The 231,702-nt window shown below is 45.1% G+C and overlaps 1 protein-coding gene and 1 long non-coding RNA gene across 3 annotated transcripts; both read left to right on the forward strand.

Moving 5' to 3' along the window:
- Positions 1-10,134: 10,134 nt before the first annotated feature.
- Positions 10,135-127,074, forward strand: LOC119171631 (uncharacterized). 2 transcript variants are annotated; one of them, XM_075892129.1, is made up of 14 exons: positions 10,135-10,268; positions 50,092-50,190; positions 67,736-67,749; positions 69,471-69,510; positions 71,495-71,587; positions 84,930-85,186; positions 85,686-85,778; positions 103,293-103,430; positions 109,977-110,273; positions 119,115-119,379; positions 120,199-120,303; positions 121,959-122,135; positions 124,153-124,215; positions 126,566-127,074. In XM_075892129.1, the coding sequence occupies exons 2-13, from the start codon at positions 50,103-50,105 to the stop codon at positions 124,212-124,214; spliced, it is 1,629 nt and encodes a 542-aa protein (XP_075748244.1). In that variant the 5' UTR covers positions 10,135-10,268; positions 50,092-50,102; the 3' UTR covers position 124,215; positions 126,566-127,074. The 2 variants fall into 2 exon arrangements, with proteins under 2 accessions (XP_075748244.1, XP_075748245.1); XM_075892130.1 differs by having other exon boundaries at positions 120,202-120,303.
- A 19,161-nt stretch (positions 127,075-146,235) lies between these two features.
- Positions 146,236-159,596, forward strand: LOC142814157 (uncharacterized). The gene is made up of 2 exons (XR_012894823.1): positions 146,236-146,399; positions 159,099-159,596. It is a non-coding gene; the product is annotated as an uncharacterized LOC142814157 (long non-coding RNA).
- Positions 159,597-231,702: the final 72,106 nt, after the last annotated feature.

Genomic DNA, 231,702 nt, shown 5'->3' on the forward strand with positions numbered 1-231,702 from the left:
CGTGGTTACACATGCCAACAACAAGATCGGTATCAAGCGCGTTTCTGCCGAGCGTGCCGCCGAGATGGCTGACCCGGATGTTTTTTAGTGTTTTAGCGCAATCTAGGAAGGCACCGCTGAAGGTGCCAGATGAACTGATAATAGGCTGAACATTATCTGGACGCACTGGGATTGCACTTCTTATGGCGTTGCGGGGAGAGTGTCACCACCTGTATATTCTTACACCGTGGCTTTGAAGCATGCGCACGCGCATATGCCCAGAAGCATAGCGGACACATAGCTAGATGAGAGTGGGGGGGGGGAGATGAACAACAAGAGAGAAGTCAGGGAGGTTAACCAGGCACATGCCCGGTTTGCTACCCTACGCCGGGGAAATGGGAATGGGGCATAAAAAAAGTATGCCTGAAACGTCGCTCTCTTTTCAATTGGGAGCCTCCTGCCAGCACGCCATCTCGGAGGCCATGCCTTCTGCGTTGTGTTGCGATCAGCCGCCGCGTGAGAACACTCGCCTTCGTACCGCTCAGTCACGTGACGTGACCGCACAGGTCTGTCACGCGACATCACTGCTGCTCGGAGGCAACTGTGAGAGCATTGCTGTATTTGCAGGGGGCGGCCGTCGGAGATGATCACCTTCGTACCAAAAGAGGAGGGTAAAATCAGAGGGTAGGGCAGCGCGTTCGCGGCTCACGTTTCAGGCATGGTTTTTTAGGCGTTGCTCGTGCATATTTGCTATATCTTTTCTGTTCACGGCATTTATCCATTTACGACGAGGAAGGAATGAACTGTATTGATAAAAAAGCCAGCAAGCTATAGGAGGCCGGGCATTGCCACCCAGCTTGCTTGGACACCACCTCACGGGCGTGCTGGGTCACCTTCATCGAGGGTGGAGCTGCCTCACGCAGCTTATCGTGGCGTTAGTGTGTGTGTGCCGGGCACTCCCACAGCACATGCATAAGCGTAGCCAGATGAGTGCCAAAGCTCGGTGCTTTTTGTTGCAAAAGGAAATCAGTGAAAGGTGACAACGCATGTACCGGCACGATTCCTACGATGCGCCGTGGACTTCACAGTCAGTGCTCGGCAATCTCTGCCTCTTGCGCTGGTTGTTGTCGCATCCGATGGCGGCGCAGTGGTGCCCAGATGACTTCTTGTGAGTAGGCGCAGCATGAACAGGTGCTTTTTTAGCATTTTACGTTCACAGAACCACTGCTTGCCATGCTTGCGAGGCTCGCCTTGGCAGTTCGAAACAAATTATGGCGCCTCTAGGAGCGAGAGTATACCGCCAAAGGCGCCTGGGTGCAAGATAGACGTGCTCTCATTTATATTTTCCTTGATATTTCGTAGATGCTGTGCATACCTGCACACAAATCTATCTCACTTCTTACCGCACCTTCTAAACTTTGTGTCAGCACCCGCAGGGCGCGGGTTCGAATCCCGGCTGCGGCGGCTGCATTTCCGATGGAGGCGGAAATGTTGTAGGCCCGTGTGCTCAGATTTGGGTGCACGTTAAGGAACCCCAGGTGGTCTAAATTTCCGGAGCCCTCCACTACGGCGTCTCTCATAATCATATAGTGGTTTTGGGACGTAAAACCCCACATATCAATCAATCAATCAAACTTTGTGTCAGCGCTTATTTAAGAAGTCTTATCTTGCTTTCTTTTGACATCTGATTCTAAGGTAGCGGGATCAAACTCCGGCCACCATGACCACATTTAGATAGCTGCGCACAGCTAAGCCCGTGTACTTGGATTTAGGTGCGCGATAAAAAAAAACAATTGATCAAAATTTTCAGATGCCTTCACTACGGCCTCCTGCATAAGCATACGAGGGTTTTGTGGCGTTAAACCATATATTTTATTATGTTATATATTATCATAATTACATCTTACTTGCCTGCCCATATTATTGTACTTGTTCATTTCGTAATTCATATAAGAAGCACGGCGGCAGTCATGATGAAGGTGTCTCCAGGAAGGCTGTTCGGACGACTGACGGAGGGCGGAAGTTGAACTGCCATCACTTCGTGAAATGGCTTGGCTATGTTTTTCGACATGGTGCTGGATGAGATAGCGCAACGTTTCTCAAATAACAGAAGACGGCCAATTTCGATCCGACGTGGCGTTACGGCACTTGCGGCATGCAGAGTTCCGCCGCACTGGCGGCTGTGAAAAACTGAACAATGAGCGCGACAACAACCGTTCTTCCACGCTTCTTATAGGCCCCCCAAAGCGACGTCGAGCAGTACCACTGCGCTTATCGTGACTGGAGATATCTACGGCACACCTTTCACCGAAAACTGCCCTACTCCCCCGCGCGCAGAGCCCTCGAATTGCATCTGTGGCGCTTAACAATTAATTATTGCAGTGCCTCAAGCCGAATGACGACAGCATACGCCCACATATTTTTACCACTGTCAGATCGGGCCTATTCCCAGTAATGCAGAGCTTGGCCACGCGAACTTTCTGTAACTTGAGTTCTCTAAAAGAAACTTACATCGCCGCTGTCATCACGTGTCTTATACACCGACGCGAACATTTGCCATTCATCATGGGCGTCATCGTCTCGGTAGGTTACCACCGTGTAAAATAAATAAATGAATAAATACATAAATGAAAGCAGCATGGCTGAGGTAAGCTTCACTTGCCCCCATATCACGATGCCAGAAGGATTCCCGAACTTGTTTCACCGTAAGGGTAGACGACGACCAATAACCGAGACAGAATTTAAGGCGTGTGGCCAAGTATTGCAAATGACGCGTTAGGTCCTCAAGCAATCGTAAGAGCTGTTGTAGCTTTCAAAAAAAAAAGCGCAGGTCCCCCCCCCCCCCTTTTTGTTCTCTGCCTTGGGAGAAACGACAGCGCAAGAGAGAATACATTGAATGAAAACAATGTGTGGTAGACATATTGATAAAATTTTTGCGAACTGTATTGAGAGAGAGAGAGAATAAACTTTATTGGGTTCCAGCATGCGGGATTCCCTCCGGCCGCGCAGGGCGTGGGGTTCACCCTATCTCACGTTACACTAGAAGTTCTAATGTCACGCGGGCCTAGACCTCAAGGCCTTCGTGCCCCGGCGCCGCTCGGGTTACTGAGGGTGTCCCCCTTTCGCCTTTGCAGCGCCAGTGCGACCTCGAGCTGCCGGACGGCCCTTCGCTGGTCTTCTGGGTCCGTAGAACATGGGTCCCGGCGAAAGCGAGGGACGACGAGCGGCGCGAGCCAGGGCGCTGCTGCTGCAACATCAGAACGACGAGGGCGCCGTCTACGTGGACGTGGCCAAAGTCAAGAACAAGGACGCCTACGTGGCGTTGGCAAGCGACGAGTCCAAGTCGAGGCTGACGCTAAAATGGTTCCCGGCTCACATGGGTAGGGACCTGATACCAGGATCTCCGAACCGCAACGAGGAGGCGGATGCCGCGGCCCGTGGTCTCGCCACGTGCCGGACCGCGGCCGCGCCCGCCTCCGAAGACGCGACGGCGACCGAAGAAGAAGGCGAGGAGCAGCTGCTCGATTACGGCGACATCCTCGCGTGGTACAGGGAGCAACGGCGTGGCTTCCCGCCTCCACACAGGGATCTTACCCGGTGGGAGGCGGTGAGGTTGCGCCAGCTCCAAACCGAGACTGTGCTGACCCCATCGCTAGCGCGACACGTGTGCCCCGAACTCTACGTGAGTGAAATGTGCAGTGTGTGCGCGAGCGCGAGAGCCACCCTGGCTCACATACTCTGGGGATGTGACGCAGACAGCGCGGACGGTCCGGTGTTACCGCCGCAAGTAGAACAGCGAACTGTATTGAGCGTGCATTATTCAAAATTTCCGTAAAAAAAGTTTTCGCCAAATGGTCAGTGTAGCGACGCCGTCAGTCGGGTGAACAACTTTATTGCAGTTGGGTTAGTGCTATATAAAGAGATGCGTGACGTAACATGTCACGTGACTACGGGTGTTATCTGATGGCAGCACGTCCAGCCAGGTTACATCTTCCTTTTATTGTAGCGCAAATTAATTATGCCTTTCAGGCTGTGGGTATCGACAGGGCTGGCGGCGAGCTCTTGTGCTTCGGCGAAGCTCTCGAGGGGAGTTGTCTTCTCTGGGGCCTTCGTCGCTGTGGGTTGTCCTGTCCCGCAGGTGCTCTCTTGTCCGCCTGAATTCTCGACCCTCTTCTGTTTTAAGGATCGCTGACCGGGGTGTGCTGGCTGGCCTCAGAAAAACCGCCGGTGACCATGTTCGCTGGAAGGTGTCGTATGCGGACACTGGCTGGCCTGGAGACGGGGCCGGTAGATCCATCGTTCCGCGGTTGTAACAAACCTTCTGGCGTTGACGGATCTCTCGGAGCCTGTTGTGAACAGCTTTGCTAGGTACTGCTTCTGGTTCCAGGTGGCTGTTAGACGCAGGCAGGAGGGTTCTGGTTTGCCGTTCCATGAGTGTCTGCACAGGAGACTTTAGCACATCATCTCTGGGGGTATTGCGCCATTCTAGCAACACCATATAAAAATCAACCTGGTTGCGCGCACATTTCTTTAGGAGCTTTTTAGCTTTCTGTACGGCTCTTTCCGTGATACCGTTGGCGCGAGGGTGATAAGGGCTTGTCGTAATTTGGGTAACGCCTAGTTGTCGCAAGAACTCTTTGAAAAGGTGGCTGTTGAATTGCGGGCCATTATCACTGCAGAGCTGCGACGGTAAGCCATGTGTGGCGAACAATTCTGTGCACCATACTGTCAGAGCACTAGCAGTGCTCTGCCGAAGTTTATGGATTTCGAAAAAGAAAGAATAGAAGTCCACTATTATGACAAATTCACGGCCATCATGGAAAAACAGGTCCATGCCAATAAATTCCCATAGCAATTTTGGGATGTCGTGGCTGTGAAGAGGCATTTTGGCATTCCGCGGTTGATACTTGTGACAGACCTTGCAGTATTTGCAAAATTGCTCTATTTCACGCGACATATTTGGCCAGTGCATTATGTCTCTTGCCCGCGCCTTCATCTTTTCAACTCCCGGGTGCCCAGCGTGAAGCAGCAACATAATTTCTTGTTTCTGTGAGGTTGGTATAATTACCTTGTTGCTGCGAAAAACAAGACCATCCTGTGTGTGTAGCTCCTCCTTGTAGGACTAGTACTGACGAACACTTTCGGGCACCTCGCTCTTTTCGGGCCAGCTTGTTTCTGCGTAACCTCGAAGTTTGACCAGGGCCGGATCTTCACTCGTTGCAGCACGAAGATCCCTCAGACGCTGCTGCGAAGCTGAAACGTACTCAAGCACATTCACTTGAAATTGCTCCGTTTCTCCTTGCACAAGCTGTTCACTGGGAAACCTAGATAAGGCGTCAGCTAGGAAGAGCTCTTTCCCTGGCTTGTAGATCAATGTAATAGGATATCGTTGCAAAGTCAAACGCATGCGCTGTAAGTGAAGCGGACATTGATAAAGCGGTTTGCTGAATATCGACACCAAGGGACAGTGATTGGTCTCAATGATCAGAGTTTCTTGGCCGAAGATGTAATCGTGAAACTTGACGCAACCATGTACAATTGCCAATGTTTCCTTTTCAATTTGAGCGTAGCGTTGCTGCGCCTCTGTTAGTGAACATGACGAGAATGCGACAGGACGGCTATCTTAAATAAGCACAGCGCCAACTCCCTTTTGGCTGGCGTCAACCGAGAGGGTTACTGGCTTATTTGCGTTGAAGAAAGCAAGAACTGGTGCATTTGCTAAGCTTTCACAGAACATTTCATAACTTCGCTGTTGAGAGTCAGTCCAAACCCATGCAATGTCTTTGTGCAGCAATGTTCTTAGCAGGGCTGTCACGTCAGACATGTTAGGAATGAAGCGCTGTACATAATTCATCATGTCTAAAAAGACTTGGAGTACCCTACAATTCCTTGGCTTTTCCATTTTCAGCATGTCTTTCACTCGACCTGGGTCCAGGCGGAGGCCTTCAGTGCTAAGGATGTGCCCGAAGTAGCGGACTTCAGGCTGCAAAAATTGCATTTCTTTAGGTTAAGTTTTAGGTTGTTTTCACGACAACGCAACAACAAAAGTAACAGGTTGTTGTCGTGCTCCCCTTTTGTGCGGCCCCGAAGCAATATGTCATTCATTATCACAGCTACGCACGACGAGCCTTCCAGCATGTGATGCATAGCTGCTTGAAATATTTCTGGGACAGACGCGATGCCGAAGGGCATTCGAAGAAACCAATAACGCCCATACGGCGTGCTCATCGTACAGAATTTTGAGCTTGATTCGATTAGCTTAATTGCCAGAACCCTGACGCCGCGTCAAGCGTTGAGAAGTATTTGGCACCGGATAATTGCGAGGCTGCGTCTTCTAAGGTTGGCATTGAATAATGCTCCCGCAGCAGCGCTTTGTTAAGCGCTGTAGAATCCAGGCAAATTCTGACTATGTCCTTCTTTACAACTGTTACCATATGACGAGACCACTCGGTTGGCTCGGTTACCTTTGCGATGACGCCCTGGGCTTCAATGCGCAGCAGCTCAGCCTTGACTTTGTCCTTAAGAGCTACGGGAACTCTTCTCGCCGGAACGACGACTCCCACTGCGTCTGGCTTGAGCTCATGTCATACTTGAAGTCTTTTAGCTGCCCGAGTTCTTCGAAGACGTCTGCGAAATATTGTACTGGCGGGTACAGTTCATGCTGTAGGTCTCGCATACGGTAGATGAAGCCAAGACTTTCAGCTGTCACCACTCAGAGTGGCAGGGATGCCTTGATCGACAATAAAAAATGTTTGTTCTTTGGGTCTGTCATTTGCTGAAAGCATCAACTGAACTTGCGCATGTGCGACTGTTGTGTGCCCAAAAAATGCTGTGAGCTTAACGTTGCAAGCTTGCTGAGCTTTATATGGCAATTTCGAAACATCGCTTCTTGAAATTACGCACCGGTATCTAGCTTTCATGTGATGGGATAGCCCTCGATGTACACAGTTGCGCTCCAGTCATCACTGACAGTCAACGTTTGTAGAAAAGAAATCGTTGTCGTCTGCTCACAGATCTCGTATTTGTTGGCTGACGTTTTGCGGGTACATGAATGACCTGCATACTCTAGCGAAATGGTTTAACCTTCTGCACTTTCGGCATGTTTTCCCTCTCGCTGGACACATGTCTCTGTGGTGCATTTGACCCCCACATTTGTAGCAACAATGTTTTTCCTATTGCGACTGCATTTACCAGAGTGCCTTCACCTGATGTGGCTCCACTTATTTCTCTGAAGTGCTCTTTGCTTTGTTCCTGCGCTCGGCACATGTTGACGGTCTTTTCGTACGTCGGGTTTTTCGCTATCAATCTTTGCTGAAGGCTCTTATCTGTTGTGCCCAGAGTGATTCGGCTGCGCAATATGCCGTCTTCGAGACTCCCGAATTCACAGTTCTTCGCTAACACACGCAGTTCTGTTAGTCACTCGTTAAATGGTTCACCTGTCTTTTGGTTTCTTGAACTAAAAAGAAATTCTTGAAATGTCAAGTTGGTCGCGGGCCTGTAGTGTACTTCAATTTTTTTAATCAGGACTTCCACATCATTTCTGTCTTCCACTTCCTCGAACAAGGTACTGTATGCCTTTCGAGCTTTTTCGCCTATGGTAACTAGCAAAGTGGCTGCTTGAACATCCTTTGGCTGTGTGTTCTACTTCGTAGCAGTGGAAAACAGCAGAAACTCACTTTTCCAAGTTTTCCAGGCAATTCAAGGGTCCTGTGACCCCTCCATGGGCTTCGGGGGTGGTAATAACGCTGACGCCATTGATGCATCATGTGGGTTCCGCTGCCACCATGTAGCGACACCGTCAGTCGGGTGAACAACAACTTTATTGCAGTTGGGTTAGTGCTATATAGAGAGATGCGTGACATAACATGTCACGTGACTACGGGTGTTATCTGATGGCTGCACGTCCAGCCAGGTTACAGTTAGGGAGAGAGAAGCAAGGAAAATTAATGAGGTTAACAAGACGCATGTATCGTTTGCTACCCTGTTGAATGGAATTGTGGTATCGTATTACACGGACAGTGTTTTAATATCTATGCAATGAACAGCATCTATGAAAACTGGGCCATGATTTCATCAATGAAACTGGGCACTTGCTTTAGGATTTTCTTCTTTTAAACGAAAACTGGAAGCTGGCGTTAATTTATTGAACAAAATGTGACCTCCGTCACATATTGTTGAATAAATAAAGCAAATGCTAAGACTGCGCAACCATGTGCTAGTTTCACAAAAGTTTCTCAACCCTAAGCGATGTGAAACAAGAATAAGTGGTCATGCTTAATATGTCGAAAGTTCTCTGGCCATCTCTAGGTTGTTTCCCGGCGTTTTCTTGGAGCTCCGGCCTTTTCGATCGTCTTCTGACACAGCGCACCTTTGACTACCCTTAGAAGTCCAACCAGCGAAAGAGCTAAGCTTCATATCTGTGACTGCACTCAATTTATTCACCAAGAATAAACACACCCTGGCACACAAGTCATGCAAGTTGGACGATCATGCACTCACAAGAGGCAAACAATAGGGCACAGGCCTACACAGAAGTTAACGCAGGTTGCTATGAAGGTGATATGGCATTTCCGGTAGAGCCATATTGAACAGCACATTGTCCCTGTGGCAATGTTTTCTGCCTACTGGACATTACCATAGTCATAACGACAGTGCGATGTTTTCAAAGAATCTTATCATTTTCGTGCCTTTCAAATCTTTCTAGAGCCAAGTAGATATTCCTTCTCTTTTAACCTAGATTGGAACTTTTTTGTTATTTTCTCCCATTTTGAGGGCTCTGAGTTATGGTCGTGACACGTAGAAAGATAGAAATTCACGCGACGTCTCGGCATAAAGTGAAAAAAAAAGCAACAACCAGTTACTTAGCTCTACAACTGCTATGTTATTCTATTTACATTCATAAAGTTTTCTTTTACCTCTTACGACTGCACTGCATAAACTCCGATGAGCTGCCACCTTAATGCTCGGTGAACATCACTTGACAGCTAGGTCTGCCGCGGTCAGTACGCGTTGATCCTTTTTTCCTTCAAAAAAAAAGTCACTACTTTGCCGCAAAGGCGAAGCAATGAATGCGATAGCAACAAATTGGAAAGTCACGCGACGAATTGCAATCAGATCAAAACGTGCCCAAAACGACGCACAAAACGTATCACAAGTACAGATGAACGCGAAGAAGCGTCTCAGTTGTTCGCTGTGTCTGAAAAGCGCGCCCTTTTCGCAGACGGAGACTGTGCGATGATTGCAGTGACCTTTGTGCGCCCGGAAACTACAACAGAAACGTTCTAGTGAAAGCCCAACGTCAGCCAAGACGTACGATTGTCCCCACTGTGAGATAAGGGTGCGTGAGCGAGGGTCGCCTTCTCCACTCTGAGGGGCAATGTAAGCGTGGGAGTTGAGAACGCGCGCCGCCACGCTCTCATTGCGCCAGCTTGCTGGTAATGCTGAGACGCAATAGCCCCCCCCCTCTCCCCGAGACGCGCGGCTAATTGCGCCATTTTGCTGGTAATGCTGAAAACGCGATAGTCCCCCCTCCCCCGACAAGCCCATTATCAGCACTAGGTGGAAGATATAAATGGCTTGCCATTCGGCATGTTGCTCCGAAGACTCAGTAGTAAACGCATCACATTCACGACTCAGGGGTTCCACGTTCGATTACGTGCACCAAAGTCTTTTTCAGCATTATTTTTTTTCTTGCGTATATATATAAATACGTACACATATACGGTGAGTGACGGCAACGCCAGCGGCAATATCAAGCGGAGGGTGTCCATATTATTGCTATGGCAATAAAACACAGGCCTGAGAACGTGAACGCTCCTTAGTGCAAAGACGCTGAACAGGCCAAACAACGTCACCTTTTTTTCGCCAGCAGCCCCTCGGCTGCGCTCTGGGAGCTGTTTTTAGTCGATCGATGGTTGCTTGGAGCACGCGAACGCTCTGCAGCCCTGCTTGCCTCGCGCGTCATCCCATAGTTGCAGCAGCAATCGTTCTCTCTCCCTTTTTCCTTACGTTCTCTCTCTTCCCTAGGTTCCCCGAAAATGAAGCGAATGGATGAGACCTAGGGAAGAGGCCACAACTTTTCCCTATGCTAGTGAGAAAGGGGGAAGCGAGCACTCATCTTCCCTCTCCCTCGAATTTCGCGCGTGCTGCTCGACGCACGGTCAGTGAGGATCTCCCGACAGCCTACGCCCAAAGCCCTTCTTCGTTTGCGACTCCTGAGCCTCGTCGTCAGGTGCCCACACAGCTCTTCGGGCAAATCGCTGCTGTTACGTCCTGCGGTTGAATAAGAGGTCAGTGCATTCGCAAACGATCCTCCACGATGTTTTCAAGCGGGCTGATCGTTAGACCGTTCGCGTTGGTATTGCGCCGCGAGGCACAGAATACGTGCGAACAGCGTTATTCGACAGATGTGCGCGGGGACGAATGCTGGCGAAAAAGCTCCGATTTGCGAGGTCCTCGCCATAAGCAAATCAATTGGCCTCATTAACTACCGCGACCAATCGTTTACCGACGTAGAGTAACGACAACGAACAGCCGCTGCTACCGCACGTATGCGAAACACATGGAACAGCGCTCGTATTGACCTAACCTTTCATTCAAGGAGCAGCTTCACCGGCTGTTTTCACTGCACTGGGTATCTAAGTGTATAGGCGTATGGGCATGGCGGGAAGTCTCTTTGGCCCGTGACTTTCGCAAAGGCCGTTCTTCAATCGTAAATAACGTGGTTGGCAAATAAAGCGGTTGCGCAGTAAGTGGACGCCAACCTTGACGTCCCATCTGGTGGGATGATAAACAATAAAGCGCGCTAAGTGGTGGGTTGATTCACCAACGCACTTCTCCGGGCGCTATACTGTAGATTAAACCTTGAGCGGGTCTTTAGCTCGCTCTTGCTGGAGATTAGTTGCCGCGGTCGCGCCGTAGGAGTGGTCGAGGCCACTCAGTGATTCGTCATATCGTAGCGCCAACTGTATATTCGTGGACTTGGTGGCATTTGACTGCTACTTCACAAACGCAGCGTTCTTAACATCGATCCTTGCCTTTTCGGATGGATTAGTTGTTTCCTTCTCGAACGCTTACAATTTGTTAATGCTAATGAGCATAATTCACCCTTTACTAACAGAAATTCCGGAGTGCCACAGGGCTCCGTCCTCGGACCTCTGCTATTTTTAACATACTATATTAATCTTCCCGCTGATGTTTCCTTGCACATATTTCTTTTCGCAGAGAACTGCATGATTTTTCGAGAAATTATAACCCCTAATAATACTAACGCTCTCCAATCTGATCTATCCGCTATATCTAACTGGTGCACTAAATGGCGAATGGAACTTAAAAAATTGCTATATTATGCATGTCACCCGAAACCCTAACATTCCTCTTCTCTCCTATTTTGTTAATGGTGTTCCATTAAAATCAATCTCTTCATATAAATACTTAGGTGTCCACATATCATTATAAATTGGACTGTGCACACAGAGTACATCCTCAACAACGCTAACCGCATGCTATGCTATCTGCGCCGCAACTTTTGTGTCGTTCTCTTCACTGTTGAGCTAATACTTTACAAAACCTTAATTCGGCCAAAGCTAGAATACGCTGCCTCCGTATGGAACCCAATGCAAGCAAAATTAACCATTGCCTTAGAACTCGTTCAGGATAGCTCCACTCGTTTCATTCTAACTACAATCACATTGCTAGCATATCAGGCATGAAAGCCATCCTATCTCTTCCATCTTTAGGCACGCGTCGCGAAATTTCTCGCCTGAATTTGTTTCATAATATATAATAACGCCCAACCCTTCACGGCGCACTCCTTCCACCACAGTATATGTTCCACCGCATAGATCATCGCCATGAAGCAGGTGTTCCGTTTTCAGAAACGAAAACATTCTCCCGATCATTTTCACCACGCACCACAATCGGGTGGAACCACTTTCCAGCTGAAATCAGATCAATCACTGACAATAAGCGTTTTTGAGAAGCATTGATCGATTGGTTTGTAGGGTTTGATGTCCCAAAACCACGATCCGATTATGAGAGACGCCGTAGTGAAGGGCTCCAGAAATTTAGGTTAACCGGGGTTGTATAACGTGCACCCAAATTTGAGCACACGGGCCTACAACATTTCCGCCTCCATCGGAAATGCAGCAGCCGGAATTTGATCTCGCGCCCGGCGGGTCAGCAGCCGAGTACCTTAGCCACTAGACCACCGCGGCGGGGCTCACCAATGTTATTTAAATTTAGAAGCGCGTTTTACTTTACTGTTATTATTACTCACTCTAGTTGTTTTGCTAATGTATATATGTATGTATTTTTTGTTCCCAGCTCTCTGTAATGCCGTTGGGCGTGAGGGGTAAATTAAATAAAAATAAATAATAAATAAAATTAGAAATTAGACGCATGGAAACTGAGTATCGAAGCCATGCTTTGAAAAAAAATACTGTCGTAGAACCTGTTTAACATCATTGCATCTGTTCATTATGAATTACAACGTAATATAATGAACGCCGTCAAATCGTTGTGTGTGCGATGTCATGAAATCGTGGTTGCATATTGTCGTGCTTAGAAATCTCATTCCAGAAAAATGAAAAATTTCTAAACATGGATTGTGTCGAGCCGACGTTTCGACAACCGGACTTGTCTTCCTCAAAAGAAGACGAGTCCGTGTGTCGACACAACCTATGTTTAGGAATTTTTCAACGCAAGCTACCACCTTGCCCTCCTACGGTCTTTTTTTTTTTGAATTCTAGAAAATTCGCGAGGAGACAGGTGCTGTACTCTCGAAGTGCAAGTATTTGAGCTACTGACTGCAGCGCGCTTTCCTATAGTGTGAACAAAAAAGGTTAACACTAGCTCATTGTCCTGAGGGCCTTATCGTCGAGTTTCTTTGCACCACCTGAGGAAGCCTATACCGTAGGAATGAACAGCCCTCTATGGTGAAAGCATTAGTCTGATCTATGCAATTTCTACTTATAATAAAGCTTTGAAAACGCCATCCCTGTTACTCAGTTACCGATGAGATTTATACATACCGTACGTAATTTCAAAACTTGTCAAAGAAAAAAAATCGCCACTGAGAAAGAAATTGTTCCTTTGCACATCATACGCAAACGTCGTGTGCATCTTGCGCACCTTGTGAAGCAATTGTTTGTCCGCACTTTAAAGGGAAAGTTCTCTTAAGAATGCCTTGAGTACTTTATGTTGTTCAGTGCAGCTCGTGTAATGTACCCGCAAGCTCAGCTCTTATTAATCTTTTGATTTCTTTCCAATACGGAAAAACTGGAAGCAAACAACTAAAAGGATGAACAGTAGCCAGAGCTACAATACTACGTAAATATTATTGGTATTTTTTCATCGATCTTTAGCGGGGACAAAGTAACAAGTAAGTGAAGATAGTGAAGTCGTAGCCATATTTGTCGCACTTTTTCATGTATGGTGGCATATAGGTGACAAAATTATCACTTCTTTTCGTTTTAACAATGATAACATTAGTCTTCACATGGATAGCACGGGCCGGATAAATAAAAACTCAAGTATGTATTTGTCAAAGATTGCAGCCATCTTATCAATGATGATGATGATGATGATGATGTGTGGTGTTTTATGGCGCAAGGGCCAATTGAAGGATAAAGAGCACTATTTCAATAGGAAAGATTTCTGAACAACGATATGGTACGTGGCTGTATAGGGGCCTCAAAGTTCCGCGCGCTAAAGCGGGTAAACGCATATAAACATTAAAATCATGACAGTGGCGTGAAGTATGTGCAATGAGAGTAAATGGAGAAAGGTCGTGATAATAAAACCATGGTAGAGCTGTAGCTACCGAAGCCCCGACCTCGGTACAGAGGTCGTGCTACAGATCAGCTCGGAATATGGGGTGAAAACGATTTACATCTCTTAATAACGTAAACAGGGATTGAAGTTTAAAGATCGTACCCCTACCGATGAGCATGGCAGAATGTAGCAGAAGCTGCTGTCAGTAGGGTAATAAAAAACTTTCTCAGAGCATCTAACTCATTGCACTGAACAAGTATGTAGAGAACCAAAAGTGGCTTTCCACATCTCTCACACAATGGTGGATCACGAGCTGATAAAAGGCATGCATGGGTAGACTACGCATGTCCTGTTCATAACATTGTAAGGGCTGCTTCTGTGTGCCGTGATTTTGATAGTGGCAGCCTATTACGAAGTTGCGGCTTAACAACAAGCAGTTTATTATCTGTGTGTCTATCCTACGTGCTCTACCAATAGCCGCTGAGCTTTCATTTTAGAAAAAAGGTTTCAAGTCAAGTGCAGAGATTGGTATTGATGCATTGGCAGCGGCGTCGCTGGCAAATCCAGCCAGCTGGTCCACTAAAACGTTTCCCTGTATATCACAATGCCATTGTACTCAGCAAGCTACGACATGTTGTTTGGTTTAATAGATTGTATATAAGAGTGAATAAAGCATAACAAGAACTTTTTTTGTGTTTTTGAGCATAAATTACTGCCTTTTGTAGTTTCAATGCGGCAATGTGTTCAACAGCCGCCAGTATCGCAGAGGCTTCTCCTGTGAAAATGCTTGTATCAGGATGCCGGACACGGGTATACAAAAAGTATGGGCCGGTCGCTGCCTACGACATGGAAGTGTTGGACATCTGTAAAAAAGTCAGGAAATTTTCTTTGCAGTTCCAGGAAGTATGTTCGACAATGGGCGCGTTCTTTTTAACCTCTGAGAAAGACGCATCGCAATCTATCGTATGCCACGGCGGCAGACTTGCTACGGGAGCCATCAAACGGTGTTCCAAGTGTCAAACAAGTTTCCTCACACGAAGATAGTAGGGTTGTCTCATTGAAGGCCGGTATTTGAATAGAGCAGAACTCGACATATCATTAATTGTGGACTGTGTAGGGTGCTCCTTGTCTGCGTTCACTTTAAGGTAATATTTAATGGACATGCAAGCGATCATTCATTAGATTCCACGTACAGGCTTTCCACGGGGCTAGTGCGAAAAGAACCCGTAGAGAAACGAATGCCTAGACGATGTACAAGATAAAGCATTTTAAGGGTAGTATGTGTCGCAGACTGGTATGCTATTGCTCCATAGTCTAGGCGGGTACGTATGAGGCTTTTGTACAAGTTCATCGAACACTTCTTGTAACTGCCCCACGTAGTGCGTGACAACACTTTTAGAACATTCGTGGCTTAGATGCACTTGTCTTTGAAGTACTTGATGTGTTTTATGAAGGTAAGCTTAGTGTCGAAAATTAGGCCTAAGGATTTATGTTTAGCGTTAACAGACAGACATCGACCATGGTGTTGAATGTCAGGTTCTGAGTGATATACCTCTCTTTCAGGAGAAGAATACACACGTGTTTTTTTGTGGATTCAGTAGTCGGAATCCATTTTCTTCTGCCAATTTAGAGACTTCATTCAAACCAAGCTGAATCGGCTGCTTACACATTACCAAGTTACAAGAATTAAAGTCAAGCTGAACATCATTGCCATATACGTGCAGTAAAGCGAATTTTGTGGGATGCAAAGACGCAATGAATTCATTTTGATAATGACAACTAAGTAAACCACTTTGCGGCACTCCTGTTTCTTGGGCAAATGTTCGGGATAACACATTGCCCACTCGGACTCGGGAGGTCCGATTAAACAGGTAGCTTTCAAATATGGTAAACATTCTATTATGCACACCAAACTGGAACAAGTCTCTTAATATTTTGAGGCGCCATGTTGTGTCGTAAGTTTTTTCGATATCGAGGAACACAGAAAGAAAGTATTGTTTGTGGACAAAAGCGACTAGGATCTGTGCCTCGGTACGTATCAGGTGCTCGGGGGTGGATCTACTATCTCGAAAACCGCACTAATATGGCTAAAGTAGACTGTTTGTTTCAAGGAAATGTATAAGCCGGTGATTAATCTTCTCAAAAAGTTTACATAGGCAGCTTGTAAGTGCGATGGACCCGTAACTTTAACAAAGAAAAATCTTTGCCCTGCTTCAAAATAAGTATGACAATCACTTATTTTCAAGAAATAGGAAACGCGCCTGAAAACCAGATAGCATTTAACAAGGAAAGTAAGGTTTTCGTGTTTTTAGCGGTAGGTTTTTAAACATTTCATACAAGATACGGTTGGAACTTGGGCCGGGTTTACTGCAGCTGTTTTGTGGCGATTGAGGTTCAGCTAAGCTGAAATATTGTTTGTATGCCTAGTATTTTATGCATTTTGTTCTACTTTCTGTTTTTTTTTCTATTCTCATTCTGTATCTTTGGAAAACGTCAGTATAGTGCGACGAGCCAGACACCTCTTCAAAGTGTGCGCCGAGGAAGTTAGCCTGATCTTCCAAGTTGTCACCTTGTGTATTTGCGAGAGGGAGTGAGTGCAATTGCCTTCCTGATACCCACCGACCATGCCCCATACTCTAGCCTTCTATGAATCGATGCCTTATAAAAACTTCTACCAACCTTCCCTTCTGGCCTATCAGCGATCTCTCACCTTGCAACTTAATTTCCTTTAAATTTTCAAAATTCTCTGCTGTGGATGAGACCCGAGGCCCCATTCTTGCTTTGTTTTGCTGCTTTCGCGCAGTGCAACACTCAGTGTTGCACCGTGGGACTCGTCGCTTGCGCAGCGCCCCAAAAGTGTGCGGGATACACTTGGCTGCAGCGTCAGTAAGAAAAACTGTGATGCACTGTACAGCTTCAGCTACGCTTGACCCACACATATCAGTCCAACTTAAATGAGTAATGTTATGAAACTGCCCGTTATCAGCTTTGTTTATAAGCCATTCGGTAATACGCGGCGACAGCCCAAGCAAGCAGGTTTTAGTATTGCTGCACTTCCGTCGGTCATTTGCCGGAACGTGCGTTTTATTCGTAGAAGCCAGCGATGTAACGATAGTTCAGTCTTTATAGTATCCACCTAAAATACTTCTATGCAACCTAATTCAAAATATACCGATGGTGCCTAGAAGAATTGCCGTATTTTTGCTCTACCTTTGATCCTACATGGACACTGGGTTAAAAATGCCAGACTATGTTCTCCGTTTTGATTTGAAAGCATAACCACCAAGTTCAACCGAGCATATATTGCTATCGAATGGCTAATTTTTTATTAATAATATTGTGATTAAAATGTCGTGTGCCTTTTCAAAATTTGCCTGTGCCTGGCGCTGGCTAGCCCATTTTTTTAGGTGAGAGACTTTCGGTAACTTTCTTGACAAACGCAACAACGAGCGGCTGTCATAATCTGGGTAGCTTTGGGAGGTCACATTCCATAAGCCGAATCAATAGTAATAATTATTGGGGTTTCCCATCCCGAATTCTTAACATGTTTATCAGAGACGTCGTAGTGGAAGGCTGTGGTAACTTCTAGCCCGTAGGTTTGATTGAGGTCCATACAAATATATTTTGTCTTAGTCAAAATGCGTCTGACGAGGCTGGGACTCAACGCCGCGACTTTAGTAGAAGTAGTAGTAATAGTATGTTTACTTAATTTCTTAGAATACAAAAAAACAAAATAAAAGGCACTCCGTACACCTTAAAAAGGCATCTGCAGCTAAAGGTTGCCACAGATACACATTTCTTGCATATACGTAAAAACGAGAAAACGTTTTGACATATTTTGTACCACATGCGCGCTATCAAAGGAATACGCCGATCAAAACCAAGATATATATATATATATATATATATATATATATATATATATATATATATATATATATATATATATATATATATATATATATATATATATATATATATATATATATATATATATATATATATATATACCTAACATATTGCAGATACGCACGCATTACATATAAAAAGAGAAAACAGAAAATAATACTCGACGAATCGTATTGCCAAAATTAAATTCCAATAAATATTTGTCATAAAATAACGACACACTGTTCGAAGACTAGCGAAAATATTACAGCACGATCTATACCTATTTATCATTGACTGAGTGAGCGAGAAAATTTCAAAAGGGAGACACCTGGACACAGCGCACACTAACAAGCGAAGCTTTATTCGAGAAAACAGACATATATATGTGGTTACGAGAACCCGTGTGGTGATAGATAATGATTAGATGAGCAGGCAGATTGTATTAATGACGCGCTTTGAGAAAAGCTACCTAAATGGGAAATGACATAACCGAGGGTTGCGTGACACATGAATGACCAGTTTTGTTGATGAGATACGCCTCTGCGATTTTCCGTGCTACCTTGTCCCTGAATGTAGCTTTAACTACCGTATCACCAAACAAGGGCGTGCAGCCACACTTTTTACAATGCGATTATAGACTATAGCATGGTTTCCCCTTCATAGAAGCTTTGTTATTCATAATTTTAGTATCAATACAATGCCCTGTCTGTCCTAAATAAAACTTCCCACACGACAGCGGAGTGCCGGCCACCACAGCGACGGCGCAGTCAACCTCTTCGGCCCTGTGCCTGGCCTGACAAGTACCCTTGTCATGGCGCTCACCTTCCATCCTCCTCGCAACTGCCACGCAAATGCTGCCTAAACGGTTGCCGGCAGAAAAGAATACATTGCAACCATACCTTGCTCCGACTCTCTTTAAACGGTGTGAGACACCATGTAGATACGGCAACCGGCAGTTCTCAAGCACGGAGCCTCTTGCCTGCGCTTTAACAACCCGCAGAACCCTTTCAGCCAGCCTAGCCCCCTTTTGTACCATAAATGTTTTCGCGCACTCGGTCAAGATGTACTACCAACTCATCCAGTAGTGTGTGCTTTTCTACCTACTTGTTTTCTACAATATATATTAGTGATGACAATTTATTTACTTTTAATCAAAATCTCTCTAACTTGCTTTTGAGGTGCTTCAAGACTGACGTCAAACTGCAAACAAATTTTGAATGTAATAACTAATCGCGTTGATTGGTATTACAGCATTTGTTTTAAACAACCTCTTTTGTTTTCGGTGTAAACGCTGTAAGTTTCTTCTATCAGAATAATGTTGGTCGTTTTCTTTATACTACTTAATTTTGTGTATCTTTTGATGAGTTTAAAACAGTATATTTGGTTTGCCCTTAACATTTCATGATAATGAAAGCTTACTCAAGTGCATTAACAGCCTATTCTACGGAGGTAATTTTCAAAACAACGAAGTATATTCTGTTGTAGCACCATAGGATTGTTAGTTTTCTTTGGTTCTTGCCCTACTCCTTACTAGTACGCCGTAACAAAAGTCTCGGATAAAAGAGGGTGTTGTACAAAATTTTCTCTAGCCACGGACGTATGAGGAAACCAATTCTGCACAGAGATCCTACCGTTCCCGCAAGTTGCCTTACTAAATGATGATTGCGGACGTCACATGTCAAGCCTTACCTGAAGCATGTCCCAAGAAATTTTCTATGTTTTTCGGGCGTTATAGTGTTCCCGTTCAATATTATCAATGTTATATTTATGCTATATTTACCACGTTTATTTATTCGGCTAATTAGAATGTATGTGTTCTTCTTGGTACCTAAATGTAGCTTGTTTTGTTCGAGCCAGCATGAGAGGCACGTCATATATTCATTTGCGTTTTTTCTTTCCAGCGTTTCTAAGTGGCTTGATTTAAAAGAGAACGTTCGAGTTGTCTGCGCACATAATAAGCTGAGGGGACGCGGGCATACTAACAATATTATTTACATAAAGCAAAAGACCCAAGAAGTCTCTGCGGAACTCCTTGAGTACACTGAAAATGACTTTATGTAGCTGTTTTCATTTGTTATAGCTGGTATCGGTTATGCAAATAGTTTTGTAAAAGCTTAAAGCGAATTCTACGTAAGCCATTCAATAAAAGTTTCCTTAATAATACGTCGCAAAGTATTAAACCAAATCGTTTTTAAGTTTGAAAATAAACCAAGCACAATTTTTTTATTCTTCATATTGGAAATTATTTGATATTTCGTATTGTTACCACTTCTTTAGTAGATTTTTTTTTCTGAGAGTATTTCGACATGTTGCGATGATGTACAACTCATTGAAGAAGAATAACAACCTGTCGTGAATAATGTTACAACGCACGTCACTGACTCAACAGAACATAGGTGGCACGTCGTTCATTCCAGGTCAGCCAGAGCTTCGGCGAACCCGAGCTCCCGCGCAGCACGAGCGTCACGAGACCGGCGAGCCGCGCTTCTTGCTGGTGATGATGATGTTAGACTCCGATGCCACAAATAACGCCTTCAAAAACCTCTGACAAAGTCGAAAGTGCTGACACAGGTCTATAACTTGGACATGGTACTTGTGCCACCTCCTTTTTAAATTGGGCTTACCCTTGCAACTTTCAACTGTGCCGGAAACACGCCTGTTGTCTGCACTGGATTCAAGTAAGCAAGCTGCTCGAAGATCAACGGACATATCAACTTTAGTTCAGCTGCGGTGCATGTATGCCTGGCGCCACATTGCTTTTAAGTCTATTATAGTTAGCTATCTGAACACAACCAAACACGACAGTCCAGATAAAGAAACGGAAATGAAGCTTCACATACAAAATTCGAGTGTTACACTCCCCCTTGTTACAAGGTTTAGAGGATCACCAGAAAAAATGGTAGTTGCGTTTGCTGGCTGGAGCTATCATTTCTGTCATACCGCCATATTTAATGTAGTAAAGCGCTCTACGAGGGACGAATAAAAAACAAAACGAACAAACCAAAACTGCTTCCTTCAGTGGTACGTTCACTTCTCGATCAAATTGTCTATCATGCTCGTTCTATCCCTGATTGATTGATACGTGGGGTTTAACATCCCAAAACCACCATATGATTATGAGAGACGCCGTAGTGGAGGGCTCCGGAAATTTCGACCACCTGGGGTTCTTTAACGTGCACCCAAATCTGAGCACACGGGCCTACAACATTTCCGCCTCCATCGGAAATGCAGCCGCCGCAGTCGGGATTCGATCCCGCGACCTGCGGGTCAGCAGCCGAGTACCTTAGCCACTAGACCACCACGGCGGGGCCTCGTTCTTTCCCTGGTTCTCGTTATCTTGCATGCGTCTAATGTAACCTGAACTGAGTCTGTTTCTTTTTTTCTAAATGAGACGAAAAAAAAAAAAACACTTGCTGCACCTCAAAAGTTGCATTGCTGTGCTGCTAAAGCGACAATGTAGTGAACAGTGGAGGGAATCATGGCTTCCAGCGCGTCACGCGTATGTAATAAACTACGAGGCATCACATTTGTTTTCTTAAACATTGAGATGCATGTCGAGACGCCACACACGCAACCATGAGCTAGCGGCTAACAATTGAGACAATGTGAAACTTCTGTGCCGAATAGCATGCCATCACAAGCAGAGCTCGTTAATTTGCGGAACGCTGAGCACGAGTGGTTGAGGCCCTCCACTTCGTCCGAGCACCACTAATGAGGCGACGAGCACGAGCCACCACGGCGCTCCGCACCCGTCGCTTTCCTTCGTTCATGCCTATCAACGATCCGCCACGTACGGCGGTGATGCAGGATACTGACAGAGGCAATCCTTCCTAGCGCAGAGAGGCAAAACCCGCGCAGCAGCCAATCGGAAAGCAGCGAAGCAGCGCCATCTATAATTTCCTCACTCAACTGCAGCTGGTATGTACTTCTATGAGACAGCGTCGTCTATTATATACTGTGCAGGAGACACTGCCGTCGTTTTTTTTCTCGTCCTTTTTCTTCTTGGTTACGCCTGACTAAGAACAAGGTCAAACTAAAAGGAGTTACGCTCGTGAAGCAGTAGTGAGGACAGTACATAAAAAAAGCTACATGTTCTAGTTTGGAGCAACGAGCACGCATTTTTACTGTTTCCGGAACTTGAAACCTCGATCGTATTCTCACTCGCTTTCGCAGTTTGGACAGCCCAACCTGGAAACTGCAAAACTACACCACTGTTACGAACAGCTCTTTGCAACAAAGGCAACAGAAGATTCCTTTGACAAGTTCCAGTGCCAATTTTAGGATGACGAATAAACGAAAAAATAAAAGCGATCAAAATACGCCAAAGCGGCACTCCTGTAGAGCATGCTTTGTTGCAGGGCTACCTTTGCAAAGGTGAAGCCTGCTTAGTCAGACAATATATTACTTTCGAAGTTTCTCGCTTTTTCTTTTAAGAGCTCGGGTACCATAACTTCATTATTAATGTTGTACTCAAAATGACGTTATTATAACTTCAGGGAGCCATGTCCCTTCTTATTGTGGCAACAGCTACCTCTTCACAGGATCTCCAACTCTCATAATACGATATCATTATTTTTCCTTCCCTTGGTAGGACATACTTCCAATCTCAAAATTTATGAAATTGTACGTGCACAATAATAGTAAAACAAACATGCACAACAAAAGTAGATTAAAAAGAAAGGTTAAGCAGTTTATGCAAGTGACGTATAAGATAATCAGTTTCAATGTGAAAGTTTGATAAACAAAGATGTAGAGCTTACAAAAATACATGTTCTGACTAGTCATACCTAAGAGACCACGCAATAAATGCTATTAGGCCAATTGAATGTTGCAAAATAATAACGCATGGATACTTGGGAATTGTTGATGTGAGTTCTTTAAATAATAATAATAAAGTAGTAACGAAAATTGAGTGACGGGCTATTGGTTATATTGGTACGTAAGCCGTTCCATTGCGTTATGGTTAGTGGAAAAATGCAATAGATATAGTATTAAAATAACCTACTTGTAGGCTAGATGAACGCTCGAATTGTGTTATTTTTGTGCATGAATTGCACACCTTTATTTTGTAAAGATCTGAACAAAAGAGAACAAAAACATGGAATGAACGCCAGTGCATTGACAGGCTCTTCTATGTGAGGCATTCATACAGGCTTGCATGTTCAACTGGAAGCCGTTCAGTTATTGACGAGCGCACCAACATATTTCCTGCGACGTTTACACTCCCCCCCACCCCACGCGCCCGATGTACATGGTACATGTGACGCGTAAAAATAAAGTACAAAATGCAGCGTGACCTCTTTACTACGTTAATAGAAGTTATTTGCTTCCTGCTTTCAAGTTAAATTTCACATTGCGTCATATGCTAGTATAGTAAGGTACTTGATTTTTATTTTTCACTCTACTCTATGCTGTATGCATAATTTGTAATTCCCAATACCCCCTTTTTATCTTCTAATTATCTGCTGCTTTTCTCGCACTCTCGTGCGAAGACATCGTAATAATTTTAAGGTATATCAATTGTCGCTCTACGATAAAAAAAGAAATACCCGATTCTTGACCGAAAATGACGCAGGCTGCATTACGTTTTTGACAAACCTTTGCAGACTTTGCTGAAAAAAATAGCAACGAAACCATGATTTCCTGGTTGTAAATTGTTATAGCAGTTACAAAAAACAGAAAGGAAGCAGCAAGTCAAGCACAGATCTTCAACTTAAGATTTTACAAAACGAAAGAGAATGATTCGCAAATGGTTTGCAGCAGACAAGAAATCTTGCAAGAACAGACCTCAATGCAGAAAATACAGGAACTACGCTACCGCCTCGCATCAAGATTGAAACACCTTTTTTTTTTATTAATAGCTTGTCAGCTATACAAACAAGTGACGTGGTCTGCTGCTTGGATGTTGATTGGTGCTTGTTTACTAATTCAACTTTCGCACTTTTTTACACTTCATGAACTATCCATGCGTTCATCTGCCCGTCCACGCGTGCGTCTGTTCGTGCGTCCGTCCCTGCGTTCGTCCATGCATCCGCCCCTGCGTCCGTTCATGCATCTACCCATGCATCTGTCTGTGTGTCCGTTCGTCCATCTATCCAACACTCCAAGTATCACCATCTCACATCTTTTCGTCATATATTCCCCATATAGAAGCACCGCCATCCAGCGGACATTCCAAGGACTAAACGGGAGGTGGCACACGCACACTTTCTTACGGCTTGCGCTTCGGGTCTACTTCCCACCTTTAACCACCTCGAGTTCATGGTATAAACTAGTTCACTGTATTCATGGCACTGCGGCCCAACGCTCGCTGAACTTTTTAAACCAAGGAGGTTACGCCCAGCGAGTATAACGTAGCAACCTTTTCCTGTCAGATAGTGCTCTATGTACATGCCAATGGCTGCTAATGGGAAATGAGAGACAGGAGAATTCGGCTTTTACTTTCTTACGGCGTGCGCTTCGTATCTACTTCTCTCTTTTAACCACCTCGAGTTCATTCATGGTATATACTAGTTGATTGTATTCATGGCACTGCGGCTCGACGCTTGCTGAACCTTTCTAAAACCAAGGAGGTTACGCCCAGCGAGTATAACGTAGCAACCTTTTCCTGTCAGATAGTGCTCAATGTACATGCCAATGGCTACTAATGGGGATCGGAGCGTGCGCGTTAACTAAAAGCCAAATGCTCCTGCCTCTCATTCCCCTTTAGCAGCCAATGGCATGTACATTGAGCACTATTTTTCATTGTTAAACAACGCATAGAAGAAATCTCTCGCCGGCACCACCTTGCAGGTCAAAATGTTATACGTGTTACATACTACAATGGCTACGAGGGAGGAACGGGTGCCGCTATAAGGAGCTTCGCCCTTAAAAGAACTAATTTGGCTTAGTTTGGCTTTCGCAACGATGCCTTTTTCAGTCATACATCTACCTTCAATCCTTTCAGCCTGAAAATTACGTAGATTAATATATCCGGCAAAGGAAACACTGGAACTTTTTCCCCCATTTTAGTGCTATCGAAGACCCGTACGATGAAGCAATTCGACCTCACACAGGAAGGCAGAGTAACAAATAATCGAGCCTGTAGGATTGCTCAGACAATATCAGTGTCAGCTAGTAAGTTGTCCGTTTCGCAAACTAGGAGGTGCAGACAACTGTGTATTTTTACTTAGTTATACAGAGTTGCAAGGCCCGCACTGTCTTGCTTCGCAAAACTCAAACGAACTTGGTGATGAGATGTTTTGCTGAGTCACGCTAGTTCAGTCCCAAGTCTTCCTACGGTTTCGCGCGGCCGCTTAAAATTGGATTCCGATAGCGGACTGAAAAGTCAGCACACGGTGGCTGACGAAAACGTCGTGGGGTGCCGCATAATTCTATGGCAGCCTGTTATATATCGTATTTGCCAAACCTCTTTGTTTGTCACCTCGATGTAGAGCTGAAGCTTTAATGGTTCCTAGAAGAGTGGAACAGCCTATCACTAGGAAATGGTAATTTTTTTCTATTATCTCGGAAGCCAACTTCATGTTCTACAAATTCACTGCGTTCGCTCATGTCGCGTACTCTTTGACGTCAGTTTGTATTAAAATCACTTGGTCGCTCATTGTGTACACAGTTCTTTCGATAGCTCATTCGAAGTATTCCAAGACACCTAAATGGCTGATAGAAGTCACTTGTGTTGTATTTGTATCTGAGTAGGCTTCCATACCAGAAAGCAACTTGCGCCGCTAGATAATGGCTGTAACGCAACAAAAACAAAAAAAAAAGCCATATACATCTGGTGGAGCCATCTCAAAGTTTTCCCATTAGGTTGCCGGCTTGTATCAGCTTCGACGCCATCTGCTATGCGGTCAGTAAGATTAATCAGTAAAAATGACTGTTAATATATGCTAAAAACAGCATTAATAGATGAACTTCGAAAGCTTGGAAATCCTTTTGTGCAATTTGTAGTTCACAAAAGCCCGCGGACAGAAAAAAGTGACGATGTGCTCCATTCCATCGTCACTTACTTCTTCCATGTCCTTTTTGAAGCCACAAATTTTACGACGTTTCAGCCCCAACATGCCCAGTCTTACATCCTGTCAACCTTTTGTGATTTAACCACAGTGCACCCACACCTCAAAAAGGAAGAGAATGACCGCGAATACACACCATTCGCTCACTCACTCACTCACTCACTCACTCACTCACTCACTCACTCGCGCACTCGCTCGCTCATTGAAGTACCAACATACGAACAAACTCTCGATTGTGTTAGCTATAGCTATGTACATTGCCTTACTGAATTTGCTAGCAAGCTTCAATGGCTACAAACAATAAAAAAGAAAAAGGAACAGAGATATTCACATTTGTTTATGCATTTGAGCACTCTTTCAGTACGCGTACGCCCAACAAGTTGATGATGCTAAAGGTCGCGCCTTATCCGGCAGCTGCCGCACTGTACGACAGTGTTGCCAGCGTTCACACTTCGCCAGTCTCTGGTCAAGGCCACCACTCCGGTGATTCTAAGATTGCTTACTCGATGGCGTGCCGCCAACCAAGGCTTGGTTTTTCGATGGTGCACGCGCTCGCCTCCTCGCGACTACGTTCACTTCATTCTCATCACTTCGTGTACGTGCAGCAGCATGTGACAAGTTCTTAGGATGGGTGTTACGCACGGCTACTAATATCCTCCCAAGCCCCCTGACCTCGCCGCTCTCAATTTCGTTGAAGAACGCCTGATAGCTCCACGTGTGCGATTCAGGAGCGTTAGGCATTTGACTCATGGCAGCGGCCAGGGCAGTTGGTTAACGTGCCAATCAACGTGGCCAACACTGTGCAGTGCAGGCCGCAGAATGTGCCCGACAACGCTGCTTTCGACGTACACATCATGTGGCGGCTCGTTAACAAACCTTCCTACCAAAATGGTCGTGCCGAGAAACGCTCCGTGCACCTCCGAGCAAGCTCCTCCAGCCTCATTGACTTAGTTGATATGGCAGCAATATTTCTTTTATTTCTTCATTTTTTTTTACCAAGACGTGCAGTGAATCTTTTCAGAGCGACTTGCCATTTCCGACTGCGCCTCGTGCTCGTTAAAACCAAACCTCTTTTCATTTTCCTGCCTTTTTTTATCTCCTCGATACGGTCTAAGCAGACTTGTTTCACATTACCGTTTAGGCTAGCAAACATTAGCGATGGGGTTTCTGCAAATTTCCTGGGGGGACGTAACTGGTAGCATTCATAACGCTTACTGAACCAACTTTTTCCAGTGGCGCTTCCTGTCTTCACAGTAAACGCGGTGGAGAATACTAAAGGGAAAGGGAGGAGGGAGCGACGCTGCAAGTGAAGGCCAGGACGTGTAGAAGTTAGGGTTGAAAGTACAAGCCCCACCCGCACCCGGGAGGCAAAATTTCTCCTTAGTGCATCTCTCTCACTTCTCTACGACTCCGGTCTCTGCCATTTCGTGCCGTTAGATTGGACATAAATAATGGTGCTTCGCAAAGTAGAGAAAGCGGTGACTGCCTCTTTTGCGATTCTTCTCGTATGTTTATGATTTCATTATTTTCAAGGTAAAAGAACACAGACAACACTGAGGCGCTCTCTGTTCTTGTTTGTTCTTCGTTCCCCCCGATGCACCTTTGTAACTCAACGGCGTTTCACTGCTTTTTCTCTCGCGCGAACTTATGCTGGTCTCGTTTCACCGGGCCCTGTTTGTTAGAGCACCGACGCGAAAGTCATCTGCTCGTTCGGTTACAATCTTTTATCTTACTCGTTTTGCATTTGTCGATGAGTTCTGTGCTAACACTCGTGCTTGTGAACTGAGGCTCTTGCACCACACGCTTCTCAATTTCTTTTTCAGTTCGCTGCAGACAAGTTCCTCCGTACACGTGACCCGATTAATTGCAGTTCATTGCAGCGCAAACACAGCGCCAAACTGCCGCTTCGCAGTAAAAGACTCGAAGCGGAATAGCACGTACGCTTTACTCTTCTGCTTTTGATCAAAAGGCTCCGCCAGGCTCCCTTGGTAGTGCAGAGACTTCGCGTGACAACAGCACCGAACTTTCTGTGTCAATGTGGGGCGCCGGCAGCAGCGCTCAATCTCGTGATGTTCTCATGTCCTGCATTTGCTTCGATTTCATTTCCGCCCCCCAGGACGCGTTAGCGACGCTGCGCGCAGCGAAAGAAATGAAAAACATTGTGTGCAAAGAGACAAGCGTGGATTTGAGAAAAGGAGGGCGTCAACTCCGAACTTTTATTTTGTGCATCAATGCATGGCACGGAAGATTTTCTTCGCCCAAGCTGTATTCAACGGAGACTCGTTTAATCTCACTACTTCCCTCGTTTTGCAGTAGTAAAATTCAATGATAACAGTTGCCACGTTAAGCAGTTGAAAGTGAGGCGCCGGAGAATTAAGACATTGTATAATTGGGTTCATTGCGCAAGTTTTTCGGTTGCATAAGTGTTAATACGTGGCTTATCTTTCGCAGTTCGTGCAAGTATAGTTCTGAAACGCTCTTCCTTATTAGGTTTCTCTCAGGTAAGCAAGAAAGTCACGTTTGTGGTTCGTTTTGCAGGATAAGCCTCCAAGCGCATTTAGACATTCTCGACAGACTATGAGTGGTGCGATAATTTTTCGCGACTCTGGGTGTGCCTATAGCATAGTGTCAACGATAAGGGTTTGAGAATATTTCTTTTGCCTGCTATGCCATCTCTGTTGCTACAAGTGCGCCTACTGCCTGCTCATCGATCTCGTAACGGTGGCGCTTTTGCGTGCGTCAACAGCAAAACCTTCACGCTCTGTGAGTAACTTCCTTTTGCAAAGGTCTTCTGCATTACGACGACGTTGTTGCGCAATTATATCTGAAAGCCTTTTTCTGGTATACTCTGGTATGTGTTAAAAGTATGCGTTAATTCGTGTGCTTGTGCGATTTTAAAGCTTTACGCTACATTTGGGGCTTTGTAAAACCTCGCATGGCACAAGTTGTCCATCAATTTTTCACTCTAACGTGAGTGGGAATGCATAGCCAATGGTATCCGCCACTTGTAAGAATATGCTGATACAGCGACTGTTACGGAGCAGGTATTTCACAACACTGAGTGCACGTGGTCATTCAAATTGAAGCAGCACTTTTTTTTTGTTCTTTGTTCTGCTAAGCATGCCCACGTACCAAGCGAGGAACGGACACGTGCTGTTTGGAGATTAAGTGCGAAAAAAAAAAAATGTAGATCTGAAGCGGGGAGCTCGCACCGGTCGAACACGAATAACGCTTATCCATGCATAAGCAAGAGCATACGAAAGACGTCGCACATATTTGTGGGCGCTATACCTTCAAGCACATTTGCCCCCAGGGCAGTAAAAAAATCACAGCATATCCACGGACTGAATGATGATGAGTGGGGCAAAATGTCCGTCAGTCCATCCGCGCTTCCAACCGTCCGTTTGTTCTTGCATCCATCCATCCGTCCGTCCGTGTGTCCATCCGTCCGTGCGTCTGTGCGTTCTCCATGCGTCCGTCCATTCGTTCTTGAATTCGTCTGCTTGTCTATTTGTCAGTCCACCCATCTATCCATCCGTCCGTCTATCTGTCCTTGCGTCTGTCCGTGCGTTTGTCCATCCATCCGTCCGTCCATCTAGTGAGCACTCCGAGTAGTGCCATCTCGCATCTTTTCATCATATATTCATCATATAGAAGTATCGTCATCCCGTGGACATTCCAAGGAATAAACGAGAGGAGGCTACCTACTACTTCTACGAAGACGACTACTACTACTACTACTTCTGCTACTACATACATCGCGATGTCGACCCATGACATAAGAAGCTTCACCCCTAAAACATTTCCGTTTCAGCTATAACAGAGAACTTTCAGCGAAACTCATTCTCCGAGAAAGCAGCTTCGTAAAAGTAATTTATAGCACCGTTCTTGCGGCGGGCGCCATGAAGCGAGTAAATGACATTATTGACTGCCACAGCTCCACTTAGAATGTGAAGTTAAATTGCTTGGTTTCAGCATTTCGGGGTGGCTTCAGAAGTGGCAGCAGTAACCGTGTAGATTCGTAACACAAAAGGAGGCAATGTATTAACGTGATAGCGGCAAACAGCTTGTTTTGCAGAACCTTTGGGGCCGTCATGATTGGTTGTGAGAGAAAAATTATCATCTGTGTGTGACCGAAAACTTGACAGAGATGCAAATAAAGTAAATAACAGTGAATTTTGGAACTCGATGAAAATCGAACCAGGGTCGTTCGCTTGGCAAGCAAGTGTACTACCACATAGCCACGCGTCTGCTTGTAAAAACAGTGAAAATAACTTGCATGCTGTACAAAGACAAGCGTTCTGTATAGATGCTTATCAATGCTACATGTAATATTGTAGTAATAATGCGTGGTACAGCCGTGCATTGCTATTGGGCGTCAGGATATGCGATTATCATAAATTTATGGTTTAAAGCGCGCCATCCACTACAACAGGCACACACGTTACTGCGCCCTTTTCGTCAAGGCCACGTAGTTGGTACATAGCAAGTTCTAAAAGATTTTACGTGCACAACTGCCCGTGGTTTAAAGCATTCTACCCATTTAACGGAATGCAGCCGGATGCGAAACATTCACATATACAAGTCTTTGTGATCTCAGTACGCACTAGGGACAAGATATCGCTAGAGCATCGAATTTTTCGAAGTGAAGCCTATGAGTCCCTCATTTCTTTTTTCTGTAGGGCTCAGAGTGCACTGTTGTTACGTTTACGTGGATATTATTGGCTTCAAACAATTATCCGGGATAAAAAAAAAACACAGCCCAAAGGCGCCATCACTGTCGTGTTTATTTGTCCAGGTGTTTCGGGCATATGGGAGAATGTGTAGCTGCATGACAACAGCTAAAATTTGACAATTGTAGCATACACAACTGCAGATATATTCTGCGTTTTGCACGTGGACAAACCAAATTAATTAAAGAATGACTATGTCATAGTTTTTCTTTCAGATCTAGGCATCGCGGCGGATTTCTTAAGATTCAGTTGCCTTGGAATGCATTCCTTTGTTTTACGTGGACAGAATTACTTTTATCTCTTGTTTTTCTCTAATCATTCTTCATCGTAAAGTTGTGCGTCGTGACTCGTACCATTATGTTGCTAATAGAAAGAACAAATAAAAGAACGAAAGATAACAGTGCGAAGTGGCACTGTTATCTATTTATACATCATAAATAGTGTTAAAGTCCCCAAAGCACGTTATAATTATGAGAGGCGCAATAGATGAGGTCTCCTGGTTTTGTTTAATGTGACTCTGGCATTTCGGCCTCCACAAAAAACGCGGCTGGCACGGCTGCGATTTGATCCGACTACCTTCCGGCAGGCATCATAACGAACAGAGCACACACAACATCGGCTATTGTGTCTGCCAATGTCTCTTCTCTTTTGAGTGAAACATTATTTGAACTTTATACAAGTGCAGTTATTTAGGCCTTCTGCTGTTTTTTTTTTTCACTACAGCGAGGCTGTGAAGGCTAGCCGTAATATCTGTGACCTGTCAGGAAACCGGATTGTGTCACGGCCTTTGAGGAAGCTTCCATCGTGACAAGTGGGCAGAGAGACGGGGTCAGTCCCACCACTGATTGCTAAAAATGAAGATGGCAACAGTTAGCTGCATGAACGGCAATGAGACGACAGTGAACCCCCGATGACGTACTACAAGAGAGTGGGAAAGGCAACGGCAACTGCGAGAAGACCCTGAAGCGATGGAAGGCCTTTGCCAATGACGACGTGCCCCTAAATCTATGAGAAGCGCAAGCAACGCGTTTCAGCGCGAGGTTCGGTCACTGTAGTTCGGCGATCCGGGTCGCGTCAGTGACTCTTTGTGCTTCAACTCGAATCCCCCTGCGCTGAAAGTCAGCGTAGAAGCAACCTATAGCGTCCTTTAGCTATGACCTAGAAAGAACCTGCATCAACGCCTAGAAACCCTGATATAAGCCTTCAGAATCATTTAATTTAAAGTTACAAGTCTTGCGTGGCTGAGTTTAAGCTCAACTTTTTTTTTAATTGCGGTTCATAGCCCGAGCTTAGACATATAATTGATAACGGGTGCTTTATTTACTACTACGAGCTATTATAAATTCAGTTTATTATTTGAATATTTTGCAGATTCAAATATAAAACTGAAATTCTTACCACAGATAGCGACCGACTCCTGCGGCCGTATCTTTACAGCTGCCAATTATACGAATACATCGCCACTGATAAAACAGGTAATAATGTTTAGCTTTCAGCAGCGACAATGCTGCTACCTCTTCCCTGACGAGGAAGTTCATGTGGCATTTGTTTTATTTAGTTATTTTTTACTTAGTAGCTACCTGCATCGCCATTAGGATGCGATACAGCAGGAGAGGGGAGGGAGTTATGCATCTTATAAGTTGTCAAACATTCATTTCAAAACACAAAGTTCAGTAAGAATTCGCCATTTCATTGTGTTTCGAAAATATTAAGCCGCTGCTGTATAGAAACTATTCCGTGATATCTGACAGGAAATACTGTTATGGCACGTTAGGGTAAACACTTTGTTTGTATTCGTAATAGGCCAAATTTGTGCGGTAATAATGGTGATTTGATTGATATGCGAGGTTTAACGTCCCAAAACCACCATATGATTACGAAAGACGCTGTAATGAAGGACTCCGGAAATTTCGACCACCTGGGGTTCTTTAACGTGCACCCAAATCTGAGCACACGGGCTTACAGCATTTACGCCTCCATCGAAAATGTAGGCGCCGCAGCCGGTATTCGATCCCACAACCTGCGGGTCAGCTGCCGGGTACCTTAGCCACAAGACCACTAGGAGGGGCGCGCGGTAAGAAGGCAGGGACACAGCAAACTGCGCAGTAACTAGGAAGAGAAAACAGAGAGAAGTATGCTAATCTCGAAAAAGATTTCAAGGAAGGACATTTCACGACACGTATTATTTTCCAGAAATCCACCTCTCAGCAGCTTTCTTTTTTCAAGGTGTGGGAACTATAGTTGGTTTTCCACATTATTCCACATGAGTCCTCGTTGGTCCCATTAGCCCACTATCTTCTTTCTCTGCGCTTTCACCATGAAAAGTCATTTTGCTCCTCCTGAAGATCTAGTTAGTATAGATCTCGATTGCCTGGAGTGTAATGATACAAAGTGGTCCATCTGTACATAGGTATTTGGAGGAGCGAAATCGTTCAGTGACTACAATAGAGAATAAAGTTTTCGCAAACCAGATGAAACTAAAATGGGGCATGGGAGAGACAGGTATCGTTCTAAAAAAATTGGCATGAAGAATACGTGATGCTCAACGTAACATAAATCTAGTTTCCCTATAATCTTCTCTACTTTGTATAAAATATGTGATTATTTCTTCTTTTCAAGCTTCCTACGAAAGGAAATAAAAAAAATTGCAGCCGCATTAAGAGACGAAAAAAGTTAAAACATAAAAAATGAATCTTTTGATGCAGCTTTGATGTGAGGCATAACAGATTAAGAAAGCCTTCTTACTTCATCACTATATCCATCACTATATCTTTTATCTGCTCCATTGTGTTATTGTTTTATGCGGACTTAAATACAAAAAATCACGGTACTGAGAATGCTGCCACGTTACACTAAAAAGTTCCAACTCAGGCCCGTTTTTACTGCAATCAAGCCAGCGTGTTGCGATAGGCACTTTGGTGCGGAAATCCCAGTCAGTTTGGAATAATTGGCAACGAACGGGACGATCTAGCTGCCCATTCTGGCTATACTGAAAGCAATCAATTATCGTTTCCGCTTTCTAGAACTTACGCTGCACGGAAACTCCACATGATAGCTCGCAAGCGCACCACGTCGCAATGGAACGTGTCACATTCCACCGATGCACGATTATGTAACTTAAACCCAACGCTCAGTCTTCAAATTCCTCCAGAACTTGGCCGGTGAGACGTTACTATGCTGTGCAGGTTATGGTTGGGCGTCGCATTTACCAATGCGTACGTGTTCCGCATAGAAATGGTCGACAGTGCAGCATGTGACCATTGCGGCAAAGACGAAACAACTTAGCATATTCTGTGCGAATGCACACAGTACTGTCTCGCAGAGACAGTCATTCTGCAACGCACGTGAGGAACTGAGCAACCAGACCCTTTCGTAAGAAATAATCCTGCGCTACCTACAGGACTTCATGTCGCAGAAGCAAGCCTTGAGGGCCCTCCTGCGCTTTTTGCGTTCATCCGGCCTCTCAAAGCGACTGTGATTGGAACGCCCTGCTTGTGTGATTATGTAAATTTTTTCCTAACTTATTTTATATGTCTCTATCTCTATTCTCTTTTTGACCCTCCTTTCCCCACCCCTGTACAGTGTAGCAAATCAGTTCTTCTAGGCTAACCTCCCTGTCTCTTCCTTTTATTTATTTTTCTCTCTATGTGGAAAATTCGTGGAGCGAGCTATATTCCGCAAAAAAAAAAAAAATGGCGTGATAGCCTTGAGCAGTTATGAAGCCGGCGCAGCACTTCCTAAGCATCGCAGTGGAAGAAAATCAGAGATAGCAGCTCAATTTCCGGCGTCAAGGAATGAAATGAGTTTTAAAAAGCTACTAAAAAATGGCGTTTTTTGTATCTGGAATTACAGAATTTTGAAGCCCCGTTATCTTCGCGTTTAGATTCCAGTGAGCGTCTACAAAAAGGTGCAAAGCGGTACTTTGTGCAACGAATAATTTTTCTTTATTTTCTTTTTGAAATGCCATATTGAAAATATTACGAGACCATATTAAAAACTTTGCATCCTCCACGAAGCAGAATGGGAGAAGGGAAGAAAGGAAAGATTGAAAGGGAAAGAGAGTTGAGTAGAATGCTGACGAATCATTTAAGCAAGGCGGCTGATGTACTTAGTCGAGTATTTTCTCAGAGCTGAAAGAATAGGCGCAATCCGGGAGCGTAATCAGACATTTAGGTCGGGGAGGCAGGTGAGAGCGGGGGGGGGGTTCATTTATTTATCACTTACATTCGTGCATGCGCAAGAGGACTCACTAATGATTTAGTTGGCAGCGCACAATTCACACAGAAGCGCGAAGAATAATACTGACGGTGAAACATTGGAACGGGCCTCTGCGCTAACAACTCAGACCGAACTGTGTCCCCCCCCCCCCCCCCCCGCTCCCCATGCTTTTCTTGCGCGCTGTTGTACATGTTTAAATGTTGATAATTCACTGTGCGTGTGATTTTTAACTTAGCTGCCTAAAATGTGCGCTTGTATGGGGGAGTACATATACACACATGCAAAAGTAAAATATTCAGGGAAGAGCGATGTTGAACTCCGGAAGCTGCTTGTTGCCACGATGGGTGCAACAGTATTGCTTGGTCGTATTGCTTTATCAATCATCTTTTCAAGTGATTCACCCTGGTTATTTATTGAAAGTGAGATACCGAAGCGAATCTAAAACAATTTAGTCATGTTCACCTGGCAAAAATGTTTTTGACATGGTGCTGGCTACTTCTTCGCGTTAGAGTTAACCGATCATTCAACTTGAGAAGTAACATACAAACAGCAGTACATCTAACTGTTATAGCACATCTAACTGTTATAGCATCTATATTCAAGCAGCCGGAGACAAGGACATTCGGTATTGCTTGCAGCCGCCACACGGATCAGTGAGGGTCGGTACAAACCAGAACACCATGGACACAACTGACGCAGCTTGGCCTGCGTCGCCGAAGTCACAGCGACATGAGAATTCACAGTGCATTTCGACAAAAGTGAACCCTGAGTATCCGATCGACAAGTTACCAGATGATGGCAAATCAATCCTAATAATTTTTAAGTCACTGTTAGAAAAGACACACTTGGAATGTTCGTCGGAAAACCGAAGTATGCACACGCTGAGTGGGTACAACAGGTACTGGGTGTTCTACGTCCAGCGCTTGCAAGCCTTCACTAGGCACCATGACCCAATGATGAGACGTAATACACCTGATATTCTGCTTCCGCTACTATCGAACGCAGTAGTCTAGTTTAAGCAAGAAGCGCACGTTGTTGGGCTAGTCGGTTCTTTCAAAATAGAAGCGAATGATGTCGCTACTTCCGCCAAAGAAATAACGAGGCAGGGTTCAAGGAGGGCGCAAGTTTAGGATCGCGTGTTTTGTTATACCCCATTCTTTCCACTTCTTCCTTTTTTTAAGCCCTAATATTTTTTTCTCGGCGTGAGAGAGCAAACGGGACACTCGTCTGGTTTGCCTTCCTTCCTCTTCCTCCTCCCTTCGTCTAATAAACGCATTTCTTCACACGAAGAATCAGTGGCTGCCCGATATCGCGTTAATAGTAAGAGCACAGACGCAATACATATCTTATTAGCCGCCTATGTCTTAGATGGCAATGTCATGGCCCCGTCACCGGAAATTTTCGTCTGAATGATTAGAATTTCTTTCGACAGCTCGTTCCCGTTCACTATGATATCGCACTCAATCAGGTGAAGCCATGTATCAAGGCTAAGCTCAGCTTGTTCCGAATTTTACCCGGTAGCGATTCCGCGGCCTTTTAATGAGGACGCACGACAGACAGGCCACCCATAGTACCGGGTGTTCAAAGGTAAGCTTTATGACTTTTTTTAAATTAGGTGCTCGAAAGCACGCGAGAACCATTTGTGAAAATAATTTAAGTAGCCAAGAGGTACAGAACGTTAGATGATAATTATTGCTGTCAGCAGCCCAATTAAGTAACAATTATTAAAGTATTTTTTACTGGCTTCAGTAAGTCGGCATGTTTATATTGAAAAAAATATGTAAGCAGTGGTGTTCGCATGGAGTTTCAGTTGGAATATTTTTTCCAGCACGCCTGTGCTCTGAGATATCCGACTTCAAAGTTTAATTGTCCTTCGCAAGATTACGCAAGCAATGGGGTGAGGGTCAGCGGAAAACTCCTCCCTAAAGTGAAGCACTATGTTGATCTTTTAACTGCCGCTAGCCGCCGTGCACAAGGACGGCAACTTAAATTAAAGAAAAGACGCTGAGTTTGTAGCAAACCCTGTGGCCCCATAGCAGGGGCCGCTAAAGCTCTCGGAACAACGTGTAAACATACTTGAAGATATCTCCACCGTTGCTTGCTCTCTTTCTCATCAGTCACTGCGTTAGCCGGCGGTGTTGTTTATATTTCATTACGTAGCTCTCTGGTCCACGGTGCCCTCAGTGCAGCTCGTCATACAACTCGTTCGGCTAAGAAAATTACTGTTTTATCAGCTGGGGAGAAGAGCTGCCAGTGCCGCTATTGTGTTTCGATTCCATTCTTTCTCGCATAACCTTTAGATGAACTTACTATCACGTTCGTAGTCATGAAGAGGGAAATTTAATCTTCACATGTACAACACGAACCGGATCGTCCAGTGGTTTGGAACGGGAATTCGAGGAACAGTGCGGACAGCAACTATCGAGAGGTGGTGATTTGATCATCTCCTCTATTTTTCTTTTGTACCCTGCTTTCTTCTCAAGACAACTGCACATGGCAAGTAATGTAGTCTGACGCGCTGTTTCAACAATACTCAATGGCGTTTGAAACACCATCGTCGCCCTTCAGTCTCCTCTCAATTACAGACTGCGTCATGCACTCTGCACTTCTCTTGTGACACCGATTCTCTGAAAGCTCTTTCGCGTTTCACGAGGACAGGAAGATAAGTACATGACAGGGCGGGCGCTGACTTATCTTCTAGTCCTCGGCAAATGTAGTGCTACAATTTTTTAAGTAAGTAAGTACCACCAACTAGCTCCGTAACATGTTCTCTTAGGTTGTTCATGTTGACCTCTGTTTTCATTCTCCGATGAACTTTCAGTTCGTATCACAGCTACAGAATCTGAATGACAGTGTGGGTAACGACTTGATCATTCGGCTAAATACGTTGCCTCACCACATTGCTTTACTCAAGCCAGCAGTTGATAATATCTTCTAATAAATGTGTTACAAGCAGCAAGGTCTTTTATGTGTGAGCGTGGTAAGCTTTCTTTGGGCTACGTCGATCTTTCGTGCAAGTTCTTTAAGAACGTCTTTCTATTATTACGATTTCGTACTGCGTCCATCTCAATGACTGTCACCGATTCGACACAAAATATCCTGACAGTTCCTTCTCCTTCCTCTGTTAAACTCTTAATCCCTTCTTTCCCAGTGTAGGGTAGCAAACCACGCACTCGTCTGGTTTAACTTCCTTTCTCCTTATCCTCTTCGTAAGCTCCTGCAATCAGAGCATTCGTGCCGACGCGAAAGTGTAGGCTGCCTGCCCATGCATTCCGGGCAACTCTGGAGCACCTAATGTAACCGTACTCTCCTTTCTTATCAAGGCTCTTACTGAGTGGGTCAGAGGCTGAGTCTAACCTACGTGGTACAGCAAGATGGGAACAAGAAGACGAAACACATATTGCTACTTCCAGCTGATACACAACTACTCCATGGGCGCAATACAGGATTGGGCCCAAGCTTCTCGGGCAGACTATCGAGTTTTCTCCGAGATCGCTCTGCGGCAGCCACAGCGCAAATAAAGCGTGGAGCGCATGATAGCCCCGTTCACAAAAATGGCTACAGAAATGCGTGTGTCATTGGAAAGGCAGGTGGGACATTTGCAGCAGTTATCAAAAAATCACCGTGAGCGAACAAGTCAGCGCAACGACTCACTCAACAATTAACCAGTGCAGCGAAGTCAACGTGATGGTCGCGTTATTTTCTTTGCCAACTCAGCACGCGCATCCCACAAGCGTGGGCGTTTGTCTTTCAGACAGGTTATTTCGTTCCACCTGCATGAACATTTCCACTCTCGAAGGCAGCAAAGGTGCACACTTTCGGGACATTCGTTTCGTTTCCATCAAATATTGCAGATAAATACAAGGACAGGTGGTCACCAGGGACGCTCGCATCATGGCGGCAACGCAGCTGTGACTGGATACGTCATGAGCGCGGTGAAATTGAATGCGAGACACCATAGCCACATGGTGACCTCACTTTTGATTTATTGATATCTGAGATATAACGTCCCAAAACCACCATATGATTATTATGAGAGACGCCGTAGTGAAGGGCTCCGGAAATTTCGACCACCTGGGGTTGCTTACCATACGCCCAAATCTGAGCACACGGGCCTACAGCGTTTTCGCTTCCATCGAAAATGCAGCCGCCGCAGCTGCGATGCGATACCGCAACCTGTGGTTCAGCAGCCTTAGCCACCTTAGCCACTAGACCACCGCGGAGGGGCGTGTGATATCACTTTTATTTTTGCGTGCGTGTGTGCATAATCTGCGTGATAAAGCAGATAGATTAATCGTGCCGCACGATGAGAGTACTGCTCCTCGGCAAGAGCAAACGTGGTAGGCGTACCCGATCTTCGCCGCGGGCGTCTGTCAATCAAACTGATTGATGCGTGAACTCTGATACAAACTCGTTGATTATGAGAAGGCCCGAGTTCAACTCGTGATTGTGATGGTAACGGTGTGACTCTCAAGCGTTTGATGCAGTGAACACTAAGTGGCAGCTTCATTTCATATGAAATAATTTGGTGAATGTACACTATTTGTGCAAGGTTGGAGCCATAGATAAGCTAGTGATAACTTGCCTTAGTGCAGCTTTTCAAGCTGGTCGTCTACTCATGTGCGTGGTTGGCTTCGAAGTAACACCGCATTAACTCTGTCTTAATTTTGATTTTACTAATTGATTGAGGCTTAACGGCCGTTACACTGAGCTGTTCTGTCTTCATTGATGAGGTTTCAATTAAAAGGCAGTTATCTCTGGCGCAACTAGCAAGGCCATGATCAGTATGGAGCTATTAAACGCAATTCCGATTAGCAGAATACTAATCGGCATCGTATCAGTAAGGACTAATTACCATAATTTTACTTTTCGTACCGATGATTAACAACGTTTCAATTAGCATACTTTAGTTAGCTCATCCACTAGCATGATTTAGTTAGCTTGGTCGTAGCTTTACATGGATTCCTTAAAAAAGGGAATTTTTAACATGTGGTGTAACTACCTCGGTCGTACCACGACTTGGCGTAATTGGCTTGGTCACAGCATGTCACGGCCTAACTAGACAAGTATACCGCCCAGCCAAATAGCTAATTAGCGGGCCGCACGTACTCGGGTGCAAGCGGATGACGACAACAAAGAAGACGTGCACCGGCTGAAGAGCGCACTAGCATGTACAGGCTGACCATGATGATTAACAGGTGGCCTCAGGTTCAGCTGCAGTCGCGATGTTGTAAAACGCTCAGCCGGTACTGATCTCAGAGGCCACCGTGCTGATTTTACTGAAACAGACATAGTGACGGGAATAAACGCTGCAAATAAATTTAAACACCCTGTGCCTCTAAAAAATATCATCACGAAAAGTTTCTGACACTTTTATCGCATCGGTGCGCATCTGCACTGAGCGAAACGCCAAACAAATGCAAGAAGATGCCTCTGGTTTAAAAACCACCGCCCAACTTATTTCACCATCCTTAACGGAATGACTGGTTTCATCGTAGCCAATGAAACGCATCACGCTGAGGTGGGCAAATGCTCGCTTGCATATAATGCGAAATAAAACCTCTGTACAGTTTCCTTCATCAGTCTCTTCATGCTCGGCGTGAGTCCCCGGTGCTGGTAACGGCAGTGTCCCAAAAACTCAACAACAGATAGCAGCAGCAAAATCCTGGTCAACCCTCGGTTCCAACAGTCATCGGGCAGCGCATTTTAAATATTGTTTCTTTTATTTTTCACTATTAGCGACCCCCATCATTGCCTTAGTTGCTCCTTTCTTTGTTCTTTAGGGGCAAAGCTCCTAAAAGCGTGGGTCTGTTCATCTCTTGTATGTATGTATGTATGTATGTATGTATGTATGTATGTATGTATGTATGTATGTATGTATGTATGTATGTATGTATGTATGTATGTATGTATGTATGTATGTATGTATGTATGTATGTATGTATGTATGTATGTATGTATGTATGTATGTATGTATGTATGTATGTATGTATGTATGTATGTATGTATGTATGTATGTGCGTGACCGCCTATAGTTCCACCTTTGCCAACTGCCCACTACTTTCTTGCAAACATCCCACTACGCCCCATCACCGATCCACCCCTTCCCCGACCATAAAGCAAATAGTGTTGATTGATTTGATTGATATGTGGGGTTTAACGTCCCAAAACCACCATATGATTATGAGAGACGCCGTAGTGGAGGGCTCCGGAAATTTCGACCACCTGGGGTTCTTTAACGTGAACCCAAATCTGAAGCAAATAGTGTTGAGAAGTAGCCAATAAGAAATGCAAGATGGTCATGTACTTGTATTAAGGTGCGCGTTCAGAACCATAGATTTTCCCACTGTCCATCCCTTGTTTGTACGTGACCGTCTATAGTTCCACCTTTGCAAACAGCCCGCTACTTCGTCCTTGCAAACATCCCACTATGCCTCATCACCGATTCAGCACTTCACCGACCATGAAGCCGTTATAACGAAGGCAGAACGGAAGCGACGTATAGCTACCACTTAGGCATATAAAAAATTCTTGTATAAATATATACACTGTTTGTCACGTTTTTGATGATGCAGTGGGCGATATTCATGGATGGTTTAGGGTTTAGCGATGAAATTCTCCAGCGCTTCGCCCCACTCAACATCATTCACTGCGTAGATATGCTGTGATTTTTTTTACCATTTTTCTACGTTAATATTTATAAGTACTCACAATGAGCAAGAAAAGAGAGCATTGCGCCTCTTCATAATTTTCTAAATGCATGCTCGTATTTATACTTCTGTTTTATACTATTTCACTTTCACCTATATTCCCTGCTACTTATAGGGCACACACAATTAAGTCCATAGGCTCGGCCGAGTTCTGGAAAGCTATTGCTTTCCTGCTCAACATTACTTGGGCCCCGGATAGCGTTGTAGTTAGACAGCGGAAATGATGAATGAGGTCTAGTTTCCCGCTTTTAGTTTGCATTTCGCGTGGGACTTGATTGAGAATGCATATATTTGCGTTGTTGTTTTCATATAAAGAAACCACAAATTTTATTTCAGTCGGCCTCTTGATAAGGTGTTCTCCAGACTTTCACAGAGTTATAAGATTTTTAGTAGCCTTAAAGCAAAGGAGATTGCTTGAAGCCTGAGCTCTTAACAAATCTGCTGTGAAACCAAACCACGTAATAAAGCCACGTTCAACTCATCTCTTTTTTCCGCTGCTACGTAACTATCGAATTTATTGTGCACACAAAAACGCGCTGCATATCTGGAATTGTATCACTCGGTGTGACAAATAAAAAGAGACAAATTGCATTGAAAAGTGTGCGTAATCTCTACCCGTCATCTGGGCTGTGTTCCAGATTTTTCAATTTGCATGCATGAGGCTTGCATTATTAACTCCCAGCCCATTTTGGGGAGGCTTGGTATTCTAACAAAATAAAATAATAAGCAAGGCACACGTTATGCTCGACTGTAAACCATGTTTCGCTTAACAACTTTTACTCCACCATTTGAATGGCAGCACGATGATTATTCAACATACGGTACGAATAAGAATGGCGGCGTATTCTACTGCCATATTGAATCGTACCAGCTGAGAGATGGAAAAAATTCTGTAGCACGCACTGATGAAAAAGGGCGTGTGGTGTACGGAAACCTCTTTCAGATCCCGAAAATACGTTTCTTTTCTTTTACTCTGAGATCAAAAACATATTGTATATCAAACGCACTGCCAACGTGCTGTATTCGATTCGCTGCCCGCTATCGTGAATCTTCGCACAACCGTATGCCTCGCCGTTTTTTGCATTTTGCGAAAGTTTCGTGACAGTGCGTTCATTCGCATATTGCGCTGCTAGCACTAGTGTTGAGAATTAAGAGGTGCTCAGTTACACGGAAGAAACAAATGCAGTATAGACTGTAAGGTGTACGAAAAGCGCACAACGTTAGCAACAGCATAAGCCGCGGCTTGCGACGTGAGCACGCTGACAGAGGCTGCGCATTAGTCACCTGGCTGCAGGGCGTGTTGCCAAACTGTTGATATTGCAGGTGTTGTCCTAATACCGTCTCAAAGTCTAGTTTTGAAAAAGGGGCGAGATGCGCTTGTCATGCTTTGCAGCTTCGGATATGCGATTATAAAGATGAAAAGCGTTGTGTGCATGTGGAGTAGGAAATACGAATGGATTGAAGTTAATTATACTGTGGCCCCGGATCGCATTGACAAAGAATATAAGACACCTTCGCAATCATTATTGCTCATTAGTATCAGCTAGCAGAGCTCCCAGTTAACTTACCAACATAGCGTATAATTAGATAACATGTGTCTGGTGCATATTATTTTATCATCGATTAAGCCGCTCAGCATGGGAAGACTGAGCGCTACTCTGCAATGCTTGGAAGACTTAGAACCACTTGTCCTGCATCGAGAGCTCTGTGGGCTTTATAGTTCGTACTCACTTTGAGAAACCTTAACTATATATAGGCCTCAAGTATATACTCTTCTTGAAAAGAGTTACACCCATTGCTGGGCTCATCAGTATCGGAGACAAACAGCGATGAGCAATTGCGAACGAAAACATTTTGCAGAATCGTCCAAAATAGCTCGAGTCACCAAGAAAGAGGCAAGAGGCTTATTAGAGATGCACTTTTTCATGGCATTGTGGTTCGTGCTTGGAAATGTGTTTTGCGGTATAGTTATCAAAATGGTTTCCGATTGATGAAATGACGCATGTGCATAGGCGATAGTCCATTTATGGTCCTATTGACTGATTCGCTGTGCGAAATCATTTGTCAACGAGAATTTCAGTGTGTGAAATGAGTGTGACTCTTAAAAATGACTGTAGCCATAGTAAAATAATAAACCATCCCTTCAGGCGCCCTTACAAAAGGCGTTCGTACACGAAGCAGTGCCCAACCTAAGTTTAAAAAGCACCTGCCACCCAAGTTAAGCCACATTTCACCATATTGAAGTTATCTTGTTTATTATAAGCACATCTACTTTAAGTATACTGCGATCAAGGAAAGCGCGATGGAAGGTTTTCAGATATTGAACGCAGTTTTTGTATACTGTCAACAAGACGCGTTATATTTAGGCATCAAGACCCTCACCAAGCAAGCGATGTTGCGCTCTAACGAGTCTTAATTGCGCGACCTTTATGGCCTCCAGATTATTACACTTTTTCTCTTGCAAATGTTTCTCATAAGATTGTTCAGCCAGTGACATTTCGCGATATTTATTTCATTGTCCTTTTTTTAGCAATATTACTGCGTTTTGCACTTACATTACCTCCGCGCTAAAATAAAGAAATCTCGAGCTAATTCGTCAACACTCTATTACCACACTACCATGCAAGTGGACGTTTTTTAATTCTCCTGCCTTCGCCTCCCCTTTTCAGAACCATGAGCCTTGATTTCCTCACATTTCGCAATTTACATTTGCAGTGCAAGCGCTCACTTACAGCCTATGAGATTGCGAATAGACGTGTTGAAATCTCTCGCTTTTTGCTTTTTTTTCTACAGAAGCTAGCGTTTTCGCAGATTGTGACGAAGACAGAGAGCATTTTAAAACTAATATATATATATATATATCGTTTGTTGGTTTGTGAATAAGTTTAATCGAAAACCCTGACGAAGACTGGTCCACCGGTCGAAACCGTTGGAAATAAAAATACCCAAGTACGTTTGGCCCATTGAAAAAACTTCTTCGGTATATATATATATATATATATATATATATATATATATATATATATATATATATATATATATATATATATATATATATATATATATAGAGAGAGAGAGAGAGAGAGAGAGAGAGATAGAGAGAGAGAGAGAGAGAGAGAGAAAACGGCGGAGAGGTCAGACTTGCCAAGCCCTGGAGGTCAGAGTATGATGCCTTTTCTTTGTTCTAATAGGGTAAAATCTTCCCCTTCTGTAGGGTAGTAAATCTAACTTGCGTCTGGCGAAACCCTTTTTATCTCTTATCTCCTCTTTCTTTCTATTGAATGCTTGCCGATTCATCATCGTCATCATCAGCCTGACTACGTCCACAGCAGGACAAAGGCCTCTCCCATGTTCCGCCAGTTAACCCGGTACTGTGCTTGCTGCTGCCAATTTATACCCGCAAACTTCTTAATCTCATCTGCCCATCTAACCTTCTGTCTCCCCCTAACCCGCTTGCCGATTATCTCACTTAAACTGAATGAAGAATAAAAAAAAATGTTCACTGGAACGAGCGTCCCCGGTGGCCCATACCGTTGCCCGACAACGGTAATGTTTATCATCTCGTTTGTAATTTGCTTTTTTGTGCCCTGAGCAGCCCGGTTGCTGCTCTGTTTAATATCACCGTGACACCATCGCCATTGCTTTCCCGCACGTTATTCAGGGTAACCACTGATAGCAATACTACAGGTCATCTTGTGGTGATCCGGCAAATTAATATTTTGTTTTCGTCGAGGCTGCCAGTTTGCATATGCGTGAATACGGTACTTGTGACCGTCGCAAAGGGCAGTTATACGCCAAATGCCAAGGCTGCAACGAGCAGGGCCATATATCAGTGCCTAAAAGACTGTTTTTGAACTTGCGGTTCCAGCGAAAAGTGGAGAAATGTGCTGACGATCAGGATAGCGATTAGGGCTTGTCGGTAGGCAGCAAGAATGCATGCAGTGCTGCGCAGCGGCTTGAGTGGGCGCGTCATGTTCTCATGCGTATGCGGCTGGCATCGTGATGCATGAATGAAAACACAACACAGCGTCACATTTTGTCTTTCTGTCTCTTTGGATATAACTACGTCACACTGTTTATAAAATATATATCTGCAGTAAATTGGCAACATCTGTTGTACTGACTCTTTCTCTCTTTCACACGAACGCACGTAGGGAGAAACAAGGAAAAAGGACAAGTGAGTGGGAGAGGAGTAATAAAGATAACTTCATACAAGGAGATAAGAGAACGACCGGCCATGCGACTCGAGGAATCTAATGAAGCCTAGTAGGAAGAGAAAATAAGAGATATATTCAATGCGCACAACGCATGAAGTGACGAAGGAAAAACAAATATTAGGTTCGATAAAAGAGTGTGGCAGGAGCATAGCGTCCAGAGCAGGAAAGCAAGGAGGAGCCAGAGGGGGAGGACCGAAAGTGAAGAGCGAGTCAGAGTGCATTTGCGATGTCTAACTAAAGAGTCGATGACCATAGACGGAGAGTGCCCTCAAGCACGACAGAAAGAGAAAGAGGAGGGGGGGGGGCAGCGGTAAAAAAAAGGGATCTAGATGTGACTGTGCTATCAGAGGCACAGGAAGTAGAGAAAACAATTATGGGCGACGGAAGGCAGGGAGAGGAGGCTCAAGCGCGCCTAACCAACCACGCCAATGAACGGAGACAAGCGAGCAGTAATAAAAGGACTGCAAGCCACTGTTCAGGACGCGGAAGAGGATGTTGGTGGTCGGGATTTGGGTCAGGTTGCAGCAGAGGCGTGAAAAGGGGCGACGGTGAGGGAAGGGCAGGACCGGCGAAGCCCATCAAACGCGAAGCGGCGGTATCGGTCACCGTCGGCACAGCAGGTGCCTTCCCCCCCTCACGTGTCGTGGAGTAAGGGGCAACGACCTGCTTTCCTCCGCGAAGGACCCCGGGCATCGGCCGCCCGAACCCTGGGCCCGGGGACCGTCGACGTGTTTCCCCAACCATCACGGCTCGGCCAGCACTAACCTAAACGAAAACACAGACGCCCCGAACGCCACTCTCACTCTCCCGGTGCAGCAGCAAGCGCCTGTGCGTCTGCAGTGCGGCGAAGAAAGGCTAACTTACGCGAAAATTGGAGCGAGACGGCGAAGGCGCACCCCGCAACTGCTTGGCGCTGAAAAAAAAAAAAAAAAAAAAAAAAACTGGGCCACCCATCTGGTAGTCGTTCTCGTCCGTATTTTTTTTTTTTTGTCTCTCGGCTTGTTTTTGTTCACTTGCTGGTCGCTTCCGTGTGGTTAGTTGTAACACTCATACTGCTGTTGTGAATATAAATATGCATTCCACGCATTCTTGTAGATGTAAAGGAATTATTTTTTTTTTAGTACGATCTGTCTTACCTTCCAGTTGTTTCGTTTTTTGGGGGGGTGGGGGGGGGGGGCGGAGAACACGACGACGTTCGGGAAAAAGTAAGAAAGAAAAAAGAAGGCTAGGCATACCTATGAAGCATGTTCGCGACGCTGGAATGCGTGCAATTCGTTATCCTTCCCACGGCTCTTGTGTATGGCTGCGCGGCCGTCTTTAATCTTCGTCGTTTGGAAACCGGGTTGGTACAGTGACACTGAAGAGTTCTCCACTTTCTGGTGACGGACTGTCGTCAGTACGTTCGCATGAAAAAAAAAAAAAAAAAAGAATGGCTGCTGGCACTATCGCTTATAGGGGGTATGACCCTACGAGGAAATCTGAGGCACTGCGCCGTGCTCCCGACCGGGTTGCAGAAATTAGGTGCCTTTTCTCATCTTCTAACCACTACCACCACCACCAAATCTGCGCAACCGCGGCGGGGCCGTTTGTTGACCTATGCTGCGGCGCTGGCAAAGGACCGCATGGGCAGCATTGTTAGTTGGCGCGCGTTTTCGTTAAACGTGCGGTGATCTTCTAGTATTGCGCATTTGTTTCTCTTTGCACGCGTCTTGCCTGTAAACTGCTCTCTGCGGATTCACGGAACACTGCGGCATGCAAAATGGAGAACTCACAGGGTCTCTTTTATGCATTCGCCTATATGACTCGAAGGCAAACCCCATCTTGTTTTCTTCTCAGTCACTGAATCGATTGCTTTCTGCAGCTGACGTAGTTTTTGCACTGCCCCCAGGATCTGCGAGAAATCAAGTTCTCTGCACTTCCCTCGGTTTAGCATGGGAAGCTACATAACGAGACGGCATGATTATGTCATAAAGTTTGATGACATGTGAGGTGTTGACGATTTGATACAATGACTTTGTCACATGACTATGATATTTCAAAGCAGTCTTGTTGACACTAGGGAGCCTTCATGTGCGCGCGTCTCCGCGTTTCAGGGTGGTGTCAGCCTTTGACCCACCACTTGCCGCCGCCCGTTAAAACACACTGTTGCCAGCCCCGTTTTCCATGGCGACAAGCGCCATGTTGGTTCTTGCGGCCAGGCGTTCCTGCTCCGCCGCACTGCACTAGCTGAATGTTGGCGCGGGTGTGCAAGTTGCAGTATGAGCTGCGTTTGACTATATCGTAGACGTAGCTTCCGCTACGACACTATCCTCGCGCTAAGCGCATTTACAATAACTTTGAAGTGTAAATTCCAGGGTACTGCGCGCCGCAATGCAAAGCCAGCTGGAGACTGTCACACCTCCCGACTTGCTCTAGGCGACGGAAACGCTGGATAACACAAGTGAAACGAGATTGCTTGTAGCCGACTACTTCTCCCCGTGTTTTTGAGGTGAGTACCCGTTGTATTGCGAGTGGATTGAGTATACCGCTGCATATTTCGTGAAATTATTGATTTTTCATGTGATGAAAGGTGGTTTGAGCAAAGTAAACACGACAACTTGCACAGCGAAAAATGAATCAGGCTTCGTTCAACTACGCCGGGTTATGCAAGAGAAAGCTGATAAATTTGAGTATGTTTGTTTATTCTCGTAGTCGAAGCGTGGTTCACCAATCGAATGATACGACTAGTCGAACGTGTTGTCCTGCATGCATTCGCTATCAGCGTTTCATCGGTTTCCGAAGCCGTCACCGCCTTCGTCACGGGAAACGCCGGGCCCGTAAACCACCAACAGACGCTCACGTTCGTATCTTCCTTTGCTGGCAGATTTTCGCGTTCCTGCACTTTCACTTTGGTCGCTGAGGAAGGGCATTCGGAGAGGTAGACATACGAGCCGAAGAACACGTTCCCTGTAGACTCTTGTAGTCTTGCACAGTTGAAACAGAACTAAATTTTGTGTGACTTGGCATGGGGTATTCGTTCTTCCATTCAATGACACGCGGCATCACACTCGCTCAACAATAGCAAAAAGAATTTCGCTTTAATAATATAGAATGCTACAGCTTTACTGTTCATGTCAGTCCGCCCTTCTGTATGTCTGTCGGTCCTTAACGGCGGAGTATATGTGCACTAAGAAAGTCGGCTGTTGGCTGACAACTCAAATTTTCCGTATGGGAGATTGGTGCTGAATCGTTATTTTTGTCGTCCTTTTGTTTCATAACCAGCCACAAAGATGATTTGATATCGTGAACTCGGTTTTTATTTAGTGCTTGTAGAGAAAGTGTGTGTGGACTCCTCATATGGTCGGCGCAGTGTATGACTTCTCGCCTTATTGCTTTATTGTAGGCCCACTGTGTGGACACAAGCTTCCAGCAAAGAAGGCAGGACAGTTTGAAGAAATTAAGGCCAGATGCTGTTTGGATTCTGTTTTCAATAAAATCTGACCTGGAAAAACTTCGTTCGTCCCTTGTTGCTCCCCTGTGCCTTTATTCAAGACTAATATACAGGCTTGGGGGGGGGGGGGGGTAGGTGGAGGGTTAGTGTAATATGATTAAGGGCCCTACTATTTTTGGGAAATGCTTACTGCTTTTAAGGTTTTAAGCAGTTCATTGTAGAGATTCGTTTGCAGGAACTGGACTTGCTGCAGGAAATTATATTACGGACAAAAGCAATATTTCGGGTATGAGAAACAGGCTAGTGGAGTTATGCGGTTTACAGAGAACATCGCGAGCTACCCAGTTGTTTGATCTACATTCTCTGTCGTTATGGGTACCACCATATAAACATCATGGTTTCGAGCCTTGTACTGCAGGTTTCTGCAGTGCTAAGGTGAACTTGCTCCAGGAATGCCGCATGGACATTGAAGTCCGTTCACAGTGACATCGAGGTCCTCCCCCACGCAAATATAAGCTCCCTAAATATCCTCACTCCGCCAATGCGTTAGGTCTACCAGGTGGGAGAAACGAACTGTTTTAACAGTACTTTATTCACCTTTTCATAAACGCCTCCCTGGGCGCCGCCACAGCCCTCCTTGGGCTGTGCAAATTGGCGCGTCCCCTCGAAAATGCACTGACAACGCTGCGCCCTTAGCCTTTGTACTCCCGCACACAGCTTATCATGGCGGTGTTTTTTTCCTTCCTGTGAAAAGGTGTATACAAACTCGAGTCACGAACGTGTCTTTCCTCTTCTACGAAACCGTGGCTAACTGCACAATACGTACATTCAGCCTTCAAAACTCGCTATCTATAAACTACCCCCTTCTTGTTGAAACCCATGCTGCCTTCAATGTAAATGAGCGACCGCTCAGAACCAATATGGCGGCCTGCCAAGTATGGCGGCCGTTTCAGCCAGTTGTAAGCAACCATGATCGAAGTTGTCACCACCCCAAAGCACGGAGACGCGCGCACATGAAGGCTCCCTAGTTGACACCACCTGCGGGCACTTTTCGCGTTTGATGAGGCATCTAAGCCTTCCGACTTACTGGAGGAAAACAGAACTGATCAACTTGTTGTTTTCTCGCAGGGTTCACCGCCATGAAGGTTGGCTTCAGCAGCCTCCTAGTGCTGGCGCCGCTATTTTTATGCGTGGCCATCCATTCGCTTCCGACGGGTCACAAGGCTGGTAAGTGTGCTTCTACTGCTCCGAATGAGCTGCTTAGCGTTACCCAGTTCGACGGCGCTTGCTTGTGAGATTGACATCACCCGCCTCGATGAATAAGTGGTTGCAGCGTTCCGCTGAGTTGCACGCAAAGGGGTTCCGCTCCTTGACGCAGCTTGTCTACTATACTCGGCCAGCGCACGGACAGGGCGCCCGCGAAAATACATGTGCAAGGCCTAATGCGTGTTACGTGCTGTCGCGAATGGTCAAACTTACTGCTCGTTACAATCAATTAATCAATAACTCACTGTAATTCCCTTTTCACAATCAAATACAAGCATTGTATAGTATGCCGAACCCACCGATCAAGCACATATTGAACACATAAATAGCCTGGGTGCTCTCCATGACGACCCACGAAGAACCGAACCGAATGGAGGTGGGCCTTCTGAAAATGCGCAATGAAAAAACTCTGAAGTGCGCAAGCACACCTAACGAAAAAATGGGGAATGTCACTTTCCCCATGCACGTAAGCTAACTCGCCTGCACTGCCACTTTTATTCAGACTAGAGCAGTTAAATGCAGATAACTTGAATCACGAATAGAGTTGCGCGAATGTAACCACGCTATAGGTGTCTGATTCACTACATGAGCACATTCTGTTAGAGTGCTGGCTGTGATCCTGTGTGTATCGCTATTTTCGCCTCGCTATATAGTACCAATTTGGGTAACCGCTTTGCGATATATCGTTATGCGTTACTTAGTTAACAGGCTGAGAAAGCTGCGCATATTTCAAATTTTTGGTATACATTTCCACTTTCTTGCACCAAGCTGCTTCAAAAGCATAAAAATTGCGAAAATTGTGCCAAACTGCTCCAAAACTGCCTCGACATGTAGAATTTGGATGCCAACTTCAGCTTCAGTGGGAAAAAAATTGGCAGCATATCCACGGAGTGAATGATGCAAAGTGGGGCGAAGCATTCATCCGTCCATTCTTTCTTGCTTCCGTCCGTCCATGCGTCAATCCGCCCGTCAGTGCGTGCGTCTGTTCATGCGTCCGTCCCTACGTTCGTCCATGCATCCGCCCCTGCGTCCGTTCATGCGTCCATTCATGCATCTGTCTGTGTGTCCGTTCGTCCATATATTCAACACTCTAAGTACCACCATCTCGCTTCTTTTCATCATATATTCACCGTATAGAAGCACAGCCATCCAGCGGACATTCCAAAAACTAAACGAGAGGTGGCACACGCACACTTTCTTACGGTTTGCGCTTCGCGTCCACTTCCCACCTTTAACCACCTCGAGTTCATGGTATATACAAGTTAACTGTATTCATGGCACCGCGGCCCAACGCTCGCAAAACATTCCTAAAACAAAGGAGGTTACGCCCAGCGAATATAATGTAGCAACCTTTTCCTGTCAGATAGTGCTCAATGTACATGCTAATGGGAAATGAGAGACAGGAGAATTCGGCTTTTACTTTCTTATGGCTTGCACTTCGTATCTACTTCCCACCTTTATCCACCCCGAGTTCATTCATGGTATATACTAGTTCATTGTATTCATGGCACTGCGGCTCAATGCTCGCTAAACCTTTCTAAAACCAAGGAGGTTACACCCAGCGGGTATAACGTGGCAACCCTTTCTTGATAGATAGTGCTCAATGTACATGCCGATGGCTGCTAATAGAGATCGCAGCGTGCGCTTTAACTAAAAGCCGAATGCTCCTGTCTCTGATTCCCCATTAGCAGACATTGGCATGTACATTGAGCATTATTTTTTGTTGTTCAACAACGCACACAAAAAATTTCTCACCGGCACCACCTTAGAGGTCAAAATGTTATACCAGTTACAAACTACAACAGTTGCGAGGGACGAACAAGTGTTGCTATAGAAAGCTTCGCCCCTAAAAGGTTGAGTTCACTAATGAGACACGCCCAATCGTGTATTTGTTTTTTTCTGGTGACGAAAGCTCCCAAGTTGTCGCCATAATCTCCTGTAAACTGTTGTAGACATACGTGACCCCGTAAAAATGTGCTACCGTGCATCGAGCGTGCTGCTTCTAGGCTGTGTGTTCTGGTGCCACTGTCACCTTGTGAAAGCCACAGAGTCGAGTAGCGAGCATAGCGGGGTTCTTAGTAGCACGTTCCTCCGGTCGCTGCAGTTTTCATGTCGATGCTGCTGCGTGCGGTCACCCACGCGTGCGCGTTGGCCGCGAGCGGGTAACTGCAAACGTGGCGTCATTTCACTGCATGCGACGCGTCTCGTAGATGCTGTGGCGCGTGCACACGGGTTCTCAAAATGGACTCCATCAGCGATAGAACGCGTGCAGCCCAATCTAGATTCACGCCCATCAGCTACTTATAACTCATTTAGACAAATGAGCTCTCGTTGCATTTTGCATTTAAAAAAAGCCATCGCACGTCAAATACACGTATCGGTGTCTGCAGGTAGAGAGAGACACTTGGTTATTTGCGAAGCCGTGTGACAGAACGCACGCTCAAACCATTTTAAACGACATGAACTGGCACCTCGGTGCTTTATTCGTCACCCATCACGCATGGGCGGTCACGTGGCATTGTTTTTATGGTTTGCCCCTGCTCCGTTTTGTAATCTATAAACTCTCAACGCGCTGCTAGTCGCCGGTGTACACCAGCCTTTAAGCTTAGCTCGATTGGTGTTTTGGTGCACTTTTATAGATCGATCGGTGTTTCAGCGCACTTTTGTTGTCTGTTAAAATCTCTTCACGCTATCACGTCAGGCTTTTCTATAAGCAAAGTACCACCGTTACGTAATATAGATTCTTGTTCAGTAACAATTTATGAATTATTTTTTGCGAGTGTGGTGCGTTTTCTTTTTTAAATGTTTCCGCAAACATAGTTTTCAATCAAACCTTTTTTATTAAATATTATTTGACGTGTTTGTTACGAAGTCCAGATAGATCACGTAATATTTAAAAAGGTAGTGCAGTCCATTCCTGGCGATAGTTTCTTTAAAAATTTCCTTCCAAATCTGTTTCAGTGTAATGTGTATTATAAACCAATTGTAATATGCACTGCTGCCCCCACTTTACTAAAAATTTGTGTTTTCAAGCTCCCGGACGACACATTTAATGCCGCTAACTGTTCCCAAGCAAGATTCTTCTGCTCCAAAATTCAAACTTTGCTGCTCCAAAAACTGCTCCCAATTTAGTCTCGGCCGTCTCACCCTTGAATGCAGTTAAGCTGTATACCGGGACAACGGAACATTCAGACCTACGATGCTTTCATTCAGACTGCAGGTGGAACATTGCCAATGTCACGCTTTTTTTGCGAGGGAAAAATTGTGGTTACGAGACGCGCTGGTAAAGCAGGTTAGGAAAGGCAGTTTAGTGAAATTCCTTTTTGTTCTTCAATGCGACAAGACTGCCTCGTGGCGGGGAAAGCAAGAACGAAAAACTTACGTATGAGCATGCGCCAGCGGACAACCGCGTTTTCCAGGAAAACGGATGCAGGCAATAAATATGAATGTTAGGTAACTACTGCACAAGTCTCTCGTCACACGAGATGGATAAGACGGCGAGTGTTCGCACAGCTTCTCGGGATTTCTCGGCTCCATGTTTTCATTACGCAAGGGAAACGCAGGTTCCAATGAACGAGCGAGAGCGTGTTCCTTACTGAACCTACTGAAGTACATCTTCATTACAGAAGGCTGCCATGCATTTGTCCACCTCTAACATTCAAGTTCCATTCTGCCTTTGCCATTGTGGGGTATAACATTTTTCTAGGTTGGTTGACGTCCATGTATCTCCTGTTTGGTCTTTCTTACTTGCCGACATCGTTGGCTTTTCATTTGCCTGCCTGCTCTTACAGGCAATCTTACCGTAGAGTTGACGTGCCAACGGAAACAAAGAAGTAAACTGAAACCCGTTAAGAAGGAGCACGCATCTGCCTATATAGGTGTCGAAAGAGCCGGCGCAACTCGCGTCACGTCAAGCGAGAGTGATGACGCAGATTTAAAGAGAAAAGGACAGGAAAATGAAGCGTGGGAAGATGTAAAAGAAGGAGAACCACCCAATGCCGCGCTTTCCTGCGGCATACATATGTGCGCGTTTTTTTTTTTTTTTGGTTTTCGCGTGCGGCTAGCGCCTGCGCTGCGCGGTATCTCTCGCGCTATGGTGTTCCAGCCCCCGCAGAACGGCACTGCGAACGCGTTCTGCGCAAATTGAATTAGCGTCCCAACGGCCGGAATCTCCCAAGGCGCCCACGCATTCCGAACGCGGGCGATAAATCCTGCCGCCTCCCATTTTCGCTCATCGAAGGGGGCGCTGCTGTCAGCCAGACACGTTTGCGAGCGCGTGGAAGAATATGTCGCGAGTCGTGCCTGTTCGTGTGTGGCACCTCGCAATCATTTGGTTAAAGTAGACGCGGTGGATGTGACGTCATTACTGGGGAGCAGTGCTACTCCTATGGCATTCACTGGCAGCATTTCCGATTCACACTCTGCCAACTGATCACGTCCCAGTGTGTGTGCTCTGAAATCCTTTGTTAGAAATCGAATCGATTACTTCTCCACAAAAAGAAGACGGCTGTCTCAAGTAGTCGAACACCAGTTCGAATAGCAAGCTCACATGTCCAAGCTCAGATGTTCCGTGTATGCTTTACATTCACAGAAAAAAAAAACACACTTCGTATAAATAAGACCGCAATTGCACATCTTATGTCTGACTGTCATTTTGTGTCCATAATACTACAATATTTATTGCATATTTTGCTTTCTAACAAAGGAGCAGTAGCCGGCCATAATAAACCAACCTTTCCTATTCATCATGCCAATGCGAAAGAAATGGCAGTCATGCATATCATATAGGTTTATGTGCGAATAATAAGCAGATATGAAAACTAGTCTGCGTGTCGCCCATTGCATGCTCACGAGGCGACCTCGGGTTGATGTACAATTGTAAGCACCTTTTGCTGTTGGCTGATCGCTTTTGCGAATGATATGTTAGCTATGTTGTTTACTTGACGCTTACTATAAAAAACAATAGCATCCTAAGAGCTTTTTGCGAAGGCAGTCTCATGGTAAATGATCATCGTTGCAAAAGTTCCTTCACACATAAATGTAAATATATGAAAGAGTGAAGCAACAAGTGTCATAGAATAATTCATGAGCGCGCAATGAGTCTTAGGGCGGTCACGATCAATAAAAAAAATCCAAGACCCCAATCACAAAGCTTTTTTGCAGAAAAGTTGTAAACAGCTAGTGCATTAAATCTCTGCGTATGTGAAAAAATACACAATGCTGGCAGACATGTGCCACGGAAACTTAACAAAGATCACTCGCTAACCACCAGAGGTGCACCTGAGTGGCACGCGTACGTCACGTATCCGCCACGCAAAAGACAAGAATATGTTTGTTGCGGCAAAAAAAAGCACACGAAGTGTCTCTTCGCAGGAAGGGTACCAGAATATTGGAAGAACACCAACATCATATTATTTCATAAGAAAAGAGAGGTCAAGGACTTGAAAAATTACAGGCTGATCAGCTCACTGTTCGTTTTCTACAAGTTATCTACAAAAATATCAGCTGATAGAATTAAGGGGACATGAGAGTTCCATCAACCAAAGGACCAAGCAGAACTTCGTACAGGCTACTCCACAATAGACCATATCCATACTATCAATCACGTAATAGAACAATGCGCGGAATGCAACTAACCCTCTATACATAGCCGTTATAGATTACGAGAAGGCGTTTGACTCTATATAGATATCAGCTGTGATGCAGGCACTACGGAATCAGAGCATCGAAGAACCCTATACGTAAAAATACGTAAAAATACAGGAAAACATCTATCGTGGATCCACAGCCACCTTTGTTCTCCCTAAGGAAAGCGACAGAATCCAAATAAAGAAGAGTGTAAGGCAGGGAGACGTGTACAATCTCTCGAATGCTATTCAACGTGTGTTCACGGGATGTTTTCAGAATCATAGATTGGGAAAAGCTAGGGATTGGCGTTAAGAGAGAGTCTCTTAGTAACCTGCGATTCACTGATGACATTGCCTTGATGAGTAACCCAGAAGACCAATTACAGCTCATGATTATAGAACTGGACACGGAAAACAAGAAAGTTGGTTTGAATATAAATATAAACAAAACCAAAGTAATGCGCAACAGCCTCAGCAGAAAACAGCACTTTGTGATAGGTGAAGAGATGCTAAAGGTTGTAATGAAATATGTCTACTTAGGACAGGGAGTGACTGCGGAGCCCAGTCATGAGTGTGAAATAACTAAAGGAATAAGGATTGGGTGGATCACATTCGGCAAGCATTCTCAAATCATGAATGGTAATCTGCCACTAACCATCAGGAGGAAGGTAAATAACGGCCGCATCTTCACAATACTTACCTACGGAGCAGAAACCTGGGAACTTTAGAAAGAGAGTTCAGCTTAAATTGAGGATGACGCAGCGAGTGATAGAAAGGAAAATGATAGGTGTAGCCTTAAGAGACAAGAAGGTAGCAGAGTGGGTCGGGGAACAAACCGGGGTCAAGAATATCATAGTTAAAATCGAGAAGAATAAATGGACATGGGCCAGGAACGTTGCTCGTAGGCAGGGTTACCGTTGGTCATTAAGAGTAATAAACCCACTGCCTTCTCAGAGAAGGCAAACGCACGAAGGGGAGAGAGAAAGTTAGGTGGGCCAATGAGATTTAAAAGTTTGCGGGTATAACATGGCAACCGAAAGCACAAGATCGGATCAATCGGCCTTCGCTCTGCAGCGGCGTAGACAGGCTGATGATGATTGTGATGATGATTATTATAGAGTAAAATCTTGTGAATTAGGGGTCCTGTTGTTTTTCCCAGCTCACCCACGCATAACAGCGCAGCGATTTAGCTCACGCACCATGCTACACATACCTTATCGATGAAAGATAGGAGAGAGAGAATATGAAGAAAGGTGGGGAGAAAGCGCCTATAAAGGCACGAATCTCAACCAGAGGTAGTTTCTGCTGGATACACTGTAGCGGGGGGGGGGGGAGGAGATAAGGGCGCAAAAAATAAAAAGCAAGGGTCTATCCAGGCCAAATGTCCCACCCATTAGGGCGATTATCTTAATTTTATTTAAGGATTCGTGGTGAATTGCTGAAACAAAAAAAGCGAAGAGCTAGAATAGTGCGAAAAATAGCAATATCATTCTGCTTCGAACACGTTACGTGAACGCATTTACTTTGTGTAGAGACAAAGTTTGGTATTAATAAGTTTTCTCGAAACGTAAATGGCATGAGATTATGGAAAATTCGGAAAGCTGCTACATTAACAAAATAGTTTACAGTGAAAGCCACATATGGCTATGCGAAAAAAGAAGTATGTTCTCCATGAGAAATGCTAACGGTATCGACTGGCTGTGCCGTCAGTGACGTCGTTCTCTACGATCACACCTAAGAGCGCGTGCCAGTGGCAATGCTGTAGTTGAGCCCTTCGCAGCCGTGCCTCCGAACCGGTAGTGCCCTAGCCCCACTTTCCAACTTGGAGGGTACATGTCTACGAGTGCCCGAACAGCAGACCAAGAACAGCTGATTCGTTTCATGGTCGCCGGGTGCAAGAACAGGTCCGGGGGGTGAAGCGCAAGCAGAGACTATGCATGATCCTTCCGAACCGAATGCTGCGGTAGCAATGGTGAGCCGAAGAAACGGTATTGGTGGCAGATCAGTGCAACGTGACAATGGCGAAAATGCGTTCGGCAGAGTCGCAGAGTTCCTCGAGCGTCGCCTTGGCTTCGGCTGCGGGGTCCGTAACCGCCTGTGGCCGCAATGTTTTATCTTCGGTAGTTAACCATCGATACGGGGGGCTTGGGTGGGTGTTTTTTTTTTAAATATTGCAGCCTTTACTGGTTGCCAAAGTATCTGCCACATTAGAAGTGAATTGGTCAAGAAGGGAGATAGAGGGTGGGAAAGAAAAGTGACAGAAAGACGAATATAAAAATAACGTAACCACTTATACGCACGAAAAGAACAAGCCAACATCTATGTGGTGGCCACTGTGCAATGCGTATGTGGTCGTGCGGTGGCGGATGCCGTGAGTCAAGGTTTCAAATAAGCGACAGGAAGCGGCCACACCCTGGTTCCACCATTGCTGGGCCAGACAATGGCTGCCGACCGGGCACCACCAAAAGAACGCTCAAACGCAGCGGCATCGAGCAGGGGCCCGGAGCCTACGTGCTCCAAACTCCTCTGTTGAATCAAAGTTTTTCTCCTCCTCCTCCTGGGGCGGTGTCTCTTCGTTCGGGTCCACATGAAGATACTGCAGGTGACGTGGCCTCTAGAGCACGCGAACAAACACTGTGGGCACAGACAGCCACGCGTCGATACGGTGTGCGCACGGCTCGCTCACTCGATACGCGCCGGAGAAGAAATCGTTGCCGCCTCGTGAAAGAACAAGTCGGAGAAAAGAGGGAAAGAGAGGAATAAAGGAAGTGCGCCGAGAAAGACAGAACGAAAAAGATCTCGCGATATTGCTATTCAAGGTGCAAGGAGAACAAAGAGGGGCTACACCAGTCCGTTACCTTTGCGTTTATACGCGCATTCTATAGGTTCGCAGTAGACGCGCAGCCCATTTCCTTCGTTCTAGTTTTTCAGCCCAGGCCTCGCTTTGTGAGCAGCGTCCGCTCATGCTCTCCGTTGTCTTTTCCTGTTCAACGCGCACCGCTGCATTCACATCTGAAAGCCCCAAAACAAAGGTTAGGTCTTATGCCTTGTTTTTCGCTTCTGTTATTGCTATCTGCTCTGTTTCCCTTTCTCTCTCTCTCTCTCTGTTTACCTTCTTTATACATATGAGCTTGTTGTTCGTGACCTCTATTCTCTAGAAAGCATACGGGAAGAAATATCCGAAGTCTATTTCTCTCTTCCGTTTCTTCAACGTAAACGAAAACAACAGCGAGAGTACGGCAACGAAATTTGATTTTCGGAACACGCGCTAGATCGCCGCGTCGTGCGAGATAAAGGACGAGAATGTGCGAAATCGGAAAAGACCTATACCGGTGTAAACAACACGAACGTGGCCCTCCCGTTGATGTTACCAAGAGAAGATAGTGTTCAAACCGTCAGTTTTCTTACAAGTACCATCTAGCTAAACGCGTTCGTCTGACGGACCGTGAATGCGGCCGTCGTCATGGTAACATAGGTGACAGAAAAAGAGAGCAAGAGAAAAAAATAGTGAAAAATGGGGAAAAGGAGGCATGTGGCTCAGTTAATCAAGTTCTATCTGTGGAAAGCCCACCAGCCCAGGACATCATGCGTGTGCTTCGGCGACAGCTTTGAATAGAAGGGCTCCTCTTTTTTTTTTTCTGTTCCCCGTACTTTCTTGTAATTGACAAAGCTGGACATGTCAAGCATTCCGGTTTCTGAAATAAGCTCTCACAATTTCTGATTGAGTTCGTCGCACAGTTTTTTTATTTGAATTTTTTTTACTGGCGTCTGGCATACGCTCCCTGCCTTTCTTATACTTCACTCCCCGCTGCATCATGTATTGCGACAGCCAGCTGAATTATTCAAGAACAAGAGCTCTAACACATCGTTCACTGCTTGCACTTCTTTTCTGGAGCCCACGTGCCTCTCAGCGTGAAGCTGCAGAGAGGTATTGTAAAGTAAACGCGCTGTATGGCTGGACGACACATTGGATAGTATCAGGCTGCATTATACGCGTACATATAAGAAAACACGCCTACTCTTGCGTAATACGACTAGTCGAAGTTTTTGCTGCTATTATCATCTATAACAAAGACCTCCAGATACGCCCGGGAAGCTTATTTGCATTACTGGGCTTCGCGCTCAGGTGGATATCATGATCAAATCAACTTGCGAAGTTAAGCCGCAAACAGACAGCATTGTTTTCTAATAGAGAACATATTACTCTTCAATGGTGATTTAGATTTAACGGGGTAATTACATCAGTGAGAACTTTCTGCTGTCACCACCTTTTGCTGCGTTTTGAAATATATTTTATTTATTTACAGGAAGTTGTTAACCTAAACCTCCATATCTGCCGTCATCTTAACTATGCTCATTGCACTTAGTACAAAGGAGATTCCGCAGCGCACGCAGTGAATAACTAGAGGGATAAATAACAGCAATAATGACTTAATAATTGCTGGAGTGTAACGCGGCCGAACCACGATATGAATAGGAGGCACGCAGTAGAGGATAATGCGGCTACCTGAGTTATTTAATTGAATTTATTAAGCACGCAGGCCTCAAACATTTTCGCCTCGATCGAAGATGCGGCAGCCGCGGCCAGGATACCAAGAACAACGACGGCACCACCAGAACTACTACTACTACTATTATTATTATTATTATTATTATTATTATTATTATTATTATTATTATTATTATTATTATTATTATTATTATTATTATTATTATTATTATTATTATAGCGAAATGAAACAGGTTATTTGTTTTGCGCATTATGAGCTCCATGTACGCCTGTTTGTGCCCAATTTCTACACGCAACAGTAAATAAATGCTTTTGAAATTTCATTGCCAGTGCCACGCCACATCGACATTGTTCAGTGCGACCGCCATTGCAAGTGCCGTCTCGGCGTCGTTAGCAGAGCAATCGTACGAAGCTCGTTTGTTTTAGTCATCAGCTCGCCGCTAAAAGCATCTTCTCTTCCATCATGTCCTTCGAAAGTAACAAGCATAAAGCACAAAGTGCAAACGTAAAGACGTTTTGCCAGATACTAGGTCTGCCGAAAAAAAAAAGATAGAAAAGAAGAAGGCAGAGAGAGCGGAAAAAAAACAAAACAAATGGTCGTGAAAATTTTGGAATGGCTCAAGGCTGTTTTATGCCATTTCTAGATTCGAAATGACCACTTCCGGATGACGATGTTTCGCGCCCATTCTGACTGTCACTGCTGAAGATTGTAAACAAGGATTGTTTCTTACAATCCCCACCCCCCTGAAAAAAAAAATAAGGCGGTAGCAACAAACGCCCTTTTTGAGAAGGTTCCCATGTTCCACCCTTTTCCTTGTTGTTTTACGTCATTCTTCGAGCTTTTCGGCACCCAGTTGCTGGGATAAAAACAGACGGAAGTTGCACCACGAGAACGAACAATGATAGTTTTTTGCTTTGTTTTTTCGCTTATTTTTTCGTGACACGCACTAAAAAACGTGAGGCGAAGGCATATTGGCGGAAGAGGCCGTTCCGGCAATGTGAGTCATCCGGAAGTCCGAATATTTCTTTCCCAGTGTTTTTTCTATAGTGTCCTTGCTGGACACTTCCCTCCCTGCATTCTGTTTTAGGGGCGAAGCTCCTTAAGGCGTCCCACGATGTTCCTCCGTAGTAACCACCTTTTTCGGGTACGTGCCACAGTATCTGCCACGGGTAGATGCGCCACAGTAAGCACCTCTCCTTAGTTCTTGAAATGGGCGGATGCACGGACGCATGAACGGACGCGGGGGCGGAAGCACGAACGGACGCACTGAAGGACGGAAGCAAAAACGAACGGATGGGCTGATAAACGTTTCGCCCCACTCATCATCATTCAGTGCGGGGATATGCTGTGATTATTTTTTTTCTTTTTCCTTCCTTCATGAGCAAATATTTTTTTTTCCGTTGCACTTGATATCACAGAAAGAGTAAATACCAGCGAAGAGTGCAACTGGCGCAAGGCCGATTGATTCGTTTTATTTTTTTCGTTCCCGTACTGACCACACTGCCATTTTGTTTCTCAGTCGCCTTCTTTGCGAAAAGATGGAGTGCAATAAAGAGATGGTTTTTAATCTCCAGCGATTTTCTTTTGCACTTTGGGCCACCTTTTGAGCATAAATTGATCAATGTAGTACTTCTTATCTCATTAATTGTTTTATTGAGCTCACTGTGCTTTTTATGAGACTGTATGCCAATATGTGTTAAACAAAGGCGCGTTTCATCGCAAGGAAAAAAAAAAGGCCGCTTCTGCAACTAGCGTGCTGAGCAATCGTCACTGCGGCGAAAATTGTCTGCGTCCAGTCGGAGTGGGAGTAGGTTTGTCGGAGCAGAAAACAAGGTTTGTTTAGCAGGCTGGCTTGTGAAGTCACATTGAATAAGCATTGCGTAGGTGGGGTCAGTCAGTCATATTCTGCATTCCAGACACAAAAGCGACAGAAAGCTCAAGTTGCACCATGTCGAGAATGCACTGATAGGCAAACAATGACGCAGCCTTTCACGCGAAGGAATCAGCACATCAGTCACTCTAAAGGGGCAAGGCTGTGTCAGCCGTGGATCAGGAGTAACGACAATCAGTATTTTATTACCATCACTCCAGTTGCACCATCCGGTAGGCCGTGGCAAGAAACAGGCTAATCGTAACTTGCTTGCCGTTATGCGCAGCGCAGAATGAGCATATTTTGACGTTTTTGACAGTATTCATTATTCTGACATATCTGTTTATCGCTACTAATGTACCATTTTGAGTTCACTGGAATGATTCTAGCCTAGCCAGGGTCGCCAGAAATTCAAGTGGTGCAACCATGCTCGGTCGCATCGCTAGCCAATCCGATACTGGAATTTCCCAATGCCAACATCGCACAGCGAGTGGGCTTGCCCTTTCTGTGACACTCTGTCAGTTCGTGTCCGTTTCCTGTGACGCCGCAGTGGCTTGGAAGCCACTGAAACGACATGTGATGCCTTTTCTTGTGGGATGCGTGATCGACTTCAAATACGTGGCCCATGACGCCGGGCACACCTGGGAGTCGCTGACCTTTTCGAGGTTGACCAAACAAAGGGCAGTTATAGTTCTGGAGCTGCCGACGTCGTTACTGTCGACAGAAAAATACCATACCAATTTCGAGGTCTGACGCTCCCAAACGTCTTTGATGGCTTGCACAATAGATCGTGCTCTCTCTATGGGGCCCACCAAGCAGCCAGCCTAACCGGACAGATCATCAACACCGCCTGTTCTCTTTCATGTATTGTTAGGTACGGCGCTTGGGCCGAGAAGAGGAGCGAAATTCCGGGTACTGCGAACGAGTCACTCAGGGGCTCCTTGTCTCAGCGACTTGCCCAGGCCGGGCATTGCCCAGCCCTCGGGGCTCCTTGCCAAGCCCGGCCATTGTCAGCCCGCCATGTATTGTCCAACTGAGGCATCGTGCCACCACGACGGCGTAGGCCGTTTCGCGAGAGGACGACAAGTGTTTACGCGGTGGCGACATCTTCTTTGGAAGGGTTAGCGGTGGTAGCCGCGAATCACCCCAAGCAGTGCGGCGGACGCTTTAAACTTTGTTGAGGCTCTTTTGATGTATGCTGCCGTGAGCTGGAGACACCTCTCACAGCGGCACACACACGACGAGGAACAGCCACGTCGGTGACACATGGCAGTGCAGTGACATCGCCTCAATACAGAACGTTCACGTGGGCCACGCATGCTTGCCGCTCTCGCCGGTTATGTGTGATCTGTGATTGGACAGTGTAATTTGGTGCCCTTTCCTCCATCCAGAGATCCCGGAAAACGGGAGTGTTTATAATCAGCCCTCGCAGGCTGCTTCATGTGCATTTTTCGCTGCAGTGCTTTTCGATGCAGTGCCTTTTCATGCTGATGCCTTCACTATGCAGAGCTTTCGATGAGATCGTCACGACGTATGACGGCATCTTCGTCTGGATGTTCGTCATGTGGCGAGAAATGCTCGCTTGTAAATAATGTAAAATAGACCTCTGTAAATATCTCCTGAAGAATGCGCCTTACTCCCTGCAAGATGGGCTAAACGGGTCCGGTGGCGGCGGCCAGCTACCCACGACAACCACCGGACCCCAGCCACAACAACTGGCAGCACAGGTGGGATGCCGTCAGATCTCGGCCGTGACAGTATCTCAATATGCCGACTGGACTCCGCCGAAGAAATACCACAATGCTTTATCACTTACAGTTGGGTGGGGCTTTCACAAAAAATCCATGTCATTTATCATAGAAATGGCCGACAACACTCTCTGTGATGCCTGTCATTGTGAGGAGAAGCTGCGCCACATCCTGTGTGGCTGTCCGGTCCGTAATGGTCAAAGGCTGGCGTCCGTTATAGCGCTCCTTGACAATAGACAAACGTCTGTTGAATCTATTCTTGCATGTCCTAGACAAAGAGCATCGCAGTTGAAGGCGACCAAGGTACTACTGAATTTTTTTCAGAAAAAATGGACTTGGACAAGCGGCTGTGACAGTGACGTCACTGCCGCTTACGCTTTGTGTGCTTTGTTATCTGCTATCAATATCTATTTTTCCACTCTTTCTTTCAATATCACCCACCCCGTTCCCACATGTAGGGAAGAAAACCGGTTACACAGGACTGGTTTCCTAGCTTTCCTTTTCTACCATTCCTTATCTCTTTGTGATCCCGGTCATTCGTATCACGCTCCAATTACCAGTGTCAGCTCTGCCGGGAAAATTGAGAACGTATATGTATTATTCAAACGTTCAACGTGGTCTTGCTAAGACGGAACCAAGATTTCCAGATAATTGGCTGGCGAAAATTATGTACGCCGTCACGGAGAAGATCTGTAAAATAAAACATTCAAAAGACAGGAAAAGCAAACGCACATCTTCCAACTGCACCAAAGAAATCCTCCAGATTCTAACAGAGTTCCCGGGTCTTTTTTTGCACGTGATGCAATTAGATTGCGGCAGTACGTAGTCATCGCCACGGTCAGCATGGCGAGCGAAAGATTGCAGAAGAAGCTCGGGAGGACCGATTGCTGCCGCAGGCTTTGAGCGAAGGAATCGATGAAGGTTCCCGTAATGCCCAACCTGAAAAATCTCCTCGTGCACGGCTCCTGGTCGATGCTTTCTCGACAGCTCATCCACGCTTGACAGGACAAGCTGACCTCACGTCTGTTTGCTGCGCAGTCTGCTCTTCGCTGCGATGTACAAGATGACTACGTAAACCTTCAGTTAGACTCTGTATAAGTGTCGTGCTAGTGCAGAGCTCATCTGCAAGCTAGATAGTCTTAATGATAGCTTCGAGGCGCATGCGTAAGTTTTTTGTCGGGACGTTATTCAGAACTTCCAGACGTCCAGTTAGGTGAATACCACCGGTGCAGGAATCCATGCGGATCGAACATCCTGAGTTAATCTCATTCGGGGGATGAAGCAGTTTACCTGAATGCAGTTTACTGCGGTGCTGTGTAAGCTACTGGTTGCAGTATTCTCGCTTTGATGACTCAGGCATTCGTTGCACTAAAATGTTTACGTCTGTTGTTCTAAGCCCCGCGGGTTCTTTTTAACTTATTTCATTAGCCAACATTTAACGCGTATCCTGTGTACGTGCATCAACTGCTCGTTTGTTATTTTCTTACCCTTCTTTTACAGCAAAAGCTGCATATGGCTAGGCGAAACGAAAAAAAAAAATGCCGTTCGCCACGAAGAACGATAATGGTCGCTATTGGCTGCTTCGACAGTTGCGTTGTTTTCTACGTCTTACCCAAGCGCGCACATCATTGGAAGCACCGTCAGTGACGTTGAAAGCACGAGCCCGGTGTGCTGCTCCCTGGCTACGCCACTGCTACTATCACGCTGATGGGAATGCTGGCTATGACGTTGTTTACTTATAGCCTTGTTTTTCATACTCAAATAAAAAAATAGTTCTATAGTTGTAGGCATGACGATTTGCCAGGGCACGGGATAATAAATTAGCGCGTAGTACTGGAAATTAGTGTACGAATGGTACAGACAGGTTTCAAAAAGAAGTGGGAAGAATAAGGAGAGGAATACTGGGGATGGAGGGTAGAATGTTGAAGAATGAAATGTATACGACTTAATCATCCCAGGCTGGAGGCGATACGGGAACGCAGCGTGATCACTCTCACATCGCCTCTATATCATTGCTCAACTGTATTTTCTAATTATGAGCCCTGCACTATCCCGGGATCAACCCCACTTGCAAGCCTGGTCAAATTCACAGAGAGATAAATGAACGCAAGCACTTCTTCCGACTGAACGCTGCGTTTTGATGGGATGAACTGAGTGCCGCTCGGTCTGCCTAGCGAGAAACAATTTCACAAAAATTTTTGCGGAATCATATTTGTTACGCAAACCACTTCTTCGATTGTCATCGCACGTTGATCGTTAAAGAATGCCCACCGCATGGGCATGAGACCACCCTTTCTACAGGTTTACTTATATAAGATACCTGAGCTTGCAGTCATATCATCGTTAAGGCTTAACAAGCGTCGTTTTCTCCTGCAGGATTTATTTCTGTGATAGAACTTACTATATATATATATATATATATATATATATATATATATATATATATATATATATATATATATACATACTAAGTGCGTTTTAATTGATTGATATGTGGGGTTTAATGTCCCAAAACAACCATATAATTATTATGAGAGACTCCATAGTGGAGGGCTCCAGAAACTTGGACCACCTGGGGTTCTTTAGAGTGCACGAAATCAGGGCACACGGGCCTACAACATTTTCACCTCCATCGGAAATGCAGCCCCCACAGCCGGGATTTAATCGTGCGACCGGCGGTTCAGCAGCCGAGTACCTTAGCCACAAGGCCACCACGGCGGGGCTCCTAAGTGCGTTTTATTACGGAAATAAATCCTGCAAAGGAAATTGAGGCTTGTTAAACATGTTCCAGCTGTCTTCAGCTAATTGATTCGGAAGATGAAGTTGAAAATCCAGAAAGATAGTGGACTGATTCAGTAATTGAATTGTGGTGATCCAAGAAAGATGGTTACATTTTCAGTCTCACTGATATTTTCGCAGGTACCCTATGAAAATCCCGCTAGACAATGCATTTTATTACCGCGTGATTATTGTTCAATTTTTTGTTTATTCAAGTAAACTGTACACGCGTTATCTCGTTTACTAAACTGCACTGTCTAAAGTGTCTTGTTCAAAACGGCCTCAAACACAACTAAAGAATCGCAATTCACGATGCGTTAAATTTGACCACATGTAACTTAGACCGACAGGCAAACATAATTATAGACAAATTTTTTTATTTATTTTATTTTATTTAATAATACTGTCAACCCTCGCTTGAGGGTCATAACATTAATTAATGCTCTAATCTCGTTTAGAATACCCGCACTGAGAATATGGTGCATCTTCACACGTTTATGAAAAACATGATCTGTAATGTAATCCATTAGTCAAGCCCATTAAGACATTGCCTATAAAGACAAAAAAAATCACAGTTTTGCAACATCTGTGAAGCAATGCGATAGTGACAAATTGTACAGTTATACGAAGGAATTAATTTTAGTTGTCAACTTTTTTTAATCCAATCTCGTGTTCGAAACACTAGTGTAAAGGAATACGACCCCCTCGGGGGGAGAACAGTTGTCGTGTAGTGTGTCGTCTGACGGCATCGCGTTGAGATCACAGCACGTAGAAGGCTATACGAGCCGCTTGCTGATGCCTACAAAAATAGCGCGACCTCATCCCTTGAAACCAAAGTTTGCAGTTGTTGCTAAAGTGACCCAGCCCACTCCCCTCTTTTACCATAAGTGCACACACATCTTCTTATTACTTCCGAATTAGTGTTAGAGATGGAGTTTGCATATTTTCTTTCTTTTTGCTCAATGCTATCAGGCGAAGGAAACCACGTGAGTATTGATGATGTTCACTGCATTTACGCAAATATTTTATTTTACTGTTGGACAAATACTTTATTATACAGTTTTGTCAATACTGACTGTATCATGAAGAACAAGCATGTTTGTATTCCCTTAGCCACATTTTTATGTGTAGCCAAGTTGCCTCTATTTTTGGCTCCGTTTCACAAGGCACTAGTAATCTGCACAAGCAAGGATGTGCCTAACGCATCTTAGCCTAGCACTGATTAGAAGTAAGATGTGCAACCACTGTCTAAGCATTTCCATCAATTGACAGCCTAATATGTTCATCTCAAGGCAAGTTCCTTCGAACTGTTCTGTTCTGTTTTTTCATGGCATGTGCAAAGAAGATTCGTGTGCTCTTTGCACGTCACTAGAAGGCAGTTTCAAATTCCTTTGCTTGTACAGCTGGTACGAAGTGGTTTGAGATCTGTGGAAAGGCGTATTGGTTCCAGGGCTTACATTTGAAAACTCAGCAATGTTCATGAAGTCAGGGGTGCAGTCAGGAATGGATGTAAATTAAACGACTTTGGATGCCTAGCGTTGGGCGCTCACGGGAAGACGACAAAGGAGGCTGCAAAGGGGATATGGGATGGACAGGTTTCGAAGTAAGGGAAGCTCAAAGCGAAATGAGATTTAAGGGAATGTTTAGGAAAATGAAAGAAAGTAGGTGGGCAAGGAAGGTGTTCAGACATTTGTATAGGAATAGCGCAGACACAAAAACGAGAAAAAGAACTACAAGGCTCATCAGTAAATATACGACTGACTGCGAGGGTGATATGACAACGAGGAGCATTAAATGAAAAGTGAGAGAGGCGCAGATGATTTATTGAATGACAGCAATGAAGAAGAAGCTGGCTCTAAGTAACTACCGAAAGGGCAAGAACGAAATAATTAGGGAGATGTTTTAGGATAATTCAAGGGGAAGCGCATTACTCTTCAAAGCGATATTGGGTTGTCCTAGAACGCGTTGTCAGAAAGCGAGATTCAATAAAAAAGAACAATGTAGATGCTGTGGGGAGCTCAGGGAACAATGAAATGTTCTTATTAAATGTGGCGATATCTACACAGGTGTACGTGTGGCTACGACTCAGCACGAGGCCTTGGATTATAGGGACAACAATGGAAAACTGAACATGCTCGCTATAGAAGCAAGAGATGATTAGAGTATTGGGGGCAGAAAAGTAGAGATAAAGGACGGAAATAGTGGGGCAGAATGAGGTCATTCTGCTGGAAGAGGAAGAAAGATAGACAGTGAATTTATATCTTCTTTGATTTAATAATGTCAATTTAATTGAACTAGATAAGGCATTAGGCCAACATTAAAACAAAGTTTTCCTTTCGTTTTTTTTTTTCGATCCTGGTGCCTTACATGTCACTACCTCGTTATAAAGGGGACGCTTATAGCATCCATCCATTCATCCATCTTTAGTGCACTACACACGCCAACACGCTGAGTAAACACCAAGGTGCTGTGGTGGTGCAACTTACTTACCCCTTAACACGTCAGCAGATATTGCCACCATTCGGGACTCGTGTTTATATTTGTAGTGTTGAATATAGGGTTATTATAATATTGGTTTAGTTTACCGTTCTGAAATGCACTTCAGTCAGTATAGCGTCACATGTCCTTATACCTTCACAGAAATTTTTCAATAAAAAGTGGCCACAGCAACACGACAAAGCTCACTCAAGTCCTGCCTTGTTTTCAGGCTCCTGACGAAGTAGAACAGTTAGATCAGCTTAGAACAGGTGAGTGCAGTTTTCACTCAATATTTAGGTTTGATTATACTGTGTCTACTGATCAAACACCAAAAAAATGGCCTAGGAAATATACCTAACTAAAGCTGTTCTTTGTTTGTTCCGCCAATTTTCGCTGGTAAAACCTGCCAAAAAGATGATTGCACTTTCGCTTCTACCGTATTAGAGTACAGAAGCATATTTATAGGCGTAATTTCATTTCGAACACTCACGTGAGAGACAACACTTTCACACCAAAGGTTCGTTGCCCCAAAACACGGTTACCTCGAGAATTCGCACATACCAGTTGTTATACTAACCCTTTTTATGTCGTGTTTGTTACCCTGCATATTGTACATCCCTACAAAAAACTAGAACCCATATAGATGATCTGCCCTCATATTGTCATTAGCGTCTTTCTCGCTGAGCATTTCTACAAACATTTATTTTGTTTCTGACTGTCAATGAGCAGAGAAACGAGTGAGGATTATCTCCAAATGACGTTGGAAAATAAGGCTTTTTATGTGATAGCGAATTACGCTCATGTGGACCAGGTCTGAAAGGCTTAGTGTAGTAGCGTCACACGACGTCATCTAACCGCTGCTTTGTGTAGAGCCTGAAGTCATGCTCAAGTGTTTCTTCAATAAAACTTCGAGAAGTGGGTCGTCTATAGTAGTATCGTAACACAATATCACCGTACTGTAAGAGCAATATAACTTTCCGTAAGTGCATGCCTGTGAAAACCCTCATTGCCTGCAACGAGGATATTACGGCTATCACGATATTCTGCGCTCTAGAAAACACAGTCACGTAATTTCTTCTCAGCTCAACCATATGAAAAGAATAGAAAAAGAAAGTTGATGAGATTTAGTAAGAAATAACCCTAGCCAATCGTTATGCTGAACTGAATTATTGGCGTGCAGGCAGCCAATAACCATGGGTATAATTGGAAAGGGTTATTGCAGACTTGACGCCCGGACAGTCCTGGAAGTTCATGTTTAGCTGCCGTAGCTGTGTGTTTTTCAAAGTCAAATAACAAGCCCTTAAAGTATAAATGTCAAGGTTGGTTTCGTACAAGTATGTATCTCAACACACCATTCATATTTAATAATATTAAAGCATGAAGAAAAGACAAACAAACGCAGACTGCAAAATTAGTCATCGAAAGAAGCAAACGCAATTTCGTTACCAGATGGTATATGGGAGAAGCATAGCAAATGAAGCGTTGATTAAGAAAGGCAGCTCCTGAAAAGTCGTCATTGTTTGCCGAAGCGACTCGAGTGAACTCGGACTCTGTGACTGAAGCAGTGGCATTTGTTTTGAGAAGAGTCTTAGTAACACACACGAAAAAGAATCAGCGGCAGTTCTTATCAGCACCTTCTCATTTGAGTGCTCTCATAACAAAGTATTTAAACAACAGGACATTCAACGTTGGAGAGGAACCGGTTCATGACTCCGAAAAAGGATCAGCAACACCAATTCCATTTCTTTCAGGCGCAGAGCCATTTTTTTATGGGGGAAATCCATAAGTACTTTATCCCACCCCTGTATTACTTGCATAATTAGGGATCACTTCTCCATATAGTCACTGACATAACTTCAGTACATGTGAAAGTAGTGGGTTTATATCGCACAGGCTGCAAATTAAGGCGGTAACTTATTGAACTGTCATTTATCTTTATTCTGTATATAAGAGCTACAGATAACGCTCCCTACGTACTTCTAAATTCTATATGTCTATTTTCTTGCCATTGTGTTCCTTCTGCGTTTTCGGCTTCAATATCTTTACACATTATATGGATGCGTCAATGAAAAAAAACAAAAAAAAGGTGGAGATGTTGATTCCCTAACTGGAAAATACGTTTTTATCCCTCTCTACAGCCTTCGCTATCGCGCAGCAGCAGCTGCTGACACAACAACTAAGAGAACACTGGTCATTCTCGCTCCTGAGCGCACACTGTTTAGTTTCACAGTGAAGCCTTTCAAATCTTCGCAGGTGGCAAGGCGACGAAACTGGTTGAATCACAGTCATCTCGCATTGTTAACGTGGACGGGCAAGTGCAAGCTTCGAGTAACAAAGAGAAAGTGGGTAAGGAATCATCTTTACAACCTTTCGTTAATGTTTTTTTTTGCATAATTGTTACAGGTGCCCGAGGTCGTTTCCATGCATTCAGTAAAAAAAGTGAACAAAGAACACAGAGCCCGTTCATGTCGCGTAACTATAGCTGGCACAGACTGCGCAAAAAGTGACGTATACCGTCAAGAACGTGCCTAATGTCTGCGAACAATACCAGTGTTCGTAAATGAACGTCGAGCAATTAAAGCTAAACTACACAATTCACACATCATAACGCTCAAAGCTTTTATTTTGTAACATGAAGATGTTGCTGTTATCTGCAATAGACTTTTTTTTTCGCACTGTCTCATATACATAGCTTTCTGCTCACCTGGTACGGTTAGCGTGAGTGAGCAATCCACAAGAATGCTTCGGTATGGCACAGGCTCTGTTTTGTGGCGTTTTTTTTATTTTTTGGACAGCCATATTGTTAGTATTGTGTGCATTTTCGAGCCGGAGCGAAGCACCATGGGGCTTCTCGGCTTACCAGCGTGTCTTGTCACTGTCGCGATCTATTATAAATGAGTATGTGACACAAAAGTTGGTTAACTCGTACATACCATGCATATTATAAGTAAAGGTTTTTCGGTGCTGCACAAAACGTGTTTGACTTAACACGGGTGTCAGAATCCACGTACCGAATTTACCAAGGCGCTCAAGTTTTTTATCCAAATCTAGAGACACGAATTAGCAACTTTATGGTCATCTATTTGAAACTTATCGTCAAAGTGATGGTGCCATACTTGCCACCAATCCACTTGAAGTGATGGCGAGCCCAACATCAGTGAAGCTGAAAGGCTGCAATGCACCGTAAGGAACTCACGTAAGGAATAAGAAGAACAACCTAAGAATAAACTGAAATTTTCCGATGGCGCTAGCAGAGGTTAAACATCCTTCCCTACAAACGCGGTCTCAGGCTTGGTATTATCAGTGCCGCGTAAAACAAATCTTTCAAAGCAATCCGGTGATTTACCTCAGCCTAAGCTTTCATCTTTATCCTTTATCTACATCAGCAGCGGAGTGCTGCAGTGTCCCTCTTCACGTTTATCCTTAGACGAGCGCCTTTCTCAACATGCTTTGCTCCAGCGATTTCGTAGTTCAATAAAACTTCCTGTTGGGCGAGTTAGCGTTGTATCACAGACGACATAAGTGGAAAAGAAAAGAATACCGAGGAGAGAGGAAAGGAACACTGTGCGTACTCTAAACATCAACTGAACTTATTTCGGAAAAATACCGCAGACCCCTTGCGCACGTGTGCCGCCGCTGCATCGCTCATCAAGCATCGAATCGTTACTCGCCATTGAACTGACATGTGTCTCTGATACAGTCCGTGCCTTTTCTCTTGATATGATAGGCTTCAGATGACTCTCTTCACAAGATGTGAGCGCCTAGGATCTCAATCTCGTGTAGGAGTGGTGTACATGCGCTGGCCGCGCAATGGGCCGGAAATAGCACCTACATTTATTTTTGAAGAACAACTCGAGATCCTGCCTCTGATATTTCTCATACAATTTGCTAGAAGCAACCGACATTCAGAGGCTCGGTGGCAGATGTGTCAGCAGGTCCTCCTTTTTCATTTCGAATAAGCAAGTATAAGTTATACCTACGCCGCATGCATTTTCAATGCTTTTTTTACCCGTGTTTTATACATTTCTTATATTTCATTTTACTTTTTAAAGTTTCAGACTCTTCTTATTCTTCTTTTGCGGCTGCATTGGCTTCTCTGGCTTTAACGTGTTTGCCGGTTGGTTCTAGGATCAACTATTCTATTCACTTCTTTTTTGTATTAAAGACGTACTTGGTGATTTCAGAATTTTTGACTGCAGGCTGTTATCTTTGAATGATTGTCTTTATCGGCAAGCAGTTCTCACGTCGCTTTTAATCGCTCCTTTTCATCGTGTCATTTTACAGCGAAAGCTGTTAGGACATCACAACACGGGTCACGCGCAGCGCCGTAGTTGTCCGCCGCCGCCACCGCTGGTGGCCGTAACCACTATCATATCAGTATCCGTAACCACTATCATATGACTTAACGAGATTCGAGCCCGGGGGTCCTCTGCGTGCTAGCCCAGTATTCTACCGCTGAGCCACGTCGGTGCATGCATGGGATTCGCTCGCAAACTTGCCTTAGGCAGGCTTCAAGTCGGGAAAGAAATCGCGTTAATATGAGTAATAAATCGTTTTGAAACAGCAAAAGAAGAGCTAGGCGTCAGACAATGCAAATCGCGTAACGAGTGCGTCGTGCAATGCTCCCACATATTAGAAAAGCTTATTCTTCATCACCTATTAACTGTGAGGCATATATCCACTTCATGCGTATTTCTTCATTGTCTTCTGCTACTTAATGCAACACAATTTTTTACAAGTGTTTAGCGGACACCACGCTTCTCCGAAGAATGACGAAGGATAGCATATAGTGAATGCCAGCCTACTATGTAAAAAATATGAATACTTATGGAATAGTGGGTACCTAGAAAGTTTACTTCTTGCATTTTCCCAAAGAGTCTTTAGGAAAGGTTTTGAAAGGCCGCTGTTGAGTGCGTTCGCTGTGACTGTCCTGCGCCTTCTACGCACGCCTGGCGTTTATTTTCTGTTGCTTCGATGCGCGCCTTGAAAAACACCTTGCGTTTGAAGTACTAAATCGGTTGTCAGTTGATTGGTAAATTGATTTATTTATTGATTGATTGATTGTTATGTGGGGTTTACCGTCCCAAAACCACCATATGACGAGACGCCGTAGGGTAAAGCTCAGAAACATTCGACCACCTGGGGTTCTTTAACGTGCACCCAAATCTCTGAGCACACGTGCCTACAGCATTTTCGCCTCCATCAAAAATGCAGCCACCACAACGGGGACTCAATCCCACGACCTGCAGGTCAGTAGCCGAGTACTTTAGCCACTAGATCACCGCAGCGGGGCATCAGTTGTCAGTTCCGCGCCATGTCTGTGTGTTCCTTCTAATGTGTTATGTCGTTTTGCGTTGGTAAATCTATCTTAATCAAGAAGAAACTCACCAAGCGACTATTTTAGCAATATTTATCCCCATACCGCATTTTAAAAATGACATAACGTGACAGTAATCACGTGACAGTGCCAAGTCAATGCGGCGTGATAGGTCTACATTGCTACTCGATCAGCTCTTGAAGAAAACATCGCCAACAGAATACCCCCGTCGAGGTATGACGCTGCTGGCTAACTTCGAGTGGTCACACAGCAAGTCACTTTCTCCTTTTGGAAGGTAGCAATTATAGTGCACAACCACTGCCTGAACACTTTATCTCTTCAGACACCTAGTGGTCTATGTCGAAATGATGGCCCTCTATTGATGATATGTGGGGTTTAACGTTCCAAAACCACCATATGACTACGAGAGACACCGTAGTCGAGGGCTCCGGAAATTTCCACCACCTCAAAATGATGCCCCTCTGCTTTCACGTTTATAGCTGAAAATGGCTTTCACAAAGTAATTCTCCTTTCGAATTCAAATGGCTGGGAACCCCTTTTGCGGCAACTATTGTAGCGAGAAGACATTACAGCGCATCTTCTGTAATTCCTTGCTGCAGAGAACATCTCTAGCAGCCGCTATGTATCGCATAGATCAGAGACTGGTGACGACAGACCATTCTCGAATGTCGACCAGCGAGGCTATATCGTGTGTGAAGGCGATGAAGGCAGTGCTCTGCTTAATTCTTGGAGGCAAGATACTTGCTGCGGTGGCTATGAACTTATGGTGTTATGATGACTGCGAGCTGTGACTTTGTGTGGGCCTTCCGTCTCTCTCCTCCTCTCTCTCTTTATTTATATTTAAAATGCCCGCAACCCATTTCTCCTGTCTATAGTTACCTGTTCTTCTAGACTGATGAACATCCATACCTGTCCTTTCGCCCCTGTTTCTTCCTACAATCAGCATTACAGCCAGCCTTATATCGGCTAAATATTGTGCTCAAGTTTTTTCACAGGTATTTCAACAATATATCACCGCATAATTGTTGATCTGAGGACTAAGCTAAAGGGTGGGGGGGGGGCGCCAATGTTTTTGCCGCAGGATTTCAGGAGAATGGTTTTAGTAAAATATCTCGTGGAAGTCACGTATTTCGTAAAAAAGTCCTTGCTGTATTGAAATCACTAAAAGCTCGTAATTGAAGGTGAAAGATATGAAGGCGTATCGGAGAGCACTGTTTACGCGATGTATTGGCGTTGAACAGCATTGACACTGAGATTGAAAAAGCTAATTCAACTCGAATGATCTCATGAGTCGACTCACTCAGGCTCATTCAGACTCAGGTAAAGCCATGAGTCCGGCTGAGTAATGTGTCCGTGCGTCCACTCGAGTGCAAGTGCAATGAGTCCAAGTGAGCCGTCAGAGCAAAATATATTTCTTGAGTGAGTCTGAGCTCCCATTTGTTTGCCGCCCTATGTCTGTGGTGCTCGACGACCGCCCCGACGTTGGTGCTTTGTTGGGTGCGTACTATCGAGCACGAGTGTGAAGAGCACGTGAACCAATTTGATGATGATGATGTTTGTTGTTTTATGACGCACAGGCCAATTGATCGCCAAAGAGTGCTATTTGAGCAGACTATAGTCGGGGACATGGATGTACGGTAAAAATTTATTTCGTCAGAAAGCAACTGCGGACGATTCCGTGTTAGATGGCCATCAGCCAAATGTTGACGGCGACCAGTGTGACCCACTACAGGACCCTTGTCTGGACGACTGGGCCTGAGCTGGTCAACACGGCCTCCCAGTGCTCAAGAGAGGGATCACGCATAATATCCACCGGTGGCGGCACTATGCTACATTCCCAAAGTATGTGATCATATGTTGCCACAGCCTGACAACATTTGCATTGCGGCTTTATCTCCTCCGGGTAGATTTTGTTCAACACGTAAGGGTTGGGAAAAGATTGCGTCTGCAGTTTTCTCCAGACGCATTCCTGCGCCTTAGTCAACCGTTTGTGCGGGGGCGGATGAAACCTCCGCTCTAGTTTATAATGATTCGTTATGTCGTGAAAGGACACCAGCCCATATCTCGTGGACCTCCCCGAGACTGGCGGCTCACCTACCCGGCTGACGAAACCTGGAGCATTCAGGTGAGCCGCCTCGTTCCCAGGGTTCCTAGAGTGTGCTGGTACCCAGACAATTTCTATTTCTCGAATTTCTCATCCCGTGGCCCCGTGCAGCAATCGTGCGGCGGTTACCAATATTCTGCCTCTCGCCAGAAATCGGATGGCTGTCTTTGAATAACTGAGAATGAAGTCCGACCGAGAATTAGTTGTAGCTAGCGCTATTGCCGCTTCCTCTGCCGTTTTTGAGGAGCTGGTTTTGACCGATCCAGAGGCGACCAAGCGTCCCCGCCTGTCCACCACCACAATCACAAAAGATTATTTGTCCCTATATTCCGTGACATCTGTATAGGCTGCCGCTTTGTACTCGCCATACTCAACATGTGAAGCTCTGGCTCTCGCCTGCCTGTGCTGCGAATGGTGAATCAGATGCATAATTTGGGGAAAAGGTTTTATGCATAGGGCCTTATCTATTTCTCGCCGCACCTGAATTTTAGTGTCCCCAGTGGGAGCCACAGCCCCAATGCCAATCCTTTCCAATAAAATCCTTCCCTCTTTGGTTGTCGAAAACCTAGCGTGCTGCATCACCAGGTGCGCCTCACATAATTCGTCCAGGGTGTTGTGCACCACTAGTTTTAACAGCCTTTCTGTAGGCGCATCGTTAGGCAACCCAAGGGCTGCCTTGTAAGCTTGCCGGATCATAGCCTCGACCTTATCTTCTTCATATAAGATGTCGCGTAAGCAATGCTGCTGATCACAAACGCTTGTATCAGCTTACAGAGATCTTTTTCTTTCACCCTGCTCTTACGGTTAGCGATTCCACTAATTAGCCAGACAGTAGCATTGACCATGGTCTTAAGTTTTTTAAGGGCCACCCTATTCTTCCTGTTAGTTTGCAGGTATAGACCCAGAATTATAATCGTTTGAGCTTAAGCTACCGGCCTACCCCCCTTTTTTACCTCCATTGGTGGTGACGGAACATAGTGTCTCATATGTATCTCTCTGGATTCGTCCCGAAGCACAGAGAGCTCGGACTTAGGCTGAGAGCATGAAAGTCCCGCCTCCCCTGCCAACTTTTCGACAATATTCGCCTGTTGTAGTGTTTCTTCCAGATGTGCGTCACTGCCCTTGCTTACTCATACGGTAATATCATCCGCATCAAATGTGTGTTTCAGTCCCGGTATCTCCTCCAGCCTCGGCGGTATTTTAATCAAAGCGAGGTTAAGCAGGAATGGCGACAAAACTGAACCCTGTGGTGGCCCTTTGCCGTTGCCTGCCAATGCGAAGAAATCCGAATTGATATCCGCAATATAAATTTCTGCTGTTCGGCCCCCCAAGAATGACCTGATGTAGTGGAAGGTCCTGGCCCCCAGGACAATTCCCGATAGGGTAAATAATATTGCCTCATGGGAAACATTGTCGAAAGCTTTATTCAGGCCAAGCCCTAATATAGCTTTGGTGCCCGTTGCATGCCCGGGATAAACTACGTCGTTTCAACTGTATCATCACATCATGCGTGGACAAATTGGCCCCAAAGCTAAGCATAGTTGGGGGAAAGATTGCCTTGGCATCTACATAACCCTGAAGCCTGTTGAGAACCACGTGCTTCATCAATTTGCCCACGCATGATGTCAGCGATATGGGACACAAGTTTTCCAGGCAGAGTTTCTTGCCTGGCTTCGGAATAAATATAATCCTAGCATGCTTCCGTTGTGCTGGGATCTCGATACTCATTCATTAAGTCAGTGATTTCCCCAACCGATTTGAAATCTAGGTTTCTCAGCATTTTATTAGTAAACCCATCCGGGCCAGCGGCAGACGTAGTACGCACCGGCCCCATGGCAAACTCCACCTCCGCCATTGTAAACTCTTCATCCACTTCTGAGTTTTCCACCCCCGAGTACTTTGGTAAGCAGCCGTACATTCCATCAGTTATGCACCGATTCCGGAGTTCCTGCATAAACTGTTCAATTGTGCTTTCATACTGATGCATTATTCGAGTCATTTGTCCCCATGGCGCCGATTTGGTTGTTGTCGGATCCAAAAGTTGCCTCAACAACTGCTATGTTTTTTCGCATTCAAACTGTCCATTCATGCGATCACAAATCAGGTCCCACTGCTTGGCTTGCAACTCAATTGTATTATTTTTGATTTCACGTTCTCACTTGGCCGCCCTTCTGCGAAGGACACCATTATGTTTTTGCTTCTTCCATCTTTTCGACAGAATCGCGTGCGCTGCCCACATGTTTAATAGTCTAAAGTCCACCGAAAACTCCTCCTGCTCGACTGGCACTTCTACCGTGGTACTCTTTACATCCTGCTTGAGCGCCTCTACCAATGCGTCCAGGTCTTCAATTTTCCCGTTCACAGTATCTGTCTCGTTTTTTCTAAACTTGTCCCAATCCGTAATTCTGTGCCCCTTCACTTTGTCTTTATGCTTTGTAGCGCTAAACGCTGTGGAAAGAATATAGTGTTCACTTCCTAGTGCTTGTCCCGGGTTAATCCACTTCGCACTACTGATAACTTTAGGAAACGTAAGGCCCGGAGAGGTATCCATGCTTAAGCTGTTGCCCATCCTCGTATGATCTTGCGGATTGTTTAACAGCGTTCATCGCAGATCCCGGGCAACCTGCCAAAGCCGATTACCATTTGGGCTGGCTTGGATATAACCCCACTCCGGGTGAGGCGCATTGAAATCACCCACCACTATAAGCTATGGGCTAGCTGCTAACCGTTGAGCTTGAATCAGGAGTTGTGGCAAGCCTAAACCTTTATCTTTAGGGGAACTATACACATCAAGTAAAGAATAGACTCTTATCATCCGTTCGTTTAGGCAAAATCTCTAGCAGAACGTAGTCTTCCCTAATGCTATCTACGGTATGCTGAATGGCAGTGATGTTGCGATGGACTAGCACGGCTATAAAGACGCGCAATACGACCTTAGGATCAATCCCTGGCGCTGTAAATGCCTTAAATCCGAGTAATTTAACGGAACCACTAGCCTCCTGTAAGGCTAGTATGTTCGGCTTGATTTTGTACGTGCAACTGCAGGTTACCCCACTTGCAACGGAAGCCCCTTCAGTTATACTGTCAAACCTAAATTTGCTGGCGAGGGGCCATGATGGGGCCCCAGGTTAACTATTGGCGCTTGGCCAACCACGGAAAGCCGTCTTGCCTCTAACAGAGTATGAAGCTGCTGAAACATGCCCATGACCTGGGTTTAGGAAGCCTTAAACTGACTGGCAAGCGTGCCTAGACGCTCCTCTATTGTGTCTAGTCTGGTTTCGATTTTTTCGACTCGAGCTTCCAACCTATCGTGTCCTTCCCCCTGTTTGTCTACTTTATCCGCAAAAGTAGCCACACCCGCCTTAAGACTAGTTACTTTAAAAACCGGCTGTGGCATGTCTACCGGTGACGTTTTGGCTAGCCCTTATGCGTTAGCTCTCTCATCGACTGGCAGTGGTCTCTTCACTGTCCCCCTATTTTACACTTCCATAGCCGCGCTCTCGTGTACGTGAGCAAACGTCTCTGGCGTCTGTAGGCCTTGCACTGCTGGTGCCTGTGTCTCTTGTCGTTGGCCGCTTTTAAGTACGCGTTCCATCTCTGCAATTCTGTCTTCCATTGTTTTAATCAAAGAGCACTGCCACTGAACCAGCGCGGCTAACTCCCTCTCTCTCGAGCAGTTTCGTTCTGGAAGCACGCGTTTGACCAGCTCACCTTTTTGTTGGAGTCGCGTGCGTGGCTGTCGGGACTGAATACTCGTCCGCCATCTTGACCGCCCTCGCGCCCTGACAATGGCAGGATGGAACTCGACTGCTCCTGCTTTTGCTTTACCCCTCTATGACCGCTCTGTGGCCCTCGAGGACCACTCCGTGAAGGAACTCCACCGGTCTCTGCTTTTGCTTCTGCCTCCTTTACCCCTCGATGACCGCTCCGTGGCCCTCGAGGATCACTTATCGTTGCCAGCTTGGCTCTCTATTTCGATGCTATGCTGCCGGCCTGTCGGTGGCTTGCGAGCCAAGCGAAACTTGCAGATACGGCTCTCTGTGTGATGCGCACCATGGCACACGATGTAGTCCGGCGTGTACGTCAGTGGATTTCCATCTGGTGGGGCAGGATGGTCCTTCCCGCAACGACGAGATAGGTTACTCTTCGGACGATAGCAAATGTCCACTCGATGTCCAACTCGTCTGCAGTAGTAGCAGGTCTCGACTAAATCTCTATACGGGATCACAGCGTACAGACAGTTCCAGTAAGTAACCTCCCGGGGAATACGTTTTCCTCTGAACGTAATCTGAGTCGCCTTCGGCTTGCCCAGAGGTCTCGCCTCCAAAACTGGGACTTGAGTGTCGTGACAGAGAGAGAACCCAGATACTCGGGTACAATTTTCTGTGGCAATGAAAGAAGGCTACGGAGCCAAAGTGGGCGTGTGCCACCGCAGTAGAATATAGTGCCCCAAATGCGCCCGTGTTTTCCGCGTGAAAATAAATAAAAGGACATCCTTATTTCCTACCAGTAGCTGTTTAAAAAGACACTGCATGCACCGAGCAGGTATTCATATCTGTTGTTGCTTTCCGAAGAGTGGTTTCGCGTTTTTGCGCGTACTGAAAACTTCGCACGTTTTACGCGCACTTCACAATCGAAATGGCATCTTTGTTTTTAGTTAAGGGCGCGCCGCCCTCCAGCTATTCCGGCGACTCGCCGAGGGAGCTTGTGTCGAATTTCACTCACAAATAGCTATGTAAGCAGACGTGTCAAATTGTGTGCAATCGGATTGCCGGAACACGGTAATCATTCGAAACGTGAGCTGAATCGGACTACGTCGTGGAGGTGTACAGGAAAAGTAGCTCCACACCCGTAGCTTTCCCTTCGTTGCCACAGAAAGTTTTCACCGAGTATAGAGATGTGAACAATGATATGATGTGTGACTGTATAGAGGCCTTGAAATTCCTCGCGCTAACGCGGATAAAAACATAGAATATTAAAGTAATGCAGTGACGTGAAATACGTGCAGTTAAAGTGAATGGCGAGAGTTCGTGTTCGTAAAGCCACGGTAAGGATGTAGTCACCGCAGCCGTGACATCGGTACAGAGCTTGTGCTACGGATCACCTCAGAATACAGAGTGAAATTTATGAACCTCCTTTAAAAACGTAAATAGGGATTGGAGTTTAAAAAGTGGTTCCCTACCGATGAGAACCAGAAGGTGCAGTGGGAGCTGCTGTCGGCAGGGTAGTAAAAAGTGCTTTTTTCTTAGCGTGAAACAATTTGGCACGCCCGCGTAGGGGCAAGCTACCCTATTGTCATGAAGGCTACGCAATCGGCATGGGCACCATCAGAGTGTGCGATCCTGGACGTATGTTTCTCACTAGCTGACGTGTACACCGTGAATGATCCTCCTGTGTGAATGTTCCACTTTTCACGGGAGTACGGTGCTGTCATCAATCATCGGCAGTGTACTGCGGTGCATTACTAACTCATTATAAATAAATTCCTTCATTGATATGCTATTGCAACATTTCGTCATGTAGCACTGTAATAACAGTAATTGACCATAATATGACCTACTGCGCGCTAAGTACTAGCTGCCTCTCAACTCAGTAGGTGTTTAAATCTTTACAGTGGGTTATCACCGCTTTTTAAACGCTTTTCTTTTGGTAGAAATAAATAGAGCTCTGATTAAAAATCACTGAAGTACGTGATCAGTTTTAAAATATTCAGAGTTTTATCCTGCCACCTAAATATATGAAAATCCGGGATATGTTTCTGTTCCCGCGCTATATGGCTTCCAGTAACTTTAAACTTGTAAGAATGTATTACTAATGACAAGTGTTCACACTTTAGTAAATCCGGGCGTTCAGATGGTTCTCATCTGACCCCCCGAATCTGAAGTTTGAATGGCACTAAAAGATATTGTGTCATATCTAACATAATATTTATAAACTACACTACGGGCTGCAAGCTGTTTTTAAATAATGGATCGCCAATAGAATTTGCCACGCAGGGTCATATTGAGGAAACTCTTAAGGCTCAAGTTAAAGCTCCGGCTCCCTGTACCATTTGTTCGTATGACGAATTTCTGGCCACCCTGCCTTATTCGTGATGTTGGTTAGTATACTTTGTTCTATTACAAACGCTTGTGTGTCATTACTTTGTTTTCTACACAATTCATGTTTTACTTCCACTACAAAGCAAGCTGAAAGCCAATGTAATCTTGAAGCACTCGATATTATTTGCATCACGTATAAAAGTGGTACTGAGTGTCATCCAAATCATTACAAAACCATCGTGTTGGAATGACGTTTGCATAACAAATATTCGTGTGTTATTGTGTGGCTGTATTGCAACATGGGGTGTGCTTGTCATTACATTTATATTTTCAGTAACCTGACACACCAATAAATGCTTCTGCTATAGGTATTGTATATCCGTACCTAAGCGCTTTGCCAAGCTGGGCAGGGGTTCCATTTTTAGACGATCGCATTTTGTTGCGTCGCCATAATATAGATTTTAATGCGCACAGATAGGCCGGCTGAAGAAAAAGTGTAAACTAATTACGTCAGTCATTGCGCAACTACGAAAATCTATGTCTCAGATTACAGCCCTGGAATTCTGTGGACAAATTTGATCTGTCCTGACCAGGAGTGGTGTGTGTGTGTGTGTGTGTGTGTGTGTGTGTGTGTGTGTGTGTGTGTGTGTTTAACAATTCAGGTGAGTTGCTACTTGCAGTAGGAGCAGTTAACAAAGCAGTAGCCCTAACCCGATTAGCATGCACGTGCAGGCTCAGGCGGAAAATAGCCACCATAAAAAAGCCAATTCTAACCACATCCCATTCCACACTTGCCAAGATGCCGGCCGAGAACAATATCTGTGTGCGGTTCTGGAGTGTAATCTGGGATACGTAGCACGAAGGCAAGATAAGCACTGGTTATTAAGATATTTGCACTGAGGTGGCGTAGTCAGGCAGCAGCAGCTGCTGCTGCTGCTGCTGCTGATAATGATCCTGAGCACCTAAATTCCGCCGTTATGTGAGATTTTGTAATGACAGCACTTTAAGCCAATTTGTCAGGCAGTAGCAGCACTCCGGGACTGATTGATATGTGGGGTTTAACGTCCCAAAACCACTATATGATTATGAGAGACGCCGTAGTGGAGGGCTCCGGAAATTAAGACCACCTGGGGTTCATTAACGTGCACCCAAATCTGAGTACACGGGCCTACAACATTTCCGCCTCCATCGGAAATGCAGCCGCCGCAGCCGGGATTCGAACCCGCGCCCTGCGGGTCAGCAGCCGAGTACCTTAGCCACTAGACCACCGCGGCGGGGCAGCACTCCGGGACTACCAAACTTGCCCAATGGCGAAATTCGACAAAGCTCGAAATAGAAATCCCGTTCTACGCGCCATATTCTTCACCATCATTATCAGCACCTTCATCATGAGCTTAACTACGCTTACTGCAGGGCACACGCCTCTCCCACCCACGTTCCACCGATAAATCCTGTCCCGCGCTTTCTGCTGCCCCGTTAACCCGCAAGCTTCTTAATCTCATCTGCCTACCTGATTTTCTGTGTGTTCCTCGGGCGTTAGCCTTCTCAGCGAATCTAGTCAGTTACCCTCAATGACCAGTGGTTATCCTGCTTCTGCGTAACGCATACATCTGCGTACTACGCGTACGTCCACACAGTTGTGGCGACAGCACTATGTACGCAAGGTGTTATCACGTGACGAAGTGCTTTAAGCGCATATCCTACGGTGCAAACCTCTTATAGATCGTTGGGAATTCGAACTCGTGGAAACCAATCCCAATCGTATCTTTAGAAAAACAACGATTTGAAAATGTACCCCGCGGAGTTGTCGCTAGACGGTCAAAGGTGCATACGCTTTACAAAGGATTTCTCAAGACATGGGCGTCCTAGGTTTGTTTACTGGATATTCTTTAATGAAATGCAAAAAATATTCATTATCGAATTGATCGATTAACCACATGTACCACTAATTGGGAGTGGCTAATGTCAGCTAAAGTTGGCTAATATATTGGATAGTGTCATATAATGTTAAATTATCGTTAGTGTCGGCTAAGTAATGTTGAATGTTGGTTAGCATTGGTTACTTGTTACTGTCAGCTGTTATAGCAGAAACATTACACCAATCGATTTATTTAACTGCCTAAGACGTTTTCGGTATAACGTAGCATGAGCCATACAAGTCAACTGTCACCCAATTCCTGTCTTTCTTTATAATCATGATTGCAGTGAAGGACGCCCGAACAGGAGAGACGCTCGCCAGCGTCAAGGAGAGCTCTCAGTTGGAACAGCCCGGCCCTGGCGAGCAGCTGCACAGCGTATCACGCACGCAACTCGACGTGCCTGCACTGGGTATCCACGAAACCAAGGTCGAGGACTCCGGCAACGCCAACAACAACGCGCAGCGGCAGCTTCTGCCGGGCGCCGCCGAAAAAAAGAACTATGTTCCTTACGCCTGGAACGTACAGGAACCCGACCGTAACGACGTGAGTGTGCCGGGAGGGACACACCGCCATTTTTCACCTGATTGCACGTATCGCGTACCGTGAGCCCTTGCGATACCACAGCCCCTTGCGATACCGCAGCTGGATGAGCCGGCGGTGTTTCACTCAACGAAGGCGCTACTGGGTTCACTGTTTTAATTGCTGTGTTCACTATGAAGAGATATTATCGATGTGGCTGCCGGACAAGGCTGAAAGTAAGCAGCAGGAGTGCAGCCATGTAGTGGTACGCTAGCTCCTAAGCAGCTGTGGTGTACGTATTTTTTAACTATATTCTCGTCGAGTAAGGCTTTACATTCTCGATGGGCTGGTAGAACAAACCATTGTGCTGTAGTGAGTGGTTATAGCGTAAATGTAACCTAGATAGTTGTGTATGCCAACTTTAGTTTAAGGTATAAATATGATAATGAAAATGTGCGTCTCTCCGACTTTAAGGCTTTTGAATAATGCCAACACAATCTTTTACGTGTAAATTTTCGTGCAGTACACGCCCACAGACCTGGCGGAATACATCTTGAGGACAGGTGACGAAGAAGGAGTCGCCATGGCAGTGGAAGAGCTACTCAGACAAGGAATGGTAAGAGCCAGAAGCACACACAAAACAAACCTGGCATAATTTGCCTCACTGCAAAATATTTACCTCCAGTGAGAGGATTAGTCGTCTTTCTGTAAAGCATTGTTCACAGAGCGCAGGCCCTAAACTGGACTATCACGTTAGACGTACTGCCGGATCAGCCTGTCCAGTTTTGAGTTGAGGTTTTTACTTTTTTGAGTTGGTATGCTTTAGCGACATACTTTAAATTGTAACTATGGAACTCACCAGCGGTGAATGCTTTCACAAGTTCAATATTGTGCAGTGAAACAGCTGACAGAGCATAACCTTCGCGAAAGGTTTTGATCAAGAAAATGTCGTAAACGAGGAAAGCAATAGAAGTGCAAAAATCCTGCTCCACAAACGTACATTCAATGACTCTAGTAAGTTACTATTGAAAGAAAATTAACCCAACGTTTCTCTTAGAGCTTGAGAGCATTTCTAGGTGTAATTAAGCAAGTTTATATGAAAGCCCAGCTTATGTAGAAAAGATGGCATCATTATAAGAGACAGAGTGCGTTTATTGCGAAAGCAGTTGTATAGACACTCTCGGCAGATTTTCGTGGTCACTGTCATGTCCCGTGTATGTATTCGTCTGTACGTATAAGAGAAAAGCACGAGCAAAAACAAATAAAAAGAAAGTAACTCCAAAGCAACGCAACAGGACCCGCGAGGCCTCCCTACACCGCCTTATAAACACTACCACGGGCAATTCATGCTTAGTAACGGTGAGCTATTTATAATATCACGGGGTCATGATGAAGGCAGAAGACTTTAGATCAAAGGTGAAACTTTATTTGAGCTCAACTTGTGGCCGACAAATGAAAAGTAAGATTACAGCGACACACTAGTAATGATAGCGGCGAACAAAGCGTCGGCCGTCGATCAACCGATAAGTGGTGAAGTGCGTCGGTATCTAGCCACTTGCCATGAAATATTCTAGCGTAATCGCTGATGGCCACGTAGGTTCTAGAGTAATCTGTAATGTTAGCGAAGTTGGCGTAATCTTAACGAAATGATTTACTACAGTCTTGAAGCTTCTGGAACACTGCAGGCGTGGTTTGTACTGAGTATTACGGGCAGTGTAACGGAACGATAACAAAACTTGAGGAAGAAACGTGGCAATATACGCTATTTATAGCTGGCTGTACGCAGATTTCGAAGGCGTTTGAGAGTGTTTTTTATTTCACAATGCTCTTACACTTTGTTCTATTTTTAAAACTGCCCTGGATACACTCGTGAGAAAAGTGACCCCTCCCTGCATGCAGTTTTCCGAAATTAACTACGGGTAACTCTGGCGCGGTGGTCGTTGAGCAATAGGAACGACCACCGCGCACCGCTTCTTCGACCTGATATGCACGCGGTAAAGTCCAGGCAGTGAGTCCAGCAGAACGGCTCCGCCCATGTGTCTGTTGTAGAAATTCACTACACTACACTACAATCGTATTCCTATGATAGTTATATGTGAACCAAACGTGCAACAACCTCCTAAACTATGAGGGTATGAATCTTTCGTTTCTTCAACGTGCGAGGAACGCAGCAAGGTGGTTGTTTACATTCGCACAGATTTCACATATGTGCATCATGCAGTTCAACCGCATGATAACAATCAATATGTCTGCTTACGTGTTAAAAAGGAAAAAGTGTCATTCACACTCATTGGTGTCTACATATCACCATCCGGACGATTTGAACAAGACCGACTACGAGAAATACTGACAACAACTACGGGCCCGTGGGTTATAACTGGAGACTTCAACGCACATCACTTAATCTGGGGTAGTTCGACGATCAACGCTAAAGGAAGAAACCTCGTGTCATTCGCTTCCAAGCATGACCTATGTTTCTTAAATGATGGCAGTCCAACATACCTGCGGGGCCTTACGTACAGCAGTTGCCTCGATTTGACTCTGGTATCCAGAAACTTCCGGTCGCAAGTGCACTGGTTTTCAGACATTGAAACGCATGGGAGTGACCGCATTCCAACTTATATGCGAATAAGGGGTCTTACTAACTCCTTTCCTAAGACCACAATACGAAGAATTGATTGGTCCAAGTTTCAGCGACTCATGGAAAATACATGCCGTGAAGACCCTGACCAGAACTTGGAGGATGTCATCAAAGAGGCAATGAGGGAAGCTTCCTGTCTCCTCCCGTTCACCGGCAAGCGTTCAGATTTCGACGTTGAACTGGAAAAACTGTGCGCGCTTCGCCGAAGGGCGGAAAGAAGATACAGGCGGACGAAAGCAATATGCGACTTGAGGCTGGCACGACGCATACAGAAAAAAGTCCAACGACGTTTAGACAAACTTGAACAGGAACGCTGGAAATCATTCTGCGAATCATTGGATCCCCGAAAGCCGTTGTCACGCATCTGGAGCACTATTCGTGGCCTGCGCTCGACTCCCCAACAAAGACATCCTTTCATGGCTTTAGCCCTACATTCAGGCCACACCAAACTTGAAGTGGCAAATGAGTTTTGTACGCGAATCGCTGGTGTGTCCGCCTTGTCCGCTGGCACCATTAGGAGTGTTATTCCTGAACCCCGCATCTACGAAATGGACAATCTTTTCACTATAGAAGAACTTGACGCATCTTTGGCGGCTTCCCGACGATCATCTTCACCAGGACCCGATGGCATTACCTACGCCGCTCTAGCCAACCTTCAACAGGAGGCAAGGGGACAGTTGTGAAGCTATTACAACCACTCATGGCTGGCGGGCAATGTTCCCCAGGATTGGAAGATAAGTCGACTTGTGCCACTACTCAAAGCAGGAAAGTCACCATTTGATTTGACATCATTTCGCCCTGTTGCCCTCGCAAGTTGCGTAGGAAAAGTCATGGAAAGAATGATACTTACACGCCTAGAATGGTACCTAGAGCGCTACAACGTATACCCAAACTACATGACGGGTTTTCGGCGAGGTAGGTCATCTCTTGACAACGTGATTGATCTCACAGCATTTATCCAGCAACAGAAGAGCCTCAAGCGCATACCTCTGGCACTCTTCCTCGACGTCAAAGGGGCTTATGATAACGTAACACATAAAGCCATCCTAGACTCGTTGGAAGCTGTTGGAAACGGTGGTCGGATGTTCCAATGGATCCAGGATTATTTGACGAGAAGGTCCTTTTTTGTACAAACCTCAGATGGACCTACCACCAATTACTATACCTCCCGTGGCATCCTTCAGGGCACCGTATTAAGTCCCACTTTATTTAACCTCGTGATGGTAGGACTTCGTGAAATTTTGCCAAGTACCATCCTCATATCCATATATGCTGACGATATTTGTCTATTGACTTCGGCTGTAACTCGTCTACAAGTACGTGCAAGAGTCCAGCAGGCTGCCACCCTGACATGCTCATATCTCCGCAAGCAAGGTCTTTTTGTCTCAACGGAGAAATGTGCATTGGTTGCGTTTACTCGCAGAGCCATGACACAATACCCCGTTACCATCAATGGACAAAATATTCCATACCAGAAGAACCATCGCTTCCTGGGTGTGATTATTGACAGGGACCTTTCGTGGAGTGCCCACTGCAATTACCCGAAGAGAAGGCTAACTTCCATCGTCCATATAATGCGGTTCCTCTGCGGAAAATCTTGGGGCGCATCGATAAGGTCAATGATGCAGCTATACAGGGCACTGTTTCTGGGATTTTTGCGCTACAGCTTGCCGTTACTGGCAAGTACGTGCAAGACGAACATCCGCACTCTCGAAAGTCTGCAAGGACAAGCACTACGCGCGTGCTTAGGATTGCCGCGATGCACCTCAACCTACGGGGCAATTATGATCGCAAGAGAGCATCCAATTCGAACATACATCACCACTGACAATATGAGAGCCCACATAAGACACCTCTGCCGAGTTCCTGGTCACCATGTTGCAGTGTTGCCACTTCAAAGACCACACGCGATGTTTTCAAAGATTATTTCTGCCCATAGAGAATGCCTTCCTTTTGGCTTCACTCCAGCAACAAGACCAGCGTCACCCCCGTGGTGCCTACAACAACCACAGGTGTGCCTCACTATTCCGGGAATAACGAACAAGAGCCATCACTCAACAGTGGTCCTACGACAGGTGACATTGTCGCTACTCAACGAAAAATACGGCCAGAGGACCCACATTTACACCGATGGATCGGTCTCGGCTGACAGCTCCACAGGTGCTGTTGTCATCCCGGAGTACCAGGCCACTATAAAGCTCAAACAGTCGCATAGGACAACATCCACAGTAGCGGAGCTTGCCGCCTTACGTGCTGCTATACTTTATATCGCGGAAGCCCGACCTGAAAAATGGGCTGTGTTCTGCAACTCCAAGGCATCCCTTCAGAGCTTGCAATCAGCTTTACGACAGAGGGAGCATCAACAACTAGTGAATGAAATAAGAGAAGTGATTCACGGAGTTCTATCGAAAGGACATGACTTGGTGTTCCAGTGGTTACCGGGACATTGTGGTATTGTCGGTAATGACCTTGCTGATAATGCTGCCCGATCCGCCCACGCGGACGCCCAGACAACCCCAATTCCATTGTCGAGAGCCGACGCTGCAAGGGGCCTTCACTCGTTCGCTAACACCATGTCGGAAACTTGGCTGAGTGACCCCAGTGTCAGGAACCGCCGCCTACACAAATTGGACCCATCGAGAAAGCTTCAAGTTCTATCAGACCTCTCCCGCCAGGATGCAACTTTACTGTGCCGCCTGTGGTTAGGAGTAGCTTTTACAAAGGCGTACTCCTTTCGCATAGGAATGGCGGATAGCTCCCGATGTGAATCGTGCGACACTGACGATACAATAGAACATCTACTGTGTTCATGTGAACGTTTTGCGAGCGAACGCAACTTGCTACGCGAAACGTTAGAGACACTAGACAGTAGACCTTTTTCCGAAGAGAAGATACTTGGCTCATGGCTCTACGCGTCGCTGGCCAGCAAAGCGACGCGGGCATTGCTAAGTTTTCTAAAGACGACCGGACTACGCGACCGCTTATAAGCGTGCAATGGACAAGGTCACATCTACACACACGTTGCCCTTCACTTCTCTCTCTTCTCCTTTAATCCCCTCACCCCTTTTCCCAGTGCAGGGTAGCAAACCGGACGTGCGTCTGGTTGACCTCCCTACCTTTCATTTCTTCCCTTCCTCCTCCTCCTCCTCCTGCTCCACTACACTGGAGCAATCATTCTAACGAAACTTTTTGGCTAAGGTAAAACAGTACTTAGTCTTTTTGGACAGGATGCCTCCCGACAAAGGTCGACAGGAATGATACGGCGCGGTTATCGTACTAATGCACACACGGTAACTCCATATCACCTATCATGGTTTTGAGTTCCTTTGAAGCACCACATTCTTTACATTTCAGTTTCTTTTCGCTTTTCTGGCAGCAGTTTGGTAGACGATTAGTCCTCACCGTACCGAGCGACGAAATTCTATCTCTGAAAAAGTGACCTGTGAGGACGTGGACGCATTCGTCGCTCTGCCATGCTACACATTCATCTCATAACACCTGTATTCCTTTCTACGCAATTTCCTACTAACTGCAGCATTGTGAATGCTAGTTTGCAGTGCTCATCCGCAGTTTTGGAGGAAGTTTAATAATTGAAGCTCGAAGGCTACGCATTACATAAATTTCTTTTGCATTTTACTGGACAAATTTTGTCTATCACGTTAATACTGTGCCAAATTTGGCACACAGTAGTATCTGGTTCTCTGGTGTACTTGCGGAGAAAATTCAGAGAACTAATAATGGGCTTAAATATATATGAGACCATAAAACATGCTGAAATCATTTTTATATGTTTTCGAGGTGACAACATTCATAGAAAAAAAAAACAATTTCCCATGCTTGCCTCCTCCGAGTTGCACATCGAATCCCAAAATGCACTTGCCTCTGTTTCGCTTATCGTTCAGATATATGGAATCACTTGCCCACCATAAAAGCGCATTATTATGAGAATTATTCCGACAGTATCATAATCTTAACTGGATAGCCCACATCTGCAAGAAAAAACGGTAAATGGTATGTGCAAAATATGGGACACTTTGCAATAGAGGGTTATTAACATAAAAACAGCAACCTGGACTCGGTTTAACCGATTTTATCACGTGATACCACTCAACTAGGCTGGATTAGATTCGGCTACGCTTACATTAACTTAACTAGGCTCATTTAAAATCAGCTTTCCTAACGCGAGAACTGAGGCAAGCTGAGCAGAGAAAATTAAATTTTTTGTGCTTGGCTTGATCATGTTTTGCGAGGCTGGCTATGATTAGTTATGAATCAACTGGCATAAATAACCTCACAATCCCGGTGCTGGAAGCGGCACTGTTGCAGCCTCTATGTTGAAAAAAAAAGACACAAATGCGATGGATCAAAGACAGTGACAGCCAGTTGTCGTTTCGAGTACGGGTGCGTCGGAGAGAGTGACATGAGAAGCCAACTGATACGACGGGACGCGCATGCGCACCGCAGCAGGAGTCTCGTCGCCAGATAGCGCATCCATGCCATCGGTCGGCCACGCGATCCCTTGATGTGCACACTCACGCCTGTACGTAAAGTCTGTGTCTCTCTGTAACCGTTCGTGATGTGGAACAAAAAAAAAAGAAGAAAAGGACGCTGGGCTTAGCTTGAATCAGACGCCACGACGTGGTAGGAGACGCAGAGGGGTCACACTCCTCACGCCGTGTTTTTTTAAGAAAAAATTAAGAGCGTCGGGTGTTCAGCACATGGATCAAACAAAAAGACGTAAGAACAGTGACTGTGTTAGTTTGGTTTTTTTCCTGTGCATGCCTTCGCGTTTGTTTTCGAGCATCCGTCTTTTCTCCTCAGCGGCTTGCTGCAAGTTTAGAGTCTTGCTTGTCGTTCTTCGAATTACACTCCAATATCTTGCTATCTCGTTTATTGTTTCGCTATTGCAGCAGAACAAACTAACTTCCTGTTTGCTTCGTTCATTAGGCAACAATCAGCCTCTTGTTTCTGGATTGTCCCCTATTCTCTCAGCATATGAGACATCTAGGCTACAAACTGAAATATTCAGTGTTCTGCTTGTTCGTTTTTGTTGTCCTTGTCCAGGTGGGCGTATACTATTTTCGATATTTTTTCCTTTACCAACTACCTCCAACCCAGGCTCCGATTCGCTGCAAACTGAAATCATTCTGAGCGGTAAAATATCATTGCCAGGAATATGCGCTCAAAACGTTTCGAACTATTTCACGCACATTTTTTCCCCTTCGTTCTTTATATCTCTCATTTGTCTCCATTCAGTACGCGCTTCTGTCTGCGTTCGTTCAAACATATCTTTGCAAGAAATACAGGGTAATCGCACGAAATATTGTTTGTCAAAAAGGGGCCAAGGAGTTCTCGCCGTTGAAACGTCATGAAACAGCACAGCATTCTTGTAGCCTACACTATGGTTTGTTCAGACAGGACCGCTCTTGGTTTAGTGATAATTTTGAGGCTTGAAACTTGTACATATATTAAGCACCCTAATTGTTTTGCGAAAGCGTGTACTATCAGCGTCAAATGAAACCGAACAGCGGCAAGTCTTCGCTATTGTGCGCGCTGTCCACTTATCACTACGAACAGGCACGCATATATGCGCAAAGCTGCCGAACAGGATTCATGCGCCTGTCAATGTTGATAAGTGTACGGGACGCACTACACTATCGCAAAAGCTTTCCGCTGTTCGGGTTTCATTTGACGCTGATAGTACAATCGATTGGGCCAATGAAATCACATATGGGCTCCGAACAAAAACATATCATCCGTTTTCTCTGAGGCCTAAAATTTTATACAAGAGGCAGGTGCAAAATAATGAAAAAGAATCATAACACTACCAATGAAGTGTTATCGACTGATGACATAGAGTGGCATAAAAATTAAGAGTGGTCTCTCTCGCCAAAAGCGGCGGCGCTACGCAGCTTCACACCAGCCTTAAGATGGCAACGCATCACTCATTGCTTTCAAGGAGACGCGCGTCCTATACAGTACATTTTCTAGTGCATTTCACGTGTAAGTACATGTCTTTACGATTGAGATTGTGTCATTCACTAGTATAATAATTCTAATCGCTATAAAATGGCCTCTGAGACATCCTTTTCTGCATTCTCCCATTTCTGAGGCTGCAAAAGTTGCCAACGACCAGTTAGAGTGCTGCGAACCCAAATCTCCCACAGGGGCCTATGGGAGTGTTCTCTCTTAGCTTTTCATAGATTACTCTATGCTGACGTTATAAAAAAGAGGTTTGTTGTAGACACAGCAAGAAAGAGTACACATGTGCAGTAACATAATGTAGGCTATGAATAACGTCATCGGTGCTGTTGCTTTCAATAATTATCAATACTGTAAGTGCAGTCGAAGCAAGCGTGTATACACTCAGCGGAAAATTTCAAAACATCCATTCTGGTGAAGCGGTGATTCCACAGCGGTAGCACAGCTACACCACTTTGTCAGGTTTGTTCTTCCACTGTTCGTTCCATAACGAACGTAAACCAAACTGTCCAGTGAAGAACACACGTTCGAAACATTGCTCCCGTTTTCAACTCATGAATATCCCATTGAATATGAATGGCTTGTGAATCCACTGATGCTCACGATTTTATTTTTTTCTGGAATACTCATTCTCTTGTTGTGGAGCTTCATCAAGCTCTTGCTTTGTAGTATCATTCGTTTTCAATAATGCGTCTAAAGTAAGCGGGAAAAGATTAGTTTGAGCGAGTTGGTTTTGGCCAACCGTGTTTTTAATAAAAAAAGCAAATGATTGATTGCCTGAAGTACGTTGATGCAAGCGCTGTACACCTCCTAAAAGGAGACCACGAAAAGACCTACCAGTTTGGAGATTCGTACGTGTATCTTTCACAGCATTAACCATGATGATAATAACGGTGTTGCGAGCGCGAAAGGACAAAACGAACGCATTGAAAGGTGCCCCACAGGCGCTACCAATAAGTGTGTTCTGTAAGGAAAAATAAACGCAGCTTTGACTCCCACAAACACTCATACAACCACTCACTCGCCCACCTGAGAAACACACACGCCACAGAGCGCTCGCTACCTACTGTCTATTGCGCCTAAAGGACCGTCCTATATATGGAGAGCAAAATGCGTAAAGGCAGTGGTCAACAAAGGTACGCATGTGCAAACATTCAACAAGCGATACAAGAAGCGCCACCACCGAGCAAGGTAAATAAATAACTTTTTTTGAGAAAAAGAAACGTTTGATGTAACACCAAAGACGGCTCGCCAACACAATAATGCTTACTTTTTTTCAAGAAAATATGCCTCCGATGGCAGACGTGCAGATGATTTCAAGCTTCTTGCGAGAAGCTGCGTTCCCGTGACTCGTGGTTCACATGTGCCACAAGATGCGCGTACTTATCCTTTGTCTTCTACTTATTTGTTACCTTGTTTGGTGGTGGCGCTTCTTGTAGCGCTTGTTGAATGCTTTCCACGTGCGTTCCTTTGTTGATCATCATGTTTGCGCATTTTTGTTACATATACAAAAAGGCGAATTGGTAGTGAGAGTCAACAGTTGGTGGTGAGCGCTGTGTGTCGCGTGTGTTTTTCGGGTGGATGAGTGAGTGATTGTATGACTTTTTGTGTGAGTCGAAGTTGCACCTATTTTCTTACAATATGACGGATAATCAGCTGGCCCAGCAACAAGTTTTATTGGACGAAGTTGCTTCTGGGTGATTCCACGTGATATCGACATGAGTCCGAAAGTTTATACTTAGAATTTGGTTGTTTATTTTGTACTTTGCTCACATACCACCCCGTAGCCCAGAGAGAACTTCGTTTATCTATTAAATGCATAATTGAGGAGAAAAAATATTGACCCTGTTTTGGACAGAGGGACGAATTTTGTCCCTTGTCATTCTCGAAAGTTAACGATGATAGAAAAACATGAATATCAACGTAACGACGGTGATCTTTCTTTCTAATATATATACGCGTAATGAAGTGTGAATCGGCATTGTTTGAAGCTTGTGGGATGAAGCAAACTGTTTTTTTTTTCAAATGGCTGAACTGGTGACGTTTTTTTCAAAAGTTGCTGTATTTGAGATTTTTTCTTCCTAAGCTAAATAGGTTTGTGTTTCATAACATGGTGACCTATTACAAAAAAATGTTCACAATATTGCCTGTCAGTACTGTTGCTGTACTTTAAACATATTTTTATAAATGACCTCAAGCTTTCGTCGGCAGTAGAGCCTATTGAAAAATGAATATTGTAAACACTCCATCTTCAATTTTTCTCAATATCTCACAAAAAGACTACTGTAGGTCATGAAAAAATATATTAAAAAGCTTGTTGCATTGTTTTATTTGCAACGACAATGCTACGGGTAGATGTTCCAGCTTTTCTAGGATGCACTTGGGCAATAAAAATATGAGAAATCTGGCTAAAGGAAGAGGGGCCTCAGCTTCTGAGTCGTTTGAACAGGACCATACTTACAAAGAAAGAGCAGATTTAGCACTTTGAGGAATACATTTCTGTAAAGGCGATTCTTGTGCGCTTCCTCAGCTTTAATTCCGTATGAGCAATGCATAATGACACATTATAAGGTGCTCCGTACATATTTGCCAACAACGCGATGAATTAAAATGCTCCAACACCAGCGTAGTACCATGGAAGATAACACATGGACACTTGAGATGGCCTCCTCATCTCCTCTTAGTCTCAGGAATATCCCCTCTTAAGCTGAGAGAGAGAGAGAGAGAGAGAGAGAGAGATAAAGATACAAGGAAAGGCAGGGAGGTTAACCAGACGCACATCCGGTTTGCTACCCTGCACTGGGGAAGGGATAAAGGGGAGAAAAGAGGTTGCAGAAAGATGAGAAGGTACGCACAATCACGAGCACACTCGGGGAGCACACACAGTTTACAGGCGGTCGCTCAGGTTTGTTGACTTAAGGTAAAGTAGCAGTGCTTTAGTTGCTTTCTGCGCAACTGAAGCAGATGCCCAAGGTCCTAGTATCTTCTGCACACAAAATGGTCCGGGGTCAAGTCGATTCAAAACCGTCCGTAGCTGGCATCGCTGTGTGTCGTAGCAAGCGCAGCTGCACAGGACGTGTTCGATGGTCTCTTCATCTCCGCAGTAGTCGCATGTAGAAGTGTCTGCCATACCAATGCGAAAGGAGTACACCTTTGTGAATGCAACACCCAACCAAAGGCGGCATAACAGTGTCGCATCGGAGCGGGAAAGTTGTGATGGTAGCTTTAGCTTGAGCGAAGGATCCAGTTCATAATATTGACACCTTTGGAAGCTGGTAGACGACCAGAACGTGCGTGTGAGATCTCGAGCCAGCAGGTAAAGTTGTCTTGCTGCATCATTCCTTCATAGAGGAATCGGGACTACACGGGTTTCTTCATGGGCTGAGCGGGCTGCATCATCGGCTAATTGATTTCCGGTAATACCGATATGTCCAGGCAGCCATTGATATATAATATCATGCCCTCGTGCTAGAGCTTCATGATGGCAATGTCTTATTTCTTGTACCAGTTGGTCATGGCTCCTCCTATGCATGGCAGACTGCAAACTCTGAAGCGCTGCCTTCGAATCACAGAATATGACCCATTTTCCTGGACGTTCTTGAACGAGATATTGTAAAGCAGCCCTTATAGCAGCAAGCTCTGATGCCGTAGATGTAGTCATATGCGACAACTTAAACTTGATTGTCATTTCTGCAGCCGGAATTACAGCGGCACCTGATGAGCTGCTGGATGAGACGGACCCATCAGTGTATATCTGCGTTCGGTCTAAGTACAACTCATATAATAATAGCAGTGTTGCTTGCTTCAATGCTACTCTGGAGTGACTGCTTTTCTTTTTGATTCCCGGAATTTCTAGATGTACTTGCGGCTGGTCGAGGCACCACAAAGGGCATGCCGTTCTCGCAGCTGGCGTATATCCTGATGGAATGCTGTTTAGGTGCTTGGCTATGACGTCTGAAAACGTAGCACGTGGTCTTCCGGAAGGTAGAAGGGCCAAGTGGTGGTCGGGAACACGGCTAGCATGTCGAATGTGCGCTCTGAGGCAATCCACAACTATATATGTCCTGACCGGATGGTCTTTGGCAAGCATGATTGTGGCATAAGTAGAAGCGCATCGGGGCAGTCCTAGGCAGATACGCAGTGCCTGACCCTGCAAACTCTCCAATGAATGAGTATTCGATTTGCAAGTGTTAGTCAGTACCGGCAAGCTGTAGCGCAATAGACCCAGAAATAGGGCCCTGTAGAGCTGTAGCATGGAGGCCACAGAAGTTCCCCATGCTTTACCGCACAAGAATTTCATGATATGCACAATAGATAGCAGTCTCTTCTTCAAGTACGCACAATGTGGGCTGCACGAAAGACTTCTGTCGATTATTATGCCCAGGAAACGATGCGTCCGTGCATATTTGACACTATGCCCATTGATGTAAACAGGGTATGGCGTCATTGGTTTGCGTGTAAACGCCATCAACGGGCACTTCACAGTTGATATATTTAGGCCTTGTTTCTGAAGGTAGGCTGTTGTGAGGGTTGCTGCCCGCTGTATTCGTGCACGCACCTGAGGGCGAGTAATTGCAGCACTCCAGAGGCAAATATCATCGGCGTATATGGATAGGCACACCGACTTTGGCAGAACCTTCACCAGTCCAATGAGGGCCACATTGAACAATGTGGGGCTTAAAACACCTCCCTGAGGTACTCCGCAGTAGGTGTAATGTTGGGCAGTTGTACCCTCATATGTTTGTACAAAGAAACCCCTGCCAGTTGTATAATCTTTTATCCATTGAAACATTCGTCCACCAATGCCCATTGCTGCGAGAGAATTGAGGATGGCATCGTGAGCTACATTATCATATGCACCCTTCACGTCAAGAAAGAGTGCCACTGATATGCGCTTGCGACTTTTTTCTTGTTGAACAAATGTCGATAAATCAAGGACACAGTCAATGGAGGAACGGCCCCGACGAAAGCCTGCCATGCAAGAAGGGTATTTGGTGTATCGTTCCAAGTACCACTCGAGACGAAATAGAACCATTCTTTCCATCACTTTTCCGAGGCAGCTTGCGAGGGCAATAGGGCGATACGCTGTCAAGTCCAATGGTGATTTTCCCGATTTCAAAAGTGGTATTAATGGACTAATTTTCCATTCTCGGGCAACACTGCCGCTGAGCCAGGAGTTGTTGAAGCATGTTAAAAGTTCTTTTCTAGCTTTTTGTCCAAGGTGTCCCAACGCACTATAAGTAATACCATCAGGACCTGGCGATGACATGCGCTTAGAAGCGACTAACGCACCTTCCAGTTCTTCCATGGTGAACGGAATGTCCATTTCTGGTAATCGCGTCTCAGGAACGATCACGGCGTCGATGCTCTCGTTCATAATATTCCCGGCAACTCTCGTGCAAAATTCTTCAGCCACCTCGAGTTCTGTTTTTCCATGATGGAGTGCCAAAGCTTTAAAAGGGTGCCGTTGTTGTGGAGAGGAGCGAAGACCACGAACTGTTCTCCAGATATATGACAGCGGTTTATGAGGGTCTAGAGATTCGCAGAATGCTTTCCAGCGTTCGCTCTCCAGTTTGTAAATGCGTCGTTGAATCTTTTTCTGGAGCCGCCTTGCTTCCCTCAGATCGTAAATTGATCTTGTGCGTCTGTATCGTCGTTCAGCACGCCTTCGTATAGCTCGTAATTTTTCCAGTTCGATGTCAAACTGTGTTACTTTAGACGAAAATGGTAATTTACATTTGGACGCTTGCATAGCTTCCACTATGGTATTTTCCAGGCTGCAGGCGAGGCCTTCTTGGCAAGCGTTCTCAACACGCGATGCAAACATCGACCAGTCAGTGCCAATTGCAACACCGGAAGAGAATTTTTTTATGATACCATCGATCGTCACGTAGGTGGGTATGTGATCACTCCCATGAGTCTCAATATCGCAAAACCACTTAACTTTGTGAGAGAAGCACCGTGACACCAATGTCAGGTCAAGGCAACTGCCATACGTGAGACCCCGCAGATATGTGGGGGTACCATCGTTCATGATGGAAAGGTCGTAATCGGAAGCGAATGTAACAATGTTCCGGCCCCTGGCATTCATCCTAGTGCTCCCCCAAAGCATGTGATGGGCGTTGAAGTCACCGGTGATGATCCAAGGCCCATCGGTTCTCATTAGGATGTCTTTTAATCTGTCGCAGTCAAATCGCGATGACGGAGATATGTATCCACCAATAAGCGTGAACGAAACTGCATTCTTCTTCACACGAAGACACACGTACTGATTGTCGTCATTTGAACTTATTGGGTGCGAAAGATAAGTCAAGTCTGTGCGAATGTAAACAATTACTTTGCTTCGTTCTTCGCAAGCGGCTGAACAAAAAGCTTCATAACCGGACAATCTATAAGGCGTTGATACGTTTGGTTCACATATGACAAGTATAGGGAATTGATTGGCCCGAACAAATTGGCGAAAGTCCGAGATACGGGACTTCATGCCTCTAGCATTCCACTGAAAAATCGACGCACTTTTAACTTCAGTGCGGAAGTGGAGATTTTGTTGAGCCATTGTGCTTATACGAAGTTAGCAAGAACTGGATTCAGTGCATCCAGTATTTGCAGTGCACTCTTAGCAGACGGAGATTGTATGCTGGTCAGTAGCGTGCGAATCGTGGCAATTAATGATTGCACGATTGCAGCCACTTGCCTGTCTTGGTTGGAAAGATCTCGAACCGGGACGATTGCAGTCACTTGCCTGTCTTGGTTGGAAAGATCTCGAACCGGCAGTGCGGACTGGCCGTCATGAAGCTCCTTCGGTTCGCTTGATGCTGCTTCCCTTTGAAGTGCAGGCCACTCTGTCGCAGTTAGGGTATGCTCACTGGCTTTGTCCTTTACAGCCTTTCCCACGGCATGTGGTCTGGGAGGCAAAGGAGGTGGTACTGATGAGGGATCTGGCAAACGTGTCGAGGAGGTAGCGGGCGTCCTCGAAGACCGACGTCGACGTGAACGACGCCTTCTGACTTTAGCTGCGGCTTCTCGATGAGATGAGTGATCGCGCACCATCTCCTTCAAGATGGCAATTTCCTTCTGAATCCGCGGGCAGTCCTTCGATGTGGCTTCATGGGATCCATTGCAATTAGAGCATTTCTTGACAGTTGCGACGCACTTGTCCGCTTCATGGTGCTCGGCGCAGCGGTGGCATACCAATGAATTCTCGCAGACGCTGCTCACATGTCCAAGTTTCATGCATTTACGGCACTGGAGAGGCTTTGGAATGAAAGGCCGCACAGCATGTCTGAAGTACCCCACCTTCACATGAGAGGGGAGTGATGTGCTCTTAAACGCAATCTTCACACAGCGAGACTTGCCTAGCCGGGTGACATCAACAATGGGAGTATCAGTTGTTGACTTGACAAGAAGTTGTAAGTCCTTATTGGAAATAGCGACATCAATGTCGTAGATGACGCCGGTTACTACATCACATCCCAAGGGAACATGAGAGCGCACCTGGTTGCCGTCCAAGTCAGTTACACTGCGCAGAACGCCCAACGCACTTGCGTGCAAAACGTCCACAGCCAGTATATTCTTTCTGGCGTTCACTCTTATGTCCGTGATCTCATTTGGCACGAGCGTTTCCAGAGACCTCGACACAGACTGTCTGTTAAGGCGTTTCATGCTGACGGTAGGAAGTGCAGGCAGAAACAGGATGGTATAAGTGTTCGATTTTGGCGCTTCACTTACAGTTTGAATAGTTGAGGATGAGGATGTCCTCATGTTCCTTCTCTTCGCGTTGCGGCTCAGCACAGGTTGGAAACCGTCATCTGAGAAGTCCTCACTGCTGAGATAGTAAGCATGAGTATCTTCACTGTCGCTGTCGCTCGCTTGTCCCATCCGCTTCCTGGAGGCGGTCGCCGCTGACGCCGCTGGTGCCGGCAGGCGCCCGGGGTGGTCTACTTCCATCCCCTCCAAGGGAGCAGCGGAAACTGATCAACAGACTTAAATTACAACTGAAATACGCCGGAGTTAGCAGAAGCAGCTCCTATTCAAAACACACTTCTTCGTCTTCTCCTTAAGCTGAGAAATGCGTTGAACAAAAGCCATGGTGTGCTCAAAACGGTGCACTTTTTTTTTTCAGGAGACTTACACCAGTGCTTGACAATAACAAAGCAGCACGATTATTGGTATTGTTAGGTGAGGTTGACCAAACGCACCGAAAACGTAGGCAGGCAACACGTGGCAACAATATGCACTAAAACAATCTTAAAGTAAGGAATAGTTTCTAGGTCATCTGCATTTGCATAGAGCAATTCGACATTCTTCAGCCACACGGTCATCTACACTACGATTTAAGATGCCAGCTCAATCACTCCCAAGCTCTTTGGTGGGAGAGTGAGGATTCGTGCTTTGCTAGGCTTTGCTAAACTATGTTCCGTTAAAACTAGATTTGTTAGTGTTTTCTATGGTTGCAACCCTCTGATATCATGGATTGCCTACAACAGGGGGTGCGCATGACATTGTTGAGCAGGCGACCAGGGAAGGAAGCGCTAAACCGTGTTCAGGTTAAATAGGTTGCAGCAGCGTTACTAAATTTCTATATTCATTATGTTCGGCGGTTCCTTTCGCGAGCTTATTCCATATACGTATACTGAACCAAAACGTTAAACGCAGAGGACTGTATACTAAATAGCTGCCTCATAACTGAGGTGAGTAAAAAGGGGGAGAATAGGTTGGGGTTCTCAAGCCTCAGCTTAAAAGGGCAAATTTGGGTAATTTCAATATTAATTTTTCAATAAGCTTTATGGTCAACGAAGTATAAAGTTTCAGGCCATTTATGAAAAACATCTGTTTAAGCACAGCAATGGTATTGACAGGAACTATTCTAAACATTGTGTTGTAATAGGTCACCAAGTTATACAACACTAACTGATTTAGCTTAGGAGGGAAAAAAACCTAATTATATTAACTTCTAAAAAATTCCCCCTGTTCAAACATTTTTGAAAAACAGTTTGCTTCAGCCCTTAGGCTTCAAACAACACTGCTTCACTTTTAATTGCGCGTAAATTAATTGGAAAAAAATCATCTTCGTCAAAGTAATATCTGTGTTTTTATATCATCGTTAACTTTCGAGAATGACAAGGGAAGAAATTGGTTTCTCTGTACAGAATAAGATTATTATTTTTTCCTCCTAAATTATGCAGTTTATAAAAAACGAAGTTCACTGTCGGGCTATTGGGTGGTATGTGTACAAAATTTAAAATAAACAATGAAACCTAAAATATCATCTTTTGGACCCGCGTCGATCTTTCGCGGTATCTCCCTTATTTGGTGCCTGTGGTATGTCTTTCTGCGTGTGCGTTTTGTGCTTTTGTGCTATTATATGATTATTAGATTATTAGCAAGCAGAAAATAGCTCACAAACAAGTCCTTCTACAGAACATTACCAACGAACTCAGATATGCTTCATGTAAGCTAATACTGATTGATTGATCGACTCATTGACTGATTGATACTGTGTCGCAGATGACGCGCGAGGAGGCGATCGTGTACCTGCAGGACGTGAAGACCGAGATGTCCTATATCCACGCCCAGCAGGAGAAGTTGCGCAAGATCCAAGAGCTGCGTGAGGCAATCAGCATGAAGAAGAAGGACGAGTTCAAGGTAGCCTCGAGACGCGCAGTTCACTCAGAGCATTGCTCCTCTGCCACAGCAATGACGCCCGCATTGCGCATCTTCGTGCACAATCTCAAATTTTTACAGGGCTCAAAATAACTGAAGACCTGCAGAACATGTATCAAAATCTTAAAGGGCGCTACATGTTTCGGACAACATAGGTCTGCATGTTTGCTTTTATTCCCTGTTCTTTATCAAGATTGTTGCTGCTGGCGTACCCAGGAAAATAGGAAAGGGAAACAGCCTCCCAAAAAGTTTGAATTTTGCATACCTGCAAAGACACGCATGATCGCGCCTAACGTATAAGCTTGAACCCCCTTGCAGCACAAAAAAAAAGCAGATCTCGCTGCGCTCCTGGTTAGCGTGGTAAAAGTGATAATTATCTTCATTTTTTTGCTCCGCGCTATCACTGCACCTCTTGACAGTTAGAGTCTGCTGAGGTAGCGATTGATTGACATGTGGGGTTTAATGTTCAAAACCACGATATAGTATTGATCGACGTTGTAGTGCAGTGCTTCAGAAATATCGACCACCTGAGGTTCCTTGACGTGCACCCAAATCTGAACACACGGACCTACAGCATTTTCGCCTCAATCGAAAGTTCTGCTGCCACAGCCGGGATTCGATCCCGCGACCTGCGGGTCAGCAGAACTGTAGCTTAGCCCCTAGACCACCATGGCGGGACAGATGAGGTAGCATGGACTACAGATTCGCATAGGAAAATTCTAGGCAAGTGTGCATTGCATACGCAGCTATGTATTGACGTGTAAACCAATGACAGTAATATTTTGCAGTTATAAAATTGGTGTTTGCTGTAATAAATAATCTATTGCTTTTTTGGGTGCTAGTAACATTTCACTGTTATGAACTGCCACAATACAGTATTCCAGCACGAAAGTGTTTTATGTCGGGGCACACCAAGATTTCAGTGATGTCTAAAAAATGTACGTGATCAGATTTCAAAGAAGTAATTTTCACCAGTGGGCATCAAACCTACGACCTCTCGGCCCGTAGCAGCAGATGCCGAGCGTGCTATCCACTGTGTCACGGTCACAAACTGGTTTTCAAACGTGCATTTTATATCATTCACGTTCATCACACGGCGTTCTTTGTCAGCAGGATGGTGTCGCCTTCTTGGACCAACAAAGTAATTCTTCCTTACTGTGGCCTATGCGATAAGCCCCTGCAACTCTTGAAACCCCTCGCAGCTTCTATGGAAAGCGCGGAAGTTTCAGTTGGCAGTGCAATTTTGTCAACGACTTAATGCACCGCAGGGTGGCGACCTTAGGACAAGCGTCGCAAAGCGTTGGCATAGCGTCGGCCTTGCTCATAACGTCCATCCAAACCAAAAGCACCTCTTGGCTCTGGTTTCACGCTGCTCGCTTACGCTGTGAAACCCCTGAATTTACGCTCAACCCGTGAAAAATTGCGGCCAGGCTACAGGCGCAACACGACCCGCTTAGCTTTTCCCTCTAGCCCGACGTGGTATTCAATAGACAGTGGCTTTAGCCGAAGTTCTGCGTCGCAGCAGCGACGCGCTTCGGAACATTAGGCTTCTTTCCGTGATTACTCTGTGGCCATTAACATCCACAGCTAGGAGAACGGTTTGTTCAATCATTAAAGAGGCACCGCCAAGCGTCAACGTGGCGCATCCACGTTACATATTGTGCAAGCTCTCTTATATCAATGTACAGTAAACATTCATTTACCTCTGTTTGTTACACATTCATGTTACACCGATTCCTATGTTTGTGGGATCACCCGCCGTGGTGGCTAAGGTACCCGGCTGCTGACCCACCGGTTGCAGGATTCGATCCCGGCTGTGGCGGCAGCATTTTCGATGGAGGCGGAAATACTGTAGGGCCGTGTACTCAACATTGGGTGCACGTTAAAGAACCCCAGGTGGTTGAAATCTTCGGAGTCCTCTACTACGGCGTTTCTCATATGGCGGTTTTAGGACGTCATTGGCCACATATTATTTATGTTCGCGGGAACAATTATGATGTTTAGAGCATTGCTGATTACTTTCACAATTCAGTCTGGCTCAAATTCCACACGTCCGCTTTTTTATGGCATCAAATAGTGAACGAAAATTCTTTTAAAAATAACAAATACAAATTATTCTGATCGTCAAGCCTCAAGTGTGTAAACTTGAATGAAAGTCTCCGTGATTTCAATGTATACGTACGTATGCTGTAAATATCGTGTACGTGAGTTAGTGCACAAACGGCGTAATTCTGCTGATTTCAAAGTAAATTCATTATTTCCACAAGTAACGATAACACAATGTCCTTGTTGCTGGACAGCTGTATTTTGTGGTGTAATTAAATTATACGTTAAAGAAAGTTAGAAAGGTAATAATTATGTATATAATAAGTTAATAACAATTAAGAAGTAATTTTACCATATCTGCTGCAGAAGATCTACTAGAGAAGCCAAGAGGCATTTTTGTGCTCACGTCGATCTTTTTGCCTAATACGCAGTGGCTAACTTGAACACCTCAGCGATGCGAAAGCTTGCAGTGTCTTTCTTTCATCTGTGCTGCGCATGCCATGCAGCAAGTCAAGGCACGAGGTGCTGTGTTTTCCATCCTCGATGTCGCTCAGCGACAGAACACGTGTCGCGATTTAAACTCCCTGAATTTTTTTCTACTGATGGTTATATAGTTTTCGTTGCGATGCTTGCCCGACTAATTATTATTTGTACGTGGCTTAACACGACGTCTTTGTATCAGACGTCAGTCATCGTTACGCATAGAGAACCTCGTTGGCGCTCCTACGCTATTGTTGTGACAAAACTGCCAAACCAAAGAAACATTGTTTCTAGGAAATGCTTTTTTACATGAATTGTTTCATTTAGTGCAAATCATGAAAAAATACTTCCTAAAAATAGACATAAAATGCGGGAAGAATCAAGGCACTCACCGAAAGCTTGATATTGCAATCAGTCAGTTCTACAGCTCTGAAAGTCGTAGCTCGGCATATCCGTAGGCTTGAATAACTATTAAAATTTTGTCACAGGATGAAAACAATTATAGGCGAAGGTGATCGAGTATGAACCTGCACACACTTTCTTCATTCGCCTGTATATTTCTTGGTTCTTTTGATGACGAGCAGACTCCCTGCCTTTATTGCGATAACAATTATATGAATACTCTCAGCTCTATTTCGCCGCCAGTCGGTGTCAATGTCATGCATCATATATGTACACGTATCTATATATATGAAAGCGCAACAAGGAAAAAAAATCACAGAAAAAGACTCCAGCGCGCAGAATTGCATGTGGAACCTCCGTGTCGTGAATGCGAGGCATTAACCGCTGAGCCACCTAGAGCTACCTCCTTCAACGTGCAAACGGCAAGCTATTCATATCTAGCACTTACCGCTGTTGGCAGGCGTGTCGGGGGGGGGGGGGGGGGGGGAGAGAACTATCGTCTTTTCAGAATTATCAGCAAGATGGCGCAGTAAGCGCGTAGTGGCTCCCATCTCTCACGCGTACTTTGGTCCGCGTAGAGAATAAGTGGGTGTGCACTCGATCACACGCCTTTATCTTGCAGTGGGGAGAATCGTACGTCATGGCTAGCCTTTGGGTTTCGTCGGAACAATTCCATTGTAGTTACCGGGCACACAAAGGTCACTGCAATCGTTGCACAGCCTCCGTTTGCAAAAAGGGCGCGCTTTTCAGACCCAGTGAAGTAACAACTTAGACGATTATTCGCGTTAATCTGTACCTGTGAGTAGGTTTTGTGCATCCTTTGCGCGAGAGAAGCGTGGGGCACGTTTTGATCTGCCGGCCATTCCACGTGTGACCTTCCAATTCGTTACTATCACGTTCATTGCTTTCTTTGCCTCTGTGGCACAGTTGTGACTTTTTTGTTTAAATAAATGTTCATTATTATCTGGGGTATGCATCTAAAATCACGATATGTTCATGAGGGAGACCATATTGAAGAGATCCAGAAATGTCGACCATCCAGTGTTCTTTAACGTGCATAGCCTTTCGCCTTCATCGAAATGCGACCGCCACAGCCATGATCGAGTTTCTTTTGATAAACGCAAGTAGTGACGTCGACAAAGCTTCCAGTAAATCTTCACGTGTGAGCATGGTGTGACAAAAATAATTATTTCTTTACACCATGCGTGTGAGACACTGTACAACCACAAAACGAATGAGAACGCGCAAAATACGCCTTGGAAACAGCAACTGTTAAATGCCATGCGAGAGGTCCACGGCCTAATATGTTATCGGATTTCGCTTGCAGATTATTCTCGCTGCATATTGAAGCAAAATGTGTCTCCGAATTGGCTAACGGGAAGTTCGAGCAGAATACGTTTGCTGAGGAAGAACGGAACCAACTAAAGCATGTCACTTTGTTTGACTGTCGTTCATGACGCTGTTAATCTTTCGCAGGGCAATAATATTAAGCAAGGCTGTCCCGACGGCATGTGGTTTGTTTCTACGATTTTTTAAAACTGTGAACGTGTAGTCAGCCAAAGTGACTTCTCAATGGTATAACTGTTTTAAGGTGAAATGCTTAGATGCCTCGTGAAACGTGACCGTCGGCACTGGGATCAACACGAGCAATGCAAAACATCATCGGGAGATTACGTCCCTCTATAACGTCATCATGGCTTCACAAGACACTGAGACTTGTTATGTGACCACGACGTCACATCATAGAGGGGAATCGGGTGACTACGAGAGCGTCACGCGGTTCTCCAGAGGCCCTGCAAAACGCTGCGCGATATACAGAAGGCAGTGCCAGTGCACATATCTTTCGGGGGCAGCATCAATATTACCGACTAGGAAGAACACGACTTTGGCCCTAGGGGACCTGTTTTAGGGGTGAAGCTCCTTACGCCGTGGGTCGTGCGTCTGCGAAGTACGTAGTAATAGTTCTAGTAATTCGTTGTAGTAGTACGTAGCCCCCTCAACAGCTGGACGGGAGGAGTGACATGCGCGTAGTCATTTGAACTGAGGAGGAAACCCACGCACGTTTTACATCAATAAAAATGTAGTTGTTTCTGAATAAATAACCTACGGAAGCGAGCACTGGTGACTTAATCTGCAATAAAATTTACCTCAAATTTGATGCTTACTAAAAAAAAAAACTAGTATTAGAAGGACGCACTTTGAGCACTATCTGAACAGAAATGTCACGTTGAACTCGCTCGACGTAACCTCCTTGGTTTTAGCAAGATTTAGCGAGTTTTGGGACGCCGTTACAAGAACTAGTGGCGGTGAAAGGTGAGAACTAGACACGAAGCGCGGGCCGTAGAGAGTGCGCGCGTGCCGCTGTTCTAGTATACCCGTACCACCTTTCAGTATGTCCTTAGAATGTCCGCTGGATGGCGGTATTTCTATAGGATGAATACATGATACAAATATGCAAGATGGCGGTATTTGGAGTGTTCGCTAGGTGGACGGATGGATGGAAAGGAAAGACGCACTATTGGAGAGACAGACAGATGCACGAACGAATGGACGGACTCATGGATGTACGGACGCATGGACGGACACATGAATGCATGAGCGGATAGATGCACAGATGGATTGACGTGTGGACGGACGGATGGACGCATGGAGGGAAACACAGACGAATGCACGCGCTGACAGACAGCCTATCGCAGACTTGCGCAGGGATAGAGGAAAGTGCGGACGCACTGACGGATGCTTCACCCCACTCATCATCATGCACTCCGTGGATACGCTATGATTTTTTGAAGACGATAGTCTTTCTTGGGGACCTTCGACGCGAAAATTTTGGTCGGTCTGTCTGTCTCTACATTTGTCCGTTTGTCTGCTCTTAACAGTACCCCAAACGACACCAAACTATACCCCAAAAGGTGGACCCCATCCGCTGCGCCCTTTGATATGGCTCAAGTTGTAGCGTTAATACTTGTGTGATTGTCAGTTAAAAAGCATCTATTGCGCATATTTGAGGCACCATAACAACACGTCAATATTCTGTGTGTGTGCAGTTTTAGTAGAAAATGCATACCTAAGTAATTCTAAGGACCGTAGCGCTTATCACACTGCGCTGACGATGTAACACTTGAACAATTGTGCGAAAAGGCGTTTCCAATGCTTTGCTAAGATGACACGGTGGTGGCACCTACCCGTCGCCTTGCGTTCTACACCTTATCGCCTCCGTGATGGGCACGCACGCCGCGAGCTTCGTTTTCCAAGATAACTGCCAGATAGCGCTCATGTCTCACGTGTGAAGTGACTCGCTGCGCTCCTTCGCCTCCGCTGCACGCTCGGGACACTCTGGCGCAGCGCCTCCAGAATACCGTTCATCGGTTTTCTTTTTTTGCGCAGAACATCATTAAAGTTTTGTTTACTCTCTCTAGACGCAAGATTATCGTCTTTCGATGACACTTGAAGTGTAAAGTGCAGATACGGTGCCACTTTTTCTCTTGTTTTTGTTTGTCTACGTTACGGGCACAGTAACAAACCAATATACGTTTAGTGGTTTACTTGCTATCAGGTTGCATTTCTGCTTCATTTACTTCTTCTTGCGTCTACGCGCAGGGTCAGCGTCGTCGGGGAGAAATTCTTGGCACACGTGAAATGGATCATCCACCCAAGGTTATAGGGGACGCCAAATTGACACAGAAGGCTGGCACAGCTCCCAGCTCCAGGGTGGCTGCACCAGAAAAGCTGAAGTCTCCCGTTGCAAAGCCTGCCACTACGAAGGTGGTGACGTCACAGGGATCGTCAAAGGCTGCTAAGAGCAACAAGGCGGCTGGTTCATCGAGCACCTCAGCTTCCGCGAAGCCCAGCTCTGTGGGAGAAGACAAGAAGAAGGCGTTGACGCCTGAGCCCCAGGTGGTTGCCTTTTAACATGAATTACTTTTGAAGGTAACCATTAGGTGGTTACTTTTAAACATTAATATTTCCGGTTTCTAGCTGGCTTAACCTTTGAACGCTGAGGAGGCAGTGAAGCCAAACAGAAAGGTATCATGACAGGTGACGATGGCACAGTTATATAACACCAGACCTGCGCTGAAGGCGCAGCACAGTAACAGCGAAAGCTAGAAGTGCGGCCTTTCAGAGCCTTTTATAAACACTAATTCGGTTTAGAAAAGGCTCTGATGCCGTAGTGGACATCAACCACACTTGCTTGATGCCCATTATGGCAGAAGTAATAAAAATTTTATGACAGTAGGGCGGCATTCGTTATACTATTTTTCGTCATTCTTCTGAGAATCGTGGTATCCGCTAGGCTATTGCGAGGAATTTTGTGCCAATTGTTCATGCAGTCGCTGACGACGATGAGGAATTATGCCTGAAGTTGGTATGCGCCGAAGTTAATAGCTGAGCGAGAACAAGCTTCTGTAATGGGTTGGAGCCTTGGACGACCCACTAGTTACGCTATTCGCATTGTGCGACGACTGCTTGTTCTATCGCTGCTTTTAAACGCTTTATAAGCCGTAATAACGTGATTGCTTTCCCGAGATGAAGGCTGCCTATGGCAAGTTTGCCAACATGTTCCAAGTGCCGGCGTGGCTCAGTGGTATGTCCAATACTGGGCTGGCACCCAGCGGACCTGAGTTTGAGCTACACTGTGTCATGGGTACTAGGTTTTTATCTAAGTTTGCGGGATGTGGTCACGGACACCTGCGGCGGCGGACAACTACGGCGCTGCACGAGAACCAAGTTGTGATCTCGCAACAGCTTTCACTGTAATAAGGCACTGCACATGCTCCAATCTGCGCTCGTACGTTTTTGTACTATGCAAGCATAACACTTCTAAAGACGAACATCCAAACATGTCTTGCTTTGTAGGCGCAGCGGGGCAGCCGCCCCTTGGTCACCAAAGATGATGGGGAGCAAAATCTTTCAATCAGAGAAGGGGACACTGCGATAATTTTTCGCCCCGTGATGCGCACGCCTATGTGGCTAAGGATGTCCTAAATATTTGTAAATGTCAGTTAATGTCTAACATTGTCATCATACTCTTTCAATCCGATCATATGACTCGAAGATCAGCCCGAACTACTCGTAGGAGAGTGACAGGAAAAGTAAGCTAAAGAAAACTGGAAACTGTGCTAAACTGTGCTAAACTGTTCATTGTAATTCTTTTAGCGAGTGTATGCATAACAGTAGGATGGGCAGCAAAGATCGAGTGTCTACATGTGGTAAACAAATGTTAACGTTTTACTTGCCACTAATACTGTCTGCTTATGAGCCATACCATACGCAGGTTGAGGAGAAGAAGTTATCTAGTATCTCTGGTCATCAGGGGTGCATAGAACCAGCGCCCAATTCACTGAGTGCGACTTTTCTTCTATATTCTCCACGTATAAAATACGACGAGTAAGGACACGATTGAACCAACTACCTCGAGTGCATAAGCGCCACCATAACCACTGAGCTACCGCAGCGAATAGCTCGGAGCAGTTCTTGAATGCTTATGATGAATGGATAGATTAATTAATAGATGGGGCAGTACAGGCTGGTTCAGGCGGCAGCTCATGCCACGTAGTCATAAGTAATAATGATATATTAACCCGACAAAGTGGAAGTCTAAACTTGCTACCGTCATTACTTTAGCTGCCAATCAGATAAGTTGCCCCGCCGTGGTGGTCTATTGGCTAAGGTACTCGGCTGCTGACCCGCAGGTCACGAGATTAAATTGTGGCTGCGGCGGCAGCATTTTCAATGGTGGCAAAAATGCTGCAGGCCCGTTTGCTCAGATTCGGGGGCACGTTGAAGAACCCCAGGTAAGCGAAATTTACGCCGTCCTCGTATGGTGGTTTTGGACGTTAAACTCCGCCGATCAATATTCTCGTTCTTGTTATTCTCGTTCTTGTTATTTCTACTTCCTAATGTCTGTTATGCCTTCATTGCCCCTACACCTTTGTTATCTTGAAGAAAGCAGCCACGCTTACTAGCCACTGTATACGGTGTTCAGTCACTGTATAGGCATTCAGCCACATTCTCCTCCGCACACGCACACACTAAAAATAATGAAAGCCACTTGCGATCACTCTGTCAGTGACAAATATATCCCTTATGTTTCCCCTATACGATTGCCCTTTCTACAGCGAGAACAGATAGTCCATGAAGTAAGAAAAAGAAAGGAGGGAGCGTGACGTCACGCTGCTGCAGCCTTGGCAAACAGTAACATTTTGAAGCAAGCATTGTGGGCCTACCATGTGACTTTTTTCGCAAAATAATGCCAGCGACGAGACTTGCCGATACTTAATTCGGAGTACGGTGCACGGTAGCTTTTAATCGAAGCGCGCTGGTTCGGCACAGACCGGCCGGCTCACGCAGGTGCTTCAAAGGCGGAACAGCACCGAGAGCATTACAACCTACCGCAAGCTCTGACGTTTTGATCACGTGTTGCGCCGACACCTTTTGCTAGTAGCACATACCCACTGTGCGGGATAAGCCAAGAATTGAGTGGTCTTATAAAATAAGGCGCAGTTTTAGAAGAATGGGGAATTTATAATAGAAATGTTACAGATGACAGGAAATTTTGGTGCTTGATACCATGTATATAATTATTTAAATAGGGTAAAGAATTTATTCCTAAATAGAGCAGTACTAACTTTTTAATATGTATATAATGCTGTAGATATGTTCAAATATTAATACAAATTAATTAGTCAGCCTAGGAGTTTCATTACTATATTCCCTGACAGCCGCACATACTCTTGTATGGTAGAACCCAGAAATGGAGGCTCTAAAAGACAAAATGACAGGAACAGATAAAACCATGGCAATACCACGTAAAGGTATTTCTAAAAAGGTATTTCGTAGTGTAGTAAACCACCTGCAGGTCAAAAAGAATTGATCGATTGTTTCCAGTTCACCACAGAACGCGCACAGGGGAGAAAGTGCCGGAAGCAGAACGGTGTTTGTAGAAATTTGGATTCGGTACCCGGCAGCGCAGCTTTGTGTTTGCTGCTTCCAGTTTACGAGTTTGGCAAAACGCTTTTCACAAGGAATATTATCAATGGCCATATTCGGTAGAGTTTGTCAGTGCTGTGACTCCGAAGGCTTACATAAGCGCACGCTGGCGGAATCGAGCAGCAATCACATAAACGGATGTTGGAAAGTACGGTAGAACCGGCCCGCTCATTGAAGATTTAGCTAAGGACTCGGATATTTCATTTAGAAACAAGCCTTTACGTCTAGGCACCCAAACTTATCAGCTTTTTCTCAAGTTCGCAAATACTAGTGCACGGAACGCTTTTCTTACTTGTGCTTCAGCACCAACAGACAGTGCCGGACAGAAAGATGGAGAATTTGATTTTATACCAGCTTCACTCGTGTGACGTGATGCCCCTTCCTTTATTTTTCTTCCTCGATGAAATAGTCGATAGTAACCACCTTGGACCCTCTTGGCGACAAGCCGCACCTTCCCGAGCATACTGCAGTTAAAGAATGCAGACCTGAATAGCCATCAGGCCGGAATTCGTCAAGTCTGGTGTGTTTGTATGTCAGTGCTTGTTTTACACCATTGAATGCCCCCTTTTTTTCGCACACCTGCTTCTTTCGGTTCTCGCTTCCCTTTTCGAGAATGGGGGTGAGAAGAACTACGTCCTGACCTAGTTGGTGGGATATTGATTGATATGTGGGGTCTAACGTCCCAAAGCCACCATATGATTATGAGAGACGCCGTAGTGGAGGGCTCCGGAAATTTTGACCACCTGGGGCTCTTTAACGTGCGCCCAAATCTGAGCACACGGGCCTGCAACATTTCCACCTCCATAGGAAGTGCAGCCGCCGCAGCCGGGATTCGAACCCGCGACCTGCGGGTCAGCAGCCGAGTACCTTAGCCACTAGACCACCGTGGCGGGGCAGTTGGCGGGATATTGAATGTATAGTTTGTTCCTAAGACATACACCTAGAAAAAACAGACGTCACAGTGGTCTGTATTGGGCTAATTGCGGAATAGCGTCTAGGTGCACGTTGCGCGCACATCGCTCTTCGTATGTCATGCAGACTGCATGTCATGTTGGTCATTACTACACACCACGGTCATGGTGCGCTCACGGTCATTTCGCTAACTTCACATATGCCAAACTTCGTTTTACGGAACAAGAATGGATGACGAAGGTATACGACTAGGAGAAACATGATGATCATGAGATGCGTGCCACGTAAGAACATGACCACATGCTACGGTCATGGTGCGCTCACGGTCGCTTTATTAGCTTCACATATACCAAGTTTGGTATACCGTAACATAAACAGACGACGAAGGTAAATGACACGTCCAAACATAATAATCATGATATGCGTATGATGTAAAGCATGACTATATGCTACGCTTATAGCATGCTCGCGGCTGTTTTGCAAGCTCCGCACAAATCATATTTGGTATTACGTGACATGAATAGATGACAAAGACAAAGAACACGTCCAAACTTGATAATCGTTACATGAAAGTCATGTACGGCATAATTTATGTCCACACCGTAACGTTGTGCTGATTTTGAAGTAAGATATCAGCCTTCTTCCTTCGTGTTTCGCATATCGTCGATTCCCACTGCACGTGGGGTCTGCCAATTTTGCGGCAACCAGATTACAAGCCATTGAACGGGCTTTTCGATCGGGCAAGCCCATCTACAAATGGCAGCAGCAAGGATCCAACGCTAGGTATTACTCTAGTCATGGTATCAGTATGAGTTGGAATACCAGAAAGGACAGCTGTACGTAACGCCTCTGCTTTCAGCCGATTACCTCTGCCTGAATCAAGAAAGCATGGGAGAAAACTCTTCGGTAGATTACGTGGTTAAGGCGCAAGCTTTAAACGAGTGTACTCTGCGTCCTCAGGAGCCATCAGAGAACGCTGCTGAAGATGGGTGCTTTGTCAAGTAATGAAATGTATTCTGCGGGGCTGGCCATGTGAACTGAGGGCAGGAGAAGAATATTTTTGACCTTTCTTTACTCGTAGACATCAGCTGACAGTGAGCAACGAATTAGTTTATTGAGTTTACCGTGTCATTTTGCCGGAGAGATCACGTTATTTAATGTAAGAAGAATTGCAGGAAAGCCATACGGGCATCACGGCATTGAAGAGCCTTGCACGTGCGTTGTTTTGGCATCCTGCTCTGGACCACAGTATACGGAGCCTGGTAAAAAGTTGTCTACATTGTGTGCTATGTCTGCCACTACTGGCGGCTGAGGTTCCTTCAAGCTAGCCTCCAACGGACAAGCGCTGGTCCCGACTGCCTGCCAACTTCACTGGCCCGGTGGAAGGTCACATGATCTTTGTGCAGGTGGACGCAGGTATGGAATAGATAGAGGCAGTTCCACTTAAAACAGCGACGCTTGATACCAAAGTGAAAGTCCTTGGGAGTATCTCCGGTTGTTTCGGCCTGCCTCGTACAGTTGTGTCCTATAATAGTTCCCAATTCACTAGAGTGGGGACAAATGTATTATTCCAGTATAACCATGTCTATCATGTGACAACTACCCCTTATTATCCACAGTCGAATGGAGCAGCAGAGCGAACAGTGCACACTGTCAAGGAAGCACTAATGAAGAACAAAGTGGGGTCGCTGAAATGTCACTTTGCCAAAATTTCGCTTCGTTACAGAGTAACGCTGGTAAAGAACGGCAAATCGCCCGCAGAGATGTTGCTGGGTGCCCAACCAAGAAAGAGACTGAGTGCTCATTTGCAGGAGCTAGAGAGCACAAAAAAGACTGTCAGTATCATGGCCCGGGCAACGCCTTCCTGCTTGTTTCCCCCCCGGTGTAACCGCGGTAGAGAGAGATGGCTACCTGGTACTGTGACGGCTGCCAGCGGGGTGCTCAATGTTGATACAGAAGAAAAAGAACAGCGACGACATGTCCACCAATCGCGACTTCGTGAAGCACAATCAGAAGTCTCCCTAACTCATTCCAGAGAAACGAACATCGGGGCTGAAGGTTCGCTGCCACATCAGCTACCCGCAGGGCATCTCGGTGACTGACGAAAGGGCGGGCGCTGACTAGCCTGTGGAAGACCCGGTCTATACCCAAGCATTCAACTCGCAAGAGTTCCGGACAAGTTTCAGAAGCAAGTGAAGTTTCTCACGAGACAGTCCTATATATCGCGATAATTTCGGAACTGCGTCTAAGCACATCTGCATGGCGCACGAACACATCTCTTGGTAGACTAAAAAAGACGACGACCGTATGTCTTTTTAGGCACAAGCACTAGCCGACGCGGTTACAGCGCGGCGCAGTGCAGCCTCGGGGTTTTCCTGTGACCTGCATCGTCACATAGGGAAGTTGGCTGAGCGGAAAACACTATCATCATGAATGAAGCGGGAGCAGGGCCATCAGAAGACACCCAGGGAAGTGTTGCCGTTTCTGACAGGGCACAGGCCACAGTAAAGGAGTCTATGCTAGAGGTTCCCGATCATCAGGGCATCTCTCGGTCGCAGTTGCCCACTATCACAACACCATCAGTAATAGGGCATACATTAGAGGTTCCCGATCAGCAGGACATCTCTCGGTCGCAGTTGGCCACAACCACAGCACCATCACGCACCAGGCCGGAAGAAACACGAAGAATGCTAACGCGATATAATGACTATGAGCTTGCCTGACGGCAAGAACGTCCACTGTGTGATGTGCTGTGGAGTGAGTGCGCGAAAACTAGACTGGCTTTCGTTCTTTTATCATTATGAGGTGAGAATGTGTTGGTATAGGGGGCGCTGTCAATGATATCATCGGTATATAATAAAAATCCATCAAAAAGGTTTCCAGGCAAAGTATCGTCTTGGCTTATCATTCAGCTTTTCGTGATACCACAATTTCCGTGTGTCGTGCTATTTTTTATTTTATTTACAAATGCGTGACCAACTTTCCCAGTGAACTACGCTGCTGTAGTTGCCTGGATAATCTTGGTTCTCGTCGGAGAGATTGTTGATTTATATGTGGGGTTTAACGTCCCTGAATCACCATATTATTATGAGAGGCACCGTAGTAGATGGCTCAGGAAATTTAGACCACTTAGGGTTCTTTAACGTGCACCCAAGTCTGAGCAACGGGTCTGCGGCATTTTTGCCTCCATCGAAAATGTAGCCGCTGCAGCCGGGATTCGATTCCGCTACCTGCGGGTCAGCGGCCGAGTATCTTAGCCAATAGACCACCGCGGCGGGGCTGAGAGATTGTTTCAGAGAATAAAAGCGAGTCGAACAGTGAATTAATCTACCCATATGCGAAAACAGTACAACCTTGGGCACGATAAGTTTTAGAATTTGATGTTTTTTTTTTGCATAATTTTGCTGCTTACAGAAGGATCCCAGAAATGTTCATTGACAAACAGCTATTTCCGCAGAGCTGCAACAGCTTCTGCTGAGCGAAAAGTGCTTTCGATAGTCTAGGTTACAAAAATTGGGAAATAATAAACACCTTAAACTCCTTGCAGTGCAGTGTGGCATATTATAGCTGATGGATCAAAGTGCTACAAGGAATTGCGTTCGTGCAATATTTTTGCGTCATTACTGTTGAAACTTATGGGGTATTACGTCTCGCTTCCCTTTTTTTTCTTCTGCCTTGGCCCTACAAGTTGACGAATAATAAAGTGGGCCCAACAAACGATGCGCCCTCGACCCTGCGTATTTGACGTGCTGCCGTCAGTGACGCTATTTTTTTTTTGTTCATCTGCGTTGACTTGCAAAGGCCAAGTTCACTCGGAAAACCTGCTTAGAAACCAGAGTAATACACTCGTTCTTGCCTTCAGTCATAAGTAAACCTAAAATCTTTTGGATAACTAGAAATTTTGGTAACAGAACAAATACCTCATAGCGGCACATAGACGCGATGACCCGATTAAACTATTTGTGAAAAGTTTCTCTCCTGCCTAATTGGATCCGGTTTCCGGCTTCTGTTCTTTAAACTCCTCGTCAAGCTTTATCTATTGTAGCTTCATTATCTTCATACTTCAGAGCTTGGCCACACAACCAAACCATATATTTGCGCGTGATATGATCTGTGATAGTTCTAGGCCAATCGCGAGGGTCAGCGAAAGCGGGCACGACGGACGCACGATGTCATCTTTTTGCCGCACTTCACCCGGTTTTACACAAATCAAAACAGTTATACGGTACGTACGGCTCTTCGCCTTTAATGAAAATCTCTTCCTGTGCAGAACTGCGCGTGATAAGAGATGTGAATAAACGCACCTGTTTCACTTTGTCTTGTACACTTTCAAAATAGTGCTCTAAAGAGAAGCCTGTCGCTAATGCTGATGGGAGCTTCAGTGCGTAGTGCTTCAAGAAGCACCGTAATACGTACAAGGACTTGCTTTCAGCTTCACGTGGCCTGCAGCCGCTTTGTCGCATGTTCAGCAGACTCACTTCACCACTTTAACTCTTTTAGGCTGAGAAACTCGGATCAGCCCACGAGGCTCCCAGCTAGGATATTCTTTAGCCGAAATAAAGGCCAGATCACATTAATAAGCAAACCCACAAGTACCTTTGAAGTGATAAGAACACTAGACAAATTAATGAAATATACAGGATTCTCAAGGTGGTTCAACAACCACAACACCAGTGTCCCCAAGAAAATATTGTTACACCTCGTGGCCTGTTAGCTCCTCTGGCAGCGTGTCGTCACGCTGCAAGGAGCTGGATTGCCGGCAGTGTTAAAGGGCCACACTTGGTTCTTGAGACCGAAAGTAACAATCAATTTCGGTGGTCTGACATTACCTCGCAGGCCTCGGGGTCATCAAGTGGTACGAACGCCCAGAAGCGCGGCGGCGATAGGCTACCTGGTGGGATGGCACCCAGCAAAATGAGCGTGCTGGAACTGGAGCGGCTGGGCGAAGAGCAGCGCGTCCGGTCAACGCAGCAGCAGGCCGAAGACGACGTCATGGGCGCGCTGAAGAAGTTGCGCGGCTCATCGCTGTACGATGAGTACACGCTCGAGGAAATCATCTACTGGCTCGCAAAAGACATGTTTGCCCACAGCATCGTCAAGGGTGAGACTTCGACGATTAGGCGCTTGAGGTGCGGCGCCTGCTCTTACAGCAATCATAAACGGTCACCTTTGATCGCGATCCGGATCGAGTTGTGTGGCTTTTTGGTGCAAACTGCAGGCAAAAGCCTATCGCTGTTGAGAATTTTGGTCCCTATCGGGCTCAATCGTGATCTGTGGTGTGCTGCGTCACACCAATATTACGCTTGTGCCTCCGAGAAAAAAAAAAGCCTATGCGCATTCTTTGCGTAACAGTGTGATGACGTAACCGAAGACGATAACAAAGATATAAAAGAAATTTCGAGTGTTTTATTTCCCTTACGAAAGTGTGCCAAACGCTTGTAGTTCTTACTACTCTCAGATCAGAAAAAAAATTCGGCCACTGCACTTATCACACGGATACTTTTGATCACGAACAGGACTAGCTCCGATCGGAATCAGGTGCTGCTACACAGTCACTTTCGCGATCAGGCCTGATCAGTATCAAGACCGTCACGATCTGCTGATCGGAATCTGGCGTTCAGATCACAATTTAACCTACAGTTGCCCCAAGCTTGATGTACATTAGCCTGAACCACAAAGCAGCAACGATAGTTGACCGCGACAATGAATCCGCTCCAGGTTGGCTTTGATCACAATTAAAGGTGCACGTTATGCACCCGTATTATACAGGCCACATAAAGAATTCGGTGTAGCGTTTTTTCACGATCATACATTTCTCCAATAAGGAGTTTCTGCCCGTATTTTGTTTTAATCAGATCCTTGCCAAAAAGAAAAAAAGCACACAGCTCAATCTCGTTCAAACATGTTTTTTTTTTTCTAGCAGGGGATCAGAGTGCCGAGGAAGCCTTAGCGAGGTTTGCCAATTTTGTGGAAACCGAGGTGTCCCAAAACAAGCTCTCTGGTGAAGTCGAGAAGAAGGTCCTCGGTAAGCGTGTAGTCCTTCCTTGAATTTGCTCTATGACCTTTCTTGACAGAAATACATTTGCACACTCTTCGATATTTTTCTCTGCGCTTCAGTGATTCCACGACAGTGCTGCTGTTTTTAAAAGACACTCTAAGTGAATAGCAGCTGATACCAGAGTGAGAGTTCAATGCTTGAGAACATCTATACGTCTATATTATATGCAGCAGGGCTCTAGCGATCGCGAAATTAAGGTAATCCTATGACATGATTTGCGCCACCAGCGTGGCATTCTAGAACATGATTTAGATGACGTATAGGAGTAACAATCGCAAACGCAAAAGTTTTATGAGAGAAAATAACGCTTTAGTACATCACAAGCCCGAATAAAATACGAGTGAATTTCAGTTTGACTTATGCGGAAACGAACTTATTGATGTTAATCTTGAGAACCACGCCAATACCGTTTTCGCCGGGCTGTGCTTCGCCAATGCCTCCCGCTCCTTTTCACTGATACTTCAGAAGTCCGTGCTCAAAGGCGAACATTTTGAAGAGTGCTTACGGTATGCGGACCTATAAAACACGATTTCATTTCAAGACTAGCATTTCCTTCACAAGTAACAAGCATTACGACGTTTTCGGAAAGCTATTACAGCAATATACTTTGTCTTAATATTCGCCTTTGGTGTCCGTGTAATGCAGGGCTGTGCAGTGCAGAGTTGTTCAGTTGGAAAAGTTTTTAAACAGCTAGATTGATCGAAAACAGGAATTATGGTTGACGAAAAATTGCTTAGAAATATATGACTTGCAGACGACACCATGATCTTCTGTAACGATTGCACCTAATTCTAAAAAACTTGTTGAGGAATAGCACTGAAAAAGTATTATGACGGGCATCAGAATGAATCTGGCAAAAAAAAAAAGACAACTTCGAATGGCGTGGCAAAACAGAAAGAATCGAAGATTGAAAACCATACATTACAGTGTCCATCATAATGTGTGTACATATGACAAGTACTTCCGGAAAAACCTAATGACACACACAAAAAAAATCACCACAAAATACGAATGGGCTGGCTCTCCCAAGAGTGTAAAGAAATACGCCACTGTCATTAAAGCGAAGGGCCTACAACTACTGCACACTGCCAGTTCTTACGTATTGGAATAAAGTATGAAGATAGAAAAAACCCACTATAGGAAGCGCTGAAGACGACGCAGCGTGCAAAAGAACGTAGAATGGTAGGAATAACAGTGAAGGATCGGAAGACGGCAGAAAGAGTAAGAAAACAGACAGGAGTTGTAGATATAGCTGACATCAACAGAAAAAAGAAATGGGCCTGGGCTGGTCACGTAATGCGTAGAACGTACAATCGGTGGACCAAGAGAGCAACAGAATGATCATTATGGAATGTAAATCTCAGACAGGGAGGGCAGAGAGTTTGATGGAGCGACGAAGTTAGGTAGTTCGCGGGGATGAAATGGAGTCTGCCCGCAGGAGATAGGATTAGCTGGAGATCGTTAGTAGATGCATTCGTCTTGCAGTGGACTAACACAGGCCGAGAATGATAATGATGATGACCATGGTGATGATCAGGGTTACTCAATATATTTACATTTGCAAAACGAAGGTGTAGTGTGTCACCTCTCTCATCTGTTCAACCCCCCCCCCCCCCCCCCAGACATTATGCTCGCCGCCCTGGTGGACATGCTTCGCGAGTTTCCCAGTGCCCAGTACAGCAGTAGGATGGCAAACCAGCTTCCCCAGCGACTCTTTCCTGAGGCGACCGAGCAACAGGCGGCCAAGCTAGCCAACGCTAGGGTTAGGAATGCCACCATTCGACTTCGAGAGGAAAAGAGTAAGCCATGAAGACAGAAACTGATATTTTGAATGTATAGTCTAATTCACGCATTATGTTTGATAATCCACAAAAGCTCTAAAGCTGTTTCTTACAATCACAGTTTATAACAGTGCACTAAAGGGAAAACAGGCGCTATTTTGTCTATGGAGCCAGCATGGCATTGTTCGGTAGTTTCGTACTTCTGGCTCCGTGTTGTCTGCAGCCGAAGTTGTTAAGCAGTCCCACCCCACCAGAAATAAGCTCAATGGGTTCAGAATTCTTCTATAAAGAGGCAATTATGGATAAAGGCGATGAAGGTGGTGCTGAACATCCTAAAGTAATTATACTTGTACCATTGGTTATATACTGATGTGATTATAATGGCTGTGAGGTGTGTGGCTTTTCGTGTGTGCTCCTTCCCCTCTCTCTCTCCATCTTTAAAACTTTCTCATCCCTTTCCCCAGTGTAGGGTAGCATATCGGTTCTAGACTGTCTAGCATTCCTGCCTTTCTTTTGTGTCCTGTTACTTTCTTCTTCCATTCTTTAAAATGTAAAATGGAAGCCAAAAACAATAAACGAAACCGCAAGTGCGTTCCGAGACACTTCATTATTATTCCCTTTACTCAGCCGACAAACATATCTGAACAGGGCTCTCATCCAGAATTTCTCGACATCTGTACCATCGGCTTGTGGTACGATTAGGTCAAGCGGCAAGTCCATAACCCCAACAACTGTGGCTCAACCGAAATCGTGGAATGCACATTCTATGAGCGTCGAGCGTAAGCCGAGTAGCGCGCCTTCTGTGAACAGCGAATGGTTTTTATCACGCAGGGAATTTTATAATTTGATTGGGTATTAGGTCCTCTAGCCTGGCTCACGCAACACAGCCGTGCAATGAAATTGCCGTTTAGATATTTTGGGTCGTATTGGTCAGCTAGACAAACTTAAATTTTACCTTGCATGCACGCAATGAAAATCTGACAGCGCACGTCTCTTCCCAAGAGCCTGAAAAATAGTCATATTTTACGTACTTATCTTTGTTAATTTAACGATTTCTAACTAGATTCTTTATCGCGCCTCTCTCGTCCAGTCCTTTTCTGCCCACGCAGAGTCAGCCGCTACTCTGCGTAAATGCCGGCCAAGTTCTCTGCCTTTCAACAAAGAACTCTTTTACCGTATCATTTTTTTTTTACTTTTTAGTGCTCATACATCACATAACGTACACTATAATAATGAAGAATGACTGCACAATCCTACTATAAGTCAGACTTTGCCTACCTACAAGCAGGTAGGAAGCTTATCTTCCACTACTCAGTCTCAGCTAAGTGTGGCTGCGTGTGGACTGCGTGGCGACTATCCTACAAATTGGGAGTTAGCAGGCGGCCTGCGTGTCCTATCATAGATTACCAGCGCCGTGTGCCAAGAGCCAACGAGACAAGTTGGCTGGTCGCCCTTGTGTACGCAATCTTCTATAGGCTAGTGCCGAATTGTGATCTCAAAATTTCGTCACCTGTTTATTATACTTTGTCTAATTTGATGTATGATCGGCCACCGATGACCTACAGCTGCGTAAAAATCACTGTTATGCGCATGCGTGATAAAGAGAACCTGGCAGATGGCATTATGCACAGAGGGAGGATGAGCAGAGTGTGATGTCACGAAGAAATAGCATGGATTTTTTTTTATATGTCGCTGCCTCTTTATTTTTTAGGCTATCTGTAATCTCATGTTTCAGCAATATTCTCAGAACATAATTTTTTAGTTTTATTATTAGAAACATTATTCATTGCTTTTCATCGAGCCTCGCATATCTCAGAGCAGTTTTCGTATGCACGATACTTATAGCAACAAGAACTTTGCATGTTTGTTTCTTTTTTTTTTAGTTGACCTATGACTACGTTCTAGCAAACATCATTGGTACGCGTACAGTAGTAAAGCTCCAGATGTGTGGCTGTTTCCAATGCACACTTTATCAATCAAAAATTAATAATGCAAATTGTGACCAGAACTTTTTCTGTTTAAAACTACTTTACAGAAAAGACCATTCCCGCGGTGATCAAGCACAAGGAAGTACCGAAAGCCTCTCAGAAGTCCTAAGGTAAAAATGTTGCAGTATTCTACTTATCACCTGCGCCATGGATAATAACAATTTTCGGAATGTAATTCTCACGAATCTTTGTTATAGTGGCGTTATATACAACTGAAAATTTTCGTTCCGATAAAAGCTGAATGTTGGATAACGTCTAAAACAAAACATGATCAACAGCCGCGCTTTTTTATTCGAGAAAATATGGTAAATGTGTGACACCATGTGTGCCTCGAGTGGGAAATTTTGAAATGATCCCGATGATGTTAAGTATTTCGAGCGTAGGTCGACGAACCCGCGTAGGTCGACGAAGACGTTTCGAGCGTAGGTCGACAAAATGTTTTGCACTTGCACAACGATTCCACCTGGAACATCCGTATTAGCAACACCAGAAGTTGATATGAAGCGTTGATGCTAGCGAGGATGCTGGCCCTGGACACTGCTACATAAATCAACCTGAGAGCATGGCAACTAACCACAATTGACGTTAACCCGACGTGATGGCTGTATCAAAGGAGTACATATGTAATGTTTATAAAATGGAGTAGGCTGCACAATATACGTTTCGAGAAGATTAGCATCTACTTGAAAAGTAGTTCCGAGATCTCTGCGTAGCTCTGTGTTAAAATGCTTCATTGCCACGCAGAATGATCGGGTTTGATTCCAGCTGAGACCATGACATTTATTCTTTATTCTTTGCATTGTTCAGGTCGACGCTACCGATGTCGGGTATTTCTTACACATGAACAATTTTAACGCTCGAGCGTTAAAATTAAGTGTTGGATATTAATTCAGGTACTAAGTGTCAATCACCTGTGGAACATACCCGCATACCGGCGGGACATACGCGCCCGTGGGTATATGTCACTGTATGGCGGGAACTGTTTGACGGCGTGCGTGACGGGGCTGTAATATTATACATGTCTTGACAAGCGCGTCATATTCGTCAAACCATCTTACCCCCCCATGCTAATTTTGGTTCACGCCATGTTAAGGGGGTGACCACGAGAGCACCCAATCGTAAGCGGATAGATAGATAGATAGATAGATAGATAGATAGATAGATAGATAGATAGATAGATAAGATAGATAGATAGATAGATAGATAGATAGATAGATAGATAGATAGATAGATAGATAGATAGATAGATAGATAGATAGATAGATAGATAGATAGATAGATAGATAGATAGATAGATAGATAGATAGATAGATAGATAGATAGATAGATAGATAGATAGATAGATAGATAGATAGATAGATAGATAGATAGATAGATAGATAGATAGATAGATAGATAGATAGATAGATAGATAGATTATCAAAGTGCCTGCAGTACCCAAATAAATGTTTCGCATTTAAACTGAATAAGTTTTTAATGAAACTGTTAAGAAGTGTCATTAAGAAAGCAATATGTTATTTAGATAATACTTCGTTTCCTCTACTTTCCCCGGCCTTTTTGTCTCTTAGTTTTCATTATTCTTGCGCCAAAGGAAACGAGCCTTTGATTTTACAATATTTCATTTCATAGCCAGGGTCTCGTTCTGGCAGGCTTGATGCCTTGGGGTGGCATGTGACGTAGTATTGGTCAGCTGCCATCTCGTGATACTTCGTGACGCCAAACAAGCACCAAAAGTGTTCCACACTTGCCGTCATGGCAACAGGTGGCGCTGACTGACACTCCCTCGTTTAAAGGCACTTATTTACCCAGTAAAGTGGATGGGGAAATATCCGCCACAGCACCGCAGTGGTATCGGACGCGTTATTCGAAGGTCACACGTTCGGATTTTGCCGGTTGCAAGTTATCTTTTCACCCACTTTTTTTTCTTCACAATTACATTACAACTATCTCTCATAACATCCCCTCTGTCTTCCTTGGCATTATTGTCGGTTAGCTTTCAATAATGTCGTGCCTAAGAAAGACAACGTGCTCTCAATTTTACCCTTATCTTCATTCCTTTCGTTATGGAATATGCCAAGAATGCATAAAGTATTTTCATGTTTCATCGGAAAAAAATTTAATTCCTGTTCCCGTAGCCCAAAGTGCTGTCAAAGTCAGCACACCAGCCCTGTTTATCACATCGCCACGGTCATTAGATTAATAAAATAACTGCCAAAGTCATTCTGTGATGTTCTATTTACAATATGAACATGTCCCGAAACTCTTACCTTTCTATGTGGCTTTCATTCGTGCACGAACTGTGCTATTAACGTTTTTATGCATAAACTCTTTCGTCATGAACACCATAGTGAGCTGTTAACGACGAATATTTGGGATGAACAGTGAAAATAACTCATTACTCACTAGAGAGCAACGATGAAAACACGTGTGATAAATTGATTTTTTCTTGTTATTTTACAGCGTCATGCTGTGAAGAATGCCCGCCCTGTACCAAGACTCGTCAATGACCCTGACAACTCGTCACCGAATCTTCCGGATTGTCCCAGACCCGATCTCTTACTTGTAGCCAGCCTAGAACCCTCGAACATTTTCGTCAATGTCAAAACCCTTTCCCTCGTTCGCCTGTATACAAGCTACCCTACCGAAATGTGTTGAAATATCGGGATAGCTCCATTGCCTTCTGGCAACCCCACCCCACTCACGCTAATCTTAAATATGTTCTTTTTCTATAAAATGAGAAATTAAAAAAAGAGAACTTGGCGACGAGCGCTCGACGTAAAAAAGGAGCTACCTGTTACTTTTGTGTAGATATACAAGTCGTGTTCGTAACACCTTGTCATTCAACGGCGTGTGTGATATCAAAAATCTACTGTAGTTGTGTTGTGCACTGTTAGTAGCGATACGCACTGTAAAAGAATTTCAGAGCAGAATCTATCTCTCGATCTCTTCTGGGAATGGGAAACTAAACTACCAACTTTCCATCTTCTTGTTCTAATGTATCATCGACCGCTTCAAACATACAGTGAAAGGCGAGTCATTTTCTAGATGAAAAGACAGTTCGAGAAAACTTTCCCCACTTGTATAGTCAACGAAATGTCGAAGCGCCAGAGACTGCTGGCGCAAAGTAGGAGCCATTATAATTTTTACACAGAACGTGCTGTTTAGACCTAGCAACTATTTATTTAAAAATCTGTAGTTAATCTGCAGTATAAAAAGAAGAAAAAGATAAGCAGCCATATGGCACAGAAATTAAAAAGGAAAATACAAAAGAGGCAAGTGGCCCACATCGATGCAAGGGGAGGGGTTAGTAGCATTGCTTGTCACATCTATTAATATCTTACTTTAGACGTAAAAACTCTCATGGCTGCTAATATATGTACTTTATATTCAAACAGGTAAATAATACTTAACTAGTAACGAAAAAAGATAGAAAACTGCCAAAAGCTCGGACAGTCTGTTCTTGATTCGGCATAGTTCGCGCTTCGTCATCAATATTGCAAACAAGGAACAAAGTATGGCAATCTAGTTTTACAGAGTTAATAATTCTTTTACAATGTACACTCAAGTTTAAGAAGACAATGTTACTCGATAAACTGTGGTAATAAAAAAAACACAATCAAGGAACGTTCTTTACAGTCGATATGCTTATGAAAAAAAAAAAAGAGGTGATTCCTTCCCTTTGTCGGTTGAATGCTATTTTTAGAACCTTTTTGCGATTGTTGACTTTGATGGAAAGATGTCAACGTTGTTTTGCTGACCGCCTGACAACCTGGTCTATGGTAATGCAGGCACCAACTGAAGTGTTTCCCTGACACCACTTTACGCGGGACGTCACCAGGCCTCAGCGACTGCCCATCTGCACCCGCGCACGCATTACGTTGTTGTAGTGACATCGAGTGTTGGGCCATCGCGCCACTTTCTTCGAGAATATCATGTTGGCATTTTGTGCTGATAGGAGTGGCCGTATCAGCTCTGTGAGCTAACCACGATTGGCAAAGTGGTGCATGTGAATGTGACATGAAACTTTAGTGTCAGAATGATAGCTGCGGTCATAATGTGTTCCATAGAGGCTATTATGCTTTGTATTTATTGAAATCCAGGCAGATCTTTCTTTAATGAGATGTGATGGGAAACCACAGTACCTCGGCTCGTATTTACAGATATTGTAAGAAGCCGTCGATACTTAAACTGAAGACTTTTCGCCAAACACCAACGCTAAAGCATAGAGATGTAGCCACAACTATCTGCTGTGGCACTGCGTTAGGGCTCGCTGTCACGGCACGCAATTCTGACCGCTTGCAGTGCTGGTAAAGTCATTGTTTATTTTATATAGTTCAGTTTTGGTGAGGCATAAAGGCGACGAATGCCCGGTGTCATTACGGGAGTGTTAGCAGTGAAAGAACGCGGTAGCTACTAGAGAAACATAAGAATCATTCATGGTCCGAGACACATAAGAATCATTGATGGTACGACGGAATACCGTCTGTCAGGGCAAACATATTGGAATAAAACAAAGAAAACGCCCACAAAAGTTAAATACCCGTAATTATGTGTGCACTTTACATTGGTCGGGGTTTTCACTTCGTTTTATTCCACAGAAAATCATTCGCTTTTCACGGCTATTGTCATCTACTAAATTATGATAGTGACTTGTATCCAATTTTTTTTACCTGATGCAGTGGCTTAGCACAAGGTCAGCCTGGATTTCAGTAAATGTGGTCCATGGAACACACTTCACGCTTTGCGCAAAGCGAGCGCCCCACCGCCGGGGAAACCATGCCATGAAACGAGTTCGAGCTATGTTCGAAGTGGCTCACCCCCTTTGTTAAAACGCGGTTACTCTGAAGTGAGACATGTAGATAAACAGGAAAGGGTACCCCACGTTGACGTCAGACCTTTTTCACGCAGCTCCTCCAGAAGCTTGAATATATCGTAGTTGACTCGTATGTATTTTGTAAACGTAGTCGCATTGATTTAGCAATTCTTTTTTCTTCTCCAGGCGAGCGGCGCCCCCAGTGAGCCGTCGCCCACTGTTTTCACTGACACTGGTCATATCATGAATGTTGTACAATTTCGGCTACAATAAAGTCACTGAAAAGCACCATGTTTCCCCCTAGCATTTCTGTTGGTTTTTGTTTTACAAAAAAGTGCCAGCTTTGCCGCAAAGGCGAAGTAATGAGCTCGATAGTAAAATATTGGAAGATCACACGTAGAATGCAAAGCATATTGAAACGTTCCCAGTGTTTCTCACGCACAAATGACTCACGAAACGTACACACATGTACAGATGCATGTGAATAAGTGCCTCAGTTGTTACTTTGCTGTGTCTGAAAACAGCGTGCTTTTCGCAAATGGTGACTGCAATAATTGCAAGGAACATTGTGCACCCGGTAACTACAACAAAATAGTTCTGTTGAAAGCCCAAGATAAGCAAAGACGTACAATCTTCCCCTCCTCCCCACCACGAGATAAGGGCGCGCGAGGGAGTTTCACTCCACTCCTCTAAATGGGGCAAACTACGTGTGGGAGATTAGAGCGCTCGCCGCCACGCAATGTGGCGACGCACGCTCGTTGCGCCATCTTGCTGGTAAAGCTGAAAACACAATTCTTTCGAGATGCCCGTCAGCAGTGGTACGTGAGAGATATAACTAGCTTGCTGTTTGAACATTCGAGGACGTGCTTTTCGGTGGAGCAGTGGTTAACGCTTCGAACTCACGATTCGGAAGATGGAAGTTCAATTCCACGCGCCAGTCTTTTTCTGTTTTTTTATTTTTGCATCGACACTGAGGCCAGCGGCAGCCAAGAGTGTCCATATGATTGTTATCGCAATAAAATGCAGCAGATCCAACACACCCTCTCGGTATTTGCATAAATCGACGCTACACACAACTTATCGGCCATGCTGACAGCGCGAGCTGTGAACTCTTCCAAGTGCATGAGATTTTGATCACATCTATTTCGCAATCGCACCGAGAGACGCCGAGTTCAAGGCTGGCCGTGGAGGCAATAAGGGATACTTGTACACTGCCCGCAAAGTCTAACCGAAGAACGTGAAAAGCTGCTACAAGGTCAGTTATATATGGTCTCAAGACTACTGGACTGGACAGTAGACTGTAGAAGAGCTAGAACATTCCGTGGCTGTTGTATATACGCATCGCCTCTTCCCACCAAAAACCGTGGCTCCCTCTTTTTCCAATTCGCAGTGTTTTCCGTGCAGAAAAGCAGGCCAGCTGCGACCGACTTCACTACCTCCTTTTCATAAACTTTTTTTTTTCTCTCTCGCATGATCTATTTTCCCGTAAAGCTCAAATGGGCACGACGGGCATTGTCTCAAAAGTCTCCATTAGCTATTTTACAAACAAAAGAAATTTTATAGTCCCGGACCAGGAAACGAGAATAAACCTAAGTGGCTTGAAGTAGAAACGACATGTAACTGGGCTGATCGGCTTTAGTAGGTGAAGGAGGTATACTCAAGTGACCTACTGCAGTTTTTTTCAGCACCACCTGTTTAATTGAACAGAAGCCGCTGCAGCAGCCACGGTAGGAAAAACGTGGTTCGCAAAAAAAAGCTTGGTCTTTAAACCCACTCAGAACCATGCCTGAAAATTTTAAGAGGGAATACCAGCTTTTGAAGCTTATTTTTTGCAGCACCATTTTCGTGCCGTCTGTTAACCTCCGTAGGCAGCGCAGCTGCACAATGACTTCATTTATTCTTGTGTTAGTCTCTACAGGATGTTTCACGTGACTAGCATGAATTACGTTTTTTTTTTTCAAATGCGGTTGACCATAAGTCATGTGGTGCCCGCTATCGCATTCTTTTATTGCGCTTGCTCCACCACGGTGGTCTAGATAAGGTACTCGGCTGCCAACCCACAGGTCACGGTGTCAAATCCCAGCTGCGGCGGCTGCATTTCCAATGCAGGCGGAAATGCTGTAGGCCCATGTGCTCAGATTTGGGTGCACATTAAAGAACCCCATGTGGTCAAAACTTCCCGAGTTCTTCAGCACGGTGTCTCTCATAATCATATGATGGTTTTGAGACGTTAAACTCCACATATCAATCAATCACTCAATCAATTTTTAACCCTTTATAGCGCCTAATAGGCTAATTACTATGACAGCTAGATTACGAAAAAAAATTATTCACTTAAAGGCCAAGTGCACAACATTACGCTATAGAGAGCTTTCAAAGACATTTTTATCACTCTTTCTTCTTCTTTTTTGCGGGAACGTAGAAGCTGCGCGATTTTTCTTTTCCATCGTTTAAAGAAATTCTGCAAAGTAAGAAATATAACTACGCTCACGCGAAACCCGCAGCATTATCAAATGTGCGGCTAACGAGACAACCAGCGGGCGAACGTGCAAAATGAGGGACAATGCTCTAGACATTGATTTCCGAGTGCATCAAAAATTTTGGCGGCCGCAAGCGACAAGAAAGGGGCGTCGCCCTTTATAGGCCATAGGCTGACGGTACACACGCAGTTGCTTGACTTGAAAGATATCTGAGAGAACTGCGATTTTTATAACGAAGGTCCTTTCAGGGAGCATTCAATAATAAAGAAGGTTACATATTCAGTTGTTTATAAAATAAAAACAAACAAACAAATATTTTCGAAGTTGCTTGGTGATATGACACATGTTAGAATGAATACAGTTGTACGACTATAGACACGGACACAAGAAGATTCACAATTACACACAGAAGCGCAGATTTTCGCTAGTGTTATTTTGATTTCATTGATATGCGGGGTTTAACATCCCTAAACCACCATATGATTGTGAGAGCTCCGTAGTAGAGGCCTCCGGAGATTTCGACCACCTGGGTTTTCTGTAACGTGCACCTAAATCCGAGCACATGCGCCTACATTTTTTGCTTCCATAGAAAATTCCCACGGGCCTTTAGCATTTTCACCTCCACCACAGCCGGGATGCAATCCCACGAGTACCGAGCACCTTAGGCACTGGACCACCGTGGCAAGGTAGTTTTATTTCGAGAATTGCGACACCTTTTAGGGGCGAATCTCCTTATAGCGTGGCTTGTGCGTCCCTCGTTGTAGTGCGTAACCACCGGCGGCACATACCTGAAAGAACGGTCCTTAAAATTTCCGCTGGATGGTGGCACTTGTATATGATGAATACATGATGAAAAGATGTGACATGGCTGTACTTGGAGTGTTCACCGAATAGACGGATGGACGGATGGATGGACATACACATGGACGGACAGACAGAGGGATGGCCGCACGAACAGATGCACGCATGGACAGACAACAGACAAACGAACACACAGATGGAAAAACAGACATACAGACGGACTCACTGACGGACGGACGCACAGACGGTCATGCGGATGGAAGGGTACCCGGACAGACGCATGGACGAGCGGAAGCAAGAACGATTGGACGGACGGAAGCACGGGCGGACTGACGAACGCTTCGCCTCACCAGTCATCATTCACTCCGTGGATATGCTGTGATTTTTCACACATGCCACCAACACGCTGCGCGTGTTCCGAGATTTCCCATTGTACGTGAGCACTCCAACTCAAATATTCCCTTTTACCAGTGCAGGGTGTTATGATCGGCCTGCCTGGCTTGACGCCGCTTTGACGCATGAGACATATATGATGGCTGGGCCTACCGTGATTTCTTCCGAGTCAGCGCTCCCAGAGATGCACCAAGAGCGGCGACAACAGAGAAATGATTCTTTTAATTATCCCAGGTCGTCGGCGCCCCTCGTAAACCCTTTTGGCACGCCTGACCGACTGACGGATTAGGAAGAGTTGTTGGCCGTCGAGGCGGCTTGCTTTGTCGTCTAAGAGCCCCGGACAAAGGGCCCAGCGTCTCAGAACCGCGGTCTTCGTGGCGCCTTGGTGCCGCTGTTTCCACAATTTGTGGTCTGCCTGGCGCCACATACCAATCACTGCCACAGACTACGAAATTGACTTCTACGTAAGACTCAACGTCTTCATGCTGTGCTGTGTCGTGCGCGGTGTGCAGTATTTTCTTTTTCGCCATGGGCTGAACTGGGCGTACTTCTTCCCTCTTCCCTTGTTCGGAAAGGAGGCGGCGTTTCACTTTCCACTTTCGATGGCGGAGGTGAATAAGGCGATTTTCATTGGACTGTCCTGGCCTCCATTGTTTTTTATGCAAAAAATTCTGGGAAGGCGAGGAAATAAAACGCGAGCGCTGAGGCACTCCCGACAAGGTCTCACAAGCTCAGCTACCATCATGCTTCCATCGAGAGCTTCCATGATGTTACCACTATCATGTAACACGCTACCTGTAAATATTGTAATAAAAGTTACTCTTAACAGCTCCGGGCTCCTCTCCTCGACATCTCCCCGAGACTCTGGTAGGCCCCGGTCCTCTGGACAGGACTCCGGTTACACCAAGGGTAGAAAACAGAAAATTTCCTTTTAGTTAACCTCCCTGCCTTTCGCTTATTGTTTCTCATCTCTTTCTCTCTTTACATTGTCTCATTCATACACCATGTCATGAATGGGTCGTTAATGCTGGTCAAGTTCTCGTGCGTATGGGTCCACGTGTGGCCTGTGGTGGTATGGGTGAATACAAAGTCCGGCGTAGTCTCGCGGCGTACTGATGTGCTAGATCTCGTAGGGAATCGGTGAGCATTTACGAGTGTGAGGGACAGGTTGTCAATTGCTCACTTGAGCTGAGCGCCTTTCCCCGGGTTGGGGGTAATGAATGATCGTGCTATATTAAGCGGAGAGTTTCACATGAGGCTTCTGGTATTAGTAAAGACTGCGTGGAAAGACTGTCTTTGATTTGACGGGAAGCTGTAAAAGTTAAGGATGAAAACGGTTTGTTTTGGCAAACGTTTTGGTACGAGTAATATTATTTTCGCCTATAGGCGGCTACGGATTGGTAGCACTTTGTGTACTATGTGAATGAATTTCTTACTGGTAAGCGAAGTGATGTGGTTAGTAAAACGAAATACATTGTATTTGCCCCACCTAATAAGCCGTGTAACTATAGTTCAACTGTTTTATTTGAGGGCAAAGAGTTAGAGCAAATCACTAGCCAGAAGTTCCTAGGAGTATGGTTTTCTGAAGGCTTGACATGGAACACACATATAGAAAAACTAACGGTAGAACTCAATAAAACCGTTGGATGTTTATATAAGCTCAGCACAGTCTTACCAAAACGGTTACAAATAGAATTATGCCCTTTTCTACTCTAAAATGACATACGTTATCTTGGTATGGGTACTACTACACAAACAAACTATAAAAAATTACTAGTTCTTCATAAAAGAGTTTTGCGAGCATTCGAGCAATACCATGGTGTTATCAGGGACTTGAAAACCAAACCACTCTTTGAAAAATACGCATTACTAACGGTAACAAAACTGTATCATTTCAAGCTTCTGCAGTGGATTTAACAAAACAAGCCACAGTGTCTTCAGAATCCGCCTGACAGCACTCATTATACCATGCGTCAGCAACGCCGGAAAATCCCAGCAATAAGGACAAGTTATGGCAAGCAACACGTTCAGTATCAAATACCCACAATGTTAAATCGTTTACACGGTCTCATAGATTCCAATTCCGTACCTTCGAACGCCATTATCAAGTCCATCCTAATGAACCATGATATTGAGTATGCTTATTAAAGTTTCTGTGCTTGATTTGTTACATCCTATCTATCAATTTGAGTTATGTGTTGTAGTTTTTTTCTTACGCTTTATTTTACATTCTGTATTGATGAAGTTTGTTTTCAGATGACGCTTTTGTGATGAAGTGATTTTCTAATGTTTTCCCTGAAATTGTGTAACAAGACCATGCTACATTTTGTTGTGTTATGGTTTATTTGTTGTGTTATTTATTTATTTATTTCTGTGTGTTATGTGTTGTGTTATATATTTATTTATGAAAACATATGCGACAGACTGAGCGGCCTGCGTGCCAAACTGTATTTAGGAGCAGAGGCCCCATGTCAGGCTATATGGCCTTTAGCCTCTGCTCACGATCCTGTAAGAATTTCAGGACAAATAAACTTCAATTCAATTCAAATATCTCGTGGTCTCTTCTCGTTGTGAGATGGGGTGGTAACCTGATGTCGTGAGTGTGTCACAAAGGGTCTTGGATTTGTTGGCCCAGGCAGGCGTGCTGTTGAAGCCATATAGTTACTTGTGTGGCTTTGTATATTTATGGTGGCTTTTTGCTCTAGGGCTTCTAACCTCCGTTGGCAGTAGTTGATAGTTTCGTGGTTTTCTCGAGTCCGACGTATGATCTCGTTTAGAGTGTCTTGTGTTGTGTAGCACAATAGTTTAGTTTTGTGCATATAAACTTACTGACCTACGTTTCTGCTTTTTTGTCCAGTTCTGTATTCGCGAGCTTTAATTTGTCCCCAGAGTCAAGGGAATACCATGGGCGAATCGCAGGTTACTAAGGTACTATTTATTACTCTAACCCCTAACTCTCCCCAATCTATGATCCTGAAAACTTCCTGCAAACACGTGGTGAATAACATTGAAGAGGTTGTGTCTCCCTGCATTAAATCCTTCTTTATTGGTATTCTGTTGATTTAGTTATAGAGAACTATGGTGCATATGGACCCACTGTAGGTTTCTTCCTGCATGATTATGTAGGATTCTTCGATGCCCTGATTCCGTATAGTGCCTGCATTACTGCTTATGTCTCGACTTAGTCAATCGCCTTCTGGTAAAGGCTATGAAGTGTATATATAGGAGTTGGATGTATTCCGCGCATTTATCTGTTACCTGAATGATAGTATGAATATGGTTTATTGTAGAGTAGCCTGTACGAAGTCCTGATTGGTTCTTTGGTTGATTGAACTCTAATGTCACCTTAATTGTATTACCTATTATTTTTGTAAATAGTTTGTAGAGAACGAACAGTAAGCTGATCAGCCTGTAATTTTTCAAGTCCTTGACGTCTCCTTTCTTATGGATTAATATGATGTTGGCATTTTTCCAAGATTCGGGTACCCTTACCGTCAAACGACGTTTCGTATATAAAGTGGCCAGTTTTTATAACACAATTTCTCCACCATCTTTCAGGAGGTCTGTTGTTACCTTGTCCTCACCAGTGGCTTTCCCTCTTTGCATTCTTTCTAGAGCTATCCGTACTTTCCCTGTCGTTACTGGTGGGATCTCGATCTTCTCTGGACTATTATTGTGTCTCATATTATCCTGGTTATTTTTGACACTGCACACCTTTCTGTTGAACTTCTCCGCCACCTCGGTTTTCCTATCCATATTGGTTGTGACATTGCCTTCCTTGGTAATTAATGAATATGTCTGTTTTTTGCAAATGCACAAGTTTGCCTTCCCAGGTCACGGGATCAAATTCGGGCTGCGATGGCTACATTATCGATGGAGTAGAAAATGCTGTAAGCTCGTCCATGTGCTCAGATTTTGGTTCACGTTGAGGAACCCCAGGTGGTCAGAATTTCCGCAGCTTTCCACTACGGCGTCTCTAACAACCATGGTAGTTTTGGGAAGCTAAACCCCGCATATAAATAAATAAATAAATAAATAAATCAAGTTTGCTTTCGTAGCTTTTAGGCTTCTGCCGATTTTTACAGCTTCTCTTTATGTTATAACTTCTCTACCTTACACCTATTGATTAACTTCGAAAGTTCCGCTAATTCTATTTTGTCGGTTGCATTTGATGTTTTCATGATTTGTCGTTTTTTGAAAATTTTTCGTCGCCTGAGATAGTTTGCCAGTGCCCTGTTTCGGGACTGTACATCCGACCTTTATTGCACACTCTTTGATGATACTAGTGAGATTCTCGTTGATTGTGTCAACGCTAACGTCGGTTACCTCGTTTAGTGCCTCGAATCTATTAGGAAGCAAAACTTTGGATACCTGTACTTTCTATCTCACTGCTAGTTGATTAATTGACCTCTTGCGTATCAGTTTTGTTTTTTTTTATTTATTGCGATAGCAACTGTATGGACAGTCTTGGCTGTTTTTTTTTTTTTTTTGTCGCCGTTGTCGCCGTAATTCACCGTATATATGTATATATAAAAATTCAAGAACAAAAAAAAAACGCCACCCGTGCTCGTCACCCAGGTCGTCACTCCAACGCGCGCTTATCTCCAACGTGTATACATTTCACCGCGGACTGAGTAGGGAGGATTAGATGTTTGTGAGTGTGCGCTAATCTTTCGGTGAAAAGAATTGTGCGCCTCCGACTTTGACCGGAAGGATTGCGTTTAGTTGCCGGGCGTACAAAGATAACTCGCTCGCTGGACAGGCACCGTTTGCGAAAAGAGTGTTTTTTTTTTTCTCTTAAAGCACAGTGAGGTAACCGCCGGGGCACTTGTTAGTTCGCACTAAAATCTGTGCCTGTAATTCCATTTCGTGCCTCATTTTTTTTTTTTGCTTAAAGAGCGTGTTGAGTGTCGAGCGGTAAACGTTGTTAGTTCGCTGTCGTCCTGTGCATGTTGTTTTCGTGTGTCATTCGTGCAGGAACAGCGTACTGCACGCTTCGATCTGCTTGCCGTTCCCAGCTTTACAATTACATATGGTGAATTAAGGCGGCGCAGACGACGAAAAAAAAAACCCACCGAGACTGTCCATACAATTGATATTGCAATAATAACGTTGACGTGAATCACATTCGACAAACATTCTCAACTCATGAATGGTAATCTACCACTAACCCCCAAAAAGAAAGTATATAACAGCTACATCTTGCCAGTACTTATCTACGGAGCAGAAACCTAGAGGCTTACAAAAATGGTTCAGCTTAATTTGAGGACGACGCTGTGAGCAATGGAAAGGAAAATAATAGGTTTAACCTTAATAGAAAAGAAGAGAGCAGAATGGGCCAGGGAACAAACCCGGGTTAAAGATATCATAGTCTTAATCAAGAAGAAAAAAAATGGACTTGGGCCAGGCATATAACAAGTAGGGAGGAAACCACTGGTCATTGAGGGTAACTGACTGGATTCCCAGACAAGGCAAACGCACGAAAGGGATACAGAAAGTTAGGTGGGCCGATGAGATTTAAAGGATCGCAGGTATAACATGGCAATAGAAAGCACAAGACCGGGTTGACTGGTGGATCATGAGAGAGGCCTTTGCCCTGCAGGGGCCTAGTCAGGCTAATGATGATGATGGTAGAGGTAGTGATGATGATGACGGCGATGATGATGATGCGATGTGTCGCTGTCACTGCCGCCTGTTTCGTAGTGAAGCTCAGCGCTTTGATTTGCTAACGTCTACGGAGGGTGAGGGTGAAGGGACGGAGGGTGAGGGTGAAGGTATTTAGGGACTGTGCGAGTCTGTATCTGTTGCCTCACGTAATTTAGGTAAGTGGTGAGCTGTTGTACAGTTCCCCGAAGGCCTACTAGTTCCTGGCGTTGGGTTGTGGCTATCTCGCTTTCATGCTCTGGCAACGATGGAACAGGTGCTCTAAGTGGCACTGAAGTCACGGGAGCTGGCTCCACTCGGTCCTTGGGAGCGGCTACAACCACCTTGACAGCGTCGGTGCCGTCGTTGTCGCACAATCTACGTAACTTATTTCACGTCAGCAATGGAGTGCGGTCCGCCGCAGAGGCTGCAGTGGGACTGACATCGGGTGGGGTTTTGTGCCTGCACGTTCGGTACTAAGTTGTGTTGGGATTAGGACAAACGTCTAAGCGGTGGCGGAGGCTGACGCAGTTTTACTAAACTTTCGTGTTTCTGTGGAAATGTGGTCATTGAACATCCCTGCCCAGCAGTATACATAATCGGGAATTCGCATTTCTCAAAAGAGGATGGCCACGGCTTCGATTTCTTTGATGCGATTTACCTTCATGGCGCTGGGGTAGCTTTGGGACGATCACTTCTCGGAGCCATGTACCATTGCGGTTGAGGTCAAGGTCAATGCCGCGGATGACGCCTTTGAAGGAGTCGTGGGGTGGAGCCGGGTATACAGAAACTCCGTGGCAAGTTGTCTCGCAGACTGAGTTGCTGTACCGTGCTAGACTCGTGCGTTTCGTTCGCTCTAGGGGTATACACAAAGGAAGTGTTCTGGGTCATGTTTGGGAATATGGAGTCTGCTATGAGGTCTTGATAAGCCAGGGAGCTCGCTATTGCCAGGGCTCGCTCAAACTGTGCTGGTGCAATCTCATCTCCGTTGAGGCCATTTCGGGGCCTTGCGATGATGCTGTTGCAAATAAAGGAGGAAGCGGGGGCAGCGGGCAAGTGTGGCGGCTCGCTCACTCGTTCTGTTGACCTTCGATGTAGCCAGACGTACCAGGTCCGGGTCTCCCTCTTCGTTTCTCACGGATGCGACACGAGTCCCTCGGTGAATGAGGGAGTCTCGAGGTAGCGACGAGGCGTTGATACGCGCTTCTTTGTCTGGCCGCCATCCCTTCGCCTGTAACGCGTAAAATATTGCGTCTTGCGACTGGTTAGCTTTTCTTTTGCTTTGTTTACGGTTATACGCCGTAATTAAGCCTGGGTTGTTCCCTTCTTCAAGGCATATTGCTCCACCGTTCAAGATTTTCATGATTAACAAAGTAAACTTGTGGATGAGGTCCAGGCCTACCTGCCTTGCCTCACCGGAAAAAGGTTTAGCCCGTTAGGGGTAGCGAGGCTGTGGTGATGTCGGCACTTCAGGAGGCAAAGTACAGAGAAAGAATCTATACCCATTGAAATCAATACGGTGATGATAAGTGGGGTTTAACGTCCCAAAACCACCATATGATTATGAGAGACGCCGTAGTGGAGGGCTCCGGAAATTTCGACCACCTGGGGTTCTTTAACGTGCACCCAAATCTGAGTACACGGGCCTACAACATTTCCGCCTCCATCGGAAATGCAGCCGCCGCAGCCGGGATTCGAACCCGCGACCTGCGGGTCAGCAGCCGAGTACCTTAGCCACTAGACCACCACGGCGGGGCAAATCAATACGGTGTCCACGGAATTCGTCAATGGAACTTGCTGCGTTCGTTGAGTGAAATTTACGGTGGGTGGAGGCGAAAAACATTAATTATTGAAGATAGCCGATGTTCTCACACCCGAACTGGTCCGCTTTTCTGTAAAAATAGAGCCACCTGCTTTTACCAGGTAGCACGTCTCGAAACTGTAACCGTCAGGGCCACGTCAATTTTATGCTTTTCTACGCTAAAACGCTTATTCATATAGGGATAAGTGCTCCTTCTATACATTTTAGTAATTTTTGAAGAACTAGTCACTCACGTATTATCCTAGCCTCATTTTTCAGTATTTGCCGCATCGATGTCCACCTTATTCTCCCTGAGTATTACAGTAAAGCTTGTTCGGCTTGTCATCATCATCATCATCATCATCAGCCTGACTACGTTCACTGTAGGACAAAGGCCTCTCCCATGTTCCGCCAGTTAACTCGGTCCTGTGCTTGCTGCTGCCAATTTATACCCGCAAACTTCTTAATCTCATCTGCCTACGTAACCTTCTGTCTCCCCCTAACCCGCTTGCCTTCTCTGGAAATCCAGTCAGTTACCCTTAATGACCAGCGGTTATCCTGTCTACGCGCTACATGCCCGGCCCATGTCCATTTCCTCTTCTTGATTTTAGCTATGATATCCTTAACCCCCGTTTGTTCACTAATCCACTCTGCTCTCTTCTTGTCTCTTAAGGTTACACCTACCATTTTTCTTTCCATTGCTCGCTGCGTCGTCCTCAACTTAAGCTGAACCCTCTTTGTAAGTCTCCGTGTTTCTGCTCCGTAGCTAAGTACCGGCAAGATACAAGATCGGATTGTACGCCAGGATAAATTCCCGCGTATTCTGATTAGACTACGCAAAACATCCTCTTGTGATGGAAACGTTGCAATACGCCGTGATGCTACCTTTAGAGTGGCCCACCTGTAGATACCTAGTTTTCCTCAAGAAACACCATGTCTCTCTTTCCAGATGATTACTGTCTTTGCAAGCAATGTTGTGATGCACATTGATTTCACCATTATTTGAATTAGTTCAATAGAAGACCACTGGGAGCTCATCAAAGCGTCTTTACAATGTTATTAATTTATAGCGCAATATATACTTGTTCAGGCATCTGAATTTCTTTTGTTCTATTCTCCCATTTATATTTCATTCACCAATTAATAGTGCTTTAGGCACCATTTAACGGCTCCTATTATTCTTTTCTTCTAGTTTCGTGGCTACTTCAGTCACATCAAAGATCATAAGTGTACGGGAAACAGAGTGATGAATATGATGGTGGTGATAATGATGATGATGTTTGATGCCCTGCCCTTTGTAACGGGCGATCAAATGGGAAATCTGGATATGGCACAAGAACCTCTAATTTTTGGTTTGGTGTATTTGCTGCTAAACGTGTTCTATCCTGCGGATAGTTTGTACACCGCCAGCGCTCTAATCGACGCTTCGTTGCCTTCACTGCTTCCCACTGCGGTGGCTCTTGTGACTCCCGGAAACGCAGCGCCATTGCCAGCAATTTCTGCCATTCTTCCGGTGGCGTAGCTGCCGCAGATGATGAAGTGGCGGAAACCTGTGGTTTCCGCCACTTGCAAGAAGAGTCACGACTGACCAGCGTTGCCAGCTTTTCTATATGTCTCAAGCAGCACATTTTTTGACGTGAAGAAAGGAAATGTCAAGTTCAGTGCCTCGGTTGAGCACGCGTCAGGTGATCCCACCATTCACTAGGGGGAAGGCACGTGTTCTCTCTAGAGAAAAAGGACTGTCATGGCGTCTTTGTCTTGAGTCGCTGGTGATACAAAACACTCGTCGCACACAAAACTGGAACGATGGTAATCTGCCGTCAGTGTATGCACGCTGCCTGCGTGATACTTTGAAAGGCTGTGTCATACTTAAGTTGGGGGAAATCTCGGAGCGCGTCTAGCGCTGCAATCGCGCGCCGGCGCATCTCGCGCGTGCGCACACGCTTCAAGGACTTAAAGTTGAACCGTGTCGTCTGCTACGGCAGGGCGCGTGCCGAATTGTCGGCCAGTGCACGGATACCAACGTTAATGCGGGAACTGGACCGATACTCTGCAATAATCACTTAAAAAATCTGCGTCGCAAGATGGTATACAAAGAAACAAGAAACGACAAACTCGTGCATGCTTCCTTCCTTCGTGTCCCGTCCTGATGCGCAGTTTTTTCAGATGTTCCCGTACTTGCCCAACTGATTGATTTGTGGGGTTTAACTTTCCAAAACCACCATACGATTATGAAAGACGCCGTAGTGGAGGAACTTTTGACCACCTGGGGTTCTTTAACGTGCACCCAAGTCTCAGCACATGGGCCTACGGCATTTTCGCCTCCATCAAAAATGCAGCCGTCGCAGCTGGGATTCGATCCCGCGACCTGCGGATCAGCAGCCGAGCAATTTAGCCACTAGACCACCACGGTGGGGCAACTTGCCCAACTTTCAACGCCTGTCTGCACTTAACGTTGTGCTATGCCAACCTCTCTTCCTTTATCCGTGACAATGGGACACTAGAAACAGTATTTGGCATCTTATATACCTTGTTTGCTCTATAGAAACATTGTGGCCCGGTGCGCACTCACGAATATTTATTCATTGTGTGTGCGTCACACTAAGCTTGCATGAGGAAGACACGATAATGAGCATGCAGCATGCGTGGTCTGTATTTGCCTATAAATAAATCAATGTACTCAGTGGTGGATGCTGAACAGCTGTATATGTTTAACACAACATAACAATTGGCAATGAGTTCAGGAATGATTTTGAACAGAGCAACCACCTCACGATATTTAATCACAGCAGAAAGGACTCGCTCCTGGCGCCAAAATGCACTCGTGATGCTTCCAAGTTCACGTCCCCAGCGGTAGCGAAAATGGTGCTCATTCTAGACGGCAGTGAATGCATGGTGTCAGCGATGTGTTCCGCCGCAGCATGTTGCACATGTTGACGATGGGTGCATGACATCACAAGATCCAGATTGAGCTGGACAAAACAGGAGCCTGTCTGCCGTACATTTTTTCATTTTTTTGTTGTTGTCTTAAAAAAGCAATACTGTGTTGTTTGCCTTGTTTACCAAATTTTGTATGCCAGAAAAAGAGTGCCTTAAGGATATTGAATGCTTTTGTAAAAACTACATCACATTTCGGAGCCATCTGGCAAGTCTTGTGGTAATGAAATGTCGCCGTGAAGAGAAACGTTCAGGCTTTCACCTCGCCTAAAACGTTCCTGAATTTTTCCCATTTGTTTTATTGTGTTAAGTCAGCGCAGCAGTACGACTCTTGCTCTTGAGTGCTTTTTTTATTAAAAATCAAATCAAAGCAACGCACATCGCACGCTAGTTGTTGTGTCTTTCTCGTCCAAGTGGGCTGAAGCGCACACACAGTGAAGAATTATTCATGAACACTGGCAGCACCATGGCGTTTCGAGAGAGCAACCAAGGTTTGCGGTCGAATTCTGCTTGTAACACCCCATTATTTCAATAAAGGCTGAGAGGTTGACGTCGCGCAACGTTTCGTGCAGACTATCGGCCCTACTCCTGCACTAACAACGATATCCGCGCACTGGCCAGCAATTCGGAAAGCAAGAGCCGCCGTGACGTGCATGGTTCAAAACAACGCTCCTGAATCATCTGCGCACGCGCGAGCGGCGCGTGGTTGCGGCGCTTGTCGCATCCCGATGCCACGCACTTCGAGGTTTTCCGTAAGTGTTAAACAGCCTATACATATGGCAAACTGCTTAGCGCATGTTTTCATTTCACTTGTGAACAAGGCTGCCGTGTGGGAGCCGAAACGTCTTTTTTCTATGTGTTCTTTAACTTTCACAATGGTGGGCGCAGTGTCTCCAGGCTTTTTACCTTCAACTTGGCTATTTTGTAGCTACATACAGCTACTTTTGAACTCTGCTAGCTACGAAAATATTGACTAACTGCAAATAGGTAATCTAGATTTTTTTCAAAATTTAGCTGTTTATCTAAACCTATCTTGGCCAACCCTAGCTGTAGTGTTATGTTTTTTAATTATTATTGCTGGTAAACTATTGCTTGTACATGTGTATAAAACAACACAAACATTTCATCAAAAAAAATCATAGGTGACAGTGTGTCTTTTTGAACCGTAAATTTCATTGAGAATTGAAGGGAACTAAACAGAAAGAAAAATCAATGGAATCGCACAAAAAGAAAAAAAAAAACGCATACGTTTTCATCTCATTTTATTCCTCTTAATTTGCGACAAGATGTCATGGCATGTACGCGCGCACGCACGCACGCACACACACACACACACACACACACACACACAAACACACACACACACACACACACATGCACCCACGCACACGCGCGCGCACAGACACACACACACACACACAACAAACAAACAAACAAACAAACAAACAAACAGAAGGCATGATGCGGCGAAAGCAGCTTTCCAAGTGATGGGGTTCAGAAATCGGCACGATAGCGTCATATTGAGTGGCAAAGAATGATGCTCTGCCAAAGGCCGATATCATACAATATATGTACAGAAAAGGTTAAGGTCGTTTACCACCACAGCTTTTTTTTGTTGTTGTTTACAACGTGGCTTATCGTAAACGTACGTAGGGACGGGGAGGCCCAGCCTCACCGCCGCATCGCGGGCCTTCTGGACAGACTTGAGTTGTTGTATGAGAACTGGACTCGTGAGCAAGAACAAGCTTTTTTAGTGAGTTTGGGCATTGGACGACCCACTCGTTGTGCTATTCGCATTGAGTGACGACTTCTTGTTATTTTGCTGTTCTGAAACGCATTATTACTCATATTAACGCGATTACTTTCCCGAAAACAAGCCTGCCTAAGGCAAATTGGCGGACAAGTCCCAAGCACCGGCGTGGCTCAGTGGTAGTATTTTGGGATGTCGAGCAGTGGACCTGGGTTTGGGCACCACTGTGTACTCAGTGCTAGTTTTTTTTTTTCGTGCGACAGTGGTTACGAACGTCACCGGCTGCGACGGACAACTACGGCGGGACAGAATATATATATATATATATATATATATATATATATATATATATATATATATATATATATATATATATATATATATATATATATATTGAGCGTATTTAACCATGACCTATGTTTTTGTATCTTCTGTATATGATGTGTCTTTTTATTGTTCTTGCTGTTTTACACCTGTGTGCAATGCTATGATTTGCCCCTCCTGCTGGGGCCCTTAAATGGGCCTGCAGTATTTTGTAAATAATATATATATATATATATATATATATATATATATATATATATATATATATATGTGTGTGTGTGTGTGTGTGTGTGTGTGTGTGTGTGTGTGTGTGTGTGTGTGTGTGTGTGTGTGTGTGTGTAAATTTTACAAAGCTCTGATGCCTTCCCAGCTCATATTTCATGAAAGCACCAGCTTTGACGCTTTGCTGAAATAAGAACTGCCCTAAATAATTGGAATCAAAGCAGGAACACTTTTCTCTTCGTTCTTGCGTACTCTTCGTAGTTGTGTGTAAAAAACTAAACAAAACAGTACGTATAGCTCTGTCTAGTCTGTAAACTAACACAACTTCCAGTAGATTCGTTGCACATAAGGAATGTATTTCAACATTTATGAGAAACTAATTCAGATACCTTTTTATCTCCTTCGTAGATTTTGTTAGCTATTTCTAGCCACTTTTGTATTGCAATCTTGCTATTTTTTGTTTTCTCTGGAATTTAGCGACACTGCTACTGACCCTTCAGTCTCAGGTGAACTATGGCGCTTGAAAAGCTTGGGATATGCTGAGGCACTGCCCGCAGTCTCGATATATTGCCTCAGAATGTTGCGCTAATTTTTCCGGGCACCTCAGGCACTCTTACAGAACCCAAATACAAGATCAAGCAAAAGGCGAAAACGAAGGCGCATGTTTGACCGTTGGACGAGAACGCTTGAACGACATCTCCAGAAGGCATGTTAACAATGGAAGCGGCTGCAGTCTGGCCCGACCGTGCTTGTCTCTTCCGATCGAGCCACAGCTGCGTGCGCAAACTCTGCGCAGAGACACGCAGGTAAACACGGCTGCGACGCTTTTTCTCCTCGCCTCTTCTCTCCCTCTTCTCCGTCGCTCGTGCGCCTACGCTGCAACGCTGATGAAGATGCGCCGCAGCTGCGAAACTACACTTTGCAGTGTTTGTGCAAGGTCTGCTTTTTTTTCGTACTTCTGTTTTTGCGTCCACGTCGGCTGCGCGCGCGAACAGCCGGCTGCGCCTGCGCGACATCGCCAAGCCCGTACAGGATCGGTGCACAACACGAAGCATGGCGTCGAATGTTGTGGTGCTTTGCTAGGATAGTCGTGCTGAAACAGGAAGCGACATGACACAGGCCACAGAGTGGTGAGTGAGCTTGTGATATCTGAATGACCTACGTGACTGAGAACTTTACGTAAGCACGGACGAAATGCAAAGAAAAAAAGTGGCAGCAAATCCACTGAGTGAATGATGGAGAGTTGGGCGAAGCATTCGTCCGTCCATTCGTTCTTGCTTCCGTCCGTCCATGCGTACGCCTGTGTGACCGTCCATGCGTCCATCCGCCCATCCGTGCGTGCGTCTGTTCGTACGTCCATCCCTGCGTTCGTCCATGCATCTGCCCTTGTGTCCGTTCATCCGTTCTGCTAATGAGGATCACAGCGTGCGTGTTAACTAAAAGCTGAATGCTCTCGTCTCTCATTCCTCATTAGCAGCCATTGGCATGTAAATTGATCACTATTTTTTATTGTTCAACAACGCACAGAAGAAATCTCTCACCGGCACCACCTTGGAGGTCAAAATGTTATACTTGTTACACACTACTACAACGGCTACGAGGGATGAACGGGTGCCGCTATAAAGAGCTTCGCCCCTAAAAAGAAAAGCTGAGTCAAGAAATTAAATTGCCATAGTTAGCGATTTTTGTTTGAAGTCCTATTCTGGTACAGTTGCAGCCATTTAAGTAGTCGAAGTGAACGATGTGTTTCGATGACTACAGGGGAACGTGCGATTGAACATCAGTCCCTAAATATACGCTGTGATGCAAGGTGACATCCTGAAGAAGCCGCCAGCGAAAGAACTCTATATATGCAGATAATTTACGAACCATCGTTTGGCACTGTAATATTAGGTTTTCGGCTAGTTACTGCAGAATACGCGAAATCACATGTGTTAGATCCACATTTTTCATATTCCCACTAGCAGGCGACAAACGTTTGCATTTGCTATGAAAGGGTGGTAAAACCAACGACGAAAAAGAGCACCCTAATAAGGTGTTGCTTATTCTGTTGTTGCTTATGCTACGGCTGAATAAACATCCAGGGCTCTTCCAGAGATTGTGGTTAACATTACTGTGATTGTGGTAGTCCAGAGAAAGTTCTGATATGTAATGGTTGTAGGTTGGCTAGGGTATGTTCCCGTCTGAAGCATGCGAAGGGAGATCGCCTGTGGCCTAGGCAACTTTTCGTGTGGCAGTGAAAAGGACGTATACGGCCCAATTGATAGTGCTTCGCTATCTCGTTGAAGGTAGTGAAAAAGGCCCTAAAATGAAGGTTGGGGGCTAATTAAAAAGAAACATTGCGAAATGACTTTGAACACGACCTCACGCCAAACTTTTCCTCAAATTTACTTTTTTACCAAGTCTGCAAGAGAACGTGAAGGTTATTTTAGTGATATACGCGTAAAGACTGCTTTGTTAAAAGAGTTCTTTGGTAAAATCTTTGACGTTTTGAACGGAAGGAATTATGCCCACATTGAACATCTCATGAGCTTGTTTTCATTCGTGGCCACTTGGATACATACTAATCATGTTCAATGCTTGTTTGCCGCAACCAGTAGTCTCACTAAATCACAGAAACAAGTGCACTCCAGCTACGAGTACCATGTGACCAGAGGTTCTACAACCACATAGGCAATAACAAGCGAGGTTGTAACGCTCACAATGGAGTAGCTCAACTGGCTAACATTGTGCACAACTGCTCAAAAAAAGCCATAAGACGAAAGTGTAAATTCTTTTCCGATTCATGGCGCGAATTAAAAGAAGAGAATTCCTGGGAAAGGCAGGTATTCTTGTTGAGAAAAAGAACTGCCACGAGAACTTCGTCTTCAGTCGCTCGTCATACAGGCCACGACACGCACTTTTAACAGATTTGTGTTTGTTTTTGTGGTTTAGCGTCCCCAAACCACCATATGATTCTCAGAGACACCGTATTAGAGGGCTCCGAAAATTTCTACCACTTGGAATTTTGTAACGTGCACCTAAACCTAAGCACATGGGCCTCAAGCATTTTGGCCTCCGTAGGAAGTGCAGCCGCACTCCTAACAGAAGTGACGGCAGTCTACCATCAGCGCATGGCACTGCCTGCGCGACACAGTTAGGCGGACGTAAGGCGAACTGATAGACACACATTTTCATTTTGCTCGTGAACAAGGCTGCCCAGTGGGAGCCGAAACGTCTTTGTGCGTGTGTGTTATATATTCGATTGGTTGGTGCAGTGATTCGAGTTTTGTACCTTCATCAAAAGAAAATATTTCATTTCTATTAACACAAGAGTAGCTTGTAAGGAAATAAACAGTTTTCTGTTCTGATTCAGTGGTGGATTCGGCACTTGTTCAGAAAGCCCATCATTGTGTAAAGGACGGTATCCCTGCAACATTTTCTATACTACCTTGTACATGATAACAACAGTGATGTACAAGCCAGAGAACATTCCAGAAATTCAACTGCTGCATGTGTTCAGGTCAACGACAGGAAGTACACATACGTTCAAAAGCGGTATAAAGCTACAAAGTAAAACAAATTAACAATTTACAAGCAGCCGTGCGCCAGGAATTCCCGCACATGTGTTAGCTCTCGGCGTGCGTCATACCCCCGGTTGTTTTCCAAGTGGGCTAGCTGTTCGCGATCGCAGTGTTCTTCGAATCCTTCCGATGAGAATGCGACACATGAAATATCGTTTCTTAAATAAAGTAATATTTTTTTCTCCTTTAGAGATGAGTGAACTAACTGGTGTGAGTGCAATACACTTTCACAGTTTGAGTCTGATGCCATCGTTCTTGAAGTGAATATAATGGCATCTTTGATGTCAACAAACAAAAAGAGACGATTACAGATCACAGTGCAGGGTGGCGCATGCGTGGTGTGCCGAGTTTCACGAAAATAATTGAACCACTTTTTTTCTGCGTGTAGGTGATTCTCACAAAATTCGCTTCACGTCATAGTTATCCACGTCTTACTTTTCGGTAAGGAAACCTCTAATCCTCATGTGTTCACATATATGCTTCAAGTACCCTCAAAAGTTTATGGATATTTTCAATCTGCTGTGTTATTCGTACTAAGAAACATCCTGAAAAATTGAACGGCCCCTATAATTAGTCTATTATTTCTCACTGAAATGTTTCAGCCCTCGGTGAAACATGAGCTCCGAATCAGGATATCTGAAAGTTCAAGCAAATATTATATTTTGAGTGAAATGAATCCAAATAAAACGAGTACATAAAAATGTTTTGTTTATTATTTAGCTTATACAAGCATGAGTGAATAATATTTCAGTACTTCCGGGAAAAGAAAAAAAAACATACCATTTTTTTCTTGCTCTGTTAAATTTTATTTCAGCGTTCAAAATTCTACGGCCGCGTGGAGAAAGCAACCATGTGTAATTTTCTGGCTAATATCCGACCAAAATTGAAAGTTCCATAAACGAGATTATCATCAGCTTCAAGTGAAATACACTGAAAGGGGAAGAGTAAAGACTGTATTTAATCCTAAGATAAAAAATAAGCAGAAAAACTCCACACATTTTTGTCCTACCTTTTGCTTCAAATTTTTTTGTTAGTTCACGAATATTTTTTAAACTATACCACTTCTTGTCTTTCGAAAATTGACATAACGGAAGAAATATACAGTGAAGGGCGCGTCTTTTTTCTTCGTTAGACACAATATTAATGAGATCTAACAGACAACCACTCAAAAGGAAGGTGTAAGGGATGTTATATGAGGTAATTGTAATGTAAATGTGAAGAAAGAAAAGTAGGTGAAAAGAAAACTTTTCAGGCGCGAACCCGCGACCTTCGAATAACGCGTTCGATGCTCTACCAACTGAACAACCATGGCGGCTTCCCTGCCATTCATCTTATTGGGGACGTTGCACGTCATAAGATTACGTGCTACGTGACACCGAAACAAACAGAAAAAGTGTTCCACACTTGCCGTCATGGCCACAGGCGGCGCTGACCGACGCTCTCACGTTAATTCACATATGTACCCAATAAAGTGGATGAAGGGATAGTCGCCCTGGTAGCTCAATAGGTAGATCATGGAACAAGTTATTCGAACGTCTCAGGTTCGGTCCCTGTCCACGGCAAGTTATCTTTTTATTTACTTTCTCTTTCTTCACATTTACATTACCATTAACTGATATACCACCCCCTGTACTTAAGTTGGCATGGTTGTTTATTATATCTCATTATTGACATCAAATCCTAATAGACACTCACTGTCAGCCATATTACACGCATCATCATCGCCACAATGTTAGCGTCGATTTTGGTGAAAAAGCAATAGACATGGGTGCACGGTAATTTGGGCCTCATGCTCTCTCTGCTCTGAGAAATTGAGCGAGATACTTCTGAAAAGATGCGGAAGCACTTTGTTCACACGAAGAAGCAAGAGGAAGAAGAAAGGAGGCGAACCAGACGCGCGTTCGGCTAGCTATGCTACACTAACAAAGAAGGATTGAAGGGGTTAAAAGGAAGAAAGAGGAGGGAAGGAAACACCTTCAGCCAACATGTTCTCTCGTCCATTGCACGCCTATACAAGCGGTCGCTTAATCCGTTCGGTTTTAGGAACAGTAGCACTGTTCGCGTCACTCTGTTAGCAGCCAACATCCGAGGATCTTCTCTTTGAAAAATGGTCTGTCCTCCAGATCATTGTGTAAAACGCCACGTTCGCTCACAGAACGATAACAGGAACACAGTATATGTTCTATTGTTTCATAACTGTTGCACGAGTCACATTTGGAGGTGTCTGCCATTTCTATGCGAAAACTATGCGCTTTTGTGAAAGCCAACTACAGGAGGCGCAGTAACATTGCGTAACGGTGGGGCAAATTCGATGGAAATTTTCTCGATGGATCCAGCTTGTTTCGGTGCCAGTTCCCGACACTGTAGTCACTCAAGCAAATTTGCGACATTGTGTCAGCAAAGTGCCGCGTCTGTTCTCGACAAAGGGCTGTCTGGGCGTCCTCGAGCGCAGACCAGGCAGCATCATCAGTGAAGTCTTTTCTCTAAAACCCGCAATCTGCCGACAGCGTTTGTACTTTTGGAATCCGAACGTCATGTCTCTTCGACAAAGCTTAGTGAAGGAGATCTTTTCGTTCGCTAATTGCTCATGCACTCTTCATCGTAACACTGAGTGCGTAGTCTGAAGGGATGCCTTAGAGTCCCTAGAGACGGCCCACTTTTGAGGCTGGGCTTTCATGATACAAAGGAAAGCAGCATGTAAGGCAGCGAGCTCTGCTTCTGTTGATGTTGTCCTGCGGAACTTAATGATCACTTGGCACGTTGGTATAACAACAGCATCAAAGAAGCTGATTCATCGGTGGGTCCTTTGGCCCTATTCCTCGTTCAGTAGTGAAATTGTCGCCTGCCGTAGGGGGCCAAGGTTAAATGAAGGGTCTTCTTCGTAATTCTAGGAATCGCGAGTCGTACCTGAGGTTATTGTGAGCACCATCTAGTGGCCTTGCCGCTGGAGTGAGGCCCGACGCTGGGCATTTTTTGTGAGTACTAACAATGTTTTTGTGTTACGTGGCTTGCGGTCTCAGCAACGTGGCGACCGGGAAGCAAGCAGAGATGTCTTATGTGTGCTCTTAAATTTTCAGTGGTCAAGTATAAGTCAGAAACAGATGCTCTCTTGCGATCATAATTTTCCCGTGAGTTGAGGCGCAGCGTAGCCATGCTAAGCATGTGCGTAGTGTGTGGCCTTGCAAATTTTCGAGGGTGCCGATGTTTGCTTGTATGTATTTGCCAGCAACGGCAAGCTGTAGCGTAAAAATCCCCAAAACAGCACTCTGTATAGCTACGCCATTGAACATATCGACGTGCCACAAGTTTTTGCCGCAGGGGAACTGCACAAAAATGTACAAAAGTAGTATGGCTATATAGCCCGCACATGCTGACTTTTTTACATCTGACGTAAAGTGAAATAAAATTAAGGTAAGAAAGTAACACTTTTTCCAGTTACAAAAAACATGACTTTTAGACAATGGCGTGAATATATAATACAAATACAAGGCAATGACGTTAAGAAAGAAAATCAATGAACGTAGTAACTATTTCTCACCAAAGTGTTGATATAATAGGTAAAGGAAGGCTAACAGTGCAAAGAAAAAGTCCACTGCACAAACGAAAGGCTAAATTATCCTACCCCTTACCCCCGACGTTATCGGGAATATATGATCAATTATTTTATGCTGGGACACGGCGGTGACATTCCTACGGTGTACTTTCTTTGACGTCTGTTTACTTCTAATGAATCTACCCATCAACGTGTCAGACAGCACAACTTCCGGTCAAAGTAGACACCATTTCAACCAGTGGCATCACGCCGCATGAAGCAGGCAACCACCCAATGGAAACGGTACCCACCATGGCTGGTAGGTTCAAAGTGGCAGTGGGACTATGTTGTCTTCATCTCTCGTTTTATGCTTCTTAAAACATCTCCGGTGCTCGAACCACTGCGCAACAAACTGCGCATGCTACCTCATGAGATTAGTGAAGGACGAGAATTTTCTACGGCACGTTTCTTTTTTGGGAACTACCTTAATACAAGTGCACAACAAAGCCAAGGAAGATGTAGTGAGTGGGGTGGACTGATTGAGTTATATAAATTCAAAAAAAAAAAAATAAAGTGGACGAAAAGAACGTACCACTGACGGAGGTCTAAGCAGCAACCTTGAGAAAAAAATTAACTCATTTATAGAGGTCCAAAGATTTCTTGTGAGAGCAGCCGCAATCGCTTCGATTCTCCATCTACATGTATGTATATTTCAGACTCAAGACTGCCGAATTCGAGACCATCGCTGTACGATGAACAAGAAAGACAAACGGAACAGATAGGCCCGTATGTTCGCATATCGTAGCACACGGAAACTCGATAAATCGCTTAATCAGACCCGCGTTTTCTAGCGCTTTTTATCAAGTGCACACGTTATCCTCCACCACTGTCTGCCACTGAGGCTCGGCTAGCCATGAGCGAGACTATAATTGGCTCACAAGGCGCAGCAGTGTCAGCCGGTGACAATTAAACTATATAGGCCTGCAGAGTACTTGTTTTTGTTTATTTGGAATTTTACCCGCAACGTCGTCTTAGGTACAGTGCTTCATTAAATAAATCCACAGTTCTGTGGCCAACTGAATCAGCTGGTAAGATAATTCATTCGACAAAGAATAGTGGGGAAAAAAGAATGCCTAGACCGATCAGGCTTCGGATTCTATGGCCTTACGTTTGACTTTGGGGTCATGACAACAGGATTGATAATGTGCTGATTTGAAATATTGTGAAGTAATAATGTTTGTTTTCTTGTTATATATTGATGAAAGTAGTTTCAGTCTTAGATTACGTCTTCAGTATTGCAGGTATTGCCAATTAGGATATCTCTTCATACACCGCAGCTTTCAACTCAGTCATATTTTCCCAGAACAATCTCGCTGCGATTGACTGAAGGCCCTCAAGGGCATGAATACGTACTTCGGAAAAAGGATCTCACACAAGAAAGGCGTATAGGACTGACGTAGGCAGAATATGCGGCCTGTTTAACCTCCTTGGTTACGTTGTTAAGCTTTCTTCTCAAAAAGCCCAGGGCTTTTCTGTTGAGAACGCTGCCAATGTGCACAGAGCATCTCCCAACCTCAGAAAACGTGACACCCAAGTACAGTATTGATTGATATGTGGATTTTAACGTCCCCAAACCACCATATGATTATGAGAGAGGCCGTAGTGGTGGACTCCGGAAATTTCGACCTCCTGGGGTTCTTTAACGTGCACCCAAATCTGAGCACATGGACCTATAGCGTTTCCCCCTCCATGCGAAATGCAGCCACCACAGCCGGTGTTCGATCCCGCGACCTGTGGGTCAGCAGCCGAGTACCTTAGCCACTACACTACCACGGCGGGGCATGAAATCCAAGTACAGTATTTATGTTTTTTTTCCTAATGACTTTATTGGTTAAATTATAATGATTTGTGAACCTACCGACCCTTTTAGTGAAAATGACGTGAACGCATTTATTAGTGTTTAGTGCCATGTCATTGTTTTTACACCATACCTTCACGTGACTAGGGTCATCATGAAGTTGTGTGTAATCCGTGTGGTTCGTCAGTTCTGTATACAACACGCAGCCGTCAGCAAACATTATAATAAGACACCTAAATATATCCACCATATCATAAATAAACACAAGGCAGAGAAGTGCGCACAGTGTGAAACCTGGGGTACCACTAAGGTCACCGCAACTAAACATGAACATGATCCACCCAGAACAACCTTCTGTTTTCTTGAAGTTAAATAGTCAGTAAGCCATCGGCAACTGGTTTAATCAATGTTCAAGCTCTGCAGTTTTTGTATGGAACCGAGTGTGATACCGTATCGAAGGCCTTTCTGAAGTCCAAAAATAAACAATCGGTCGGTCTTTTATTAACTATAGCGGTAGCTATATCAGAATAGAATTCAAATAATTGGGTTCTACATGAAAATTCTTGTCTCAACTTGTGTTGTTTAGGGTTACAAAAATAATTGAATACAGGTGACTCATTAAAGCACAAAAAGGAAACGTCCAAGTAGTGTACAACAAATCGGTGTCAGATAAATCGGTCTGAAATTTGATATATTTGTTTAGAACCACTTTTGAATATGGGCACAACATTAGCTACCTTCCAGTCATTAGGAAGCTTGCCTTCATTGAGTGATTTTTTATTTATTATAAAGATAGTGAGCTCCTGACTCTGAGCAGTGTCTTAAAGGTCTTGGCGATATGCCATCTGGGCTAGTTGCTTTACTTTCGTCAATAGGCTTTAACAACCTAATTGTGCCATTGAATGAAAGCTCTATCTCACTAATAGGCAAACATTGTTCTTTTCATTCGTGAAAATGACTTGTGTATAGAAGGGCGGAAAGCCGATTTAAAGAGTTGTTGAAAAGTGTGACTTTATTCCTATGCTCAGTTATAATCTCGCCACCATAAAGTAGATTTGGTGAGCAAATCTTCCCACTACCACATCGTTTTAACTACTTCCGAAACTTTTTATTAAGACAGTCAGTGGCCAAACTCTTAAAACACTTTTTCCAGGCTTCTTACAGTTTATTTTTATAAGGTACTGTCAAGTCTTTCCTTTTATAAATATTTTCTGGGGATTTATTTTGGCAATATTGGGAAAATGCCCTCTTGAGCTTTCTTTATGAGCTGAATAAGATGCGTAATAACACAGGTTTCTACCCTTTGCTTAGTTTATTGCTTAAGATGCTCGGTACGTGGCACCAAATGAGCCAACCAATGAGTTCCTTAAACACTTGTCATAGCTGCTCAACAGTTTCTTCGTCTGCACTGCATTAAATAACAGAAATTGATGCCCTAGTTCCGCCTATAGTTGCTCATACTTAGCTTAACTGTAAAAGAGGATTCCCCTGGACTCGCATTTTTTTTTTTTTGCATTCACAGGAGATGTGGTTATCTTTGCCAAGACAGCATTATGATCACTAATACCGGGAATAACGCGTTTCTTATCATTGACATCATGGGTATTACAGAACAGCGAATCCACAATGTTGTCAACTCAGGCAGGGCTTGAAACATGCTGCACAAGGCCGAACACGTCAGTCCACGTTTTCAATTCACAATATGTGGCTGCATTAAATTTCATGACACAGTTACCGCCATTCCACTTATCATCCAGCAAATTAACGTTACCAGCAAGAACGACACACTCTTTATAGAAAGTGCAGGCAACTTTTCTCAGGTGAAGCATAACATTCGGTTCAAAATTAGGAAACCGACAGAAAGCAACATCAATGAAACTAGAACAATGCACTCCATAGCGCCAAACAGATTCAGTTGCGTTGTTGTCAATGAAGATTTCTTCGGACATCAAGGATCCTTCACAAGAATAAGAACTCCACCACCATGCGTTCACCCATCTTTCCGATACGTTTGAAAATTGCAAGGAAATATTTCAGAGTATGAAACTGTTTCACCAAGCCAAGATTCTGATCCAATGACTATGTCAGCGTTCACTGACTTGATAAGGCCACCCAGATCACCAGCTTTTGGATGCGAAGCAGCTCTTTGGCAAGCTTGTGTAACGCTGTCCGTCCGTGTCTCCGTGCCAACACGCCGCACTGTGTTCTCTTCAGCGCAGTTGTTGGAACGATGCCAAGAAGGTCAAATCGCAGTTGACATCACCCTCTCTTTCACGCGCTGCAGCTGCCGGCTCCTCCCAACACACCAAGGTGGTGTTGCTCCTTCGCCCACTCGCAAAGACACTTCTCTCTCGCTTCACCTTCTCCCACACCCGGAACGCTCGACCACATGTCGAGTGGAAACACTCTTTCAGGTCGTTTATGTTGCGATGAAACTTACACGAAACCCTACCGGCCTTCCCTGTTTTTGCGTTTCAAAGAAACGTTTACTCGAGTAAAGGCTACACCGAGTTTCCCTTCGAACCATTCTTCGAGCACCAGCATCGAAGCCCATTTCAACCAGGTCAACGGCGTGCGCACCGCTGCTGCTTCACATCCCATCATGGTTCGCTTCGAGGAGGCGGTTCATAATTTTTATTCTTAGCACTGCGGAAATTCGTGATCAGCAGGGTATTATCTCAGGCACCTTGGAGCTTTCGTCTCCTTTTTTTGTTAGCGTGTGACGAATGTCTTACTTGTGTAACATACTGTGCGTCACTATCTCAAGTGTAAGTAAGTTTTACCGTCAATTGCAAGCTTACCAAAAGAAAGTTTTACTGTTTGACCATCTTCTTTTTTATTTTGCTTAATCCCATAAGTGCTTTCCTTTTCAGGCATCTGATTGGAATAGTCGTCACTGATTGATGAGCCAGAATCTTTCAACTTGTATGCATTTTTCTACAGGTCAGCTTTTTTCTCGAAAGTTTTAAAGCCGTACAATAACCAGTCTGTTCTTCCCCGCTTCTTTGTTCTTATTCGGTTAATTCTTTCAGCACTCATTAATGTGACGCCCATTTTAGTAGTAAAAATATTCCCTAGCCATTGTTACGGAGTGATTCATTCGTTGCACCAGTACTTTCCCTCAACACATATACAAGCAAGTTATTACGCCTGCTTCTGCTTTCAAGATTATCAACCTTTGCTTGGATCTGAACAGTGCCTGCCGATATTCGATCCACTGTTTTTTCCCCAACGGTGTACACTTTTAACCGCAAGACACATTAGTTCTTTTTCAATTGAAGCCAACCTCTGATCTGCACGAGCAATGTACTCGCTGAGCTTCTTGCTAAATGTTTTCACCACCTCAATTATTTCTATTTGACGTTGAAGTACCTCTTGCATAGCTGAACGATTAGGGCCCGGGTTCAATTCAATGACTCTACTCAAAAGCAATACCAACTTACACGCAGCACCAAAACACTCCTCCACTCCATCACAAAAAAGGCTTTTGAATAAGGCAACACCACCAAGGGCTGAAAACCCATGATACATTTGAAATAAGAATGTTTTTTTTTTTTTGCTAACTTGCCAAACGTACAATAGCAGATTATTCCGTGGCTGCATACCGGTGGCGCAACCTCGTCCAATGCCCCCGAAAACTTTGGGGGCGTATCTCGAGGCCTCGCCTGTCACTGTCGATTTGGCTGAATAGTTCAAGGCACCGGAAACCGAAATTTGAGCTGACCACCGAATCCGTGAAAATTCATCCGTGTAACGCAATGTATGACTGTGCTGATTCGTGTCGGGTGGCAATGTCACCGGCAGCTGACTTTGCGGTAACCATTCATCCATCCGATAATACCTACAGGCACAAGCAGAGGATCTGCAGAACGTGCACCAGCCGATTATTCCATGGCTGCATGCCGGCGATGCAACCTTGTCCAAATGATAGAACGCCTGCTGTGGTCTTGTGATTGCTCTGCGATCGAAAGGAAAAGTTGTTTGCAATTAGCTGAACATGCTAGGTGACAGACTGTTTTTTAAGATCCTCGGATTGTCACCATAAGCACTCTTTGACCGTAAAAGCGACGAGGGAATTGATACTGCTTTTCAAATGACCACGTAAAGCGATTCGAAGGCGTGTAAAAGAAGGGCGCAACTCGATAGGACATTATTCCCCACTCTCTCTCTCTTTTTTTTTAGCCCTTGGTCCTAGACCTAGACGGTAATTCCTAGACGGTAATGTTGGGCAAGCTTGTGTTGCGTTGCTGAGCACGAGGGCTAAGTTTGATCCCTGGCTATACGACGGCCACATTTCGATGGGCGGCAAGAGATGAAGAGGAAGGCCGGGAAGTTGACCAGATATTAGCATCTGGATTGCTACACAGCCCTGACAAGAAAGCAATCATGTAGTTGGGTATGGCTGCACGAACCCGGAGCCGGCGAGCCTCCTTATCACATCATTCTTTTGGCGACCCCAGCAGTGGTTATAACCCACCCTGGTAGTGACAAAGCGTGTCTTGTTTACATCCTTTTATTAAGGAATTAGATGCCTTCCGAAACACGTAATTTGACCGTTGGCGTCAGAAGAACGAGTGATGCAAAAAAAAAACCTCATGGGATAACGTTCCCGACACGTATCTGATCACTGTAATTTCTGGCGCCACTATGACAATCCATCACGTGATGACGTCATCACATGACGTCTTATCTTGGGTGGGCCGATCATGAAGGCAGTGCGAAAACAGACGAGGGGCTTTTATAGGAGGGCAGAGTGACAGTGCATCGACTAAGAAAACAGAGGTATATTTGATCTTGTAGTCGTATTAAGTTAACGTGTAAGGAACCCTGTAAGCTTTGTTATCTCCATACATATTCTTCCTATTCACGAATGCAGGTGGCCATTCAACGCGCAGCATGTGTTGCTCCTGGTTGTCTGCTCGGCAGCCACATGCTGCGCCCTCTTCATCGCCTGGAAGGTGACGCAGATGGTTCGCCTCGCACGGAAGCGCCAACTGCTCGCCAAACACGTCCAGGATGGGTACGTCTTCCTCGGCGAGACCAACGTGGCCATGGAGTACAGCTGCCACGAGAACGATGCACGTCACTACCGACTCCTGGAGGCTGCACAGACACTGTGATGATGTACGGTGCCGCTACACACCCTCACGACCCTTAATCGCTACCCCTGGTAGCAAATACCATGCTCAGATGGATTGCGGGCCAATCAGGGTTCTTGCAGTGTACCCAGCAATTTTAATAATCGCTGATCGCCCTTAAGCTCTGACAGAACTGTTACAAAGCCCAAGCAACAAGGAAAACCCTACGTCCAAAGAAAACCATTGCGATTGAGCTTGTGATACTATAAGATGGCCTATAAATGGTGGAAATGAAATACTTGTGACACGAATTCCCTTTTTATCAGATCCCTGCGACGCCGCTTGATTTTACTTTGGGGTGGGATGTTCCTCATGGTTGGGTGTAGTATACACAAAGAGTGCTATCAACCGACACCACTACGTCGGAAGTGACGCTTTCACAACCTTTGGCTCGGCATCTACGCCGAATGCTGCATCGAAGACTGCAACAGGCATTGCTTTGATCTCGGAGTCATAAAACTTTGGAGCGGCTATCGCCTCGATCACATTCAGCTGATTCCCTTGTTGTAGAACCGAGAAGGAAAAAAACATGAAATGGCTGGGAACCAGCTTTTTAGCTCATGTCGAAGGCATCTTTATAGGGTAGACGTCAGGCACCATCAATAGGACAAATATTTATCAAGCCTACACTGAAAATATTTGTCATATGTGAACGTGGGATTGCTGTGTTATGTAAGGCATATATTTATTATTTGCAAAACCGACCGAAAGTTGGCTGGTAGCTATGGTTAATTGGTAAATGAGATATTTCTACAGGTGCTTTTTAAATGAGACGAGTTTCTTAGCGAACGACAGTGACTTTGCGCGTATCCATCCATCGATCCATCCACCCATCGATCCACCAATCGATCCGTCCATCCATCCGTCCATCCATCCGTCCATCCATCCACCCATCGATCCGTCCATCCATCCGTCCATCTATCGATCCGTCCATCCATCCGTCCATCTATCGATCCGTCCATCCATCCGTCCATCTATCGATCCGTCCATCCATCCATCCGTCCATCCACCCATCGATCCGTCCATCCACCCATCGATCCGTCCACCCATCCATCCGTCCATCCACCCATCGATCCGTCCATCCGTCCATCCACCCATCGATCCGTCCATCCGTCCATCCACCCATCGATCCGTCCATCCGTCCATCCACCCATCGATCCGTCCATCCGTCTATCTATCTATCTATCTATCTATCTATCTATCTATCTATCTATCTATCTATCTATCTATCTATCTATCTATCCGTCTATCCGTCTGTCCGTCTGTCCGTCCGTCCGTCTGTCCGTCTGTCCGTCTGTCCGTCTGTCCGTCCATCCGTCCATCCGTCTATCTATCTATCTATCTATCTATCTATCTATCTATCTATCTATCTATCTATCTATCTATCTATCTGTCTGTCTGTCTGTCTGTCTGTCTGTCTGTCTGTCTGTCTGTCTGTCTGTCTGTCTATCTATCTGTCTATCTATCTGTCTATCTATCTGTCTGTCTGTCTGTCTGTCTGTCTGTCTATCTATCTATCTATCTATCTATCTGTCTGTCTGTCTGTGTCTGTCTGTGTCTGTCTGTCTGTCTGTCTGTCTGTCTGTCTGTCTATCTATCTATCTATCTATCTATCTATCTATCTATCTATCTATCTATCTATCTATCTATCTATCTATCTATCTATCTATCTATCTATCTATCTATCTATCTATCTATCTATCTATCTATCTATCTATCTATCTATCTATCTATCTATCTATCTATCTATCTATCTATCTATCCGCCTATGACTTTTAGCTCTCCTGGCCGTTTAGATAATGGTATCGATACCAAACTTGGCAAGGCATAACATGACTGTATGAAGAACATATTTGACTAGTCATAACATGAAAATCATGGCATGAATGTCATAATTCACACTTCATGGACCTGCAGCTCTTGCAGTAATTTCGTTCACATGGCATGTTCCAAAACTAGTATCGTATGGCATGATTCCATGGCGAACACAAGAGACAGACCCTAACATGAAAATCACGACATGCGTGTCATGTAACTACATGACTACATGCCACGCTCATGATGTGCTCGCGGCTGTTTCGCTAGCGTCACTTATACCGAATTTCGTATCAGGTACGGGAATGGATGACGAAAGTATGTGACTGATGCAAACGTGATAATCATGAGATGCGTGTCATGTAACAACATGACTACATGCTACGCTCATGAAGCGCTCGTGGCCGTTTCGCTAGCTTCACATGTACCAACCTCGGTATTACGTGACGCGAACGGACGACATAGGTAAATGACACATCCAAAAACATGATAATCACGGCATGCGTGACATGTAACAATATGACTATATGCCACACTGATGATACGCTCATGGTCGTTTCTATAGCTTCACGTATAACAAATTTGGTAATATGTGACACCAATGGATGATGAAGGTATGTGACTGCGGCAAACATGATAATCATGAGATGCCTGTCATGAGCGAGCATGACTACATGCCACAGTCAAGGCGCCAATACATTTCGACGCGAAGCGGTGCGCGTGCTCGCTGGCGTTCATTTTGTCGTGTCGCGCCGGCGTTGCCAAGCCAAGTGCCGGTCCTGCCATATACTCGCAGGCATGCGCCACGCTGGGTTGCTTTGATGCATGCGCGTTTCAGCGCGTCCGGCATCCCTCCATGACGAAACGAGGGAGACCCAGTATTGCCTGGGTAACGCATTGGCGCGAAATGCAGCATGCCGCATTTCGCACCGGTTTCCGTCGGGCCACGTCGACGGACGCTGGTCGGGCCTCTCGTCGGACTATAGAGTGCACGGGTTTTGCTTACGTAGCGTCACTGTGCCCAGTGTGCGTGCGTGTCATCGCTACATTAGAGTACATTGGGCCCTTCATGATGCGCTCGCTTCCGTTTTGCTAGCTCCACATATACCAAATTGGGTGTCACGTGACGTCAACGGATGACGAAATGTATGACTGGTGCAAACATGATAACCCTGACAGCGTGTCTTGTGCGAACACGACAACATACCACGCTCATAAAGTGCTCGTAATCTTTTCGCCATTCCACATATACTAAATTTGGTATCACGTGACGTGGATATATGACGAAGGAAAACGATACATCCAAATATGATAATCATAACACAGAAGTCATGTACGGCATCATTTACCTCTACCTCGTAACGTTGTGCTGATTTTCGTGTGACATATCAACAGTTCTCATTCGTTCTTCGCATATCATCGATTCCACTGTACGTGGGATCGCCCATTTTTTTATCCAACGTTGCAAAGGTAATTTCCTGCACTTTTCATGTTTTCTTGTGTTATTAGTGTTTCTTAAGCCCCAATTGTATGCGTATAGGAAGGAAAATAGAAAGAAAGGAACGGCAGGGAGGATAACCAGTCTATAGGCAGCCGGTGTGCTACCCCGCGCATGAGAGGGAGATGGGGGAGATGAATGATAGAGAGGAGATTAATGTGCTGTTAATTGTGAGTGCTATCCACTAGTGCACAACTTCTCTTTTACAAATGAATGCTTTTGGGAACACCTACAGGCATCCTCTATCTTGTGCGCCTGCTGATGAACAGTGGGCGAGGAAAGTCCAGCGTAGCTCATTTTCTGAACTTGTCATCCGTGACAACAGTCACAAGATTGTTCACTTTCTGAAATGTTTGACTCAAGCTAAAGCTCTCATTATTAGCCAACTGTTACTCAATTAGGGTGTCTGTCACTGCAACCTTTTTACCGTTCTTGAAACGTAAACTAAGTTTCCTTTCCGACATGAACCCGTGTCGGATATACGTGCTTATCACAACTGAAAGTTGATCTAGTTGGTCGTAGAACAACCAGACGCGTAGGCACGAACACAGATAATAAACACAATATCAAAAACAATGTTATCTGCACGGATACCTGGCACAACAGCTTGGGGTAATTTCTTTTACAGAGAAAGCTGTTATGAGATCACAAATCGCGTCTCGCGCAGCGCCGTGGTCGTCCGCCGCCGCCGCCGAAGCCCGTAACCATTGTCGTACGAAATAAGAAAAAACAAACCTAGTACCAATGACACAGTGGGGCTCGAACCCGCGTCCGCTGGATACCTGCCCGGTATTCCAACACTGAGCCATGCCGACTTTTTTTTACATGGTATTTTTTGTACTTGATCAACACGTAGCACACGGTTGCCAGATTAGGAGCAGTCTCACAACATGTATACTGCTGAATTCACGATTGTCAATAAATAATGCAAGCTTACTTGCTTGGCGTGTATTTTGCCAGTTGAGGACTGTCGGTGATCTGACGACATAGCAGAAATATTTCATTTATAGTAACGTTAGGCGACTGTGCGCACGAATACCACCCCGCAACAGCAGCGAATTAAGGCCCATGAACCTGCGCGACCACCAACACCCACCACCGATGGAGCCGCCATATTGCCCCCAGCGCAATGATGATGATGATGATGATGTTGTTCACAACGCCACCGCTACCCTTATTTTCATTGCACTGTCAAAGGTACAGTTTCCCTTCTGTAGTTGGTAGTTTGTAGGCGTTCTGTGGTGTAACGCTATTGACTCGCAGGAATAAAGTACATTGCAATGAGCCTGATTTAATGGCGTTTACGAAAACATTCAAATCGAAGAAAACATTTTCTATGCGTCGGTTGATTCGAGTGTGTAGGAAGCGGGAAAACCGCACACTAAGAAAACGAGAAACGTCCCTTTTGCGATGACTAATAATCGTGTCTCTACCCATTTAACACGGAAAACACAAATTTAGGTAATGTTTGCATTCGCACAGCTACGCAGCAAGATTTAAAACATTACCGAAGTGCCTACATCATAATCTACGTGATTGGGAGCATGCTTCTTTCAGTGTAGCGAACCTCTCCACACTACTTTGTGTGTGGGGGGGGGGGGGGAGCTTAATTCGCTTGGCTAGTTATCGTGTATTTAAATAGGACTCTTCTGATCACAAAGTGCCCCTAATGTGGTAGCTTCACCTCAATAAACGTTCAAAAGTAGTCGATAATGTTGAGATCCACATCAGCCACGGTAAGACTCAACTTTTGGCTGACGTTTCAAGATTCAGCGATGGACCAACAGTGCCAATTCCGTGTTAACGGTTCCTCTATTGCGTTTTCTTCACCACAATAGATGTGAAAAGTATTGCCATGCTGTATGTAAAAATAAACATTTTTTTTTATCCCGCCGCCCCGCCGCGGTGGTCTAGTGGCTAAGGTACTCGGCTGCCTTGCAGGTCGCGGGTTCAAATCCCGGCTGCGGCGGCTGCATTTCCGATGGAGGCGGAAATGTCGAGGCCCGTGTGCTCAGATTTGGGTGCACGTTAAAGAACCCCAGGCGGTCAAAATTTTCGGAGCCCTCCACTACGGCGTCTCTCATAATCATATGGTGGTTTTGGGACGTTAAACCCCACAAATCAATCAATCAATTTTTTATACCGCCGTACGGCGCGCTGGTTGTCCTGCGCTTATCACAAACAGAACGTAAAGGTTTGGCTGCATTGGGACGTTTGATGGACATTCATGGACAATTCGGTATCTATGTTTACCTGAATTCTTATCTTTTATGCATCTTTTCTAGCTTGTAAGTGGTTTCTATGTTTTGTGTCGGCATCACCAATACCGCCCTCTAACTAGTGGGCAGCGTTGCCTGAAAACTTGGAGCTTCATGCACGTCTTTACAATTTATATCTGGTGCCTGACCCGTAAGCAGCTGTGCTGCACTCATAAATAACCATGCTGACGTTGGTCAAAGGCCATGCCGCAATGAGGAAGGACTAACCCGTCCGTGGACCCTGCGTCTGCCGCAAAACGTCTCTCGATTACCGAAATGACGAATGCTTCCAAAGGAGTATTTTGTCTGCGGGGGAACTTCTCAATGCGTATTGAAAGAAAAAGTGAAATGCAAAATAATATGCGAGACCTCTCTTTATTTTTTCGCACTTTTCGCTATCTCATACTATACCCATGCACCACATTTCGTCTAGATTAGACCATGCCTATAAAGTCAAGCCATTTTTTGCTAACACTGAAAAAAAAAAAAACGAAATTCGCCTCTTTCACTAGCAATAAATCAATGAAATTCAGCTCCATCCAGCATTGCCACTATCAACAATTATCCGTTTCTTCAATTACCGCTCCACTCGTTTCTCGAGCGAAGTAACACTTTTCAATGGATCACTGAATTGTATTTTATACTGATCTTTGATTGTGTTCATTTGTTAAAATATTATTGTTTATTCGTGAAATGTTACTAGTTATTTGTGAAATGTTATTCTTTTTGTAATATATTTCTAGTTTTCCTGTCTCATTGCTGTGTTCCTGCAATGAAATTGTATTTCATTCTTTAAAAATCCCTCTATGTAATGCCCTCCGGGCCCTTTGAGTAAATAAACAAAATAAATAAATAAACAAACAAATAAATAAATAAACATTTGAGATTACTTGCATTATGTAATAACTTATAGGATAATATTTTGTTCCGTATAGAAATAACGCGCATGTGAAGAGGCACCAGAGGCTTCAATGTTCAAATATTCTTTCCTATAGTTCCTCTATATGCTCTAATTTTCCTTGTCTTGGCGCGCCATCGCATGGAAGCAAAGAACAACATCTTGTCATAGTGTTTTTTTCATTCCCAGAGGTGGCGCCACGCATCTCAAAAATAGCGCATTGTTGATAGGGCACATTTACGAAATATTTTGACGCTGAAAATGTGCTCAAACCTCACGCAATCGCTAAAAGCGCTGCCATGTTAATAAATTTATGGACCCGACTGCCTGCACACATGCACGCTCTAGAAACGTTTCCCACTTCTTGATTGATATGTTGGGTTTAATGATTATGAGAGACGCCGTAGTGGAGGGCTCCAGTGTTTTTTACACCCGGGTTTCTTTAACGGGCACCCAAGTCTGAGCACAAGGGCCTACAGCATTTCCGCTTCCATCGGAAACGCAGCCGCGCAGCCGGGATTTGATCCCGCGACCTGCGTGTAAGCAGCCGAGTACTTTAGCCACTAGACCAACGCGGCGGGGCTTTCCCACTTTTTGGGGCGAATTCTTTTTCTCACACCGATAATTGTATTTGGTCTACTTCCGATTGCTTTCTGGAACACACGGAGCTTGCCGCGTTCGTATCGAAAATTATTCGTCACACTCATATAAGTACGCGCAGCGTTAACATCGCTTGTGAAGTGGAAGTACTGGGCTCGCGGCGACAACGCAAGGAAAGGCGCGCGAGACAAACAATAATTATTTGAGGCGTTTTCATTGAAAGAGAAAAAAAAAAGGTCGATGTAGAAACCGAAACTGGGCTAATTTGCGCGGAAGCGTACAGCGCGCCTTAGTATACTTAAATTCTAAAACAGCTGGAATCAATATTAATGTGGCGATTTCTCAATCCTGAACGGAGAAAGGCAGTTTGTAATACAAAAATATGAACCAATTAGGATTACTGTTTCAATCAAGCTGAGCCACACTGATTGTACCAGCAGTGCCTCTGCAATCGTGACCGAAACAAACAACATGGTCACATCCAAACTGCGTCGTTTGTGTCCTAGTGGCTTTGCTATCGTGTTTGTGTTCGACACTTAGCTTTGCTAAGGCGAGTTGGCACTTACAGAAGGACATAATGATCTCGGGCACAACTCAAAATAGGGAGTGCGAGGCTGACTTTTCTATTTTTTTCTCGCTTCCTAGTGTTTTTTCTCTAGTTCATTGCAATGTTATCGAGACCTCCTCTCTCCAACGAGAAATATTCAGAATAGAAAACATGCGTTGAAGATACTGGGCCCCGATCTACTCCTGAAAAAAAAAAAAACGAGGTGTCTTTGCACTCACTTAACCCAATCATTTAACTAGCTAACTGATGGTAACATCTGTCCGTAACATCCGGCCGCCCGCCCGCCCGCCCGTCTGTCCGTCCGTCCGTCCGTCCGTCCATCCATCCATCCATCCATCCATCCATCCATCCATCCATCCATCCATCCATCCATCCATCCATCCATCCATCCATCCATCCATCCATCCATTCATCCATCCATTCATCCATTCATCCATCCATCCATCCATCCATCCATCCATCCATGTGTGCCGTACGGCAGATATACGTGGGTGGATATGCGCCGCACGTGCTTGAGAGTATATGTCTACCCAGGAACGACGAGCACAGACGTGGGTAATTTTAACGAGTGAGGGTTCAGAAAAAGCTGACATCGACAGCGTTCACCCAACGAATGCAAATAATAAATGCCAGGGTCCCAGCAGTAATCGAACCTCAACATTCTGCATGACAATCGAGTGTTCTGCCACAGAGCGCCACGCCAGGTACCGGAACTACTATTCAAATTGACCCTGTGATAATCGTGAAACGTTAACTGTTGTTGCAGTGCTGGCTATCAATTTTATGAACATTACATATGTACTCATATAGTATTTCCGTCACATCAGATTAACGTAAACTATAGTAAAGCGCCATCCGCTCAAGTTGATTGATGTAGTGCCCAGGGCTACCATCCTCGCGAGCACCAGCACTTTATATCAGCTGTTATTATTCATGTTGCTGTTGGCATCGTTGAGCAACTGTAAACAACTGGTTATATAAAACATGCGGCAGTTTAACGTGTGCGTGTGCGTGAATTTGTACATATTTTCAGCGCCACTTCACAACATTTGGCAAATATTCTTTCTCTCTTTTTTACTCCCCTCTCCCCCTCCCCATGTGTAGGGTGGCAAACTGGACGCATAGTCTAGTTAACCTCCCTACCTTTCCTACATTCTTTCTCTCTTTCTCTCTCTTCATAACAGTCACCTTTCATGCGCATGCTTCGCATAACATCGATTTCTAAAGTACTTTGCGGATTTTGTTAAACTTGATTGAGCCCCAAAGTTCTCTACAAAATTCGCATTTTATTATATGACGTCTCTTATTATAAAGCTGTATAATAATTTGTTAGACTGCTCCATTCTTGACAAGCCCGCCCCCAGTGAGTATGAGCCAATGTTGAAGGTGAACAAGAACAAGAACATAAAACGAGCTCAGAAGAACACTTTTAACGTGGCAGCGGTAAAGAGCTCGCAAATTCCGGTGTCCGCGTCGCCGTCGTTGGTTGCGAGTAAAAAATCTGCATCTTATGCGTGACGGAAAATGGAGAACGATGCAAATAAAATAAATAAATGATAAGAAATCTTGGAGCTGAGTGGCGACCGAACCAGGGTTGTTTGGCTCCGAGTGGGGATTAAGCCCAGGTCGTTTATGTGGCAAGCGGATGTTATACTACTCGGTCATATATACCTTTTCTCGTAAAACAGTGAAAAGAACTTTCTTTGCTTAGAAATGCAGAAAAAGTAGCTTTTATGCTTCCCAAACACACGCGTCCTGTATACACGCGTCACAACGCAACATAAAATATTGCAGTAATAATGCGTGGTACTAGCGTTCATTGCTAACAGGCGTCAAAATATGTGATTATAATAATGACTTAGCCATTTAAATCAGGCACCCCACTACAAAAGGCACACAAGCTACTGCGCCGATTCCCTTAAGGCCACGTATACTTATTGGGTGCATAGCGATATAATTCGAAAAGAATTCATGCCCTAAGAGTTTGAAATACGCACTAGGAACAGGATGTCGCTATTGCGTTCAACTCTTAAAGGTGAAGCTTTAGGGTCTCCTAATTGTTCAAGGCCTTCAAGAGGTGCCAAGAACAAGGAAACACTTGTGATGGTCCAGAACAGTGCGTCTCTTTCCAGGAAGGACTCCTCGCTCTTCGAGTCTACCATTACGCCCATACGACGAAGCATGGCAGCAACGGAAGCGAAAGGATTATGTTAACGTTATCATAATATATTGCTATACTGTACATTTGAATCGCTTTAGAGTTACCTTGTGAGCTAAATTAAGACTAATGAAATATTCCACTCTATATTAGCCAAGTACAAACGTTATTTATGAATACTGACAATATTGGGATATGTATATTTTAGCCGCAATACAGATTTCAGTTGTTTGATAGAAAATACTTGCAAAAACTTTTTCATCATCCTGACAATATCGTCAGTCGCCAAAAGAGCGTTTTTCTCAGTATTAGTTAAAGTTGATTTGGCGCTTTCAAAAAGAGAAACAAATCCCCATATTCGCTGGGAAAAAGGAAGGTCCTTTAAATGAATTTTTTACATTCTTACATTTAGGTACATATGGTTCATTCCTTTTGAAACACTAAACATCAGATAGGGCTAGTAGTAATATTGGTAGTAGTAGTAGTAGTAGTAGTAGTAGTAGTAGTAGTAGTAGTAGTATTAGTAGTAGTAGTAGTAGTAGTAGTAGTAGTAGCAGTTTAAAAGAAATTCAACTTTTCTTACATAGGTGTAACGAAGCTTCGAATCCCTGATACACTCATCCGGCCCTTATCGTATAATATGCAAAGCCTCGATTTCTTTCCCGTGTCTTTCTTTCTTTTGCGTGACCCATGATTTGGGCCTGCTGAAAAGCGTCATGCGTTTTCCTTTTCCTTTCGTTTTACAGAACTGGTAGTGCCTAGCGCAGCTGCATCCTACTCAGTTAAATCCTTTCAAGAATCGCTGTGCTCGTGACAAAACCAAATACATTTCCCAAAGAATTGCCTTTCACTTTCACTGAGCCCCGTATCACTCACTCTTTAAGAAGAGCCACTCAAAAGATCTGGCTTGCTCCTGAGTGATTCATCTCTACTGAAACTGAGTCTTATTGGAAAACATATATGTGTTGTGCAAATAGTCACATTGTCAGAATCACAATGGGCGGGAACCATCATGATTTGATTTAGCAGCTGACACTCAAGCAATGTATCTCCGTGAGATGAAGCGTGACCTCGTACGCATGTCTCACAAGTCATCGAGTAAAAAACGCTCCATCAATTTCTCATAAAACTTTCTCTTCTAATATTGAAAGCACCCTAGCACTTGGCAGCAAGGATGCGCTGTCGCATTTTCCACAGTGCAGATAGAACAAGGTGTTCATCTCAAAGAAACATTTTGATCTAATAATCTGTTGTTAAAACAATTGCCCATCCGTCCGCCGTAGCACTCCCCTATAGTAATGGTATATGATATACCGCATCCGTGCAACATTCCACCAATTTTTCAGGCTGCTTGATAGCACACCCATGGTCTCGCTTGCTTCACGCCAACAACTTGTTATCGACAGCTGCGCAAGTTTGACCAAACTTGTTATCATCGGAACAAAACACATGGCATTCGAACCTGTTGCCCGCCTTTTGCAACCGATGGAATAACTCACGAACGTACTAGATCCTTACAGAAGGCCTTAATTTTAACCCGATTTTTACCTTCTACTCTTTTTGCAAAATTTGCCAAAGGGGACTTTAACAAGGTGCTTGATTGGGCTGGTTGGTGCTACATGGTAGACGAAGAAAGTGCTTAACAGCGCAAACGACAGGAGGGAATAGAAGAGAAGAGAACAGAGCGCTGAACTAACAACCAAAGTATATTGCAATCCAACTACAATATATAGCAAAACAGACTCTGCGCATAACCACGCAACATCAGCAAAATCGGACATACTTGCGCCAAACGGCCTTCCTTATCAAGAGCCAGTCATGTCAGGCGACCCTGGATAACGAAATTCACAGCCGTGAAGCAAAATTGAAGGAACCCTAACGCAGGATTGATTTGTGGGGTCTAACGTCCCAAAACCACCATATGTTTATGAGAGACGCCTTAGTGGAGGGCTCTGGAAATTTCGACCACCTGGGGTTCTTTAACGTGCACCCAAATCTGAGCACACTGGCCTACAACATTTCCGCCTCCATCGGAAATGCAGCCGCCACAACCGGAATTTGAACCCGCGACCTGCGGGTCAGCAGCCGAGTACCTTAGCCACTAGACCACAGCGGCGGGGCGCCGTAACGCAGGAAGCACCAAATTGTTGAATGTGGAAGGCTTCGCTAATCTCGCGCTCACGCTGATTTTTATATCACCCCGTAATCACACACTTGTGAAAAATTGGCTGGCAGCCACCTTTTTACAACGGTCCACCAAGTGGCTGGGAACGGAGCCTTTTAGAGAGTAAGCGTGCTTCCTCAAGCGATCATTAATGCATCGACCTGTTATACCGATGAGGCAACTTGAATTAACGTTGTAGCTTATTTCTGATGACAAGCTACGATTTCTAGACTTAGAAATGTTTTTTTAGGTGGACCATGCCTGTTTGCGGTGCAACCCACGCTCAAAGAAAAGCCTTCTTCCTTTTACGTCCGCCCATTCTAAGCTAGTCAAGAGTGGCATCGCTTTTTCTTGCCTAAAGACAGCTCTAACTCGCTCTTGTCACCACCAGATAAATGTAGTTTTTCAAACCAAGTTTATCGCCTTCAACAAGCAGGTTTTCATAATTCCTGCTAACTTCTATCGCCGAGACTCTCCTTACGCCACTAAGAGTGTCTGATGAGGGACAAAGCAACAGCCTACTCAACAAATCACATTCCAGCACGGCTGTTATTCCCTACGTACACGAGGTTTCCCATACGCTAAAGAAGGTCGCTGGCAAAGCAGGTGTACGACTTGTGTCCTGCGCACGCGACAAGCTCACTGGGCTATGTCGCAGAGTTAACAGTGAAGGACGTAAGAAAGAAGCATGTACTAAGAAACACGTTACGCGCTATGTTGAATGTGTTTCAGCGATTCTATACAATATATTGTTTACATGCGGGCTCTGTTGCATTGGCCAAGCAGACCGATGCATTAATGATCGCTTAAAGGAGCACGCTTAGCCCCGCCACCGTGGTCTAGTGGTTAAGGTACTCGGCTGTTGACTCGCAGGTCGTGGGATCAAATCCCGGCTGTGGCGGCGGCATTTCCGATGGAGGCGGAAATGTTGTAGGCCCGTGTACTCAGATTTGGGTGCACGTTAAAGAACCACAGGTGGTCAAAATTTCCGGAGCCCCCCACTACGGTGTCTCTCATAATCAAATAGTGGTTTTGGGACGTTAAACCTCACAAATAAATCAAATCAATCAATCAAGGGAGCACGCTTACTCTCTAAAAGGCTCCGTTCCCAGCCACGTGGCGGACCATTGTAAAAAGTGTGGCTGCCAGCCAATTTTCGACAAATGTGTGATTATGGGGCGATATAAAAATCAGCGCAATCGCGAGATTAGCGAAGCCTTTCACATTCAACAATTTGGTGCTTCCTGTGTCAGCGTACCTTCGATTTTTCTTCACGGCTGTGAATTTCGTTATCTAGGGTCCCCGACATGGCTGGCTCTTGATAAGGTAGGCCGTTCGGCACATGTATGTCTCATTTTGCTGATGTTGCGTGGTTATGCGCAGGTTCTGTTTTCCTAATATCGCAGTTGGATTGCAATAAACTTTGGTTGTTAGTTCATCGCTCTGTTTTCTTCTCTCCTATCTCCTCCTGTCGTTCGCGCTGTTAAGCACTTTCTTCGTCTACCTTGCCAAAAAGGAAGATGGAAGTGAGGGGCAGGTTAAAAGCAATGTTGTATACGCCATCGAAAAAAAAAATTAACTAAATAAGTTACTCGTTACAGTAACGAATAGCTCTGTGTTGCTCGGAAAGAAAACCCCACGCGTTATCATTGCAATTATCAAAAAAAGCAACGAACGTTACTCCTGTTACTCTATACGGTGACCAATTTCAATCATTCAGCCTTGGCCGCAAAAAGAAGAAATGGCCATGAGCCGGACACGTAGCACGTAGGCAGGATAACCGCTGGTCATGAATGGTAACAGAATGGATTCCAAGAGAAAGAAGATGCGTCAGAGGGAGATGGAAGATTGAGTGGGCAGATGAAATTGTTACGTACGGATGCATTGAATGAAGACAAAGAGCCGGAGAAGCTGATGGACGCGTGAGTGTGTCGGTCAGCCATCTTGACTCCTGCCCTTCTTCTCCTGTGAAATATTCGCAACCATCTCTGTAGAAATATTAAGAAATTTGCAGGTGTAACATGGAAGCAGAAGGCACAGAACGCATTGATTGGTGGAACATAGCAGAGGTATTTGTCATGCAGTGTGCGAAGTCAGGATGACGACGATGATGATGATTGCCGCACATATTTTGTGACTGCATATGTGAAATTGTTCATGAGGTGGTTCACTCATGACTTATATAATCAAATTTATGCACAGTTGCGAATAGTCAGAAGAAAAGTTAATACCAGTAATTTATAGCTTTCTGGGAGAGTTGGTTCATAGTGATATGTATACAGAGGAAACGAGCGAAAAACCACACGAAGACAACGAAAAAGAACAACCACACTGGACAAGCACTGGAAGTCCAGCGCTAGTCCTGTGTGGTTTTTCTTTTACGCTGTTTTCGTGTGGTTTTTGCTGGTTTCATCTTCCAAAGCTAAATTTAATATGATAAAAAGTACTGAAATGTTGTGGAGACGATTTTCTAATGTAACGACTAACAGTTGAATACAAACTAGAGGCGCGTTACGATGCTTTAATTGAATAGTTTGACTCGCTTCTTGGCAAGTCCGTTCGGAACAAACGGTAAATAGGAGCTGGTCAGACGGACTCCATATTGCACTCCTGTTGTCACTTTCATAAGTAGTGAACACGCACAGGGAGTTTTCTTCGAAACACTCGTTGTGATGCCTTGCGGCATGAACGTATCTAGAAAGTCACTCATTTTCATTTGCCAGCGACGTTGATAAGTCGTTTCCGACGAAGTCATCCTCCGTTGTGCTGGAGCTCGCATCGTGCCTTGATGCTGGCAGCCAAGCAATTCTTCCCAGCCCACTTATGATGGTAACGAGGACCGAACTGCATTTCACTTCATTGAAGGTCAGCAACAACACAAACCTCGGTAGCGAGGTAGCCGTTACTGAAGCAGATTCATTTAAGAAATTTCGATAATTTGTTTACCATTGTGATTCACCGCGCCCTCCGCTCTCTCTCTTTCTCTCTTTAAATGAAATACACCACGTGGGGGCGCTTTGTCAACGCTTGGTGGGCGGACAGCAGTTTAGTGGAGTGACCAAGTAACGTCGGAGTGAGATCTGATCAGTGCGCTAAATATGATGTTCAACCTACTCACCCAACAAGGTGCTCTTCTGAATCGCTTCTTCTGTCTTGTTGCTATAGACGTAGATTTATGTTCTCCATGCACCAATCAAAATTTGACTGTTGCTTTTCCAAAAGTGTTTACTCCATATCTGTCCCCCCCCCCCTCCCCTCTTTCCCGCTTTTCCAAAAGTCGTGCACAAAGAGAGGGCGGTTCCGAGAAGCATGCAATCACTTCATTTTAATTTCGCGCGGCCATCGAAGCTTTCATTGTTCCGTACATGACCAACGGGAGGTTGTGGCGGTGGATGGCGCCCGCCCCCCCTCGCCCCAACAGAAGCACTCGACACGCACCTAAGCCTTCACTCCTCTCCACACAAAAATAATTGCTGCTCACACTCTTCTTGCTTCTTGTTCACTTGTTTCCTGCTTGCCTTGTCTGCTTTCCGCACTCTTTAAATCTTCTTTGTTAGTGGAAGAGGCAGAACGTCCACCCTTCTATCAAAGTACCTCACTCTAGAAAATCACCCCAAAATTAAGCAATTGTGAGTACTGGCCTACCATTCTAGCTAGGATTAGTAAATAAATGAACCAAGTACTTTCAATATGAACTCACGTTAGTTGACTGGCTGTTGAGGCGAATTCCGGTACCAAATTCATTCTTTAAGGGGCACAAGTAACGAGTGGCCTACTATGCTGTATCCTTCCGAACACCTTGTCAGGCACCGCTGTGAATTTGCAAAAATGTCGATAAATTTGAAATATAGATATATAATGAACGGAATGGGTGAAGCATAACCTTTTATATGACAATAGAAGTATACATTAGGATGTGTAGAAATTATATCTCTAAAAGAAAGAAATATATATGTATAGTTGTTAGAAATTTGTATAGGCACCATTATAGCTTATCGTCCTATTTGACAGACAAGCATTGTCTGCGAAATCCTTCTGCATATCATTTATTCGCACGTTGCCCACCACTTCGGTAATAACGGTTTCTTCTTGAAAAATCAACATAGCTTTCGACCTGGTCTGTCCTTCAAAACTCAGCTTTTCGACTTCATTACCAACCCCCAACAAAACTTATATTCTCCATTTCAAACTGACGCGATACGCATTGACTTCTCCAAAGTCTTCGATCATGACACTAATCAACGACTAATAAACAAACTCTGCTGTCTGAACTTGAGCCCTTCAACCATGTAATGGCTCCAACGCTTCCTATCCCATCGATTTCAGCCCACTGACATTGGCGGTCTTCGCTTCACTGCTAATGCCGGTATCCCTCTGGGGTCAGTGCTCGGCCCCTTACTCTTTCTTATAAATGTGAATGGTGTATACCATCAGCAATCTCATCATTCGTTCGAATGTTTGCAGACGATTGTGTCCTTTATCACCAAAAAACCGCCTCTGATGTTCACAAAATTATACAAAATGACCTACCTTAGTTGAAAATTGATGTTCCTTTTGATGCAGATCAATTGTTCTAAATGCAAACTCATGCGCATATCTTGCAAGCAACTGAACTCGGAATACGTCTACTGTTTAAGCTTAACGAACGTTTAAGCAGTTACCAATGCCTTGATGTGCTTATTCTCACACTTTCACATAGTCTTTATTCTTTATTCTTTATTAAAAAAAAACCTTACAGGCCCCAGAACAGGGCATTGGGTAAGGGGGGGGGGGGAGGAATCGGAATGGTACAGACAGGTAACGTTTACAGGCAGGATCAGTGCAAAAACAACGAAAACTATGTATATATATAAATGAGATCACATTTTAGGCTATACAGGGTGAGGTACATTTGAGGGAATACAGCACTTGTTGATATGAACATGGCGACAGAGGGATACATTTTAAAATAAAAGACAAGGGGAATATAAAGCACCGTTACGCAATGCACTCAAAATACAAAAACAGGGTCACATGGTGAACAGAGTGAGTAGCTGACGGCGAAATGTATCGGGATTAGATATGGAGGCTATGCAATCAGGGAGGTCATTCCAAAGACGAACGGCCCGAGGCAGAGGTGATGAATTGAATGCATTAGTTGACCCGTATATGCGCATGAAGCTGAACTGATTATGCAATCTGCGTGAAAAAGAGTGAGGTGTTTGAAGCTGAAGCCGCGTTCGTTTATTAGAAGTAATATATTTCTGGAACAGACAGAGAAGAGCAATATTGCGACGGCTATCCAATGACGGCAGCTGAAGGTCTGATTTAATTTGCGTTACGTTTGACGTGATGTCGTAGTTTCGTGATATGAAGCGGGCACCTCTATTTTGAATTCTTTCTACCATAATAATCAGGTAGTTTTGATGAGGAGACCAAATTGCTGAGGCGAATTCTAATATTGGCAGAATAAAGGTAAGAAAGGCTAGTTTTCGAATATTAGTAGGGGAATTTCTCAAGTTGCGGCGTAGGTAGCCCAGTGAACGTGATGCTTTGGCACAGGTAGACTCGATATGTGAGGCCCATGAAAGATTCTCTGTGAGAAGAGCACCTAGGTATTTGTAGGAAGAAGTGTGGGAAAGCATGGTATTGTTCAAGTAATAGGAGAATTCAGAGTTTACGTGTTTACGGGTGAAAGACATTACCTCGCATTTTGTTAAGTTCAGTTTCATAAGCCACTTGTCGCACCAGTTACAAATATGGTTGAGATCTGCTTGAATGGTTAAGTGCTCATTACTGGAGTTTATAGAACGGTATATTATACAATCATCGGCAAATAGACGCATGCAAGAAGTAATCTCGGAAGGTAAGTCATTAATGTAGATTAAAAATAGTAAGGGCCCAAGGACGCTGCCTTGCGGTACGCCCGAACTAACAGAAGAAAAAGGGGACGCAAGATTGTTAACAACAGTGAACTGCTGTCGAAAAGAAATGAAGTTTCGAATCCAGGTTAATGTTAAAGAATCAAGTCGTAGAGCAGATAGCTTAGAGATTAGTCGGCAATGGGGCACACGATCAAAGGCTTTAGAAAAGTCCAGAAAGATACAGTCCGTTTGAAGGTTGCTGTTCATGTTGGAGTGTAAGTCGGTGGTGAATTCAAACAGTTGTGTGTCACACGAAAATCCCTTTCTAAAACCATGCTGATTAGGAAAGAAAAAATTGTTCGTCTCGAGGTGATTGTACACGTGTGAACTGATTATGTGCTCAAGCATTTTGCAGCATATGCAAGTTAAAGATATGGGTCGGTAGTTGTCAGGCGAGTGAACATCTCCAGTTTTGTGAATTGGTTTTATCTTTCCTATTAACCAGTCGTCCGGTAGCATGCCAGATGTTAGAGATTGGTCAAAAATTTGGCATAATATTTTGCTTGATATGGGGAGGGTGTTCTTTAGTATCTTGGAATTAATGTTGTCAATACCGGCTGATGTGGATAATTTTAGGTTGTTAATGAGTGATCCAATGCCTCCAACAGTGACAGTAATGGGTTCCATATAGGCGGCGTCAAGTTCAGGAAAAGTAGGCACATTGGAAGAATCTTCCTGAGTGAAAACAGATGAGAAGAACCTGTTGAAAACAGAGGGACAATCGGCGATAGGAATAGGTATTTTGTCAGTTCCATGTAAAGTAATAGTGTTAGTATCTCTGACCGGAGATATAGTTCGCCAAAATTTTTTGGGATTAGACTGAAGCAGGGAAGGTAGGTCTTGCGAGTAATATTTATCTTTAGCTGAGGTTATTGCTGAGCAGTAGGTTTTCAAACAGTGTCTGTATGCCTGCCATGCCCCATCAGTGCGCAAGCGTTTAGCACTGTTGTACAACCGTTTCTTCTTGTTTCGCAGTTTGCTAAGGGACTTGCTGAACCAGGGGCTTAATTTATCGTTGGTTATGGACACTAAGGGAACATTCTGATCGACTAGCGCTGTTAATTTATCTCTGTAGAGTACCCAGTTTTCATTTACGGATCGACAAATGAAAGTAGGTAGTAACTCTTTAAAAAGTATTACATACGGATACATGAAAAGTATTACATATCGGATAGTATTACATCAAAAAAGCTTGGTTACATCCAAAGAACTTGTTCCCATCACCTGCAACATTGATTGATTTGTGGGGTTTAACGTCCCAAAACCACCATATGATTATGAGAGACGCCGTAGTGGAGGGCTCCGGAAATTTTGACCACCTGGGGTTCTTTAACGTGCACCCAAATCTGAGCACACGGGCCTCGACATTTCCGCCTCCATCGGAAATGCAGCCGCCGCAGCCGGGATTTGAACCCGCGACCTGCGGGTCATCACCTGCAACAGCCCACAAAATTGCGTAAGTAACCTTCATTCGTACGAAGCGCGAATAAGCGTTTTTCATTTCGAGCACTTAACTAATCCATTTGATTAAACTGTTGGAATCCGTTCAGAACAGGGCTTCCAGGTTTATTGCGTCCAAATAAAATTACTCATGAAGAATCACTTTTATTAAGGAATCTTCCGACTTGCAGAATCTATAGCTGAGAGATGTTAAGTTTCTCGATTTTGTTTATTTCATAATCTATTTTATTGCTTTCCTCACTTGCATGGCACTCTTTCTTTCTACCACCCGCTACTCTCTCCATCTGTTTAACTCCAGGAGCATTCAACGTCCTGTTGGTAAAACCGTTGCATTCAACAAGTAATTTCTTCCAGTCACCATCAAGGAATGAAATAACTCACCGGAGGCAATCGTCTCAGAGCGTGACTTGTGCGCATTCAAATAGACACAAACAGCTCACCTAAACTTGGACGCTCAATAAAACTCCACCACAGTCATTGCATTTTAAGCTCGTGTATGCGTAAACTTTGTGCACGCAAAATTTTATTTGTATAGATATACGTTTTTTGTGCGTTTGTTCTCGGATCCTGCAAAAGTATTGCTCGCGTATTTGTACTACTTCAATAATTTTTTTAGTTTTTGTATTTAGTAAATCGTTCTCCTTCCTTGTGTAATGCCCCTAAGGTGCCCTTAAGGGTCAAATCAACGATGATGATGATGATGATGAATTAGTATGAACGTTTGGGCAAAATGATATAAAAGTAGCGGCTGTGTTACGAGTGAAAAGTCACATGGTAGAGGAAATGCGCCACGTATACGAAAAGAAATATCGCCAGAATTTTCCGAAAAACACGCGCCCTTGCCATTACGTGTGCACCATGTATATCCACTAATTGAGTGCTATAATTATTGGCATAAGCAAATTAGATCGAAGTACCAAAGCTTTTTTAATCAACAACTTCTCCCCAAGAAAAAAAATATCCAGCATTCTTCAACATGATGAAAAACTTTCTGGAATCGCGGTATTTACATTAGGTTCCAAAATTGGCTGTTCACTGAAGTGTTCTTCGCCCTGCGGCGCCGTGGTCCGCAACTATACAGCGTATTGTTTCCCGAATGTGTGCGAACTTATTTTGGATTTCTGTAACTTTCCGCCTCCCAGAAACCTCGTTGGAACCCGCAATGAGGGCGCATTCATTTCGGCGTCCTGAATTAGCTCGTATTCGCTACGTTGCACGAGAGTTTTGATTGCTCGAGCTATTTTATGTGGACACTCTAGGCTCGCGTAGCTGCTAGTGAGAGTGCATGCATTGTTCAAAAAATTGTTAACGTACTTTTACAAAACGTAAAACTTCCCCGTTTAGCACAAGTAAATGTTCTATCTCTCTCTCTTCCCTTTATAGAATATTATTGCGTAACGCAGAATAATGTCGTGATCAGAACGATGACATTTTCTAGGAACGTTATTTTGAGTGCAATTTAAAAATAATGCCTGAATAATTTTCAAACCTTCACACTTCATGCAAATATTGCACTAGGAGGACGCTACGTTTTTATTGTTTCGGCCACTTTTCACAGGTATTGCAATTCAATGAGATATTATCCTATACATAGAGAAATAAAACATACTCAACATATTTACGGTACATTTTGGTTGAGGGCCGGAATAGGACTACCTAATGTGAAATGCGAGGAGAGAACAGATGAACCGGGAGAGACAAATTCAAATGAATACTGAACAGCGTGCAAATGCGACTGCACTGAAGATTATTTCTGTTTGTCCTTGAAGTGGGAAGGGTCAGTATATAAGGCTTGCGAGAGCGAGGCGTGCATCTATGCTCCGTTTTAACTGATTTGTTTTAGAGCATAAATTCTTTGGAACTACGAAACTTTTGATGGACTAACTACAACACTTCATTTGGCTTTTCTAGGAGTAGTTCTGATGTTTACATAAATTATAAAGAATGAACGCCATCAACTTAGCGCTTACCATCGGGCAGTGTCAGCGACACTATGCGTAACACACCTCAAGCGCCGTTCGGTATAGCTTTTTTATATTGCTAGAAGGACCTTCACGATGTATGAGGGACAATTACAAAAGATGCTTATCTTTATGTTGAAGATATTTAGTAAGCTGTAAAACAACCAACAGTGACTATCCAAGAAGCATTTTAAAATTAAGAAAGACTGCGTGCAAATCACAGTGTCGATAATAGATGTCCTGGTCGGATCAACACTGGATCCCGTTTTCGTCAGCGCACTTTATTACTTTTAAGAAGTATATTTTAGTAGGCCACATACACCTTTTGTTCTGTTAATGAAATGCAGTATCACTGGGCCTTTTGTGTCTAAGCTCGCTATTGCCCACGTCAAAGCTAGACGATGCCCTTTGCTTCAGACCTATGTGGTAGACATGCCGATGCGCCGCAGCAATTCAATTAAAATATTATATTGCTGAAAACTACATAAGAAGATACTTTTTATTTCACCTAAATTGAAATGCAACTGCCATGGCTACCACAGAAGTCGCAACCTCCGAGTCAGATTTCCATCACTATGCGCATTCTACAACCGAGGCATAAAGCATGCCACAGAGTAAAAAAAAAAAACAATCAGGTGGTTGCAGAAGAAATACGATGACAGCTTCTTCGGTAATCCGTTCCTATAAAACTTTTCCGGCCCCACAAATATTTTTATTTGCTTGTTTGAAGACGTCCGCTAAATGTGAATGCAGCATGTAGTTGTGTGTATGAATTTGAGTGTGAGACAAAATCACTCGTCTTCGAAGTTTTGTGAAAGTAATAATGTGCAGTCACCCGAATCTCTCCATGTCGTGCAACCACTCGATTTGAGTATCTTTGCCATATGACTAAATGGTGAGGACACGTGCATGCCCACAAAATGTTTTTGCAATTTTGTTTTATCGTATGGCGCAGACAGAAAGAAGAGTAGCCGCTGCATACGATAGTTAAATATTTGGGCAGCTGTGCTTAAAGTGTCTCTGAAATAAATGAACGTGTATTGTACATAAATGAAGTACACCAGGAGTCAGTTATGAGTGTTTACAAACTTTAACCAGCAAAAAAAATGTGTGGTAACAGAAAATGCAAGGCCTCGAAGAGTGTTGAATCTATTTCGATACAAATATACAAATTCAAGATGTCGTTCACTCAGAAACCGGGCGTTCGCAATTTTTGGTCGACAGCATTTCATATTGTAACCGAGCATCCCAAAATAGTACTCGTTGGAGGCACTGAGCATCTCACACACGTTCTGGTTATGTCCACAGCTCGGCCCCCAAAATAAATCTACCACAAAGCGTTTTGGTTGAAAATCACGCGTTCTGTTTCAAAAATCGATTTCTCTAGGTGCACTATAGAGCCAGAAAACTTTTTTATTTAGACTGCTGTGTAGCAAATCGGTACGAAGAAGCGCGCGGGGTTCATGACAGCACAATACTCAATTCACTGCATGTGGTTAAAATTTCTTTTTATGTTATTTCTTTGAAAAATGCACTACCGTGCCTCAACTTGAATCTTACGATCAGATTTGTTTCAGCTTCCACGGCCCAGAGACAATTTGAAAGAAGATCTGTATAGCATTGGCCTCTATATAGACTTTAAGTCAAAAGAATGGCTTCCGAAAGGTGAAATTTCAGTCATATAAATCATAATTATGTATCGTCACTTACTTCTTTCAGACATACTGCCAATATCAAAGGGCAATTTTCACAGGAAGGGCGTACATATAAAGGTACACAACAGTTTACATAGGACAGATCAGAATCGGCAAATTTACAAACATTGATTGATATGTGGCATTTAAGGTTCCAACAATTACAAACATGTGAAGGTCATATCGGAGGTCATATTGCAATCTAAACTGTCCAAGTACGTAGAAGGATAGGTTTTTTGATAAGCACTCACTGTTATTGGGCAATTTTCTTAAATATATTTTTACAAGAAAACGTATATTTACAGATATTTACAACGATTACACGCGATGACAATGCCTGGCGCACTGGCGGGCTGGAACCAGTCTCTATCCACTTCGTAGTCTTTTTTTTCAGCCAGGGACCCTCTACCGCTTTATGCCCCAATCCCACTACTGCCTTGTGGCAATATGTTTAGAAATAATGAGAGAGAAAACAGTTCACGTAATTAGAAATAGCAGTTTCCATATCAATAGGTTTAAGGATCACATGGGACAATTTAATTTAAATATCCTTTTAACCACATGTCTTTATTGTTTGTTCTCTTTTCCCCCCTCGATTTATATGTGTGGGGTTTAACGTCCCAAAACCACCATTTGATTATGAGAGACGCCGTAGTGGAGGGCTCCGGAAATTTTGACCACCTGGGGTTCTTTAACGTGCACCCAAATCTGAGTACACGGGCCTCTAACATTTCCGCCTCCATCGGAAATGCAGCCGCCGCAGCCGGGAATCGAACCCGCGACCTGCGGGTCAGCAGCCGAGTACCTTAGCCACTAGACCACCGCGGCGGGGCTCTTCCCCCCCCCCCCCTCCCCTCACCTGCAGTACCTGTTGCACTCATTCATAGGCTGGCATGATCTAGATCAGTACTGCTGTAGATAGCCCTACCAGTACATTCTCTATGATGCTGGCAGATACAATGACATCGAACAATTGCACACTTTGTGACGTAAACAGTGAAGAATTCAAGTGTGACGTCAACTATTCCACGTATATTTCATCATGTGTGAGTACCCTTGCCGTACGTACCGTATATAGACTGCTTTGATCGTTCGTATTAAGCAAAACGGCCATGCACAGGCGAAGCTGGTTGGTGGTCTTTCCATCCCAGCCACTTCTCGCGGTTTCTCCATATCCAAGTGCTGGAAAACGTGGCTAGGTCACCTATGTCGTCACCGACAACTCAAATACTGCATAACTTTTTTTTAAATCTGCGTAGAAAGACTTTTTATTTATATACATTCTATCACTAAGTTTTCCAATGTCGGGACAACGTTGTAAAAGTATGGGGGTTTCCTTTATTACCATCGCTATCTGCCAGCGTTCTTTATGTCCAAGCAAGCAAAGCAAATATGTTCTCGAAGACAGGGCTTGTCCACAAAGAGGCAATAAAGAAGACCTGGAAACAAAGGAGGTACTCATGTTTCAAACTGACCAATAGCCATTTCTCTTGCATCAGCAAGAGAAACAGCTTTTAGTCGTCTCGAGGCCACGATGCATTTTGGCGACTCTAACAGTCAAGATATTCCTTGCATACGCATCTGCGCATAAAGTAAGAAGCCATGCGGGGGCATTTATGGATGGCGGCATTATTTGAAGCAAGACAATGCGTTCATAACGCATTATTCAGGAATTCTACGCTCCTTATACACAGTGTAACAGATGGGAAAACTACTCTTGTGTAGGCGCCTTGTGCGGTGTCGAAATGTTTCGAATCGCTGAACGACTACGCCGACATCCAAAAGCGTCTTGATCGACCTATACGCCATAGCGCACGCTTTCTTTGCTTTGTACAATAATTGCATCTTAGTCCGCGACCATAACAACTGGCTGCCTTATTTAGCGATCTCGCAACAAATGTCGACAAAAGAGGTTCTCAAGCAACATTGTGCATCATTACCACAGCGCAGTCATCGTATGTGAACGCATTCCGCCTACAGTATACAAGCGCGACATTGATGGAACGAAAGTCGCGCATCATGCAGCCAACATGTCCGTCTCAGTATTTTTCATTCCTTTAAATTTTGTTCGTGGCAGTGTAATGTTTCGTACTTCTGCTTCTGTTGTTCCAATCATGTGGATGTTGTTGCAACTATTGCATTGGAAGTGATTAGTAGAACAATGTGAGACCGCAGACTTTATGACGAAAATAACCAACACCCGATCATTTCCCTCTTTCAACGCAAACATTTCTCGTTCGATATAGACGGTGCTTCATTACACCCACTGCATAAAAACGGGTAACGCTCAGAACCCTTGATGTTAATACAATTGTAGACCACTCGGGTAATAACTAACTTTTGCCGCAATGCACATTGTGAAACCATTGAGGCTTGGGTATATAGTGCGTTCAGCTGAGAGATCAATTATTCTCTCGTCCACTGTGTGCACGCCGAAATGTTACCAAGAATATCGACTTGCCAACTAGCCCAACGTTTCATTTTATTACTTTACTGAAGTCCTGAGGTGCACGACTCAACGCGCAGTGGACCGCTCCCCCGTTAAGACAGTGAGGCCAAGCCTGACCGCGTCTCGCAACTTTTTTTATTTTCGAACTTTCGCATTTGTTTTGTAGCTCACGATATTCTTTATTGAGTCAATTTGGGGAAATAAATGCATGTTTATTGTAGCTTTTCTTTCTTTATTTTGCTTCGACGTGGGCCAACTCAGCTGAGTTTACTAATTTATGGCGTTTTTATGGTGTTCCACAAGCCAGTTGAAGATAAACAAATTTGAATGAGACCTATCCTGGCTCGGTAAAAATATACAGATAAAACACACTGTCCGGCCTTTTCTAGTTTGTAGTTTTTATAGTAAAATTAAAAACTGGTCCTACGTTTCGAGACCAATGCGGTCTCTTCTTCAAGGAATGCCTGTCTAGTCTGCTCCAAAGCCATAGCGACATTTTTTAGTGGTCGTGCACTATTGTTCTTCTCGCAGTTGTTGCTGCATTTTCACCGCTGGTTTCGCAGACCGTGTACATACACAGTAGGCAGGGTTCTAGTTGTGCAGCTAAAGACGTTAGCCTCTCTTCGGATACTTCAATGCAGAAGCTTCGCCCTGCCTCTCTGTTGGTCTGTGTGTCCAACGATTCAGCCATGCGGCTAAGGTATAAGCTCGTCCTTAAAGCCCACCCATCTTGTTCTGGCGACTGCATTATTATTTCTGAACATTGATTGATGATTGATATGTGGGGTTTAACATCCTGAAGCCACCATATGATTATGAGAGAAGCTGTACTGGAGGGCTCCAGAAATTTCGGCCACTTGGGGTTCTTTAACATGCCCCTAAATGTCAGCACACGGGCCTACACCATTTTCGCCTCCACCGAAAATGCAAATATCTGTGAAGATTGTAAATGAAACAGCAAACATTACGAAAATTTAGCCAATAGATTGACGTGGTCAGCCATTGAATGAGATGAAACATGGTCACTGGCCAAGCCATCGGACTTGGTCTGTGACCGTGTTTCATACCGTTACGCGCATTTGAGGCGCAACATGAATACGTAAGTATTAAGCAGTGTTTTCCTTTGTTATATGCGAAGCAGCTCGTTCATTAGCCTGTGTAACTCAGAGTTTGTGTCTCCGTGCCAACTAGCTGCACCGCGTTACCCCCGCCGCAATTGGCGGAGAAATTCCAAGTAGGCGAAGTCACAGAAGCGCGTTAACGTCACTCTCTCCATCACCCGCAGCAGTTTCCGGCTCCTCCCAACACATCTATGTGGTGTTGACCCTCCGCCCGAACGCAATGCACTTCTCGCTTCACCCTTTCCACCTACCACAACGCTCGACCACCAGTCGAGTGTAAACACACTTTCTGCTCGTTTATCTGCGATGAAACTTGCACGAAATCCTACCCGCCTCCAGTGTTTTTGGGTTTTAAAGAAATGTTTACACCAGTAAAGGCTACACCGAGTTTCGCTTCAAACCATTCTTCCAGCCCCGCGTCGACGCCCGTTTCAGCCGGGTCAACGGCGTGTGCACCCCTGCTGCTTCGCATCCTATCATGGTTCCCTTCGGGGAGACAATCCATAAATTTCAAAAAACGATAGTCTTACTTAGGGTACTTCGACGCAAAAATTTTGGTCTGTCTGTCTGTCTGTCTGTCTGTCTGTCTGTCTGTCTGTCTGTCTGTGTGTCTGTCTGTCTGTCTGTCTGTCTGTCTGTCTGTCTGTCTGTCTGTCTGTCTGTCTGTCTGTCTGTCTGTCTGTCTGTCTGTCTGTCTGTCTGTCAGAAAGACAAAGTCTGACCCTAAACGGCCAACCCCATCAGCAGCGCCCACCAATATTAACCCGATAGCGTTAGAGGCCTCGTGTCGCACAAATTTCACAGTCGGCGTCGGCACCATTGGGTGTGAGCGAAAAAAAAACGTCCGTGAGTGAAAAATCGACAAAGAAGCAAATGAAATAAAGAATAAAATGTTTGGTCTTTTTGAGGATCGAACCCAGGTCGTTTGCGGGGCAAGCAGGTGTTCTACCACAAAGTCATGATGTTCCTCTTTTGAATGAAATCATCACCAGTAAAGTACACACAACATACTTCATCAGAAGTCGGACAAACACTCACAAGTGTCAAGAACAGGAAACCACTACATAACGGGGTCAAAAGTCTCAACAACACTGCACACTTGAGCAGATGCTTCTCGGAAGACAGATATCGTCGACCATGGTAGCTCGGCGTGTCTATCGATCATGTGACTTTTTCATAGCGAATAAAATCTCAACATAAACAGGTCATAAGGAGTATTATCAGTCAGACTCTTTTTGAACGGGAGGAACCTAATACGATGAACTGTGATTGGAAGTTATTTTCTTAACATTCTTTTTAGAATGTCTCAAAAGTAAAAAGCGTCACGACAATGAGAAAAACAATGCTCTATAGTCTCAGGTTGATTGCCGAGTCTACAATTCACTGTCCAGGGTACGTATATTTATTTTTCATTCAGCCACATTTTCACTGGCAGCGTGGAAGTGTGCAGTTTAAAGAAAAATGTTTTCGCTGAAGGAGATATTCACATTCTACGTACACGAAATAATACATCGTGACCAGGCAAAAGTGAATATGGCTTTTGATAAACAGGTTCAGGGAAAAGGTTATTCACAAGTGCAGTGGTTAAATTTGTCCTGTCAATAGTATACAAATATTCCAAGCTAAACCTGGCTTTCAAAAAATCGACAGTATCAAAAATTTCTTTTAGGAATACCCGCAACGGTGATTCCTTAGCAACGCTTGTTGTGACATGAATAAAATGAATTTGGTAACATAGACGGTTACAAAGAACCGCTAAAAGAAAGTGGTGGCACACATCCTTGAGTTAAAAATATCGCAAAACGAACTGTCGCACGAACAAATGCACAAGGCCGAGGCCACCCTTTTCAAGCGGAAGAAAAAAATTGTCTCTTCTCATGGATTTCGAGGAAGAGCTCCAAATAAAGCATGCAAATCTCCTATAAAAGTCTTGAATGTGCATATGAGAGCAGTGCAACACCTGAAGAATATAAATAACCTTTGATGCAAGGAATATATTGCATGCTTTCGCTCTGACAAAAATGGAAAGCTCCCGTCCGTGCCATGTTGCCACCTTTCGGCGGATCGTAGTTATCGCAGCGGAATTCACTGTGGGCCACTGTTACGATAGTTATCAAGAGGCATACCAAGGAACTTCATGGGAGCCGCATTCCAATGGATATTTGCGAACACCGAAGGAGTTTGGGCCCACATGCCTAGCCAGAATCCACTACTTTTATCAAAATTCATGCTGGTGCCAGCGACTTCACAGAAACGTAAAGTAGTGTTGACTACTTCTTGAACGCTGGGTTTATCAGCGCAAAAGAAAGCAACGTCATCTGCGTAAGCTAGAACTTTAACTTCCTCAGTATCATATCGGTAGCCTCTTATGCTAGACTTTAAAAACGCACTTAAACATAATAGTTAAAGATAAATTGCGAAAAGCAAAGGCGAGAGCGGACATCTCTGACGTACAGATGAGTTGAACTCTACTATATTGGAAAGTGTGGGATTTACAATTAGCCTAGTTGTTCACTTCTTATAACAGAGTGAAATACCATCGTACAGTACATCATTCAACTGCAGGTTTCTTAAGATGTACTGTCTGGGAGGAAGTCTTAGGGCCTCCATCTCGCGCCCAAACGAGAGCACTCATTGCTTTAGATTTGAAGGGGGCCTTCGATCATGTTGAACACGACCTCATCCTTCGGAATTTAGACGAGTCACATTGTGAAACTCGAATGTACAACTACATCCGATAATTTCTTCGAAATCGTACGGCCACTGTGGAAATAGGACCGCATCGGTCTGGTACGACACACCTTACAGGACGTGGGACACCACAGGGCTCCGTTATTTCCCCTAGATTATTTATTATCGCACTGGCAGGGCTTCCCCGCCCTTTTGACCAGATCACCGTTGTCGCTCATGCTATTTATGCATGTGACATCACTATCTGGTCGACACGGGGCTCTGATGGAGCCATCCAGGAGCGACTTCAAAAAGCAGTGGATACTGTCGTTGAGTACGCCAAAAAAGGAGGGTTGCAATGTGCTCCTTAAAAATCAGAGCTCATTGTCATTCGCTTCTGAAGCAGTAGCCCTCCTTCCCCAATTATTGTGCACGTGGATGGCATACTCATACCACATGTCCCTCGTGCCCGCATCCTTAGACTACTGGTTCAAGCGGATGGCAAAGCTAATTACACCGTTGCCCTTTTATCTCGACAAGTTGACCAAATACTGTTCATGATCCGGCGGGTCTCAAATCAGCGCTCAGAGCTTAAAGAAGAAGACCAGCTGCGCTTGGTGAGGGCCTACGTGATCAGCCGGCTGACATATCACTTGCCCTTCCAGCGGTTGACGCAATTGCAACAACTACGCATAGCCGCCATGATCCGCAAAACGACAAAGCTGGCCCATGGCGTTCCGAACTACACTGCCACACGTCTGTTTCTTAATTTGGAGGCACACAGCACACTAAGCGAGCTGCTCGAGGCAGATTGGGTCAGTCAGCGCCAACGCCTCCTACTCAACCCTACAGGCCGCTCTCTCACGCCTCGGATATCCCGTCCCACAACTTAATTTAAACCCGTCCCACGCCCTTATCACCTGCGATACGTAAAATACTAACTGTTCATCGCTTACAACGTAACAAGCACCCGCGGCATGACAAGATTTGGCGAAAATCCCGCGTACGATACATCAGCCGTATGCTTGAAGACATCCCGGAATCACATACTCTTTATACGGACACATCCCAAACTCGCGATGGTTACACCTCGGTACTGTTAGATGGCACCAATTCCCTGCAGGACTCGGCTGCAATGCATGGGATACATGCCGCATGTGTCCCACGAAATTCTTGGAGCTTCTCTAGCGATAAGGTACGCTATCCATGTTCACAGTGAGGTCTACATATTGACAGACCCGCAACAGGCATGTCGGGCCTTCCTATCAGGACATGGCATCCCAAGAGCGGCCCACCAAATTCTAAATCGAATTCCACTAACTGAGTCAAACAGTACTTTTCGCATCCACTTACTCTGGACTCCTGGTCATGCCTCTCTGCCGGGCAATGAACACGCACACGCTGTTGGCCGCGAAATTTCCCTCCGGGCGGCCTGGCAAGGCGAGGTGACCATTTCGGAGTGGGCGGATCCTCTTGTCACTTACAAATACATTCTTCGTCACTACAGGAACGTCCGTCGCACCCAGAGCGCCCCACCACCATCTTTCTCGCGAGAAGAGGCAGTAGCGTTACGCCAGCTACAGACTAAAACATTTCCCAATCTAGTATCACTTCATAAATTCTACCCGCAGTGCTATGCAGACTGTTGCCCCAGCTGCGGAAACTCGCCCACGACCTTACATGTCTCGATCGAGTGCAGTGCGAAGATCTTTCCTCCCTTACCTGCTTTCCTTCACCCTTTACGTAACGAGGAGCTGTGGAATTATGCTCTCCGCGATGGACCTCCCGAGGTTCTCCGAGCTCTGATACAGCAGGCGCGGCTCGTCACTGGAGTCGTCCTAGGGGCCCCAGACTAAGGTTTCCTCCCACGCCCTTTTTCTACATGCTTTTGGGAATAAAAACATTCCTCTCTCTCTCTCTTTCTTGCAGGCTGGATCCATGCATTGCTGGTCATAACAAGCAACTGCTCGTCCGACCCGTTGGAGGGTACAAAATATTGCTGATTGTGCAGCGAAAGTAGCTCAGAAAGCTTATCGGAGAGTACTAGGAGCTCGTTCAAGCTAGCAAGCGGTGCGATTGCAGTGGATGATTCAGAGAACTAGCCGCCAACACAAACATCACAGCACTCACGCATTTGACGGCTTGGTTTCCATGCCCTCATGATGGCGCTAGCTATCTCACGCTCCTTTGCAAAGCGAAACTCACGAAAAGCTCACCGTCAGGAGGCATATTTATGAAAACGGTATATTCTACGAACCGTAGCTTTTATCACGTTGCACTGACCACGCAACATTTGCACAAAAAGGCAAGTGTTTCCAACGATTTTATAAGACACAGTGGTAGTAACTACTCGTCCCTTTGCGTTCTACACCTTATCACCTCCGAGACGGGCGCGCAGGGCGCGTGCGCTTTGTTTTTCAAGATAATTGCCAGATAGCGCTCATGTCCCACGTGTGACGTGACTTGATGTTTTCGTTTGCCTCCGCTGGAGTCCTCGAGAATACCATCTACCGGTCTTTTGCGCAGAACATCAAATAACCATTTTGTTCACTCTCTCCAGACACAAGACTATCGTCTCGACATTTACAGTGCAATGTGCCGATACAGGCCAATCTTTTAAAATTCTTTTCAAGCGTAAGGAAAATCTCTCATTTTTCACATAAAATAAACGTGCGTGAAGTACAAGGGAATGTTTTATAATTTTTATATAGCTCAAAAGTACATTTATTTCAATATATTTTGCCAAATAAGAGAAGGAGACTGCAGAAAATTGGCAGTCTATTTTCTAAAGCCCTTGTGGTCCACCAATGCTATTAGAGCTAATCAGTGGACAAAACCAGAAGTCATCAAGGGGCTGTGTTTTTAAACCTTGAAAGAGTCTATAGGCGTCCTTCGCAGGGAAGCACGCAGATACAAGGCCTTTTTTTTAGGTGTGGATATGATACGTCGACACTAATAATTGCCTATGATTGCAGCTTCCTTTCGTATCGATGGCCCGAGCGTTGTCGAAGTTGATGCGATGGTCCATTTCTTTACTGCGTTCTGCAAAAACGCTTCGTGCAGTGTTGAAGCTTCGTACAGGCGTGAGCATAAGTGTGTAGACCACGGGATCGCGTGGCCGACGGCATGGACACGCTATCTAGCGAAGAGACGCCTGCTGCGGTGTGCATGCACGTCCCATCGTATGAGATGGCCGTTCATGTTGCTTTCTACGACCCGCTCATAGTCCATACGACACATGTCTGTCACTGTCTTTGCTCCATCGAACTTGGGCCGTCTCCTTTTTTTGTTCTTTTTTTACGTAGCGGCTGCGATAGCGCTGGTTCCAGCGCCCAGCACGCGAAGTTATTTATGCCAATTCTTCAGCATAACTAAGCTTAGTCATCCTCGCAAGACCCGATGAAGCCAGGCAGTTGACTGGGGGAACATGTAGGTGGCCTTTGTCCGGCATTGCGTTTCCGGAGCCCTCCACTACGGTGTCTCTCCTAATCATATGGTGGTTTTGGGACGTTAAACTCCACATATCAGTTTGCCGGGCACTGCAAGTGGTCAGGCTGATGATGATGATGAAAAGTACATGCTCCGTCTTCCTTGTCATTTCCTTTCACATTCTTCGCTCCACTCTCATGTGTATCACCGTTCGGGGGCTGGCATCAATTAGCTTGAGCCTTCAGATTTCTTCAGTTCACTTTTGCTCCACTTTTTTTCTTCATATATTTTACTCTTGTCTGGTCCTTTCTCATACCAACCAGGAGAGTAGCCAGAAATCTTTCGGGGCGCGGGGGGGGGGGGGGGGGGATGGTCACACTGACGCGACTGGAGCGGGCGGGCACAGCCATAGAGTTTCCTATATACACTAAAGGGAACTCTGGCGCTAGTCTCTATGGGAGCTACAACGCACGGCGCTTCAGCGAGCATGGGCATGATGGGTAGTACACACATTTGTCTAATATTCGTACTTCTGGCCTGCTTTTGGCTCCGTGCGTGTTCGTGTGGCTTGGCGCTGCTTTCTCACGAAACAAATATTAGCAAATGTTCAGCGGTTGCGCTTCACCATTTTATTCTTTTAGACTTACCTTTCCGAATCAGGTCACGAAGTTCAAAAGGGTTGAATCTTTTTTTCGAAACAAAACCTAAACACAGCACTAAACGAAGCCACAAGTACGACTTGCCACCCGCAAGTACGAAGACTAGGTAAATGTGTGTACTACTCATCATTCCCATGGTCGCTGAAGGATCGCAGCACCAGAGTCCCCTCTAGTTATTTTTAGGAAACTCTATGGGCACAGCAATCAGCTGTCCTCTGTGACGTGACTATCGGGGGTAGTTTGAGGTTATTGTGTACATGTTTATCAGTCACGAGACTCCGCCCTCCCTCTTCCCATGCGTATATGCTTGTGAAGAAAGTAGTAGCAGTAAAATACAGTAAATGACAGGTACAGCAGTAGTTTGGAGCAACGGCATCTTGTCGCACCATATAATGGACTAGTTTTTCAACACTAATTATTGCGACGAACCGATGATGATGTGTGGTGTTTAACGTCCCAAAACCACATATGATTATGAGAGACGCCGTAGTGAGGGGCTTCAGAAATTTCAGCCATCTGGGGTTCTTTGACATGCACCCAAATCTGAGCACACGGGCCTACAACATTTCCGCTTCGATCGGAAACGCAGCCGCCGCAGTCCGGTATTGTGAAGACCCACCCGATGAGAGATGACATCGTTGATTCTGAATCTCTGTTAAGCGTAGATGGCGTAGTCCTCGTCGGGGCGAAGAGCGTTTCACAAGTCAAGGATGGCTCCGCTTAAAACGTGGAATGATAGTGATTGCATGTCTATGGGAACGATCTTCATGTTCAGCTTCATATGTTAAGCAGCCCTGGTGCAGTAATGGCTTTTAGTCAACAGTTTTTAGTTTCGTGCGCACATCCGCGCATGCTTGCGATACGTAATAAGTATTTTTTTTAAATTATGTTGCACGTTGGCAACAAGTTTTCGCACGCGTTATTTTTCAGGCAGACTTTCTCGCCACCATCGTTGACTATACGATTGCATTGTGACTTTTGATATCAACGAAGTATTCCAATCGCAGAGGTTTTATCGTCCAATCAACTACGGCAAGCTAACCTTTATTGAGAAATGTTCACTTTGTCTCAATCAAAAACTCACCCGCGACACGACTATACTTATTCGCACAGAAATAGCTTGTTCGCTGCTACACGCGCTGGTAAACCCTAATACACAAAAAACACGTAATGCTCTCGTTGTTTTTTTTTCGTAGCTTTCGTCATCCTGCTCCCTGAAACGACAGCATTACGGAAAAGTGTTTTTCCTTGTTTGCGAGCGTGCAGCCGTCATTTACTTATACGTCAACAGATTCACAACCATGCAGAATATTTAACCACGCAGCGTCGATATGCGATGCGATATGCCATGCATACACTGTTCCTAACTAGTACGTCCATTGATGTTTGCAGCACTTACGCCGGTGCGAACAGGATCAGCCCCGTACCACACAAAATCTCGAGTGATTGGTTCACTAGTGACGAATGAATAAACTCCGGTCTTGTCCAGTGCATAGTACACCATAATTGATTTCTGAGAACGTGTGAGCTCCAACGAGAACTGGCAGCGCATGACACGAGTTTACTTACGCTGTACTGTGCAGCATCCATGCCTTGCGGTTGTCTGTTTCGGTAATTCTGGTGTGAGTCACTGGAGTTTCATCGTTCACATCAACCCCTTTGCGTTATTCATTCGCGTTTGTGGTGTGGCATCACAACGCAAGATAAACTACCAGCATTCCGTAAGGAAGCAATCAAAAACGCGAGACATTTCGGACCCAGAGTACGATACTGGGCGAGCGCAACCTTACCGGCACCTGAAGAGAAACGGGGAGATGTATACCCGTGAATCTTTCCGCGAGGGGAGAAACTAGCACTATTGTTTAAGGTGGAACTTTACCAGCCACTCTGCAACCTCTTTCTCCCCAACCTCTTTTCTCCCCTTCATCCCTTCCCCAGTGCAGGGTAGCAAACCGGATGTGCGTCTGGTTAACCTCCTTGCCTTTCCTTGCATCTTTATATATATATATATATATCTCTCTTACCAGCCGCTATGTAACTTCGGTAACTTCTCGTTTCTCTCATTCAGTACCACTGCCCGAACTTTGCCGAGCGCGTTGCTTCCTAGCAATGTGAAGTCACCTCCTTTAAATGCGCTGCCTACAAGTATTGCTGGGTAGTTTGTGTTCTGTGTCAATCAGCGCCCCTTTATGAATCACGATATAGCCGCACCGTAAGGAAACGCTTACTTTGACGATTATTTCTCGAAAGTGCACACTCGACAACTGGCGAAAAGGCTACAGCAGCCGGGGAAATGGTTCCCAGTTGTAGTTCTGAGCGGCCTCAGTACGACTTATTTGCCGAAAAAACTCCTAAAAACCTATTGGACCATGATGCATCCACGGAAACCTCAACTTCTGACAACGACATAGGTCTTTGCGTGTTTAACGGGCCAAGAAGCCAAGAGTTCCAGAACAACGAGACTAGACGACGTTTGCTAATGACTACATGCATAGAAACCAGGCGGTAAATACAGTTTAATTTCTCTCAGTTAGTAAGCGCTAACTGAAGTTCCAACCTAACTGGAAAGAAATGTTATATATATCTTATATGAATCGCTGATTCGGCCTGTGCTTCACTACGCGTCCATGGCCTGGAACCCGTATAAGCAGTGCGAGATTAAAGAGCTGGAAGCAGTCCAGAAAAAGGCAGCAAGATTCATATGTCATTATCACGACCGTGCTTTCTCACCCTATTGTACTCTATCTTCATTGCAATTGACTCTACTCCACTCACGTCGCCGGAACATGTCCAGCAATCTGGGACATCAACTAATGCGGCAAAGCCGGTCCGAAGAGGAAGCACTGGGCGTAACGCTAAGGAGAGCCTTCTTCAGAAAATGATTACTGAGCAACGCCTGATTTTCCGCTAATTGCACTTCTCGCTGGCTGGATTTTTTTCCTGAGACAATTTTGTGCATTATTGAAAATGTACGAATTGATTTTTAAAATGCCAATTGTAGCACTACAATACGTCATTCGCTATTTGCATTCTAGTGGCACGTGTGGTAAAACAACCTGTCTGTGTTTTTAAGTTCGTGGGGTTACGCTAGGTGGATTTTTTTCCTGAAGAGCTTTCCCAAATCGATAGTGCAGGAAAGCAGCAATACATGGGTAAAAGAATCATCACTAGATAAATCGATGAGAACATGATCGTTCATCATTGTAAAACCGAAGCAAAAGTCTGCAGATGTGATGTACATTATCATGTACAGCGTGAAGGTCCGTACGCCTCGTGTTGTGAAAAAGTTGAACTAAAGCGATGTCTGAAATCACTGGGTATGTAGCGTCAATAAATTCTTGCTAAGCATTGTATTCTCCACAGTTAAACTGTAAAATAACAAAGACTACGTAAACTTCGCCCCGTAGTCAACGACGAGAAGCTACCTAAATTTGAGGCCTAACTACGCTCAAATTGTATGTTCAAGTTTAGTTTTAGGAGCGAAACTCTCCTAGGTCTAACTGTGCAACGCGTCACGCGTAACCAAGCGAAGAAAGCACCAGAAACAAAACAAGGCAAAAGAAATGAATATCCATTTCTTGTCTCATTTTTTAGATGGCATTATTCTGCCGCTACTCTCCCAAGTACCGCTACTCTCCGATTTGCTGCTGCGCACGCTTTGCCTGAGTGCGCCAGAAACGAGTGCCTCTCTCAGTCTTCTGGATAGCCACCGTCACCGAACAGAGAAGGGAGCCTTTCGTAACATTCACTTGTGGGCACTCATGCTTAAATTTGCATCAGTTATATCAGTGCGATGATGGCGTAGTGGTTAGAGCATCCGCCTCACATGCAAAATGTCCGTGGCTCGAATCTCGGTGCCGCACAGTTCCCGACCGGATAAAAAAAATCCGCTTGGTGATGGAGCTGCATTAAGATGCCTGGGCGCGGCCTCACCGGTGGCCACCGCCGGTAACGCACTCCCTCGCAAAAGAAGGATTGGCCACCCTGGTGCAGCATCTGGCCACTACCTCCCACATGCATACATCAAATAACTCACTGCCCTCAGTTCCCAGCAGCTGCGAATCAACTGACCACGGCGGCGGTGAGATCTGCAACGCAGCAGAGGGTGCTAAGAATCTCTGGATCCGGACAGGCCGTCATTGGAACCTGAACTTGGCAACGTTTAACGCTAGAACCTTATCCAGTGAGGCAAGTCTAGCTGTACTATTCGAGGAGCTAGAGGGTGTTAAATGGTACATAATAGGGCTCAGTGAGGTTAGGAGGACAGACGAGGCCTATACGGTGCTACAGAATGGGCACGTCCTTTGCTATCGGAGCTTGTTTGGCAGAAGAGAACTGTGAGTGGGGCTCCTTATCCACAGAAACATAGCTGGCAACATAGAGGAATACTATAACATTAAGGAAAGGGGTAGGTATCGTAAATAAACTCAACAAGAGATACTAGATGAAGGTGGTACAGGCTTACGCGCCTACATCAAGCCATGATGACGCTTCAGTTGAAAGCTTCTATGAAGACGTGGAATCGGCAATGAGTAAGGTAAAAACGCAGTATACTATACTGATGGGAGACCTTAATGAAAAGGTAGGGAGGAAGCAGGCTGGAGACCAGGCAGTAGGAGATTATGGCATCGGTACTTGAAACGCCACAGGAGAGCTACTAGTAGAATTCGCAGAACGCAATAATCTACGGATTTCGAATACCTTCTACCGAAAACAAGGAAACCATAAGTGGACACGAAAAAGCCCTAATGGTGAAAATAAGAACGAAATAGACTTTATAATGAGTGCACACCCAAGCATCGTGCAGGAGGTGGAAGTGCTTGGAAAGGTACGATGCAGTGACCATAGAATGGTACGGTCACGAATTCACCTAGACTTGAAGAAGGAATGACAGAAACTGATACGCAAGAAGCCAATCAATCAGCTAGTACTGAGAGGGAAAGTAGAGGAATTCAGAGTCTCGCTTCAGGACAGGTACTCGGCTCTTATCGAAGAAACCAGCCTTAGCGTTGACGCAATGAATGATAAACTAACGACTATCATTCATTCAGGACACCAGCATTCAAGACAGGACACTGGCAAGCTTTCCCAGGAAACGAAGAATCTCATTAAGAAGCGTCAAATTATGAAAGTCTCAGCTACAACAGAATAAATAGAACTGGCAGAGCTTTCGAAGTTGATTAATAGGTGTAAGGTATGCGATGTAAGAAGGTATAACATGGAGAGAATTGAACACGCTCTGAAAAACGGAGGAAGCGTCAAAGCAGTGAAGAGGAAACTTGGGATAGGCGAAAATCAGATGCATGCACTAAAGAACAAAGAAGGCAATATATCTACCAATATGGATAGGATAGTTAAGATAGCGGATGAGTTTTACAGAGATCTGTACAGTAGCCGGGACAACCACGACTTTAATACTATAAGAACAAGCACTAACCCAGATGACACCCCACCAGGAAAGATAGAAGTCAGAAAAGCCTTGAAGAGCATGCAAAGAGGTAAAGCTGCTGGTGCGGACCAGGTACCATCAGATCTGCTGAAAGATGGAGGACAGATTGTGTTAGAAACACTAGCCACCCTGTTTACGAGAAGCCTCCTGACGAAGAGAGTACCAGAATCTCGGAAGAATGCTAACATCATCTTAAAACATAAGAAAGGAGACGACAAGGACTTGAATTACGGGCTGATCAGCTGGCTCTCCGTGGTATACAAGCTTTTTTCGAAGGTAATTGCTAACAGAGTTAAGAAAACATTAATCAATCAACCATCAATTCAATCAACCAAAAGAACAAGTATGACTTCGAACAGGCTACTCAACAATCGACCACATTCATATTATCAATCAGGTGATAGAGAAATGCTCAGAATATAGCCAACCATTATACATAGCCTTCATAGATTACGAGACGGCCTTTGATTCAGTAGAAACATCAACAGTCATGCAGACAACGCGGCATCAGGGCGTCGATGAAGTGTATATAAACATCCTGGAAGAAATCTACAAGGAATCGACTGCTACCATATTGCTTCATAAAGAAAGCAACAAAATACCAATCAAGAAGGCTGTAAGGCAGCACATAATTCTCCGCATTGCAATTTACCGCGAGCTTACAGGAGGTTTTCCGAAGCCTAGAATGGGAATAGTTAGGGATAATAGTTAATGGAGAGTACCTTAGTAACCTGCCCTTCGCCGATGACATTGCATTGCTGAGTAACTCAGGGGACGAATTTCAACTAATGATTACGGAGTTAGACAAGGAGAACAGAAATGTGTGTCTTAAAATTAATCTGCATAAATCGAAAGTAATGTACAACAACCTCAGAAGAGAGCAGCGCTTCGAGGTATGTAATAGTCCCCTTCAAGTCGTAAAAGACTGTCTACTTAGGGCAGGTAATAACCGCGGAGCCGAACCACGAGATTGAAGTAACTAGAAGACTAAGAATGGGGTGAATCACATTTGGCAAGCACTCTCAAATTATGACAGGTAGATTGCCACTATCCCCCAAGAGGAAGCTATATAACAGCTGCATCTTGCCGGTACATATCTATGGAGCAGAGCCCTGGAGGCATACAAAGAGGGTTCAGCTTAAATTGAGGACGACGCAGCGAGAAATGAAAAGAAAAGTGGTGGGTGTAACCTTAAGAGACAAGAAGAGAGCAGAGTGGATTAGGGCACAAACGGTGGTTAAGGATATAATAGTTGAAATCAAGACTCTGGTACTCTCCCCGTCAGGAGACACCTCGTAAACAAGGTGGCCACTTTTTCTAACACAATCTATCCTCCATCTTTCAGCAGATGTGATGTTACCTGATCCTCACCAGCAGCTTTGCCTCTTTGCATGCTCTCAAAGCTTTTCTGACTTCTTCTATCATTACTGGTGGGGTTTCATCTGGGTTACTGCAAGTTCTTATAGTATTAAAGTCGTGGTTGTCCCGGCTACTTTACAGATCTCTGTAAAACTCTTCCGCTATTTTAACTATCCTATCCATATTGGTAGTTATTTTACCTTCTTTGTCCCTTAGTGCATACATCCGATTTTTGCCTATCCCAAGTTTTCTCTTCACTGCTTTGACGCTTCCTCCGTTTTTCAGAGCGTGTTCAATTCGCTCCATGTTATACCTTCTTACATCGGATACCTTACGCCTATTAATGAACTTCGAAAGCTCTGTCAGTTAAGAGACAAAACCTTAAGAGACAAAAAGAGAGCAGAGTGGATTAGGCAACAAACGGGGGTTAAGAATATTGCCACGTTTCATTTCCCAATTTTTCGTTATCGTCCCAAAACACCAAACGATTCTCAGCGCAAACCGCGCCTGCAGTTTTCGAGAAGGTTCCGGACTGTAGTAGATCATTTCGATAAGATCACGCCCACTGTGCGAACGGTACAGATTGTTCTGGAACCTACGCCACCGCCAGCGATAACGCTAGAACATTCGATGGCAAGAGTATAAATGCCGACGCGCTTCGCCGCTTGTCAGTTGTTGAACGAAGGCCGACGCTCCGTTCGCCGCTATCAGTCCGAGGCTGCTATCTGTGCAAGACTGCTGCTGTAATCGGACTTTCCGTTTACTGGGCACAGGTTCGCCCAAATAAACAGTTAAAGCCCAACACGAAGTTTCCTGTCTTCGGCCACGTCACGACCCCGTGACAATATCATAGCTGAAATCAAGAAGAAGAAATGAACATGGGCCACGCATGTAGCCGTAGACAAGATAACCGCTGGTAGTTAAGGGTAACTAAATGGATTCCCAGAGAAGGCGAGCGGGTTAGGGGGAGACAGAAGGTTAGGTTGGCAGATGAGATTAAGAAGTTTGCGGGTATAAATTGGCAGCAGCAAGCACAGGACCGGGTTAACTGGCGCAACATGGGAGAGGCCTTTGTCCTGCAGTGGACGTAGTCAGGCTGATGATGATGATGATGATGATGATGATGATGAGTTCAAATCAAGAAGAGGAAATGAACATGGGCCGGGCATGTAGCGCGTAGACAGGATAATCGCTGGTCATTAGGGATTCCCAGGGAAGGCAAGTGGGTTAGGGGGAGACAGAAGGTTAGGTGGGCTGATGAGATTAAGAAGCTTGCGGGTATAAATTGGCAGCAGCAAGCACAGGACCGAGTTGACTGGCGGAACATGGGAGAGGCATTTGTCCTGCAGTGGACGTAGTCAGGCTAATGATGATGATTATGATGATATTGTAACGGGTGCAAGAGAGGAAAAGTCAAAAACTGGTTTATTATGGGCGAACTTGTGCCCTGAAAATCATGTGCGAAAAGATGGAAGAGTCCGCTAGAGCGTTCCAAAAACGAAAGCTGTTCCTCTGCCCAGGCACCTTTTTTCTTCTTCGCAGCTCCAACCCACACTGGCTCGTGCCTGTGAACTAGAGGCATGAGTCGTGCGGCCCCAAGCAAGAGTGCGCACAAGAATGTGGACGCTGATTTTTCATAATGTCCGATATTGTAAACAGTCTCTGTGGCAATATAACCATCAAATACACATACACATATGCACCTCTAGATATGTTCCTATATACACGTATACATGTACACAAAAACAGATATACATTTTTATGCGTACATACACCTGTAGTACAATAACATTATTCCATATTTTATCTCTTTCTATTTTCGAAGGGCGATTTTTATGTGTATATGTATACTTTTTGTGGTATTTTAGGGGCTAAGCTCTCTTAGTTTAACTTTGTCACTGGTCACGCGTAACCGAGAGAAGGAGAGACAAGGAAGAAAAGAAGACGACTATTTCTTGTCTCAAATCTCAGATGGCGTTACTCTGCCGCTAGTCTACGAAGTGTCACTACTCTCCAATTGGCTGCTGCGCGCGCTTTGCCTGAGTGTGCGGGGAACAAGTGCCTCTCTCAGTCTTCAGGATAGTCACCGTACGTGGCAGATTGTTCGTGGGGCGTGGACGAAGCAGAGCGGCGGGCGCGTTAAAGACGCTTGCGCTCGGCTCCCGTGGCTCACGTCTTATCGGTGTTACGGGTGCGACGTCTGCATTCTCGAACGTGATCAGACGCATGGATGCATGCATGGACAGATGGTTGGACACATGGACAAATGGATGGTCGAACATTTCGCGCCTCTCATCATAATTCACTACGTGGATATGCTAGGATTTTTCTTCCAGTCACTTTTCAAATTTCCTCAATCTTTATGTTGTTTTCATTTGCCTCCTTTTCTTCTTTCTCTTCTTTTTTCTAGATTGCTAGCTGTTTTGAATGCGAAGCATTTCTTAGTGAATTTCGGCGACTTTGAGCGTATCCATCCATCCATCCATCCATCCATCCATCCATCCATCCATCCATCCATCCATCCATCCATCCATCCATCTATCTATCTATCTATCTAGCCGCCAACGACTTTTAGCTCCCCTGGCCGTTTCTATAATGGTATCGAGACCAAACTTGGTATGGCATAACATCACTGTATGAAAAACATATTTCCCTAATCATAACAAGAAAATCACGACATGTATGTCATAAATGTCATGATTTACACGTCATAGTCCTGCAGCTCTTGCGGTGGTTTCGTTCACATGGTATGTTGCAAAACTGGTATGGTATAACATGACTGCATGGTGAACAAAAGCAACATGCCCTAACATGGAAATCATGATATGCCGGTGATGTAACAACATGACTACATGCTACACTCATGATGGGCTCGCGGCCATTTCGCTAGCTTTGCATATACCAAATTTCGTATGACGGTACGTGAATGGATGACGAAGGTATGTGACTGGTACAAACACGGCAATCACGACATGCGTGTCACGTAAAAACATGACTACACACTACGCTCATAATGCGTTCGCGGCCGTTTTGCAAGCTTCACATGTACCAAATTCGGTATTACGTGACGCGAACGGACAACATAGGTAAATGACACGTCCAAACATAATGATCATAACATGCGTGCCATGTCACAACGTGACTACATGCCACGCTCATGATGCGCTCGCGGCCATTTCACTAGCGTCACATATACCAAATTTAGTATTACAGTACGTGAATGGATGACGAAGGTATGTGACTGGTGCAAACGTCATAATCATGAGACACGTTTCATGTAACATTATGACTACATGCCACGCTCATGATGCGCTGGCGGCTGTTTCCCTAGCTTTACTTATAACAAATTTGGTATTACGGGACGTGAATGGATTACGAAGGTATGATGCTGGTGCAAACATGACAAACATGAGATGCATTTTATGTAACAACATGACTACATGATACGCCCATGATGCGCTCTCGGCCGTTTCGCTTGCTGCAAATGTACCAAATGCAGTATTAGGCGATGCGAACAGACGACATAGGTAAATGACACATACAAACATAACAATCACGACATTCGTGTCATGTAACAACATAACTACATTCCACACTGATGATGCGCTGATGGCCGTTACACTAGCTTCACATATGCCAAATTTGGTATTACGTGATGCCGATGGATGACGAAGGTGTGTGACTGGTGTTAACGTGATAATCATGAGATGCGTGTCATCTGAGAACATGACTACATGCCACAATCAAGGCGCCAATGCATTTCGACGTTACGCGGTGCGCGTGCTCACCGGCGTTGCCACGCCAGGCACCGGTCCTGCCTGATATTCGCAGGCGCGCGCCACGCTGCGTTGCTATAGGAATATTGGCTACTGATCCTATGAAAACAAATGGGACAAGTGTCACTTGTTAAGTTTAAAAAATGGAAGAAAAATAAAAGCTGACCGCATAAGCGTGGGGTTAATGATGGCTAGTGGAGGGAAGCTGGGTCCGCACGTCGCTGCCGCGCTGCTTCGGCCTCCCGTTTTCGTACGCCGCGATCTTGTCGGCGCTGCCACCCAGCTTCAAGGCGCGCTTCTGCCTCGCACGCTCGCACATCCAGGTTCCGTCTTCGAGCACGAAGTGCCGCCGCCGCCTTGCGCGTACGCTCTGCAGCTTTGTCCATCCGCCGACCTTCTACACGCACGCGCGCGCCAAGACGGCTTTTATTTTACTACACCGTGCCCCCTAGCGTGCGTTGCCACCGACGAACACGCGATTGACAACGAGTTCGTGTGACGTCATTCCTAAGTTTTTGCGTGCTTGCACATCGGGGTTACGTCTTCGAGCGTGACCTGGCGCCGTCTTGCGCGTATCATTCTTTTTATAGGTAAACCGTGAATCATCCACTGGCTGCGTCCATTCATCGCCTGTCCGTCTGTCTGTCTGTCTGTCTGTCTGTCTGTCTGTCTGTCTGTCTGTCTGTCTGTCCGTCCGTCTGTCTGTCTGTCTGTCTGTCTGTCTGTCTGTCTGTCTGTTTACCGCACGGACGGATGGATAGGCGCATGGACGAACGCAGGGACGGACGCGTGGATGGATGCACAAACGGACGGACGAACGGATGGACGCATGGACGGATGCACAAAAGGACAGACGCACAAAAGGACGGACGCACGGATGGACAGACGGATGCATGGATGGATATACGAACGGAGGGAGGGACAGACGCACAGATGAACGTATGTATGGACGCATGAGAGGACGGATGGGTTGGCGGACACACGGATGGACGGACGCATGGACAGATGCAGGAATGGACGGATGCACGGATGGATGGACGGATGTACGCACGGATGGACGTACGAATGAACGCATGGATGAATGGGTGGACTCACGGACGGAGGCATGGATGGCTGCACTGATGAACGGAAGCAAGAACAAACGGACGGCCGGAAGCACAGACGGAATGACGGACGCTTCACCTCACTCATCATCGTTCACTTCATGAATATGCTGATATTTTTATTATTTATCATTCTACAAGTAACGTCCTCTTATCGTACCATTTACCGTTTTCAGCGTGCGTAAATTTCATTGTATGTACAAGTCTCTACAGCCGGTTCAAGAACTAACGAGAAGTGGCTACATACACTTACGACGAACGCTCAGCCCACCCCTTAAGGAGCCTCACTCCAAAAAACAAAAAAGAAATTCTTATGACAAAGATTTGAACCACTTTTTTACAGTGAAGGCTGCTTATGGCTAGGAGGAACGAAAAGCCATTCGACATCGGTGTCACGAACGGTCTCCATTAGCTGTGCTATCAGGTAGATCATTCTTAGCGTAGTACTCAAGCATGCGTGCTTTTGGCAGCGTTGTGCGTTACGTCGTTAAACCCGTCGCACCCGTGGTACCGAGCATGGGCGCATCAGTGTTCACATGCGTAAGCCATGGACAACGCTAGAAGAGCGCCGACAGTGGAAACGTGAGAGAGCTCACATTTGCCAGTCCAATGCTGCAGTCCTGGCGCCAAAAGAGCCCTGGGAGACAGAGTACCGGCAAGAACTGCGTACCGGTGAGCCACAGCCTTCTAAGCCACGCTAAATCGCGAACGGGAATGTGAGCGTCGGTGGCGGGCGGATCCTGCTAACCATGCCGCCGAGTTAGCTCGCGATGTCTAAAGCTTGAAACAACGCCGCGCTGAACAAGCGGTGTTGAGGCATCAACGAGAGGATAGCGGGAACGCGCTCTCCGGGGTGAACGCACTCAGGCGTTTCGGCAGGAGTTTCTCCAGTGGCGCAGTGGCTTCAGTTGCGACGTCTGTGACCGCCTGTGGTTCGAGAAGAACCACTGTGTTTAACGCATTGCTACACGTCTTTAACCGCTTATTACACTTCTTCATGACTGTGATCATGCGAGGCACAATGCATGGCATGTCAAATGGCCACTGTGGTAAACCCAAGCCAAGCGTGTGCGTAACCTCATCAAGAAGCACAAACACGTAACGAATGATTTTGAAAGGCTTCAGTGCATTCACGAGTTGAACCTATTGCTAAACACAGGGACTGCACGTTTCAGCTTTCGCTGGTTAACTATTTGTGGTGATTTTTTTCTCCTATAAAGCTAGGATGCAGGTTAACCTGAACTAAAATAGCCTATACACTGCAGGTACGGGCACAGTTTTCGACGGCATTGAATCGTCTTTTGTGCTGAGAATTGGAGGAAAACGCAAAAATACTTAAAGCACGCAGCAAGCAGCCGGAATAGCTGCGCTGAAAGAACTGCAGCCAAGATGGCTGAAGTGTGGCTTTCATAAACTTGTGAATGCATGCGCAGATCGTCTTGCGATATCAGTGGATTCCAGTCAGTGGCATGCCTGCGGTATCGTCTACTCGGGCACAGCAGGCGTGCTGTAAGGAAGGGTACGGACGGTGGTGTGTGCTAAGCAGAGACTCCTTTTCTTGAGACACGGTATAATTTGAGACAAGCCTCTGTGTTTCGAATTTATATTAAATAATTGCTTCGTATATTTACCTATTGGCCTGATGGGCCACCAATGGCGGTGCTGCAAACCACGCTTAAATGACGTCTGTTTGAAGATTCGCGGGCTTTCGAGGCGCGGCGTCGTATAGAAACCACCGGCGTGGTAAAACTCGGCAAAAACGCAGTTGAATTTGTTATAATGTGCGTGTTAGCTACCGACGCTGTTCTAACAACCATAGGTGTCCACTTTTAACGCCCATTTGAAAAGCACGGTGTTTAGGCAAGTTCTTAAAACTGTGGCCACTTGTCTCCGCGGCGAGTGCTGTGACATGGTGGATTACTGCTCTGTGCGTCTATATGATACTCGCAAAAAATGCTGTTAGCTTTCACACCTATCCTATAAGGACCGGAACCTGAGGAATAATAGTCAAACTCAGAGAGGCAAAGCACTCCACGCTTTCATCGACCGTGTGCAGCAAGCACTTCACTGACAGTGACTTTAACTACACCCACCCTATACGCTCCACTTCCACTAAGCTTCCAACCGTGTTTCAGCGCCTCGCCAGTCTATCAGCCATTCATCGCACGCAGGGTATAGGCGAAGGCGGTTTACACCACGTGAGGCACCTTCCCAAAATCTACTGCAAGAGCTCCCAGACATGGAGCCGAGGACGCGGTCTCCGAATCTCCTCGGGCATGTGCGCCTCGGGTAAGCGCGCTTTGTGAGTGCAGCTGAGCGGCACAGGGCATTTGAAACTACATTTTATTTGGTTGGTGTACGTACCTAAGCAGCGTACGCACCTCGCACATTGCTTACCATAAATTCATGAATGAAAACTGCTGTTGCTGCTTAGTGCACATTCACTAAGGGTTGTGACATAATCTTTGTGGCCTTGTATGTGGTATATACAATCACCAATACCTATTTGTGTTATTTTGATATCCAAGCGATGGCCTTGTGCGGTATTAACATTAACTACACTGCTTCACATTGCTTCACATCATGCTGCTTCACATTGCCAGTAGCTGCCACAAATGGTCTAGTGACTGCCGAAGAAGAAATTTAAACAGCTGCTCTGCAGCTGTTAATCTCATGTGTTTGTTTCATGTATTGTTTGAGAATGCCAGATTGGCAAAAATCAGGATTCTCGCATATATCCCGATGTTCACTTTCCCTATCGTTGCAGTGCAGAAAAAATATACTAAAGAAAAGAGCGGGCGCACCATTCTCTTTAGAAGTGTTGCAAAAGCTAACGGCATTTTCATGGGCGGACATTGTGCACCGAGGCACTAAGCAGTACTTCGTCATTGCGCAGCACTCGATCACCGCGTGGACGTATGTTGTTGGTTCGCAAATCCAAGTGTTTGCAGGACCGAAGCCATGGCGGTGACCCGATCTCCATTGACGGCATCGACTGCGCACATTCAACGACGTGGCCTACGTCGTACACCACCACGACACCAATAAGACAACGCGACGTTTCGCTGGCTCTATATACATGCTTGTAGATGCTGGAGAAAGGAACGCTTATTGAAATTTCGGAACACCCGAACTATTTATAATCACATGGAGGAAACTGCAGACGATGAGGGAGAACACTTACACATCGTTTCGCTTTCTTAACATCAATGCGGTTGACGGCATCGGTGTGCTCCTCGGGTAACTTCTTGGCCCTGTGAATTGGGCCGATACTAAAGCAAGTTTATAACTGCACTCGAAAACACATGTTGTAGGCGCAAGTTGACCTTCGCGAGGCTGTTCACGCAACGAAAATCCCACCAGAAGCAGACAATCCGCGCACAGGAGCAGCGGCTACTGCAGCGTGGTCGAGAGAGAAGTCCGCAAACTGACGTAACACGCGCGAGGGCGCCCCACCAAGATCTCGAGGCCGATAGCGCTGAAGACAGCACCCCGAACGCGAAAAGAGGACGGAGAAGGGAAAGTCGCACTGGGCACAGTCGCAGCAGCCTTGTTTCTATGGACGTCTCCTTTTCTGTGTGTTTAAGCCTTAATTTTTTAATTAAGCTAGCATGTTGCGGTAATTGATTGATTGATATGTGGGGTTTAACGTCCCAAAACCACTCTATGATTATGAGAGACGCCGTAGTGGAGGGTTCCGGAAATTTAGACCACCTGGGGTTGTTCAACGTGCACCCAAATCTGAGCACACGGGCCTACAACATTTCCGCCTCTATCGGAAATGCAGCCGCCGCAGCCGGGATTCGAACCCGCGCCCTGCGGGTAACATGTTGCGGTAGCAAATGAGGACAGAGACATCATCGGTCAAGTGTGTCCAACATTTTAGGGGCAAAGATTCTTAGGCCATGGGTCGTTCTCTCCTCTGTAGTAGTAGCAGTAGTAGTAGTAGTAGTGGTGGTGGTGGTAGTAGTAGTAATAGTAGTAGTAGTAGTAGTAGTAGTAGTAGTAGTAGTAGTAGTAGTAGTAGTAGTAGTAGTAGTAGTAGTGTGTAGCCACCTCTAGCTTATGAGTTGTTCTATAGATAGTGTTGTGTGTACATGTCCTTGAGAATAGTATAGCTAGATGGCGTTAGTTGTTTTCACAGCATATCTATGGAGGGAATGATGAGTGGGGAGACAGACAGACAGACAGACAGACAGACAGACAGACAGACAGACAGACAGACAGACAGGCAGACAGACAGACAGACAGACAGACAGACAGACAGACAGACAGACAAATAGCCGTCCGTTGGTCCGGACCTTTCGCCTCATTCGTCATCATTCACTCCGTGGTTACGCTCTCATTTTTTTCCTCTTTGGTTTGTCAGGGTCAAGCAAGGAAGTCCCATAAGCCCGGGATAAGTTTTACGGCGCCCTACGCGAACCAGATATTTCTAGAAGTATCACCTTCTTGTCCCTATTTGCATCACCAAGTCCGCTTATCACCCAAGATTATGGACAGCCAGTGCGTTTTGTATCTTTCGGGTGGAGGTGTTATGCTACTTAGCGCACCCTCGCCTGGAAGCCACGGATAGTCAACAGCAAAATTGCAACGTCCCAAAGACATTCAGAGCCCCGGCACGACAAAGCCTCAATCGGGATTACGAACGAGGCAGTCGTCCCGGACGAAGATGCGCAATAATCCGGATCACGCAGCCTCAGCAGACAACCGAGGGCCAGATCGGCACGCCCTGGCGTTGCGGGCGAGACAGAGCGACCCGGAGAGCTTATTTAGTAACGGCGGCTTCCATGGCTATCACAGTGAACTATTGGAAAACCCGGCAGGACTATTTTTCGCTGGCCGAATGGGAACAAGTGTTGCGAATTTACTATGTATTTTTTTTCAGTAAACGTATTGTAACAGAAAAACTCTAGACGAACTAGACAACTAAAGAAAACAATTTGGGGCTCTACAGTGAAAATACCCTGGCCTAGAACACACAGTTTTCGTCCGGTAAACGAGCTTTGCGAGTGTGGCTATCAATGCTAATGACATGCGCAAAATTAGGATCGGCGGTAGTTTTCTTGCTCGAACAACTCATACCTTCCATGTTTTAACGTGACAGCGTCAGAGAGCTTACGTCGCAAAAATTCCGCCATCGGCGTCAGCCCCGTTGGTTATGAGCGAAAAGTCGTCCGTGAGCGAATAAGCTCGTTACAGAGATCGCAGCGGGAGGCAGCTACTTTTCCACGCGTTCATGCGCGATCACACTGAAAAAGCCTGGCATTCAAAGAAAAAAAGTGCACAAGGTCACGAGGTGCGGGCGTTTTAGTTTCTTTGTCCCTGCCACCCCTTTTGATTAGCTTCCAGTGCTTTCGTTGGGACGAGAAAAGAGAGAATGCATTTGTAGCATGCGACAAACCTTTGTAACTGCAGTCGCACTGGACGAATACCTAAAATTTTTGTGGCGTTGAATTCGTGAGGCATTAAGCTCTCCTATTGAATTCATTCCATAGTCACTTGAAAAGGTGTATCTGGGAATCTTAAACGCATTTTGCTTGACAGGGGTTACGACGAAAACGAGCCCATTCGGCTATTCGTAGGCGCATTTGAGAGGCCTCAATCTACGTCGAAAAAGATCGGGATAGTGCAGCCATCGTGGCTAAAACCACACAGAAACTTTCAAACAGCTCCTAAAAAGGACAAATATGTCCATCTAGCGGAAAACATACGCCTTTCCAGAGGCGCTCTTCAAGCAAGCAGCAAACGATGGATAATGTGCTGCCACCTGTGAGGCATTGTCAGACTCTTCATGGCCTCCAAGATTGCAAGCACGCGGCGTGTATCTTGGAGGCCATGCAGCTTTTGCTTTAGAGCAAAAACCTGCATGCACCATTCTCGCGCGTGCGCTGGTACAATCTACTGTGTGCTTGTGTGCTTGCGTGCTTGTGTGCTTGCGTGCGTGTGTGCTTGCGTGCGTGTGTGCGTGCGTGCGTGCGTGCGTGTGTGCTTGCGTGCGTGCGTGTGTGCTTGCGTGCGTGCGTGCTTGCGTGCGTGTGTGCATGCGTGCGTGCGTGCGTGCGTGCGTGTGTGCGTGCGCGTGTGTGTGTGTGTGTGTGTGTGTGTGTGTGTGTGTGTGTGTGTGTGTGTGCGTGCGTGCGTGCGTGCGTGCGTGTATTATTAAGTATGCACTTAGCGGTTGAAGGGTGTACTAGAGGCCGGATTTGGGCATCGCGTTAAACGCTTAAAGGTGAAGCTTAAGGGCTCCCCAATTTCTTATGGGCACAAGCCTTGCCGATACTACGGGAGCGAAAGCTATAGTTCACAGACAATCAGGCGCTGACTAGTTGACAAAATGGTATCTTACCATTGCTGCTTGTATGCACTTGCCTATCAAAGTCTTGTCTTCAACATGTTCGTCAAACTGTCATTTAATAAAGACGCATACATCAGTAAATAATCGATACGATCACATTTTGCAATAAATACTGCACTCTAAGCCGCAAAGGTGTGAAAAGAGTGCGAAATGAGAGTAAGTGCTGCATTTCATTTCTGAAATCAACAGTTAGTCCGTGGAGGGATTAACCGCACGACGAGAGTGCCGTGTGCAAACAGAGAGAGGAATTGTTAGACCATGCGGAGCAACGCTTACTCCCGCAGAACTTGCCGGCGCAGAGGTGGCCTCGAAGGAACGGTCGGCATGGGCGTACTGAGCATACAGTTACCTAAAAAAAATGAGCTGTTAACAATTTGAGTTTGAGCAAAGTAATATTGTTTATATAGCATTAACATAAACAAATGTTCAAGCTCCATCCTTAAAAAAACAAAAAAAGGTGCTAGCGCTCAAGCTGTATCGATGTGCAGCGTCGTGTTTTCATCAAGGTAATTCTCGTTGTTGTAGCTGCGTGTTGTGGATGTGTCATCGTTATGTGGTTATGATTGTTGTCTCTTGCGGTGCACTGAATCATCAATGCGCTGTAGGAAGCGCGATTCGATACTGGAATGAAGTGCTACGCTACCGAAACGCTACTCGCCGACTGGAATATCACCTGAAGGGTGAGTGTAAACAAGTCTGCGAATAATCCGTGAGATTTACCTGTGTGCTGTTGATATCAACGAGCACCGTTTGTTTAACGCTCACGTTCTTCGCGAAGAAAACCCGCATGGTTAGCGAGCTCGCATTACACTGTGTTGCGAGGGCTGCCCTGTCTGCAATAGAATTACAAATGTGCATGAGCCATCGAAACGTGGTAGCCATTAGCTGTAGCAAGCTGTGTCCGTAAATTGTTTCGCTTTCAGTGCAGGACTAATAAGCATGGTTCATTGAGATTTCCGCACTTTTGTAGCGTTAGCTACACTGGCCTCGCTGAGCTAATTTCGCGTGGCACTGGTCTGCGCATGCGCAATGATACACTCTTAGAAAAATGGTGGTAATGCATGCTAACTTTGGGGTAGCAATGGTTTGTCACATATGTTACAACCCTGGTAGTAAGCGCAGTTAGTAACGACGGGGATGATAACAGTTACTACCTCTGCTGTTACTACCAGCAGTTAGTAACTGTTGCTACCCTAGCCGTTACTACCCATGGGTAGTAACTTTTAGAGCTTTCAAAAAATTAGTAACTGATGCTATCTAGTTCATTACTTTGAGCATATTTCTTCACTGCTAATGTTGGCTAATCAATGCCTTATTACTAGACAAAGTCGGGTAAGAAGCGTGGTGTGCCATGAATATAGACCTAACAGGTTCACTATTTTTTACATATACATGCAGTAAGAAGTAAGCGGGGGGTATATATAGCCCGTACTTCGCAGGGGCATGCGTGACACATAGGAGAACTTGCGTTTCAGGTGGAATTATAAAAAAATATAAACCTACAGCACTATATCGTACTACTTGGTTACGTGTGTTCGGTGACGTAGCACAAGACCTTTATTGAGCCTAACTTATAAAGCATTATATGTTATATTTATCTATTATAAAATGCCCACAAAAAGGCATTATGTACAGTGGCCGGAACAAGGTACCGAACTCATTCTCAGTGCATTGGAATGCTTCACACGACTAATATATCAGCGTTTAAAAGGTAATAATCGTTTAGGGGGTTTGACGCTCCAAAACAATGATGATATTTGGAGACATGCCGCAGTGGAATAACTGTGACTGTCCTCGAGGCTAATTGTGACCATCTGGTTATCTTCATTTGCCGGTCGTGTTAATGTTTGCTGTAATTTACTAAGTTTGTTGTAATTGTCTATTACGGCGCGTGTAGCACTTTATTATGGCTCATTAACTAGTAATTCTCTGTTCAGACAGTATCAGAATGAAGTTTACATATCTCGGTTGAGTAATTTAGAACGAAATGTAGTTTCTTGATCTAGGTATACCTTCTGCGTCATTTTTCCGTTTAATGATAATACATTGAGACGATTTCCTCATAAATGATCAGAATCGCATTCACACACTATTTTGGATTAGATAGTCAAAAGCTGGGTAGCAAAGAGGTAGTAACGGGGCAAGAAAGGTAGTAACGGCTGCAGTTACTACCTCTTTCATTTCCGTTACTAACTGCTTACTAACGTAGGTACTAAAGAGGTCGCAAAATGTTAGTAACGGTAGCAGCTAGTAACTGTTTACTAACGTAGGTAGTAAACAGGTAGCAAAAGGGTAGTAACGGTCAAAGAAAGGTAGTAACTGCTGCAGTTACTACCTATTCGCTTGCAGTTGCTACCTTTTAATTAACTTCTTTTTAAGAGTGTACTCCGCCGCCGCCGCGCGCGGCTCGCCGCCGGTGTGCGCGCAATTCGATGCACTGCGCAGACGATCAGTGGTGTCACGCACCGAAGCCGGCACCTTCCTCGCTCTCGGCCGCGGCCGCGCGCGACTCGCCGCCGCCGGTGTGCGCTTTCCAGATGAGTGCCGTCATAGCCTTAGTAGACATATGAACGCCGACGCGTGCGCCTTCCCTGTGCAGTCGCCATCTGACACTGCGCTGGAGCCGCTTGATAGCGCCTCTGACTGGCGTTTGCCACGGTGGTATAGCCATGGAGAAGGAGAGAGCAAATGCTGCTCAACGGTGCAGTAGAGCGGAGAAGCTGAACTCATCGGATCCCGAATTAGTTTCCCGGCAAAATAAATATACATGTGCTACATAATACGTATACCATGTGTGTCATTAGAACAGCTGTGAGCATGATATCTGGAAAGCTAAGAATAATCAGTTGAACTTTTGCTACCGCTACGTATATCCTTGAATAGCTCAGCTAAGCCACTGTCATTTTTTAAATATTGCACCTAAAGTCCACACAATTCGATTTTTTACAAGTTGAACAACTAATTTAGGAAGGTCAGCTGTTAACATTGCATGCATAGCATTGGCTTGACACCGCTAACACAGGCAGTCGGGGATCACGTCGGCGACTTCGCTCGTTTGTAGCGATGCTAGGTATGCTTCAGTTTTAAATCTCTAAAATGAAGTGCAAGCTTCATTGAAAAATAAGTGGCTACCTACGCGTATAGCAGTGAAAGCTTGAAGCGTCAAACTTGAGAACAGGCTTCTTGAGCTTCATAACGCGCTTTGAACTGTTCCATTGCATTATGACGGGTTCTGTGAAAAGCAGTTTTCGTCCAATTTTTACGCGATTGGACGTAACTACAAGTGCACGAAGTGTTCAGTCTGAAATAATGAATGCTTCTGCACTTACATTTTACGAAAACTAACGAATGAACGCATTGTGCCTTCCGAGAAAAGTCAATATCGTGCAGCAACGAACACGCTCCCAGCAGCTGTCAATGAAGTGGTTGCACTTCTTGAAGTCGGCTGGGCAGCATCAATTCTAATGAACACATCACATATTCTGAGCGAGACACGCTACCCACTACTTCACACCTGAAGCACAATTCTAATGAAGCATTGTTTCTTTTAATATCTCTTCTAAAATGTATATTTTGAACTAATAAAAAGTGTTGAATTGATGTGTGTGCACTATGGTGCAGAAGGTGCAGAATTGACACGAGTTGGTGAATAAAATTAGCTGTTTTTTCAAACTTTCTCGTTTCTTTTTCATTAAACAGACATTTTCGCTGAAGGACATTACCAACCGCGCTCTGTACTCTATGAAGGGAGCAAGCTTGGCACAGCGACGGCAACATATACGGGAACATTTATATAGTATATATACTATCATCTAACATACAAATGCACCACAAGCACGTGCGCAGAAATTCCTATTCAACGCATTTTACACTTCCACAAATGTGATCACCGAATGGTTGCTTGTCAAACTTTGAAGGTTTAAGACCAATAAGGAATCTTCTATAGTTTGAGAAACATGACAGAACGCGCAGCGTCCAGACAGTGACTGTAAACACGTCCCGGTAATTTTCCCTGCGTTCTGAACTGGGCTGTGATATAGCTATTAGTGGTTAGCGTACATGACTGCTGATCCAATGGTCATGAGTTCGAATCCTGTCTGTTTGTCGTGAAGTTTTTGTACTTTATTTTTTAACTTACTTCCCGTGTGTTGATTGTGTAGGTCGACAAATGCATTCATAAACCTCCAAGTTCTCTGTAATTCAGCCAGAAGTTGTAGTAAATTGATTTTTTTTTTCGAAAAGGAGCAACTGATGGGACTAACAGTTCGTCCCTACGCAGCCAGTTCCTCCCATACAGGGGTAAATTTTACTCCTTGATCTTCCATCCTTCAAACCTACTGAGGACTGATGAGTTCGTCCCCCGACAGTTACTCCTAAAAGGACGAATCGTTCGTCCTTTGGGGAGTAATGGTTTTGGCAATGCAGTTACCCCCCCCCCCCCCCCCATAGGGACAAACCGCAGACCTTTTTTCGTCCTTTGCAGCTTAGAGTGTGGAACAATTAATAGGAACCGGCATTAGGAAGACGGACATGGATTTCTCAAGGTCCTCGTCACGATGTGAAGAGCATGTTTAGATAGACGAAGCGTTCCTTTGAAACACAATTAGCATCAGCTCCTACGGATAGTGCCTAGTTCCTCCTTTCGGCGAGACGGCAAATCATGCATTCGGTAACCCGTGACAATTGTCAGCTGGGAAGTCGTGCCACCAATCACTTTTCGATAAAAAATTGACCCCGTATCTGCAAATGTCTTCGAAAGACGATAGTCTCCTGTCTGAAGAGATTTGATGATTGATATGTGGGGTTTAATGTCTCAAAACCACCATATGATTACGAGAGACGCCGTAGTGAAGGGCTCCGAAAATTTCGTCCACCTGAGGTTCTTTAACGTGCACCCAAATCTGAGCACACGGGCCTACAACATTTCCGTCTCCATCGGAAATGCAGTCACCGCAGCCGGGATTAAAACCCGCGACCTGCGGGTCAGCAGCCGAGTACCTTAGCTACTATACCACCACGTCGGGGCGTCCTGTCTGAAGGAAGTGAGTAGAATAAGACATTTATTTGGTGTTTTGCGCGAGAAAAACGGTGAATGGGATTCTGGAGGCGCTGCGTTAGAGTTACTGTATATGCTCTCTATGGGAACAGAGTTGCGGATAGATCGCCATTATATTCCACGGCTGTGCAGTGAAGTCACTCGTCGCGCCGCGCAGGAAAAAATACGGCGTGGTGTTCCGGCGCGGGCGGCATGCCGCAGACTTAATCGAGCGTGCTCAGCAAGATTGAACTGCTGCAGTGAGGCGGTGTATTGCTATAGGGAGCAGAAATGCTTGAGGCCTGTGTGCTTATATTTAGGTGCTTGTCGAAAAACCCCAGATGGTTGAAATTTCTGGAGCCCTCCACTACGGCGTCTCTTATAATAACATGGTAGTCTTTGGATGTTACACTCTACAATTGGGTGAGTGGACAACGGATAAAAAATCGCAGCATATTCACGGAGTGAATGATGAAGAGTAGGGCGAAGCGTTCGTCCACCCGTCCATGCGTAAGATCGCGTTCGAGAGTGCAGATGGCACGCGGGTAACACCGACGAGACGCGAGCCAAGGAAGCCAAGCGCAAGCGTCTTCAACGTCCCCACCGCTCTCCTTCGTCAATGCCCCACCAATGATCCATTACGTACGGTAACTATCCAGGAGACAGAGAGACACTCGTTTTCCGTGCACTCAGGCAAAGCGCGTGTAGCAGCCGATCAGAGAGTAGTGGCACTTCGGAGAGTAGCGCCAGAGTAACGCCGCGTTGGAAATAAGACGAGAAATGGTCATACATTTTTGTTGCCTTTTTTTTCTCGTCTCTTCTTGTCTCAGTTACGCGTGACTAGTGACAAGGTTAGACTAAGAGGAGCTTCACACCTAAAAAAGTGATCGTTTCTAACAACGCCGCAGTGCGGCTTTCACACCAGTCAAACGATGCACAATGTCTCTACAATACGTTCATGACTGTCTGGTTCATTTCGACTCCGCTAGGTGGTGCTACCTATCCAGTTTTTTCAAGGGCTCAAATGTTTGCAGCTTCAACATTCTGGCCATTGTAGCTTTGGTAATCCGGCTGAAACAATGCAATTGCTATTGGCGCTTACACTTCGGCTTATTTTGACAATGTCTGGAGTCTCCGCAATGCGCATATCGCGAGTTTATATGAACGAAGGCGGATTCACGAAATTGCGCCGCAATTGTAGAGCCTACCCGGTTCGCGTTACGTAAAGGTTTACGTTCTGTAAAAATCTGCACATGCGTTGATTCTATCTGGTAACATGCTAACGCAAATAGTATACGTACAAGCTAAAAGCCCCTAATGGCGGTCACGATGAGACTGAAGTCGGTGTGGGCAGAGAAAGCACGGGCGCCACGTTGTCGTGCACGTGAAGTTGGCTTCACAGCGCAAAATTGAGCAATTGATGTCACTTTGGCCCACGTGACAGCGCTTGCCAAATAGCGGTGCGAGCAGCGAAAAAAAAAGGTATGCGGATTCTGCCACATTGATTGATTGATTTGTGGGGTTTAACGTCTCAAAACCACCATTTGATTATGAGAGACGCCGTAGTGGAGGGCTCCGGAAATTTTGACCACCTGGGGTTCTTTAACGTGCACCCAAATCTGAGTACACGGGCCTACAACATTTCCGAACTCTGCCACATAAAGGCGCCATAAACAGTATCTCTACGCTGCGTTAAAGTCTCTGAAAAGGGGACTTTACGCTGCGTGAGACGTGACTGCCATCTGTCAGTAATCTCAAAAAAACGAAGCTTGGAGGCCTTATTTTGTAAATGTCAAAGTAGGTAGCAGCACCGTATTGTCTTTGCGAAACGTAGAAAACTTCTTTTCCGGCATGACGTCGCATTGTCAGCGCAGAGTAATTACCGCTCCAGTTCCTAGCATTACTTATGTATGCTTTTTCTAGTAAGAAGAAACACACTGTAGAACATTGGTGTGTTGACATTGTGACTGACATATGCACAGTATCTGCTTTCAAATCAACAGTCGCACGCGTTTGAACGCAAAACTTCGGCATTGTTGATGGGTGCTGTGGCTTTGGTAGTACTTGAACCGTTTTGCTTGACGCAGACAGAGAGACAGACAGACAACCCAAATTTTCGCGTTGATGTACCTCAAGAAAGGCTATCGTCTTGAATATCCGGTCGGCGTTCAAGAACACTGCGCCATTCCATGCGATGCTCCATTCTCAACATAGGAGGCTCACGGAGCCTAAGCTCAAATTGAGTTGCCGGCTATATCTGAACATAGTTGCATTGAACTCTCATTCTTAATTCATAGCACGCAGAAAAAAAAAACGGTTGCATTTTGTAGAGTAGAAATTTTCTTACACCTGCTAGGAATATTATACAGGTTGATCTCACCAGTAGAAGTATGAGCAACTGCAGTCCTAAAAATAAATAAATAAATAAATAAATAAATGAATAAATAAATAAATAAATAAATAAATACATATATATATATATATATATAAATAAATAAATAAATAAATAAATAAATAAATAAATAAATAAATAAATAAATAAATAAATAAATAAATAAATGGTTGTATTTTCAGCCTTCTATGTTACGCCAACCACCGTTTCCGCAAATCATGACTCTCGCTAGCCAATCAAACAGCGGTTGCTATGTGATCGCCAATGGCAGTGAGAACAAGGTTTATAATATTATTTAGCAAGCTTTCTGTTGTGTATCGCTGCGACGGACTTGGCTATATACGCGACCGAAAACCTTCTTTTCTATTTACTTCCAAGCTCCAAGGGAAATGAAAAAATTATTGCTTAATGTTCTGTGCAGATTTTCTGAAAGCGTACACAGAGAGCAGAATGACACTGTAGGGCTCCGGACGTTCGAGAACGACAGGGCCTGTTAGACGTCCTCCTCGCATGGGAAGACATTTCGTTCGGACAGGGGCTTTCGGCCTTTTGCGTTCTGCACAGTATCCCGTATCTCGAGGTGCCACGCGTGTAGCGAAATGAAATTCCTATACTTGGTTAAGGCTTGTGCAATATATCGAATCGCCACTCGAACAGTCGATTAACCTGCATGACGACAATGTGAAGGGTGAATTCGAAGACCGTCAAGTAGCTGTCAAAGTTTCTTGTCATACGCTGTCGTATTATTTGACTTGTATTCTTTGAAAGCGTGCGAAGTCTAAATAAAGATAACAATTCTCACGGCTGCCACAAATAACTATTTATTTTTTGTCGAGCTTTCTTGATATATACTATAACGTTGATACAATTGCTGGTTCTAACAAAAGTCGCTTTCCAATGTTTGCGTTAATATGTAAAAATGAAGGTGCTACAAATGGGTGGTGTCTATTTCCTTTTCCCAAACCCTTCCTCCACCTAGTGGCATTCCACACACCTCATTTGCAAATCAAAATCGCTGCACAAATCAAAGTTTTTTATATATTTTTAGTTTTATTACGCTATTATGAAAAAATAAGCAGACATGCGATACATTTCATTATCACAAAGAAAGTCGGCAAAGTTTACAACCGAATTACAAAAAGTGTTGAGGTGTTTGAAAATCATTATAAATGGGACATTCAAGTGATAAAAGTTAGAACGTCGTCATTAAAATTCAGAAAAGTGACTCATCTCGGCCACGGACTGAGGCCAGAGTTTCAACGGGGGAAGTATCGTTTAATGCACGAAGCTTACGGGCCAATGGTAACATAACGAATGACGCTATATCATATTGAGCGTTACTTTTAGGAACTTATGCGCAGTAACGACCATTTGGTAATAATGTGCGCTATTGCAAACACAAGATTTTCTGTGCTTTTATTATTAATCTAATATTCCACGTTTACTCTCAGAACCGTGCAGGTGGTCGACGATATCGTATGTTGGCATGATTAGTAGATCGCTGTGATGCTCCGTAGCAAGTACCATTTATTCGCTGGACACTGGTAGGCAGACCAAGCGCAATGATTAGATAGCCTTCACAAATGGTAGCGGCATACGGGAGCGAAAGTCAGCTTCAGCGTTATCGACTAATTGAGATCAAAGATTGGCAGCGCAGTGTGGGAATTGCCAGAGGTAATGCTATTGTGATCTCTCGTTTTAACAAAATACCAACGCCTACCACTCAGGAAATTCACCAAAGTGGAAAGAAAATTAAAAAAAAAATCACGGCATGTCCGTGGAGTGAATGATGATGAGTGCGGTGAAGCACTGGAGGGTTCCATCGCTAAACCGTAAACCGTATACACGAATATCGCCCACTACATTGTAATAGACGTGACAAACACTATATAATATTATACAAAAATTATTATTTGTAAGTGATAGCTATACGTCACTTCCGTCCCACTTCATTATAACGGCTTTATGGCTGGTGAAGAGCTGGATTGGTGATGGGGCGTAGTGGGATGTTTGCAAGGACGAAGTAGTGGGCAGTTTGCAAAGGCGTACACGTACAAACAAGGGATGGACACAGTGATATAATCTATGGTTCTTTAACGCGGACCTGGATACAAGCACACGAAAATCTTGCATTTCATATTGGCTGCTTCTGAACAGTATTTGCTTAACGGTTGGTGAAGGTGTGGATCGGTGATGGGGCGTATTGGGATGTTTGCAATTGATTGATAGATATGTGGGGTTTAACGTCCCAAAACCACCATATGAATATGAGAGACGCCGTAGTGGAAGACTCCGGAAATTTCGACCACCTGGGGTTCTTTAACGTGAACCCAAATCTGAGCACACGGGCCTACAACATTTCCGCCTCCATCGGAAATGCAGCCGCCGCAGCCGGGATTCGATGGGATGTTTGCAAGTACGAAGCAGTGGGCAGTTGGCACAGTGTCCATTCCTTGTTTGTAAAGCCATGATACTTTAACTTGAAGTTCCTGCCGCCCGGTTCTTGGCTGATCCCCCTTTGTGGGTGTGCGTTAGTATTAGAAGTATCATCATCATCCACTATAGGCGGTCACGTACACACGTACAAGGGATGCATAGAGCCACGCCTTTAGGAGCTTCTCCGCTAATATGGCACAATAATGGTCAACTGTAGCTTCGTATGTAGAAATCCACATTTGCGAAACTTTCTAGCACAAGTGTTGCCTCATACATGGGAGTCCTGGGAGCGCGCCACCTGTTTGAGCACAGTGACGAAATTGTCGCAGTGAGTATACACGGATGGGATTTGTGCAAGAAAAGCTCCACGGATAAAGGATGACACTGGCAGGGAATATACTTTTTGCACAGTGACAGGGACACTTTACTCCACACACACACACACTTGCGATCAGCTGTATCATGTTCGACAACATTGACGTAAAGGGGATCAATCGAAAGCTCACCATGGATATTTGAAGACGCTCATCAAGCAGTGGCACCATGCACGTATGTGAAGAACAATTGCTTGTGTACGTGTGTGTGCTTGTGGGGGTAGATAATTGAAGGCGTTGACGGCACTTAAGCTTTGCAGTCAGTCGAGTTCGTCAGTGTGTCCATCTACCAGGTGCATAGCCAGAACGTTTTTTCGTAGAGGAAGGGGGGGGGGGGGGGGTTCAAACCACACCTTGTGTATATTCGTGCGTTCATTTGTACGTGTGTATTGTACGTGTGTATTTGTACGTGTGTATTTGTATGTACGCAAAAAAATTAGAAAACATCGGGAGTTACCTGAACGTCCTGGGCTACGCCGCCCTAAATGCCATCTACATTTGATAGCGTGTTCGCAATGCAGTAAACACTACGAGCCTTAAAAAGAAACCAAGTGCGCCATCGCTTGAAGGCGATTTGGAGACAACGCAAAATACTGTCGGCACATTCTCGCAACACATATACTGATCCCAATTATACACAAACATTGAAGGTACTATGTCTTAAGCTAGTAAAATGATTACGTTAATTCTCTTATCTCACTGATGACTGCGAAAATGGCGGCTTCCTAATCGCCACACTCAATCTTCTTTCTGTAAAATAAAAACAAAACTTGTTCGTAATGTAAAAATATGCCCTTCAGACAAAGCAGAAGGTTAGCTATCCATCTACAGAAAAATGAATCCTAGCAAAGATCAATGGCCATATATTTGGCTTTTTTTTTATTCATACAATCCGGTGAAATTCTGGCGTTACCTTTCTAAAGATCAGCACACGGTTTCACAAATTAAATTACGTGATCACACCACCACTGAGCCTACATCTATAGCAAATGAATTGAATGTCTTATTTCAATCAGTATCCTCGAGAACCGCCTCTTTCTCCCCATTTTCATCACAAGACGTCAAGGTACCAATGCAGGAAATTATGATAAGTGAAGATCGCACATTAAGTGTACTGCTCAAAATAGACAAAACATTGTTCTAGTCCTGACCATATCACAAATGCCTCACTGAAGAGATACACGGGTTGGGTATCGAAGTAACCACACAAAATTTTCATGGTATCTCTGAAGATGTCATCTATTACTGATAGCTGGAACTGTACCGATGTTGTGCCGATTCACAAATCCGGTTTCAAATCAGATCTGAATAAATACAGACAAGTGTTACTCACGAGCACGTGTTGCAATGTTTATGAGTAACTTATTAACAAAGACATCGTTACCCACTTTGATAAAAACGATTTATTGTGTCATCGCCAACATTATTTCAGGCTTGGATTGTCAGCGATGGTGCAAATAGCAGAATTAACGACTGACATTACTAACGAGCTCAATATAGGGGGTTAAATTGATGCTATTTTTTATTTATCAAATGCGTTTGATGTCGTTTCTCATGTTGACCTCATTACCAAACTTTATGCATATGGTATTGACAAAGCCTCAGCGCCTTGGATTTCATGTTATCTAGCAAATGGAAAACGAAGTGTCGCTGTGAATTCCTGTTCGTCAACAAAACTGAGTGTGTTTTCTGGAGTATTACACGGGTTAGTATTAGCATACATGTGATTTCAAATTTATGTACATAATATGCAAGACTGTATTTGCCATTATGTACAGATACATTTGTTCACGGACGATTGCGTCATATAAAAGCCACTGCACAGTCATGCAGATCAACTTACGCTAAATAACTCTTTAGGTTCTACTCAGGCTTGCTGCAAGGTATGGAGTATCAGACTAAACACTACAAAGACATAATACATATCACTCACTTCATAAAAAATACTCGCTTGAATTCGAGTACACACTAGACCATACATTATTATCTAGCACTTCGCACACAAAATATCTGGGGGTAGTTTTGAGAGATGTAAGTTGGGTACCCATCTTAATGACATTAGGAGGAAAGCTCACAGTAAGCTGAAAAGAAAACTGAATGTTTGCCGCTGCAATCGACAATTGTAATAGAAACCCGAAAGTGCAGTTTCCGCTGCCCCAGCAGACTCCTTTGTTAATCATATTGCTAAAATGTGCTTTAGGGTGTAAAGCGTTCGCAATCCAATGTTGCATTATTTGCTTCGTATTCTTTCGAACTTATGTGTATACGGAAAACAACCTTCTATATCCTTCTTTTGTAATTTTATACTTGTTTTCTTTTTGACCGACAATGTGTCATTTAATGACACTCATATGCGTGCGCTTTTTTGTCACAATTCCTGCTTGGACCCGAATGTGACCTGCAGTTTGTATTCATTGATTTATTTATTACAATACCCACAGCACCTTCCGGCATTACAGGGGGGGGGGGTAAATACTAGCTTAGCCATATAAAAATCATCTACAATGTACAGATACAGCGGTAAATAGCCTTTTACACAAAAAAGCAATGGCATCAAAAACATTTAGTACGAAACACAAAAGTAAATACCCCACAGGGGATAACTAGAACTATTCACGATGCGTATCCTGCAGAGAGGAGGCAAATACATCCGGGGATACATGGTGGTTATGTCTTGAAGCAGCCTGTTCCACTCACAAATTGTTCGGGGGAAAAGGGCCATCCTGAAGCAGTTCATCCTGCATCTTATCTCCTTGATTTAATAGGTATGATCAAGGTGGGAAGGTACGTAATTAGAAAAAGAAAATTTAAAAGCAGACGCATCACGAAGACGTTACTGTACAAGTCAAACAAGTCCCCGAGTACTAGAAAAGCGTGCTAAGTACGAAGACTGCTGGAGTCAATACAGTATGGGGGTAATACGAGTTCGTACACGTGGCTCTTGTCTCAGTGTTTCGAGATAACTGAAAATGACTACAAAGTACCTATGTGATAAGATACTAGGCTAATAGGCCACTATCTGAGTCCTCAAAAGGGTGAGCACGGACAGATTCTCACTCCTTTCAGTTAATTTCTTCTGGGATCACGCCAGGAGCTTTAGTTCGTTAGCGTTGTATCTGCTGCTAGCGCAAAGTAAACTCCATGTGGCGAGTGAACGTGTGCAAACAGCAAAATGTTGAAAAATGGTGAACGAAAGCCAGGAGGAAAAAGCAACAAATACTGTAACCCCCGCGAAGTGTACTCATACAAAATCCTCAACGAAAGGAACTTGTTGAAATTCACAAGCTTGGGTCCAATGTCAAAACCGTACAAACAGCAAGGGTGCTTGTCAGACAGAGTTCCTCTGGTTCTGGCAGCCATTATTGATATATTTTTATGCCCTTGTTATAGTTCGATGAAGGACGCTCAGGCGGACGACCACGTACAAAACAACTAAGCGTGTGATGAGAAGGACAGCTCCACAAATTGCGACACAAAATGACACATGACATGTCTTACCTTTGTCTTTCTGTATTCTGGTTTTCTACCTTCAGTCACAACTTTATCGCCCTCTTGAAACTACTTCCTTCGAATGATGCAAAGATGGTCAGAAGAAAAAGGTAAAATTAAGGTTGCGGAATAGGGCAACGATGAGTGCGGGTCATTACTTGACCAGCGCAGTTACGCCAGTCACCACCCTGATGGCTCCCAGATGAATGTGCTTGGTTAACCTATCAACCCTTCCCCTTCGTTAGCTGCTCTCTTGCTTTTTGCATTGTGGTGGTCACCGAGAATAGAACTTTCACAACGCGCCTCTGAGCACCTTCTTCAGAATTGTGCGACATGCGTGCTTCACTCGCTTCGCCCGTTTGCTGGTGATTACACACATTTCCGCGGCCGAAAAAAATAGCAGATCAAACGTTCCTGCAAGTGGGAATCGATGGAATGCGAAGCACCAATGAGGACGCAATGATTTTTAGCTCACCGTTGTCTGCAGCACAGTGGTCTGAATTAAGTGTCACCCGACCTAAATTTTAATTTTATAATGAAAAAAAAAACACACAAGGCGTGTGACGCGATATCGTTCTTCGAGAGCATCTACACTATCAGGTTGTGTTAACGTTGCCCATAAATCTTTTTGATAAAGAACTGGCACTTGTACGCATAAACTGAGACAGCGAGCATACATTGGAAAGCTTCAAATAAATGTTAGAAATTCACACGAGGCACCGAAGTCTCAAAATTCGCTCGGCTGCAAAAACAAGCAACACCGAAGAAGAAAAATAGGAACTACGTAAATGAATTTTTACATTATTACGTTTTCATGAACTTGTTACTATATCACAGACACAAACAGTTCGGCAGACAGCAAAATAAGGCACTGAGCTTGTCTAGCTTCACAGTAAACTTTTTACACCCTTAAAGGTGTGCAAGAGGTGTTTTTATATTTACACCTTTTTGCTTAATATTACAACTCTTTTCTTTGCACATACACTCTAGAATGGTGTAAACGCAAAAAGGTTGTCAATATGGCTGTTGTGACGGTGCTAAGAGAAGAACTGGAGGATTGTTTACAGACGACCTTACAACCATTGTTTACAGATGACCTTACAGGGTTCCTCAATGCTTCTGTAGACCTCGGCAATCCTATTGCGAAGCGTGTGATTGAGGCGCTGCCTCTCCACCTGACTCTTGTGCCTCGAGAAGATGAGCCAGTCTCCTGTCCATGTTTTCTACAGGCAGGTTCTTGGGGATCTCCTTAGTGATATCGTGGATGTCATCTGTAATCTACGCCGTCTACTGTTCTAGGTCAAGCTTCGCCTCGTACTCAGACCACTCCTCTCTTAGTTTGCAGAACATGTCCCAGTCGGTCACTAGAAACTTACGTGGTCTTGTCTACCCAACTTGCAGGAGAGTGGTGAGGAGTTAATGGTTGCTGCCAAAGTGCACATTGAGGTTAGACCGCTTGACCTCCACCAGGTTTCAGACAAATGTGAGGGCTGGTGTCGTGTCCTTAGTAAACGCCTCCTCTATTTTATAAATGCCAGCCAGATGCACCCAATCCAGCTGCTCAACACCCTCTCCTCTAGCTCTTTCCTGCATCTCCCCATCTCCTAGCCTTCACGTGTCCTTTGCGGTCATTGCGAAGAGAACCCCTCATAGAGCGCCTCACGGATTTTAATGGCAGAAGCATTTTTTTGACAAATTGTACTAATGCGTGCAGGGCGGCGCTTTTAAACCCTTTTGATTGTCATGCTAGGCTGTCTGGCTGGGTGTTGACGAGACGCGATGGTTGCTGCTGGCGCGTCTTCGTTCCACTTGCTGTGACAGGGCGCAACCTGTGCTGCCAATGGAAACTTGCAACGCGCGCTGCCAAAGATAACGTTGTTGAATGCACCTGCTTTCAAAAAAGTGAGCAGATGTTGTGTGGCACTGATTTGATATGCCATTTCAGCGCGCCTAAATGGCGTTGCGGTTCTTCACCACAAAATCAAATGTCAGTAACAAAGGAGAGTTTATTATATGGCAATAGCAATATAGCAGTTCATTATTATAGCAATAAATTGTTTTGAAGTACTTTTTGCACAGGTTGCAATACATGCTATCAGCATCTGTAATATCACAGATTGTTGGTGCCAGAAGCATAAGGTGACTAAGTCATCTTAATTTTAGTCCCCCAGTGTAAACTAGCGAACCAATAGTCTTTCTGATTAACGTCCCCGGCTTCTTCCTTTCTGTTTACTTGCTTCTTCCTTCCATTTTGTTGCGAAACATCATTAGGCAAACTTATTCTACAACAAGCGTGCCTGTCCGTCTGTCCGTCCGTCCGTCCGTCCGTCCGTCTGTCTGTCTGTCTGTCTGTCTGTCTGTCTGTCTGTCTGTCTGTCTGTCTGTCTGTCTGTCTGTCATATTGCCCGGTCCGAGCTCGCACTTCTTGTCCGACGCCAACTGCGCGTATCAGCGATGCCAATGTGCGTTCGATGAGGCGCACACGTACGCCTCTCGCGGTGCTGCAGGACGCGGACCGCGTTAGCCGAGCTCACCGATGACTGTCTCTTGCAGGGCTATGTCCTTGCTCAGCTAGTCATAACAGCGCACACATTCTCGTCCATCCCCGCAAAAGAAAGAAATTCTCCCTACGCCCCCGGTCAGCGATGCCATCTTTTCGGCAGTCTGGGACAGTGACAATTTCCAAACTCATAAAAAGCAACGGAACAATGCACAGTTATAAAGCGAGCGTGTGATATAACCGATATCATTTTGCTGCTGAAGCGAAGACAGCTTCTCTGCTGTTCAGACCAAACCAACTACACGAACTAATTGGTGTTCATGTGCACGACCCCTGGAAACATCAACGTGACAACGTATAGCACATGATACGTTTAGCGATAAACAACTATCAGTGGCACGACCAGTGCAAAATGCGATAAAAGTTTACGTGCGGTGCCTGAAGGATGTTCATCCCTAAAGCGCTACTCTATATTGTCACGTGCTTGCCCAAGAAAGATGATGACAGTTGTGCATGTGCCACGAAAGACTACAAAATCGGACGAAGAAGAAGAACTCGCTTGCGCGTGTTCTAATTAAAAAGATCGACCTGCTTCTGGTCTCTCAGTCTCTACGCCAAGACCTCTGTTTTGACGTCGTGACACTGGTGGAGCTGCAGGAGCCTACAACCGGATGCAGGACAGTCTTGCTCGGACCCGTTCACCTAGTCCAGAGACCCGGCCCCTCGTCACGACTCCGGTGCACCGTTTCAGTCGGCGCCTACTAGGCCTAAGTCCGGAGTCCGTACCTGTTCCGCCTCTAACCAGCATGGCAGCTCCTACCACATCCACGGCTACCCTTTCATCGCAGACCACTCTTCCCTCCCAGGTGACTCTTGAACATCCTCGCGTTCCTGAAGTTTTCCATGGGGAAGAGTACGAGGATGTCGATGACTGGCTCGAACAGTTCGAACGGGTCGCTGTATCTAACCACTGGAACGAACAGCACAAACTTGGCCGTGCATATTTCGCCCTGGAAGATAGCGCTCGCACGTGGTACGAGAACCACGAGGCTACTTTCCAATCTTGGGAAGATTTCCGTCGAAAGCTCCTCGCCACCTTTTTGAACACGGACCGACGGGATCGCGCACAGCAACTGATTGAGGCTCGCGCACAAAAACCCAACGAAACAGCCGCCATGTACGCAGAGGGTATGATCCGTCTGTTTCGACGAGCTGACCCTGACATGCCCGAGCCAAAGAAGGTGCGTCACCTAATGCAGGGTGTCAAAGAACCAGTGTTTGCGGGCCTCGTACGAAATCCACCTACAACAGTACATGAATTCATAAGAGAGGCGACTGTCATCGAGCGCGCACTGCGACAACGATACCGACACTTTGACCGCCTGATGAACCACACGGCAGTAAGTGCTGCAGCTAAAAACACTGCCGTGTGTGAAAGTTCCCTACGACAAATGATTAGGGAAATGCTGCGTGAGGAACTTCGGGCCCTCTGCGTCCCTCCTACACAACCGCCCGTCGCATCTGTTGCCGAAATCGTCCGCCAGGAGTTGAGGCAAGCCGTTACACCACCGGCGCCAAGTCCTGAGCCACATCCAGTGAGCTACGCTGATGTGGTCCGTCGTCCTTCACCGTCATTTGTGGCGACACCCTTCTAGCCACGACCCGCGGCCGTACCTTGGTGGCAACGGGATTCCATGAGACGACCACCAGTTTGCCGAACTGACTTGTGGCGCATGGCCGACCGTCGACCTATTTGCTTCCGCTGCGGAGAACCAGGTCACATTGCTCGCTATTGCCGTCATAGCGATTCCGGCTTCCCTCAGAGCTACGCGGACGTCACCAGAGGCCGTTCGCCTAGCCCGCGCCGGGGAAACTAACTGCTGCAACCTCCGGGGGCAAGGTTGCCAATCGTCGAGACACCGAAAAGTTCCCCCTATCATCGCAAGAAGATATGACGACAACCATGACGAATACGACGACGAATACGACGACGAATACGACGACGAATACGACGACGAATACTAATGCCGGTGAAGTTGTACGTGCTGATCTTGGCGTTTTCATTGACGGACATTACGTTACAGCACTGTTCGACACTGGCGCCGACTTCTCAATCATGCGACAAGAACTCGCCGACCGCCTTAGAAAGGTCAAGACACCGTGGACAGGGCCACACATAAGAAGTGCTGGTGGTCAGCTGATGATTCCCACGAGTAAATGCACCGCTCGACTTCGCATTGGGAATTCTAGCTTCGTGGCCACTTTCGTCCTGTTGCCAGACTGCTGTAAATAGCTAGTTTTGGCCATGGATTTTCTTCGAGATCATGGCGCTGTTATCAACATCCCTCAACGCATGGTGACGTTTTGCGCACATCCGTATGTCGACGACAGCAGCGACGAACTACGCGACAGTTTGCGAATAGCCGACGATGTGACGCTCCCACCGAGATCCTGCTGCCTTGTATCTGTGTCCAGTGGGTGGCCTTCCTATAAGGATGTGATAGTGGAGCACATAGTCGCTCTTTTGCTCACGCAAGGCATTTCCATCGCGAGAGGCATCCTAACGCTTACTGGTGGACAGGCAGAAGTGCTCCTTACAAACTTCAGCAACGAGCGCCGTCAAATCCAGAAGGGTACCGCAATTGCCTACTTCGACGATATAGCCCAAGCCGGGGATTGCTGTGCTTTGCAACCAGATGACGCGACAGTCCCTGCCTCGACAACTTTGTCGGTGGACATCTGCTCGACGCTACCGCCCTCTGATAGGAAGCGTCTGCTTGGACTTATACACCAATTCGAAGACTGCTTTTCGCGTACGTCAAAGGTCCAGCGGACACCATTGACCAAGCACCTCATCATTACTGAAGACAACACGCGACCGATTCTGCAGAACCCCTACCGCGTGGCTCCAAAAGAACGCGAGGAGATTCAGAAGCAAGTACAGAAGATGCTCGTGGATGACGTCATACAACCTTCGAAAAGTCCTTGGGCGTCCCCCGTGGTTTTGGTCAAGAAAAAAGACGGTAGCTTGCGTTTCTGTATTGATTATCGCAAGTTGAACCAAGTCACGAAAAAAGACGTCTATCCACTGCCTCGCATAGACGATTCACTCGATAGGCTGCGTCATGCGCGCTATTTTTCTTCAATGGACCTCCGAAGCGGCTACTGGCAGATAGAAGTCGACGAAAGAGATCGTGAAAAAACGGCCTTTGTGACGCCTGATGGCCTTTACGAATTTAAGGTGCTTCCTTTTGGGTTGTGCTCGGCGCCAGCCACTTTTCAGCGTCTCATGGACACCGTACTATCGGGCCTGAAGTGGCAAACATGCTTAATCTATCTAGACGATGTTGTTGTATTCTCAGCATCATTCGAGGAACATCTCAGCCGTCTATCCACCGTACTCCAAGCCATACGCTCGGCCGGCCTGACTTTAAAACCAGAAAAATGTCATTTTGGTTTCAACGAACTCAGCTTCCTAGGCCACGTCGTCAGTCACGAGGGTGTTCGACCTGACCTGGCCAAAACAGACGCCGTAGCGCAATTTCCTGCACCCCGTGACAAAAAGGCTGTGAGACGCTTCTTAGGGTTGTGCGCCTATTACCGACGATTTATCGAGAACTTTTCGTCTATTGCGGCGCCATTGACACGACTCACACACGAGGACGTCCCCTTCTTTTGGGGTGAACAGGAGCAAATTGCATTCAATGAACTGTGACAACGCTTGCAAACACCTCCAGTCCTTGCGCACTTCGACCAGGACGCCCCTACAGTACTTCACACTGACGCCAGCAATGTAGGTCTAGGTGCCGTTCTGGTGCAGTGGCAAGACGGCTGTGAAAGAGTAATTGCCTACGCCAGCAGAACTCTCTCTCGCACGGAGGAGAACTACTCGACCACCGAGAAGGAGTGTCTCGCGGTAAAGACGTGCCGCGGTTATTTGCTAGAGGACTGCCATCTTTTTGCTTGCGAAACGATGTTCTCTATAAGAAAAACTTCTCACCAACCGGTAACCCGCACTTGTTCGTCGTGCCTGCCTCTCTTCGAAAAGAAATTATGGAAGCGTGCCATGATGAAGCAACTTCTGGTCATCTAGGCTACACCCGAACATTGTGCCGACTACGATGCAAGTACTACTGGTCAAAGTTACCTGCTGCTGTTAACCATCACGTGCGAACGTGCACCGACTGCCAAAAACGCAAAGCACCTCCCAGCAAGCCAGCCGGTCTTTTGCATCCAGTCGAAGCACCAGAAAAGCCGTTCACCCAGATTGGAATGGATTTCCTGGGTCCCATTCAAACTTCCACAACAGGGAACAGATGGATTATTGTGGTCACTGATTACCTGTCCCGTTATGCGGAGACAAAAGCTATGCAGCGTGGCACAGCAGCAGAAGCCGCTCAGTTTTTTGTCGAAAACATCGTCCTTCGTCATGGCGCTGCGACAACAGTGATCACAGACAGAGGACCTGCCTTCACCGCAGAGCTTTTAGAGTCGGTTCTCAGACTCAGCGGTACAGCTCACCGGAGAACAACTGCATACCATCCGCAGACAAACGGACTGACGGAGCGCCTCAATAGGACCCTCACAGACATGATCAGTATGTACGTTGACACGGAACATAAAAACTGGGATCAGATATTGCCGTACGTGACCTTTGCTTATAACACCGCTCGACAAGAAACCACTGGAATGACACCGTTCAGTCTGATCTATGGTCGCGAAGTCATGACAACATTGGACGCCATGTTGCCGCATGAGTGTGACG

The sequence above is a fragment of the Rhipicephalus microplus genome, chromosome 4 (genome assembly GCF_043290135.1).
Source record: "Rhipicephalus microplus isolate Deutch F79 chromosome 4, USDA_Rmic, whole genome shotgun sequence".
In the NCBI taxonomy this organism is placed as follows: domain Eukaryota; kingdom Metazoa; phylum Arthropoda; class Arachnida; order Ixodida; family Ixodidae; genus Rhipicephalus; species Rhipicephalus microplus.

What these genes read in the sequence shown, in the direction of transcription:
- LOC119171631 (XM_075892129.1), top strand. Translation starts at nt 50,103, where the DNA reads ATGAAGGTTGGCTTCAGCAGCCTCCTAGTGCTGGCGCCGCTATTTTTA. An exon ending in AGGAACCCGACCGTAACGAC is followed by an intron (nt 85,187 to 85,685) that starts GTGAGTGTGCCG and finishes ATTTTCGTGCAG; the next exon opens with TACACGCCCACAGACCTGGC. An exon ending in TGCCCACAGCATCGTCAAGG is followed by an intron (nt 119,380 to 120,198) that starts GTGAGACTTCGA and finishes TTTTTTTTCTAG; the next exon opens with CAGGGGATCAGAGTGCCGAG.